At 40.3% G+C, this 243,793-nt stretch overlaps 11 protein-coding genes, 2 long non-coding RNA genes and 1 pseudogene across 20 annotated transcripts; 9 read left to right on the top strand and 5 right to left on the bottom strand.

Annotated features, from left to right (window-relative positions):
- The first annotated feature begins 847 nt into the window (after positions 1-847).
- Positions 848-4,572, top strand: LOC309704295 (cytochrome P450 2K1-like). The gene is made up of 6 exons (XM_082529363.1): positions 848-906; positions 1,711-1,890; positions 1,982-2,123; positions 2,458-2,642; positions 2,751-2,892; positions 2,967-4,572. Exons 1-6 carry the CDS (start codon positions 904-906, stop codon positions 3,152-3,154), a joined length of 840 nt encoding a protein of 279 aa, XP_082385489.1. The 5' UTR covers positions 848-903; the 3' UTR covers positions 3,155-4,572.
- A 2,741-nt stretch (positions 4,573-7,313) lies between these two features.
- Positions 7,314-15,692, top strand: LOC309705651 (cytochrome P450 2K1-like; the record flags this gene model as incomplete). The annotated part of the gene is made up of 10 exons (XM_082531576.1): positions 7,314-7,406; positions 7,558-7,720; positions 8,538-8,678; positions 8,802-8,962; positions 9,094-9,101; positions 9,213-9,510; positions 9,614-9,755; positions 14,530-14,714; positions 14,817-14,958; positions 15,050-15,692. The coding sequence occupies 10 exons, from the start codon at positions 7,314-7,316 to the stop codon at positions 15,235-15,237; spliced, it is 1,521 nt and encodes a 506-aa protein (XP_082387702.1). The 3' UTR covers positions 15,238-15,692.
- Positions 15,693-18,238: 2,546 nt separating this feature from the next.
- On the top strand, positions 18,239-19,914 carry LOC309704303. The gene is made up of 3 exons (XR_014276187.1): positions 18,239-19,091; positions 19,183-19,420; positions 19,537-19,914. It is a non-coding gene; the product is annotated as an uncharacterized lncRNA (long non-coding RNA).
- Positions 19,915-20,100: 186 nt separating this feature from the next.
- Positions 20,101-24,316, top strand: LOC309704284 (uncharacterized protein). Of its 4 annotated transcripts, none has more exons than XM_082529348.1 (12): positions 20,101-20,200; positions 20,510-20,595; positions 20,744-20,776; positions 20,873-20,962; positions 21,374-21,642; positions 21,755-21,857; positions 22,113-22,215; positions 22,295-22,347; positions 22,456-22,534; positions 22,757-23,229; positions 23,429-23,622; positions 23,731-24,316. In XM_082529348.1, the coding sequence occupies exons 1-12, from the start codon at positions 20,155-20,157 to the stop codon at positions 23,873-23,875; spliced, it is 1,674 nt and encodes a 557-aa protein (XP_082385474.1). In that variant the 5' UTR covers positions 20,101-20,154; the 3' UTR covers positions 23,876-24,316. The 4 variants fall into 4 exon arrangements, with proteins under 4 accessions (XP_082385474.1, XP_082385473.1, XP_082385475.1 ...); XM_082529349.1 differs by having other exon boundaries at positions 20,188-20,595; positions 21,374-21,445; positions 21,554-21,642; XM_082529347.1 differs by having other exon boundaries at positions 20,152-20,595.
- Positions 24,317-24,843: 527 nt separating this feature from the next.
- Positions 24,844-30,657, bottom strand: LOC309704290 (uncharacterized protein). Of its 2 annotated transcripts, XM_082529355.1 has the most exons (5): positions 30,440-30,657; positions 28,207-28,303; positions 27,723-27,833; positions 27,108-27,274; positions 24,844-26,775 (listed from the first exon to the last, which is right to left on the bottom strand). In XM_082529355.1, exons 2-5 carry the CDS (start codon positions 28,294-28,296, stop codon positions 25,728-25,730), a joined length of 1,416 nt encoding a protein of 471 aa, XP_082385481.1. In that variant the 5' UTR covers positions 28,297-28,303; positions 30,440-30,657; the 3' UTR covers positions 24,844-25,727. The 2 variants fall into 2 exon arrangements, with proteins under 2 accessions (XP_082385481.1, XP_082385482.1); XM_082529356.1 differs by lacking the exon at positions 30,440-30,657 and having other exon boundaries at positions 28,207-28,570.
- Positions 30,658-33,232: 2,575 nt separating this feature from the next.
- LOC309704302 lies at positions 33,233-36,265 on the bottom strand. Its single transcript, XR_014276186.1, has 3 exons — positions 35,328-36,265; positions 33,515-34,424; positions 33,233-33,246 (listed from the first exon to the last, which is right to left on the bottom strand). It is a non-coding gene; the product is annotated as an uncharacterized lncRNA (long non-coding RNA).
- A 1,965-nt stretch (positions 36,266-38,230) lies between these two features.
- On the bottom strand, positions 38,231-40,375 carry LOC309704299 (uncharacterized protein). 2 transcript variants are annotated; one of them, XR_014276185.1, is made up of 5 exons: positions 39,227-40,375; positions 39,039-39,132; positions 38,885-38,947; positions 38,710-38,772; positions 38,231-38,593 (listed from the first exon to the last, which is right to left on the bottom strand). XR_014276185.1 is itself a non-coding variant. In XM_082529367.1 (5 exons), exons 1-5 carry the CDS (start codon positions 39,240-39,242, stop codon positions 38,479-38,481), a joined length of 339 nt encoding a protein of 112 aa, XP_082385493.1. In that variant the 5' UTR covers positions 39,243-40,375; the 3' UTR covers positions 38,231-38,478. The 2 variants fall into 2 exon arrangements, 1 of the variants encoding a protein (XP_082385493.1); XM_082529367.1 differs by having other exon boundaries at positions 39,039-39,120.
- A 7,324-nt stretch (positions 40,376-47,699) lies between these two features.
- Positions 47,700-51,485, top strand: LOC309704288 (cytochrome P450 2K1-like; annotated as a pseudogene). Its single transcript, XR_014280856.1, has 9 exons — positions 47,700-47,992; positions 48,091-48,253; positions 48,337-48,486; positions 49,534-49,694; positions 50,040-50,219; positions 50,303-50,444; positions 50,540-50,724; positions 50,825-50,966; positions 51,041-51,485. The product of XR_014280856.1 is annotated as a cytochrome P450 2K1-like (transcript).
- A 5,553-nt stretch (positions 51,486-57,038) lies between these two features.
- Positions 57,039-66,825, top strand: LOC309704291 (cytochrome P450 2K1-like). The gene is made up of 7 exons (XM_082529357.1): positions 57,039-57,272; positions 57,806-57,965; positions 58,054-58,203; positions 62,384-62,544; positions 63,157-63,336; positions 63,419-63,572; positions 64,425-66,825. The coding sequence occupies exons 1-7, from the start codon at positions 57,072-57,074 to the stop codon at positions 64,694-64,696; spliced, it is 1,278 nt and encodes a 425-aa protein (XP_082385483.1). The 5' UTR covers positions 57,039-57,071; the 3' UTR covers positions 64,697-66,825.
- A 9,696-nt stretch (positions 66,826-76,521) lies between these two features.
- LOC309704285 (uncharacterized protein) lies at positions 76,522-79,920 on the bottom strand. Its single transcript, XM_082529351.1, has 4 exons — positions 79,813-79,920; positions 78,256-78,891; positions 77,994-78,104; positions 76,522-77,617 (listed from the first exon to the last, which is right to left on the bottom strand). The coding sequence occupies exons 2-4, from the start codon at positions 78,868-78,870 to the stop codon at positions 76,646-76,648; spliced, it is 1,698 nt and encodes a 565-aa protein (XP_082385477.1). The 5' UTR covers positions 78,871-78,891; positions 79,813-79,920; the 3' UTR covers positions 76,522-76,645.
- A 75-nt stretch (positions 79,921-79,995) lies between these two features.
- On the top strand, positions 79,996-85,073 carry rnps1 (RNA binding protein S1, serine-rich domain). The gene is made up of 7 exons (XM_082529364.1): positions 79,996-80,084; positions 82,133-82,279; positions 82,375-82,554; positions 82,663-82,768; positions 84,153-84,306; positions 84,400-84,541; positions 84,652-85,073. Coding segments are annotated over exons 1-7 (837 nt in total). The 5' UTR covers positions 79,996-80,082; the 3' UTR covers positions 84,758-85,073.
- Positions 85,074-85,801: 728 nt separating this feature from the next.
- LOC309704293 (arf-GAP with dual PH domain-containing protein 1-like) lies at positions 85,802-100,704 on the top strand. Of its 2 annotated transcripts, XM_082529360.1 has the most exons (12): positions 86,087-86,166; positions 87,016-87,099; positions 87,870-88,000; positions 88,444-88,535; positions 90,293-90,375; positions 94,914-95,026; positions 95,230-95,376; positions 95,697-95,780; positions 96,219-96,281; positions 96,397-96,468; positions 96,762-96,990; positions 98,091-100,704. In XM_082529360.1, exons 2-12 carry the CDS (start codon positions 87,093-87,095, stop codon positions 98,117-98,119), a joined length of 1,050 nt encoding a protein of 349 aa, XP_082385486.1. In that variant the 5' UTR covers positions 86,087-86,166; positions 87,016-87,092; the 3' UTR covers positions 98,120-100,704. The 2 variants fall into 2 exon arrangements, with proteins under 2 accessions (XP_082385485.1, XP_082385486.1); XM_082529359.1 differs by lacking the exon at positions 87,016-87,099 and having other exon boundaries at positions 85,802-86,166; positions 98,091-100,700.
- A 142-nt stretch (positions 100,705-100,846) lies between these two features.
- LOC309704297 (ras-related protein Rab-26-like) lies at positions 100,847-156,165 on the bottom strand. Its single transcript, XM_082529365.1, has 9 exons — positions 155,633-156,165; positions 153,850-153,960; positions 132,286-132,327; positions 131,221-131,287; positions 126,265-126,317; positions 105,704-105,769; positions 104,566-104,622; positions 102,298-102,374; positions 100,847-101,782 (listed from the first exon to the last, which is right to left on the bottom strand). Exons 1-9 carry the CDS (start codon positions 155,816-155,818, stop codon positions 101,683-101,685), a joined length of 759 nt encoding a protein of 252 aa, XP_082385491.1. The 5' UTR covers positions 155,819-156,165; the 3' UTR covers positions 100,847-101,682.
- Positions 156,166-204,267: 48,102 nt separating this feature from the next.
- Positions 204,268-207,944, top strand: LOC309705382 (transcription factor Sox-8-like). The gene is made up of 3 exons (XM_082531173.1): positions 204,268-204,937; positions 205,335-205,552; positions 205,646-207,944. Exons 1-3 carry the CDS (start codon positions 204,522-204,524, stop codon positions 206,392-206,394), a joined length of 1,383 nt encoding a protein of 460 aa, XP_082387299.1. The 5' UTR covers positions 204,268-204,521; the 3' UTR covers positions 206,395-207,944.
- Positions 207,945-243,793: the final 35,849 nt, after the last annotated feature.

Raw genomic sequence — 243,793 nt, 5'->3', positions numbered from 1 at the left:
TGTGATATTGTCCTGATGGATTTAGTTATTCTTTATGGTTAAAGAAATTGCAATGATTTATTAGTGCAATGATTATTATAAATAATCATAATTATAGATCTTGCTTCCATGTTTGTGTCCTGTGTCACTAAAAGTACATTTTATTGTAGTTTTATACATTGATTAATGACCTGCAAAATCTCCTTATCATATTAAGTGTCCATAACTGTCACTTAAAGTCAAACTTTATGCTTTCTCCATCTTGAAAGTGATTACATCCTTGCATTACATACTTTAGGTTCATTTTCTGCAGGCAGGTTTCTGAAAGAGAACAGGCAGATTTAGAATATAACATGCAGCGTTCTATAGATGGATGCATAAAAAAGAAGAAAAGTTACATGTATGTGCTAACTTTCTAAACACTTTGTTACATTTATGATAAATGGATTAGAAAGTAGATAAAACACATTTATGTCAGCCTTGGCTCATTAAAGTCCTTGTCTTTAAATTAACTTTGTATGTATGAAGCCCCAGGACCGAGACCTCTGCCCCTGCTTGGTAACCTGTTGCAATTAGATCCCAAGAGACCCCACAAAACTCTGTGTGAGGTAAAATAACTCTTCTCAAGATCTGAATCAAAAGAAGCCAGTTTAAACATATTACAATACCTAATGCTATGTTATGGCCCTAGCAGGGTCTCCTGTGAAATGTTAGGGGAACGTAACATGCTATTTAATTATTATTATTTTGAATGATTCTTCCAGCTTTCAAAGGAATATGGCTCTGTATTTACTCTTTACTTTGGAACCAACAAAGTCGTGGTCCTGGCTGGATATGAGACAGTCAGAGAGGCACTGGTCAACTATGCAGAGGAGTTTGGAGAGCGCAACATCTCCCCGATACTTAATGATATAAACCGAGGTCATGGTATGATTCTTTTATATTGTGGTTTATTAAGTTTAATTTCATGTTCAGTCTGGTGCAGGTCTACAATACTTTTCCTGGTGTCCTTCGAAAGCTCTTTGGTCTTGGCCATGGCGGAGTTTGGAGTCTGACTGTTTGAGGCTGTGGACAGGTGTCTTTTATACAGATGATGAGTTCAAACTGGTGCCATTCATACAGGTAACGAGTGGGGGACAGAAAAGCTTCTTACAGAAGACGTTACAGGTCTGTGAGAGCCAGAGATCTTCCATGTTTGAGGTGACCAAATACTTATTTTCCACCCTGATTTACGAATAAATTCTTTACAAATCCTACCATGTGAATTCATGGATTTTTTTTTCACATTCTGTCTCTCACAGTTGAAGTGTACCTCTGGTGCAAATTACTGACCTCTGTCATCATTTTAAGTGGGGGAACTTGCACAATCGGTGGCTGACTAAATACTTTTTTGCCCCACTGTATATGACACAATATGCACTCACAGTCATTAAGAGAATACATGGTAACGCTACCTGAAAATATTAGATATCTTTAGATGCACAGCAACAGTAACTTTGTTAATTGTGATTTCAATGATTTCTGTGAGAGAAATTCTGAAATAAGTTAAGTCATTGGTGCTTTCACAAAAATGAAAACCAGGATTTAGTGAAAAATTGTGTAATAATACTATATTGACATTTTTAAGTATGTAAACTGTGTCATATGACAAAGTAAAGTGTATTTCATTTTATTTCTGATAATTACGTGTATTTACTTGGAATAAGCTTTGTTTTACTGTTTTTTCCACAGCTTTTTAACATGTTTCCTCGGCTGTTCGGTTGGATAAAAAATCGCCAGGTGGTGTTAAAAAATGTTGAGATGGCTGTCACAGATATAAAGAATTTAATTAATCATCTGAAAGAGACTCTGGAGCCCGGACTGTGCCGAGGGCTTGTGGACTGTTTTCTGATTGTGAAACAGAAAGAAGAAGTAAGACAATATGTGTTTTTTAAAATTATGATAATATTATTTACACTTTAGGTTTGATAGCAATAAGCAATGTGAGTGTTACTTCTTTTAGGACTCCTGTGTTTTGGATACTCACTACAATGAGGAGAACTTGACATTCACAGTGAGCAACCTGTTTGCTGCTGGCACTGACACCACAGCAGCCACACTGAGATGGGGTTTGCTGTTAATGGCTAAATACCCACACATACAGGGTAAGGAACTGGACAAGACATGCAAGTCTCATTATGTATGGTAATAACACATAAATAGAGTTCAGTGTCCTGTTGGGGTACAAGACCAAGGACTTCAGTTATGGGTTTACTGACATGTCAGCATGTGATATCAGAGAGATAAGGCAAAAAATTAGGAGTTTTGTCTTTGTTACTACCAGTCAGTGGTAAATAAATACACATGTCAGATGCAAACAATGTGCACCATAACAATATTCTGTGTATATTTTGGATTTAAATTTTTTTTTTTTACACATTTTAGCAGATCTGTTAAAACTAATGTGGACAAATGCGTTTCTTTATTTTGTCTCTGCAGAGCAGGTCCACGAGGAGCTGAGCCGGGTAGTAGGAAGCCGACAAGTTTGTGTAGATGACCGGAAAAACCTGCCGTACACTGATGCAGTCATTCACGAGACTCAGAGACTGGCGAATATTGCTCCCATTTCTCTTCCTCACCAAACTAGCCAAGATGTCACCTTCAAGGGATACTTTATCAAAAAGGTCAGCTGCTGTACCTAAATATATTTTAACATCTTGATTCACTTCTGATAACCTGAACTAGTTCTGTAGATGTACATCTACATGAGAAATCTTCTTGGTTTCCCACAGGGAACTATTGTGTTTCCCCTTCTCACCTCTGTCCTGTATGATGAGAGTGAATGGGAGAGCCCACACACTTTTAACCCTTCACATTTTCTGGACAAAAAGGGTCAATTTGTCAGGAGAGATGCCTTCATGCCCTTTTCTGCAGGTATGACAACTTTGATAAAATGTACACTTCCACAGACGTGATTGGATTTAAATGAGTGTAAACTGCTCTTGCAGGTCGCAGGATGTGTCTCGGAGAAGGTCTGGCTAAGATGGAGCTCTTCCTCTTCTTCACCTCCCTCATTCAGCGCTTTCGTTTCACTCCTCCACCTGGAATCACAGAGGATGAACTGGATCTCACACCAGCTCTGGGATTCACCACCCCTCCTTCATCTCATATGCTGTGTGCTGTCAGTCGCCAGTGAGAGACACATGGAACTTGACATTATAGCATTTACTTGTGACAATAGCATAAGCAATAGCATCAAACAGATGTCAGCATTCTGAACAACAGGCAAAGGCAGATGTCAAGGGAACAGATTTTTCTGACTACTTTTTAGTTTTACTCCCTACAGTTTCAAGCAAATATCTGTACTTTCTACTTATTACGTTTTCAAAACAGGCTCATTACTTTGGCTATAATGCATTTGGGGGGAATCATTATCTCGTTATTATCTTGTCACTGTGGACCTCCCAGCCCATTGTTCCTTCACTGGGCTGGTTTCAGTCATTATGCAAATGTACTGTTAATTAGATTGGAGAAACCTGCAGTCAGCTGACACTGAAGAAGTCACTTGGATGAGAGACGAAACGTTTCTCCCACTGAAAACGCTACTTTCAGATAAACAGAATCAACTTTTGGAGACTGCAGACCTTTGTTTGTTTATTAATCACCAGTGGATAAAAAAAGATGACATGTGTCAAAGTCAGGGATTAAAAGTGATTGTTTTTAAGTGTCAGTTAATTTCCAGTGCAGCTTTCCTCTCAGCTCAACAAACATCACAAACACACAAAGTGTTTGTGTGCAGTTTGTCTCAAAGTGTGTTGCTAGCTAAAGGTCCAGCTGCTGTATTTCCTTGCTGTAGGTTAGTGCAGGATAAACAGGTTAGTTTGTTGTACTGTGAAAAGTGAAGAACACACTGCTCTTTAAGAATAAACAGTGTGGTTTATTTACAAAGTGGTAAAAACAGTGAACAGCTGATCCAGGTACAATGAAAGTTGAGTGGGTGGTTTTCTCCTCTTCTTTTCGTCCGTGCCCGAGTAGAGAATAAACACCCCGTGTCCTCCAATAACCCTCGTCCCAGGTGGTGATTAACCCTCGAAATTCCGAGAACACAACATCACGGGCAGGCCGACCGATGCCAGTCACTTCTAACAAGTAAAATCAAAGTATAATTGACAGAATGAGTGGAGTCATTCAAATTTTTGATTACCAACCAGAACTTTGTTTGAATGATTAACAGATCATATCAGTATTTTTGTTTTTCACTGTTATTTTTTAGAGAGTAATTTGTTAGAGGTTTATTCTTTCAATTGCAGGAGAATTGTGAAAAATGTTGTTTTCTGCAGATACATTTGGAATTGTGCATTTTCAATAACGGATCTAAAATGGCAATAAACGAAAGTCTTTAGCTTTTCAGTTTGCTTTTTGCACGCAGTGAAACACATCATGAACATAAAGAAGACACACTTTTACCAAAACAGTGAAGATACTACAAATGGCATGTAAAAATACAGCATGTTGGATCAGGTTTAGATAGGTATTCTTACATTGTACTCTAATTTATTCAATATTTAAATCTGCTTAGCCAGCTATTTTAGTGCAACAAACCTTTGGAGGAAACTAAGCTCTATAATGAACACTCACAGTCCAAGCCATTAACAGTCAGATTTATGGTTGACCAGACTTTAGTTAGAATTTGTTTTGTTTTGTTTTTTAGACAGTAATTTTTTAAAGGCTTTACCTTTTCCATTGGTGCAACCTTTTAATTTCTTTTTTTAAATTTACCTATGCTGTGTCTATGTTTAGTAGTTAATACCCAGGTAACATCCTTGACCACATTAGTTGTTCTTCCTGTTAAAAGCGGGTTTTTCCTTCCTACTGTTGCCAAAGCACTTGCTCAGGGAGTCATATGATGGTTGTAATACAATTAATTGAAAATTCATAACAGCACTTATCACAGCCTATAAACTATAACTAAGAACTATAACTCCTTCCCATTTGCACCGAAACACACCCACAAAGAAAATAAGTTTCTTTTTCTGTACTAAAGTGCAATGGTGAAAGTGAGGTTAAAGTAAGTAAGGCGTCGTCAAAGGAGCTTGCAAAGAAAAGCGTCTGGACTTCTTTAAGTTACTTGAAGACGTTTCACCTCTCATCCGAGAAGCTTCTTCAGTTCTAAGGTCAAATGGTGGAGAGTCCCAGATATAAACCTAGTGGGAGTAACCCCCCACAGAGGGACAAAAGGACCCCCTGATGATCCTCTAATCGCCTGAGCCAAGGTGTGAAACTGGGTGTGGATCCCAATCAGCCAGAGTTTCGGGTGTGTTCATTGTGAAACCTGGCCCCACCTTATCATGTGAATTCCTGGGATCAGATGGCCCAGGATGTGAGTGGGCGTTAAGGCGTCTGGGAAGGGATCTCAAAACTGGATTATAGATGGCAGAGAGTTGGTGTCGTAAACCCCCGCCTCTGTTCAAAGATGGTCGCTCACAGTGGACATAGATGGCTTCTTTCACTCCTCTTTCAAACCATCTGTCCTCTCTGTCCAAAATGTGAACATTGGCATCCTCGAAAGAGTGTCCTTTATCCTTAAGATGCAGATGGACTGCTGAGTCTTGTCCTGTGGAGGTGGCTCTTCTGTGTTGTGCCATGCGCTTGTGAAGTGGCTGTTTGGTCTCTCCAATGTAGAGGTCTGTGCATTCCTCGCTGCACTGTACAGCATACACCACATTGTTAAGTCTGTTCAGACGTAAGTTCAGACTCTCCACCATTTGACCTTAGAACTGAAGAAGCTTCTCGGATGAGAGGTGAAACGTCTTCAAGTAACTTAAAGAAGTCCAGACGCTTTTCTTTGCAAGCTCCTTTGACTACGATGACCTGGATGACTGAGAACCTTCACAGACATAAGTAAGGTGTCGTGAAGAAATTGTGATCCCATTCTTGGAAGCACAAAGAAGAGGGGGAAGCACCGAATATGGATGATTTTGGAGAAGATTAGTCTTTCCTTCTAAAAGTTGCAGGGGATACATATTCTTTCAGACTTTGTGTCTCGGTATGCCTTAAAATGGGCCCCTTTCTATAAGGCAAGTCTTTTGTTTAGCAAATTCTTAAGAATCCACCAAATAACCCAGGTGATTTTGGAGAGGATAAAAGTTTCCTCAAGTGAAATACTTGATGGCTTGGAACATGAATCTTTGTTCTATTAGGATCTCTTTTTCTTTTTGATAGTTTCCACTGTAGCTTGGGGAAGTCTGCACTAAGTGCGCACATGTTTATTGACATCGATCAGAGTGTCTGATAGTGTTCCTTACAGTGGCTGGGAAGTGCAAATCACAAGTCCGCAACAAATTAACAAGTGGCTCTTGACGGAAAGGGATTGTCTGAAATACTGGAAGGGACTCAACGGTAGGGCTTTGGAGTTGACATAATGCCGCAATGTATTGTGGGAGCGCGGCGCCATATATCTGGGTCACGAATCAAAGCAAACACACTGTGCTGGAAGGACGGTTGCTAGAAACATGCTTAAAAGCAGTTTAAAAGAAAAGGGACGGTACAGAGACAGGTTGCGTCCGGATGCAAAGAGACGGTACTTGCAGAAAATAGCGTACATTGGAAATGTGGAACCGTATGAAATACGGCCGTGGAGTAGAAACCCTGACGACCTACCGCTATTGACGTAGCCTGATATATTTTCGTACCTTGTCTGTGGAGTCAGTGTGTACAAGGTGAACCGGTTTCGCAATTATAAATCTCTGGAGGGACACATTCAAATTAGTGCAGCATAAATTCATTCATGAGGGGGAAATTACAGTGAGAACATGTGGAGGCTGTTAGAGGGATAACATAGTGAGTTCAGTGCATTGATGTGATATTGTCCTGATGGATTTAGTTATTCTTTATGGTTAAAGAAATTGCAATGATTTATTAGTGCAATGATTATTATAAATAATCATAATTATAGATCTTGCTTCCATGTTTGTGTCCTGTGTCACTAAAAGTACATTTTATTGTAGTTTTATACATTGATTAATGACCTGCAAAATCTCCTTATCATATTAAGTGTCCATAACTGTCACTTAAAGTCAAACTTTATGCTTTCTCCATCTTGAAAGTGATTACATCCTTGCATTACATACTTTAGGTTCATTTTCTGCAGGCAGGTTTCTGAAAGAGAACAGGCAGATTTAGAATATAACATGCAGCGTTCTATAGATGGATGCATAAAAAAGAAGAAAAGTTACATGTATGTGCTAACTTTCTAAACACTTTGTTACATTTATGATAAGTGGATTAGAAAGTAGATAAAACACATTTATGTCAGCCTTGGCTCATTAAAGTCCTTGTCTTTAAATTAACTTTGTATGTATGAAGCCCCAGGACCGAGACCTCTGCCCCTGCTTGGTAACCTGTTGCAATTAGATCCCAAGAGACCCCACAAAACTCTGTGTGGTAAGGTAACTCTTCTCAAGATCTGAATCAAAAGAAGCCAGTTTAAACATATTACAATACCTAATGCTATGTTATGGCCCTAGCAGGGTCTCCTGTGAAATGTTAGGGGAACGTAACATGCTATTTAATTATTATTATTTTGAATGATTCTTCCAGCTTTCAAAGGAATATGGCTCTGTATTTACTCTTTACTTTGGAACCAACAAAGTCGTGGTCCTGGCTGGATATGAGACAGTCAGAGAGGCACTGGTCAACTATGCAGAGGAGTTTGGAGAGCGCAACATCTCCCCGATACTTAATGATATAAACCGAGGTCATGGTATGATTCTTTTATATTGTGGTTTATTAAGTTTAATTTCATGTTCATAAATCTGTGTTAGCCCAGGGAAATTGCAGGTTTTGTTATTTGTGATCACTAGAGATATAAGAAAACATGATCGAAACAGGCTACACAATTAACAGCATGTTTCCTCATGTTTTGCAACAGCTGACCAATATCTTGAAGTCCAGGTTTCTTTTCAATCAGAAAAATAATATTTCAAAATAATATTTTAAAGGTTTAGTGGTGCATATTCCTTTGTTCTCGATGTCTGCCATGAGAGTAAGTTCTGCTGTTTGTGACAACATTGTGTTGTACTTTGAGTTCAGTTGATAGTTGGCTTTATAATAACATTTCACCAATGACACAGATGGAAACGCCAGATCAAAAGTGATAAAATGACTCTGAAATAAAAAATTAAAGACCCGTAGAATTATGGTTGAAAACCTTAAAAACAGATGATTTTCTTTTTGAAGAAATGCTGATTTTATTTTATTTTTTTGCTCTGATCTTTGCTGTTTTGCTTGGTTAAGATCAGATTGAGCAACAGCCCCCTTCACTCTCATTGACCTGACAGATCGCTCAACAGCAAATCCCTTTATCAATGTTTTACTTTGTGGATTTTACATTTAACACACATTAGCATGTTATATTACCAGCTAAAGTCACTTTCCCTTGCTTATCCAACTCAGAATCAGTGGTTGGTTGAGGTGGTTTGAAGCGTTATATATTTATTTTGTAATTATCTTTTATGTATATTTTACATTGACGACTCAATGTGGCACAACCTCCTGTTGTAAAATTTTATGTCTTGTAGGGATTTTGTTTGCAAATGGAGAATCATGGAAAGAGCTGAGATATTTTGCCCTCACCACCCTCAAAGACTTCGGCAAAAGACTTTCTCATAAAATCTTGGCAGAGTGTAGCTATCTCATTCAAGTGATCGAAGAGCATAAAGGTATGGAGATAGCATGTATACGCAGTGTTAAAACAAAGACCAATTTAATTTTGCTGAGGTTTGTTTTAATGCTATTAGAATTAATTATTAATGTCTTAATCTTGTCCACATGTTGGGTTACAGGAGAACCATTTGATACAGCACTTCCAATAAATTATGCAACAGCCAATATTATCTTTTCCGTTGTGTACGGATGTAGATTTGATTACAATGAACCGATATTCACAAAAATGGTGAAGCGAGCCAATCATGCCACATGTGTCACAGGTTCTGCATCAGTCCAGGTTTGCTTTTTCATCCCCCCCCTTTTTTTTACTCTCTTTTAAAAAAAAAAGAATGACATAAAATGTTAACAGTGACTATTGTTACCTGTGTGGCATAAACTGAATGGTAAAAATCTGATTTTATGTTGAAGCAGACTCTGTCTGTATATCAGTTTTTTACTGTTTTACTGTTGTCCATTGAGCCAAACAAAAAATATTCACATTTCATGATGGGAAGGCAAAATCTAAAATAGTGATTGAAAGCATAAAGTGGTCACAAAGATATGGAAAATACCAAATGTATACGTAAAACAATGCATGACGATGGTGCTTCTGTAAAAATGAAAGTATTACTTGAATCTTTACTTTGTTACTGTTTAATTTTACAGCTTCATAACATGTTTCCCCGGCTGTTCAGATGGATTAAAAACCATCAGGTGGTGTTAAAAAATGTTGAGACGACCATCAGAGATGTAAAGTATTTAATTACGTACCTGAAAGAGACACTGGACCCTGACATGTGCCAAGGGTTTGTGGACTGTTTTTTGATTTGGAAGCATAAAGAGGAAGTAAGACGGCATGTTTTGTCTTTTCTAACATTTTAAAAAGTGGCTCAGTGTTCAAAACAGTGTTTCAGTTTTGTTATTATACCTTTTCTTTTTCTTTTTTTAGGAATTTGGAATTGACGACTCTCACTACAGTGAGGAGAACTTGATATTCACAGTGATTGACCTGTTTGTTGCTGGTACTGACACCACAGCAGCCACACTGAGATGGGGTTTGCTGTTAATGGCTAAATATCCACACATACAGGGTAAGGAGGCAGAACTCTCCTCCAGAAATTTTATTTCTGTTTTCATAAAGCCAATCAGCCATTAGAAAACTGAATATTTTCTAAATAGATATCGACAAAGGCAAAAAAATACATTTCATCAAGGTATTTCATGCATGCAGGAGTTTTGGTTTAGCCACAGCTCTTTGTCTTATGGTTTCCATACTACACAGACTTAATGGCAGGATAGTGTTGGTTAAAGTTTAATGTTCAGCTCAGGTAAGTACAACAGGGAACTCAACAACAGGACCAAACACACCACTCAAAAACTATGGATAATTTTCTAGAACTTCATTTCCTTTCCAGTAGGTGGAGGGTTAGGGTTTCCTAGAGCTAAAACTTAAGCTTCCAACAGTGTGAGAGTGGAACAGGCAGGTGTCCTTAAGAATGAGGTTGGTTGCTAGCCTTTTAGCTTACTTACCTGGAAAACCTAAGTGGCCTGAGCACTGAGAAGTCAACAATCTGGCAATGAGAGAAAAAGGAGCTGGGGTTAGCAGTAAGTATCCACTGATTTCCATTCCTCTGGCAGTATTTCAGTTTCTTCAGTCTTTGTTCTATGCATTTACCTTATAGTATAAACTCTTCAGTTAAGAGGTTGTAAAAAGATAATACATTTCTGATATGAAATCTTTTGTTAAACTTTCAGTAAATGTTTATTGGAGCCTGCTTTGACAAACATACAGCTCTTGAGTCTTTTTCAGCCTTTACAGATCCTGATTTCAAATTTAAATTCTTCTTAGTGGGGGGAAAAAAACCACCCGGTTTTTCTAATATTGGGACTATCATAATGTGTTGGGCCGCACTCAAACGCAGAACTTGTGCAAGTTAAGTGATTTCATTTACAGTGACGGTGAATTGTGGTATTTACAAAGTGTTTTAGCCATTCACAGTTCAAGAGTCTCTTATTTACAAAGTCCAACAAGGGAGGTGATTCCAAACTTCCAGAGCTGAAACAAATTCCTCCTCTTCAGCCACACAAAACTCTCTCCCGTACACTCCACTGGGACGTCCTTAACAGAGGAAATATGAGTTAGAAATCTTTGTGAAGAGAAAATGAGAGTTTTTTACAGAGACGATGAGGAGATTGCTACTGCGGTTAGACCGCACTCAGGTGAAAATTGAAAGTCAGGTCCCAGCTTGGATAGTTGTCAGCAGATTGCAAAGTGCCTCACAGATGCTTGATTTCTTCAGGCGTGTTCAGGAGTGGGTGGAGGTAAAGAAACAGGTAAAGCACATACAGTGGCTTGCAAAAGTTTTCGGACCCCTTGAACTTTCCCACATTTTGTCACATTACAGCCACAAACATGAATCAATTTTAGTGGAATTCCACATGAAAGACCAACACAAAGTGGTGTACACGTGAGAAGTGGAACGAAAATCACACATGTAATCTAATGTCAGTACAAATACAGCTGCTCTGTGACGGCCTCAGAGGTTGTCTAAGAGAATATTGGGAGCAACAACACCATGAAGGGATAAAGTTACTGAGAAATTTAAAGCAGGCTTAGGCTACAAAAAGATTTCCCAAGCCTTGAACATCCCATGGAGCACTGTTCAAGTGATCATTCAGAAATGGAAGGAGTATGGCACAACTGCAAACCTACCAAGACAAGGCTGTCCACCTAAACTCACAAGCCGAACAAGGAGAGCGCTGATCAGAAATGCAGCCAAGAGGCACATGGTGACTCTGGACGAGCTGCAGAGATCTACAGCTCAGATCTCATGTGGGGGACACAGCAAACATGTGGAAGAAGGTGCTCTGGTCAGATGAGACCAAAATGGAACTTTTTGGCCAAAATGCAAAACGCTATGTGTGCCGGAAAACTAACACTGCACATCTCTCTGAACACACCATCCCCACTGTCAAATATGGTGGTGGCAGCATCATGCTCTGGGGGTGCTTCTCTTCAGCAGGGACAGGGAAGCTGGTCAGAGTTGATGGGAAGATGGATGTAGCCAAATACAGGGCAATCTTGGAAGAAAACCTCTTGGAGTCTGCAAAAGACTTGAGACTGGGGCGAAGGTTCACTGTCCAGCAGGACAACGACCCTAAACATAAAGCCAGGGCAACAATGGAATGGTTTAAAACAAAACATATCCATGTGTTAGAATGGCCCAGTCAAAGTCCAGATCTAAATCCAATCGAGAATCTGTGGCAAGATCTGAAAACTGCTGTTCACAAACGCTGTCCATCTAATCTGACTGAGCTGGAGCTGTTTTGCAAAGAAGAATGGGCAAGGATTTCAGTCTCTAGATGTGCAAAGCTGGTAGAGACATATCCTAAAAGACTGGCAGCTGTAATTGCAGCAAAAGGTGGTTCTACAAAGTATTGACTCAGGGGGCTGAATAATTACGCACACCCCACTTTTCAGTTATTTATTTGTAAAAAATGTTTGGAATCATGTATGATTTTTGTTCTACGTCTCACGTGTACACCACTTTGTATTGGTCTTTCACGTGGAATTCCAATAAAATTGATTCATGTTTGTGGCTGTAATGTGACAAAATGTGGAAAAGTTCAAGGGGGCCAAATACTTTTGCAAGCCACTGTAATAGGGCAGTCTGCTCCTGAACTCTGTTTGTACTCATGATGGAGAATTTGACTGTCCCACTCTGAGCTTGTGTCTCCTAGAGACCTCTTCCTGTTAAAAGGGAGTTCTTTCTCCCCTCTACCACCAATAACTTGTTCATAGTGGATGGTCTGATCTTTGGGTTTTGCTCTGCAATATTGTAAGATAAGATAAGATAAGATAGAACTTTATTAATCCCTCGGGTGGGTTCCTCTGGGAAATTCGACTTCCAAAAAAAGCACAGCAACGACCGAAGTTACAGTTACAGAATTGTTATATATATATATATATATATATATATATATATATATATACACACACACACACACACACACACACACACACACACACACACACACACACACACACATATATAAATACAGAGACAAATATAAATAAAATATACAAAGGGGATAAATAGAATAAATAGGAATAAAAAATAAAAATACAAGTGAATTGCACATTTCGAGTATTGAGGTCTATTGCACTGTTGACTATTTACAAAAAGTATTGCACAAGGTATTGTACAGTGAGGTGAAGAGGCACTACAGCTTAGTTGTTCCCCCCTCCTTTGTCCTCCTGTTTCCCCTCCCTCTCCCCTCCAGAGAGGAGTTAAACAGTCTGATGGCGTGTGGGACAAAGGAGTTTTTCAGTCTGTTAGTTCTTGTCTTGGGGAGAAGCAACCTGTCACTGAACAGACTCTTCTGGTTGTTAATGGCCGTGTGCAGAGGATGCCCAGCATTGTTCATAATGTCCAGCAGTTTCTTTAATGTCCTTTTCTCTGCCACTGTCACCAGAGTGTCCAGCTTCATGCCGACCACAGAGCTAGCCCTCCTGATCAGTTTCTCCAGCCTGCATGAGTCCCTCTTTGCTGTGCTGCTCCCCCAGCACACCACAGCATAGAAAAGTACTCCAGCAACCACTGACTGGTAAAACATCCTCAGGAGCTTCCTGCAGATGTTAAAAGACCTCAGCCTCCTGAGGAAGTACAGTCGGCTTTGGGCTTTTTTATACAGGTGCTCTGTGTTGCATGACCAGTCCAGTTTATTGTCCACCCACAGCCCGAGGTACTTGTACTTGTTGACCACCTCCACCTCCTCCCCCTCTATCTGAACCGGCAGTGGACCTTCTCTGGACCTCCCGAAGTCCACAACCAGTTCCTTAGTCTTTGAGGTGTTGAGTTGCAGGTGGTTTGTGTGACTCCATGCGACAAAGTTCCTCACCAGACTTCTGTACTCCTCTTCCTGATCATCCCAGATACACCCCATGATGGCCGTGTCATCTGCAAACTTCTGAATGTGGCATAATTCAGAGTTGTAGCAGAAGTCAGAGGTGTACAGGGTGAAGAGAAGAGGGGACAGCACAGTTCCCTGTGGTGCTCCTGTGCTGCTGACCACAGTGTCAGACGTGATGTCCTTCAGCCTGACGTACTGTGGTCTGTCGGTGAGGTAGTCGGAGATCCAAGCCACCAGGCAGGGGTCCACCTCCATCCTGTTCAGTTTTTCCTGAAGCATACAGGGCCGGATGGTATTAAAGGCACTGGAAAAGTCAAGAAACAGGATCCTGACCGTGCCTTTTCCCCCATCCAGGTGTGAGTGGGCTCTGTGTAGGAGGTACAGGATGGCATCCTCCACTCCGACACCCGCCTTGTATGCAAACTGTAGTGGGTCCTGGGCATGTTGTACCTGTGGTCGGAGGAGGTTGAGGAAGAGCCGCTCTAGAGTCTTCATAAGATGTGACGTCAGTGCCACCGGTCGGAAGTCATTCAGCTCATTGGGCCGGTTCCTTTTGGGGACCGGGACGATGCAGGATGTCTTCCATAGGGCGGGCACTCTCCCCAGTCGCAGACTGAGGTTGAAGACTCGTTGTAGCGGCTCCCCAAGTTCAGCAGCACACGCCTTAAGCATCCTAGGACACACCTTGTCTGGGCCTGCTGCCTTTCTGGGGCGAAGCTTCCTCAGTTGCCTCCTGACCTGATCCACTGTGACACTGGGAGGTGTTTGGGAGGAGGGGAGGGGGGGAGATGTCTTGCTGCTGAGAGAGGGATTGGAGGAGGGGGGTGTCATGGTGTCAGGAAGGGGGGAAGCGAGGGAGGGAGGGAGGGAGGGAGGGAAGCGAGGTAAAATGTGGTAAAATGTGGTAAAATGAATGCAGACAAAACCTTTCTATTTATTTTGTGTCTACAGAGCAGGTCCATGAGGAGCTGAGACATGTAGTGGGAAGCCGAAAAGTCAGTGCTGATGATAGGAAAAACCTGCCGTACACTGATGCAGTCATTCACGAGATCCAGAGACTGGCTAATATTCTACCTGTATGTCTTCCTCACCAAACTAGCCGAGATGTCACCTTCCAGGGATACTTTATCAAAAAGGTCAACTGCTCATCCACAAAAAATACCCTTTATTTGACATTTTGATTCACCTCTGATAACTTGAATCGCACATCTATGATAAATGTGCTCTTTTGCCTACAGGGAACTATTGTATTTCCCCTTCTTACTTCTGTCCTGTATGATGAGAGTGAATGGGAGAGCCCACACACTTTTAACCCTTCTCATTTCCTGGATAAGGAAGGTAAATTTGTCAGGAGAGATGCCTTCATGCCCTTTTCTGCAGGTATGACAACTTTATCAGGCTTTTGTTAAGAAAATTTGCACTTGCACAGACATGACTTGTTTAAATAAGCGTAAACTCTTTGCATTTGCAGGTTACAGGATGTGTCTTGGAGAAGGTCTGGCTAAGATGGAGCTCTTCCTCTTCTTCACCTCCCTTGTTCAGCACTTTTGCTTCACTCCTACACCTGGAATTACAGAGGATGAACTGGATCTCACACCAGCTGTGGGATTCACCACCCCTCCTTCATCCCATAAGCTGTGTGCTGTCAGTCGCCAGTGAGAGAGGGCTTAAGCAGGGCTTCTCCTAAGACCCAAACTCTTCCATCGCATGCATTTTTAATTTCTCTTTGATATTTGCTCATATTGGAACCCGATGAATGTAAAAACAAAGAATTACCATATATATATTTTTTTTTTTTACCTAATTTTTGTTTCTAAGAAAAATGAGAGCCACATATGAGGATATTCATTTAAAATTTCGATAGAACAGTAGCAGTATAATGTCCTCGTAAGTGGATATCAGGCGCTTGTAGACCAAAATACTCAATTTTGGTCTAAATAACCCAAAATGTGATGTCCACATATGTGGACGCCAGGTCCTAGGAGGTTAAAGTGGATGCCTGCGGCAAGCAGAAGGATCATTTTTCAGCCACCACTAGCAGATGTCATGATCCTTAACGCCTGGATTGTTGAGCAAAAGCAGATGTTGTGAGATAAAAGGATATGAATGTATTTCAGTCCTTCACATGAAGGCTAATAAAACTGTGTTAACAGGAATGAGTGGTGTTCTTTAGAGATGGGAAAACTGGTCTCATTTTTTGCATGAATTTGCTGTTTTTCTATTTTCTATTAATATCTATTAAATCAGAAAGAAACTGTTCCTTAAGAAATACCAAAAATATATAAAATGCCACACCATGTTACAGAAAGACAAAGCATCTCATAATATGAGAACATTTCAAATCAATTCAATTCTGTTTACTGTGAATTCAAAAGTTGTAATATTTAAACCTGATCAGATTTGGTTTAACATAGACTGGCATCTCCATTTAGCTGATTCTTCTGCACATGTAAACAACAATTTTCAGACTGATGTATTATTTTGGTTTGGAAAAGAAGAAACTGAACTTTCCTCTGTCTGTGTGTAATGAGCACAGTGGCTGGCTAGCTCTCTTTCCTTATTAAACCAGCCAAGATTTGAGCTTCCAGGGAAACTTTATTGAACAGATTAACTGCTGCAGTTTCACTACTTGACAATAAAATCCCCCCCGCCTGTGCCGTTTGGTTCTTTTGCCATCAGAATTATTGTCTAAAGGCAAAGAAAGATGCCCAACAGATTTACTTTACCAAATGGACCATCCCAGCCTTGCTGTATTGGTCTATTTGATTCACCTTTGGCTCCAGGACCCGACAAGCAGCCACCAGGAGTGAGCCGGTGTGTACCCGGACGCCCATCCCCAGACACAAAACCCACCAACGCACCGATGTCTGAGGGCGCCTGCCACTGGCAGGGGAAGTGGTGGGGGGAGATAGGCCTCCATACCTTGGAGGGCCTGAGATGTCCCTAGAGAGGTGGCGTCTGATACCCAACCTGACATATAGACACAGACAAACAGGCACACACAGATACAAACATCCATTCCCACCCTCATGCTCTCATATGCAATTACTCAGCACTCACCCAACGTGGAGACAGACATAGAGAGACACTGTACACACAATCACACTCCCCAAGCGTACTCTAAGCCCCAGGTCTAGGTACCCTTGCCCCTGGAGGGGGAAACTGCACCCAAACCCAAGTAGTGTTACCCTCCTCCCTGGGGTGGAGAGAAGCAGACCGCCCCGACTCTGCAGCAGCAGGGAGGCCCCACAGTAGTAATATGATGGCACCTGTCCAAGATGGCGGCCAACCAAACCGGTTTGACAACCGGTTTGACCGGTTTCGTGCGTGTGCGCATGCGCGTTCAGTAATACGATGGCACTAGTCCAAGATGGCGGCCAACCAAACCGATTTGACCAGTTTCGTGTGTGTGCGCATGCGCGTTCAGGTGTGGAAATACCACAGGGGATCAGAGGGGTTATATGAGTTTATGTGTTTTTAACGGGGTTTTAATTTAATCAAACCATAGGGTTTTTAATTAAACTATTTTTATCACTTAGGTGTATCGCAACATTCAGTTATGCATGTGTTCTTAAAAGCAATTCTTTGTTTCTTGTTTCATTCTTGGCGGAGTGGAAGCTGTTTTGGTTCACAGTGCGCCTTAACAAAGAGGGTGTGCTCTAGTCAAAAGTGTTGGTAATAGTGTTTTAATCACACTAATTTTCTAAATCTGACAATGTCTCAGCTTGCAGTGAGGCATGCATTTTATTTTATAAATGGCACAAATGGGAATTTCTTCTGAATGGGTGATGTCAGCATGTTCACAAGCGTTTTATTTAATCAAACCCCTAGTTTTAATTTAACTAGTTTTTACACATCTACTGGGGTTTCTTTCCAGGGTTGATGCGATCATTTTATTTAAAAATCGGGATTTCGGAATGTTGAACTAAGAGTGAGACAAAGCCAGCCAGCTAGTTTTTAACACAGTAAATGTTACAAATAGCATTCAGTCCTTTAGAAAATAAATGCTATAAGCAGCCAGTATCGCTCTTTTCAAACTAATCGTCTTTTAAATACACTCATTTTGTGATTCCGGTGTCAACACCTTGCACCGATGCAAGCATTTTATTTAATTAAAAACGGATCAAACGGGCCATTTCTTCTGTAAGGGGTTTCATGGTTTCAGAGTAGTTTTTAACACAACAGATAGTCGCAAATAACATTCAGCAAACGCTACAGTGATACTTCTAAAACGCTGCACACAATGTCGTCTTTTCCCCCAAAGCAACCAGTATCGCTCTTTTCAAACTAATCGTCTTTTAAATACACTCATTTTGTGATTCTGGTGTCACACCTTGCACCATGCAAGTATTTTATTTATTTAAAAACGGATCAAACGGGCCATTTCTTCTGTAAGGGGTTTCATGGTTTCAGAGTAGTTTTTAACACAACAGATAGTCGCAAATAACATTCAGCAAACGCTACAGTGATACTTCTAAAACGCTGCACACAATGTCGTCTTTTCACCCAAAGCAGCCAGTATAGCTCTTTTCAAACTAATCGTCTTTAAATACACTCATTTTGTTGACAAAGCCAGCCAGCTAGTTTTTAACACAGTAAATGTCACAAATAGCATTCAGTTCTTTAGAAAATAAATGCTATAAGCAGCCAGTATCGCTCTTTTCAAACTAATCGTCTTTTAAATACACTCATTTTGTGATTCCGGTGTCACACCTTGCACCGATGCAAGCATTTTATTTATTTAAAAACGGATCAAACGGGCCATTTCTTCTGTAAGGGGTTTCATGGTTTCAGAGTAGTTTTTAACACAACAGATAGTCGCAAATAACATTCAGCCCTTTAGAAAATAAACGCTACAGTGATACTTCTAAAACCAGTCGCCCAGACCCGCTCCAACTTTTCAACAGCTGGCTAATTGTTTGAATTTGTTCAGGATTGTAAAAGCCCACCGTGGGTATCACTAGTTGAGAGTACCATGCGAACAAGGGCCCAGCCTATTGTTTAAAGTGGCCGGTATTGGCTCTTTTTGTAATTCCTCGACAAGGTAAATGGGGCAGGTGTACCAGTCGGGTGGCGACCCCGCCTATTGTCTGAAGTATCGGCTCCTTTGTAATTCCTTGAGAAGACAAAAGCCCTGAAGGGTCTCATTTAAATTGATTGGAGACATACCTTTTCTTTTTGGAAACACCCACCCTATATAAAAAAAACACGCTCAGAGCCCGAAACCCTGAGCCATTTACGCCTCAAGATTCGCTGCAGAGCACACCATTTTCTTTGCGATCATCAACACTAACATCGTTCTTTATAACATGGCCATCGTAAACGGTAAGTAAAACAAAACCTATTATTGGATTTTTAAAAAGTGTTATGTTAACATATTATAGGATATTCAAACTATTTTTTTTCCCTAAAACAAAAGCTTAATTTTTAGGAGTTCGGGAGAACGGCCCAGGGCCCTTTTCTTTAGAAACGGGCGCTTTTACAGCTGGAACTAGTCCTCTAACAGGCACAAGGTGTGTACAGCATTACTGGATTTTAAAACGTATGTATGTTTTAAACTAGCGATTGTTTTAAATTATGTAATAACGTTTTTGTTTGTTCCAGGGTTAACAAACTGAGCAGGAAAACATTCAGACACCGCGACCACAGAGCCCAACCTTACATCAGGTGTGTATACAACGGGATGTATAGTTGTGTATTATTTTTTCAAAAGAAAAAAAAATTAAAAAGAGGTTTAAACAATTACAAATGTTCTAAACTGACCGTTTTACACCTACAGAGCCACGCCAGAGAACCGTGTGTGTGGAGAAGCAGGACCATCCCGAATAACGCACACTACAAGGTAAGCATAGGCATATATAAATTAGATAAAAAGAGATAGAGAGGGAGACACGCTTATTCAGTTTGAAATGGGTACATGTATAAAATGTTTTAACACATGTCTATCTATCTTCACAGACTGCAGAACAGCACCCCTCCTCATAATGATCAGGACACCGTACGATTCCAGACGTTTTTGGAAGGACGATCTGATTTCCTCGTGTCAGCATTGTTCCCACATCATCATAATTAATGTTGTTCCAGGTTCAACATTGCAATTGACCAATCACCTTCTTGTGACGTCATTCCTTTGCGACTTCGAAATACCCGCCTTCGATTATTTCGAAATACAAGTGAAGAAGTGTGTGCTGAATCTATGAATCAAACTATCACCTGGAAACATAATTAACTGGTCCATAGCTGTGAAACTGGACATGAGTTCTTGATTCTATGGAGATTAACAGTAATCCAGAAATTTACAAATTTGTCCTGGTACATCGCGTAAATGTTGTCCCTGGGACATCGTGTAAATGTTGTCCCTGGGACATTGTGTAAATGTTGTTCCTGGGACATCGTGTAGATGTTGTCCCTGGGACATCGTGTAATTGTTGTCCCTGGGACATCGTGTAAATGTTGTCCCTGGGACATCGTGTAGATGTTGTCCCTGGGACATCGTGTGATAGCTTGTAAATAATGGAATGAAAATTATTGATTGTTATTAACTTGTGAAAAAGAAGTGTAACAAATCCACATGTTATGTTCTTACACCCTTACAGAAACTGTGACTCCTTCACAATGTCAGGTAAATGTCAACTCATGTTGAATAATCAACCAATCAAGCCTTTTATTATCACATGCAATGTTACACGTACAACTGCAATGAAAATTTCACCCCCTTCTGACCATACATATATTGCTTAAACATCACATTGGGAAGACAGGTCGGAAACAGTTAGGAAGGTCAGAAAACAATTTAATTAATAGATGAGGGGAGAGGAGGAGAAAAAAGAACTACAACCAGACAAAGCTCCTAGAAGACTGAAATGGATGATGGTTGCAGCATGCAAAAAGAAAATGATATCTGTTGACTACAGCATATGCTTTCTCACAGATTACCTTGTGGGAGTAGCTGGACCAAACTCTATTGGTATTTCAAGTTTGAAATCCCTGTTTGACCAGACTAACATTTCAGATGAGGTACCTCTTGACATAAAAATCCTTTTATGTTGTCATAAAACTAATGTTAAATTCTGCTTTAAATACACTTTATTGTACAATTTACTTAATGAATCGTATTCCTTAGTTCTGTTTTTATTTATATGTATTTATTTATTTGTTTTATAAGGTAATAGATGGCCTAATCTATTTGCAGTGTGAGGTATGTTGAAAAGCTTGTTTGATCATAATGACATAGCATGTTTACGTTTTTTGTAATGTATTTGAAAACATAGGTGTATTTATGTTATTTTTATAGAATTTCCCTCACATTTATCCAATACCAAGCCAAATCACTGGAAAAATTTTGGATGGGTCCACAAGAGCACAAAGTGCATACTTTTTGAAGGTATGACTTGGACTGTGGTAACTATGTTCTTATCACAAAGGGTTTATAAGTTGCCACTATAAACAAACAGCATTTTCCAAAATTGAAGCCTTGTCAGAAGAACCTGAAAAATACCTTTCTGAAACCTTTTCTGTGTAAAGACTTGTTCAAAAGCAATGCACACAGATTAAAACATTTCTGTCTTGGCCAACTGATAAAGAACACCAAAAATTGAGTGGTGCGTGTTGAGTCTGTGGTCTTGATTTGTTTTGTACACACTATAGAAATTAATTAATGTAAACCAAAAATGACACTTTCTATATGTTTGTGTATCTGCAGAATTAATTACAAGTCTCACCTGACAAGCTTTTGCAGTTTTGCAGTGTCATTCTTGACAGAAAAACATACTTGTCACATTATTTTTATTTCCAGAAAAACATCTTTCAGATGTATGAGAAATTGATTGGAGCCTGTCTGGAAAACGGCAGCCACTGGACCTTGTTTGTAAGTTGCACAGATTTTGCACTCTCTCTAGTGCATGATACTTTTCAGTGTCCCTCATTAGGAAAGCTCAAGGCCCAAGCCTACCATATCCATCTTTTTACAAAACAGTTTTGTGACATACCCAAGAGGACCATAGTCTATATGAATTCATTTGGCGAGTCGGAGGTCAGAAAAAGTGCGGTGTTGAAAAACTGGAGGTAATTAATTAACATATTTAACATAACATATTTAATTTAATTGAAAGCATTACCGAACGTGGTTATTGATTTCTCTATATGCTTTTTATTTGTAATAACTGCGATCTCTCAGCTCATTTGCTTCAGCAAGAGGCTGCGCTGGAGAGTGGACCTTGTCACATGTGAGCCACCCACATCAACAGGATGGGAACTCATGTGGAGTGCATGTCATAATGGTACTGAAAACTATAGCTTTAACCTATATAAGTAATGTTTACATTTTTGCCTATTCAGTTTTTAAAGCCTTAGAGGCAGGATGGTAAAATCTCAATTTTTTTTGTAGATTGAACCATTTCAGCAGTAATGCTTTGCTTTGGTTGCTCTGATTTTTTTTTTTCTTGGGGGGGGGGTTAAAAACAAACAAACATTTCTTTGTTAATCTAATTCTTTTTGTTCTTTTTTTTTTTTTTTTTTTCTTCGTCAATTATTAGTTTGCCCAATCTCTCATTGACGGTAAAACACAAGTGGAGGAGTACAACACTGAAATCACAAAGCTCAGGTCCCGACTTTGCCACTACTTATTTTCCTCAATAGGTAAAGATAAAATTAGCTGCCTTCTTTTTCTCTAACATTGGAAAATGTAACTTGTACTTAAACAAATTATATTTTGCAGATCGAACTAGGAAGTGCAGTCAGTGCTGGTGTGTGATTGCAGCCAAAGACCGGGTACACTATGACATGTCCTTAGCCATATAGATTGTTTATTTAATGGACTTTGTTCATTTGTTTTTTGTTTGTTTATTTCTTCTTCTTTTTTTTTTTTTTAATTCACAGGTGCAGTGCCAGAAATGTGGTGCATACAAGCACATGCGTTGTTCAAAGTCTGTTTGTGGCATCTGTATCTTCTGTGAGAGTAAGTCACAATATAACTAAACAACGTCCAAAAATGTTTAAAGTGAATTTTTTTTTTCGTAATTTTGCCTTTGCACACCAGGACTGTGTAATTAAAGTGGACGTTTCAAGATCCAGTTTTTACACAAAACTATTTTAGACATAACTGTGTCGTATTGTGGGGATTTCTCTTCACAATTAAATTGATATAGTGCTGTTTATATCATTCTTCTTTATGTAACAGCACAGTGCAGCACAGCAGAGGGAAAGGAGTTGTGCAGCATAGTGGGTGGCTATACAGGAGGAGCAATAGAAGTAGCCAGTGAAGAATGTCATCAGGGAAAGCATCAGGCAGCGAATGACAAAGGAAAAGTTCCTAAGGGAGAGAACATCTGCAGCAAATCGACAAGTAACAGTGAGATAGGAAGACTGACAGTCAGAGATGAAGGTACACAGACTGAAGACAAAGAAAAAGAAACAGAAGTATACGGCACAAGTCTGAGTACAGATAATGCTGCTGCTGATGATGTTGACAGGATCGATGCAGATACAGAATTCCAAACTGATTCAGAAGGAACTAGTACAGTTTACAGAGTGCATGGTCGCTTATCTGTACCAAGCTCAAAAAAGAAAACCTACACAATAACAGAAGACGAGATCAAGCGCAGAATCAACGCAGAGAACATGTCAGTTCATGTTTTCAGAGGTTTGATTGGGGTAGGTATACATTTCGTGATTTTGATGTCACCTGAAATAAATCCGGGTTACTCGTATCAATGAAGTGACAATGTGGCTGGAAATTGTGCATTTGCTGCAACATATACACAATTACACCATGTAAACAAAAGCATTTAACTTTGTGCGCGTGTGTGTGTCTCTCTCTGCTCTTTTGGTGTTTGCACTTTTTCTTTTTTAGGGCCGTAAAGCCAAACTGCCCGCAATGATTCTTGACAGGCCTAAGAAGGCCAAAACTAAAGTAACAGTGTTTAGTGTTCTGAGTGAAGAGGAGGCTGGGGAGCTAGCCCTCGGGTTTGCCGGAAGATTGGCCTGCGATGTCACAACAGACATGGTCTGTAAAGGCATCGACCATTCAAGTGCTGATATGACAAAGTAAGTTAGTAAAACAATATGAAAGTTGTATCTTTTTTGGTATTATTTGTCATTTCCCCGTATTTGGGTTATTGGTGTAACATTGTTAATCTTACTTTCTAATAACAGACAGACTCTTCTCAAAATCCAACACAATCTTAAACATGAGCTGACTGATTCCTCAACCTTCAGTTTGCTGACACACACCTTTGGCCCCGCTGCACTGGATTCTGTCATTTCATTCCTGTGTGAAAAACTTGATCTTGTCTCTTAAATAATGAAACCTTTTGTGACTTTTGTTTGTTCTGTAAATCAGAATCTTGAAAATTGTTCATTGTTGTTCTAAGTTTGTGTTAACTATTTGGCAAAAATGATTGGTTCCTAATCCAAACAGCATAATGACTGTTCTAACACATATCTTAAAAATGCTACAAAGAAAGAAAATTATCACATATGTTTCAATATGAATGTAATTGTGTCACACTCGGTTTGTAGTAGCTTTCCTGTTTTATTTTGAGTTTTGGTATGTTTACACTGTTATTTTTGTTTCCCGTGTGTTCGTCTTCCCTTATTAGTTTTACTGTATTTAATTAGTCTGATTTAATAACTTATAATTATTTACTTTCCAGTGTGTATATATGCTCCTCGTTTGGATTATTGTTTGTTTGAGTTCTGCCTGTCTTTTCTATTAAAGATTTGGACTTTTGGACTATTAGTGGACCTCGTAGGTTTTTATTCTGTTCAATTGGTAATTGACTGGGTTTAATTTAGTGGCCTGGAAAACAGGCCGGAGGGGTCTGGTCATTTTAACCCCCTAAGACCCGAAATCTTCCATGGCATGCATTTTTAATTTCTCTTTGATATTTGGGCCGATTGGAACCCGATGAATGTAAAAAGAAAGAATTACCAGGTTTTGTTTTTTTTACCTAATTTTTGTTTCTGAGAAAAATGAGAGCCACATATGAGGACATTAATTTGAAATTTCGATAGAACAGTTGCAGTATAATGTCCTCATAACTGTATATCAGGCACTTGTTGATCAAGATTTAGTATTTTGGTCTAAATAACCCAAAATGTGATGTCCACATGTGTGGACGCCAGGCTGGAGTAAAGTGTTAGAGCTATTTATACCTATGTAAACTTTTATACACTGGTTTTTACCTGTCTTGTTTCAGAAAGGTTTAAAAGGGTAATGTCCACAGTTTATTTGTTTATTTATTTGTTTGAATTCCACATATTTTATTAAAGTAATTGAGCTTGAACACAGAAAAAACTGAATCAAATAATCATAAAATCAAATCACTTGCACTATACTGAAGTCTAATCTACTCTGAGCTAATGCCGGTTTCCAACACTAATGATCGGGTGAAGGAGAGAGATGAGGGTGTGCACGGCCACTGGTGCTCTTATCCCTGTTCTTTGTGATACAATCCAACAGGAAAGCAGTCAAACCCTTGGACATTAGCCAAGTTAACGTTCACAAATATATACACACAGAGGAACTCTGAGCCCCAATGTCAGCATTAGCACAAACATGCCACTTCATACCAAATCTCAGTGTGAGGTCAGGTGTTAGTCTCATTCCATTATTCTGGCTATATTTTCTTACTCATTACTATTAAACTTATACTTAAGACTAACTATTAACAAAATCACACCCCAATAACTCTGTTATTACACTTTGTATTTAATCATAAAAAGGCTGGATGTTGAAACCTTTTACTTCTATTTTGTATGAGCCAGGATTCTCAACAGCTGATACTCTATGTCCAAAAAGTGACAGGTATCGTTTTATGGAGCAAAAAACTTAAGAGCGCATATTTTATAAATAATACCAACAATTACAAATGCAGACCTTTAATAGTAATAAGTAATCCTTTATTTATAATGCATAGCAATATAAAAATAGTAACATATGAAAATATTACAATGGGCACAGATGAATTTGTATCAAAAACAGCAACCAAGCCAAAGTAATGAATAACACACATAAATAACAACTGCTTGAGAGACCAAACAATTTCTTTTCATCTGTTCCTTGGCAGAAAGTTAAGACAGCTATTCAGCTTTAGGTTTCAATAAACAGAAGTAATGGATGCAGTCCCTTTGAAATGTCACACAAAAGTCTACTTGTGCATATACTTAGCTTTAACTCTTCTCTTTTTTGTTTTGTATTCCAAAAGGTTTTCATTTTCTCCAGAGGATGTCTCTCTTTCAGTGGTTATCGACTGTTCACATTCATTTTCACAGACTGTTGGAATGTCGATGCTGGCCGAACGTTTCTTGCTAGAATACAATGGCCTAATTTTGCGTGCATTCTCTGTCGTCTTTATTTCGTACTGGCATATACTTTTGCCTACTTGTTTTGTTTTTAAGACATTTGTATGCAGTTCATCTATCATTGGAGTAATACCCTCTGGAATGAATGCCCACTGTTTAACTGTGTCTAAAACAGCATTTAGTTTTCCAACTGCATCTTCTGTGCATTTTTTGTCTGTGCTTTCAACTACAGGAGTGTCATTCAAAGTTGATAGAGGACTTTTCAGAGAGTTTTTCATTTGTTTAAAATGGCTACAAGCCACCTTCAGGCAAGCACATGTGTTATAGTGAGAGAACGTACAACAAGTGCACTGAAGTGTTTCAGCCGATGCAAAAAAACACAGATTTCCAAACAAACTTGGCATTTTTATCACTTTCAAGTCCTCACAGTGTACAAAGTAATGCCTTTCTTTCACTGCAATTTTTGCCAAGTTAGAAATGTCTGTTTCCATGTTTGGATAGATGTCATTGTCAGCCTCTGCTAATTTTGCAAGTAACACTAGATGCTTGCAAAGAAGTCCTCGTAAGCCATATGTACAGTTGCAGTAGGACTCAACAGGGCAGACGTCATACACCATGTCTTCTCTTGACTCAGATGGGACTTGATATGCATTAACTCCATGGCTGTTCTTGACTGTAATTTTAAGAGCCCAACCACTTTCCATCAGTCTTGAAGCAGAGTCTGAAACTTGAGACAAGGTGTCAGCAAACCTGTTTTTCATGCGGCCCACATCTTGCAGGGTTTTTATGACTGACAAGTAGTCGTCGGCCTTCCCTAGGAGCACTTCAATCAGATCATCCAGACGCCTATTCTTGTAGCCAGATAAAAACTGGTATTTCAGGCGGTGGAAAAATCTGAAAAACAGTTATTTGAAATGATTAGTAACTGTAATTGAAGGAATTTAAAGTTTTAATCAAGACTGTATTATTTTTTTAAAAATTGGAATACCTATTGCACACGTCTTTTATAAAGGAATGCTCTGTGCCGATTTAGCTGATTTAGGCAAATCCACCTACTCTGTTTTTTGTTGTGATAACATAAAAAACGCTGCTAGAATTTAAAGGATTTGCCTAAAACCTGTTCTGGCAATGACATGACGAACCTACTCAGTTTAGCCTCTTGGATTAAAGCATAATATCTTTTTTTCAGCAATACAATTGAATGAGGTCAAAATAATAAATCATACCTTTCAATCACATTGTTTGTTTCAGAACGAGCGTGACTGAAGCGACGGCCGTAGTCACACCACATGTGGCCAATGCCTTCCCAGTGCTTCTGAAAATACTGGCACACCAAAGGGTATTGCTTAAATGTCTGGCAGAACTCTGCTGATGTGGCTTTAAAGTCGTCCTCCTAAGAGAATTGGATGCAACAGAATATATTTCAATCCATTTAACAGACCTATTGAAATCTTTAATATTATGTATTGAAGCCCTTTTCCTTTTATTGAATAACATTAAGAATTTTAAGTTATTAATAATATGTCGTGTTTTTGTATTAAGAAGCAATTATTTCTTCCCTTACAATGGCTAAGAAGGAACACTAAACCTATAAGCATATTTGGTTTCAGCATCTGTCTGTGAAAGAATCCCACTCACAAGTTCTACTGCACAGTGGGTGACACAATGATGGTCTGCACAGCTTAAGTACTTGTTTTGATAAGCAAGATAAGAAGCCAGTTTTAGAAATTGTTTCAAAAATCTATTTTGTATCTCTCTGTAACTTTTTTTAGCAACTGAAAGTTATTATGCTCTTAGTGTAATCAAGAAATCAAAATGTGAAATAGACAAATTACACTTACAGATGTGCAAGCTTTCAGCTTACAAAAGAAAGAAATGATTTCATTTCTCTTTTGGGTGTTAGAAAGCCCATGGACCCCGGACTCTGATTTTGAAAGCCATCGATTAACAGCCTGTGAATGTAAGAGAAAAAAAGTTAATCTGGAGAGAGAGACAGAGGAGCAGCTGTACAAAAAGCATAAAAGAAAGCTGACGTCCAAAAATAACTTTGTCACTCACTGGACAAGAGGACCTGTGCATTACAGAAATCAACCAGGCAAACATATTTTTAAATGTCAAAAAGAGCTTTGGGAAGCAGCCACCAGAAGATGAGTGCACTGTGGTCTTAAATGGATGGACATAGTCACTCAACATTTTATCCCTTTATATTCATTAACCTGAGTAGGTGAATATCACAATGAGGCAAATCATGACAACAGGACCCTGTTGTAAAAATGTGTTTCAGGTGCATCTTAGACAACGTGAAAAGAAAACAATGTGGTTTACCTGCAAGACATGGTACCAGCATAGAAGGATAGCTGACTCTGGAAAAACCTTCTGCAAAGCATTTATTTCCGCAAAGTCTTTGTCAACCATAAATGCTCTACAGAAAAAAAGAAAACACTAAATGAGATTAAACAGTATGAAAATGTTTTTGCTATCTCAAAGCACCACTTCAATGCCAAATTAAACATTTCAACTCACAAGTAGATATATAAAATACTGCATACAGCCTATAGGAATAACTTTAACAACTGGAAAGGAAAGTTTTTTGCAGCCCATGCTGCAGCTATAGCATTAGATTCTGGCATGTTATAACTTTTTTGAAAAGGAATTATTTCAAAATCAATAGCTGTCAAAGTATTATTTACCTCGGGGTTTTCTGACTTTCGTTGCTGACAATAGCATAGGCCACAGGGACTCCATGCCCATGATCATCTCTTACAACAAGTGTGAATAAGGGAAATGAATACTGGTTAACGCAGTGCGTGGTGTCAACAAATACTAACTGTTTTGCATAGTTCTCCATGTTTGATTTCATTACAGGTGTCTGCAAAACAATCATTAGTTCTTGGTCAGATGTGTATGGTTGATAGAAGAGAACATGTTCTTGATGTTTTCCATTAAGTAAGGTATGTACACTTTGACTGTCTCCACAGTTAAAGTGCTTCTTCCTCATCATGCAGGTTCTAACACTGTCAATGTCACGTGGTGTGACAAAATGCTCTCTGTTGTGAAGATCTCTGTGTCCATGTTCTTTGGCCCATTTATGACATTCGGTTAGTATGATGGCTGGCTTAGTTCCAAGGGAAAGCAGTTCCTCAATCTTCCTCCTCAAATCACTGGAAATATTGTTGAAATGTGCGTCTTTTGGGTCCGAAGGATCATGCCCATCATGCTTATCATATGTACGCTGCACGATGACTGTGTGGTCTTTCCAACATTTGAGTACTTTAAATGAAACATAGGCCTTACAGCCCACTGCTCTGTAGCTGTTTCGACTTTTTTCCCCAGCTCTGATGCAGTTGAATTTGTAATAGTCTCTTTTCCTGTCTTTACCTGAGGCAACATTTAAACATTTATAATGTCCATGAAGGGTTAATGAGTTCAATTTTTCTAACACAACACTGAATGGGTCCTCCTGGCATTGTGACACATGCACACAAAGTTGTGTGTCTTTTCCAGTTCTTTTTTTTTCGTCATTCAGAACACTTCTTCTAATTATGTCGTCCATTTCTGGTGGAAAAATAACGAAGGTTTAATTAGTCAATATTCATTAATTCATTTTAACTTGTTTTGGGGTTTTTTGCAATACAATGTAAATATTAAATATAATATTAAAAAAAAAATATATATAAAATAATATAAAACAAACAGGGGCTAAAAGAAGCTAAACTTTCATATGGTATGTCTCTGGCAACTTTAACATGATGTCCCAGGGACAACATCTACACGATGTCCCAGGGCAACTTCTACATGATGTTCCAGGGACAACATTTACGCGATGTCCCAGGGACAACATTTACGCGATGTCTCAGGGACAACATTTACGCGATGTCTCAGGGACAACATCTACGCGATGTCTCAGGGACAACATTTACGCGATGTCCCAGGGACAACATCTACGCGATGTCCCAGGGACAACATCTACGCGATGTCCCTGGGACAACATCTACGCGATGTCTCAGGGACAACATTTACGCGATGTCCCAGGGACAACATTTACGCGATGTCCCAGGGACAACATAAACGCGATGTCCCTGGGACAACATTTACGCGATGTCTCAGGGACAACATTTACGCGATGTCCCTGGGACAACATTTACGCGATGTCCCAGGGACAACATTTACGCGATGTCTCAGGGACAACATTTACGCGATGTACCAGGACAAATTTGTAAATTTCTGGATTACTGTTAATCTCCATAGAATCAAGAACTCATGTCCAGTTTCACAGCTATGGACCAGTTAATTATGTTTCCAGGTGATAGTTTGATTCATAGATTCAGCACACAACCATAAGTCTAGGCCTTTTAGTCCAGATTCTCTTCACTTATGTTTGTAAAATGATCAGGGAAGCTACTGCAATTTTGCCTGACCCAACCCCCGGGCCACGAAACACCCAAAAAGTTGGGGAACGCTGGTCTAGAGAACACTGGTTAGCTAATGCTGTCGTCAAGTAGCCTATCGCTAGCAAGCAAACAGCAAGCCAAGTGAGGAACATATGTATAATGCTTACCGTTTATTAAAGGAAAGTATCCTAAATTGACTTCAAATTCGGCGGACAGGCGGCGGTTTTTCGCTTCTTCACTTGTATTTCGAAATACTCGAAGGCGGGTATTTCGAAGTCGCAAAGGAATGACGTCACAAGAAGGTGATTGGTCACTTGCAATGTTGAACCTGGAACAACATTAATTATGATGATGTGGGAACAATGCTGACACGAGGAAATCAGATCGTCCTTTTTGGAATGTTTAAGCAGTATCGACCTCCCAGAACAACAAAAACCTGGAGCTTTGTGCAACAGTGGAGAGTCAGAACAGATCTTCATCAGCGAACCTGCAACACCCCCGAGTGAGTGGCTACCTCGCGATTTCTCTGATGTTTTTGAGTACAGTATATCAGATTTTGATCTAGTTCATATACCCACCACCCCAGAATGTGACAGAAATAGCATTGATTCACACATAGATTTCGAAGAAGGCGGCATAACAGACTCTCAAATATCACCGGCGTATGATGCTTACATGAAGCTTCCAGACGCTCAGCCTGCTGAACAGAGTCATATAGCTTCAATAGCTGATAAATTATGTTTGATTGAAGCTAGACTCAATCAATACCACCAAGAAGCACAGGTACAAAGGCAACAGTTTACCAAATTCATAAACAAAGTGTGTAGTACATTAGACAACATCTGCTATGTTCTATTTAAACCCAGATTCCTTTTATAGTTTGCAGTGAAATTTCTTAAACCATTGTTTAATGGGACAGAAGTACAAGTCACTCTTTACTAACACACTGTAGATAAGTTTATTGCTGAACGACACAGCTAGCAGTCCCACACACTCTTTAGATTTTTGAAGTTTTGTGTGTGATGGTTTTGCCTCTCACACCTTACCCCTTTCTCCCAGTATCACAACAGTATGACTCCCAAAGTACGACTCAGTAAACAAACAAGGACTCTAAACTCAGAACAGAAAGATACAGTTGAAAGATTAGTGATATCTTTTATGATGCGTAATAAACTACACCCTCTTCTTCTCTGTATTTATGTTGTTTGTGTGCGTGCGTGCGTGTGTGTGTGTGTGTGAATGCCTTAGAAGTCAAAGTATACATTAGCCATACTTACAAAAACATTTTTAATTTCATTTAGAACTGAGATTCTAAGTTGTAAGCAGAAATCGTATGCTCAACCAGGAGTATGTTTCCCCACTTTCACAATGCTGAGGCATCAAATCCATGATCCAACAGATGGTTTGTCACATGTGGGCGAGAAGGGCAAGCCAACCCTTACTTACACAACCTCACACACTATAGATTTTTAAAGCTCCTGTGTACAACGGTTTAGCTAAAGATATAACTTCTACTTTTGATAAAGATCACTCCCTCTGCATATTTCTTAAGAAATGAAGTGTCTTTACTGGGATATTTATTGTCAAACTATGCGATTTTCCAAATGTGTGTGGAGTAAAATGTTGTGACCAAGAATCATTCAGGATTAACAACACAAACTGTTTTGATAGCAGAAACAGTCTGTCTTATAGTTCCCATACTTTACCGCTAGTTTTACAAACACATTCTTCTTCATATCGGTTTAATTGGTTTTTTATGAAACTGATTTTTAATAGTACAACCAAGGTCTAACTTTTCCTAGCTCCCCAGTATAAATGCAAGAATTTTGCAGACTTTATTGAAACTGTCACAATTTAACACTCAATGCCATAAACAGAGTTGATCCATGTTTCTATGGACAGTGTTTCATACATCAACAGCTCTGAAAATCACTTTTAAAGTAATGTAGAACATGATCTCTCTCACTCTCAGCGTCTCTAAAAAACCCAGCAAACTGACAATCACCTCTAAACAAGGGGTCAGTTTATAGGCTTTTTGTTTGTTTGTTTGTTTTGTTTTTTATCAGCCGCAACACCATGTAATGCATGGATGTTAGACTCTTTCACCAGACCATGTTGCTAGCCCAACCACCAGGCTCAGGGTCTCTGAACTCTAACCCTGGCTCTGGCTGCCAAATGTGCCTCTGACCCTCTTGTGCCTGTTCACCACCAGACTAAGTTTGTACTCTCACCTACTAACATTATTTTATTACAGGGCAATATTCAGCTAGGTTACTACTTTGACTTTCTTACTTTGAGCACATTTCCGAGCCCATACATTATCAAACTTTTACTTGAGTATTTCTGACACCAGCTATACTTTTACTTAAGTAAAAAAAAAAATGCCTGCACTATCGGTGTAAAGCTGTCTTTAATTCTTTAACAGTTCATGCAACAATTATAAATTAAACCTGCACCACAGCTAACTCTTTTTCATAACCAATAACAGGTGTATTTCTTAGATCTACAGAAACAGCCAAAACACTCTGCTTGTATAATGCCATATTCTCTCCCAGCGTACCCTTGTCTCACAACAGGGTGATTCCCAAAGTACGACTCAATAAACAGAGACTATAAAACCAGAACAGAAAGATAAAATTGGAAGATCAAAGATTAAGGTTTGTGTTTTTATAGCACAAAGTAAACTGTCCTCCTCCTCAGTGTGACGCAGGGGTGCAGAGTCCATCCTTCTCGCTGTTTTGAGATTAAAAAAAAAAAGGTTTTGGAGGAATGAGACGGCGGTCTTGTTTTAAAATAACAGAAGGTGGGGCGTGATCCTGAAGTGGGATGAACAATCAATAATTTTCATTCCATTATTTACAAGCTATCACACGATGTCCCAGGGACAACATCTACACGATGTCCCAGGGACAACATTTACACGATGTCCCAGGGACAACAATTACACGATGTCCCAGGGACAACCATAAATGCTCTACAGAAAAAAAGAAAACACTAAATGAGATTAAACAGTATTGAAATGTTTTTGCTATCTCAAAGCACCACTTCAATGCCAAATTAAACATTTCAACTCACAAGTAGATATATAAAATACTGCATACAGCCTATAGGAATAACTTTAACAACTGGAAAGGAAAGTTTTTTGCAGCCAATGCTGCAGCTATAGCATTAGATTCTGGCATGTTATAACTTTTTTGAAAAGGAATTATTTCAAAATCAATAGCTGTCAATGTATTATTTACCTCGGGGAAGTTGGGAAATGCTCACAAACTATTCCAAGAACAGTTTCCAGGGTTTTCTGACTTTCGTTGCTGACAATAGCATAGGCCACAGGGACTCCATGCCCATGATCATCTCTTACAACAAGTGTGAATAAGGGAAATGAATACTGGTTAACGCAGTGCGTGGTGTCAACAAATACTAACTGTTTTGCATAGTTCTCCATGTTTGATTTCATTACAGGTGTCTGCAAAACAATCATTAGTTCTTGGTCAGATGTGTATGGTTGATAGAAGAGAACATGTTCTTGATGTTTTCCATTAAGTAAGGTATGTACACTTTGACTGTCTCCACAGTTAAAGTGCTTCTTCCTCATCATGCAGGTTCTAACACTGTCAATGTCACGTGGTGTGACAAAATGCTCTCTGTTGTGAAGATCTCTGTGTCCATGTTCTTTGGCCCATTTATGACATTCGGTTAGTATGATGGCTGGCTTAGTTCCAAGGGAAAGCAGTTCCTCAATCTTCCTCCTCAAATCACTGGAAATATTGTTGAAATGTGCGTCTTTTGGGTCCGAAGGATCATGCCCATCATGCTTATCATATGTACGCTGCACGATGACTGTGTGGTCTTTCCAACATTTGAGTACTTTAAATGAAACATAGGCCTTACAGCCCACTGCTCTGTAGCTGTTTCGACTTTTTTCCCCAGCTCTGATGCAGTTGAATTTGTAATAGTCTCTTTTCCTGTCTTTACCTGAGGCAACATTTAAACATTTATAATGTCCATGAAGGGTTAATGAGTTCAATTTTTCTAACACAACACTGAATGGGTCCTCCTGGCATTGTGACACATGCACACAAAGTTGTGTGTCTTTTCCAGTTCTTTTTTTTTCGTCATTCAGAACACTTCTTCTAATTATGTCGTCCATTTCTGGTGGAAAAATAACGAAGGTTTAATTAGTCAATATTCATTAATTCATTTTAACTTGTTGTGGGGTTTTTTGCAATACAATGTAAATATTAAATATAATATTAAAAAAAAAATATATATAAAATAATATAAAACAAACAGGGGCTAAAAGAAGCTAAACTTTCATATGGTATGTCTCTGGCAACTTTAACATGATGTCCCAGGGACAACATCTACACGATGTCCCAGGGCAACTTCTACATGATGTTCCAGGGACAACATTTACGCGATGTCCCAGGGACAACATTTACGCGATGTCTCAGGGACAACATTTACGCGATGTCCCAGGGACAACATCTACGCGATGTCCCTGGGACAACATTTACGCGATGTCCCAGGGACAACATTTACGCGATGTCCCAGGGACAACATTTACGCGATGTCTCAGGGACAACATTTACGCGATGTCTCAGGGACAACATTTACGCGATGTCCCAGGGACAACATTTACGCGATGTCCCAGGGACAACATTTACGCGATGTCTCAGGGACAACATTTACGCGATGTACCAGGACAAATTTGTAAATTTCTGGATTACTGTTAATCTCCATAGAATCAAGAACTCATGTCCAGTTTCACAGCTATGGACCAGTTAATTATGTTTCCAGGTGATAGTTTGATTCATAGATTCAGCACACAACCATAAGTCTAGGCCTTTTAGTCCAGATTCTCTTCACTTATGTTTGTAAAATGATCAGGGAAGCTACTGCAATTTTGCCTGACCCAACCCCCGGGCCACGAAACACCCAAAAAGTTGGGGAACACTGGTCTAGAGAACACTGGTTAGCTAATGCTGTCGTCAAGTAGCCTATCGCTAGCAAGCAAACAGCAAGCCAAGTGAGGAACATATGTATAATGCTTACCGTTTATTAAAGGAAAGTATCCTAAATTGACTTCAAATTCGGCGGACAGGCGGCGGTTTTTCGCTTCTTCACTTGTATTTCGAAATACTCGAAGGCGGGTATTTCGAAGTCGCAAAGGAATGACGTCACAAGAAGGTGATTGGTCACTTGCAATGTTGAACCTGGAACAACATTAATTATGATGATGTGGGAACAATGCTGACACGAGGAAATCAGATCGTCCTTTTTGGAATGTTTAAGCAGTATCGACCTCCCAGAACAACAAAAACCTGGAGCTTTGTGCAACAGTGGAGAGTCAGAACAGATCTTCATCAGCGAACCTGCAACACCCCCGAGTGAGTGGCTACCTCGCGATTTCTCTGATGTTTTTGAGTACAGTATATCAGATTTTGATCTAGTTCATATACCCACCACCCCAGAATGTGACAGAAATAGCATTGATTCACACATAGATTTCGAAGAAGGCGGCATAACAGACTCTCAAATATCACCGGCGTATGATGCTTACATGAAGCTTCCAGACGCTCAGCCTGCTGAACAGAGTCATATAGCTTCAATAGCTGATAAATTATGTTTGATTGAAGCTAGACTCAATCAATACCACCAAGAAGCACAGGTACAAAGGCAACAGTTTACCAAATTCATAAACAAAGTGTGTAGTACATTAGACAACATCTGCTATGTTCTATTTAAACCCAGATTCCTTTTATAGTTTGCAGTGAAATTTCTTAAACCATTGTTTAATGGGACAGAAGTACAAGTCACTCTTTACTAACACACTGTAGATAAGTTTATTGCTGAACGACACAGCTAGCAGTCCCACACACTCTTTAGATTTTTGAAGTTTTGTGTGTGATGGTTTTGCCTCTCACACCTTACCCCTTTCTCCCAGTATCACAACAGTATGACTCCCAAAGTACGACTCAGTAAACAAACAAGGACTCTAAACTCAGAACAGAAAGATACAGTTGAAAGATTAGTGATATCTTTTATGATGCGTAATAAACTACACCCTCTTCTTCTCTGTATTTATGTTGTTTGTGTGCGTGCGTGCGTGTGTGTGTGTGTGTGAATGCCTTAGAAGTCAAAGTATACATTAGCCATACTTACAAAAACATTTTTAATTTCATTTAGAACTGAGATTCTAAGTTGTAAGCAGAAATCGTATGCTCAACCAGGAGTATGTTTCCCCACTTTCACAATGCTGAGGCATCAAATCCATGATCCAACAGATGGTTTGTCACATGTGGGCGAGAAGGGCAAGCCAACCCTTACTTACACAACCTCACACACTATAGATTTTTAAAGCTCCTGTGTACAACGGTTTAGCTAAAGATATAACTTCTACTTTTGATAAAGATCACTCCCTCTGCATATTTCTTAAGAAATGAAGTGTCTTTACTGGGATATTTATTGTCAAACTATGCGATTTTCCAAATGTGTGTGGAGTAAAATGTTGTGACCAAGAATCATTCAGGATTAACAACACAAACTGTTTTGATAGCAGAAACAGTCTGTCTTATAGTTCCCATACTTTACCGCTAGTTTTACAAACACATTCTTCTTCATATCGGTTTAATTGGTTTTTTATGAAACTGATTTTTAATAGTACAACCAAGGTCTAACTTTTCCTAGCTCCCCAGTATAAATGCAAGAATTTTGCAGACTTTATTGAAACTGTCACAATTTAACACTCAATGCCATAAACAGAGTTGATCCATGTTTCTATGGACAGTGTTTCATACATCAACAGCTCTGAAAATCACTTTTAAAGTAATGTAGAACATGATCTCTCTCACTCTCAGCGTCTCTAAAAAACCCAGCAAACTGACAATCACCTCTAAACAAGGGGTCAGTTTATAGGCTTTTTGTTTGTTTGTTTGTTTTGTTTTTTATCAGCCGCAACACCATGTAATGCATGGATGTTAGACTCTTTCACCAGACCATGTTGCTAGCCCAACCACCAGGCTCAGGGTCTCTGAACTCTAACCCTGGCTCTGGCTGCCAAATGTGCCTCTGACCCTCTTGTGCCTGTTCACCACCAGACTAAGTTTGTACTCTCACCTACTAACATTATTTTATTACAGGGCAATATTCAGCTAGGTTACTACTTTGACTTTCTTACTTTGAGCACATTTCCGAGCCCATACATTATCAAACTTTTACTTGAGTATTTCTGACACCAGCTATACTTTTACTTAAGTAAAAAAAAAAATGCCTGCACTATCGGTGTAAAGCTGTCTTTAATTCTTTAACAGTTCATGCAACAATTATAAATTAAACCTGCACCACAGCTAACTCTTTTTCATAACCAATAACAGGTGTATTTCTTAGATCTACAGAAACAGCCAAAACACACTGCTTGTATAATGCCATATTCTCTCCCAGCGTACCCTTGTCTCACAACAGGGTGATTCCCAAAGTACGACTCAATAAACAGAGACTATAAAACCAGAACAGAAAGATAAAATTGGAAGATCAAAGATTAAGGTTTGTGTTTTTATAGCACAAAGTAAACTGTCCTCCTCCTCAGTGTGACGCAGGGGTGCAGAGTCCATCCTTCTCGCTGTTTTGAGATTAAAAAAAAAAAGGTTTTGGAGGAATGAGACGGCGGTCTTGTTTTAAAATAACAGAAGGTGGGGCGTGATCCTGAAGTGGGATGAACAATCAATAATTTTCATTCCATTATTTACAAGCTATCACACGATGTCCCAGGGACAACATCTACACGATGTCCCAGGGACAACATTTACACGATGTCCCAGGGACAACAATTACACGATGTCCCAGGGACAACATCTACACGATGTCCCAGGAACAACATCTACACGATGTCCCAGGGACAACATTTACACGATGTCCCAGGGACAACATTTACGCGATGTCCCAGGGACAACATTTACGCGATGTACCAGGACAAATTTGTAAATTTCTGGATTACTGTTAATCTCCATAGAATCAAGAACTCATGTCCAGTTTCACAGCTATGGACCAGTTAATTATGTTTCCAGGTGATAGTTTGATTCATAGATTCAGCACACACTTCTTCACTTGTATTTCGAAATAATCGAAGGCGGGTATTTCGAAGTCGCAAAGGAATGACGTCACAAGAAGGTGATTGGTCAATTGCAATGTTGAACCTGGAACAACATTAATTATGATGATGTGGGAACAATGCTGACACGAGGAAATCAGATCGTCCTTCCAAAAACGTCTGGAATCGTACGGTGTCCTGATCATTATGAGGAGGGGTGCTGTTCTGCAGTCTGTGAAGATAGATAGACATGTGTTAAAACATTTTATACATGTACCCATTTCAAACTGAATAAGCGTGTCTCCCTCTCTATCTCTTTTTATCTAATTTATATATGCCTATGCTTACCTTGTAGTGTGCGTTATTCGGGATGGTCCTGCTTCTCCACACACCCGGTTCTCTGGCGTGGCTCTGTAGGTGTAAAACGGTCAGTTTAGAACATTTGTAATTGTTTAAACCTCTTTTTAATTTTTTTTTCTTTTGAAAAAATAATACACAACTATACATCCCGTTGTATACACACCTGATGTAAGGTTGGGCTCTGTGGTCGCGGTGTCTGAATGTTTTCCTGCTCAGTTTGTTAACCCTGGAACAAACAAAAACGTTATTACATAATTTAAAACAATCGCTAGTTTAAAACATACATACGTTTTAAAATCCAGTAATGCTGTACACACCTTGTGCCTGTTAGAGGACTAGTTCCAGCTGTAAAAGCGCCCGTTTCTAAAGAAAAGGGCCCTGGGCCGTTCTCCCGAACTCCTAAAAATTAAGCTTTTGTTTTAGGGAAAAAAAATAGTTTGAATATCCTATAATATGTTAACATAACACTTTTTAAAAATCCAATAATAGGTTTTGTTTTACTTACCGTTTACGATGGCCATGTTATAAAGAACGATGTTAGTGTTGATGATCGCAAAGAAAATGGTGTGCTCTGCAGCGAATCTTGAGGCGTAAATGGCTCAGGGTTTCGGGCTCTGAGCGTGTTTTTTTTATATAGGGTGGGTGTTTCCAAAAAGAAAAGGTATGTCTCCAATCAATTTAAATGAGACCCTTCAGGGCTTTTGTCTTCTCAAGGAATTACAAAGGAGCCGATACTTCAGACAATAGGCGGGGTCGCCACCCGACTGGTACACCTGCCCCATTTACCTTGTCGAGGAATTACAAAAAGAGCCAATACCGGCCACTTTAAACAATAGGCTGGGCCCTTGTTCGCATGGTACTCTCAACTAGTGATACCCACGGTGGGCTTTTACAATCCTGAACAAATTCAAACAATTAGCCAGCTGTTGAAAAGTTGGAGCGGGTCTGGGCGACTGGTTTTAGAAGTATCACTGTAGCGTTTATTTTCTAAAGGGCTGAATGTTATTTGCGACTATCTGTTGTGTTAAAAACTACTCTGAAACCATGAAACCCCTTACAGAAGAAATGGCCCGTTTGATCCGTTTTTAAATAAATAAAATGCTTGCATCGGTGCAAGGTGTGACACCGGAATCACAAAATGAGTGTATTTAAAAGACGATTAGTTTGAAAAGAGCGATACTGGCTGCTTATAGCATTTATTTTCTAAAGGACTGAATGCTATTTGTGACATTTACTGTGTTAAAAACTAGCTGGCTGGCTTTGTCAACAAAATGAGTGTATTTAAAGACGATTAGTTTGAAAAGAGCTATACTGGCTGCTTTGGGTGAAAAGACGACATTGTGTGCAGCGTTTTAGAAGTATCACTGTAGCGTTTGCTGAATGTTATTTGCGACTATCTGTTGTGTTAAAAACTACTCTGAAACCATGAAACCCCTTACAGAAGAAATGGCCCGTTTGATCCGTTTTTAATTAAATAAAATGCTTGCATCGGTGCAAGGTGTTGACACCGGAATCACAAAATGAGTGTATTTAAAAGACGATTAGTTTGAAAAGAGCGATACTGGCTGCTTATAGCATTTATTTTCTAAAGGACTGAATGCTATTTGTAACATTTACTGTGTTAAAAACTAGCTGGCTGGCTTTGTCTCACTCTTAGTTCAACATTCTGAAATCCCGATTTTTAAATAAAATGATCGCATCAACCCTGGAAAGAAACCCCAGTAGATGTGTAAAAACTAGTTAAATTAAAACTAGGGGTTTGATTAAATGAAACGCTTGTGAACATGCTGACATCACCCATTCAGAAGAAATTCCCATTTGTGCCATTTATAAAATAAAATGCATGCCTCACTGCAAGCTGAGACATTGTCAGATTTAGAAAATTAGTGTGATTAAAACACTATTACCAACACTTTTGACTGGAGCACACCCTCTTTGTTAAGGCGCACTGTGAACCAAAACAGCTTCCACTCCGCCAAGAATGAAACAAGAAACAAAGAATTGCTTTTAAGAACACATGCATAACTGAATGTTGCGATACACCTAAGTGATAAAAATAGTTTAATTAAAAACCCTATGGTTTGATTGAATTAAAACCCCGTTAAAAACACATAAACTCATATAACCCCTCTGATCCCCTGTGGTATTTCCACACCTGAACGCGCATGCGCACACACACGAAACTGGTCAAATCGGTTTGGTTGGCCGCCATCTTGGACTAGTGCCATCGTATTACTGAACGCGCATGCGCACACGCACGAAACCGGTCAAACCGGTTGTCAAACCGGTTTGGTTGGCCGCCATCTTGGACAGGTGCCATCGTATTACTACTCCCCACATTCCAGATCCCAATCAGACGGCCAACTCCTCCTTCAGGGAGGCAGCTGGAGATAGGGAGGGAAGGAAGGGAGGGGCCAGCTCCCTCGCTGACACCAGTAGGCACCCCCATACTCTTCAACCCACCAGGGCAAGGGGGCCCAGGCCCATCCGGACCGGGGCCCAGTTCAGCAGTGCCGCCCGGCCCCACCACCCAACCCCACCACAGAGAAAACTGCACCCACCCCGTCATCCACTCATCTTCCAGACTACACAAAACAATAGATACCCAGGCTGAGTTCGTCCTCCACCTCTCCTATATCTCCCCCACCTGCAGAGTGAGTTCCTGGAGTTGTATTAAAGTATTAAGTATTAAAGATGGAAAAAAGTGTGTTTAATCTACTTTTGAATTATGATTTTGTAAATGGCTATTAATAACTATGTTTCAGGAAAATAAAATTACAAATTCTTGGCATCAAACTAGAATTTAATGTATAAAATATCAGATAAAATATCTGATATTAGGCCAAAATGAAGATAAAAATTGATTTGGCTAAACTTACAAATGCGTCTTTTACATTTGCAGATCATTCCAGACAAACGTCGAGTTGGTGTTGAATTCTCTTGAAATAAATAAATAAAGTGAAACTTCTGGTATTAAAATTCCTCACGACACCGTTCAGTCCAGCCAGTTTTTATTCTCTGCTGAAATAAAGAAAAGGCAGAGATCAAATTTCTAATGTTGAAAAGGGACATGGTATACAATTAGAGCACTTGTGAGTGTTCTTTGTGTTGTTTTCTTTCCTGTCACCCTTTTGAATCTATGAATCATTAAAATGAGTACATCCGGACAAAACAAGTGCATTCCATTTCTTCTTTTTTTTAGATTACCCTTTACTGTCTCTGAATTTATCTTGGACAAATGTTGAAAACACATCACATAAGATAACACACACACACACACACAAGCCCGTTCAGCTATCTTAGTGAGGATCTTCATTTACATAATAGTTTCCCTAGCCTTTTTGAGAAACAAAAAGGGCTTCAAACTTGTGAGGACCGGTGAGTGTGTCCTCACAAGTGATTGTTGGTTCTCACAAGTATAGTAGAATGCAGATTTCGGTCCTCACAAAGATAGCTAGACAGGAACACGTACACACACACACACACACACACACACACACACACACACACACACACACACACACACACACACACACACTTTACCTATTGCCATTGAAACATTTGCTTGATAATACCGCTGGAGAAAATTTACACCTATTTAACTTACAGTTTGGTACCCTATACTTTCTTTTGAACAGGTTTAAAAAGTTTAAGTTTTTCCTCTTCTCTATTTGCAATTTTGTTAATAAATGGTTAAAAACCCCCAAATCATTCTATTTTTAGAACAGTTTTTCTTCTACCAGCTATTTATTTGTAGATGCTGTGTTAAACAGGGTAGAAGATTTGCTTATCCAAATAAGAGTGCCATTAATTTCCTTGCGATCTATGGATTGATAATAACTCACAGTGTGACTGGTGAGTTTGGTCTAGTCTGTAACGTCACCTGCGTTAGTGTGTATGGAACGCCAGGACTGCCATAATGAATTAATTAAATACACCATTAAATAATTAATTAAATGTGGCAATAATTAATTAAAATTGGAATTAATTAATTAAATAAATAGTTAATTAATTATTGACACATTTAATTAATTATTTATGTATTTCACATTTTAATTAATTATTGACACATTTAATTAATTATTGACACATTTAATTAATTATTTAATGATATATTTATTTATTTCGTTTTGGCAGTCCTGACGCCTGGCTCTCATCTTGAAATAATTTTATCTGTCAGCCTCACCCATCAAACTCAGGGGGCGGGGTTGACGCTGATCGAGTCAAAACCATTGCTTTGGCCTGGTGGCCATTGTTTCTAGCACACAACAACCGGCATGTGGAAGCTAACAGAACTGAACTTTGAAAAACCCTGTTTGTGTGTCACCAAATACCGTTTTAATATTTTTTTAGCCGAGAATGTAGTGGTTTAATCTTCATGTGTCTGGTCGGTTTGTCAAGATACAGCCTCTTTGCAAAAGTGTTTCGATGATTTCGGAGATGTCTGCCCAGTCTCACGGCAAAGCGTGGGATACACCCGCTCGCCTCGTAAGCAATCCCACCGACAAAGCGCAGGCCCCGGTACACAGCTGTAGTAACCCCCGCTGACTTCTTTTACTGAGGTTATATTTATCGGTGTTTTATTTCCTGATGTTCTTATGTGTCCTATGTGTTTCAGTCGCCAATTCTGAATTATAACTAACATTAAAAACATGTTTAAGGAGGAGAGAGAGCAAATAAATCTGTTTAACATCTGATCTTTGGGTTTTTGTTCAGTAATCAGCGTGACCTGTGTATAAACGCATAAAAGAGATAACGTTGGTGTTTCCGTCATGTAGTAACTGCTGGCTTTAACTGTACAAAGGTTGTTCGACACTATGAAACACATACAGACTTCATGATGTTCGGCTAATATTTTTATTGTGAATATTAATCATGAGGGTAAACGGCCCTGTACACCACGGAGCGAGGTCAGCATGTCCACGATATCCTCAGCTCCATGAGTTAACACAGAGTTTCCCAGCTGACTATCTAACTGCCAACTATTCCAGAGACATGAAAATATACAGCATAAAGAAAAGTGTAAGAGACTCAGCAGCAGATTAGAATAACAGTTATACATTTAATAAATCACCAAATGAATCCAAGAAACGAGCAAACCTGTTCCGACAATTTGAGTTTGTATTCCCTCAGCTGCAGACTCGCTGCTGTTTAAATGTTTGAAAAGGAAGATTAGATATAAACAAACGTCAAACATAGACTCACTCTGCCTTCACATTTGATATGAGGCCAGCACGTACAGTGGGGCAAAAAAGTATTTAGTCAGCCACCGATTGTGCAAGTTCCCCCACTTAAAATGATGACAGAGGTCAGTAATTTGCACCAGAGGTACACTTCAACTGTGAGAGACAGAATGTGAAAAAAAAAATCCATGAATCCACATGGTAGGATTTGTAAAGAATTTATTCGTAAATGAGGGTGGAAAATAAGTATTTGGTCACCTCAAACAAGGAAAATCTCTGGCTCTCACAGACCTGTAACGTCTTCTGTAAGAAGCTTTTCTGTCCCCCACTCGTTACCTGTATGAATGGCACCTGTTTGAACTCATCATCTGTATAAAAGACACCTGTCCACAGCCTCAAACAGTCAGACTCCAAACTCCGCCATGGCCAAGACCAAAGAGCTTTCGAAGGACACCAGGAAAAGTATTGTAGACCTGCACCAGACTGGGAAGAGTGAATCTACAATAGGCAAGCAGCTTGGTGTGAAAAAATCAACTGTGGGAGCAATCATCAGAAAATGGAAGACATACAAGACCACTGATAATCTCCCTCGATCTGGGGCTCCACGCAAGATCTCATCCCGTGGGGTCAAAATGATCATGGGAACGGTGAGCAAAGATCCCAGAACCACACGGGGGGACCTGGTGAATGACCTGCAGAGAGCTGGGACCAAAGTAACAAAGGTCACCATCAGTAACACACTACAACGGCAGGGAATCAAATCCCGCAGTGCCAGACGTGTTCCGCTGCTGAAGCCAGTGCACGTCCAGGCCCGTCTGAAGTTTGCCAGAGAGCACATGGATGATACAGCAGAGGATTGGGAGAATGTCATGTGGTCAGATGAAACCAAAGTAGAACTTTTTGGTATAAACTCAACTCGTCGTGTTTGGAGGAGGAAGAATACTGAGTTGCATCCCAAGAACACCATACCTACTGTGAAGCATGGGGGTGGAAACATCATGCTATGGGGCTGTTTTTCTGCCAAGGGGACAGGACGACTGATCCGTGTTAAGGACAGAATGAATGGGGCCATGTATCGTGAGATTTTGAGCCAAAACCTCCTTCCATCAGTGAGAACTTTGAAGATGAAACGAGGCTGGGTCTTCCAACATGACAATGATCCAAAACACACCGCCCGGGCAACAAAGGAGTGGCTCCGTAAGAAGCATTTGAAAGTCCTGGAGTGGCCTAGCCAGTCTCCAGACCTCAACCCCATAGAAAATCTGAGGCGGGAGTTGAAAGTCCGTGTTGCTCGGCGACAGCCCCAAAACATCACTGCTCTCGAGAAGATCTGCATGGAGGAATGGGCCAAAATACCAGCTACTGTGTGTGCAAACCTGGTAAAGACCTATAGTAAACGTTTGACCTCTGTTATTGCCAACAAAGGTTATGTTACAAAGTATTGAGTTGTATTTTTGTCATTGACCAAATACTTATTTTCCACCCTGATTTACGAATAAATTCTTTACAAATCCTACCATGTGGATTCATGGATTTATTTTTTTTTCACATTCTGTCTCTCACAGTTGAAGTGTACCTCTGGTGCAAATTACTGACCTCTGTCATCATTTTAAGTGGGGGAACTTGCACAATCGGTGGCTGACTAAATACTTTTTTGCCCCACTGTATAGTGGCTGTGTCCTGTTTTAAGATCATACATGTAAAATTGTTGTCTGACCTCCGTCGATCCAGCCGCTCAGAGTCCGTGGTTACCATGGTTACTGCATAAGCAGCTATAATGTTAACAGCTGGCACTGAGGAAACCTCCCGGCAGCATGGGTGTTTATGTTTTTCATTGCAAAAGAACTGTCTGAATGGTTAACTGAAGTTAACTTGGATAAATTATAGTTAAGGAGTATCACAGATAACACCTACGTGAGCTGTGCGACTGTTCACCACTACACTGAAATCAGTAGGCTATTACTGAAATACATGTGCTATATCATAAACTATGATATAAATAGGGAGGTCCTATTAACATGTTTAGTTTTAAAGGACACCTTCCTGCCTTTAGTCTCATTCATGAGCAGTATTAGTTTTCTTCTAACATCCAGAAGTCTGCACGATGTGTTTCATAGTTTGTAACAAGCCTTTGACAGGTAAACATAACATGACCGAAAAAGCAAAAAAAAAAAAAAAAAAAAAAAAAAAACAAGAGGGAGAGAGTGTTGACATAAGAAGAGAAAATGCTCTCAATTATGGAGACAGACAAATGGTTCATTTATGTTTGATGTGTGATTATTCCTCCCTAAATATCGTCGGTGAAGTTCGCCATGCACATCAGATTTTCCTGCGCATTTTTATACCTCTGCCAACAGAGAGAGAGAAAAAAATCACATTCTAACAGACAGCTGGTGCTTAGAATACAGTTGAATAACTATTAAAAAACAGATGATATTTAGATGATAGTTCAGTCTAACACATGTGCCAGTGAACCATTAAACGTCTGTGAAACTATGCAGTTATGAAACGTAACTTTAACCTCAGCCAAACCGATTTGCTCAGTTGTAAATAAAACAGCGAAGTAAACGTGACCCGACAGACAGAACCTGAGTGAATGAAGTCCAGCGTTTAACCACTGAGAGCTAAAACTCAGCTGAGGTTTCAAAGCTGTGTGCCGGTGATTGGACATCAGCCGCTGATAAAGCTGTTCGCCTATAAAGTGCTCTGTAAGGAAACGAGCTCCAGCAGCTCTGCGCTCGGGGAAAACACTATATTTACTTATCTTGTGCAGAAAAATGCGCTGACATTGCTTTATATCGAGCACCGGCTGCCCAGTTAAACTGTGACTATCACCAGGTAACTAGGCGTGTTTCTTGAATTAGCAGCAGGTGTTAAACAGCTGACAGATGAGGAGGAGGATGCATGCAGGTAAACTGAGGGTCTGTTGAGCTGATCGCTGCTTCGTGAGAAAAATGTCAGCTCGTTCTTTATGTTACAGAAGCACAGAGACACAAGACCAGGCGGAAAGAGACGATCGTTCGGTGAAAATGAGAATCTGCGAATGCAACATGTGGAACACGGAGAGTGGAATATGTAAACAAACCGGTTAACGTAACCCCCTGGGTGCACTCTGCATGCTAACTGTTAGCAGAGCTAGTGAAATCTCTGAAAACATCTGAGCACTTTTGCAAACATGTTCTATGTTGACAACCTGACCAGACATACGTCGCGACAGTCGCGGCTAAAACACTGTTAAAAGTGTAGCTGGTGACAGAAAAACGGGGTATTTTAAAACTACACCACCACCATTGCTGCTTGTGATTTGATCTGCATTCTGGGATACCTGGCTGCCCCAAGTCTACACAAGCAATCGATTATCTAGGATCGACCTGTTTTGACTTACTTTGCACGGCAACCAATCAAATGTTAGAGAAGCTGCATGGGCAGCGTTAACCCCGCCCCCTGAGTTTGATGGGTGAGGCTGACAGATAAAATTATTTCAAGATGAGAGCCAGGCGCCAGGACTGCCAAAATGAAATAAATAAATATATCATTAAATAATTAATTAAATGTGTCAATAATTAATTAAAATGTGAAATACATAAATAATTAATTAAATGTGTCAATAATTAATTAATTACATGTGTCATAACTATTTATTTAATTAATTAATTCCAATTTTAATTAATTATTGCCACATTTAATTAATTATTTAATGGTGTATTTAATTAATTCATTATGGCAGTCCTGGCACTCCATAAGTGTGGGGCAAAATTTGCAAAACAGGAAATTCTTGTTCTGACATGCCGACTTGCTGCCTGGCGTTTCAGTGGGGAGTGCTTTACACTCAGTGTTAGAACACTTGTGAAAGTGTTTATTTCTGAAAAGCAGAAAAGGAAGCTTCCAGGATCATGCTTGAAGAGCTTTTTAAGTCCTCCACTTCCGTTTTGCTTTTGGGGGTCATCATTGGCCTGTTGATCATTCAGATTCTTTTATCCAGCTTCAGCTCTAAAGAAAGGAGAGAGCCTCCAGGACCCAGACCTTTTCTTCTGCTCGGTAACCTGCTGCAGGTCGATCCCAAGAGGCTCGACAAATCTCTCTTTGATGTGAGAAACTTCAAAAAAAAACAAACTTAGACAATACAATTTTGTCATTGTTGTTTCGGATTATGAATCTCACCTATGTGCACATGATTTCTGTTCAGCTGTCTAAAACATATGGACCAGTGTTTACAGTCTACTTTGGACTAAAGAAGGTCATAGTCATAGCAGGTTACAGGGCAGTCAAAGAGGCTCTAGTAAACCATGCTGAAGAGTTTGGAAACAGAGAAGTCACGCCCGTCTTCTATGACTTTAACAAAAGACATGGTAAGAAAATCCTCTTTGAGTTAGTGACTTTATTTATTTTCTCATTTTCTTCTTGTTAAAAAGACAGTTTTATCTGCTTCCAGGAATACTATTTTCCAATGGTGACTCGTGGAAGGAAATGAGGCGCTTTGCTTTAAGTACCCTGAAAGATTTTGGAATGGGCAAGAGGATTAGTGAGGGAAAAATCATTGATGAATGTCACTATCTGATCCAAGAATTTAAACAGCATCAAGGTAACATGAGCTCTACTGAACAATTTGACAAGTTCAAACAAAATCACATTGGTTAAACAAGTGACTCAATAAACAAAATACTTAGTAACCTTAGCAGAGAGGAATATAAATATACCCATGGCCATTTCATTAGGTACACTATGCTCGTACTGGGTTAGAGACGATTTTGGGCTCAGAAGTGGTTTAACTCATCATGGCACAGATTCAACAAGGTGCTGGAAACATTTCACAGATTTTGGTCATTAACGGTTCACTGTTGTAGATTTGCCAGCTTCACATTGTGGATTTAAATCCCACATCCCACTACATCCCAAAGGCACTCTCTATTGGACTTTGATCTGTTGACTGTGAAGAGCATTTGAGTACAGGGAACTGTACTCAAACTGTCTGTGCAATCTGTAGCCTTACTTTCCTGTTCTTATCTGACAGGAGTGACACCTTGTGTGCCCATCTCTCGCTGTTAGCCCATCTGCTTCAATGTTCAACATGTTGTGCATTCAGAGATGCTCTTCTGCATACCTTGTTTGCAACACGTGGCTTTGTGAGTTACCATTGCCCACCTCTTAGCAGTTTGAGAACTGTTGTTTGCTGGATATTTTCTTTTTTTTGACAATTTTTTTGTAAACCCTTGAGTAGATTTTGCTGGAAAATCAGAGTAAAAACGTCATCCTTCATCCTCATTCTGATGCTCATTTTGAACCTCAGCAGGTCTTCTTGACCATGTCTACATGCTTAAATGACAGTGAGATTGTTGTGTTGACAAGCAGTTGAACAGGTGTGCCCAATAAAATGGTCAGTGAGTGGATATTAACATTATTTTGCTCAACTAACAATACATTTACATTTTTGGGTTATGATGTCTAACACTTCACAATAATCCTACTTTAGTTGAAAAAAAAAAAAAGTAACCTTAACACTGAGTCAGAACAGCCAGTATGACATTAATGCTACATTATCTCAAAGTGAGCCTAAACTGAGGTATTTATAATGTGTGGCAGTTCATTATATATTTTATATCTAATTATTTCGAACTATTTTTTATTACAGGGAAAGCCTTCAACAATAGGCAGACACTAGTTTATGCTGCTTCAAACATTATATCAGCTATAATGTTTGGAAAGAGGTTTGAATACAAAGATCCTGTCTTCCAAGCTATGGTGGAAAGAGACAATGAGTCCATCCGTCTGACGGGCTCAGCTTCCCTTCTGGTACTTATATAATTTAATGCTGACATGGAAAATCAGTACAGATATACATCTCTTCTGAAATTAGAAATTGTAAGATTTTCCTTATTTGTCTAATGAATTCATTTAAATGTTAACAAGACAAACATGTTCAATTAATAGCACAACAATGTGTAGAAAAGCATCATTACACCTCTTCAAACATAACGAAAATGGCAAATATTCCAAGATTATCAGCATCAGGATGAATATGTCAAAATTTGAAACCCATGTTCAAACAATAATAAGTAAATGAGGCTCAACTGGGGCTCATGATTTTCATAGTTATGTTTTCTGGCTATAATTTATTTGTATTGGTCACTCTAACAGATATACAACATAGTTCCGTGGCTGGGTCCATTTCTTAAAGACTGGAGGGATTTGATGAAAAATATTCAAGACAACAAGGCGGAGATGAAAAGGATCATAGGAAACCTTAAAGAGACTTTCAACCCTGAGATGTGCAGATGCTTTGTTGATGCGTTTCTGATTCATAGGCAAAAACTGGAGGTGAGGTATCAGCGGTCACTCCAGTCCTATACTGTTAATGTTGTTCATTAACGGCATTTACTCTTCTCCATATGTCGTGCTAGAAGTCTGAAATCAAGGATTCACACTATCATGATGATAACCTGCTCTACAGTGTGATAAATCTGTTTGCAGCTGGAACCGATACCACAGGAAATACACTTCAGTGGTGTCTGCTGTACATGGCCAAGTACCCTCATATCCAAGGTGCAGAAATTCCTCGCCAGGCTTGTTTCAATTTACATGAACTTAAAAAAAGGTCACATATTGTTAAATTTGATTTATATTTCATTTACATGCAGACCAGGTTCTGGAAGAGCTGAACAGGGTGGTTGGAAGTTGACAAGTTTGTGTCGAGGACAGAAAGAACCTGCCGTACACTGATGCTGTTATCCATGAGTCACAAAGACTTTGCAACCTTGTTCCCATGGCTATTCCTCACAGAACCAGCAGAGATGTTTCCCTTCATGGCTATTTTATCAAAGAGGTTTGCTGCTAACATTTATTCCAGTGAACACAAATTTGTTTTTCTTTCTTTGTTATATATTAACTTACATTTTGAACATTATGCTTTACTTCTGCTACAGGGAACTACTGTATTTTCCCTTCTCACTTCAGTCCTATACGATGAGAGTGAATGGGAGAACCCGTTTACTTTTACCCCTTCTCATTTCCTTGATCAGGAGGGTAAATTTGTCAGGAGAGATGCCTTCATGCCATTTTCTGCAGGTGCCATTAAAAAAAACCCAAATAAACAAATATGTTACGCTTGCCTAAGACTATTTTCACCTCTGTCCTTGCAGGGCGCAGGGTGTGTCTCGGAGAAGGTCTGGCCAGAATGGAGATCTTCCTGTTCTTCACGTCTCTCCTTCAGCACTTTCGATTCACGCCCCCTCCTGGAGTTTCAGAGGATGAACTGGACCTGACACCAGTTGTGGGCTTCACACTCTCTCCTTCACCTCAGAAGCTGTGTGCTGTCAGACGCCAATGAAAAAGAACCAGAAATTTTTGATAACTGTGTGTTTTTCTTATGAATTAGCATTAGTCTATAGAGTGAAGTACCTGTAAATCTAATGCACAGTGATGGTATTCTATGCACTGACATCTACTTTAGTCTACATATCCTCCTTGATTAATCCTTTCTAAAGACAAATTAAGACCAATAAAAAGACTACTGCTTTCAAAACAGCAGTCTTTTTATTGGTCTCAATATATCTACGCTTATGTTTGTATTGTAAATAAAGTAAATTCATGCTAACACATACACAGTTTCTGTGTTTAACTATTGAATGATATTTTGCAGAAACAGGTTATGCAGAAATGTTACCATGGCAATATTGCTGAAAGATTGCATCAAGCCTCTGATTTAGGCCAAAGGTTACTACACAGTTACAGAATAGCAGCCTATTATTGCTAAAATCAGCACATTTCAGCTGGGGCCCTACCTGTGTCTGCAGAAGTTCCCCTGCCATTGTTTACTTAAATTACAGAGCCCTGACCATGTTTTTCTCATGACTTTAACTCCAATCCAACAAGCAGAATGGAGACCACACTAATTCAGAGTTCGGACATTTAAACTGTATCAGTCCTTGTTACAGCGTTCGCTTACTTAATAACATAATAACATGTAAGCCACAGACTAAAGTCTCTTTTACTACAGGGAGTGCAGAATTATTAGGCAAGTTGTATTTTTGAGGAATAATTTTATTATTGAACAACAACCATGTTCTCAGTGAACCCAAAAAACTCATTAATATCAAAGCTGAATGTTTTTGGAAGTAGTTTTTAGTTTGTTTTTAGTTTGAGCTATTTTAGGGGGATATCTGTGTGTGCAGGTGACTATTACTGTGCATAATTATTAGGCAACTTAACAAAAAACAAATATATACCCATTTCAATTATTTATTTTTACCAGTGAAACCAATATAACATCTCCACATTCACAAATATACGTTTCTGACATTCAAAAACAAAACAAAAACAAATCAGCGACCAATATAGCCACCTTTCTTTGCAAGGACACTCAAAAGCCTGCCATCCATGGATTCTGTCAGTGTTTTGATCTGTTCACCATCAACATTGCGTGCAGCAGCAACCACAGCCTCCCAGACACTGTTCAGAGAGGTGTACTGTTGTCCCTCCTTGTAAATCTCACATTTGATGATGGACCACAGGTTCTCAATGGGGTTCAGATCAGGTGAACAAGGAGGCCATGTCATTAGTTTTTCTTCTTTTATACCCTTTCTTGCCAGCCACGCTGTGGAGTACTTGGACGCGTGTGATGGAGCATTGTCCTGCATGGAAATCATGTTTTTCTTGAAGGATGCAGACTTCTTCCTGTACCACTGCTTGAAGAAGGTGTCTTCCAGAAACTGGCAGTAGGACTGGGAGTTGAGCTTGACTCCATCCTCAACCCGAAAAGGCCCCATAAGCTCATCTTTGATGATACCAGCCCAAACCAGTACTCCACCTCCACCTTGCTGGCGTCTGAGTCGGACTGGAGCTCTCTGCCCTTTACCAATCCAGCCACGGGCCCATCCATCTGGCCCATCAAGACTCACTCTCATTTCATCAGTCCATAAACCTTAGAAAAATCAGTCTTGAGATATTTCTTGGCCCAGTCTTGACGTTTCAGCTTGTGTCTTGTTCAGTGGTGGTCGTCTTTCAGCCTTTCTTACCTTGGCCATGTCTCTGAGTATTGCACACGTTGTGCTTTTGGACACTCCAGTGATGTTGCAGCTCTGAAATATGGCCAAACTGGTGGCAAGTGGCATCTTGGCAGCTGCACGCTTGACTTTTCTCAGTTCATGGGCAGTTATTTTGCACCTTGGTTTTTCCTGTTGACTATTTTTTTCCCCTTTTTTCTTTTGTGTCCCGTTTGGATCTTTAGCCATCAGAATTGTTGTCTTGAGGCCAAGAAAGATGCCAAGCGGATTTATTTTACCAAGTGGATCATCATGGCCTTGCCATATTGGTCCATTTGATTGATCTGTATTATAATTATGAATTTATTTTATTTTCAGTTGCTGCAAACGGGACAGAGATGACTGGGGGATAGGACAGGGAGAAAGAATGAAAGAAAGAGAGGGAGAGAAAGAAAACCAAAGGGGAGAAGAGACGGTGAGAAGGGGGGGAAGAAAGAAAAAGAAAGAAAAAAAGAAAAAAGAAAAACAAACAAAACACCTGGGTCACCTGTATGGAGAAAAAAAACAGAAGAGAAAGCAAACAACAAAGAGCAACATAATAAATAAAAACAGCACCATCACAATAAACTAGCTAGAAGTAGATAACAGTAGATACTAAATAATAAACGATATTGTGCAGCACGCAAGATAGACAGCGCACAATGTGCTTTGAGGCAGCAGCCAAGAAAGCTGTAGTCCGCGTCTGTGAATACCCGTGTGTACACCTGTGTGCATACCTGTGTGGATCAGCATGCTTGTATTCCGAAGGTTTCTCCATGTAACGATCTGCTAGGGAGTGTGGGGAGCCATAGCCCCGTCCACCAGGGTATGAAGCAGGTATGGAGGAGATCCAGGCCCCAGATATCCAGAGGCCCCAGAGTACAAGGACCCGAGGAGGACCACCAAAGGGGGGGGGGGGGGGGGGGGGGAACCGTGCCACCCTCCTGGGAAGAGCTGAGTAGAACCCCAAAGGAGAGGTCACCCCGCAGCTATGGAGCAGAGGCCAGAAGGGGTTGCAGTGGTGTGCCCGCGGGCTCTGCCGGCAGCCAGCTGTGCCAGAGAGGACCGAGCTTCAGGCCCAGAGGCCAGAGGCCTGAGGGCATCCCACCCCCCGGAAGGAGCCCAGCCGGGCCACAGGCGCCCGGCCCCGCCAATCGGCCACCAGGAGTGAGCCGGTACATACATGAGCGCCCAGCCCCAGACGACAAGGACCACCAACACACCAACGTCTGAGGGCATCAGCCACCGGCAGGGAGTGTGGTGAGGGGAGATAGGCCTCCGTACTTTAGAGGGCCTGAGATGTACCCAGAGAGGTTGAGTCTAAGACCCAACCTGACATATAGACACAGACGAACAGGCACACGCGGACACAGACGTGCATTCCCACCCCATATGCACAACCAAATACTCGGCACTCACCCAACGTGTAGACAGACACAAATAGACACTGCACAGACAGTCGCACTCCCCAAACATACTCTATATCCCAGGTCCAGGTACCCCCGCCCTCAGAGGGGCAAGCCGCACCTAGACCCAGGAGATGTAACCCTTCTCTCTGGGGTGGAGGCAAGCGGACCACCTCCTGCAGTAGCAGGGAGGCCCACTGATTTTGCCTTTTCTCCTGCACAGTGACATAATAGACATAAGCCTGGTGCTCAACAAAGTAGCAGTTTAGAATCAACAGACATGTGATGAGGAATATGTTTCTGTGACACCACGGGCACACAAACAGCCTAGTGAACTAGAAGCTGATAGCATGCAGTGGTTATCCTCCAAAACCACCAAATCGCCTGCACACATCTTCATGTCCTCATCTTTGCTACATGTTAATAAGATGTGTATGTGGCAGCACGAGGTGAGAATAAAGTAAATGCTCTTCACAGTTTAAAAGACAACGCCACTCTGGGAATTTCACCCAGAGAATACTGGAAGTAACACTAATCACCAAGAAGGCAGTTAGGTTTGTTATACTCAGTACAGAGACGAGGTTCAATGATAAAACAAGTTGACAATTTATTAATAATTATTTAAAACACTGTATAAAAACACAATCATAAATATCCATGTACAAATATGCTTAAAAAGGTATTCAGAGCTGAGGCTTACCAGTGGAGGGGCAGGGATGCCACGCACAAACTCAAAAAAAGAAAACACACCAAGACACAAGTGCAACACAAAATCACACACTCACACTAATAAACTAAACAAGGCAGGTGTGTACACTCAAAGGATCCCACCACCAAGGCACCCTAGTCTCCTCCACGTCGGCACTCCGCATCTGAATAAAAGAAACAAAGAAATGTTAATATATTACAACAAAAATAATATGTAGCACTGGGGGATAACCCAACTGCAGGACCACACTGGTGATCTGCAGCTAGAAAAAGGGCCTCCCACCAGTGACGTAACAAAAATCAAAACTACAAATCAAAACAACAGAAAAACAACATACAATCTAGATAAAACTTTAAAATCAGGAGCAAACGGAATCGCCGTATTGCTCCAACTTGCCGTCTGCCCGACTATAAGTTAATCATCCGGTCAATTAACATGTACGCCAGCTGACTCTCATAACCGGCATGCATATGGCCGCTGTCCACGCCGACGTCCACTTTAAAAAGCTGGCAGCAGCAGGAACAGAAACCTCGCAACGGGAACAGACGGTAAAAGCAAAGCAAAGCAAAGCAGCAGCACTTCACTTAGCGTGGCGTTGCGTAAAACTAAGGCCCACACTTCCGAGTAAAGCGCGTCATGAAACATGAGCAGAGTGGCTCATAGGAGGCTTCTACAGCTATGACCAGCCGCGATGGAGGCTTCAGAATGATTTCTGCAACACCAAAGGGAAGTCAGGTGACCAAAAAGGAGATCACAGGTAAGCGATCCAGGAATGCTCAGATGGCCACTATTTATACTAGCGCCCCCTAATGCGCCAGGCTGAAAGTGGGTTGAACCAAGGAATAACATTCATCCTGCCACATGTACATGAAGTGTTCCTGAGGTTATCCAATTAATTCATAGTTTCAGATGACTGTGAAAATAAATACGTTCATGTTCATTAAAGGTGTTAAGCACAGGCTAAACTGTGTGGCTACAGTAGGCAATATTGTGATTGTGGTCCATGTAACTCATGATTCTCAAAGAATGCTTTAATTTAAATAAAACAATGTTTGATTCTGGCATTAATCATCACTTTTGCACTCTGGTTACTATACTCTTAAAGGATGTGTTAAAAATGTTAAACTAGTAGCTCAGTAATTGTGTGTTGGCCCTGTCTTCAGCTAAATAAATTAAGTATTGTATTTTTACTATGCAAACTGAATCAATGTCATATCTAGTTTTCAGTCTTTTTCACAATCCTGCCTTCATTATAATTTTACCAAATCAAATATTTCATGACTGAACTAAGGCAATGCATTTAAAGTGAAATTAGATAATGAAATAAATGAAAACACACAATAATCAAAATACACATGTTGGAAAAATTAATCAAATTCTGCCCAGCAACCTGACATACCAGTGGCAGGAAGCGGGAGTCTTTTGTTCAAGACAATGAGTCAAATATAGGATGCATGGCACTGTATGCTGGCAGGCCCTGCAGTGATGGCACCCTCTGCAGGCACAGATGCTCTACAAAAGGGGTGTCGAACTCGAGAGCCAGTGTCCTGCAGGTTTTAGATCTCACCCTGGGTCAAAACACCTGAGTCAAATGATTAGTTCATTACCAGGCCTCTGGAGAACTTGTTGAGGAGGTAATTTTGCCATTCAAATCAGCTGTGATGGATCAAGGACACATCTAAAAACCTGCAGGACACTGGCCCTCGAGGTCTAGAGTTCGACACCTGTGCTCTACAAGAATTGTCACTGCTGGATCCATGCTGCAAACCTCAAACCCCATGCTCTGAATCTGATCCAAACAAGTTCAGACTGAGCTCACCTAAACTGCCCTCTGATCACTCAGCATTCCCATGGCCCCAGTGGCTGGGGCTGGGCCTGTGTGTAAATAGCAATAGTCTCAGTAGGCCAGAGTCTGACTGGCTGTTATCCAAACAAGGCATGTCTGTGTTGTTAATGTTTAATATCGGTTTGACAATAACCATAAGGTCTGTTGAAACACAAGTGTAAGGCAGACTACTCTTGTTTCTAGGTCAGTATGGCTGCAATGGAAGATTTTTTACTACATACTCCGAATGTAACATCTCTGCTCATCACAGTTGTGATCTTACTTGCTTTCTATCTAATATGCACCAAACTTGCTTCTGAGAGAAACTACCCTCCAGGTCCCACGCCACTGCCGCTGTTTGGCAATTTGCTACAGTTGAATCGTCAGCCGCTTCACATTGCGCTCTATGAGGTATGCAAAAAATCAAATACAGTGCTTGACAAAATTATTAAGCCACCATACAATGTAAAGATTATACTTCAACTGCTCTAAAATAACAGCATTGGCTATTACCAAAATCTTTTTTGAATGTTTCTGTAATTAAACTGACATTCCATGCTAAACTATAATTTATTATATATTTTTTAAAGCAGATGCTAATTTACGATTATTTACTTGAATTCCTGAACAAAAAATGTTTGTGCGGTTGAAAGTTCTCTTTGAACAATTTCTTACTTCTCCAAGGAGTCCAGTGTGCCCGCTCAAATTTTGGTATAAAACTTTGAATTGAATTTGCCTAATAAATAACAATTGAATTCTAAGTTTTAAACAAGTTTTTGACAGACTTCTAAAATTTAAAAAAATTCACGACATAAAGTTTTTTTGTTTGACGCAGTGTTTGTTGGCAAAGGCAAACAGATTTATTATTAAATGCTACAATTTATTTCCACTCAGATGTGGAGAAACTTAAAAACTTTTGTCTCCTTGTGTTTTACTCACTTCAGCTGTCCAAGAAGTATGGCCCAGTATTCACTGTCCATTTGGGGCCCAAAAAGACAGTGGTGCTGGCAGGTTACAAGACGATCAAGCAAGCTCTGCTGAATGTTGATGCCTTTTCAGACAAAGAAATACTTCCAATTATTAGTGACTTAAAATTAACTCATGGTGGGTGGAAAAAATGTTTTTCTGTGTGTGTATATTGAGGTTTCTTTTTAATATTTGCTTTTCTTCTGGTACTTGAAAAATTCTCTAGGAATTGTTTTTGCCAGTGGAGATTCATGGAGAGAGATGAGGCATTTTGCATTAACAAACTTAAAAGAGTTTGGAATGGGAAAGACGGCAATCGAAGAAAAAATCATAGAGGAGTCTGAGTGCCTGATTGAAGTATTTGAAGAAAAAAAAGGTAACACACCTTTTGACACATTAACTTTTGCTAATAGCTCTGTTTTTACAAATCAGTCTTAAATTTGTATTCATTCATTTAAAATTGTAATTGTAACTCCGAAATGACAACACAGGCACGGCTTCTTCAAGACGGGCGCTTCGTTGCATTTATTGAATGCCGTGAAAAAACACAAAGGCTTTAAGCGCTTCAGTCTATCAAAAGTAACACTTGTGTTTTAACAACAAAAAAAATTACCTTGTGGCCATCTGCCACTTCTAAGGGCCACTGGAAAAAAAATCTGAGAAAAAAGTCAGAATTCTGACTTTAATTTCAGAATTCTGACTTTAATCTCAGAATTCTGACTTTTCTGAGAAAAAAGGGGAGACTGGGGACATTGAGTCCGAATGGACCATGTTCAGCGTCTCCATTGCCGAAGCTGCTGCATTGAGCTGTGGCCGCAAGGTGGTTGGTGCCTGCCGTGGTGGTAATCCCCGAACCAAATGGTGGACACCAGAGGGGAAGGGGGCCACCAGGCTGAAGAAGGAGTCCTATCGGGCTTGGTTAGCCTGTGGGACTCCTGAGGCAGCTGACAGGTATCGACAGGCCAAGCGGAATGCGGCTCGGGCAGTGGCTGAAGCAAAAACTCGGGTGTGGGAGTGTCATGGTCTCCGTGCCTGCCCGGTCGGCCCCACAAGGCTACAATTGCTGTTTCTGTTCTCTCCCTCTCTGCCTGGGCGGAGCTCACTGTGGGCTCCTGCCCTTGGCCCACACACACACCTGACAACACTCACCCATCATCACCGGGAGCACTATTTGAGGCTGGAACACAGATCCTCTCATCGCTGGATGATTGTACCCCTAACGTTAGTGTTCTCACAGCTCTTGTGCTTCATATTCGTGATTTGTGATTAGTTGGTGACCTGCCTTCTCGTCTGCCTCAGATCTCCCCCCCCGGGACCTGCGACGTGCAACGTGTGTGAGTGTGAGCGAAGAAGACGTGAGCGAGTTACCCTGTGATTCCCCCGGAGTTTTGGATCCCTTCACTGTACATATATTGCACTGGCACTGTAAATAAACTACACCTTGGAGATACCTTACCGCTCTGCGTTTGAATCCCTGTACCAGATCGTGACAGGGAGGAGTTCGGAGAGGCCATGGAAAAAGACTTTCGGACTGCCTCGAAGAGATTCTGGCAAACCGTCAGGCGTCTCAGGAGGGGAAAGTGGTGCTCTACCTGCACTGTGTATAATGCTGGCGGAGCACTGCTGACGAAGACTGAGAAAATTGTCAGGCGGTGGAAGGAATACTTCAAGGACCTCCTTAATCCCACTGACACGTCTTCCGAGGAGGAAGCAGAGTCTGGGGATGAGGGGAATGACCCGCCAATTTCCGGGGGCGAGGTCACTGAGGCAGTTAAACAACTCCTTGGTGGCAGAGCCCCTGGTGTTGATGAGGTCCGCCCCGAGTTCCTGAAGGCTCTGGATGTTGTAGGGCTGTCCTGGTTGACACGCCTCTGCAATGTTGCGTGGAGATCAGGGGCAGTACCTGTGGACTGGCAGACCGGGGTGGTGGTCCCCATCTTTAAGAAGGGGGACCGGAGGGTGTGTTCCAACTACAGGGGGATCACACTCCTCAGCCTCCCTGGGAAAGTCTATGCCAGGGTGCTGGAAAGGAGAGTTCGTCTGCTAGTCGAACCTCGGATACAGGAGGAACAATGCGGTTTTCGTCCTGGTCGCGGAACACTGGACCAGCTCTTTATCCTCTCGAGGATACTTGAGGGTGCATGGGAGTTTGCCCAACCAGTCTACATATGTTTTGTGGACTTGGAGAAGGCATTCGACCGTGTCCCTCGGGGTGTCCTGTGGGAGGTGTTGCGGGAATATGGGGTGTCTGGCCCATTGCTACGGGCCATTCGATCCCTATACAACCGTTGTAAGAGCTTGGTTCGCATTGCCGGCAATAAGTCGGACTCGTTCCCGGTGGGTGATGGGCTCCGCCAGGGCTGCCCTTTGTCTCCGGTTCTGTTCATAATTTTTATGGACAGGATTTCTAGGCGCAGCCAAGTGGCGGAGGGCTTTCGCTTTGGTGGCCTCAGAATCTCATCTCTGATTTTTGCGGATGATGTGGTTCTGTTGGCTTCATCGGGTGAGGGCCTCCAGCTCACACTGGAACGGTTCGCAGCCGAGTGTGAAGCAGCGGGAATGAGGATCAGCACCTCCAAATCTGAGGCCATGGTTCTCAGCCGGAAAAGGGTGGAGTGCCCACTCTGGGTCGGGGATGAGTTCCTGCCCCAAGTGGACGAGTTCAAGTATCTCGGGGTCTTGTTCGCGAGTGATGGGAGAAGGGAGCCGGAGATCGACAGACGGATTGGGGCTGCAGCTGCAGTAATGCAGACGCTGCACCGGTCCGTCGTGGTGAAGAGGGAGCTGAGTGTAAAAGCAAAGCTCTCAATTTACCGGTCGATCTACGTCCCTACCCTCACCTATGGCCACGAGCTGTGGGTAGTGACCGAAAGAACGAGATCGCGGATACAAGCGGCAGAAATGAGCTTCCTCCGAAGGGTGGCTGGCCTCTTCCTTAGAGATAGGGTGAGAAGTTCGGCCATCCGGGAGGGGCTCAGAGTAGAGCAGCTGCTGCTCCACATCGAAAGGAGCCAGCTGAGGTGGTTCGGGCATCTGACAAGGATGCCCCCTGGGCGCCTCCTGGGTGAGGTGTTCCAGGCATGTCCCACCGGGAGGAGGCCCCAGGGCAGACCCAGGACACACTGGAGAGATTATATCTCTTGGCTGGCCTGGGAACGCCTTGGTGTTCTCCCGGATAAGCTGGAGGAGGTGGCTGGGGAGGGGGAGGTCTGGGCCTCTTTGCTTAGGCTGCTGCCCCCGAAACCCGGCCTCAGATAAAGCGGATGAAGATGGATGGATGGATGGATGGATGGACAATACAATTATATGAAAATATCTTGAACAGCTGGTAGACTAACCAGGCTTTTGCAGATAGCTCGCTGAACTCCTTAGTGCAATTATTAAATGTGGGCTCACAGCCTATATTATCACGCAAAACCTCGCGATAATAGCGGTGTAACAAAAACTTGTTCTTTGTGACAAGATAAACATGTCTCTTGTACAAGAAAACGCACCTTTACAATATTGTCCACAGAAATGTACAAGCAAGAACATTTTAACTGCTGGAACCATCTATTAAACATCTTTATACATAAGCCATTTCTGTGACACTAGCAATTACCATTTAATCAACACATTGCAGCTACAGGAACAGCTTGGCCATTGAAACTCATGCCATGAAACTCCCAGCGCACACTTTTGTGCTGGTGTTAATGCCGTTATGAAGTTTGGAACTCTGTACTTATTGAGTCGGCACAGGGCAATAACTAGCATTTTTAATGATTTTTACGTACTATGTAACTCAGCACTCGCATTGTGCAACCACATTCTGTAACATTCCCCGATAGTCTAAGGAGCTTCAAAAGAAAAGCGTCTTGACTTATGACCCTTCCCTTTATGCAATACCCGACACTGGGTAACAGAGGCACCAGATCCCGATTTATTTAACTAGATTTTCTCAGGCAAATTAGTCATTAACCAGGGATGTTGGTACACATTTTGCTCTTCAAACTTGTACACTTTAACTTATTTGAACAGGTTGTTGGCTTTAAATTCAAGGTTCAAGGTTCTTTATTTGTCACATGCATAGTTATACAAGTATAACACACAGTGTAATGTAGCCTGACACGCTCCTCGACGTGTGCAAAAATGGGGGGGGGGGGGGGGGGGGGGGGGGGGGTGTGAGGGTAGAGGAAGAACATACACATATATATATATATATGAAATTCAAGACAAATATGTTTATAAACAACATTGAAAAGAATTTCAGTTTAATGAAATGTGATTTGTAATTCACAGCAATTAAGATTGTGTGACTGAATGACTGCAAAATGCATGACTGCATTTATTTTGTTATTTTCATTTTACTCATAGTCCCAACTTAGCGCTTTCATAAAATGGTAGTTATACATTCATCCCTGGTTGGAGACCTTGAGCAAACATATCAGGAAGGGCTGTGTTGTAACACACAAAACAAACTTGTTCCTGCATCCTGCCTTTGTGAACGTTTATTACCTGAGGCTTCTAGTTCTTACTGTGTTGGTCCTTAAATAAAAACACCTTCCTTTTTCTGTCAGGTAAAGCCTTTGACAGTGCTGAGGCTGTGACTGCTGCTGTTTCCAATATCATCTGTTCGATTGTTTATGGTAAAAGATTTGAATATGATGACCCAGAGTTCAGAGTGATGGTGAGTCGAGCTATTAGGAATACTCAACTCCTGGGCTCTGCTTCAGTGCAGGTATGATAACAATCTGACAGAAACAGTTCTTCACATCCTCACTCCCCTGTCACTTGTCAGGTTATTTTGCTGCTCACTGCTACTTACTACTACTCCTTTACATGTTTGTAATTATTTGTCTTTTTGTTTTGTTTTTTGTCTTCTTTCTAGTACCTAGTCTAGTTTCCATTGCTTATAACCTGTTGGAATGGTTTTAGAACCCTTCTTATTGTCTGCCTGTTTGCCTTTCCGACTGCTGACCTCATGAGCCTGATTAACCTTTGATTAAAAATGTAGATTTTGTCTTGCTCTTGTCTCCTGTGTTCTAAGTTCAGTAGATCAGCATTACTATTTACCTTTAGTCAAAATGCAGTTTTAGTGTAAATTCAGAATGTTAAAAGAAGACATTAAGGCCAATAGTATTTAGTCATTACAAAGTATCTGCAAAATCATAACCATGTCATCCATGCCCTGCCACGAACAGGATTTGAGGTTCTCTTATCTAAATCGAAGATTAATAGCAACAGGATATCATGTCCAGTTATGCAGTTTTCTATAATTAAACATATAAATACAATGTATTTGTTAAACTGGTAATGTGTGGTGAATCTAACTTTCTTGTTTATTCAACAGTTGTATAACTACTTTCCAATGCTGTTCAGTTGGGTTAAAGCCCGCAAAGAGCTGATAGAGAATGCCTTTGCTAATAGAAGACAGATCGCAGCATTGATCAAAGGTTTAGAGGACACCCTTGATCCACAGATGTGCAGAAGTTTGGTGGATTCATTTCTCGCTCGGAAGATTCAGCTTGAGGTAAGACCTAAATTTGATTAAATACCTTTCCAAAGTAATCTTATTACTGAGACTCATTTCTTCCCTTTTTTCTACTTGTAAGGCATCTGGAAATATAGATAAAAATATAAGTTCTCACTATCACGAAGACAACCTACTGATTACTGTTGTCAACCTATTTACTGCTGGCTCAGAAACTACATCTATTACTATAAGATATGGCTTAATGCTCATGGCCAAGTACCCTGAAATACAAGGTAAGAAATATAATACACTTATTTACTGGTGATGCTTCATTCACCAGATATCTGGGCAATGTGGAAATGAAACAAAGGTATTTTAAGTGAAAAGAAAGAAAAATCAAAAAACAACATTTTCATAAAATTTAGACCAGGTTATGCAGCTTTTTCTAACAGGGGAAGAAAAGATGGTGAGAACCACTTACGTCAAATAAAAAGCAAATGTGAGAAATGATTTAGAACAAAAACACAGTCCTACCCATGGGCAAATAGCCATTGTCTAGTAACCCAGAATACTGTCAAACTGGCTCTCTGGCAATACTCATCATTTCCACTCCCTGGTCTATTTACTTATTAGATTACTACCTACTACTGGGTAAGAATAAGATGGTGGCAGATAAAGAAGGTCGGAAAAAACAATACCAAACACAAAACCAATAACAAACCACAGTAGGTTTGCCATGGCTTCACCGGGAAGGAGTTCACTGTATATTGTGAGGATATATTAGCAATCAAGAAATTGAAGCATATAAAACATAATCAACTGTTTCTCTTTTAAAGTATGTTCTTCATTTTATTTATGAAAGAACTAAATCTCATGACTTCCAAAAACTTATACGATCACATTTGGATATAATTTGTCCAAAATCTGAATTTTTGTTCGACCATTAGTCATTGCTATTCTGACTAACATAGGTTTGCTAGATGTCCCTTTTACTTAGCTCCAGCAGTGTGCAGAATACTGCAGATATAAATATGAATTCAAACCTAACAGCAAATTAATAAATTGCTCTTAAATAGAATAATTTGTGTAACAACACTACTACAGTTTCAATCATTACTTGGTTTGTTTTTTTGTTCTTTTTGTAGACAAAGTCCAGGAGGAACTGGATCAGGTAGTAGAAAATCGCCAGGTCCGAGTGGGAGACAGAAAGAGCCTGCCGTTCACTGACGCTGTCATCCATGAAATACAAAGAGTGATTAATACTACGCCTTTTATTGTACGTTGCGTTTCACAAGATGTCACCTTTCAGTCCTACTTCATCAAGAAGGTAAAACAAAAGTCAAACAGTCCCAGTTCTGAACCAATTAGTGACACTGTACACGTCTACATTTTTATTTTTTTTAAAAATGACACGTGAGTGCAGAACAAACAGCATCAAGAGTAACGTGAAACTAACACACTGGGCTCTATAGGACCCTCACCAAGACGTACAGGCTACTATGTAGGATAATGACTTTTGTTCAGACTTCACTGTAAAATCTAATTAGTTCCCAGAACTCAAAAGCATTAAGGAAACCCGTTGCCTCAAAAAAATTGAGTAAAGCTTAGCTAAAAATGACTAAATTAGGACAACTTATTTATTTTGAGTACTCTGTACAAGCTCATTTGTTCCCAGAACTCAAAAAATTGGATCAAGTTTACTTAAGATGACTCATTTTGAGTACACTGTACAGCCTTGTTAGTTCCCAGAACTCAATAAAATTAAGGAAACTCGTTGCCTCAAAAAACTAAGTAAAGCTTACTTAAGATGACTGTTAGGACAACTTATACATTGCAAGTCTGCAGTATTAAGAATAACTTGATATTTCTGACTGTACAATACTAATTGTTTACCTACTGACAAACATTTCAAGTTCAACTAAATGAAAAAACAATTTGTGGTACCATGAATATGATTAAAAATAATTAACAACACTTTTTGTGATGATGTTAAAATGAAGTTTTATTTTCAAACATAACAAAGTATAACAGCCAACATACTGGACACTGTTCTGCTGAACAACAAACAATTATATTGCCATCACTGTTATAATCTCACAATGAAACAAAGTCTCAGATTTAATTATTCTGAAAATAAGTTTAGGCCTACCACAAGTTTGTTTTTTTTACTTACATTACTTATATAATCAAAATAAAATATTTGTTGTTCTGTCACAAATGCAGTCTCTAATTTAAACAACACATTTGTTTTGCATTCCAACACATGAGCTGGAATGTTGTATTATTTTAAGGATGGCTTGTTTCCAGTCCAGGCCTGAATGACTATCATGGATCGAGGTGATCCAAATGTAAGGTGCAGAAGAAAGTCTTTAACTTCCCTTAAGTACAGTGGATGTGGGTTGGAGATGCAATGAGCTTGAACCTGCAGGCAACCATCTTCACTGACCACACCATCTGTGACAGAGGACTCATCTCTCCTGTTGTCCTGCAAGCAAACAATCATATTTTTTGGAACATGAACTTAATTGTTTTCTTAAAACATTTTTTTCTGCATTTGGTATAAAACAGACTCAGATTTGGACAATCTCAGGCTCCCTCCCCACCGGAGAGGTGACATTCAATGTCCCAATTGTCAGTCTGGATAGCCGTGACCACCACCCAACATACAATAATGTCATGAAAGCATCATTTTAAAAAGGGCTATGCAAACATGGCCAATAACTTTAATTCTAATGATGTGCAAAATGATTTGAGCACAAAACAAATGTTGCTGTTAGAAAACTTGCAGACTTCACTATATACAGTTGTGAGGGACCAAGCAGCCAAAGCAAAGAGGACACAGGCAAAAAAATATCTTCAAAAAGGGTTTTCTTTATTTTAACCCTCAAAAAGTCCAAAATTAACAAAATTCAAAACCATACTTAGCAGGCCCATAAAACAGGTCAACTAAATATAACTCTACAAAAAGTAATTTCCAGAAACTTAAACAAAACAAAGTGAGACACAACTTAACTCACAAACTGACCTAATTACAAAGACACATGAGGGTAGCTTTTATAATGATTTGGCCAAACCATTTGAACACAATAGGGGGGAAAACAAAAACACACACTAATATTAACTAAGCACAGAATAACCTAACTAAACCTAAAACACCCCTGCTCCTGGTAAGCCCATGGTTGGTCCTGCTGAGCAGGCATTTTGTCCCCAGAGTCCTCAGCCACACCTTTTCCCCAGACAGGAAACAGCCACCGCCCAAACCCAGGTAACTCAAAGAAAGAGAAACATAATTAATATAACAAAACATTTTAGAAAAACCATACAATGCTACTATGTGCGCGCCTCATAATACCAGTGTTAGGTTTAACCAAATGATTAATGAATTATATTAATGAAGAATACTGCAAAGCAAAATAATAAAGTGAAAAATGGACTAATTTACCCCTGTGTGGCTGCTGCCATCACAACAGTGTAGACCCTCTAAACTAAGTTTGGGGGATGTGATCTTTCAAGAAATGCAGACCAAACTGTTTGTTTACTTACACAGCATGTCTTGTAGAATTAACTGGAGTCACCAGCAACAGCATAGTGCAGTCATATCTCAAGTCTAATAACAGAAGACATGAAAAGATCAGTACAGAATCAACTTCCCCAAACCAAAGCACAAATAAAACAATAAGTAAAACAGGTTGATCTAAAGTATTATTTAAGTCCAGCCTGATTAATATAAATGTCACTGACAGTTGCTAATATATTGGAAAACCAAAATGCTTACCACTGAGTTGATGTCTTTCTGTCCAACAACAAGAGTGCTGGTCCCAAGCCTCAAAGACAGTAAGAAGCAAGAGGGAGAAAAAGCAGAACATTTTTCAGAAACTGATTTGATCCTTAATGGCTGTGCAATCATTGTAACATAGTTTGCTTATGTTGTTAAATAAAGTCTAGATTTCACATTAATAGATGCCACAGATGTTCAAAAGCTGCCACAAAGCATGAAAAAAAATGGACGTCTCCGAAAACGTCTGAGCATTTTTGCAAATATGTGATGTCTTGATAAATTGAGCAGATATTTGAACTTTACACAGCTACATTCTCGCCTGAAAATATCTCAAAAGTTTATTTTGTGACCCAGAAAAAATACGTTTTTTAGCCGTGCTCCTCCGCCATTGCCTCGCAACCGTGGCCAACAAATGCGATCTGCCTTTTCCCCAGACTACCCTTTCTGGGTCACAAAATAACCTTTAAGATATATTCAGCCGAGAATGTAGCTGTGTAATGCTCAAATATCTACTTAATTTATCAAAATATCACATATTTGCAAAAATGCTTCCAAGTTTTCGGAGAGCTCTGTTATCCACCAGAGCAAAAGCTGACCGGGAGGTCAAGGCTTGATAGAGTCCGCGAGCAAAGCTAACTCCTGGCATATTGTTTTCAACCCCCCCCTGCGGTCTTTTGCTACTCAGGTTAAACATGATATTGATATATATATCTATATCTCTATCTATAGATAGATATAGAGATAGATATAGAGATAGATATCTATATAGAGATAGATGTATAGATATCTATATATTTATATCTATATATTAGGGGTGCAACGATACTCGTATTGATATTGAACCGTTCGATACAGTGCTTTCGGTTCGGTACGCATATGTATCAAACAATACAAAATTTGTAATTTATTTGATCAACTTTCCTTCTGACGATGCTGTCTGTGTTAAGCGCTCAGTGAATCTGCGTTCGACTACTCCGCCTAGGCTGCACTGTCGAGCACAGATCCACTGAGCGCTCAACACAGACAGCATAGTCAGAAGGAAGAGCGCAGGGCAAGCCAGCGAGACAGAAGTTAAGCTCTCCTTGCAACATAGCAAATTGAACCTCCCCCACCCTCATTTAGATCTGGCGTTTGGAATTATTTTGGCTTTCATGTGACGTATGACCCTGAAGGTAAGCGTGTCATGGACTAAAGTAAAACAGTATGTTGGATGTGCCACGTAATGCTCAATTACATGGGTGGGAACTAGTGTGTTAGCACAGTTAGCTCGTTAACGTGTTGGCCGTCTAGCCCCACGCACAGGGCGATCAGGGGTAGCTCGTTAAAGGAGATTGCCGTGAGATTGCCTTGTTGTGGCGTTAACGTCATTTCAACGAGATTAACGCTGACAGCACTAGTGGGAACACAACGAATATGACTACACATTTATGCTGACATCACCCTAGTGCAAAGACAAGTGGAAGCAGACAAAAACAACAAGCATGCATGCTACAAACTTTACCCGAGTCATTTAGACAACCGTTAGCACATGATTCTCCTTATGGGGACTTGATATGTTTGATATTGTGGCGAGCTCAGACAAGGTGGAGAGGGAGGTGTCGTTTGGTCTTGCTTCCCGTGAGCTAGCCAGGGAGCACAGCCGTTTATTGACATCTGCAGAAGAACACTGCCGCTAGCTAACTGCTCAGCGCGGCAACAGCAACAACAACAACACACAGGGCGCCCTCTGACCCCGGAAGGACACACCGTCGCAGCGAGAGGGCGTCACCCGTCACTATGGCAACATAAACAAAACACAACTGTAAAAAAACAGAACCCCGAACAGCCCTGACCCGCTACATAGCCCCCACCTAAGGGGTCAGTCGTCCCCGACGACCCCATTACCCCACACAAAGTCCTGCAAATGTCCAGGTGCCTTCTTTTGGCGCACCGGCCGGTCACAACCGGCGGGGGAAAAGTCACTCGGGTCAGAACATGGGGTGCCACCATGTGACACCAATGTGGCGAGCTCAGACAGCGAGGAGACGGAGGTGTCGTTTGGTCTTGCTTCCCGTGAGCTAGCCAGGGAGCACAGTCGTTTATTGACATCTGCAGAAGAACGCTGCCGCTAGCTAACTGCTCAGCGCAGCAACCGCACAGCAACAACAACACACAGGGCGCCCTCTGACCCCGGAAGGACACACCGTCGCAGCGAGAGGGCGTCACCCGTCACTATGGCAACATAAACAAAACATAACTGTAAAAAACAGAACCCCGAACAGCCCTGACCCGCTACAATATGCTGCTGAGAATATAGCCCAGAAGAAGCGTATAGTATAGCTTTTATTTTGGAAAGAGCCATTTCTCTGTAATAAACTCTTTTCCAAAGATGAGTGATTCCTCAATCAGATACAGGGCTCGCAAAATCGCTAGCCCGACGTCCCGGGGCTAGCGACCCCACACCCCACCCCTAACGGCTGCACCTCCCGAAGAATTTCGTCTGGGCTCTTATCTCACTTTTTTATTTCAAACAATCAACAGAAAATTTCAGACATATTTTTATGTAAGGTTTTTAAGTAACATGAGCCCAGCCGCAGCAGCAACGCTAGGCTAACACTAACTAGCTAGCAAGATTATAAACCTGGTGCTAAACTAAGAGAAGCCACAAAATCAGTTTGAATAAGAGTAAACGTTTACTCACCAAGTCAGTGTATCAGGTAAAGATTCACAGCAATGAAAACAATAATATCTTGAGCTGACGCTTCTCCAGGTTTGCTCAACATATTCCATAACCGGACTAACAAGGACTTTGCACGCTCTGCTGCCCTCTGCTTCACTGAAACCTGGCTCAGTGAGCGAGTCCCAGACGCTGTCTTAAATCTGCCGGGCTTCCAACTTCACCGGGCGGACCGCGAAACAGAGCTCTCAGGGCAAACAAAGGGTGGTGGAGTCTGCTTCTACATTAATGAAGGTTGGTGTACTGATGTCACAGTGTTACAGAAACACTGCAGCCCACAGTTTTTTCATCAACTGTAAACCTTTTTATTCACCGCGGGAGTTTTCTTCCTTCATGCTGGTCGGAGTTTACGTCCCTCCACAGGCCAACGCGAACAACGCACTGTGCGAGCTGGCTGACCAGATTACTACCCTGGAGAGGAAATTCCCGGATTCCTTTACAATTATTCTTGGGGATTTTAACAGAGCAAACCTAAACTACGAACTCCCTAAATACAGACAGCATATAGACTGCCCCACCAGGGACAACATCATACTGGATCACTGCTACACCACTCTAAAAGATGCCTATCGCTCTGTGCCCCGGGCAGCTTTGGGACATTCTGATCACTGCATGGTCCATCTTATTCCAGTTTATAGGCAAAAACTCAAACGTGCCAAGCCTGTAGTTAAAACTGTGAAGAAGTGGACTAACGCAGCAAAGCAGGAACTGCAGGACTGTTTTGACTCCACTGATTGGACTGTTTTTGAAGCTGCATCTGAGAACCTAGATGAGCTCACGGACACTGTGACATCATACATCAGTTTCTGTGAAGACGTGTGTGTGCCAACAAAGACCTTTTGCACATGCAACAACAATAAACCATGGTTCACTCCTAAACTCCAACATCTTCGTAAGGCCAAGGAGGACGCCTACAGAAGTGGTGACAGGGTCCTGTACAAGCAAGCCAGGAACACACTGACCAAGGAGATCAAAGCAGCTAAAAGTATCTACTCCCAGAAGCTGGAAGAACGGCTCTCAGCCAACGACCCTGCGTCAGTGTGGAGGGGCCTGCAGGAAATCACCAGCTACAGACGCCACCCACCCACTATTGAAGCAAACAAAGACCTGGCCAACGAGTTAAACACTTTTGAGACGGACAGACTCCCACGCCCCACCCTCCCCTCCCCAGGGACATTGCTTCAGACATTGACCCCCAACACACCTTCCACCTCTCCCCCCTTCACCCTGCCCCTCCCCGATCAAAACTCAACGACCACCCCCACCCTCCCCAATCCAGACTCAACGACCACCACCACCCTCTCCAATCCAGACTCAACGACCTCCACCACACCTCTCACCCCCCTTTCCTCCTCCCTGAAACTCAGAATACACACTCAGGATGTGAGCCGACTATTCCAGAAACAGAAGCCCAGGAAAGCCCCCGGACCAGACGGCGTCTCACCCTCCTGCCTCAAAACCTGTGCTGAACAGCTGGCTCCCATCTTTACTCGCATCTTCAACAGATCCCTGGAGCTGTGTGAAGTTCCCTCCTGCTTCAAACGCTCCACCATCATCCCTGTTCCCAAGAAACCCACCATCACAGGACTGAATGACTACAGACCTGTCGCCTTGACGTCTGTGGTCATGAAATCCTTCGAACGACTGGTGTTAGCCCATCTGAAAAACATTACAGGCCACCAGCTGGACCCTCTGCAGTTTGCCTACCGGGCAAACAGGTCGGTGGATGATGCAGTGAACATGGGGCTGCATTACATCCTGCAACACCTTGACCGCCCGGGAACTTATGCCAGGGTCCTGTTTGTGGACTTTAGTTCGGCTTTTAACACCATTGTGCCTGAACTTCTTTCCTCCAAACTCTCCCAGCTCAGCGTGTCACCAGCTACCTGTCAGTGGATCACCAGCTTCCTGACAGACAGAAAGCAACAAGTGAGGCTGGGGGAGATCACCTCTGAAACCCGGTCCCTCAGTATTGGTGCCCCTCAAGGATGTGTCCTCTCACCACTACTGTTCTCCCTCTACACTAACGACTGCACCTCCAAGAACTCGGCTGTCAAACTCCTAAAGTTTGCAGATGACACCACTGTCATTGGCCTCATTCAAGATGGTGATGAGTCTGCATACCGGCAAGAAGTTGAGCGGCTGGTACTCTGGTGCAGTCAGCACAATCTGGAGCGGAACACTCTTAAGACTGTAGAGATGACAGTGGACTTCAGGAGACATCCCTCAACTCTGCTCCCCCTCACCATATCAGACAGCCCTGTGTCAACTGTGAAGACCTTCAAGTTCCTGGGTACAACCATCTCCCAGGACCTGAAGTGGGAGACCAACATCAACTCCATCCTCAAAAAGACCCAGCAGAGGATGTACTTCCTAAGACAACTGGGGAAGTACAGTCTTCCACAGGAGCTGCTGATCCAGTTCTACACTGCGGTCATTGAGTCTGTCCTGTGCTCCTCCATCACAGTCTGGTATGGAGCAGCCACTAAACAGGACAGGAGCAGACTGCAGCGGACTGAACGGGCAGCAGAAAGGATCATCGGCACCCCCCTGCCCTCCATCCAGGATCTGTACCTCTCAAGAACCAGGAAACGGGCAGTGAAAATCATCATAGACCCCTCACACCCTGCACACAGACTTTTTGATCTGCTGCCCTCTGGCAGACGGTACAGAAGCCTGCAGACCAGGACCACCCGACACAGGAACAGTTTCTTTCCCCTCGCCATCTCCCTTCTTAACAGTTGACCTGTCACACTGCTCCCACTGCCAGACTGCAACTGCACCTTATGTACATTTTGTAGTATTCATTCCACGTCATTCATTTCAGTATTTTATGTATAGAAGTTAGATTCGTTATTTATAGTTGGTTTACACAGCTTTGTGTATGTATGTGTAATGTGTATATATAGATGTGTGTGTGTGTGTGTGTGTGTGTGTGAGATTTACATTGCTGTGCTTGAGAGCCACCATCTACCGGACCCAAATTCCCTGTATGTGTCTGCACATATACTTGGCCAATAAACACGATTCTGATAACAAATGCTGGCACCATGAACATGCGGACTGATCCGAGAGGGAGGACGACGGTAGTGACGGGGCATTTTCAAAACACATCTTTTATCCTTCCGCACTGAGAAGCAAAACTTCCATCTTACTTAGTTTTTCTAAGTTAAGACAACTCAAATAAATTGAGTTTATCAGCGGTTTTGCCTAAAAAGTACTGGTAACTTATTTAAATCGAGTTCTAATAACAAATTTATAAAAACTGAGTTCAGCCTATTTAATATTTTTAATTAAACACAATATTACATTTTACAGTGTTTAAGCTGTCGTTGTTCTCAAACTATAGTAGATCTTAGTCTGTTTATTTGGGGTTTTTTTTATTTTCATATCCATAAATTATCACAAGTTGAAATTTTAAATAAGATTTTAGTCTTAAAAAATCACTGAAAACTATGGGTGCTTACCCTATAGGTTATTTTTTTATTTTTTTTATTTAACAACAAATGTACTGAAATAAACAGTTACAATAAGAAAACAATAAGGAATGAATATATTGTATAACATTACTGCACAAAAGATACAAAAGGAACACAGGGGGAGGCTAAAATAACAAGAAAAACCCCTGACAAATGCAACTTGCTATAAATGTTTTTTTGTTTTTGTTTAAAAAAAAAAACAAAACTATGTAAAATGTACAACAAGTAATTAAACTCAGGACTTTTTTGTTGCCTAATATAGAAATGAACAGTTAATGAATACATATAAAGGAAGAAATTAGCTCAGCATACACATTATTGCTGTTTTGGTCATTTACAATATGAGTTAATTTTCGGAAACTTAAGTAAAATTTATTTCATGAGTGCTCTTAAGACAATGAGAAAGCAATCTTCTCCATATTTTAGGGAACCCCAGTGATTGGTCTGCTTTCATCAGCTCACTGTGATGAGAATAACTGGGAAAAGAGTTCTGCTTTTAATCCAGCCCATTTCCTGGATGAGAAAGGCAATTTTAGAAGGAGAGAGGCCTTTATCCCATTCTCTCTAGGTAAGTGTGTGGGTTCTTAACACAAAGAAATATAAGACTAAGACATAAAATCTAAGACAAACATTAAGATGGCTTAACAGTTTGCGATTCCCTGATTTCTTGCAGGGTCGAGGGTTTGTGCTGGAGAGAGTCTGGCCAAGATGGAGGTTTTCCTTTTCTTCGCTTCCCTCCTCCAGCGCTTTCGATTCACTCCTCCACCTGGAATGACTGGAGATGACCTGGATCTGACACCAGTTGTAGGGTTCACCCTCAGCCCTTTACCTCATAAGCTCTGTGCCATCAGCAGATTTTAAAGATTAAAGGTGTAGAACACACAAGTGCTATTTTTCTTTAACTATTTTGGTTACACAAAAACGCTAACAACAAGCTGTAGGAGTTTGATCTGCTTGTTCTTATCAAAGGTATTGTTGTCATTGTTAAAACCAAGTTTGCTGTTTTTAAACACACCTATCATAAATCCCCTGAGTGAAGTTTTTAAAATTTGGCTACAAACACCATGGAATCAGGGATGAATTAATTAGATTTTGGTGGTCTAAAGCCACTGTAACCTCATGAAACATTTTTGGCAATAAATCAAGAATTCAATAAAGAAGCAAGGATATTTTTATTATCCCTAAAGGAAAATTTGTTGTTCAGACAGCAGAAATCACACAACCATCAAGCAAAATGCAAAAAATGTACAAAAAAAGCAGGAGTAAGAACACAGGCTAGTATTCAATGTATTTGTCCTGTATAATGTTTGCAGTTAGATGGAAGCAACGTAAAACTGTCCTAACTTCAGAGTCCTAATCTTATGTGTACAGCTCAGAAAGGTCATTCAGGGTCAAATGGAAGCATATGTACAATGTTTGGTTAATTTGACACATTTTACTGCATCTATTTCTACTTTCATTAAATTTTTCTCTCTTAGCTTTTCAGGTTGACCTTTTGATTTTTGTTTCCTCATGTGTATCAATCAATTTTTACACACCGAACTCTGTTCAACAAGGTACATGAGCGCACGGTGAAGATAGTGGAGGGGCCCATATTTGCATTGGCCCAGTAGGTAAATGCCACAGCCCTAGATTCAGTGACCCTGTACTAGCTGATCAAAGAGATTATAATGCCACTCCCCTCAGCTGAGTTGTAATGGTGGCTATTTGTATCCCTCTGTTGGTCTAGAGATGTACAGTTATGGTCAGAAATGTACTCATCATGGAGATGAATGTCATGGTAAATTTCGGGTTTTAAGGATTTCTTTAAACTTTCCGTTTATACATTATTATAAATTGTTGTCTATTTTCTCTAATGCACACGGGGTCAAATATATGCATATAACCCAACTAATATTTAGTTAAATATTCCTCAGGAAGCTCTATTTCGACCAGATGGTCACCATTAGCAGAATTCTGGCATAAATGTGGCTGGTTATTTGACCACTCTTCTTTGGTAGAAGTAACTTTAAATGATTAAACTGGTTAAATTGCTCCATCTTTTTCTCCTCATCTAATTCAGGGTTACAGGGGCTGGAGCCTATTCTAGATGCCATAGGGCGAGAGGCAGGGTATGCCCTGTGCAGGTCACCAGTCTGTCGCAGGACCGACACAGAGAGACAGATTTACACTCACATTCACACCTACGGTCTTGACGAGCTGGCAGATTAGAACCCAGGGCCTCACTTCATTGTGGATGGTGACGCTGGCGTTCCAGCAGTTTCCACTTAATGGCAGACTTGAGCCGTTGTAGTTTCTGAACATCCTAACCAATTTCCTCTCATGTGGAGGGGGACAGTTTGAGTATTCTTTCACTCTGGCAAAGTGGTTACACATCTGAATAACTTACAATTATTTAAACTTATTTAAACTATTTAATCTTGGAATCTGCATCTATCCATCTATCTGCTACACAAAGAAACTGCCAGTTGTAGTGAAACATGATCACTAGCAAGAAGTTAATAGGAGCTGGCCTTGTCAAGTTAAAAGACATTTGGTCCTGTGTGGATTAGAGAAAGTCCAAGATAAATTCAAACGGCAACCAATTCTTGTTTTTTTTTTTTTTTTTAAAGTCATTAAAGATGTATGCATTACAATCATTCCACCCTGAAAAAAAAACACACTTAAAAGAAATAATTAAATTACTACCCAATTACTACCCATTTATGCCCACAACAGTATACAGCATGTAAGGCTAAAAGCACCAGATTTTTTTTCTGTATAACAAAAAAAAAGTTTTACAGAAAGAAGCATTACCATTACTTGTCTTTTAGCATAACAATGAAAGTGTTGTCCTCTTCCTTTATATTCAAAATAAGGCAAACACCCAAAACTCGTCACCAATCTAGATGGATAAATACAAATACCACAGAAAAAAAATATACACACACGTGATTTTGTCCTGAATCGCCCCTTTTAAGAATCACGTTTTCCTTTTTGTTTTTTATTTAAGCATTCTCAGTTTTATATGAGAATGGCTTGTCATCTCTAAAATAGTGAAATGGAAGCATGCTTTGGATCATAATAAGGTCCTTGTGTTTTATAATCAGTTTGCGCAGATGTATGAAAATTAATAGTTGATAATGCCAGTAATGGTGATATAAGATAAACATGTCATTTAAAATGTCTGAATTATTTGTTGCCTGTAGCAAATACAAATTATAATATTTACTAAAAGATTGTAGTATCCTATTGCTGATTGTACCCTCTCCCTTTTGGGAAAAAAAAAAAAAACTTGCTACATTGTTTATTGTTATATTTGAAAACATGTTCATAATGCTATAGTCACTCTAAAAAAAAAAAGTACATCAAAGCCCTTGTGGTCCTCAAACAGTGTGTGGAATCTAAAGCCATCTATGGTCCTTCCACTTTGATAATATTGATCTGCTGGTCCTGTGAAGAGTGGTCCGAGTTCAGCACTGGTTGAGTGGAAACGCTGCAGTCCTGGAAAGTCCTTGTTGAGCAGCTGCTTTGGAATTCCGATGTTTTACTCTCCAATGCTCTGAAAGTCTGAGGATGTGACTGTATGCTGTATGTGGAGACATATGATTGCGTGTAGGGAGGCATGAGTGGTTGACTGGTCTGCTGAATATATGCAGCTGAATAAGGTTGTGTTTGAGAAGGGGTGTGAGTAAGAGGAAGGCTTTCAGTATTGCTACATGGTGGAAACCCATTCACGGTTGTAGGACTGAGTCCCGGCAATTTAAAGGCCTCCACATTTTCTAAACCTTCTAAAGAGCTGTAGCTAGGCTGGGTTTGGCTACACTGAGTGTAAGTGCCTTGACTAAAACTGAAGGTGTCTTGGTTAAACGAGGTAGAGGCAGAAGCTGCTGCCAAAGCAGAGGGTGAAGGAGTCTTGTTTTTCTGCTTTTGAACACTGCTACCATGACTCATTTTGGTTGCAATGGTCTGTAGAGTGTTGAGGATCTGCTTCTGAATTTGGGTCTGCTGCGACTGCTCCCTCTCCAGACGGCACTGCTGCTCTACAAGCATCTTCACTGCCAGGCCCAAGCTGCGCACTTCAGAGCCCAAACTCTGAATCTGATCCTGGAAACCGCTTCTGACTCCAGCGTCCTGGGCTGCCTGCTGTGGACTTGGGTTCCCTTCAGTACGAGGAGCACCCTGACTCCCGGGGGCCTGTATGCGGATAACAGCGCCCCCGGGAGACGCAGATGTTAAAGGTGCTTGTGGTCTGTTAGAAAGACGAATCCCAACTCGAAGAGGAGGATGAGGGGGAGGAGGAAGGGAACGAACAGATAGCCCTGGTCTCTGGGTGAGAGAACGTCTAGGAGCGCTGCTACTTCCAGGCTGATTCCCTGTAACAGTCTGTGTAACATTGAAAACATTTCATTTAAAATGGTGTTCACATTGCAGTCGTACTAACAAAAAGCTCAACAACAGATGATGTTTGTATGGCCAGGCTCCCAGACTCAGATCAGAAAATAACAATTTTTTTTTTTTTTTGGGTCAAGCAAAAAATTTACCAAATACAAAACACAGAAATGTTTTAAGAGAAATAAAAGTGGCGATAAAGAGTCTAAAGACCCGACCATATCACTCCCATGAGGTGACAGCTAAAATTGTGTAAGGAGAAATAAAGCCTATGATTTAACAGGTACTCTCTGATGGTGATAAACTCACATCTTTGTTTAGTAAAAGGGATTCAAAAGCTAAGTGTTAGCTAAAGCTAAATGTATCTCACCTTTTCAGTGGTCAGATCGTAGGTTTCAGGTGGCTGTGGCACAGCATTCCTCATGTCAGTGCCCTGGACACTTGATGGATCTCTCCTTAACAATGATGCCACTGTTGAAAACTGGTGAAAAACAACGTATGAAAGACTGAATAATATTTGGAGGCTAGTTTATGGTAAATTACACAGATTCCATGCACCTGAAGAGTAAATATAAGAGGTACAACTGGGATTATGACACTAAGTACACATCAGTACACTAATGCTTAGGTACCTTCAATCTGTGTGACAATGCTTTATCCAAAATTCTCTTTCGAGCTGCCAGCATTGAACTAGTGGCTGGAGAAGGTGTGACTCTCCGCCTCACTGCTGGTGTGGAAGTCATAGCACAGGTTTCTGACCTTGGTAGAGTGGACTGGGGAGCTCTTTGTTGGCTCTGCTGTGCAAGTGACGTGACACTGACAATCTGGATATCATTTTCATCCTTATGTTCTTCAGGTTGCTGTTCTTTCCTGTTGCCTCCACTGGTTTCCCCGGAGGAAGAGCCCTCTGAGCTGGTGGGAGTCTGTTTAGCAAAGTCAGCAGCAGCTGGGAAGCCAAGACGTTGAGATGAATCCCGTAATAGGTTTCGGATTTGAATGTTACTCCAGCTCTGCTGTACTGCTCCAGTTTGAGCTTGCACCTGTGCTGGTGATGTGCTACTTCCAGGCTCTACAGGTCTCACCCTCCCTGGCGGCCTCCCCTGGAACTCTCTCAGGAACAAGTAGATGGCCTGAGCGGAAACCTTAATGTTCTCCAGCTCCAGCACAGCTTTGATTTTACGGAAACTCAGGCCAGCCTTTCGCAGCTCTACCACTTTGTGCTTTGCAGCATCATCGAGCCGGCCCATGGTGAATTCACCTGTTCTGACCTGTCATAAAAAAGTGAAATTTAGAGTATCTTTAATAATATTATTATTAATAATAATAATATGTATAATAATATAGGAAAGTGGGATCTCTGTAACAATGTTAGAGGTGTAGGGTAATAGCAGCCTTGGCAATAGCTTTGAAATTAAAAAACTAAAAATCCACATATTGTGAAAAAGTATTTGCCTCCTTTCTAATTTCTTACAATCAGGAAGGGGGCAAATACTTTGTCATAACACTCTTCATAGCACAAATGTAATACACATATGATAATATAGTAAATTGTAATTATCCTCTTTGGAGCTAAAAGTGGCCACCCAAACATGTGAGATATCGATGGAAAGCCCAGGATGTCCTCGGTTTAATACATTAGAACTTAGTAGGGTAACTCAAATAAGTCAAAAGACATAGATCGAAAACAAATGTCCATTATAGAGGAGGATATGATTACCTCACATCTCAGATACTTTGAATGTCATTATGAATTCTTCCTGCTAATATAAAAGACATCATCATGTCAAGCTAAACTACAAAATCAGGAAACTTCTTTGGAAATGTGGCTGTCATAACAAAAAGATCAACTTACTGGCTAAACGGAGGAAACTGAAAACACTGCCAATATCTTACATTATCATATAAATATGAAATACAACCAACTATAAATCCAGCGCATAAGAAACAGGTTTTTTTTTATTTCTTCTTTTTGTAAGTTCTTCTAGGAACAAAGCTGTGTGCTTTTTAAATTTAATTAAAATTTCCTCAAGAAGAAAAACATAGGGTAGGATTACCCTATGTAGGATTATTTTTTAAACAATGGCATTTTATTGCTGAGTGCGAAGGTAGTGTTGTACAGTAACTCCGTGTTAGCTGCGCGGGGTAACCACCTCAGCTAGCACAGTATCCTTAGAAAGTGATGCACTCACTTGATCTAGAAGAAGGAAGCTCGATCGATGTTTCCTGTTCGGTTATTTCATTTCACGCAGCTCGACGAAACAACAAGGTTATTCCACGAGTGCGCTGGGTCGCACACGCGCTCACTTACAAACTCACATTTTGTCGTCAAAAAATGTAAAATAAACAAATGAGTTGTAAGTGGCGCTCAGGTGGTCACGTAACTTCCGCTTATCGTCATCACCGTGCGACGTTTTCTCAGGCCGCAAGTGGTCGAACTGCGCCTAGCTCCTTTGGAAATCATGTAAGTTTAACCTTTTATTTATCTTTAGTTGAGCTTTTTTTAAACCCGAAAACGTATTTAGGCTTATGCGGAAAATTATGCGACATTTTCTAATCGCAGTTGAAGTCGGTTTTGGGTGAAACAGCAGCTCGCGCGTCGCTTTCTTGTTTGAATGAAATTCAATGGCGGCGCGTTCGTGCTCAAGATGTTAGATGTGAAGTCAACTAGTTTACTTTAATGATTATTTTCCCTTGATAAACAATGTTATTATGGAAAGTTGACTATAAAAATCTAATAAGAAGACAAATAATTCTAAAACTATTTAAATAATGTCCATTAATTTCTGTTAATACAAGGCAAGAGGCTTTGTTCTACATATATATTGGAGATTCCCCCCCCCCCCCCCCCCCCACACACACACACACACAAACAAAATGTTGCTTACATCATAATAATGTAATCTGCACGTGACAAATACCTGCCAGATTATAAAAACGTAGAGGAAGTGATGGTGGATGAGTTTAAAACCCCGGGGTCAACAAAATTAGACAGGAAAAGAGTAAGACCATAAAGAATGTTCATAGATGTAATGAAGGAGAACATGTAGACGGTAAGAGAATAAAGAAAGCTCAAATTAAATTAATGGGTATATTAAACATGCAGACATACCCAGGAAACCTAAACTAAATTAAACGGAAAACGAAAAAAAAACTGAAGAAAACTGTAGTAGCAAAACATAATGAAAAATACAGAACCTGAATGACTCTGATGGTAGTAATATAACATTAACCTGAAAACATTCAAGAAAAGAAGACATCCATAGACACCAAGCATTTAAAGGTTCCAATATCAGACCGCTTAGTACTTAGATGTATAGGGAGAATTAAATTCCATACTTGTTAATGAAAACTAAATGGACACAGAAGTGGCCGCACAGAGGTGCAGTGGTTAGCACTGTTACTTCAAAGCAATAAATAAAGGGTGGCTGTAGCTCAGGTGGCAGAGCAGGTCAGAAGGTGGTTCGATCCCAGGCTTCCTCCTGGCTGCATGCCAAATATCCTTGGGCAAGATACTAGCCCCATGTTGAGTTTGCCTACTAGTGGTGGTCAGAGGGCCCGGTGGCGCCAGTGTCCGGCAGCCTCGCCTCTGTCAGTGCGCCCCAGGGCAGCTGTGGCTACAATGTAGCTTGCCATCACCAGTGTGTGAATGTGTGTGTGAATGACTGAATGTAGTGTAAAGCGCTTTGGGGTCCTTAGTGACTGAGTAAAGCGCTATACAAATGCAGGCCATTTAAGATTTTACCATTTAAAGTCCTGCCATTGAATGCGCTGGCTGGGGCCTTGCTGTGTGAAGTTAGCATGTTCTCTCCCCATGTCTGAGTGGGTTCCTCCCACAACCAAAAAACACAGGAAGGCATTTTCTTGCATACATGGCCGATGTTTCTTAATCGGCCATAGATGTGAATGTATGAATCGGTGTCTGTCTCTGCCCTGTGATAGGCTTTCTAGGTGTACCCTGCCTTTTGGCCTGTAACAGCTGGTATGGGCTCCAGCAGTTGGAGGCAAAAATTAAAGCTTGTAGAGAAAATGGGCGAATTAATACAAATTTAAACATGTCAAAATGATGTTCTAATTGTAGATCAAGAGATTTGAGGCTGCTGCTCGTTACGAATTGTTAAAGTATTGTAAGTTTAGAAAAACTTGTATTATTTCCCCCAGGGATCAATAAAGTATTCTGATTCTGATTCTGATTTCCTCAGTACAGTTAATTGTTATTTTGTTCTGAAACAGTAACTACCTAACAGAAAACATATGACCTAAAATACAATTTATTTCCCGGATATGTTCCTGTTAAACAAAGACATAGCTGTTAACAAAAACCTTTGTGTTTTAAAAAGCTTTTATCTTTAGAACCGTGAAATATGTTGAGCTCTATTTTCTGTCAACTTTTCAATTAAGCATTTAGTAAAAATATATTTATTTGCAGTGAAAATAATCTTAAAGTAGCAAACTTTGTGCTATTCTTAACGTAAACATATCAAAATAACAGTGGCTTTCCTCTCATCTAAGGGCACCCTCACCTACAAAGCGGAAGGAGGATGAAAAAACAAAAGACAGAGGCAAAGAAAAGCCTGGAACAAAGGAAGGAGAGAAGGAGAGAGGACGAGAGAAAGCAAGGAAACGCCGCAGCGCATCCACTGGCAGCAGCAGCAGCAGGTTTGCCCTCTTAATGGGATCCTTTATCCCAGTGTTGAAAATAAAAATCTGTCCTCTTTCGTCATATATTTCTCTTTTTTATTGATTGTCACCAGATCTAGCTCTTCTTCGAGCAGCAGTTCTGGTTCCAGCTCAGGTTCTTCAAGCGGATCCAGCTCGTCTGGTTCCAGCCGCTCCGGCTCTTCTAGCTCCCGATCCTCTTCGTCTTCCAGCTCCTCGGGTTCTCCGAGCCCCAGCCGCAGACGCCACGATAACCGTCGCCGCTCCCGCTCTGTGTAAGTCTCTTCATCCAATGCAACTGCTTGGTAATTGTGCACAATGATGTGTTGTATGTTCTCTTGTTTGAGTCTTGGTTATTTAGTGTTTTGCTTGTGATTTTCCAGCTCTAAAACACAAAAGACCAGAGATGACAAGGAACGCCGGAAAAGAAGCCCAACACCTAAACCAACTAAAGTTTACTTGGGGAGACTCACCAGGAATGTCACCAAGGTTGGTTTTTATAGCAAAAGGGAGACCTGAGGACCACTCACACTGGAGGGGAAAACAGGCGATAACACACTATGCAGCTAAGGGTTGAAATTACATTAAATTAAATTTATTTAGCACCAAATTACAACTACAGTCGGCTCAAGTTACTTTATATTATAAGGCCTAACAATAATAGATAGAAAACCCCAATAATTAGACGACCTTCTGTATATTGATTTAAAGAGGGGGTATATTGATATCAGTATAAATATACTGATATATTGTGTTGGTGTTTGACATAAATGGAGACACAGGAAACGTCCTTCAAGCATGTTATTACTGTTGGGATTAAATAGTTTGTCCACCAGAGGGCACACTGCAACTTTCCTATTTGCAACACATTAACCAGGCGATCTAGAGTCCATTAGTGTAAACAGGCGACAACTTGTAACAGTAAAACACATTTGTGACTGCACTTTTCTTAGTAAGGATTTTAAATCGCCAAATATCAGTACTGATCTGACAAATCATACATTGGTTGGGCTTTAAAGCTGTGGCAACATGTTGTCACTGATTTTTCTACATTCCTCTGTAATACCAGCTGCACACCAGTACAGTACTTTAGCTTAACTGACAGATAGTTGCCTAAAAGTGAAATTTGGGTGTTTTGGGGCATCGCTTATTAGTGACAAAATTCCTGATGTAAAAATCAGAACACTAAGTGTGAATGTTACAGCTGTCAGATTGTTCCGGGTAAAAGCATCTCATGTTTTACTGCCCATTTCGGCTTTTTTCTCTAATAAGGTTTAGTTCTTATTTTCCCTAGGCTTCTCTGGGTTTCTTCTTCACTGGCTTTTTTCCCCACCTGATATTTATACATAACTCTACATTTAGTAATTAGTTTTTATTAAATAACTGCTCTCCTCCACAGCATGTTCTTGTACTGTCTTCCTCCCCTCACCCACAACTGGTTTTGGCAGATGTCTGTCTTTCCCTGAGCTTACGGTAGTTCTGCCATAGGTTTCTTCCTGTTTAAAGGGAGTTTTTCTTTCCCGCTGTCACCAAAGTGCTTGCTCATAGGTGGTAATCCTATTTCTCTATATTTTTATAAGGTCTTTACCTTGCAGTATAAAGCACCTTAAGGCAACTGTTGTTGTAATTTAGTGCTGTGTAAATAAGAATAGAATAGAATTCTACTTTATTGTCATTGCACATGTCACAAGTACAAGGCAACAAAATGCAGTTTGCATCCATCCAGAAACTGCTTTAGCCATAATATAGATATATTACAAAAATGGAATTGAAAATAAAAACTTTCCCTACATAATGTAATTATTTTAATTTAAATTTTATATTTTTAGAACACAAAGGTTTTTATGTTAACAGCTATGTCTTTGTTTAACAGGAACATATCCAGGAAATCTTTTCTACTTATGGGACAATCAAAGGAGTCGACATGCCAATGGACAGACTCCACCCGCACCTGCACAGGGGCTGTGCTTATGTGGAGTTTGAGACCCCCGAGGAGGCCCAGAAGGCACTCAAACACATGGACGGAGGTATGTGGGTAGTTCTGTGGCTTCGTCATGGAAGATTAATCTAGACAGACTTGCGTTCGTGTTGGGTAACTCTTTGTTGACTCTTACGAATAGGTCAGATTGATGGACAGGAAATCACTGCTTGTGCTGTGCTGCCTCAGCGAGTCCGCCCTCCACCCCGTAGACCATCTCCACCCCGCAGAATGCCCCCACCACCACCTATGTGGCGTCGCAGCCCACCGCGCATGAGGAGAAGGTACTATGAATGATTCGACCAGTTACTGTTTCCATTCGTGTTTGACATTTGTGTTTTTTATCAGGCCTACATGCCCTTCCACACTTACTTATTGATTTACGTTTTTGCAGGTCCCGCTCCCCAAGGAGGCGATCGCCAGCACGCCGCCGCTCTCGCTCCAGATCTCCCGGTCGTAGGCGTCACCGCTCTCGTTCCAGCTCCAACTCCTCTCGATAGACGGGTTTTCGTACTGTACGCGATCTCTCATGGTGCCGAATCGGCTTCGTTTCTTGATTCCTCAGTATTCATGTGGGCTCAACAGAATTCACTCATCTGCATTGTAGCCAACATGGACATTTCTTTAATAGTGCTCTTTGTGCAACATTTTTTTTCCATGTTTTGTATAAGTTTATTTTGGAAAGCTAGACCAGTATGTGTCTTTTTAGGTTGAGCTTGCTCTGCATACAGATCGACCAGTCTTCGAGCGTGTCTTCTTTTTACCTTGTCTTGAATTTTTAGACATTTTGAAAAATAAAACTTTAACAATGTGAAAGGCCTTGTGCCATACTGTTATTGATCATTTCCTAATGGTTCCTGTTTTAAGAGCACAGGCCTTACAGCCACAGGAAAAGAGAAAGGGACAAGGAAAAAGAGGCCTTTGCTGACATTCAGGGTGTGGTGGAATAATCAGTTTTGCTTAGGAGGTTCCTGCCTGAGTGACATCACCCAGAAGCATCTATGTGACAACATTGTAAAGTCAAAATTTCTAAATACTGAGGAAACTTTCCTCATTACTTCCTTTATTACCTCCTTTCAGCATATAATTCCTGGTATAGTTGGATGGGTTTGTAAAAAATAGGCTCCTTCTTCACATATTTCCCTTTTCCCATGAAATTTTCTATCACGATTATAGTAAATTTCATGCAGTCTTAATCTTCTTTAACAGGAAATGGTGCGGTGAAACGAATTTTATTAATGAGGATGTCCAGTAAACTGTGCCAGTGAGTCAGCTTACAATGTACCTCTGTACAGTCTAATGGAACAGATCTAAAAGAAATGCAGTTATTATACACATTAAAATCAGTTTGTCCCTAGCATATTTAAATTAATCAAACCTTGATCTAAATTGTTCTTTTCTGTGTGACCGGTCCTGCCGAGTTTGTTAGTAGATTTGAATGACTGATCTGGCAGACTACATTTTGTAGTGAAGTGAAATAGCGAGGAAGAGGTCAAATATGGGTGGTTCCACTCTGCGTAAGTCTCCATTATGACCACTGGAGGTCTCCCTCCAAATAAACAAAGAAGAGTTGTGTTTGCATTTGCTGTTTCAGTGTTAAAGCATCTACACAACGCTGAACGTGCTTCATTTTTTTTTCTTCTTCTCATCGAGGCACCACCTAAATTCGACACCGCTCCTGTTTGGCCAAGCGCGCTCTGACGCCCTGCGAATTTACTTCAGTTCGTCCGGCCACAGTATCTGGGCTACTTTCTATGCAAGACTGCTGGAGGATTTTAGGGGTTGATCAGGCGTCGGAGCAAAATAGGTTAAACTTAAATGACCTCCGATCACGAAATGATCAGACAGCGTGTGAAAGCGCTTCTGGACAAACCTGGGAATGGGAACTGTGCCGACTGTGGAGCTGCAGGTAGGCTGGAGGAGTGGAGTCACTCTCAGATGCTGGACATCCAGTTTTAAGAGTGTTCATACATTCTGTGGCAATCCCAACTGAGACACACGAACGTAACTGCTTTAGTTTCTCTTCTCGGGCAGTTATGACACCTGTGCGATAGTTGACACAATGAAGATTTTCACACTGATGCAATACGTTTGTGAGTTCTGATAAAAAAAAACACAACAACAACCAATACTGTCAGTCGGAGGTTTTCAGTAGTTTCAGTAAAAATTTTTTTTTATTATTATTATTTTTACTGTTCATGCTAAGTAGCCAAATGGGTGTTTATGTACGTGGTTGGTTTTCTTCTTCAGCTTGCAGACATGTGGTCACACACCCTGAGGAACACACCTAGTTGTTTAACATTAATCAAATCTGCAGCTCAGTATATGAGAGCATGCATGCATTTTCAAAAAGGTGTTGCTTGTGAAATTTACTTTCACTTATCTACTCTGCAGCCTTCAAGATTCTCTTGTGTGGAAGGCGACAAGCACATGAGAGCATCATATTAAAATACCAGTAATAAACACGGCTGCAGTTCTCTTGGAGTCCTTTCTTTCAGCTCTAAGTTTTGAACACACTCATACATTTTTAAATATATTTTTAGGCTCTGCGTGCATTACACTTTCTGTGTAGAATGACTTCGGTGTTAGACCGAGAGGGTGAGTCGGCGTGGGACTTGCTAACCACGCGGCAGCATCTTGTCTCAGTGTTACAGATACACGGTTTCGCATGTGCACAGTTTTTAAATTATGCTCGAGGAAGTAATCGAGCTCTTTGTTCTCATGCTCTCTTGCATGTGTGCGGCTTTGCCTTCCTCAGAGACGGTTTAAAGGCTGCTGAATGCTGACACCAATCTTGTTGCCCCAGTTCTGCGGTTCAGTTACAAAATAACCACAATGGCAGGTATAATATAGCCTCACGCTGGTCAGTGCAATGACGCTAAAAATTAAACTTCGAAATATATCTGCATCTCCTCACACCTTCACTGTATTATAACCCTGCTCAGCGTTTGTTCTCTGTACTAAATTTAAAAACATTTAGTGCAGCTTGTCATACTGCATGAGTTAAAAAAAAAAAGTGTGTGGTATACATAAAACTCTGTGAAGTTTTTTCTTTCCCTGCTTTTCAACTTTTAAACCTTTGCTTAAGCATTCATGTTAAAGGTGAATGTGATGTGTATTTATGTATCTATTCCTGCATACAGACGCTTATTAAAAACACGGGGTCTTGATATAAATACTGAAGATTTAGGCTGCCTAAATTTAGGTCCTAGAAACAAGCTTATTGCGCACTAGTAACTTCCTGTGTATACTATAGTGAGCATATGTGGAAATCTATTTATGCTGTGCGCTGATCATCTGCTTATGTTAAAGACGAAGAGGCAGAATGACCGAGAAACAACCAAGCTTTTATCGTTGGCTTGTCTTAATCTTGTTATGCTTCTGCCTGTGCTGATTTCTGTTCTTTCTCAGGCGACATTTGTAACATATTTGTGTTTATTTGAAATCTTAATCAACTACAGCAATGGTTGTTCTATTTGCCTGTGATAACCACTTTTCCCAGTTACTATTTGGAACCATTAGTGTCTGTCAGGAATTTTTCAGTGTGGCAGTTACGTAAGGTAAAATATTTTGTGTGTGTGTGGTCATATACCTCTTTATCCTGCATTACAGGCCCAGAGTGGGCATCGTACACCCTTGGCGTGTTTGTGTGTCACAGCTGCTCAGGCCTCCATCGAAACATTGCTCAGATCAGCAAGGTCAAATCTCTTATTCTGGATCCCTGGACCCCTTCTGAGTTGGAGGTGAGAAACCCAGTAGGAGATCCTCTAGTAAGTGGGGATCAGCAATCAGGCTTGAAATCACATCTGCACCCATCTCTCTCAAGCATCTATGAGCAGCTATCTTTCTGTCTCCCACACTTCCCCCTGCATCTCTGCTTGAAAAAATAATAAAGGTCATCTATATGAATTAAGCTTGGACTAAAAGAAATGGGCCAGCAGCTGACGGACACAACCAGCTTCTTTGTGTACTTATGCAAAGGCGTGTCTGTGTATACTTCTCTGCGTGCTGAGCAGCATCCTCAATTTTAAATACGAAGACACAAAAGTGCAGCAGTCAAACTTTGGGCAAAGAGTCAGCCAAACTAACACTGAGCTCCAAACACAGCATTTTGAATATCTACAGAAAGCTGTGAACACAAACAGATATTCCTTATAGAGTGAATGTTTTTTCCCCTCCTCCACAGTTTATGGACTCTGTTGGTAACAATGCTGCCAAAGCCATATATGAACAGCTAGTTCCTGCCTTTTACTACTGCCCCACCTTCAAGGATTGCACGTAAGTAATCCATCCTCTTTTGTTCCACTTTATGTTTGAGTCACCTCTAAATACGCAGTCAAAATGTAAAGAAAGTACACCCTCTTTCACTTCGAAGGTTTTACACATTAGTACATAATAAAAAATATTATGTTCCTCAGCAAATCTTGAAATTTGGTAAATACAACCTCAGACAAGCTACAATACACGACATACTGCACTGTGCCATTGTATATTTAACAAAGATTAAGCCAAATTGCAGAAGCCGTGTGAAAGTATAACCTTAGGGATTGAGAGGGAAGGTAGCACACAGGTTCTACTAATCAAATGAACTTGATTGATTGATCATCAGTAAGTGTGAGCACCTCAAACAAAGAAGTTTTGGCAGCTTGTTGTTCTGGATCATTCAGATACGCACTGACACAATGCCCAAGATGAAAGGCATTTGCAGTGATGTTATAGAAGCAATTGTTGCTGCCCACTAGTCTGGAAAGGGTTATGAGGTCATTTTCCAACAATTTCAAGTCCATCTTCCTAGAGTGAGAAAGATTCTTCACAAGTGGAAAACATTGTAAGACCTCTTGCCAACCATGTTAAATGTTAAAGTACATGACAGTAGAAAATTAGAAAAACAAAAGAAATATGGCACTTTAGAAGGGTCGCCTTGATGCCGCCTTCATGGCTTATGTTTGCAAAGTTGCATCTGAGCATACCAGAAATCTTCCTGAACAATGCCTTTTGGACAGATGAAACCAAAAGTCAAAAGTCTGGCCATAATGCCAAGAACTATGTTTGGTAAAAAAAAATAAACGCAGCACCTCAGCACAAACACACCAAACCAACAGTCGAGCACAGTGACAAAGGGGTGATGATGATCATTTTAACACAGGCTAAGGACCAGATTATTTTTTATTATGTCTTGATATGTAAAACCTTTTAAATTGAAAGAAGGTTTCCATTTTCTTATTATGACTGCAACATGGATAAGCACAAAGCAGTGGGATATGACAGAAACTGTTTTTGTTTTTAGTAATAAGTATTGAAAACTATTAAAACTAGTAAATTTCTCTCTATATATGCTCTAAATTAATTGTTATTTTATGCAGTAAATATTAGCAATGGTGCCTTTAAGCCTGCAGCTGTTGGGAAAATGGATGTCTTCATTAACAAGTGGTTTTGGTTTGGCAGGATGACATTGATAAGAATGCCCAGTTCCTGTAGTATGAACAGGAAGCAGCAATTCAGCACGAGGGTTTCTTCTTAACTGTTCAGCGATATAAATAACAATTTTGAACAGCACCACAGTGACCTGTCATGTCAGAAAGTCTAAACGGGCATGTGTTGTGTTTTGGAGGGGTGACTGATGAGTGAAGAAAATAGGGATGAAAAAGGCAGATCCATTTACTACAGTGAAGAGCTGCACACACAGTAATACCGCAGCAGTTTGAACATACTGAGAAGATGCATACAAGTGCAATTATTATGATTATTATTATTAAGGGAACCAAAAAATACAGAAAATGGAAAAAAGGAGAAGAATATGACGCTAAAGAACATCACACACCATCTAATCGTTATTATGTTTGAAACAGGACAAGGGAGACACAAATGATAATTACAAGATGATGAGGTTGTATTTGATAGATGTTTGCACAAAATGAATCCACGAGGGTCGGCATCTGCGCAAGTTAATGAGATGTTTACAACAAATTAGCTGAGGCATGAAGTAAACATCAAACCCAGGCAGAGCTGAGTGTCTAACAGCCTCCGTTCTGCAGGGTCCTGCGGGATCAGTGGATCCGAGCCAAGTACGAGAGGAAGGAGTTTTTGTGCGTGGAAAAGCAGGAACCCTACTCGGCAGGTAAGAATACAACATACCTGTGCACAGTTATATGCATATAGTTATACCCTTTTACATGACCAAAAGAAGATGTATTTCTGCGTCTTACGCTGCACCACCCATTCAGTGTTGATTGAATCAGCGAGAAAGCGTCATCTATTAACCCAAACAAGGATCGAGGACAGAAAACACGCCACTTTACCACCTCCACTTCAAGTAATAATTCAGGAATTTGGGAATAAAGAAAATAATTGAAGGGCATAAAAACAGAAATGAGATATATCAGCTTAATTGGTGAGATGTTGGCAGGTGCTGTTGTTGCAGGAGGTACTATGTGACTTGGTAATGGCATCAAAGGGTGTAATAGGAAATAAATAGTCATGGTCCACCAGGCACCATCACCCAGTGCTCATTTACATAGCCCAGCCCAATTAGTCAGCTGTTTAGAGATAGATGGTGTGTCAGCATGGCTTATGTTGCAGAGACAATGAGGGTATGTCATCAAGTGAAGAAAACGGTCTTTTTCTGCCCTACAGATCCTTTTTATTCTCGTTTCTCACTAATTACCAAAACACCCTTTTCTCATTTTAGTTTATCTAAACTCAAACTTAATGTGTGAACACTTATCCATGCCTTTTGTGCTGAATCATGTCCCTTTCATAATGGACGTCTGGCTAATTGCCCAATGCAGTCTCATAAGAGACAAAGAAGCACCAGTGGAAACCAGACTCAGTTAATCAATAACGGACGCCTCTGCCACTGACTGGCAATGAGTGTGCAAATGCCAAGACTGGACTACTATGAGTCTGCCTGTTATGACTATTGTGATTTTCGCATGCACGAATGTATGACACAGCTAAGATTATGACGCGAAGATTATGTAGCGTTTCCAAAACAATCTTCTCTTATTCACTTCTCTGAATAATATGGACACACCCTCATTAGTGGACGTTACATTTAGAGTTCTCATTTCATATCGTCAGTATCGTCTGTTGAGTTGCACAATGGCCATGATTGTAAAATGAGGTGCATTGCATCGCTGGGTGTGTAGCAGAAAATCCCTATGCTGTTTAAATCATGGCATAAAAATTGCTTTTTTTCTACAGTCGCAAGGGCAGTATGCAGTCGATTCACAAAACCTAAATAAAATAGCAAACAGAAAATGTATTTGAATTGAATCCATGCTAAAAGCAATAAAATGCACTTTAAGATATTTAAAGCAGATGATATATTTAACACCGATGACAGGAGAAACTTTATTTATATAAAAACAAAACTCCAGTTATTCGATTGTTATCTTTATACATCTTTATTCTTTCTAACCAATGTCTGAACTGTTGGTAACTATTTATTTATATATTGTTTTAAGACCTTTATACACACTGCATGTATGGTTTTCACCAAACTCGGTGCCAAAAAGATAGGCGTAGTTGTATTAATGACAATAAATTATTATTTATTTTAATATTTACAACTTTTTTGGACACTGTATGAAATGTTTAGATACAGAATATAAGTGCTGAAAATGGGCAAAAAGTTGAGGTTAATGTGTGAATAGTTAACCCGGCACTCTTTGAGATAAATGATTTAGTAGAACGGAGTAATTTGAAGTATTTTTATTGTGATTAGACCTTTTTTTCCAGAGCAGGCTGTCTTGTTTTTCAGGGCAATGGGGATCTTGTGTTGTGTGTTCATACCTATTCATAGGATCTTATTTAAAAGAGCCACACATAAAGGATAGGCCTACCCCACAATGTTACAATGCTGCTAAGTTCTGAGAAATCCACTCTTCTCTTTAGCAACTACTCAGAGTTGAGCAAAGTCTGAGGAAATGGGAAGCTGTCAGACGTGTGTATATGTTACCCAGATAAGAAATGATGGTCACAAACCATACATACTATCAAGCTTGAAAGACTGCTTCCCCTGGTAACGTCTGTTTGGAAAACAGGAAACAAGGCAAGTTAAATTTTGTTCAACCCGACAGAAAGCAGTTTAAAAAAAAATTGTACATTATATAATACAATACTTTGTTACTCAAAACCACACCTTCAGAAGGTGTGTGTGTGCGATTGTGTCTTAGAATTTGTAGTAGGGCAGCATCACAGATGGTAGGTTCACATGCTGTAGTCCACATGATGAGGAAGCAGAATGTGATGGGTAAAATCAACACAGTTCCCTTTTAACTAAGTCGTATGAGGTTGTCACTGGGTGTCTCTGAGGAACCTCGTGCATTTAAAAATTAGCATAAAGCTTAAGATTTGCTTTTGTTGTGCGCCAATATACAATCTGAAGTGTATTGTGCGTTGTATTGTTAGTGCTGCAGAGTAGATGTGCAAGGCAAGCAGGAAGGTTTGTAACTAATTGCTCTGGTCTCGTGTTAGTCAGGTCAGCTGAACATATTTAAAATGTAGACCGCAGATTTGAGTCTGGGCTAAGATCCTGGCACACATATGGATGTTTGCATGCAGAAACTAAAAGTCTTCTCAGTTGCAGGTAGAGAATATAAAGCCCTGTTATCATAGTCTCATGACAGTCAAACTTTGTCTCTCTGTCAATGCTCCCTTGTGTTGTGCTGTGCAGAGGTTTAGAGCATGTGAATATGCGTGCCTGCCGTGGAGGAAGAATGCCCTCTTTTGTGCATGAGCATTGTATACAACAGCGCACATAGATTTTATGCCAAAACATGCAGTATTCATCTGTGCAGGATCTGGAGAGAGACGGACACTGCCATCCGAAACTCCCTTTGCTCTTCCAAGTGTTTGCAAATCTTTAACTTTCTGTTATCTCAGTGAATCATTTCTCTTCTTCTCCTCTGTTCTGTCGTTGTGGAAGGTTTGACCCCATCCCAGAGGTGGAAGAAAACAGGTTCAGGTTCATAAATTATTGATGAAGCTATTGCTCAGCCACAGCAATAGGTTCTATTTGTGACTCAAAATGCATATTTAAGTAGGAAAGTGAAGAAAGATGCAGGTGTACCATAATTCTAGGTACTGTAATTTACTGTATAAATTTCTGGCACATCCTCCTCTTATTTTGAAGCCTCTGGCCTCTATAGCAATGTATTTAACCTCATGCAGCAGCAGCAATTAACTGAGGTGCTTTTTTTTTTTTTTTTTTTTGGTACAGTTTCTTGCGGGGGAAGTAGTTTTCGTTGTTTCTGACGAATCAATGTAATATATTACTAGGAACACATGCAGCTATTCATATCCAGTCAGATTTCCATTTAATTTTGATTAAGACCATTTGCTCACGTAGTATGCACCCTTAAACACTTGGCTGCCTAATTAGCCTTTTGAGTGCTACATGTAAAAATGGGGAAACTTTGTAGTTCACGTGTGACTATGGCGATTGCGTTGTAGCATCACAGTGTTGGTAGAGTAACAGCTGAGGAACAATACCCAAGTGTTTTTTGATTTCGTATCAACTTCAGCATCAGGATCTAGCTCTCTGTTATTTGGGTGCATTTTATATTTCCTTAGTGTTTCAGTTTTAATTGTCTGTATGAGAATAATGTTATTACGGTTTTGTGTGTGGCCATGGTCAAGAATAGGACCATCTACTACTGTGTGTGTGTCTATGTGTTTGTGGGGAGGAGAAAATAGGTGAATGATTGACATGATTATTTAGGTATGACTAAAAATAAGTGGAGTCATTCACTGCTCCCGATTGTTCAGTTACAGCTATGAAACAAACGTGCTTAGTGTGTGTGCTAGCATATTTGTTTCAGTCATTTTCAGGCTTGTAGATCAGTAGAAGCTTAATTATTTATGTATAGTAAAAGCCATTACTGAGGTTCTTAGAACAGTGGTCACAAATACTAAAAGGGTACACACACAAGCACAAGGTCATCAGTATGTCTTTCAGTGGCCTCCACCAATGTTGTTACTGGTTAGCTCTTCAAGCGATTGTGTAATAGGCGTTTAATTCACCGGATGAGTAACCACAAGACGTGGTTGTGCAATAATATAACTTATGTTTTCTTTAGCATTTGGATTAGTTTAAACCTATTTAGCAAGACAATGTGGGTTTAGGGATTTCCGTACTTGCTTTCTGGAATTAAAGTGTCAGCCATGAGTGTAAGGCGGCATGAGTCAATTTTTTTTTTTTTTTAATGGCAAGTGGATATAAAAGCTTTGTGTATTGTGCAATTGCTGCAACTCTTCAGAACAATTTCTGTCTAAATATATCAAAATAGTAGGAGTTAACCTGGCAAAGCAAATTAAACCATATAATTTTAGATTTTATTTGAAACATAGCATGAACATAAGCGATGGGAACTGAACACTGAACAGGGTCAGAAACAAAGGTCCAAAACAAATGCCAATGCTACAGTATATGCAGAGAGGCTATCATTGTTTTATAATGTAAATGGATCAGCCTTAAAAGTGACAGTTTTCTTCTTGCTCTAAATCACCCAGTGCACATTTATCTATCTGATTATCAAGTTAATAACAGTTTGTTTATTTGTGGACATTTCTTAGATGTGTGTCTGAGATTTTCAGCATTAATAAAAGTTGTTTTGCTTTCACCCCCAACCTGTGTTTCTCTCCTCCTGGCAGGCTACAGAGAAGGGTTTCTGTGGAAACGTGGCAGAGACAATGGACAATACCTAAGCCGAAAATTTATTCTGTCCGAGCGAGAGGGTGTGCTTAAATACTTTAACAAGCATGACGTGAGTTCTGTCTGTTTTGCTTACACTCTATCACTTCATACATGTCCTGATTTTTCTCTTTGTAATATATGAAGTTGTATAAATAAGGAGCCTGTGTGTTTTGGCAAATGTGGTTATCTCCTAGTCTACAATTGGTTAATAATGTGCAAAAACAGCCTTGATAATGGCGAGAATGTTTAACAAAAAGTCTTTACTTTCTGCAGGCCAAAGAGCCTAAAGCGATTATGAAGATCAATACTTTGAATGCCACTTTCCAGCCATCCAAAATGGGCACTGCCCATGGTCTGCAGATAACCTACTTAAAGGACAACAGCACTAGGAATGTCTTTGTTTACCACGAGGATGGAAAGGTGAGTTGACATGCCCCGTTTGGTGTTTCAGATGGGAAATCGTGAGCTTGGGAAAGTTAATGTGTCCCTCTAGAGGAAAAGGTTGGCAATTACAATTCAACATGTAACAAATTTACTTTAGTAAGAGCATCACAGGGATCTGTTTAATTAAAAATAGTGACCAATATATTTGCCAATAGCTTAGTTTCAGATGGTTTTCTTACAAAGCATTTTTAAGAAGTTACCTTGTTAGTGGAGTTAATTGGGGATGGGACCAATGGTTTAAATGACATGATAATGTGTAACTTAGCCATTATACTTCCTTATGTCCTTCTCTTAAGGAAATAGTGGACTGGTTCAATGGCATCAGAGCAGCTCGATTGCGCTACCTGCAGGTGGCTTTTCCTCTAGCTCTAAACTCTGAGGTGAGTAAGTGCTCTCATATATGGGCTCCTGCATGAAGGCAGCTACAACTAAGGTGGCTGAAGACAAGTTTTTCCTTTTCTTTTGAACTTGTCATTATGAAGGTAATATTGCACACAATAATGGCATCTTTTGTGCTTCAATCTGGTTGCTGTACTCATGATTTAAGCTCATGTAGAGGTTTAATTTAAACCTTTTGCAGGTGTTTTTAACTTCAGTACAGCTCGGTAAACTGTATTTATTTCTAAAATGTCAAATTCAATTCAATTCAGTTTTATTTATGTAAAACACTAAATCACAACAACTTCTCAATGTGGTTTAACTGCAAACCAGTAGTCAGTTTAATATAAGCATGCGCACATATACAGTTAAAAAAGAAACGAACAACAAATCAAACGTTTTCCTGAAATGATTGAGTATGTTTCTTTTTCTTTGTGCAGCTGCTGCCAAAGGTAACCAGAAACTACCTAAAAGAGGGCTACATGGAGAAGACTGGTCCAAAGGTGATTTTGTTTTGTGTAGATAAATTGCTGATCATATAGCACAGGAGAAAAAAAAAAAAAAAAATCACAGTGATGCTGTCAAGATGACTTCGATGTCTTGTTTTCTGTCCTGCAGCACACAGAGGGCTTCAAGAAGAGGTGGTTTACGATGGATGACAGGAGGCTCTTGTATTTCAAGGATCCACTGGTAGTAAAGTTTCACCAGTAAAACATATGAAAATAATTTTAATTACACACTGTGACCAGCAGATGGTGCTGTGATGTTTCTCTACAGTCAATTCTTGTTTTTAAGAGACCATGACCCAGAATTTGTGCAAGTAGCCTTTAGCACAGCGCCTTTGATTTTATTCACACGTTTTGTGTGTTTTTATACTTTAATGAAGCAATTTCCATATCCATTAACTCTTCTGAATTTAAGTTTGATTCAGGTACATAAAACTACATTACATACATTAAAACTGCTTCTCTCTCTGCTTGTAGGATGCCTATGCACGTGGTGAGGTCTTCATCGGTAGTCAGGAAAATGGCTACATTGTGCTTCCCAACCTCCCTTCCACTATCCAGGGTTACCATTGGCCATTTGGAATAACAATAGTGACCCCAGATAGGAAGTTCCTCTTTGCATGTGAGACCGAAGTGGAGCAGAAAGAATGGATCACTGCTTTCCTTACAGTTATTAACAGACCAATGCTGCCTCAGGAGTATGCAGGTTAAAATAAAAAAAAATTACAAAACACATACAGTGCTGTGCAAAAGTCTCGAGCCACCCCTCATTTTTTAATATTTTGCTAGGAAATGTGCAAAGATACAAAAAAGTGCTGTGTAAATAGTTATCAGGAATTGTTCTCAATGCTTCTTTAAGGATGTTCAAAGCTCTTCTTTGGATGTTGGCTGGCTTTTGTTCCATTCTTTGTTGAGATGATCTCACACTGATTCAGTAACGTTGACCTCCGGGCTCTGGGGAGGCCAATCCATGGCTGATACTGTCCCATTGTGTGTTTTCTATCAAAGGTATGCTTTTACTGCACTTGCAGTGAAAAATGAAGCTGCTGCCAATCTGACAATTTCTAGATAGTATTGCACAGTGGATCAAAATCAGATACTTTTCTGTGTTCATAATTCCATCGTCCATCCATCCAAACATCCTTTTCTGCTCATCCTTATTAGGGTTGTGGGTGGACTGGAGCAAGTATAGGGCAAGAGTCAGGGTACACCCTGGACAGATCGCCAATCTGATGCAAGGCTCATATTTCCACCAATTTTGACAAAATCTGACACACAACTGGCTGAAAACCATGACAGAGCTTGGTTGTAGAAACTTACACTGTTGTGTACACTTTTTAGCTCAAAGCTCTTTGGGAATCACCTTATTAGTACATAAATACTATTTTGTACCTGTCAAACTGTGTTATCTTTGGCATTTGTTAAGATTCAACAAAAGAAAGTAACAAATTTTAAATTGGTTCTAGTCTGTTATGTGCAGAGACAGCACCGGCTCATGTCCTAAATGCCTTATAATGCTTGAAAGAGTAACAGGTTAGTCTTGAATGGTTTAGCGAAACAAAACATAAGATATTCTTCAGGTCAAGAACAAGACCTGGACTTAAAGTGAGTGAAAAAGCAGCTGATGTCAAAAGAAGATCTTTAGAAAGAATGAAACAAAGTCGGGTCCTTGGAAGCAAAATATAAAGAAATAAGGAGTGGCTCAAGACTTTTGCACAATACTGTAAATCGTTTTTTAATACATAGAAGAACGTGCCACTATTTTCTTAACTCATGTGGCTCTATTTTCTTTCTCCTTTTCTACAGTGGAGGCATATTTTAAGCACAAACCGTGATGAGGACGAAGAACTTGGTGCAGGGTGAGGAATATAGAAACTGCCGCTGGAAGAAGAAAAAAACCTTGACATCTTGTAATAGAAGCACTTACGAAAACTGAAGGCTCACATAGAAAACAGCCTCACGGTGACACAGCTTTGATTATTTGGCATTCCAGCAGTTACCCTTTTGTCTCTGCCTGTCGTCTTCGTCAGCCTCACCTACATGATGTGCCAGACACGTTTCGTGGGGAGCCATGAATGTTAGCTAACTCATCTGCTATGTGGTCTGACTTACTTTCATACTTGAAACAGGACATTTACACTGAATGTGCAGATGTGTGTGTGTCTGTAAACTTGGAGTTAGAACGGCTGCTGCTCACGAGATTTCAGTGTAGTGTTCTGTCATCAGTAACAAGATTACATTTCAGATGTATGAACTGCAAACTTCTGACCAATTATATGCAGACCAAAACAGATTTATCTGACATCAAACTGCATGTTAACATCATTAAGGTGGTATACATACATTATTTTATATTAGACTTTCTGTAAAAATATGTGTAATTCTGAATGTATTTATTTTTTTTAAACTGTCTAATTTTCTATGTGCCACACAGGTAGAATAAACAATTTTTGCTTTTTTTTTGTTAGCACAGATGTAATCAATGTAACAACTAAGTACTGCCTAGCCTTACTGCTTCTTCTATATATACACAACTATTTAAATATTTCCTTTATGTCATGAGTTATTATCCAGCAGAGGGAGACATAGGAAAGGCTTTAGACTAAAAAAGGCTCCAGCAGCTTAACTTCATCAAACCAGTGATTGCTGGTCTACACTTTAAGTGATTTGTGAAAGCAGCCCTAGGAGAAAGGCACAACAAGGTTTGAGCACTACTGTCATTGGACTGTCGCACAATTTGTTCAAACCTGAAGAGCTGACGTCAATCAGCGTGAACACGCACATGCTCTCTGCTGCGCTCAGTGATCTGTAATTGCATGCTTTGTATTGTGTAACTGTCCAAGAAGAGAATTTGTGTAAGAGAAATATGATGTATACATATTTTTTTTATTGTAGTTTTAAGTTACAAGAAAGAAGTTACACACTGAAAAGTAGTAAACCAAATAAACAATACTCTTAACTTCAAGGCTAAAAGAAAGAAACATGGGCATGTACAGTAAGTGCAGTACAGTATGTGGTTTCTGTGACTGAGATGGAGTCTTTCTAAGCAACAGTATATAAAATGTCATCTGTGATTCTTATATTAATTATAAGTTAAATACTGTTAACCGATTAAAGGTGACATACTGCTCAAAATGTTAAGAAAACATGGCACTATATACCCAATTTATATACGAATGTACAGAAAACACATACATGCAGTACTGTGCAAAGGTTTTGAGTCATCGGTCATTTCCTTTTAATCTACTTCCAAAGACCCAGACTTTCTTGTTTTTAAGGTGGTCTTGAGGATTAGTTCTCCAGGTTTTCTGTTATTGTTTTCTGGAGATTGGCTGCATTTTCACCCATTTTCAGTCCAATTCTTGTACCTGACATCACAAAATAGCATTTTGTTGCTTTTTGCTATAGAAAAAATGATTTAAATTATTGAAGCATTTAAAAAGGCACAAACTAATGCAACTCAAAGGATGAAGGCAAAAGGCTTTTTTAAAAATTGTATCTTTAGCTTCGATGTTACTGTTGCAAAAACACATCAATTGTTCCCATTTCTTTAGTTGAATCCAAAAATGCCAAAGATAAACAAAGATGGGCATAAAAATATTATTTTTGCATCAACAAGATTGAGTTGATTTCTCAAGGGCTATAGCTGAAAACCTAGCTTATCTCAGTATAGTGTGCAGATGTCCTTAAAAATACTGAGGAAACTGGACAATTAGAAGAAGAAGCAGATGAACAGTATTTGAAGGTCAGGGTGGTGATATCATATTATCTAACAAATGGACTGAAAATCAGGTTTGAAGTGATGAATGCAAATTTGAAATTTTTGGTTAAATTGATTAATATGTGTTAAGGAGGTCAAGAGATAACAGTGAGCATCTACAGCCAAGTGTAAAACATGGTGGAGGCTCTGTCATTGTCTGATGCTGCATATAAGTCAGGGGTGTTGGCTTCAAGTTTTAGCATGGAAATGATCCCAAACACACTGCCAAGACTGGAGGTCAACTTTACTGAAGCAGTGAGGGATCATCTTGACAAAAAACAGAACAAAAGGGATCCAACATCCAAAGAAGAGCTTCAAATGTCCTTCAAGACCCCTAAAGAACTATTCCCAATGATTATCTAAAGAGACTTCCAGCTTGTTAGAATTCTATGATCTCTGTGTTTGACTTATATACAGTATTTCAATGTATGTTTGCACGTTTCGATAAATCACTGCAGCTATTTCCCTGCAAAATATAAAGAAATGAGAGGTGGCTCAAAACTCAGCATTTAAATACACTGTCATGATTTGCATGGATTTCAAAAAACAAACAAAAAAGAAACAAACAGAGAAATAAAAAAAAATTACAGATGTTTCATGTACAATACTTCAGGTCTCTATAGCTCTTTATTTCTCACTTCACTCCCATGCTCTTATTCCTATCTAAAGTGCTGTTCTCTTCTATCCAAACTATTTTACATGCAGAAAAAAAAAGTAGTATTTACACCATAATGACCAAAAAAAGCCCAATTTTATATTCCTGTATATTGCATACAGTGTGTTTGACTATCTGTTTTTAATAATTTAACAAAAAATACAGATCAGGAACAGTGGTTGCATTACAGCTCTTCAAAACTCAAATGTCTAAATTTGTTTAAACATTATATTAATATGGATTCATATCTGAATGCTGTTAATGCTCATTGTATCCAAAATAGCGACACCCATTTGCTTTTACTAGATTTTTGTGTTAAAATAATACAAATCCCCCCCACCCCCAAATCCACAGCTGAAACAGACTAAATTTATGCTGGTGAGCTAACCCGGCTCCAGGGAGCCTGTTGAATCATTGATTTGACCACAAACTGTACAGAGGACACTTCACTACACATTTACTATTTGAACATTCATCCGTAACATCCGAAGAAAATGACAGTTGCATCTAACACAATAATTATATGCAGAAATTAAACTGCTTTAAAAACATGCATTTTATCTCTGCAACAAACAAAACAAAAAAGACCCTTCAAAATAAAAGAAGGACACCAGGCAACGGTGAAGATAATTGTGTAGCTGCAGTTGAAAAAGGGTAATAACTGAGGTGTGCCATCTTTGCCTTTTGCCAATTATAACCTTGGGCTACATTTACAGCTACAGAAGGAGATGGGTGGGGAAAAGCAAGACGCACATACACATGATGCAGGAAGGCAACGAGACTAGTGAGGACAACAGTGAGATTGTGTGTACTGACACAATGACATCTGAAAATGGACGAGCAGAAGGTCGAACGGGTTTATACCTCGCTGGAGCTGACTCCTCCTTTCTGATCACACCAGATATGAACATGTACAGTATGGAAATAAGTGGCACACACACACCCTCACACACACAGAGCCAAAGAGTGACTGGGGCAGGCTTTTAAGACCGGCAGCAGCCAGTGCCCTTCATTTCCTTGTTCACGTACTCATGGAGCTTAAACTTCTCACTGGGATCCTTCATGGACCTGTGCTTCAGCTCCCTGAGGAAAAGGAAGAGGATATTGAGGTAAAGGACCTTTACACACATTAACCTATTTTTGAAAACCCTGTGTTAGTTGACTGAATTGGCTGTCAGTCAACTAACACAGGAGATTCACATTCATACCTATGGACAGATTAGAAAATGCTCAGACTGAAATACTAAAACTGGACTGTGAGAGAAAGCCCGTGCAGAAAAGGGGAGAACAAGCAGAAGTCAGAGGTAGGCAAAAAATTTAATATTGTGTAACCACCTGACTTTCTGCCATTCTTTTAGCCAAATAAAGACAAAAATAAACACTAGTAAGGGAAAACTATTATTTAAATCTGTACTTCAGATCTTTATTGAAACATTTGCAACTTCAAGGAAGCATTTACACGAGTAACAAATCTTTTTGACTCCACATTGACGTCCATGTTTATATGAAAATACTAAATGTTTTAAATTAAAAACCACATTTTATATTCATACATCCTTTATATAATCCCTGACACTTGCAAAGAGAAATATACTTACTTGGCCACAGCAGTGAAAGCCAGCTCTACATTGAGGCCTGACCTGGCGCTGGTCTCCATGAAGGGAACTCCGAATTCCTGCAGAGCCAAAGCAATGAATCTTAATGCAAAGTGCTTTTTTTGTGCTCTCTGTGATGTTTGTACTAAAACCTCAAAAAAATAATCTTTTCTTTCTTAATTTTTTAAGAAGCAGCTTTGAGCAGAGGAGCTCAAGACACTGGAGAAAGATGTTTACAGTCATAATAAACTGCAAACCTGTCCATTAATCTGTTTGCCATTTATGGCAAACATTCAGCCATGTGCTGCATTGAAACATTGCTAAGGTCTGAATTTCCTAAATTTTGATTTGTGATTTGATGCAAAACATCTGTTCCACCGTATCCCAAAGGTGCTCTATTGGATTGAGATCTGGTGACTTTCGAAGCCATTTGAGCACAGTGAAATCATTGTCATGTTCCAAAAACCAGTCTGAGCCATCAGAAGATGGGCAGGATATGGTTAGCAATAACACTCAGGTAGGTTGTGCTGTTTAAAAAAAAAAAAAATGCTTGATTTGATTAAAAACAGGTGGCATGGTGGTTAGGACTATTGTCTCACAGCAAGAAGGTCCTGAGTTCGGGCCAGGGTGGAGTTTGCATGGGTTCTCCCTGGGTGCTCTGGCTTCCTCCCACAGTCCAAAGACATGCAGTTAGTGGGGTTAGGTTAATTGGAAGCACTAAATTAGATGTGAGTGTGATTGGTTGTCTCTGTCTATGTGTTAGCCCTGTGACAAACTGGCGACCTGTCCAGGGTGTACCCTGCCTCTGGCCCTAAGACAGCTGGGATAGGCTCCAGTGCCCCCTACCGACCCTGAAAAGGATAAGCGGAAGCAAATGGATGGATGAATTAAAAATGTGCTGAAATATATCCCGTGGACCATTACTACACCAACAGACGCCTGAATGGTTATAGAAGGTAGGAGCCATTTAGTTTTTACCAAATGAATGTTGCAGCAGAAATCAAGACTCAAACCAGGAAATATTTTTTCCAATCTTCTGCTGTCCAATTTTGGTCAGCCTGTAAAATTTGTAGCCTCAGTTTCCCATTCCAAGTGTAGCCCATCTACTTCAAATTTCGCAATGCCGTCCACTCAGAGATTCTGTTCCGCACACCTTGGTTTTAACAAGTGTTTTTTTCAGTTACTGTTGCCTTCCTATCAGCTCCAAGCAGTCTGGCCATTCTTCTCTGACCTCTGACAAAAACAAGGCATTTTTACCAAGATAGCGCTCACTGGATAGTTTCTCTTTTTCACACCTTTCTCTGTAAACTCGAGAGGGAGCTGTGTGGTAAAATTCCAGTAGATCAGCAGTTTCTGAAAACACACTAACAACCATGCCTCAAAGTTACCTCCCGGTCTGATGCTCGGTTTGAACTTTGTCTTGACAATGTCTACATGCCTGAATGTACCGAGTTGCATTAGATATTTGCGTTAATAAGAAACCTCATGAAATGGCCTATAAGTGTATGTATAAAAAGTTAACACAGCAGGATTAAGCTTGAAAGAACAAATTGTGACTGGTGGATAAAAACTACATAAAAATGTAGTGCCCAGCAGCTTCACACTTGTTCACTTGTAGATAATCCAGCTCGGTGCCATCTCCATGCTTTCCCTCTGCAGGCAAATTTGTATCAGCAAACAGAGATGATAACTGATGTGTCTTTTTCCTTCCAGGCTGAGCCCCGAGTTACTTATTGGCACTTTATTGCTGCCATTTCTAAAAAGAATTGCTTGGCAGTTTACCTTTTTTTTCAGTGCACTTGGTTTTGAGGCAGTGCAAGGATTTGCAGTCGCACTGAAGAAAGAGCTATAAAACTGGGGATGACTGACAGTCGATACATGTTATGCAGAAGCTCATAAAACACGATGAGCCATAAGACACAATTCTACAGAGTAAATACTGACTATCACATTTTTATTATCTATGGGGGAGAAAACACATCCGAGTCTTATCTTCCGTTTCCTAACAGCAGAAGGAAATCTCAGATAAAGAGCTGGAGTGAGAATGCAAACGGATCTCCAGATAATCACACATTTCTGTAATATTTATAATCCTCATGCTTGCCATAAAAATCCAATCAGCCATATAAATCCCTTTGGAAAAGCACATATACAGAAAAATTAATGTCTTCACTGTTTAGAAAAAGATTGGGGCAAAATTTCTGTTTATATTGTGTGGACCTTCAGACTATGACACAGCTAAACAAATCCCCATGCATCTTAGTTCTTCACCTTAGCAAGTCTCTCACCATCTTCTCTCTTCACCACCCTGTCATGAGTGGCATCAGCCTGATGAGACAGGAAAAACAAGGTTACAATCCAGCATCAAGCAACCATCAGCATCAGCGCCAAATATGCTTTCACCAATTGCAGGCTTTTTGCCATATATAAGCCTCGTTCTGATCCGATGGCAGCTAAGAAGTCTCGGGATGCTATTAAAAGGCTGTTATGGCACGTTAGGTGACTGAAAGTAGACAGAGCTCTGAGCCAAAGACATCTGTTCTCTGCTTAGAAAGAATGACAGTTCCAGAAAATGTGTTTCGCTAATATTTGCAAATTTGATTGACAGTTATTAGATGTGTGCGCACACAGAATGACTCAGGACTCATTGGCAGAAGAGATGTTGTATTTCAACTGGACCCTCATGGCTAAATAAAGGATACATAAAAAAAAAAACAGGTTTTTAAGCAAATGTCACCAATAATCAACTGACTGAGCTTCAAACAGCTTTAGCAAGTAGTTGTGCTTAAGCACAGACATCAGTTGATGCTAAGCATGCGTCTGTTGGAGCAGCAAATTATTACTGATACTTAGAAATACAACGATACTTATTTTTTCTGAATTTTCTTAGATGCAACATTAGAGAACTTTTTTGTGTGTGTTTTGGTATTTGTCGCTATTAACAAATCCCATAAAAGACAAAATCCAGTTCAAAAATCAAGTGTGCATTATATTGTCCCTCACTTCCAAGCCCTGTTAAAGGCTTTAAACCAAAGGCAAGACCCAACAGTTTCATTGTCAGGTGCTAACTTGATAGTGGAAGAATTTACATTAGGTGCCACAGTAATGGGTGTGTATAAAAATGATGGGACTTCTGTGAGTGTCAGATTGAGTACCTTTAAGCACAAATCAGGTCAGATTATTGCCCAAAGCTGTCCTTTCAAACATGTAACACATGTGTTTAAAGTATTTCCACATGCCCACTCACTGTGTATCCAAAGGGCAATTATCTGTGCCACTATCATATCCCTGTCAGATGGGTTTTGTACATGTGAGCTGGCAGCTCACTCAGGTAATCTCTAGAAAAGTTCGGTATTGCAACGCATGTGTAAAAAACTGTTACCGCTATGAAAGAATTTCAGTGCCTTGCCTTGTTTCCAAGCAGCATGAGCACTACATCTTGTTGGGCGTATTCGTGGATCTCAGTCAGCCATGCCTGATAAACACAAGAAAAGAAGAGACAAGGATAAATGTGTGGTATGCATATGGAAGGACTCCGAAAAAGCAAACCCTGTCTGGGACTTCGCAAGGACAAGCTCAAACATTAAATCTAATCACAAAGAGTGACAAAAATAAAGGGTAAAGAAAGAGGACAGAGGATCTGGGGAATCGCAATATTTTAAGATTTTAACAAACTGTATAGTAAGATTGTAAAAAATATCATCATCAGTTAAAATCAGCTGCATCGTGGTTTAACTGTAATATGTGCCGTGGGGAGAGAGAGTCATCCAGGGGAACAAACAGCCTTTCTTACTGTGTGAGCTTCGACAGCTGCTGAACCGTCCGTTCACTGTTAATGAGCAATTAGTTAGCTCAAACAAACACCTGCTGAAATATTCCCCGCCGTCTCAGCACAATGCCTAATTGTACCCACAGCGAGTTATTCTGCATAAGTTTCTGCAGGTGATCAATCCTTTTTTTGTTTAGTGGTCCCACTCAGACAACTACAGTTAAGTCTGCTGATGACACTGCATTTGTAAAGGAATTTCTCAGCGTCTCTGTGTGCCAGCATATGGCCGAGGGAGACTATAAGCAGGTTTCATGTAAATCCACTATAAACCGTATGTGTCGCCTTGATGTGACTTCTTGGTATGCAACAGTTTTGTTTATTCAAAAATCTGGAACCTAAACGATAAACTTTGTCTCCCCAGTTTTGGATTCAGCTTTTTTGATGTCTTTTAAAAGGAAAACAACTAAAACAAAAATTCAGGTTTTTGGAGAAAAGCAGAGTTTGTTGCAATGCAGTTTATTGAGCTTCTCCTGATAAAAGCAGAGTCACCTAAGAAAAGAAGCAGAAGGAACAGTAAAGCGACAACAAAGTGATCCCGGGACGTCAAACCTTAAGCAAGCAAAGTGAGTGCGAGACAGACGAAGGACAAGCAAAAGGCAGAGGGAGACAGGAGCCACTGGCTCCGATTTCTTTGTTACAAAGAAAAAAAACACAACAAATATATTGTACACAAGCACAGACGATATGTGAATCCTAATCAGTCACAATATGTAGGGACAGCTGACTAATCAGGACAGTCGGGCTGATGCTGATGGGCTGGTTTATGTTCACCTCTCTTTTGAGACGGATGAGTGGGAAAAATTAGTTCTGACAACTACTTTATTTTTTCCACTATCTCCATTCATCTAACAGCATCATAGTAAATCAGATGAATTCTATCATCTGAGCGATTTCTCATAGGGGCGTTGGAGGAAGATGCTGTCAAATATGCTATGTGAACTGACCTGTTTACCAGAAGACAGATCCCAGTTGCAGCTGGGAACGAGGAAATGTGGATGAAATTTTGTGTTATCAGCTTAGGCTACAAGGCTAGTACAACGTTTGATATAATACCAATACATATAACTGAGGTTATTAGCCTAGTTTATTTTGCGCAGCCCAGTAGGTACGAGATGAATCACAGATGGCCTACCATTTTAAGTAAAAAAAAAACTTAATTTAAAGGTTCCAGTAGGATCTATGTGATATTGAATAACTCCCCTATAATAGAATTTTGTGGTAGCTTTGGAGCAGCAGATAAACCCATCTGACACTGCTGATAATGATAAGCATGAAGAGGCCATGACTGAGGGGACAGGTAGCGACTAGTCTATTAAATAATTTGAATTAAGTTATTTATGTCTCGTAAAAATATATACCACACAGAGTATATGTGTTTTAAATTGTATCAAGACATTCAGAATACATCTGGGTAGCCTTCTGCAAACATGAATTGTAGACTATTATGATATGAATTGTTAGAAAAAATCAAAAATGATCCCAAATTCCTCCACCATGGAATAAGTAGACCGGTCCTCTCACAATATTTGAGTACTAATCAGGCATAACTCGGCCTTACTGTTGCATTCAGCATGGCAACTACACAACAGCTCCCATCAGGGTTGGGAACTCCCAATATGTTCAGCATGCTTCCCAGTGTGTTCTGCCCACTGACTGTATGACAGCCTTCCTCCGAGGCCTGTCTACTGTGCTGGGGCCAACAAATAAGGCTTGCAATTCTTAAGGCACAGGGTTAAACAGAGTTCACTCACTAAGGCACACAATAAAGGCAGCTACAGTAGTTTTCCCACAGAGGATACATGTAGCATATTAAGTGAACTTCAAATCATATTTAATGAGATTACATCCAGTATATTAAATGAACTTCAAACTATATAAGGTGAGATTATCATACTGAATGAGGCCAACTAAGAATCGTTCCCTCTAGTGTATACCTCATAATTATTCCCATCAGTTTAAGCTACAGTAGTGAAACAGACAGTGGTGAAAATTCACGGGGGAGCCTTCTAACTAGAGCTCATTATAAATAACATGACAGCACTGTCGCCAAAAGTCCTACAAAATGACAGGTAAGACTGGAAGAATGGAAGAAACCATTTTACTTCAGCAACAATGCTCAAGACTAAGTATACTGGTTAAAAAAGTGTTAATACTGTAACCACCACCCTCTATTATATTTCAGCCTGTTAGATATGCTAATAAACCAGTTACTCATCTCTGACTCCCAGCAATGCCCACATTAGATTCAGTCGCATCATGGCCAGCAGAGCTAAACACACTTGCCTGCTCTGTTAGGTCAATTAACAAATATTAAACGTCAAAGTAAACTAAGCCCCTAAGGGAGGTCAGGTCTCTCCTACTCATTGGATACTTTGCACATTACCATCCTTTGGGGGTAAGGCCCCAAGCAGTTGCCTGCCTCACCTTGTGACCAACGTGCTTCTGGAAATAGAACATGACCAGGCTCACATGCGCAGCTGCATTCAAAAAGATGTGGATTTCACTCTACTGCCATCCCACCATACTGTCCACTTTTTAATATGAGTCAATGATAAATGACTTATATAGAGCTTTTCTACTCTACTGGAGCACTTGTGCTTTATACAGCTTGGCACATTCACACAACCCAATGCCTAAGAGCTTTCTAACTAACATCCACATCGTTGTATTTTTACTCAGTTGTATATAGTATTTGTATTTGTATTCTATTTTTATCTTATTGTATATTTATTTTATTTTATTCTACTGTATATAGTATTTTATTTTATTCTATTCTGTACAGTTGTGTACTGTATTTATTCTTATTGTATTCTAATTTTTGCCTCATAACTTTTGCACTGTCCACTTCCTGCTGTGACAAAACAAATTTCCCACGTGTGGGACTAATAAAGGTTATCTTATCTTATCTTACACCCCACTGAACACATCAGAGAGCAACTTGAGGTTCAATATCTTGTCCAAGAAAGCTTTGGCAAGTGGAGCAGCCAGGAACTGAACCACCAACCTTTCAATTAGTAGATAACCAGCTTTATTCCCCTGAGCTATAGGCACCTCAAAAGGGGGAGGAGAACATCTATTGTTCTATTTTTCTAAATCGACTGTCTATACTCAAAATTTTCTGGAATATCCTGACATTGAGTCAAAAGCCAAAAATATCTTAGCTATAATAAACGGACCAAATTTCTTAATCTTTGAATTCAGATGTTGACTTGTTGTTTCTGGAATTTCTTCCCTTCCTTCCCTAATCCCAGATGATCAGCTGTAAGTGGTATTATTGCAAAGTAGAAACGTTTAGGAACCACAGCAACACAGCCACAAAAAGAAAGACCATGTAAGATTACAAGTACTGAGGCGTATACTGTGTAAAAGTCCCCAAAGCTCAGTTGACTCAATAACTGTACAGTTCCAAAACTCCACTTGCACTAAGATCAGCACAAAAAAGAAAGAAAGAAAAAAAATAGAAGATTGTGGGCCAGGAGCTTCATGGTACGGCTCTTCGTGGCCAAGCAGCTCCTTTTGGGACATACATAAAAAGAATTAGTCTTACATTTCAAATAGTGTTTTGTGGGAACTGGTAAACTGAGTGAAAGCTATTTAAGCTACATCTGTACACAAAGAAACTACTGAGTAGACTCCCTTTGTTCACCGGTACAGCCTTTGTCATCTCACCAGTTTAATGGGTTGTCTCAAAATCAATGCTGAATCTCATTTGTGTTTTGATGGGCTTCAGAGTTAATGAGGTCAGCGAGGTCTGGTGATTTGAGAAAGCTGATGGTGGCTCCAAGATTCTTTAATCAGAGCCCTGAGCCCTTTGCTATTTTAAGAAAGATAAAAAAGACTGGGCTGGATTTGAATTTGCATCACCAGTGATCTTCAGCATAGTACTGAGGGGGGGAAATGTTTCAGAGGAACACCTTCCATGTAGCTAATCACTTGCTTCATGTATAATTCAACTTTTTTGTCAAGGTTTCACATATTGCTTAGGTCAGCTGCTACAACTGCTTGTCTCTGAAAATGAAGCATCTTTGAATTCTGTGCATCCTTTGAAAGTCGCTTATGTTTGTATGATGTAACCTCTGTTCAATACAATATTTATCAAAATATTGGATCATGCATTTGGCCTTTGGTTATTGTTATCTACCTCCCGGCCGTGCAAACTTTCATCCTCCCACAACTACAAGCAACCCTCTGCAGGATAAAATCTGACAGCCTGCCTCTGAGTGATTCTCTCCATATGCTGTGATTACTGGTGATGAACCATAGCTTGTAATTAGATCATTTGGCTGTTCATAGCACATCGCCTCATGGGTCATTTCACGGATGTAATCATTGATCATGATGCCACTTGTCACTTTCATCCTGGAGAACTGCAGTCTTCTTTTGTGTTTTCGTTGCAGCAGAGGAAATATGCATGCAATGATGCAGCAGAAAACAAAATGAATCAATGTGGCAAATCAATAGATTCTAGGTGCATTTCTAGTCCCACTAACATAGCATTTAGTATTCCAGAAAATGTGATTTAGTGTCCAGTATGTGAAATGCATTCCAAGAATACCAGAAAGTCCTACTGCATCTGGCTACAGGATACAGGCAAGTTGAGCTTTTCTGACCCACAAATCTCAGTGGAAGCTAAACATTACAACAAGAAGGTCAACGTTCAAGGCAGATAGTGTGTCCTAACTGTATGCAACAAGAGCTTTTAACTGTAAAACTAATAGTGTAACAACTGTAACAGCACATCACTCAATAAAAATAAAGCTGGAAAAACTACAAAGGATTCCAGTTTATGATTGCCAAATCACTTTTAGTTAGCAGGAGTAGTCTGCTAATGCCTGGGGCTAAAGCTAGGAATAAAATATTAAACAGACTTAAAGGACAATAGCAGTTAATTTAACCGGGCATAAAACAAATTCATGTGGCTATAGTGGCTTTACCTTCATTGTAGAGATGAAAGGGAATTAGACATAGCACAACATAGAAAAGAAAGAAGACTAGCACAAGCTTTTTAGGTAGATACTGTGAAAGCAACTGAAAGTAAAAGAAAGTGAAAAAACAAAATTTTCTGTTGTTGCTTCGTATACTTTAATAAATCTAATCTTTTCCAGCAAACAAAGCACTCTAAGTGTAACTACACACATAATTTATACTATAATTAAGTCAATTTTTAAATCAAAAAATACTAAATAATAACATTACATACATTAAGCACCTTTTATCATTAGTTCTTACCAGCATCAAGGCATATGTGCAGATAGTGCAACGTTTTTTGAAAAGAATCCATTTATTTATCTAATTAAATATTAAGCAGATAAATACCAGCTTCCAAATAATATTGTCAGCGGCTGCTGGGGAAGTCTCAGGGCTCACTTCATCTTTTATTCAAGACTAATACCAGGATCTCTGGCCAAATGCTTAGGGAACCAAATGTCAGTGAGATCGTGGCATGGCGCGAGAGGAGGTAATACATTTTCTCTTTGTTTTTCTGACATTAAAAAGTCCATAAATTATGTGACAAATCAGATGGAACTGGATTCTATTGTTTTTGTTGTGCTTTTCTGTTTGTTTGTAAGCAACCCAGTCAAAATGAGCAAGAAACATGATTCATGTTTCATAAATAGCACCTCTGATTTTTGTTCACTTGAGCTCTAATGAATTAAAATGCCCACTGGTTTCTAAAATGCTCCAGGCAACAAATTATTACCTGCTATTTTCCATCAAATATTTCATACAGCTGCAATGCCAAGTGTCAGGGTTAATCAAACAATTGAAGAGCCAGTAACGATGTTCTTAGAAAGATGGAGAAAAGGACAGTAAAAGACAAGTCAAACACCAAAGGATCTATATCAAAGAGGAAGGAAAATATGAAGCCAGGCACACAGCTGCTGGTGGCTGCGTTGTGACATTGGCAAAGACAAGTTGTCACTGGCAGAGGTATGTGAGGGTACTTCTGATGTTGCATCTGTTTTTCTTTTGTTGTCACAGGAGACAGCAGGTATGTGTACTACTCCAGGATACTGGACCAGCCTGGTCAGCTGTTCATTCTCTCTCTCTCTCTTCTTTAGAAAGACTGATTGGAAATTTGAATTCTTCCTTAGAAATAAAATCGCACATATGCTACTGCCGTATTAAAATATTGTGGGATTAGCTGTGTGTCTTACAGCAAAAACAAACCAACCCATTAAAAACTACAACTGCAGTAGTGTGGGGTGGTGATGTCATTTTTATTCACAATATCAGCATTCATCACAAGATTCCTCAGCCTGCTCAAATTCAGAATATACAATCCATACATTTTACGGACCACTTAAAGTTAGGATTCCTAAAATTTGGAGTTATTGATCTATTAGTCTACATAAAAAGTTGTCTTTGGACTGTGAAATGAAGACGAAGTACCTGGAGAGAACATGCAAACTCCACACAGAAAGTCCAGTGGATTCAAACCCACTGTTCTGAATTAGTTTTTTGTGTTTTAGTTGAGGAGGTGTGATGTTATGATGCCCTAACACGGTCTACGGATACTGATGACAAAATTCTCATTTTAGATTGGTGACTTCTGACTCAATAAACAAAATAGTTACTGCTCTAATGCTAAACTGAGGCTCCAAAATAAAGGAACAATAAAAGCCCCAAAACCTGTGTAATAAATACCATACATTAACACCAATAACACATTAGTTACTCCCAATACAATATGCAGAATCTCTTTGCATATAATAATGAAGGTGACAATCCTCAAGGAGCCTTGAAGTTTGACCCAACTTTTCCTCTGCTGCACTTTTGTCTAAGCAGATTTGCTATGGGTGACAACGCTATTCTTGCCAAGCTTTGATCAGAGTGTAACACCAAGAGACAAGAGAGGGGAGAAATCTGCTCTCAACAACAGGCAGAGTCAAAATGAACCAACCCACAGGAGCGCAAAGAGAAAATAGGGCTTCTCCCCTGAGAGGAGGTTTATGCAGCTGTGCTAAACAGTGACACTGTGGCACCGCCTGACACGCGGGGAGGACACACTGAAATCCTGTCACACTTGGGGCAATCCTGTCACACGTGCACGCAGAAACAAATCTGCATGCACGTGCGATGCATAATAACAACAATAATAATACAAAGTGGTTTTATTGTTGGCGAAATTTATTGTTGGCTTTTATGAATAACTCATTGCATGTGCCATCTTCGGTAGATTTAGACTGTAAGGGAATACACTATTCAGATTAGTGAATAAAACCAATTTAACAAGCAACTGGTGTGTTATAAAACTTGACAATTAAAAAGAAGAAAGAAAGAAAGAAAGAAAAAGACACTGACAACGACAGGCCTGTAAGTTGACGTCTGTTGCCTGACAGGGAAGAGAAAGGCTTTCATGTTTATAAAAGAGCAGCTGACGTGTACATCTGCCAGCAAACATGGGTGTGAGACATGTCGGGATGACTGATGTGCTTTGAAAAGCGGCAGTCGTAGTGAATATGAGCATGAGTAAGAGTGACGCTCTCCTCCAAGTTGTTTTTGCACTCGAGCCGATAAACACATTTGCTGACCTTAACTTTTGTCTCTTTCGTTTCCAAGTTGACATACACCGCACCAAACTGCAGCTGAAATCATGTACAGCAGTGTGCTGCTCTTTATGAATCCAGTTAAACAGCACTAAATGTCAACAAGCATCAACTATATAATCTCATTGAGAAGTCACACGACATTTTTTAGAGCAAAGTTAATAAAATTGAAAGCTTGTTGTAAAATATTGCTGTCACCGGAGGAAGTGTGGCTGATGAGTGCAAACACTCATTAGACTGCTCATGTTTAGGTTTTATGAGTACAAGCAACCAACAATATACTGTAGATGGAGATTACAGCAGGAACACTAATATGATGGTATTATGGCAGCCAAACACATGGTGTTATCCTTATTGAAAGTTATATTCTATATTGCATGGTGCTTTTATATTTTACAGTTATAAATAGCTGTTCTGAGATATATCAGATTACACTGTAATTTAACAGGGAAATGGGGCATCAAGTCTTGTATATGACATATGAGTGAAGTATATAACATTTTTACTTTCTCTTGCTTTCCACTTTTTAAATCTCTCCTTTAAGAACATTTATGGGATTCAGCTTGGCCCTCTACGTAGAACATAAATTCCTCTGAATTCCTGAATTGTTCTATTGATCTAGAACAAAAACAAAAAGAAAGAAAGAAAAGAAAATGCATATAGTAAAAGCTTCTTGCTCTTCACGGCAAGATCTCAAAGTGTAAGCACAACAAGCATAAAAACACACACTCATCATTGGCCACCTTTTTAGGAACACCGTGCTAGTACTGGGTTGGACCCCCCTTTTGCATTCAAACTGCCTCAATGTGTTGCAGCTCAGATTCAACAAGGTGCTGGAAATGTTCCTAAGAGATTTTGGCTCATATTGACACAGTCGCTGCAGATTTGTTGCAGCAACTATATGATGCGAATCTTCCGTTTCAAGGTTTTTGGATAGAAAGGTATTTCGATTGACATTGTGTGACTGTGGAGACCATCTGTGTAGAGAAGGTCTTTACCTTACAATATAAAGTACAATATAGAGTTGTCATTTGGCGCTATAGAAAGAAAACTGAATTGAACTGAATTGAGTTACCGTTGCCTTTCTGTAAGCTCAAAGCAGCCTGGCCATTCTCCTCCGACCTCTACCATCAACAAAGCACTTTTGACCAGAGAACTGTGGTTTGCTGGATATTTCCTCTTTTTCAGACTAGTCTATGTAAAGCCTAGAGATGCTTGTGTGGGGAAAAAAAAATCACAGTAGATCAGTATCTGAAATACTCATAGCAGTCCATCTGGCAAAATCATCCATGCCACTTAAGTCCTTTTAGCCCCATCTTGTTTTAAACTTAAGTCGTCTTTACCAGGTCTACGTGTTTATATGTACTCCCTTGCTTCTCTGTGATTGGCTGATTGTTCAGTTCACAGTAAGAAAAGGTAAAGTCAAATAATGTTTTACTGCATTTGTTCACACAAATTCTCAAATCAAGGTGGTGCAGTAGTTAGCACTGTTGCCTGTGTCTCAGGTTTCCTCCCATGCTTGTTAGTTTAAGTGGTGATTCTGTATTGGCCGTAGGTGTGTATGTGAGTGGTTTTCTGTTTCTCTGTAGCCTTGCAATACACTGGCGACCTATCCCGGGTGTAGCCTACTTCGGCTGGTATGACAGCTGAGGTATGCTCTGGTCCCCTCAGGACCCGGATTTGAACAATTGGTTATGAAAAAGAAGTTATTGGAGGAGCAATTTAAATCAGTTCTTAAACCCTGTCAGTGCACTCGATGGCACCAGTCTTGTAAATGGACCTGTGTTTCTTCAAATTATGCATGCATGACTAACGAAGAGAAAAATCAGTAATTTAAGGTTTCAGTATGTTCTGAAGAGAAAGAAATTGAGTGTTCAAAATGCCAAGTGGCAGTAAAATACTGACTCACTGCAAAGGGGATTAAGGTTCCCAAAGCTGCAATAGAAAAAGAACAAAAGTCATTTATCTGCAAATGTGCCACTTTGCTAGATTTTCATCACAATGAATTAATATTACCTCATGACAGGAATTTGACTTGCGGTAATCCACCAGTTAAGTTCAATTCAATTTCTTTTGTTTATCCAATTCAATTCGAATACATTCAAGTTTGTTGTTGTGAGTTGGTGCTGTATAAATAATCACTTTAAGGCACTTTATACTGTAAGGTAAAGACCCTACAGTATAAAATTAACCCCTATAAGAAAGACTTTGTGGAAGTGGGGAGAAAAAGAAAAAGAAAACTGTGGGCAAAACCAGGGTTAGGGAGGGAGTAGGTGTCTGTGGAGGAGAAACAAATTTAATGGCATGCATGATGGTATATAAAAACTGAATGGGTGCCATATTATGAACTTTTAGGGTATGTTCTGCTTGACTTTTGGTTTACTTATTATTTATGGAGTTTGTTGTTCTAGTAGCTATTCCCTGTTGGTTTTGCCATCTTTTTATTCCAAGGTTTTGTTAGTTTTAGTTTTAATACCTTTTGCAGTCTAGTTTTTGTTTTTTAGTTATTATTGCTTATAGTTCAGAGCTTCAGGTTATCCTTTCTCCCTTGTTGTTTAGCCTTCATCTCCATTTCCCTCTGTGTCTTCCATCAGGTTTATCTTTGTGCCCGTTTTCATAGTTTAGTTATTGTCAACTTTAAAAATTGAACTTTTGGCCAAAATTAGTTTTATTATTAGTCGAGATGAAAAATAAAGAACAATCTAAGGACATATTTTATTTAAGTTGATCTGATAGGAAGTGATAAAACAAAGAGTTAAACGTGTAGAAAAGCTCCACAAACACCTTAAGCCACATATAAATTTAGCTGACTTTGAGACATTGATATGGGGTCAGTCTGTGTGGGAAGACTTTGGCCTATGCTGAGATACTTCTGTTTTAAAGACAGAACATCTTTGATTCGGTACGACTGCCTTGACACGCTGCAGGCTAATTAACACATGAGACAATAAGAGAAATCTAAGCTGTGTTGTGTAAACACATATTGTAGGTGGTAGCAAACACGTATAGCACTGTAATTAAACGTTTAAATCTTCTGGTTCTTTTAAGCCTTTGAGAGGTATTCTTTTATACATCCTCTATTAATTTTTCAACTTTCAGGTCAACCAAATTATTGTGTAAATTTCAGCAATTTTGTTTTCATTTTCTAAGCGAGAAAAAACAGTGTCTCCATGTCTGGCTTATAGTATGAGGGTTGCTTTTCTTTGCACGAATACTAAGATGTTAGCTACTTAAACGCTGTATTAAATGAATCCAGTGTTTACTTTCTGGTATCTTTAAAAACGTGCAAAAAAAGAGATCTTTTTTAAAAACAAGAGCCACAAGCTGTTCCAGAAACAACGGATAATCAGCCCGTGAAGTGCTAACAATTTCCTTTTGATTGCTGTTTGTTTTTGTGCTTTGACTGATTTAATAGTGTTGTTCTAAATTCACGTCATCACAAATTCATGTATGTGTGCGAGTGTGTTTTAACGACAGCTCTCTTCTGCTTAAACAAATAATCGAAAAACAAACAGTGTGAGGTCCCTCTGTCTGGATGATAAAAGGACAGCACCAATGTGATAAAAAGCCAGAATAACCGCAACAAACACAATGACACCTCTGCCTTTGTTCATGCAGGGTAGCGATACAACCCTCCAAAAAAGACAAAAGTGTGACAGAAAATGACATTATCTGAAGATAAAACGATACAGACACAGACAAACAATGTGTAAGGTAAGTGCATGACTCACCCTGGGCAAACACATTTCACACAAAATGTAATATAAAAAAAAAAAACCTTCCCCAATTTTTTCAACCCTTTGTTTGGGTTTTTTCTTTCTTTTCTTTTCTCCTTAAAGCAAATCCTAAATAAACTATATATCCCTTCAGATGAAGATATTTTATGCCAAGGAAAGTGTGAATGCAGCAAAGGCATGCCTGTACTTCTTGTACAATCTTTAATGTTGATATAATAACAGGAGAATTGAGTACTTTCATTTATGACTAAGTTGTTTTCTTTACTTTAACTTCCAAGTGGGTAATGATGCTTTTTGAGGAAGCTAAAGGAGAGACAGTGGCAGCCAACGAATCATATTTCTCTTCTGAAAATATATGATAAACGGCTTTGACCTTTGACCTGCCAGCCCCCTCACAGGTAAAGAGCTTCTTTCAGCAGAGTTTCAATACACTCAGACGACCATAAAAGGAGCTTTCTGGTGCACAAATGTGGTGTTATATAACAAAAAATGGTGAGATGAGGAAGAGAAAAAGGGCCTATAGAATCACTGATTTTGAAGCTATTTTAACGAGGCACCTGTAACATAAATCCATCCGCTGGGGTTCTGGTCATATCACTTCTGGAATTGCTTCAACAACAACAAATAGCAAGCGACTTAAATCTTGAGTCTTCATTCATCTTACATTGCTTGTGTGCACGTACTGTAAGTGCCCCCATTTGTTTTGTCACTTTGGGGCCGACATCAAAGTAAATGGAAATGTCCACAGAAAGCAGCTGCCTGAACAATGGTACATCATTTTTTCCTCTGGCGCTTTGCCTTGGCAGATCCACGGTCCACTGGCTGCATCATATATATGACTACAGTAATCTGCGGAAGCAATGGAGCTGACATACTAATAATGTTCCACGCAGGACGCCAATTTAAAGGTGATGTCTGAGCGACAAGGTAACTAGGTTGCAGAGGAACCGACTGTGCAGAATAATCAGGATGATTTCAAAGCACAACAACATAAAACACCTGGAAGCTTGAAACAGGTCGTTTCACAAATGCCAAAAGTCTCCACAGACTGTGAAATGAATGGTATTTGACTTCACATCACTGCATTATTTAATGACAGTTTCTCTCATCACCATCTGGTGCAGTGGTGCCATGACATTTAGTGAACAGCAATGTGGTAGGCAGGCGGCCATTTCATTTGAAGCCAATCCATGCCCCGGGGACGCAACGAGAGAGATGAATGAAGACAGACAGATGAAGGTTTAATCCCCCTCGTTGCTTTCATTGTGTTTCTACAATGCAGACATGTAAGCATGATCAGGCATTTGGACATCGGCAGTGCGAGTGCAGTTAGATGGTAATTAATCTTTCAATGATCAGTACCAAAGCCAGACTGTTCAATAAGAAACATTACATTTCATTTGCGGAAAATGAATTTCAATCTAGGCTAGAGCGACTGATCTGCATAGTCAATATCCCAACAGACACCATGTGCCTTTGGAGAGATTAATTTTGATCCCTGTCAGGGGACTGATCAATTCTAAGGTTATCAGAAAGCTATGGGATTTAATATTTTAAGTTTGAAATAAAACTGCAGGATTAGAAGCGGTATAGATCCCATGAAATAAATGCAAGCCATGTTGGTTGTTAATACACCTGGTCTCTCTCTTTCCAGTCCATTGACTTCTGAGTCTAACTCAAATGTCACTTTCGGAGGCTCCCTTGTCACAAGGGGTGGCCACAGTGGATAGCCCTGCATGTTTGATTTGACAGAGTTTTACGCCAGATGCCCTTCTTGATGCAACCCTGAAGGGATTTGTGTCTCTGGCTGGAATCAAACTAGTGACCCTTTGGTTGCTTCTTAGAAACATAGTGTCTAACCAGATATTTACTCTGGATGGCATTACCTTGGCCAGTACCACTGTGAGGAATCTCTGAGTCTTTTTTGTTTAGGATATACCCTTCAGCGTGCACATCAAGCAAGTATACAGGGCCTGCCTGTATCATTTGTGCAATAAATAAAAATAGAAACAGAGTGATGCTGAAAACTTAGTTCCCACATTTATTACTTCTAGGTTGGACTACAGTAATTTATTACCATCAGCTCGCTCTAAAAGCTGCCTGAAAGCCTTCAGTGGATCGACAATGCTGCAGCGAGAGTATCAGAATCAGAATACTTGAATAATCTCAGAAGTCATATTTTGACAGGGACTAGAAAGAGAGCACATTTCTCCCATTTTAGCTGCTCTTTATGGGCCCTTTGTTAAATTCTGACTTGAATTTTACATCCTTCTCGTCGTCACATACAAAATGTTAAATAATCAGGCCCCTGTCATATCTTAAAGACTGCATAGCATCTTATTATCCTCACAGATCACTTCGCTCTCACAGTGCTGGCTTACTTTTGGTTCCTAGAGTGACTGGAGGTCACTCTAGCATGGGACCAGCTCTCAGCTTGGATTCAGGAGACAGACACCCTCTCTACTTTTAAGATTAGTCTTAAAACTTTCCTTTTAGATAAAGCATATAGTTAGGGTTGATCAGGTGACCCTGAATCCTCCCTTAGTTACGCTTTAGTTGGTGTAGGCTGCTGGGTCATTTCCCACAATGCACTGAGTCTTTCGTCTTCATTCTTCCCCTCATCCTAAACCAGTCTTGGTGGCTGGCTGGCCCTCCCTAAGCATCGTTATGCAGAAAGTTTTTTCCTGTTAAAAGGGTGTTTTTCTTTCCCTTTGTTGCCAACTGCTTGCTCATTTTGATTTTCAGGGTTTCTTTCTAATATTGTAGAGCTTTTAATCCTAGAATATAAAGTGCTTCGAGGCAACTGCTGCTGTGAATTGGCTCCATGTAAAGGAAATTTATTTTAAATTCCTTGAATTAATACACAGCTTACTGTACATGTGTAAAACTGGTAACTGTAACAGAAAGTTAATGAGGCTATGTTAGATATAACTGTTAAGTAAACTTACTTATTTTATGTATCCAAGCAGCCATGTAACTATTTCACTGACAGACGCTTCCCTTCAGGTAGAAAAAGTGTTGAAGCGACTGCAGTGTGTAAATCCAAGTATGGATTTTGTTTTAACAAAGAGAAAATAGGTCTTAAGAACACTTACAGTTAGTTTGCCTCTGTTGCAGCTACTTAGAAAGCGGACATTTAAGAGAGAGAAGTTAAAACATCTCTGTTTAGGACAGATGATTAACTGAGAGGCTGTGAGACATTTTTTAAAACTATGAATTATGCAAAGTTTCTTTAGAGGAATCCCAGAATAAAAATATAGACTTGCAAAAGAAAAAGCATAAATGTTAACCTACCAATGTTAATCGATTTTGCCCTGACCTCATGCTGTTATAATGGTCTAATAATAACTGAATATCTATTTTAAGACCAACTTTTTTGTTAGCCCCAGATGTTAATGATGAGGAGAAATCTCTCATGACTTGATGGTTAACAGACAAACAGACAGGAGTGAATAATTTCGATAGGACACTCTAATTCCCACAAAGAGCAAATGATCTTACTCCTGAACGATGGCACCACAGGAGCCAGGCTGCTATTTAAAACACAAGCCCAGACAAATAATTTGCGGCAGAGGTCTAAATAGACTTTTATAGTCTCCCTGAAGCACCACTTCTGACAAGAAGGCATTCATCATGTTACTAAATGGGTTGTGTAGTTCTGCAAAAATAAAGACTTGCGTTACTTGCCACTGTGTATTATATAAACAAACCACTGATTGATAGTGCTTGCCAGGACGGCATGAAACACCTGAGTAACTCTGAAACAGCCAGATGTTTATGATGCAGCGCACATACAAGAAATCATTTGTGGATGAATTTGACTTTATCTTCAAACCACTTAAAACATAATCCAAGTGACAGCGGCTGGAACATTCATGAGATGAACTGATTGGACTTCTATTGCCTTACATGTTGAGTCTTTCTCTCAGAGATGATGGACAGCTCGAATGATGTTAATGTGCTGCTGTAATTGTGTCCTCGAAACACTGCAGAGGGGAGCGGTTCTGAGGGCACGAGAAAAGGAGAACTATTTGCCTATCTCATTTCTGCTTCTCCTTCAGAGTGGCATTCATCACCATTAGTGTTCATTAACATGAGTTAGTGCTCGTTAGGCAGCAGTATGCCAGCAGGAATCTGCAGCTTACCGCCAACATATCTCCTGCCTGTAATAGACACTGACTGAGTGTGAGAGTGGTGGAAGGATATGAAACAGGGAGGGAGAAGGCTGAGCAGGGTGGGGAAGGACTTGTCAATCTGTGCCTCAGAGGATTAGTGTAAATGTATCAGTAGGAGACTATAACTGTATTAAATAAACGTCAACAATCTCGGGGGCGGTGGTGGTGGGGGGGACTCCACCAAGCTGTGAAACAACCAAAAATAGACAGAAAGTCAAGCTGTTCATTTAACTTTGCTTATCATACTATTTGTGCCTACATTTACAATAGGGCTGAACGATATATCGCATTTGCGATAATATCGCGACATGATCAAGTGCAATTTTCTAACCGCAAAGGCTGCGATTATACTGCGATTATATTATACAATTCATGGGCTGCATCCTCCTGAGGCCGCATTTGTAGACCGATTACGTCACAGCGACGCGCCGAAGGCTGTCCAAATTACTACCATATCCCAGAATTCATAGCGCGGCCCAGCCAAACTCCAGTTTCCAGCAATGGTGGCCGCTACTAAGTTTTAAAATTACTCATACTAATCTTTCTGGGTCACAAAATAAACTTTTAACATATTTTCAGGCGAGAAAGTAGTTGTGTAAACATCAAATATCTGCTCGGTTTATCAAGATATCCCATATTTGCAAAAGTGCTTCGACGTTTTCAGAGGCGTCTGCTACCCACCAGCTCGACAGCTAGCCGGGAGCTCGAGGGTTACTGATGCGGCCGAGAACGGCACAACTCCCGGCACATCATTTTCAGATCACCGCGGAGTTTCGCTGCTCGGGTTAAACGTAATATATAAGTCACTTAGACAACCTAAAAATGTTATTGTTGGGCTTTTTTCAGTGTTTTGTTTGTTCGTGAGTAAATCGGTTTGGCTGAGATTAAAGTTATTAGATTAGATAAAATAAAACTTTATTAATCCCCCGGGTGGGTTCCTCCTTGGTTTTCACACAGCTGACTAAACGTCAAACAGAAAACTTATTAAACAGAAGTATGAGACAGTCGAGAATTTACACCAGTGTCTGGTTATATTTTAGATAGCAAGAAGCAGACGGCCGAGTTTATTAAACTCCACTGAGACAGCGGTGACGCTAATCAGAACTAGACCGTCCAATTTCACGCCTTTAAACTTTAAAGGCGTGTTTGTGTGTGTGTTTATACAATTGCTATTATGTTTGCACTTTATGTGTAATGTTACTGACTACAGAGATCAGTAAGATGTGTGTATTTTTTATTTATTAGTTTTATTTATTTAATATTATTTTTTAATTGAATGACTGTCTAGTAGTTCACAGATGTCGAAAAACTGAGTGTGGTAAAGCCACTGATTTTGTTTATGTATATTTCTGCAATCTGCACATTGTACTGACTTTCATTTTAATGTTTACACCAGGGTTCCTTGTCAGCACTTTATGCTCAGATGTTTGTAAGCTAAAAATAAACTATTGTGTATGTTCAAATATACTGTTGTGATTGAAGAAGTTAAATAAAAATGTCAGTCATCAATTCATGCATCACCTCATGTCATCATAACAGAGGTCTGTCTTCCAGGAAAGAACAGTTTAAAATTAATGTAATATAGTATTGGCCATACTATATGATGTATTGCTTGTCTTTGTTTAATAATACAGAAGACAAATACCTTAAAAAATAATCGCATATCGCATCGCAATCGCAATATTGGGGCAAAAAAATCGCAATTAGATTATTTTCCATAATCGTTCAGCCCTAATTTACAACTCTAAAAAGTAAAAATAGTCTCGTATGAACAAGACAAATAGGGAGTTTTAATTAGGTAAGAGCAAAAACAAGTGGGAGACTTGACGAAAACAGTGGCAGATTTTGATTTTTGGAAGGCCATACTGTGAATTGCTCCATTTGTTCAACTTGGAAAATTGTTGAGTTATATTTAAATCACGTAAAGGGGCTGGTTTTCTACTCAGACTGTAGCTCCATAAAAAAAAAGCAGATATCCATACTCTCCAAAGAATAAATCAGACTGCCTTTGGTGATCTCTCTGACCTTTTTTTAACAAGCTGCTATGAAACCTGACACATCCACAGATCCATTACCTGAAGTGAACTGACACCATTCATCTATCATTTTACACCAAGCTTACAATGTATACATGTAATAATGTTTGCAGCTCACTAAGCTAGAGGTCTCAAACTTATATTTGCTCATAGGCCACAAACTGTGGAATTTGATCCAAGTTGGCCCGAACAGTAAATGATAAGCTAATAATCGAAACAAACACAAAAATGCTCCACAGCCTCTCACAACAGTACAACAATAAGTCCACACAACCTGTCTCACTTAGTTTACTAAAATAAAGTGCTTCCAGGCTCATTTATAGTCGTTCTCAAATATGGTATGTTTGTACATGCACTTCACTGAATAATATATGCTTAGTTTTTCAAAGTAATGCAGTAAGAAGTGCAAACTTTTGGCACAATTAATGTCACAATTAATACAGAGATCCATTTTACACTCCTGCTGCACTCCCTTTTAAATATTTTCTAATCAGTTTGCAGTCTTCAAATCTGAGTGTCCTTTATCTTTGTTAAATAAATTTAGAAAGTCTTACACTGGGTTTAAGAAATTTCTTTAGCAATTTGTTATTTTGTGCTAATATATCTATATATGAAATATATACAGTAAATATGTGGTTAAAAAGTCAAATTTGATACACAGCAGGTTAGAGGAGTATGCAGGTATACCCATGGGTGAAGATTGTTGGGACAGTAAAGACTTCCATATAAAAAAATAGCCCGTAGCACTGTGTGTTGGACCATGAAGACAAGGGCCAGAGGCCTGTTCTAGCTAGATTTTGTGTCAGATAGCTGACAGTTTGCTACTCGTACTCCCCTGTGTTACTATTTTGCCAACGTATCAGTCCTTCCTCTCTGCATTCTGCACTCACATAACCCCCCCAACCCCCACTCTCACTTTAGCTGTTGTTCAAATCTGGACTTGAAAAGCATCATTCCTGCTTCAGTGATCTCACAGGGCAGATAGGCACATCACATTTCTCTAGCACAGGCTGGTAACAAACAGGCTCTTCGTGCCTTAACAAGCCCTTTGGTGCACTGAATGAATCCTTTTTTGGTCACTGTAAATTAAAGCAATTGCAAATTGTGTCCCCTTGTGCTGCAGGTTATACTTATTACACAGAGGGGAACAAGTGCTATGATTACAAAGTGACACCAGCTGACACAGCTCTACCTCTTTTGACAACTGTTGTTGCTGAGGAGGGTAAATGGTGAAATAGAGGTTTCTGTAAAAGCTGCCATTTTGCAGCCCTTTCTGACAGTTATTTCACTTTTACTGGTGTCAAATTGTCAAATAATTTAAATTTATTTTTGATAATGAATGAGTAATTGTTTAGCCTGTGCTCTTAACATCAGTGAAAACTATTTTTCCCATTTAAATATTGGAACAAATTGTTTTCTTTATAGACTTTTGCATCTTTTCATGTCCTCCCCTGCTGTGCTGCTGGCATTTCTTTTTTGATTTCTAACTGAAAGAGTTTTGCTTGTTCTTTTAACGCAGTATATAACATAATTATTATATGACAGAAAATATCAGTTTTGTTCTGAAATCTATGAATCAATACAGAAAGTTCAGGGAAGAAAACACTATGCTGCAATTTGGGATTTCAACAGTGTTATATGAGACTGACTGGATCTAACTGCTGTGTTTAAGCAAAACTATAAGCCCACAACAAGTTCTGGATTGAATTGGTCTCATTACAAACAATAATAAATGGTTTCATATACACAAGTGGTCATGTGATTATTATTAATTTAATCCTTCATCAACTAATCTGTTCTGAGTGCTCCTGCTGTCCGAGTGCATCCATTACTTCCTAGTAGACAAAAAGAGAATTTTAAGATGACCTTGCAGAAATACTAATATTGACCTGCTGGCCATTATTAGTGGTACTGGCCTAGATGCCTAACGATAAGGCCAAGTGTAGCCGACAGATGCCCCCCTAGTGATTCATAAAAGAAACTAAGTTAACTACATTTGTAAAAAATATTTTTCACCTAATAATTAAATCGTCCTGAATTTTATTCCTGAGAAATATCACAAAGTTTAGACAATAAGGTAACCATGCTACCCTAACTTTCAGTCTTCCTTCATATTCCTGATCCGATTAGTTATTTCATTCAAGTCTCCCCTTTGCACAGACCTCATTCATACTTTTCCCACTGGACAGTATGGGAAGAACTCCATAATGCCTTCCCCCAACCACCCCACCACAAATTACAATGACATAGTAATCAATCTCCATTTTCCTGATTGCCATTTGGTCATGATGTTGTTCAGCATTACAAAGTCAGATTGTACTTCCACTTATTCCAGTGACGATGAATAATGTAAGAGATGTCGCAGATAATTTTTTGACATTTGTGGCCCTGATCCAGCCACATCCTTTCACTTTTTAAAGACTACTGAAAAGCACACGTCAGGCATCGAAACCCGTGTCCCAGACCCACCCCAGACATCTTCACTAGCAGCTTCCTCTCATCCTCGACTCTGATCACTTACATGCACTACTTTTAAGGTGAATTTTGGAATGGACATGTGATGCAGTCATACTATGTACTTGCATAAAAGTGAGTACTATTTTGTTTTATGGACACAATTATTTAATCAAGAGAATGACTAACCTGTATGTTGTCAAAGGATGATTTGTTGGTGACGTCATACAGCAAGAGAAGAGCTGAAAGAAACAAAGCAAAAGATGCCATGTAGAAAGTTGTGGCATTAAAAAAAAACAACTGTCTTTAACCTTGATGCATTAACTTCATGTGAGTACCAACTTAATTTTGCAAACAAAAACATATAAAAGTTTAATATTTTCAAGGATTCTAATGAATATAAATGAAATACAGAGAGCCCCTAAGCTGTTCTAACTCTATGTAGCAGTTTACCTGAAGATACTCAAGAAAAAGAGACACTGCAGCTGAGAAAGGCAGCGCCCAAGGAGGGATGAACACGATGAGGACTGACAGCTATGCAACAAAGCTGAGGTCTGCCAGACTTGTGCTGCAGGTGTTTCTCACTCCTTTGCAATTGGTCACCACTAAGTGGATGAAGTCAGGACACATTAAAATCATAACCTGCAAGTCTCTGTTTTATTGGATATCTTTCTGCTATCTGAATTCAACATCTTATCCAGCTTTTTTCTATTACTAATGTTAAAATGCCAGCAGGTGTCAGCTTCAGGTGTTTGGTTAGTATCTTCCCCTCACAAATCTGAAGGTTTTTGCACTGTAGAACACATGGCACAGTCAAGCTAAGCTTTAAATGAAGAGATTGTGAGGATAGAAGAAGGGAACTGATAAAAAGCAACAATTAAAGAAAAACAGCCAAGCTATTAAGATGAAATAGGGGACCACTTCCCATCACTGTGGCTCCAAGACAGAGGTAGACTAATAGGTAACGGAAGAATCTTTATTATGAAAGCATACTCACAACTTTCACGTCACAGTTTATGCTGTAAAATTTGTATTTTTAGACTTTTATTGGCTCTACCCTTGAGATGTTTTTCTGCCTGCCTGGCTCTTCTTGTTTGTGTAGGTGAATTTCTTTATTTCTGTTGATTCCTCTTATATTTTGAAGGTTATTCTTTCTTATATCCATTCTCTTCCCTGTCCCATTACTATCGGACCTTGCATTACTCCCTGATGTGTATTTAGACTCAGTTCCAGTATGGCCCATTGACTTAGTTTCTTGTCCAAGTGAACAGTACACCACCTTGAATCAGCGTCCAAACCAGCTTTGAGATTGTGGACTCACTACACATACAAATACAACTTCTTTCCTCGCTCATCATTTCTGGATGGACTCAGTAATAGAAATAAATGGTTTTTGGGGAAAGGTTGTACATGACTTTGTACTCTTTTCTAAAAGGTGTTCCATTATTTATAAATTATAAAAAAGACAGATGACCAAATAGGAGCATTTTTGGAAGTTTTGTTGTAAAAGCTGGTATAAAATTGTCCATCACAAAGCAAAAAAAGTGAACGACAGGCATACATAGATCTGACAGTGGTAAAAATGTTGCAGAAGATTGGTGTCCTTCCATCTGAGACAGCTGAGGGCATTTGGAGCTTATCAGTGTATTTAAGAGTCTGTTCGGCAGCTCCAAGTGTGATTCCCCACTGAGGAGTTACTTTTTATGCAGTCTGAAATAACTGGATTAACTAATCCCTTTTTCTACACCAAATGGCCTGTATATAATTTAGAGATGTAGCTTGGACAAATTAAGTTTTTAATACTGAAATGCACCAGTCTTCTGTTTTAGCCCACCTCTTCTGTTCTGTGTCTGTCTGTCTTTAATTCATAACTTGTTCTGATCTTGGTTTTAATGCAGTGCTTGTGTAGATAAAATTTGTATGCCTTGCTTTAACTTAACTACAGGAAATGTCCCAGTGCTGAAACAATAACCACAGATTTCTTTTGAATTGAGCTAAAAAAAAAAAAATACCTGATGACTGTCTGCATTTTTCTCCCACACACCAAATACGCTGCCTATCCACCAACATCTAAAATAATCCCGCTGTTCTCTCCATGTCCTCTTGCAGAACAATTCCTAATTCAGAGTCTCTTTATGCTCCTACACTTCTCTCTCTGCGTTGCTACCTTAGCTGTGGAGCCCCTGGCTCCAGCTCTACTCCGATAGTCTAAATATTATTTCACTGACAAATGGCTTCATTTATAATTGTCCATTTCAGCTTCATGAAGGAGTGCAAATCCACCGAGTGTAAACAGGGAGGAGAAGGAATTGTTTGACTTTTCCAAACTGAATGAAGTGGAAATACATGGAAATGCCAAAATGTCACAAATAAATCATAAAACAATTACAGTTTCCTGTGGGTCTGATCAGTTTTTTGGGGGACTTTGACAATTTTCTTGTGTGGATTTTGGCATTGGATATAGTATAAGGTTTGGTCAAAAAGATCTGCAACTCCACCAAAATTCATATCTAATTTGCTTGTCTCCTTGTGCACATGCTGACTGCTTCAAGCATCGCTGCAGTTTTCGGATCACCCCATTCTGACTGCATCTATATTATGACTGCATTTTAAGGAAGATGATACAGACGCCAGGTTGGTGAGTAGTGATGATGTTTGTTAGGCTCAAACTGCTTTATTAATGATGCCTTGTGATGTTACAGTAGAACTGAAGCATTAAGAAAACATTAAAAGTCTGACCCTGGTGGACGACTTCACAATGAATGTGCCTGTGCATGCAGAAATAAATACAGAGCATGAGCGCTGTCTTTGGGCTCGAGAATTCTGCTCTTCAGTTGAAGGCTGGGGTTTAGTCTCTAGGTTGTAGTCAGAGAAGCAGTTCTCTTTCTCAGTGATGATCTTCAACAATGTGGTTGGACCAATCTGACACAAAAGTTGATATTTGTTGTCTGTAAGCAAGATTTCAGAACAAGAATTCCACAGAGTGATCCAAAACACAGGAGCTGTGGGAGTGGTGCCAAGCTACCCATGGATACCACCTTAAAGACGAGTCAATTTAATGCAGGACTTTAAAGATTTAACATTTGGAAAAGAAAATTGAACATGTTTTATAAACATTTAATCTTGTGGTACACAGCTTGCATATAGTTGCAAAATTAATTAAAATAAAACGCCTTGTGCTGTAAAGCACTTAAACATTTATGTACCATTTCAGTCATAGCCTTGCCCCAAGGTCTCTTTGCATTAGCAGTACATTGACGTAGACAGACGTATAAAGCAGCTTCAAAACAATCAGAAATAACACAAAACCTGCAACAGCTGCCTGGTTACATGAAGAAGCAGAAAAAAGTTACACTGCTGGAAATAACTTTGGTTTGTTTGCAGGCTTTGGGGGAAGCACAGAACACAGCATGAAGACAGACAGGGAGATCAAACTGTGTGAGCTTTGGAAAGCTGGGGAACCACTACAGCAGACCTTTTGCACAACGCTTCAGAGACTTCAAAAATCGACTGACAGTCTGGTCCTGAAACGGGAGTTTGTTCAGATTAAACAACGTTGCACAGATTCAGTCAGCAGCACTTATAGGCTTGGTATCAACATGAGTTTTGAAGCGATGTGTGAAGGTGTGTGCCAATAGGCACAAAGAAAGAGTTTTGTGCAAAGAAAAGTCTACACTATTTCAATGAACCTGTCACAGTTTTATTAATGCTGCAGTGGCCACAAAAAAAATTTAATATTCACATCACATCCTGGATATTTTTCTCCAATAGCAGTTCAGGCTTTATTAAATTCTTGTCTCACACACGCTCTTAGAGCGGCATTAAAAGAACCTAAAGTTGATTAGGATGTTGGAACATTCTCTCATTTGCTCCACGGCAGTAATGGAAAAATAACAGAATTCCGACACAAAGACGAGTAAGGCTACATTCCAGACATGCGTGATGTGGTTTTGAGAAAACAAGATATGTCCCCAGGGCATCTTGCCTGGAACTTACCCTGCTAAAAGTCTGTTAGGGTCCCCTTATTACAGGAGACAGAGACGATTCGGTGAAACTGGTGTAATTACGCAGGCTGACCGCCAAACCCTAGCATAGATAATACACGGAAACAGATGATTTTGTTCTATCATTTATGCATAGTTGGTCATACACCAAACCAAACCCCAGCTTAAGTTCCACAAACTTAAATTGATTTAAACAGGCACACTGACCCAGATGGTTGATCCCACAAGAATCCCCAAATGACCAGAGATTATAAGATGAAAGGAAGTGATGCAGTCACATAAGTGCACAAAATCACAAACACATACTGAAACATTCAGTGAATATCAAGCAGAAAAAACAAAACAAAACATAGAAGCAGAGCTGATATTTACTTACTCAAAGACAGGTTAGGTCTGCTTAGAAATCTGAATTAAACAGTAATTTTTATTTAGTAATTCCTTGGTGAACATTATTTAGTAAGGATAAGATCCTGGATAGGTAAAAGCCTGAGAAATCAGAGTATGTTTGTTCAGATTTAGTGTATCATGCACCAGGTTATTCACATTTGATCAAAGACACTTCCAAAAAAGACTTTTAACACGATTACCAACTCCATGATAACTCAATGTAATGTCACAACTAAGAGCTTTCTAATTAACTTACATAGTGACTAATGCCGTCAAGATGAATACAAAGTAGACATAAACACACGCTGACTCACACCCATATGTGATGACTGATTACACATCATCAGAGAGTCCCCGAATCCTGAAATTGCTGCCCTTCTATCTCAGCTGAAGTGTTATAAAGCTTCAGCGCTTGACAATTCTGCAGTGTGGAACAAAAGCTTTGATACGAAAAAGGCTGTGAAATACAACTGCTGTAAAAGTTTAGTTTGATGGCAATGCATTGTCTTTGAAAACATCAACACTCCCTTTCATTGTGTGCAGTGTATGAACTCGAATCCAATGCCAGTCGCAAAATATTCATGTAATGGGAGGAAAAATGAAGTTCGCAATTTGCATACAAATTCACTGGCTTTCATTGCATAATGGCTGAATGGCAGCTGCATATAATAACACATTTTGACAAGAACAAAGTTAAATCATTAGTATAATAATCAGGAAAAGATATTAAAGTGTGTATTTGTGTGTGTCTCACCGTGGGCATCACGGTAGTAGGCATGAGTGACACTGCGGAACCGCTCTTGTCCAGCTGTGTCCCAGATCTGCAGATAATTAGAGAGAGAGGTGATCATTGAAATAGAAGAAGAAGTTTCAGTCTTTTTAATAAGCCTTATGTTTGCTCACTCAGCTGGAAGGCACTCACTGTGAAACCACCCATTCAATTCACTCTGTGATTTTGGATAAGCATAGAATATGGTAATTAGATCTATGGGACTCAAACTATCTTACTAACACAGCACTGAAAAGGACTGGTAGCTCTCAACAACACCGGCAGAATTGTTCTGGCTAGTGTGCAAATAATTTCCTTTGTACTTTTCACATACAACAAAAAACGATGGTATTAATTAAAGTCAACTTTCTGTACATTGGAAAAATGTGGGTACTGTGTAAATTAATTCCAATTCAAGCTCATATTTTATCACCAGCTAGTCAGTTTCATCAGTCTTCTATCTGTTGCTAGGGAGGTTGTCTATACTGAGTATCAAAAGTTGTTGCTGGAAGCAAGGTTTGTAAAAATATTGATATGATTGGTTAAACCAAACCAGTCACAGGCCATTTCACTAAAAGATGCCAAAACATCTTTGGTCACTGCAACCACCTCTATTTGTAATTTGGTCCATAATCATTAGTATAGAAATATTACCCAATTTGCAGCTTGAAGCTCATACCATAGATTGGATATATACAGTAGTAAAAATTTCTTTTGTCAGATTTATTTTTTTTACCTCAGTCAGGGTCATAACACTGAACAGAAATCACCTGGCTGATACTAAGTTTTCCAATCTTAGTGGAATTGGCTCATTAAGTCTTTCTCCCCCATCAGCGCTGTATCTCCCCAGAGTTTGGCTCCAATGGCAGTAATGTTTTCTACTCGCTATGACAGACCTATGATAATGACTTCAACCTATCAACGTGTTTATTTAACAGTAAATAAATATGGCATTTCAAGATGTCTGTCAATAATCTCCACCTTTGTAGGGACAGGTTATATACCAGACTATGTTTTTAGAATATTATCTTAATAAATTAGATTTCTTACCTGGAGCTTCACCTTGACTCCATCAATGTTCAGGACTTTATTCTGAAAATGAAAGATAGAAATGATGTAGGTAAGCAGTGATGTAAATGACAGTACCTAAATTTAGGCATGTTTTCCAACTTGCAACAATATTTTTCTGTATATGGCACAAGCACCCTGATGTGTGTATGTGTAGAGCATCCTCTAGTCTCTTCCTTCCACAGTCTCCTCTCCACTCAATCAATATTGCATGTGTGCACCTTACTTTGCCCCCTTTTTGAAGCAGCCTCGCCTTTTTCCTCCAGAGGATTAACCCCTTTGCTCTCCTTACCTGCCTTTTTTTTTTATTAATCTTATGGAGACACTCCTCTGATCTGATTCAATCTGCTCTAACACACAGCTCAGTGATGCTCAGCCAAATGGACCTGGCAGGTTTGAGGTTGACCTGGTCTTGACAGCCGGTTTCACACCCTTCCATCAGGTTTCTGTTTTGTCAAAATTATACAAAAAAAGATTTGGTTCAAAAAAATAAAATAAAAAATAAAATAAAATCATGACTCATTTACAGAAATATTTATTTTTAACCCAATGATCAACACTAGTCACTGTAGTCCATATGTGCACCTGACTGTGGACGTACTGTGGACTGTGTAGTCCACCTGACCTAAGAGTAAACGTCACAGTTTTTCTGCGCGCTTTCTTCCATGATCATCATGTAAATAAAGTAATAAATAAAACCATTCGGACAAAGTGAACTAGGCTAAAAGATCTAAAAAAGGAACACGTCATACCATGATCTAAAGAAACAATGTCCTTGACAGGCCTTGGCTGCCCTACCAACCTTATTCCAATAACATCTAAAGAACTGCAGACCTTGTCTCAGGCTACGTTCACACTGCAGGTCTTAATGCTCAATTCTGATTTTTTGATCAAATCCAATTGTTTTGTCTGCTTGTTCACACTACAAATAAAATGGGACAGCAAACGTGCTGTAGTGTGAACCCTCAAAGCGGCCCGCATGTGCAAAAGAAGACGTCACACACAACGCCTTCTGTTTAGAAGTCAAACAGTATTGTTTGACTGATGGCCCTTAATATAAAGACTTGTTTCAGACTTTACGTTTCACAATTTTGCTTTAAGTTCTAAAGTTATTTTGTTATTTACATATGGCCTAATATTTATCCTTATTGCTGTTTTAGAGAGGAGCGGTGCTTCAAAGGATAGTTGCAGATTTCTGTCAGTATCTGCAGATTATACGGTACAAATAAAATGTCTTCCCAACAGTTTTACTAACATCTACACTGGATGGCCAGGAAGCGTTCACGATCTTATCGGGCGCTGACAATTAGCGTCTGTCTTGTGCCAGTGACGGAAAAGACTGCTTTAATGCGACATGACCATTCAAACAGCAGTCGCTTTCTAAAACATCAGATATGTATCAGATTCAGTACCACATACGAAAGTGACCCAGATTGGATTTGAAAATATCGGGTTTGTGCCGTTCACACTGTCATACCATGATCGGATATGGGTAAAAAAAAAAATCGGATTTGATGAGCTTTCGCCTGCAGTGTGAACGTAGCCTAAGTCGTGTTGTATCGTGTTCAGGTTATTGTTGAATCATGAATTTTGACCTAAGAACCTCATCATGATGATCCCAAAGACTTTTGGGAAGGTATTCTGTGGACTGATGAGACAAAAGTTAAAATTTTGCTATATCTGGTAAAACTAACAGCATTTCATAAAAAGAACTTCATACCAGTCACGTGGTGGTGAACCATCTACACTTGTTGAATCATCGACTTTAAAAAAAAACCCCCAAAAAAACCAGCTAGTAAAAATGATACTTTTCACCAGAGTTAGTACTTTTCTTCCTGAGAGGAACAAAAGTCAGCAAGAAGTGTCACAACATTTATTCTAGTAGTCATCAAGACATTTCACCAACACCACAAAGCTCAGACTTATGGGACACAATTTCTACAGTCTATATTTTGAGTGACTTTAGTCATTAGACTAGATCTTTAGATCTACTTTAGTAGGAGAACTGACCACCTGCCATTGCCACCCCATCATCCATCCATCCATGTATGTCTGGGAAGCTTTGCCCAGACTTCTCTCTTCTCACCCACCTCCTCTAGCTCTCAGAAAAATTGAAGCATTCTCAAGCCAGTCAAGGGTGTCCTTGGTCTGCCCCAGAATCTCCATGCAAAAAAAGGAAAAAAAACAAAACAAACCAAAACAGTAGCTGGCTCATTTTTATACAGAAGGCTCTGCAGTGAGTCCCTACTAAAAGACAAAGTCCCCCCACAAAGTATTTCAAAGGGTGAGGTCCGACAAAACCTGGAGGAAGCTCTTCCCTGTATTTTAAGGATCCACGACCTCATTCTTTCCGTCACTACCCACAGATTGTGGGCATAGGTCAAGGGTAAATCGACGGCATTACCGACACACTCAGCTTTTTCTTCACTGCACTGTATACGTGTACATTGTTTGTGTCACTGAATATGCTGCTACCATCCATTTGTCAATGCCCCATTGCTTTTCTGCCACACATTAACAAAACCCTGATATACTCTAACTCCTCCACCTAAGGCAGTAGCTCATAAAGAGTGGGTAACACACTCTGTATGAGTTACCTAAAGACCATGTTTCTCAGGCATGGAGGTGCCAATATTCATCTCAGCCTCTTTGTGCTGGGAAACCTGGAGAAAAATGATAAGCACTGACTGTTCAGTCACTTAATGCAAACAGTAGGAAACATTTTGGAAAATCAAAGTTTTCTTTAAAACAAGGGATCAGATGCTTGGAGGGATCAGACGACTTTTATAGTTCATTTGAACCTGGTAAACACTGAATGGAGGAAGATAAATATGAGCAACATTAAAATACATTGTTTATTGTCTGTCTTTTCTTGCTATTACCCTACTTTAGATTAGAAAACAGAAGCACTACTGAGACAAAAAACAACTCTCAACTCACAGTGTTAATGACAAAAAAATAAAATAAAGATTTTACTTTATACTGATTATAGGTTGTAGCTACTCGACAGGGCATCTAACACATTAAATGCAATGAATAAGAGTCTGTACAAGTTGGAGGAAATCAGCTATATTTTTTCCGAGATGAAACAAGGAAGTAATCTAGCTCTCGATTCACTGCTCCTCAGTTGAAACTATAGCTAGCTTACCAAATGCTGAAAAATGTTTGTAAACTCAAGTGATGGATCCAAAAAAGGGGAAAAACTCATACCAGGTAGTCCAAATGAAAAAATTCCCTGTACACTGAAACACACTGCTTGACATCTGTGACGTATTTTATTACTCGAGAGTACCCAAACTTAAATCAGCTGCTACACCAGAAAGAAGTTCAAGGTTAGTGAACATTTCAACTAAAATCACAAGTTGTAGTGAAATGACCTAAAACTGAAATCTCACTCACACACACACACACACACACACACACACACACACACACACACACACACACACACACACTGAACCAAGGAATTAACTTTTCCTACTTTTTCCAATGTTTCCTTTTTCCTACTTTATTTCCTTTCAGTTTTGCATCTATCTCCACATTTTACTTTTCTCTTCTTTTACTCTTCTTTCACTTATTCTCTCTTTAATTACTTTCTTTTTCCCCTTCCAAATTTTTCCATGTTTCTCTTCATTTTTTATTCATCTCCATCCCTTTTTCTTTCATTTATATTTCCTACTTAGCTTTACATCATGCCTCCCTTCAAACCCTTTCTATGATTTCTTATTACTTTAATTCTTCTTACTCCATCTGTTTTTTTATTTCCTGTTACTAAAAATTCTGTTATTTTAAACATGTAAGTCATCCCTTATGTTACCTATATGTATCTGAAGCTTTCGTGATCATTAATGTGGTCACAGGGGCAAATATTTTAATTTAGGTGCTTTTTATGCTTGAATGATTCATAAGTCAGTGTTTAGTGGTTTAACAAAGAATTTAAAAAAAAAATAATTAAATAACCATTTTGAAACTGAAAAAGTAGCCAATGTCCAAAGAAAAACGAAAAGAAAGACAGGCTACTAGGAAGGAAAATATAAAGAGACATAGGACACAGCACTGCATTTCTTCACATTGAATTTCTGTTTTCTGTGAGTTAATGTCTGCTAGAGGAGGTCAAGATGCCCTGCATTGTTCTACTATGCCAATGTGCATTATATCAGTCGGTGCTGTGGCAATGCTGAAAAGCCTCCTCCTAACATCATCCCCTCTGGGATATTTTGAGAGTTGCTGATGACCTTCTAATTCCCTGATCCCTGAGGAGAAACCCAAGATATTCAGCCCTGACTAGATGCTGCTAATCCTCCAGCAGGGCACTTAGAAATAGATATGGTCCTTGTTAATGTCTTCAGTTGATCTACCTCCCTGAGAGTCACAAAGAAGGAACGCCATACATATTCATGGGGAACTCAAGCTTGAAGCTACTTTCTAAGTGTTTTCTGATAGGAATTAGTCTCAAAGGACCACGTCCCTGTTATTGTTGTGTCTAAAAACTATCTGTAATGTGCTTGGAGGGTTCATGAATATTTAGTGACCCATAAAAAAAGACTCACGATAACACTGGGCTGAGTATTTTGGGTGGTTACTCTTGAGGCTTGATTGCACTGATAATTATGTTGGATTTGTTAATAGGAAAATCAGGCAGAACAGAATGTAATGAAACAGTGAGCTGGATAAAATATAATATATTTGAGCAGCTTATATAACAGAATCACATTTTGTGGGACAGAAAATGTAGGTATTGTAGATTAAAGAGTGTCAATCCCACTCTGGCAGACACAGTTTCCACCATCCTTTAGACTTTTCTAAAGCTACAACTTACAGCCTGACACAGCTCTGCTCTGTGTAATTACAATTGGCTCACAGGAGGCTTGAGAAGTTGAGAAGCTTGCTATACTTTTTAGGTCAGCTTCAATCACCCTCCAAGCAGAGGACGTCTTCAAATGCAAACCTCTTGACCAGTCAGATGCTGGATGTATTCTTTTCCCCAACGGTTCATGAGTGAGAACGTACACATTAGTACAGAATGACTAACAGCACCTTACAGGGATCATAAATTACAAATGTATGAGGAGCTTTCTGAAGTGTGAGCCAATAAAACATTAATGACTGTAGCATGAGACTGCTAACAGGAGCATGATGTCTACAAAAAGGTTACGCATGAGACAGGTGATACAACCCATATGTAAAAGAGAGTAAATCAACATTACATTCAAATTGAAATTTGATTTCAGCACACTGGATTAGCCAAAAGACGATACATACTCACCAGCCACTTTATTAGGTACACCTGTTCAGCCGCTCTTTGACACACATAACTAATCAGTAAATTACATAACAGTACCTCAATTAAATTCTCTAAGGAATATTTTGAGCGTGTTGTTGAATCTATTCCACGGAAAATTAAGGCAGCTCTGAAGTCAGAAGTCAAAATAGGGACTGAGCTGGTGGCAAGTTTACATTGCTAGCTTTCATTGTTGACATTTACTTTATGCCAATCTGTAACTCCTTAGTATCTCAGCGTAAAGTGTAATCATCATAATGGAGTGTGAGTGAATTGGGCACAGCAAGAGCTCTGTTATTTAAGGCTGACTGCACACATTTAACTTTTTAAGGGAATAAATGATACTTTATAAATATCATGTTATTGAAGCATAACTGAACACACAGATCCTATTTTCTCCTCCACATTCAGAGTAGAGCTTGATCAGCATTTTTAAGCCACAAGATACAATTTAAAAATATTGGACTTTTTATTAAAATGCAATGAAAAAAAAACCTCTTGAAGACACAGAAAACACAATAAATCACATTACACCAGACACACAAACACTGTGCAACTTATAGACAATATGGGATTCATTCATGGATGGGCTAAACTTGCTGACCTTGCACAATTAACAGCAAGGCCATAGCTGCTGCGGCAATAATGTTTTTACCTGTATGCTTCCAAATGTCTGCAAAGCAGTGAAGCAGTAACATGAGGTGCCTGAAAATAAGAAGTACATTTTTGTGCATGACTTTGATTGAAAAAGTCCACCCGTTAAAGCACCTGTGACTGTATATATTCAGTGGGTTAACGGGAACCTTTGCTGTTATTGACTTTTCCACTTGGGTGACCAGACGAAGTTCGAGACTGAGACTAATTGAAAGAGCAGAAGGCCTCGGGGGCATTTCAGATGAAAACCTGCAAAATGCAGCAAACTGTTATTACTGCTGCCATTAAGTATGCTTCTTCAATGTGCTGAGGAAAATCACAGGTGAACAAAACAAAACAAAAATACATCAAGGAAAGAGCCTGGGATCTATCTGGCAAAGAATAAATTCCAATTTTGTCAGTACAGCATTGGTTAAAATGCACGACATGGAGGCATGTAGTCCCAGTAGATCAACTTAAGGCACTTTTTTTTCCCTGGCTAACTTTTTAGATTTGCATTCCAAGAAGTGTAAAGCCTCAGGATTTCATATCTAGGACTCTTATAAGAGAAGGACTTTTCCAATTTAAAAAAGAAAAAAAAAAGAAAAAAAAAGTCATACTTTGCCCTTGATGCATCATCTTTAGCTTATATTGCTCAGGCAAAACAAGAAGAATTTTTGTGAAAACTTTTAGATTTGTGATATCACTACTTTGCTATTAATGATATTGATTTCCCCATGTTGCTCCTTGATTTGGTTGCATGAACCAAATCATCAAAAACAAAACGTAGTTCAGTATGGAACAAAATACAAAAATACACCAAATCTACACAGACTTGAACACATGTCCCCTGTCAGGGTTATCTCTTGGTATTTTCACATGCTGGGATGACACAAATAATAATTCCCCTGTCGTTGAATTGCAAAGCAGATCAAAAATGTGTTTTGTTAGGTCACCGTGACCTTCACATGACACCACAACAAATTCTGACAAGTTCATTCTGGAGTTCAACTAAACCACAAGAAGGTCCCTCAAGGTGTTTGAGATTTGACAAATATCACACTCACAAAAATGAGACAGACAGACATAGAACAAAATGACCATCTTCCTTTGCTTTATCTTGCTTAACAATCTCTGTCTCTCATAGCTTGTTGACTGATGCTTCCACAGTCAAACAATTCACCCCCCACCTCTTTCATGTCATCATTAAATATTCATCGTGCTCCTCAGGGCTCGCCTCTCTAGATCGGAGTGACATTAGGGCAGCAGGTGGCAAAGCTGCTTGCCATTAATTACAAACATCTCCAGGCAGGTGTGAACCCTCGCCCAATACTTTTCATTTAGCAGGGACTGGGACTCATATAAAACACAGCTAAATATCTTAGCCCTACAACATAAACAGTGACAAGCAAGCAAAGAGGTATTTTCATGCGCATTTACAGTCACAACCCAGGGTGCGAATAATGAGTCGATTTCCAAAAAAGCTCTTTTTGAGCAAAACACTTTTCTCTCTGTCTTTTACAGTTTCAAAATAAGAAAATGGGAAAAAGCCTAAAAGGAAAAGTTTTGTAGATCTCAGTAGCGCTACCTTCTGCAAAAATCACAGCGTGGAGAATCTTTTTGTAGCATTTAGAAGTATTTCACTTCTAGTTTTGTTTGGGGGATTTTTTTCCTACTTTTCCTGCAAAAGCATTGCACTTCTGTTAGATTCTTGGGCGCCTCTCATATGTATTACTCTTCTAATGTCTGGCGGCAGATTTTTTTTGATGGCGTTTAGGTCCCAGGATTGTGAAAACCATGGCAAAAGCAGAACCTTTAAAATACAGACAGTGTGATATTTGCTTCCAGAAGATGTTGGTGAAATGTACCTCACGTCAATGGCTGCAACACAAACAACGAATGATCAATTCCCCCCATGGGGTGTAGCTTTCTTCCTTTTTATATCCAAACATATGATGATGGAAAATTCAGTTTTAACTTCTGAATACAGGAAAAGCTTCAGGCTCATTTAGATATTTATTTGCAAACTCCTGTTATTGAGCTTTTCTTCTCATGACTCGGTCTTCTATGTGCAGGTGTTGCTGCCCAGTGCACCAGAGCTCCAATATTTCTAATAACAGTCACTTAAGATTCACTATGACTGCTAAAAACACCTCCTTGTTGTATAATTGTCTTCTCCAGCTTTGTGGGTGTCAGTTACAGCAAATACATTTCGAATGCTAGGCAGCTTTGTAGAGGAACCCACGACTGCAGAGTGACTCCTCAAATGTCGTCTAAGCTCTAGTTTAAGTTAGTGATCTTTATAAAACTCTTCTGAGCCATCAAATCTCTTGTAGTGCCCAAATCTTTGATCTTTGCCCTTTGCTTACTTCTCTACAAGTATGCAAAACATAAGGAATTCCACTAACCTTAACCTTCTTCTCAGTTAACTTTGGTAACATTTTGCCAACAGTTGCACAAAATTTTACTTATAAAGATTCATGCATATTGGTTCTCTGTTTTAGTTCTCGTTTTTAATGTGTCCAAATATGCATTTTAGGGCCCAGTTCATCTTGATTCAAATTATTTTTAAAGCAGAAAAAAAACAAAACCCATTACTGCCATTTGCAGTGCATGACTATGCTTGGCACTTTAATTCCACCTACTCAGAAAAGGCAGGCGGGCAGACAAACTGGCAGGCGGGAGAGTGGATAATGGAGAAATCACTCAGGCATCTTGACACAAACTACCCAAAAATAAATAATAAAAAAAAGTATAGATGCTGGAAACTACTGACAGACAGATGCAAAGAGACCATTATCAGAGAGGCAATGCACTGTCAGTGACATGCACACTGACAGGTGATACATCAAAGAGAAGCGGAAGCTTTCAGAAAAGAAGATGCAATCATCAAGCCACAGCTTGATTTTTATGATGGGTCCGTTATCAGCCTCTCACATGCCAAAGATGCGTCTCTCCCTGCTGTCTTGCTTTCATCTTTTCATTGCTTTCTTTCAATAGACTCTTACATTTTATACAAAATTCTGACCACTTGAGAAAACAGCAGAAGCAGAAGTTTAGAAAAGGTTTGAATCATCTAAAGAACTTAAATATTACAAGTAAAGATGTGTAATGCATTCAGGAGTTGCAAACAATTACATGTATTTTTCCCCCAGAAAAACAACAGCAAAAACACAACAGAACAGAAAGTAGGGGTATTTCACATCACTGGAGCAAAATTATTATCAAAAATATGTTATTACTTCTCCTGAGGACCAACTGAGTTGCTGTAATGATGTGATGACTAACATCCACTTGTTGCATGAGTCACCATCCCAACGCCATCTAAAGATGATGACCTCATCTTACTTTGCATAAAACAGTTTTTAGCCATTACACACACACTTAAAATGCAGTGCATAATAATGCACTCAGTAAGGTCAACAATCAGCAGCTATGAAGTGTGTACACTGACGACAGAAGTCAAAGGCAACCTGCAGTCAATAATGGGTAAATACACGCACACATACACATCCAGCATTAAAGTAAAATGATTCATATCATACTTGTACTTATTTAGTCTATTTCAGAGTGCCTTTGCTGAGATGGTCTGGCTCATGACTCACCGGTGTTAAGGACGGTGGCTCACACCATGAGCATGAATGTGTCTGTTGATTCATGTGAAAGTTGTGTGTTCAGAGGGATGTAATTATTTTTGTTGAGAAGTTCTTAAATAATCATATATATTACTTTTAATTATAATATTAATGGATCTGGTTTCAGTTTAACTGGTGAATCTAAATTGCCCATGGTTGTCCGTCTCTCTGTGATAGCCCTGCATCAGGGTAAGAACATTCAATGACTGGTGAGTCAACAACATTGCTTCATGGTCAGCACTCTATTTGCTCAAAACAGACCATTTGCATTAGTGCTGATGCCACACATCCCATCTATTATACTTTTTATTATCCGAATCTGTAAAATTTACTATTAGCTATATTTAAAAATGATATACTAAATCCTCAAACTTAGTGGAGTTAAAGGATAAAATAGAACAGATTTGAAAATATAAAGAAAAGTAAAGAAAATGTACTTTCTGCAGTTACTTAACGTGTCATTTTACAATGTGACAAATTCACACATTCAATAGAAAAAGAAAAAAGGTCAATTAATGAAGTCATAAGAAACTGTTTCAGATGAACTAATGTTGATTAATGTTGAAAAAATGTTTTCTTTATTATCTCACTTGCATTTTTTAAAGCTTGCTAAAAATATTGCGCGTTTTTTTTTTTCTTTGCAGCCTATTTTTTATAAAAAATGTTGCTTTAGAACAGCCCACCTGCAGCGTATGTGCAAACACTGATGTAAGACACACAGTCTGCTGCCTGCGTTTATCTCCCCTGGTTCCTTAACAGTCGTCACATCTGTTGAGCATCGTTATCAGGTTGCTGTTGTACATTTTGCGTACATATGTGTGTGTCCGTAACACAATTATCTACTTGGAAAGATAACGCTGCCTGATAATCACACTAAAATGTCAATTTAAGATTGATAAACCGACTGTTGAGCATGTCCCATTTACCTATAAAGCTGCTATCAAAACAACTGACCACAGATTAAAATATGCCTTCCAGTGGAACTGCAAACTACCGAAGACAACCACATAAAGGTGTGTTGACTGGCTCAGTATTATTGGAGTGAGAGGTCAGACAGTAAATCAGCTATTACACTTCTAGTTCCATTTAGAATTAGAAAGGTCACAATGACATGAAATGACTTTAAATCAAAAGGGAACTGGTTAAAAAAAAAACCAAAAAAAAAAAACGCTTTAAGCATTCAGCATCTTTGTAGTAAAGCTGCACTGAGCATGTGTTTTAGGACCTGATATCTTATGCACTGCGATCACTGCTCAAAACAGTGAGTGGGCGCATACATGGGCACGCATCACATCTCAGGTCATTTGTGGCAAATGTTCTTCACATGCCTCAGGACGTTCTACAACTCTGCATTGACAGTCTGACTGTGGGGGACAAATTCATGGTGCATGGCTCTATCAGTGGTGAAAAAACAATTAACATGCTTGTGGTCACACTTTATGATCTGATGAGCCGCCTTCAGGCTTTGATACTGTGGGATTTTCCATTGTAAATTCCCTTTCGGTTCTGTTGTAGCTATATATAAAATATATAAAAATTTCCCACTCGCCCTGTGGGTGGTCTTTATCCTTCAAGCTTGAGGGTCCTGCACAGTATCTTTGATGTTTATAGGGCTGCACTTTTCTGGGCAGAGATGTCATTCCTGGAATCTGCTTGAGCGACTTACCCATTTTGGGGGTCACTACTCCAAGTACTCTGATAATTAAGGGTAGCACTATTGCTTTTACCGTCCACATCTTTTCTGGCTCCCTTCTCGGGTTTCTCGAGTATCTTTTTGTTCCTTCTTCCTCTTGTTGCTATCACTTCGTGTAACTACCTCTGCTACTACAGTCTTCTTCCTCTGCTTGTCCACCACTACTATGTCTGGATCTTAACTCGTTATTCTCAACCACCCTATTATCCCATTTTGACCATGGGGCTTCCTGGCCATACTTATCATACATGTTCCTGTACACTATGCTGGCCACTTGGTTATGCCCTGCCTGCTTGCATTGTACACACTGCTGTTACAGTATGTGCTGGATTGTCCCTGAGACCATCTCAGATTTGCCTAATCAATATTTATGCCATTTTTTTTGTTTTATAGATGTTTTTCTAAAACACATTTCTGTTTTTCGTTTACAACTATCAGAATTAAAAAATGACTAAAGTTTGTATCCCATCTACTATTATTATTTTTATCAACTTCTACTGGAGTATTTCTTTATTCTAGTAGCTGTACTTCTACTTCAGAATGTGTGCTTTTTCCAAGTCTGAATACCACATAAAAGAACAGTCGTTATCATTCTCAGCCCATGGGAAGTGAGGAAAATAGGCAGGCGTGCTGACCTGAGTGACTTTTGGAAGGGCCAAATTATTATTGCCAAGTGACTCGACCAGAAGCAACGCAATCCTTTCAGTAACAGTGAATACCTACCAATCACAGTCTGAGCCGGGGAAAAAAAAATCTAACCAGGATATTTGCTTTGACATGGTATGTGCTGAAACAAGTCTGAGCCATGGCAGCAACTTAAAATAATCATGTAATGTTCAGGCCTCTGCATCGTGGTAAGACTCCTCGCTTTTAAGACACGAATAAGACTTGGTTTCAGTGCATTTCATTCAAGGTCCTGTTTTAAAATATAGATATTTCTGACATTTCACAGACGAAATGACTAAAGCACAGAGAAATATTCTAATCCCTATTAATCATTACATTTCATCCTCATTATGTAACATATTCATACTCATTGATATGTTTTGTTCCTGTGCCAAGATGACAACATAATTTACAGCTGATTCAAATCCTCTGTAACACCACTGACCTTCTCTTTCAGCTCTCTGTGCTGCCGCTGCCTCTGTCATATCTCTGTGCTTTCTGCATTGGCAGGAGGAACACACCCATCTTCACTGTCACGTAAATGCACACACTTTAACAGACAATCCTCAGCACTACCTTCATAATAAGACTAGACTTCTTTGAATTATTCAACATCTGCTCTGTTCACAGATGAAAAAAGATAAATTATAAATAAATTGCTGCTGATGACTAATTCAGTAAAATTAACTGGGCAATTCCCATGAGATAAATGAAGGTAAATGGACACAGTGTAAGATAATGACTATACCAGCTTTTGTAAGAAATCCTTCAATTACAAAAATGTCTCCATTATCCACATTAACTTAGATAAAAGTGAGCCTACCTCTCGTTGTCTTTATAACAGTAGTAGGAAGTCTCTGCAGTTTGCCTGCATCATAGACCCCACCCCCATATGTTGCACATATTAAGTACTACCACAAATAACATCAGCGGAAAGTGAAATATGAATCAATGTTGTTCCCTGGTGAATGTGCGAATCACGCCTGCTGCACTTAAAAATGGAAGCTTGATGTTTACATACTTCTCCGTCATCAGTGAGGTATGAAAATCCTGACACACGTGAGTCTGAGGTTCATTAGTACAAATGAGAAAGTGCCAGGTGACGTCTGTAGGCAAGCGGAAAAGATAGTGGAGGAGGATATTAGAGAACATTTACAGATAAGAATAATGATTAGTATACAGTAAGGGGCAGGTGGCTCCACGGTGTACTGGTTTACATATTTGCGTAACAAGCGAGAGATCCTCCTTGAGCATCCGCCATAAACACCAGCCAAATCAAACCTGCAGAGCCACCCGCTTCGGCCACGCCCTGTCAATAAGGAAGCGGTTGAAAGCAGCTTTACGAAGGCAAAGACAGTACTTTGTGTTTTAGTTATTTTGAAGTATAGTAAATGCATTATGTAACATGGTGTGTTATTTAACCCCCCCACCAAAAACACAACCTATTATTCATTTCATTCTTTTATCCAGCTCAGAAAGAGGTTGGTTTTCTATGACTCACAAAAAAACATGGTTGACTCTCTTACACGCACACCATTAGACAAGAGCATTAAAGTGTTTACCAGGACAGGGCTACTGCAACGATATTTGTGCATCCCATAACGCAGTGATAACCATGGACTCATCCATTGTAGCTGAAGAGCATGAATGAATCTTGCCTAGAGTTGCACTGCACTGATAAAAGGTCTTAAGTACAATACAGACTACAAGCAGGAAGACATTAATTAGTATTCAAGATGTGATCCATGTCTCTTAAATGTGTCAGGGACATTTTATAGACCACTCCTAGACAGAGCGCTACTAGAACACTGGAGAACTGAGACTGTGTTGTGATATTTCATCTGTTCTGGGCTGTAGTCTTTGGTCAGTTGTAACTGATTTAATCCTCAGAAATAAAGATATTTATTAGGGCTGTGCCATATCATAAAGTCCACGATAATACTGGTATAATTAAAATACCAGTATTATATGGGGTAGCTGTAGCTCAAGAGGTAGAGCAGGTCATACACTAATTGGAAGGTTAGTGGTTTGATCCTTGACTGCTCCAGTCTGCATGCCAAATACATACATACATAGAAAAAACTGCTTCTTTAAAGTGCTTTAAGTGCTCCAGCAGAGCAGAAAAATGTGATGTTAGAACCAGCTGATTTATGTTTTAACCTTGTTGTGAAGCACTTTCGTGTACCTTCAGTTTCAAATGTGCTATATAAATAAAGTTGTATTGTATTGTACAAAAATCTGCGTGCATACACAATAATGACCAAGCCCAGCTATGTCTGAGAGCGAGAGCTGGGTGTCAGTCTCCAATGGCAATTTACTAGCTATAAAGGAGGTTACTTTAAAAACCTCCAGCAAAGCAACATTCTTTGCAACTGTTCATTACTTAAAGGAAAAAAGGCACACCAGCAACTACAATAAGGCTACAAAGGCACAAGAAGAAGGGATGCTAGCAGCTGGTGATGTGATACCCCAAAAGTCAACAAATAACTCATCGAGTATTGCTAGAGCATTTGCCAGCTGTGGTCACAATCAAGTGTGTGGGGATGGAGAGGGGGGATCCAAATGACATTTGACATTAACTTTGTCACTATTAAACTAAAGCATTAAGCTGTATATAATGCGTCACTAATACTGCAATATAACCTTCCAGCTGCTGGCACCTCAGTAGATTCACACTTCAAATTAGGTAATATGACATCAGTGACAGCAGCTCACTTATAGATGCTGATGCCTGCAAGTTGCAATCTCCAATAAGGACGCCTTAAATATAAATCATCAATTATATAATTATTGCAAGTTTCTTTGAAATATAGTGACATAAGGCCATATGACCAACCCCCAGAGTTAAAATGATCTGTTCCTAGCTCACTGGGCAACTTTCAGTATACTGGTTAGCCCACATGCCAGTACGAGATGAGCCCCTTGGAAATTTTGTTCAGAGATCAGACATATGCATATCAGTCGGTAAGGATGATTCATAAATTCACACACACTGTAAAGCACAATTTGCAGATCACCACAAACTGAAAAAGAAACATTAATTTTAAGCCCATTGAATGAGAAAACGTTAGTCAGGAGTTATAGGCAATATAGGTCTTATGACATATTTTTTTAAGACATTTTCTTAAAAATGACAATTTCACTGATCAGGTGTTCCCGCTCAGTATGTTTAACCCTTTTTGTCTAATTCTAGCACCGTAAGTGCAAGGGGATAAGAGAAACATAGTCCAAACAATGGCCGCTGAACCTGTGTTCTTCCCACACATATTACTGTCACACTGAGTCAACATATAGCTTTAAATATTGAGATAATAATGAATTCTTCAACTGGGCTTTGGCTGTTCGGAGAATGTGAGGGAGGACAGAAACACAAGCACACAGTTACAGAAGAACAGGTTAGGTAATACAACATTAAACTATATCCATATAAACTTCATATAAACATCCCATATCTCATTTCACTACTATAGAAATACATGCTGAAAAATGAAACTACTGCCCAGCCGAGGCGAAATCTGTGGTTGCATAAGAGATCTATCACTTTGGGTGCAGCAGACATAACTGACAGCTGAGAGCCGCTCCCTTGTCTCTTACTAGAGGTGAGAAGTGATGCTCTTCTCTCAACCACTCTGTCAAATGAAGGACTGAAGTATTCCTTCTCTCTGTTGTCCTTAAATGAAATACATTGTGAAAAAGAAGCAGCAGGAAAGGTTGTTTTTCCAAGTACAGGCATAAAAGGAAGGTTTGTTGGAGTAATGGCTTCTTTTTGAGCATTTTGTGTTTCTTTTTCTCTCTGGCATCATTTCCCTTTGTTTCTTCATTCAGACAACATTTCTTATCTAAGCTATAAATACATTTTGTTAACTTTTGTTTTCTTTCTCTAGCTTTTATAATTTCCACTTATCCCCCAGCTGGTCGCAGCAGATGGTTGCCCATTCTTGAGCCTGATAAGGCAGTGGGCTCTTCCGGTTAAATGAGTTTTTCCTTCCCACAGTTGCCAAGTCCTTGCTCATAGTGGATTATCTGAATGTTGGGGATCTCTCTCTAATATTGTAGGGATTTTACCTTGCAATATAAAGCTCCTTGAGGCAACTGTTGTTGTAAATTGGCATTATAAAAATAAAACTGAATTAAATTCAGATAAATTCCCTGTTGCTATTTGGAACTGTGGGATTGAGTTAAACCTGAAAAAAATGCATCCCTTCAGGCTCCAGCATTTAAAAGGATAAACAAAACATTATTTTTTAGCAAGAATATGCATGAAATGCCAAACGGGATGCCAGTGAGGGAAGTGACAGGAAAATGAAGGAAAACTTAATGTATGATGGATGTGAACAATTACAGTTGATATTGGTTTCTCAGTGCATGAAAATCTCATTGCAACAGACAGAGACGTACAGGCTGACATGCTAAATACTGTTTGGTGATAGATTGATGGACTTAATACTAATACAGGTAGTTTATGCTCACTTCTGTTATCCTTGTGCACAGTGCATGCTTTCTTCTGCACTTTGGTGTTGTGCACCTCCTAATATTGGCATATTACATGCACATGGCCATTCTAGTTGGGCTCAAGTCACAACCAAGAGGAGCTTCACATGCTTTTCAGCGATATAACAATGCAGGACAGTAGATTTTCACAGATGGCGCAGAGGGAGATTGATAAGAGAGTTGAAAAAGATGAGACGTCTCCAGAAGAATTTGAAACAAAAACCTTGCTGTTTTTTTGTTTGTCCATTGTTTTGACTTTTTGTAATAATATTCCAGTTATTATGCTGTGATTTTTTTCCTTAGTTGCTTTGCCTCTTGTTAGGTAGACTGTTTAATTTGGCAGATTTTAATGTCAAATGCCCTTTCTGATGCGACACCAAAATTTCTCACAGGATCAAACCAGGAATCATTTGCTTGTTAGGCAAATGTGTAAATCACAAACATACACTATATTGTAAAAGCTGTCACTCACCCATTCCAGTCATTCTAGTAACTTCCGTGGCCACAGGTGTATAAAAACAAGCACCTAGGCATGCACACTGGTTCTACAAACATTTGTGAAAGAATGTGTCACTCAGCAGTACTGTGTTAGAAAGCCATTGTGTAACAAGTCCAATCGTGAAATTTCTCATTGAGAAATTTATAAATATTCCACAGTCAACTGTTAGTGGCATTGTAACAAAGTGGAATCGATAGGAAACAATAGCAACTCAGTGAGGAAGTGGTAGAGCGGGGGTCAGGGGATGCTGATGCGCAGTCAATCATTACAGACCTCCAAACGTCATGTGACCTCCAGGTTAGCTCAAGAACAGTGTGTAGAGAGCTTCATGGAAAGGGTTTCTATGGCTGAGCAGCTGTGTCCAAACCTTACGTCATAAAATACACTGCAAAATGTCAGATGCAGTGCTAGAAAGCATGCCGGCACTGGACTCTAGAGCAGCGGAGACGTATTCTCTGAAGTGGCAAATAACGCGTCTCTGTCTGGCCATCTGATGGACGAGTCTGAGTTTGGAGGTTGCCAGGAGAACTGTGCTGTCTCACTGCATTGTGCCAAATGTAAAGATTGATGCAGGGGGGGATTGTGGTGCGGTCGTGTTTCAGGAGTTCATCTTAGCCTCTTAGTTCAAGTGAAAGGAATTCCTATGCTTCAGCATACCACATTTTGGAAAATTTCATGCTCCCAACTTTGTGCTAACAGTTCGGGGATGAGCTCTTCCTGTTCCAACATGACTTCGCACCAGTGCACAAAGCAAGGTCCATAAAGACATGAATGAATGAGTTTAGTTTGAAAGAACTTGAGTGGCCTTTACAGTTTAGTCCTAACCACAACCTGATAGAAGACTTCCCAGAAGAGTTGAAGCTGTTTCAGCAAAGGGTGGGCTGACATCAGACAGTAGACAAAAACTTTTAGCAACACAGTGTATGAAAGTAAAATATCAAAATTTATTTCGTGTGATTTCTGAAAACAATCATTTAATATCTGTCATAATTTATTTTTGCTTGGGTAACAAGTCATTTACACACACTAATACCTGCAAAGTCCCGATCCATTAGCACTTGTATTAACTGTCAACGCACTGACTCTGAAGATGATCACTTGTCCCACTTTTATGCAAATTTTCAATTTCAATTGAACTATAACAAGAGACCCTGAAAACTGAACTTCTCTGGTTAAAATTTTAGTTCCTAAAAACTTTTACATGTGCAAAACAGTGATGTGAAAGTAGAAACGCATTTGAAAGACAGAATTACGCATTTCTGGATCCAGTGATACATCTGCGACACAAACATTTCTTGGTGTGATTCATTAGGCAGCTAGAGACTTGAATTCACCCTATTAACCTGGTAGGGTTGATATCATATCATCGCCATGAGTGTGAAATAGAGAGCTATGTCTGCTTCCCATTTGTGTTATGACAGTAAGCAAGGTACGGTCTAACCTTTCACTCTTATCTGTAATTTAATCCTTTATAAGCATCCTGCGTGGATTTTTGAAGCGAAACACAAATGCAGAGATGCAGCACATTTTGCATTCACACTCACTGTATCTTAAGCCAAACTGTGTACTAGTGCAACTCTAATCCCGAGAACATGTTGAGGTTTAAATGAGATGAGAATGCAATAAACAAGAGGGGAAAGGAAAACATTGCGTCTTGCTGGAGAGCTTTGAAGTGAGAACTGGATCAAATCCCCATACGAAGCAAATTGCCTCTCTTTCCCACCAACTAAAGGGGATCAAAACTGTCTGTCCTAAAAATAAGAATCACTCCCCATCCTTCTTCCTTTCTCTGTGTATTCTCCATGGGAAGACAAACACCACAGACCTTCAAGTTTTCCCTCCAACTCAACAAAGTCCTGGTCTTTCTCTTAAAAACAAACAGATAAGCCGCTCACTGTTGTCACTGTTTAAACAAGTTCACATTCATGTTTACATAGATATCCGTGTCCAGTTTTAAGAGATTATGTAATTATAATCATTCGGTGATCTGTTTTAAATGTAAATTTTTAAAAACCCCAACAAAATATAATAAGAGAAATAGAACTGCAGACGATCCTCGTGAGTCCTGGGCGATCTGTTTCAAGAACTGAACTGCTTAACGTGAAACCATGTAGAAGACAAAGGGAGCTTTGACGAGAGATCATTATTCACGTAATACAGCTCTGTGCTACACTGCGATTAAATAATAAGTCAATAAGGCAAAAGAGCTGAGTAAGTGCTAAACTTTATGCGTCCGGTTCTTTTTCCTCCATTAGCATTAAATGTAGCAGACAGAGGCCTCCTCTGTACTTGGAGAGGCCTAAATGTGCATCAGCATTACGGTGCTATAAGTGTCATAAGAGACATTGCATAAGTAAATAATTCAACCGCTCACCCACCCACAAACTCGTCCAGCCCACACGGGACTATACAATGGTTGGATATTTAGTTTACCACACACAGGGACACACACAAACATAAATTACTAGACTGCTGTACATTTATGTAATATTATAATCCTGTTCCCCCCAAAAAGTTGGGAAGCCGTGCAACCTGTGACATAAACAGAATTGCATTTAAACCCTGTCGGTGATTTTACAAAGCAAGCTAAAACTAAAAAGCTTTAATTTTAGAGAAATAAGAGATTAAACACATAATACAGACTGAAAGCAACACAGCTGCTACAAGTAGATCAGCAGTGTGTGCACATGCTTATAATAAAAAAGTGCTTACAGTAGTATAGTATTGATGACACTACTTTCTGGGGAAAGTGCTTACAGTATATAAATTTGTGTCTTTCTATGGTAAAGAATTTGTAGATGTAGTGATGACTTGCAGTCACATTAATCACATCTCAATTCTCCGACAAATTTCAGTTTACTTTTTAAACTGGGGCGATTGTGGCTCAAGAGTTGGGAGTTCGCCTTGTAATCGGAAGGTTGCCGGTTCGAGCCCCGGCTTGGACAGTTTCAGTCGTTGTGTCCTTGGGCAAGACGCTTCACCCATTGCCTACTGGTGGTGGTTAGAGGGCCCGGTGGCGCCAGTGTCCGGCAGCCTCGCCTCTGTCAGTGCGTCCCAGGGTGGCTGTGGCTACAATGTAGCTTGCCATCACCAGTGTGTGAATGGGTGGATGACTGGATGTGTAAAGTGCTTTGGGGTACATTTAACACAACGGCAAACCTTACCAAACTTTCCTACAACTGCTTTTTGTACCCAGCCATGTTGCTGAACTATCGCCAGTGAACCTAATTAGTCAAAAACAAGCAAAAAATATCTCAGCATGAACATGTAAAGATTTATTTTTACGTTATTCTCGGTTACATGTGGAGTTTGAACTGATTTGCAGTCACTCATCATGGGCATGAATGTTCTTCTTGACAGAAATGGTAGGGGCAATTTCAATCAATTGGTTTCTCATCACAGTCCTGGATTTTTAGCGTAGTCCACAAATTCAGTTTCTGTAGGGTTGAGGTCAGAGCTTTAGGATGGCCATTCAATAATCTTATTGATCGTCTCAAGTTTCAACTGTCTAGCTGTTGATTTGAAGTGAAATTGAAGAATTTGGAGGTAGTTCTCTTTTTTCGTTATTCCATACACCTTGTGCAATGATCCAGTGCCACCACCTTGCTTGACAGCTGGCGAAAGCCTCACTTTTATCATCTTTTAAACATACATCTCGTCATTGTGACCAAAAGTAAAGCTAGAATTCTCCTTCTTAGCTCTTCACTGAGTTGCTTGGACTTTCCCATTGTTCTGAGTACATCAGTCCAATAAATTCTGTCAAACAAATCCTTTTATGCTGGCAAAGAGAACCTACCAGTTGCAGTCAATCATGATCACGATGATGTTAATAAGCCTGGGCCTTGTCAAGTTAAAAAATGTTTTATTGCCTTCAGCATCAATTAGTAAGTGTGTGTATTTAAGCCTGTATGTATACTTTAAAATGTGTGTGGAGAAGAGAAAAGCCCCCCCAAAATTTCAAATTGCACACCCAATTCTTGTTTTTTAAAAAAGTAATTAAAGATGTGTGCTGCATAATTATTGCATCCTGGAAAAAGAACAGTTCAAATCTTTTAAAAGCACCCAAAATTATTACAACAATCATTCTGATAACAAGTAAACTGACCACAACTGTATCTGTCTGATTCTATCAAGAAAAGGAATATACAGCAAAAAGATATAGCTGTTTCTACTTTTATTTTAATCTATGTGCATCAAACGGAACAAAGCATATTATGACTTAATGATTAAAAGTAGCACATTTTTGCAAATATGATTCTCAGTATCACCTAAGTGAACACCTGTTTCTGTCACATGCATAGACATCTGAATGTGATCAAATGAAGACATGGATAAATTTCTCTATAGTTGCCCATGTGGGACCATGAAACTGGCACATGATAGGCACTGTGATTGCCCAGGGAGACTAAAAAACTAAAGCATGTCGAACTAATTTAAGAAATCAATATCTTATCTTGTGAGACATCTCACACAGGAGATAGTCAGAGTTCTGGGACATGTAAAGTGACTAAATAGCTTTAAAAAGAAAATCCCATTAGAATATGGCCCCATTTAGAAACAACACAATCTGAAAGTGTGTATGAAAGTGCATGTGTGCAGGGAATTGGTTTATGTTCGTTTTTGTTTGGCTCTCGTGATTTAAACTCACCCTAAAGTCGATGCCCACAGTGGAGATGAAGCTGCCGGCCAGGAAAGCGCCGTCTTTGAATCGGACCAGAAGACAGGTTTTCCCCACACCAGAATCTCCAACCAGCATCACCTGCACAGGTATTCCAGCAGGAGTGAGTTAGAGGCATGCGAGGGATATGATCCCCCCCCCCAAAAAAAAGTAAATGCCAGAAATAACTGAAATAATTAGCATGAACAGGAGGGAGCTGTTGCTCATTTGTTTAATTAACTATCAGCGTCTGATTGTTTGTCATCGCCGCATCTGAATCATTCGGCTAAATCAGTCCTGGTATTCTGGTGCTTGGCCACGGAAGAAGGTGTACGTGGATGAATGTGTGACTCCTTGCTGCGGCCAGTTGATGTCCTTAAAGCCTTTCTGTAAGTGCATGATGTATTCGTACGCGGCTAACTTTATTGCAGAAAAGCGAGCTGTACATTTCTGTTTTTATTCAGAGCTGTGATTAGGTTAAAGGTTTTATGTGATTACTATTATCAGTTTAGCTGAGGCACTTTGGGACCTGGAGTATGGAAATTAAAAGCGCTTCCTGGGTCCGTAGAGAGGAAGCAGAGAGGACACGAAAGAACCAGGAAGGAGAATAAAAAAAAAAGGAGTTGCTCCCACTTCTTTTTATCTTTAAAAATCTTGTTTCTTTTATGACCCCTCCCTCAGAAGCTTCACCCATATTCAGACCTTTGAAGGAGTGTGTAAGAGAAGGTGCTTGGATTCTCTGTCTCTCTTATATTTAATGTGATTATTGACCAGAGAGAGCCATAATACATGGAACATGGCAAAATGCCCGACAAATGACACTTTTTAGAGCACGATCAGATAGAGGTACAGTGCAATCTCTCAAAAGCCTGCTGCTAACCTTGAATCTACAGGTTGGACTATAATCCAGTGCTGAATTATCAAAAGAAATCAAAAGAGAAGGATTAGAGAGAATTTCGAAAGCACTTGTCAGAGCTGTAGGAAATCAGTGTGGCAGCATATGATGCTACTGAAGAAAACCCAGGCAGTAGAGATTTTCACCAGTAGAAATCTGAGCCCAAACTGAAACAGGTTAATCCAACCTTTTGAAAATATGGAAGTAGAAGCCCTTCATTTAAGTGGCTTACATGGAACAATCCATTCTTTCAAATGGAAAAAAAGCAACACAAAGCCATCTCTCCTCTCACATCAAACAGCTGCTTCAAAAACACGGAGTAGGTGGCAAGGGCCCCTTGAAGCTACGCTGGGAGTACACACAGGGAATCTGTGGGTGTAAATCTGTGTTTGTGTTGAGGTGAAGTGGCAGCTCACACCCAGTACCCTCACACTAGGTTGTGTATACCAACAACTCATCCTGCTTCTGAGGAAAACGTGCTATTAACCGGTTGCACGGAAGGAGCAAATAATTTGTTGGTTGGCTGTTGTAGTGCGATGTGCCCCTTCTCCGGGTTATCGATTGTTTATTGACACAGCTGCTATCGCGGGTTCGCTGCTGTTTAAATGATAAAGGTGGTGGTAAAACGGAAGACAATGAAAGCTGGGCAGGACAACGGCAGCAGCAGGGATAAAGTAGACTACAATCGGGTTTATCGTGCCTAAAATACACACACATACACAAAAGCATGCATATCATTTGCTCGATATTTAGTTTTTGACCTTCGTAGGTGTGTTGTTTCCCAAATTATACCCCACCGCACCCTTTCATGTTTTCATGCAAAGTCCTCCAACACAGTCGACTTTTGCGTGACTTGGGTTGACTGAGTAACATCTTTACCTTGAAAGCGATGTCATAAAACTCGCTGCTGTTGCTGATGGACGGTCTGCTGGGATGGACTACACCATTCATCTGAACGATGCCCGGGCTTCCTCTCGCAGATTTCCCGGTCCCTTTCCCGGAGGGGCTGCCCGCGGACGGGCTGCTGGTCGCTGCTTTGCCTTTGACTGCCTTCTTGCGAGACATGTCTCAAGATTTTATAGTTTGTTTGTTTCTTTAAAAAAAAACTATTCTCAACAGACACAAACAAACAAAAAGCAAATCTAACCGGAATCTGCGCAAGGTAGGGCTGAAAAGTTGGAGCAGCGAAGAAGTTAAATCAGGTGATTTTTTTTCACCTGTGCGTTAAACGCATGTTCCTCGACACCTTTCCACTCAAAGTAGGAGTGAATTTGTCGCAAATCGCTGTCGCTTCCGTTGTTGATCTGCCGCTTCCTGCTCTTGATAGGTTGCTCTTTCCAGGACAGCAGCTTCAGCACTGCGCGTAGTAACGGCAAAGCCGAAGGGGGCAGAGCTGAAGTCGATTTAGAGAGGAGGGGGGATTTTCAGGTTTAAACACAATCACGTGACTTCCAAACGCATAACCTCCAATCGACGGGGTCAGGGGCGCTCTCCGTGGTCCTGAAAAAGAAGAGAAGGAACAACAACAACAACAAAAAAATAAAAAAAATAAAATATCAGCGGCACAGCTTTGCTACAGATTTGTGTGCAAGGAATTCTTCCACCTAAAAACGAAGTTTTGCGTTCAATGAAACCTTGATATTTGCAGGACTTTGGGTCAGTGTGTGCTAAAGTACAGAGCATTCAGATATTTCTCTGTCAGCAGTCTGATTTTTATGTAATAAAGATGATATGTTGTAAAGCCTCATAATAATTTGCATTATACTTTAAAACAGAACTGCTTTTAAAGCAGCTAGTTTTGCTTTTTTAGTAATAAGCTTACCCTACTTTGTGTTACAGAAGCCGTTTTAAGGTGAGTGCGCCAACATTTCCATGTATTATACTGATGATTAGCTTAGATTTTTTGTTTGTTTGGTATGTCTCTCTCTCTCTCTCTCTCTCTCTCTCTCTCTCTCTCTCTCTCTGTATACATGGCGTGTGGCTGCAGGTCAGTACAAATAATTTTAAAAGGTTCTCTTATACATGAATAATCAAAAGAAAAACAGCTGAAACGTGATTTCAACAATGCGTCGCAAGAGGGCGGTATAGCAATAAGAAACAAAGTCATAGAGCTTAAAACTCAGACCTACAGTTGCACTTTATACTTTGAGTTCTAGAAAATGAATATGATTGATTTAAATGTGTGAGTTTTAGAAATTGAGAAACGACTATATTAGATCACTATTAGGAGTAAAATAAAAAGAGTTGCTACTGTTGCATGAGTCTGGCTTATATATCAGTACTACTGGTTGCTTCTGTCCAAACTACAGTAGGTTTTTCAGTTGCCTCCATAATCAAGAATGGTAAATGATGGTCACTTGATCCTCTCTGAACTAACCCATGCCCTTTCTAATTCATATAATAGTTTTTCCTTCCGCAGCATGACTTCCGCAGCAGTTTTCTTTCCGTTCATTTTCCAGACTGTCCAGGCTCATTAGTCTATTAATGGCAATCATAGCCCAGAGACATTATTTGATGCCCACATCAGGGAGTCAAAGTGAGCTCTCATTATCCCCTCAGCTTTTCAGTGTGCGTCCGTAATTGTAATATCAGGCTGAATTTTCCACAGAGGAAGTCACATTTTAGATATGCAAGTTACAACTGAAAATCAACCCAGAAAGAAACAACAGAGCATTAAACAGGTTATGAGTCACATGTATAGAGGGATCAGTGTATTGAAATCACTGCATTTGGAATTTAGCTGATCCCTAAGTGGTTTTGACATAACTGTAGTAAACTTTTGCTGCTAAAATGGCAAATTAATCTCTTCCTTTCTTTATTTTTGAATCCCCAATACTGAATTTCCCATCAAGCCAAATTATATCCCACAGATTATTTGGGGATGTCTCTTAATTTGACCCCCAACTCAAAAGTCAGTCGTTTTTGAGCTGGGGGTAGAAACAGAGTAGTTTGGTTGTAAACACACGGACAGCTGTAGCCTCTGCTTTCCGTCCCTCAGTTTGCTGTCTGTCAGCATTTTTCCACCCAGCTTCATGCAGGGCAGTAAGTGGATTTGGGGGGAATACAAACCCGAAAATCCACCAACCTTTTTGCACAGCTCCCGTCAACAGCTGAGATTCCTTCTGCCCCCAAAGCAGCTGTCTGCTGTGGCAACAGCTGGGCATTTTGGAGGGAATTAGGGACGTCAATAGGGAAGGTCACTGGAATCCATCCCTGCTTTCAGGAAAATTAACATCCTTGTCAAGATAAGTTAAATATGTCTAACGACTGTACTTTACATCGAGAGGCTGTAATGTATAGTTAGGGTGCCATATGCTTGTGCATGTTTATGAGTTTCTGTGCCAAGGCCCATGAATACAAAATGTGGAGGCAGTTCAGAGAAACCTAATGAAGCGAGTGTATTTTTTCTTTGCTGAAAGTAACAAACCAGACGTTAATTTCAAGCACTTGTTTAAGTATCGCGCACTGTAAAACAGCATCCAGTCACATAAACATGGTAATCAGGCACAAATTACAGCACGCTTTCCCTGGTGCAAGGGCCATTAGATTTGCTCCATGATGATTACTGTGTGGGAGATTGCAAGTGGAATATAGCTGGTCGAGAGCTTGAAAGACAGACAAAAAAGGGGGGAAAAGTGTTAAAATAATACCTGTAGTTTTGTATGTGTCTGGGTACCTGGTGCAGTAAGGTCATCGAACCCTCAGGGTCACATCACTCTGCAGGCACACCCAAATGTTTGGCATTTGTCAGTTTACTCAGGGTCAGGTGCCCTGAGTGTGTGCTGGGTGGCGTGCAGCAGCCTGGCCAGTCGCTCAACCAAAGTCACAGCAACTGTTGATCTTTTGGCTGCTTCTTCTGTCAGCTGCCTGTGGCCTGAGTGCTGCAAGAGGGGGCAGGGGGCATCTTGCCAGCCCGAACCCCTGTTTGTCAGGCCTTGGCGAGAGCAGCCGACAGTGGACTGGTACTGCCTGGCACTTATTCGCTCCCCGAGGCAACTTAAATGAGAAAAACACACTGAGTGTATATGTGTGTCTCAGAGAAAAGTATGGGTGGGTGCTAGTTGTTTGTATGTGGTTATATCAAATATATTTTAATAAAAAACATTAAGAAAGAGTGCACAAGTATAATATGAACAGAACAGTTTTTATTATAGATATTTAAATACTCAAGGAATGCTTTACTTCAACTATAATTCCATAAGTCTTATCCTTCTTTTTACTCCATGACATTTGCCACATGTTATAAGTTAGTGAGGGAAACAGCTTTATACTTACAGGACACACACATTAAAAAGAGGTATTATTGGATTATTTTGACACTGTTATGTAGCGATGTTCCCCAACCTTTTTCATTTATTACTTATGAATCCTTTCTGTGTTCCAGGTTTCCATTAGCTGTCAGTATTTTAGGACTCTTTTTCTGATTTCTTAAAAAAAATATTGAAGACACTTTGTCTGATTTTCAAAAATAAATTCAAATTCATAGACCATTAAACCACAATATTAAAATCACCTATCAGGAGCGCTTCCACATGCCAGGAAAACAGCTTTGATCCACTGGAGTATGGACAGGGACGACTGAGGATGTCCTGTGGTTTCTGGCACCAGTAAGCTGGAAGTTTATCACTTGGGTCCTGCCTGGGTTTTGGGGTGTTAGCCTCTGTGGATCAGGCTTGTTCTGGCATAATCATGTTTTGAAGTGAGGCTGGGTTAATGGTTTGGGCACTGTGTGGGGGAGTGAATTGCCCTTCTGGAGGAGGGCGGAGGCTTCGGCCATCAGGGAGTGCTGTTGTGACTGTTTGCAATAATTATGTGTGTGTGTGTTAGCATATTACCAAGGACAGACCTGAGGTTTCCCAACAGAGTAAAGCATTGTAACGGTCAGAAAAACTCCTCTTTATGTCAGTGCAAATAAGTTTAGACATATTCTAAAATAAAAAACAAGTGCAATTTCAGGAGTACATCTCAGTTTTTCTACATGAGAAAGAAATGCTGCTTTGGGCCTAAACTATCTATTTGTGCTGACTGTCCGGCAATTATACAGATGTGTTGATGTCCTCTTTTTGTCTTTGTTTCTAAAAATCCCACATTTCTTTATTAGATAATATTATAGAAAACAGGAACCTTCTGCTATTTCATTGTTTATCTATTAGTTATTTACTTTGGTGTGACATGAATGGTTTTAGTTTTATCAGTAGAAAAAATTGTAAAACCTTTGAAAATACAGTTAAAAGTCTAAAATTCATGCCCTTCTTCACTTTGACAGCCTTTGGCGGGCTGATTCTGGCCCGGTTCACTACAAATGAAAATATTTTAGATGGATAGTCTGACTAAAACCATGAATATCTAATGTGAAATCCTGATATTTCAGTTGAATTTTAATGCAGTTTCTTTGCAGCCATAAGGTCATTTTGTTAACTTTTCTCTACTTATAAACCTTTGTGTACTTTAGCTGAGAAATTGCAAAGAAACGGTGCTTTGCAGAAACAATGTGCTAAGGCTGCTTGAAATTGCCATGGCACAATCATGTCCTTCAATGCCTCAATTCTTTTAATGTGCTAAACAAATTAAGCCAAGCATCCGCTTCAAACCTGTCATCCTGAAAATGTTTTAATTCTCTTTCCTTGGCATCATAAAAAACGAAGGTGACAACGATAATTATTACCTTTCCAAAGACGTCACCACATCATCCCAGTGTCACACATGCAATTTCCACCTCTAGTTTTCACAGTTGTGTTTTTTTCTTTTTCAATTTTGCTGCAAGTCAACAGGGGGCCTGCATTAGTAAGGCCTCAGGGAGCTGTAGAAAAGTTTAATCTGAAGTGTTGAAAATCAGACATGCCCAAACCTCACTGGACCCTTTAAAAGATCCAGACATAAGAGTCTGAGCCAGGGTACCAAAATGGAAAAAACTCCACATGGGCAATAATCACTAACAGAGGCCCAACTCCCCTCCCAGATATCTGCTCCTTATTTCAGTTCCCCTATTCAATTGCAGATAGTTACTAAAGCTGAATTCAGTCTGAGCATTTTCTATTTTCGTGGATTTGAAGTATCAAGACACTTTTCTTTTCACTTGCAAAAATCCCAGTCTGCCATCTTAAGAAACAGGATACTGGGTGCATTCACAAGTGATGGGTTGTGTTATCCAAAGTCCATCCATAAATCCTTGCTAATCCAGGGTGCTTCCTGCGAGCAACACTGTCACTGTATCTGCTGCTCTGGTGATCAGATTTATGACCTTGCACATGGTGTTGCTGTCAAACAGGAAGCATTTGTTGTTGCACTTACTCACTCTCACACACACACAGACGAAAACATGCATAGTAAGCACAGGAGTGATTTCACACGCACTAATCATAAGATCCAGTGGCCCAAAATTAACTCAGTAGGTGAGCTGTATCAGGTTGGACACATGGAGCAAAAATATAAGGGTGTGTAAAGCAGAGAAAAAGCAGAGATTCACAACAAGGAGATGCAAAATTACCCGATGCCATTTCAATACTTTCCCCTCTTTCAGACACAGAGCAGACTGACTTTTAGGTGGCTGTAATTTTTCACAACTTCAAGGCGGCAACTCTTTGTCCACTCTACTGCTTCAGGAGCAGAGGTGGGTTCTTTGTGTCTGCACGCAGCTGGAACCACGTCAATAAAAGACATGGCACATGCACACAAGCATAAACTTTACATACAAGCTGCAGCTGAGAGTGGGCACACGAGCACCAACTGGAGAGAGCCATGGTGAGCGGGAAAAGGTGTGAGCAGGAAAAGTGGTGTGTGTGGGTGAGTGTGAATATGCAAGAGTGCGCGTGTGTATTTGTAGAGTTTTTGCAGTTGTGACAGCTGGGATGAAGGAGTGGAGGCGGCCTGTGTGATTGGAGGAGGTGCCAACAGAGCAAGTGTCTCTTTATTTTCATCACAGACAAGTGTGTCTGTGTGTGGATATATGTTCATGGACAGCAGGTACATCTGTGTTTATGTCTGTTAATAGCTATGTTCATGATCATTTGGGCTGTATGTGCAGGACAGGATCTTATTTAATACGAGTGCAGTAAATGTAAACTTGCATCATGTGTTTTGTCGTATTTGTCACTTTCAAGGACGCTCAAGGAAAAGTTTGCACAAGTATAGAGTGCTGTGAAAAAGTATTTGCCATGATTCTGATTGTCCTATTTTATCTTATTTTTTTTGCCCATATATCAGATCATCAGATACTTTTACAATTAGACCAGGATAACCAGATTAAATCGAAAATGCAGTTCATAAATGATGATTTCATTTTTCAAGGGAGCAAACTATCCAAACCTACCTGGCCCCGTGTGAGAAAGTGACTGCCCCCTGTTGTTAAATCATGATTTACCTGTGATTAGCTCCATTCTTTTTGAAAAGGTGCATTCAGTTTCACTAGCAGCACTCAGACTTGATTACTGCCAGACCTGTTGAATTAACAAACTGCTTAAATAGAACCTGTTTGAGAAAGTGAAGTAGCCTAAAAGATCTCAAAAAGCAACCCATCTCACATTTCATAAAAATGGCATCGCACCGATAGTCAAGCAGTCAAACATGGTGGTGGTAGTGTGATGGTCTGGGGCTGCTTTGCTGCTTTAGCACCTGGACTGAACTTGCCCAAATGGATGAACCATGAATTCTGCTCTCTACCAAGAATTGTACCTGAAGGAGAATGTCAGGACGTACAGCAGCACAATAAGCTGAAACACACCAGCACGTCTGTCTCTCAATTGCTAACTGAAAAAAAAAAAGCTAAACAAAATGAAGGTTTTGGTCCGGCCAAGTCAAAGTCTGGACTTAAATCCAATTGAGATGCTTTGGCATGACCTTAAACAGACTGTTCATGCTCAAAATCTCTCCAATGTGGCCGAATTAAAACAATTCTGCAGAGGAGAGTGTGTTTTGCATCATGTGTTTCTACCTGACATAGAGCCAGGTAGGCTTGAATAAAGTTTTTCTCTAAATAAATAAGATCATCATTTAAAAAGTGCATTTTCAATTTTCTCGGGTTATCTTTGTTTAATAAAATGTAGTTGATGGTCTGTGACAAAAATGGAAAAATAAGAAGGAAGGGGGCAAACACTCGTTCACAACACTTTATCTCTAATCTTTAAAAAACATGTATTCATCCTGTTTCATTTACTAGTTCAATGAGTTCACATTTCTTACTGCCAAAACTTTATTATGGGCTTAAATTGAATGATAAAAAACAATGAATAAATTTTACCCCAAATACTCAAAATAAAACTAATTCACCTCCACTTTATCAGCTGGAGGTAGAACTCTCACGCTGAACATTAAAATGATCTAAAAAAAAAAAAGAAAAGAAAAAAGAAGTCTAATCTATTCTGGTTTTGCATGTTTTGGATATTACACCAGCCTATTAGCCTACTTTGCATGTGATTGTGTGAGTGTGTTGAGTCGGTGAGGTCATTCTATTGCTGTTTGAGCAAGGCAGGCAGGCAATGATGAGGTCATTCAGCAGGCAGGATTAAGGCCGTGACAACTGGCGCTGCGGCCAGTGCCAGTGCTGACCGGGGCAGTTGTGCCGTGTGCGCGGTGCTGCGATCCCAACTCCACACCAGCATTACCCTTGTGTTGTTTTTTCATTAGCTTGGTGCTGGCCCAGAGTGCTGTGGAGCTTGCCAGACCCACAGCATGAATCTACAGTTGTTGCAAGGCTTTAGGGCCTTCTCACTCCTTCTCTCTCTCTCTGTTTGTCTCTATCTGTGGTCAACACACTGTGACCACAGTCCTAACAGGGAAAATGGATCGGTTTACATACCAAACACACTCGTTAACTCAATTATGTTAGCCTTTAACGCTTTGATGTGTAGTTATAAAACCAGGATTATTAAAAGGACAGATGCCGTCTGACCACAGCAGAGCTTTGTTGTTGCATACCTCCTTAGCTATGGCTGAAGAAAGATGTACAAAACAGAATGGTGAAGGTCAGAGGGATGACCATTTATAACTTGATAGGGTTAAAAGAGATGGAAGATAGGTATGAAGATGGAAGAAGTAGATGAAAGCATTTTTTAAAAATCTTCAAATGTAAGCTTGACGTTTAGAGTGTGAAAACCTAAAATAGCTTTAAATGGATGAAACAGGTTCAAATTCAGTTTGCCTAACATCTGTTAAATACAGTAAGGAGTGGAAGGATGTGCTACGTGTGGTTTTAAATTAGCTGATTTAACTCTCCTTTTTTCAATTGAGTTCTGCATTCTGCGTCTCTCGGAAAAATGCAGAAATTACATAAAACTCAGCAGTTACACACTTCATTAGTTGCCAGTGGACACAAACGTAAAACCAATTAGACAAATGTAGCCAAATAAATCCTCCCTTGCTTTTACAGGATTTTCTGTCCTTGTACCCTTACCCTCCTTTGTGTATTCCCCTCCCCGCTCTTACAAAAGTACTGCCTTTTGACATTTATTCATTTTGAGTGTTCTTGATCCTCTGCAACTGTGGAGATGTGCTCCTCAGCCCCAGCTCATCGCCCGAAGGCCCGCTGATGTGTATCTCCCCACTCAGACTCCAGATGTGAACTCACTGGTTGGAGATTTACTGGAGGACTTGACAGAGGAGCTCAGCTGGAAAAATTCACTGTCACAGACCAGCAGTTTGCTGACATAGGCAATGATGGTAAGAAACTGCTGATCTGAACACTTATTCTGGGCTTAATTATTTCGCTGCTTTACCTCAACTTTAAACAGACCATCTACGTTTAACAGCTATAAATGAATTAAAACCGCCATGGTCTAAAAACAGTAAACATCCACTCCCACTAGGTGGCAATAAAGTTGCAGACTGACATTACAGAGGAGAGAAAAACACCTGTGGGACTACAGCATCTCACTTCACACTCTCTCCCTGCTGTCCTATTATTCTCCCGTCTCTTTTGGAACACGTTATGTTGCCGTTTAGAAAACAAAGAATCGAGCACCCCATTAACAGCTAAATCCATTTATTGTCTCCGTTAACAACACAAAGAAAACGAGAATGGACTAGACATAATTCAGTTTTGCTGGGTTTTGCAGTCATTTTTTTTAAAATTAGATCCAAATGTTTTAGAAACACAAATTTATTCTCATTATGTGACAATTGTTAGTTGTTATAGTATTTGTTATGACAGGAATGACAATTATATTTTAATTTGTATTTAAAGAAAGTAAAGAAGCATTAACTAATAAATGATAAGTTACAGCTGAAGTGATACAAATGATACAAATCATATTCTGCTGTTAGCTTTTTCTGTTTCTACTTTTTCCCCCCTTAATATTAAAACTACAAAAAGACACAATTAGGACAAGCTCACAAAAGGTTTAACTTTATTATTTTTTGATGTTAATGCATTTAATAATTAAAACCATAAACATACTGAAGGCACATTGCCAAAAACAATAAAACTATTACAGCTGAAGACAGAAATTACAAAATGTTAATTAACAAGTGACAAAGAGAAATATTCTACTATAATAAAACATAAAAACGGTTTTGTCGCCATCGTTACACCAAACAAATTATTATAAATTAATCTCTATGCTCACATTGGAAAGCAGTGAAAGTCCTCAGGAGATAAGGTTTTTCCTGGCCTGGACATTGTTGCTTGACAGATACAAGATTAACAAACAATGGCAATGATTTTTCATGACCTTTCCACCTTGTTGGTTTAAGTTCCTGTTCTTAATCTACAGCCAAGAACAACAAAAACAGTGTTTGATGTTGTTAGTGAGGTCTCTGTCTCTGTCTCTGCCTGGAAGTCCCCGTCCTAAATATGACCAAATGGTGTCTTTAATCTGCAGTGTGCATGCACTTCATTTTAGAGCAGACTAAACCCAGAAGCCTGACCTTGGAAGTTCTCCACCACATGAATTGACTGCCATATTTAATGTGAATGTATGGGCAATAAAATAACAGTAAAACAAATAAATAAATCAGTGTCAGAAATAAAATAAAGCGGAGCCTATAAATCAAAAGACTTGTTAGCCCCCTGAGTGTAATTGAATGGGATCGGGGACGGTGTGGTTTGCCTGTGTCCGCAGTGTTTACTCACATCTCGTACGGACGGGGAAAAAGTAACAAAAGAAGAAAGGGATGATGTCAAAAGAAAATAAAGTGGGTGCTGAGACAAGAGAGAAAGAGATGAAGAATGGAGCAGACAGAAAAAGAAGAATAAAAAAAAGACAGGACGAGGAGAGACGAGCCTGGAATCAATAATCGAGTTTCTCTCGTCAGGCTGAGGACAGGAGAGTGAGAGAGAGGCGCCTGAGGACAACAAACCGCATCCTTCCTTCCTGAGAGGCAACACGGGGACAGGAAGGGCCACCAGGGGAGGTCACTTGGCCAGCGAATCACTTCCTGTCAGGGTCACCAGGCATCGGGGGATAAGTACATCCGGGTCACTAGAGGAGACACCTGCGTCTGATTGTCTGCCTCTGCATTTGAAGCCCCCACCACCCGTAGATGGAAACCTCAATGACAGCCAGGTGGGGAGTAGAGGCAGGGAGAGGGGGGATGGGTGCTGGATCTAGAGAGGATAGCAGGAAATGGAAGAAGTCAGTGTTTGAGCAGGGAGATGGCATAATTTTTGTCTTCGTGTCCACCCTCCACCAGCTGGAAGTCTGGAGCACAAATGAGGGTAGGAGTGAGGTAGAAACATTGGCAACAATCCAACGTGTCCATCTGACAAAAAAACAACTAATTGTGTTCCTCATTTAAACAAAGAAAAATGAGAAAAATGGCAGCGTGGCAAGCTGGCAGCGGTACTGTATGTTATTGTGTGGTTATACAGTATTTGTACATTAGAATATGAGCAATCTACTGCAGTTTGGTAGCATCCATCTCATCTTTTCAATCTGAATTTCATTTGTTTTGTGCAGCTTTTAGATCTGCTTTGACACCAGCTTACTCGATGTATATATTGTTTACTTATGACCTTCAAAAGTGCAACTTTAAAACAAAAAACAAAAAATGCAGGTATCAAAATTACAATTCAAGCATCGTGTGTTCACATAAATGTTAAAACAACGGGAATGTATATTAAAATAATATGGACTGGATGCTGAGGGCTGCAAAGCTGGAGAAACTTTGCCACTGGGAGTGAGAATATATATATAAATGTGTGTGTGTACTGTGTGTTTGACAGTGTGCCAAGCTGACCAAAAAGTGCTGGCAATTTCCTTGAAATGCAGAGATTCACCACGCTCCCTAGGGGGAGATCAAATAAACTTCAGATGTGCAGCAGGATCTGTCCCCCCACTCTGTCTCCAGACTCCAAAGACTACAGAAACACATGGAAGTGAAGAAGAAGAGAGGGATAAGAGGACAAGGAAGGCACAAGGGAGGTAGAGAGGAAAAGAGAGATTTCTGCTATTCTCATTTAAAAAAAAACAAAACTCTTTCTCTGTAAGCTGTCATCGTCGCCAGCTCTGGGGAGGTTTGCAGATGTTTATCATGTACAGGGGGAAAGAAATAGAAATCATAAATTGTTCCACGATGCATCCAGGGTCACAAGTTCAGACCCATAAAATACACGAATAACCCTGCAAAGTGTAATTATGGAAGTAAACCTCCACGTTGAAGGCCACAAGATTTAACCTCACAAATCCATCTACATCATTGTGGCTGGAGATGGCTCTGTGATGTATGGACGTGCATGTGCATTCGAACATGCTGTAAGCACAAAACAGAGACCGAGTTTAAGATGAACACATTTAAAGATAGCAAATTGCTCTGGAGTGAATAAGGTTTTTCCATTTATGGAACAAGCTGTGTGAAACTCACAGCCAGCCCTGTTATTTCTAATCTCAATCACATGATCAAAGACTCTTCACTGCTTCAACCTAATTTTCTGGAATGAAAATGTGTAAATTAAGACCATTTTTTAAAAGTACCTGATTTAGAAATTACACTGTTTTGAGGAAACTTTCCAGCAGTTAAGGACCATTTTCCTTCATTTTAAAAAGGTGTCTCTGTTACACCCACTTTCCATCCATAATGTGTGTTTTTTAACGACCCCGTACCACACACACATGGATGCATAAATAAGCCTGTGACACCCCACCCCTTCCTAAGAGCCCTGTGGCAATATGTGCGTGTCAACACACCTTGGCGGGTAAACAAATACACATTTCAGCAGGGTGTTTACCTGTTTACCAAGTGACCATTATGCTACCCCCACCCTGTGAGAGTAATCTGACTGCATGGCTTAATAATTGTAGTTTTTTAAAATGCCTATGCTGCTATCATATTTAGTATTACGGTAATAGAAAAACTAGAAAATAAAAAATAAGTGTTGTTATACACAGAAGAAGGGAAAAAATGGGTGTGTTAATATTTTGCACAATTTAACAAGATGGGAGAAAGCATAGTGTATTTACCTAAAGAAGCCATCTATGAGTGGCAGCGTTTGCCTTTGTTTTTGAATATTAAATAGCAACAAACCAAAATCCTGAAACTCAAAGAGCTGAATTTAAGATGGTAACAATGTATGTATTATTCTAGATCTTCAAATTTAAATGACACTTTTCACATGAAACTTTAATAATGTCACGCATTATTAAACATTATACAACATTAGATGTTTTATGGTGGCTGTAAAAAACTGTTTACCCCACTAGTGGCTTTTCTGTTTGCCTGCAATCATTTCCATTGACTGGCCTTTGTATAAAAATGTAACTTTGTGCTTTCTCTTTTTATCTGTGTGTAAAAAACCTAAACATAACCAAAATATTTTATAGCACTCATGGACAAGGTGATCTCTCTCAAACAAGGTGGCGATGGACCCACGAACCGTATTAAACAACCTGCTCTACCTCCTGAGCCACAGCAGTGCTTGAAGGAACCAGGGGCATTTCTGGTAACATTAAGGATTAAATGATAAAGAAAAACATGTTGCAGTTACATTGTCAAATGTGCAAATGGCTATATAAAGTGCTGGGTGGCTGCTGGCAAAAGTGTGTTCCAAGAGAGAGGAAATCACTCCAAGACACAGTATATATATATATATAGAAGAATAGCGTGGAAAAGACATATGGATCATCATCTGTTGATAAAATCACTATATTATTAGAACATGAAACTGGGAGTCTGTTATGTGTAATGCCACCTATCCTAACAGTGGCCAGAAATATGCTGAGCAGCGTCCTAATTTATTCCACATTTTAGGACCATTACTGCTGAATTAGCAGACTGAATTGTAAGCAGTGTAATAAGTTACAAAACAAGATGTTATTGTCGTCACATTATGTTTTTCTGTAATGTGATTACAGAAAAATGCCATGCAAACTGCGCTAAATTAGGTGCAGTAACAACAACAGAGGATGTAGACGACACTATAGCTCATCCGGCTCATTGCAGTTTACAGATAACTGTAATGTATGAAGTAGATAAATACTTCATACATTGTTATATTGCACACACATGAGAAATGAAGCTGAGAAATCAACACGACTGTCATATCAATCTGAACTTTGCTTCACGCCCTTCTTACAGTAAAGATGTTTAAAGATCTGGTGATATCATTACAGTTTAACTTGTCTGTGTGCAAGTGTTTTATGTGAGTGAGTTTTAATGTTGTTAATTGAGTATGATGTGTTTCTGTGTATCAGTGTTGCTCCCTTCTTGGCCAGGTGTCCCTTGTTAATGAAATCTTAGATCTCAATGGTAATAACCTGGTTAAATACAGGTTAAATGAAAAAAAAAAAAATGGCACAGATCTAGCTCATCTCCAAATGGCTTCAGGGCTAGAAAACCATGAAAATATAGGAATGTATCAGCATTTCATATCTCTGACTATATTGGTAGCAAGGCTCCATTCAAGCCTTTCTAATGTTGGCGTCAACGAATAGGATGACTCTCTCCATGATAGTAACAAACAGGACGTTATCTTCATCTAACAGGATACAATGCTGTGCAAGGAAAAAAAAAATCTAATTTAACATTGAGAATATTAAGTTAATGACTTTGCTAAATGGTTTAAAATGAATATTATTTAGTAGCTATGTCAGGAGGATGAGGGTTATAATTAGGAAACAATAGAAAAATGCCCATAAAAGGGAAACTGTGACCTTGAGCACAGTTTCGGTGAACCAATTAGGTGATCATTATGTGCAGTAAAATCTGATCAATACTCTTAAAGGAACTCCTTTGAACTGAAAAAGACAGATAACGGTTGCCTTGCCATTGTGTATGCTCATTGAAAGTTTGGCTGTATGATTTAAGTCATCAAACATGCTTTTTTGGGGAGAGGGTTTCAAACACACTTGTGTTACAATCAACTTATTTTGGTTTTTGTGCAGGGAGGAGAAAAGTAGTGTCCAAAACTATTGGAGCTATGGACATAGTTTTATGTTTATTGCTCAAAAGATTAAAAACATAACCGCAAAGTGCAAACAGTGTCCAGGCCAAAACCAACTCTTGATAGCACTAGATTGATTCTTTGCAAGCATATGCACAGGCAGGATCATAACACAAAGAAAAGGAAACATGTTAGGCTTGTAGCATTCTAGCCTCCACTTTTACCAGTGTTTGTTTTCTACAGCAGAACTGCCGTGGTGATAGCTGTCAAGGGATCTTTGGTCTGGTTTTCAGGCCTGCTGTCAGCTATGTGTTAAAACTTAAAACAGAACAATTCTCTGTGTGTGTCCTCATTAGGATAGGCATTTGTGCTAGTGTGTGAAACTGTAGCCTAAGGTTTATCTTGTTACCTGGTAATTATCTGACAGAGCATCTCAGGTCATGTTATGAGTTAATGCAAAAGCAATGCAATTAGTATTTTCTTCAAAGAGCATTTCATTAATGCATCAGTTTAAAAAAATAAAATAAAATAATGTTTTTGTTTAATACATTACCTTTTGAGTAATAACACCCAGTAGCGATTGTAGATTTCCAGATAAACGATAGCATATATGTGCACTGATTGATTCGGAGCTCCAGAGTCAGGCTAATTTTTTTTTCTTACAAAAGTAGCATCTTCTTGTCTTTGCACCTTAAAAAAGTTTTTCACACAGAGCGTATGAAGAACATATTTTCCATTTCATATTTATTTTCATGTGTTTAAGTCTTATTTAAAAATGCGTCATCAAAGTAAATTTATTTCCAGGAAATGTCACACTGCTCTGTGTTCACAAGCTCAGCTGCTGCCAACCCTTTTGGCAATTTGATCATCCTCCTGCATTCCAAGCTTTTGGCGAAAAATATGCATAAATTCAGTAAATCAAACTTGGCTTTGGACTTATTATAAAATGTAATTACTGTAAACATTCTCAAAGCTTGTGCACTAGTCTCAGCTACGTGAGACTAAACAGATTCCCCGAAAATCCCAAAACCAACTTACAAAACCACAGCCACACCTCAGCTCCACTGCCGCTACCTTTATTTTCATTTGGGACTTTTTCTGTTTAAGTAATCATCATTTAACAACTCTGTGAGCTCCAGCAATGCCAAGGACTGTTGCTAGATATGAGCCTGCAATGGATGTGGGTTTACTTGTGCCATACCCAGACTACTGGGCTCATAGTGGGGAAGTATCCGTTTACCCGGGTCTCCCCTGCTCATTCTTACTCTGGAAGGGTGCCTGTAAAGCCAAAGTGGGGGTACGGGTGGCGGAGTATATGTTTCCATTACGAATATTGCGCCCCTGAAACACTAGAAGACTCATTTTGAGGATCCAATTTTATTAAATCAACTGTGTGACAACATTGGGCTGTTACCCCAACATGAGCAGGTACGGTGGGTGTGAGGTGTGCAGACAAAGTGCTCTTTGAGTGCTGTGGTCAGGCGTTTTGCCAGACACCTTTCCACACCTAGCACTTGGGGAGCCTTACTGGGAGTATGAGCTGAGCCTGTCATTGCCTTTACCATTATTGCACTCAACACATGGCCAAGAGGCTCTGATAGGTGCAACACTGTTGCTACTTGGGACCTGTGTGAATGTGTGTGTGTGTGTGTGTGTGTGTGTGTGTGTGTGTGTGTGCGTGTTTATAGGCTGGCTGAATGTTTTTGCCTCTGTCGGTGCTCATGCGTAGGAATAGCAAAGCCTGCTGCTGCATAAATGCCCTAACAATGAATTTACATTGCTATAGACCGGCTGGTTGCAATTAATTTAATGACGAAATATCCAGACGTCGATATAAATGAAAGAAACAGGTGACAGGGTGTGTGTCTGAATATCAGCAGTGAAGTTTGTACAAGGAGGGAAAGCAAAGTGTGACAAGAAAACCACGGTCAATTACTCAAGTAGAATAATTAAGAGGCTACAAATCAGAAAGAGAGTCTGAGTAAATAAATAAGGGAAAGATTATTTATTTGATTTCAGGGAAGCTGGAGCTATAATTCTTCTCTCATTGGAGTTGGCGCCGTTAGTTCTGTGCTTTCCAACATGCTGGAGCCTCCTCCCTACCAAGCTCCACTCAGCTCAGACTTGTGATTCACATACAACAAAACATACAACTACTAGCACCCGGTAAAGCACAGCAGCAAAAGTGTAGGGGAATAACAAGATAGGTAAGGGTCCTAATGTTAATGTGGCTACTGATGTAGCTACTGGTCACGTGACCTGGAAGCCTGTTATCGGGATGTTTTCCATACTTTGCAAGGTTGCGTTGGTGCAGTGCGTCTTCACATTCTCACATGTACATTCTTACATGCTGTCAACAGGAGGCCTGGGAGAAAAATCCCTCTTATTTTTGCTTAGGTTCTAATCCCATCCTTCTTTCGCTGGCTGTCAGCTCGCCAGCTGAACAGTGTACTGCCATGTTGGCAGTTTAAATCTTTCCCTTTACTTATTAAAGGCTGATTTTTCCCTTGGCTCAAATATCCTGAAACCAGGTACGATCACACAATGGACACCAGTTTAAAAGGACGAGCCAAGAGGGAATGGGTTTGCTGACATGCATAAAAAAAAGAGCTGGCCGGAAATCAATGTCACGTCACAGCCAGATATGATTATGGTAATCTGTAATAATTTCACCACAAGTACATAAATTCACATTAGCCATCTCTTGCAAACCCATCCGCCCACCAACACGCATACGCAATTCCACATACGCTCCCGGTTGCACGGCCAACATATGGAAATACCTCTAGATGCAACAATAATGAAAGACAAGTTTACAAATGAGCTTGTAAGAAGCTTCACATGCTCATGTGGTGGTGTCAGCTGGTGTCACATCGCATGTGAACAACCAAAAAGAGCAGTTGCCATGGTGATATGTCTGGGAAGAAACACATTAACACATACTGTACATGGACGTGTAGCCAAACACGCACACACACGCAAGCATTCACAGAAAAATAAACACACACTTGCACAGACACCCAATAAAACACAATTGGCCACGAGCGTAGTCCAAATGGTGATACTTTCCTGGATGAGACAGCACCCTCTGGCCTGTGGGGCTACGACAATGGGATCCATTCTGCACAATTTCCTCTACACTGTTCGCAATCTTTCCCTCTCCCTCTTTCTCATGACTGATGATCGCGGGGTAGGGATAACATCATTACAGGAGTCAAAACCCAGCCTCTGTCGATGCCTCAGCAACAACATTTGAAAAGACACCAAAAATGTTCTCAAAATGAAAATCTATCCAAATTAGATTCACAACTGAAACTGCTCTGGATTTGCATATGATATGTCAGTCACTGTCTCTAAACAATGGCTTCAGGAGCCAGTATCAGTGATTTAACTCATGCCCGTCCATGAGGCTGCTACAAAGAAAAGTCAAGTTTCAGACAGATGAAGGACTTTTTTCACTGGACAACATTTGCTACTTCAGTGCGCATGCCAGAAAATCCCTGAACATGTGTCACAGTGGGGGGAAAAAAGGCATTCCATGTTAGGGCCATTAGAACTGCAGTTATAGGGAATTGTCACGTCTCCCCTTTAATTAAAAAAGATGTTTCAAATAAAACTTACTGTATCACATTCCCGTTAGGAATACTTTAAATAGGCTACACGACTGTAAGGCTGTCTGAGGTTAGTGTATGTATCACTCAGCTGGAGAAATAAGGGAGGGTGGCTCGAGGCCAAACCCGGTTGAGGGGAACGTGTGTGGGGTGTGGGGGCTGGAGCCAAAGGTTTGAGCTGGAGCACACAGATGTGAAGGCACTGACGGATGTATCTGTGACAGATGCTGGCTTTGCTTAAGCATGTGCAGCTGTGTGAATCGTGCACATGCGTCTTTGCACTTCTGTGTACAGTATTTGTACACAGTCATCCATACAGTCTTTTTTATCAGCGTGTGTATGAATGATCCCGTGTATGTGTGTGTCTTTTGAATTCTGGTGTCTCAACAAAAGGAAGGGCGACTCAAGATGTTCTCTGTATTTAATGTTCCCTGACTGTTTATTAGCTACTTCGTGAACATGAAAGAGTAGGAGATAAGAAACTGGCCAAAGAAAATATACAAAGGCAGAAAGAGAAAAAAAGGGAAACTAAGCCCAGAACACAGAAGAAAAAAAACGAACAGGTATCAGTAACTTGAAGGCTCACTTGTTGTTGCAGTCGGTTTCACATAGCACAGAAGGACAACAGAGTGAATCAGAGTGTGAACGGTATCTGCCCCCCCTGCTGAGTGTGTGCGCGCATGTGTGATTGTTGTAATCACAGTTTGTGTGGGTTTCAGTGCACACGTTTGGCTATCCCTGCACACATGCCTACTGTATACATGTGAGAGGAGTACTTACATGCATGTGTGGCATGAATATGACATCAGCCTTGCTGATTTGAGCTAGCGAGGGCCTAATAGGACCACAGGTTGTGATAGCAACCTTCTCCTCCTGTCTCCCGTCCTTCGTATCCTCCCTCACGTGCTCCCTATCCCTGCTAACTCACTTTAACGTGTTTCAAGAGCTATGTCGTGCATGTTGCTCATGACTGCAATTTGGCCAGCCGTTCACATAAGGAAGTGGCTATTAGAGCCCTATGCCACATTTAAAAATCCTCCCCCACTGACTTGGCACACAGAATTTTATGGGCACAGGTGATGGAGTGTCACTGAGGAATAGCTCTGCACCATCAAAGCTCTAATGATCCCTAATAGCAAATGCATGTATTTTACAACTGTGTAGCTAACAGAAAACCAACAATTATATGTAATGTCATTCTCAAGGCGCAATAAAATACATTCATTTTGAAAGGAGGAGCTTAGATTTTGGTGTTAAGGCAGCCAGACAGGAAACAAAACTGATTTTTACAGAGCAGGGGCACCCGAAAGTAATTACTTATAACATAGGTTGAGGTCTGTAATAAACAATTACTTGGATTACACCAGTGTTTGCCTCATAAACGCTGTGGTTCTAAACTGCATCTAAGTTTTCAAACTTTGTGCTGGCTGGCCGAAAGCCCTACTTCACTAGGGAACCATGTCTGATGCTCTCATCATGCTATAATTTATTAAGATTATAAAAAGAGGGGAAACAGAATAAGGTAACTGAAGAATGAGCTGGAGATAGATAATACAGACAGCAATTGCAAAAGTTATAGTGAGAGGCAGTGGCCAGCTAGGAGGAAGACAGATGCACCAGAAAACTAGGGTGACAGTAAGAAACAAATCTTTGACCTGTAATGATCTTTCAAAGAGTTGAATATCATCCACAAACAAGGTACAAGCCATTTGCTTCCTGGTATTCAGCACAAATGTTGTGTTCCTTTCCCCACCTAAAGGGCAATAAAACAAACAGCATGTACTCTTCAACACTCTTACCTCCCCCCGAGCAGAAAACAGCAACTGAACCCTCTCCTTTACTCTTTTCTTCTCCATATTCTTGTGCTCTCCTTTGCTCTGCGCTAAGTCATTCTCTTTTTTTTTTAAATCTAAAACTATTTCAAAAAACAAAAAACTGAACCTACAACATCTGTAAATAAAAGACAGGAAAGCATATGACAAAAAGGAGAACAGTAATGGATGAAAAAAAACTACAAAAAATAAGGACCTTGATGATAGTATTCAGCTTCTTCCTTGTTCAGGCTTTTCTTTTTTCCCTCCTGCTCTGGCCTTTTCCCCAACCTGTGCCAGTAGGCGTAATGCTGTAGCGCTGTCCTGTTCTATGCGTCATCTTAGCTTAGGCTGAGCCTGGCAACTAAACTGTCCAGCAGCCCAAGATGGAGCCAGGCAGGGTGAGATTAACATGAACCCGGAGTCATTATGCTGTTCATGAGCCGTGTCCAAAGCAACAACTTTTATAGCACCTGTAACACACCAGCTAATCTGTCTGACACCCCTGACCAAATAAACACAGTAAATGCCACTCCAAACACACTCCCACAACCTACAAATGATGGCTTTGCACATAAGCAAATTTCAGGCTCTGAAGGAAAAACATGGAATATTATTCAGGAAAGAAAGCAAATGAACGTTGGTGTTTGTGTCTGAAACATTTGATTGTATATGTGTTGCCCTTTGACCTTCTGGGTGGATTGTCCTAGCAGTTGTAGGACAATTTGCTCACACATCGTACTAGATCCCTCTCTGTTTAAGCCAAACACCACCGCTGTTTCACCCATCAGTCAATGCCAGGGCCAATAAGTCGAAATAAATTGAATAAACTAAAATGCAGACCCCTACATTTAATTACAGTAATTGGGATGTCGTAGGGGGAGCGCACTCTGCCAGCAGACATACTAGGCCCTTTATTGACAAGCATACTGCACTAATTGCAGCCTCTGTGATTACACAATTTAACTGTATTTAACTACATTAATAGAATAGTGTGCACTAATGGGAGTGGGCATAATCCTTGGAAAGCGGAGATGTACATAATTGGATAATCTGTGATTCACTCGCCAATAAGCAGAAAAGTAATGGATGTAAACCTCTCTATGTTGGTTGCAATCCTGTACCATAGTCTTCTCATTAGGCGTAGTCAAAGGAAGCCTTGTGGTTGGTTTGACCTGAGCCAGTGACTACTGCTGTGTGAGTGAGAGCACAGGAATGAGCATGTTCCCAGGGAAACCGGGGGGCTAAAAGGTCTCCAGTGATCAAGCATCGTGGTTGATTATTAACGTCTTCGTATTTGAAAAATCAACACGGGGTTTGAAAATGGCTAAAACAGATAAAAAGTTCAGAATGGAAAAAACTTTTTTTTAAAATTAAAAATAAACACGTAGACCTATTATTGGAAAACATTTACTGTATTTGACAGTATGATTAATTGTTGTCACCTTAAGGAGCTAAAAAGAAATAGATCAAGCTAGCCAGGAAGCTATGCTAACTCGCTTGGCAGATCCCAACCCACCTTGCGCTTCGAGTATATTATTAATTGTCTGCATATGTTGGAAACTTCTGTAAAATCTCTCGGAGTATCTTCTAAAACAGTCTAAAAATCCATTACTTTAATTAGTAGCACCATTTTACCCAAGCTAGATATCATCCATTAAACACACTACACACCTAAAAAAATTACAAAAGTGTTTTGAGCACAGTTTTAATACAGTTCCTTTAACAACATCTGTCCAACACCTGTAACACCAACTACCCACCAAATGACTTTGCTATGCTATCTGGCTGGTAAATATTAAAATATATAAAGTTTAAAGTTACAAATACCCAAGAAAGTAAAAAATATATATGTGGGAGTGACAAAGAAAAAGTGACAAAATATGCTGTGCTACAAGCTACAGTGTGTGTGACTCACCATGGAAATTGGTGGAAAACCGTCTAACAGCACTGACACACAACTGTCAGACAGGCACTGCCATGGGAGCTGAAACATAAGCGGGATTTATGGACTATCCAAACTGCGTGTCAGGTTGTCAGATTCCCCTCCAACATCTGTGCTGCTTTATTATGTACTGCCTAACTTTTGGAACCAGTCAAGCTAATTTTCACACCTTATTCACATGAGCTGTGGGGAGATGAGTTAAAAAGACGATCTCTCATTCTCGCTTCTCTGCGACATTGGGCCTTTAAGTTGACTGTAAAGCATGACCTCTAACACTATAAACATTTGATTTTCAACATGGCTTCACAAAATGGAATGGCTATTACATATGTAGCTCTTAAGAGGTAATTTGGAAAATCCATAATCCAACATGCCGTTTACACTTATACTGTTAGAAAAACATTCCCAGAAAGTTTTAGTAAAGCACTCAAACTTTTCTCTGCATCAGCCACATCAGCAATTGAGTTTCAAACAACTCCATGAGAAGAAGCATCTGAAGAGTCTTGTGAAACATCCATTATTGACTTGGTGTCATCAATCACAGACCGACGACAGCAGGAAATAATAATAAAGGACGACACCCTGATCCAACAGAAGTAACTGCATTAAATTTGTACACCAGCACCATTTACATTGTTTAGATGATAAAAACATATACTTGCATTTTGTTGTGCTTTTTTTTTAATTTATAAATCTGTGACTATATAGTTGTTTGGGTAGTAGGAATGACTGGAAACAGTACTGATGGATATGTGGAGAAATACTGAAAGAGAACAGCTAAAAAACATAAAAGTGAACCAGTTTGCTTTTTGACTGTCAACGTTGGCTCTAGAGTCTAAAGTTTTATTCAGTGTGATGAAACATTTCACTAGCTACTTTGAAGTGTGAACTTGCACAATGCTGCTGATCATCCTTATCATAACAGTGGTGCTGATGAGTTTGGAGGTTTCTTTAGCCCAAAGAGCCTCTGCACAGCGGAAGTGTGGATGATCAACCAACAGACTGGGACATGTGGTCAGGGTCGAGGGTCAGCTCCCCCCCCACCTCCAGTTCCCCCGCACTGTTGCACACAGGAAGTCTGAATCAACACACATCAGTCAGTGTGCACACACACACATTAAGACGTGCACAGCGAGGAAAAAAATTCCTGGTTGCTCCTCCGGGTATGACCCAATAACAGTCCCCTTGCACAGACCATGTTCTCAGCACAGTGATGACCTGCTCCTGGAACTCGTAAACACAGGCCACCCAGAGTGAGAAGGGGCTTGCACTAGCCTAGAGGCTGTATTCCACCAGCAAACTGTCAGGTCCTTTGACCTGACCTACCAAACCTGGAACTTACAATAACATAGACGAATAAAAAGCCTTGTTTTCATGACTTCACAGGACATGATGAATGATATGAATTCGTTGGACACTTCGACTAACCTCAACCATAACTTCTGCTTGCCTAGCCCTAACTTTTACCAACCCTAACCGAAATCTTAACCTAATAATACCTTTTAATATATCTTCTGCATAAAATAGCACCCTCATAATGTAACTCTGTAAAGATATTTAGCCCCCTCGACATGACAACCTAAAACACAACGTACATTTTGTTACCGATGCTGCAAAAACTTCCTTTAAAGTGATCTGAGCTTGGACAAATCATTTAAACATGATGATAAGAGTTTCTCTCCAAGCAGTTCTGGTATCTTAAAAAAGAAACCTGTTCCACAGGTTAATGAGGAAGAGATTAAACACCAAGCATGCAACAAGCTTTGCTCACTGATCACTATGACAGGTGGCGCAGATGATGGTTCCTCATTGGATATTCATGCAAATATTCATGCAGGTGAAGGAGGAAGTGCACCTGTGAACAGCTTAACCTTTGGTCTGCATTTCAGTGTGACACATCAGAGATGATGATCTGTCTGTTGCATTTATTTGTTAGAAATATGAAACTAACTTACATGATTTATTTGCATAGCTTACTGCATAACTGGGCTGGGCTGGGCTTTTTTTTTTATTTTGCGACCAGCGAGTGGTTTATATTCTAATTTGCAGCCAAGATGTGTTGAACAGCAGTATGCAGAGTGAAGCACAAATGAGCAGCTACAACTGTAGGGTGCCACTGTGTTTCAGAAGCAGCCAAATGATTCACAAATATTCTCTTAGCGTACAAAAACATCTATAAATGGCTTCTTTCAACCAAACTTTTCTGCCTGTCCAGAGTTAGCAAACAGAGGTTGCTGTTAGACAGAGCATTGATTATGTGCAGAATGTGTTTGGTACTGAAAGATGGTGGTGGTGTGGGGGGGAGGGGGGTGTTAGATGAAATAACAGTGTGATGACTGTTCAAAATCCCACCCCAAACACAGTCTTTCATTAATGAGCAGAGGTCTGGTCATGAACTTGTGGCCTGGTCAAATAATGAATCCGTTTGTGGTCCAGCAAAAGAAAAAAAAAGTCACTTAACTTCTCTCACGTCTTAGAGTAGCAACTGAAAGCATTCTGTTATGTTCCTGCCGATTTTGATAGTGTATTCCTTTGAGGGCCATCCTAATTTAACTTATCAGTGCCTCAGCAGATGTGTTTGGTCGTGTGAAGCACCAGATGTGCGGGGCACCTGTAGCATGCCGTCAACACTGAAGAGAGACTGCAGCGGCAGGCAGGACAGTGGAGCTTGTCCGGGCAGACACAGATGCACAGGGTCACACAGGGCGACCATTGTGTGGTCATCATTTATGCACACATGCACACGCACAGATACACACACACACACACACACACACACACCTGGGACTGAAGGCAGTAGCAAAGTCCCACTGTGTTAAATGTTGAATTGAATCAGCAAGCCAGCTGCTGTCTTGCTGTTAAAGGGATCTACCAGTATACTGGTCTGGACTGGCTGTGCAACTGGAGAGGTCAGGCAGAGGCTGGGTGACTGACTGGCTGCCCTGTGTGCCCCTCACAAGTAGAGTGACCAGACAGTGACAGTTCACTGACATGTAACCATTTATATTGTATAAAGTCTTTCCCCCTCTTAGAAATGAAGACAAGAAAATGAACAATTCTCCAATATATCCCCCAAAATGCTACACATACAAATCTAATGATATACTGTACTCACATTTGAATCTATCACAGATGTAGACTCATGCTATAAATAAGGGATTTTAGTTTTTAAAATAAAAAAATAAAAAAAACCCTTTGAACTTGACCTTGAATTCAGTATAAATGTCTAACGGCAAGGACTTTGCTTTTTACTTGGAAGGATTTCATATGCTCTGCAAACCCCAGGATTAGCAGCAACTGCTGATGTTGCTTAAAGTGAGCTAAATATGGGAAATCCACAAAAAAGGCATGCAAATACTGCCGTGAGTAGGGCATGAGACTGAAAAAAAAAAGAATAAATGTAATATTTTTCAGCTAGATTGGAAATATATTACAGTCATGGCTACCTAGAGTTTAAAAAAGAAATTGTCTTTGCTACTTCACTATGTTCATCCTTTGATCTTTTGACCAGAAAGTCACATTTTTTCAGTTATATTGAGTTCTGATGATTGCATTAGCACGATTCTCAATGGATGAATCCAAGTCTTGTTAGCTTTATCCGCTGAAAAGGCTATCTATTTGTGGTACTAAAAGCACCAACGCCAAATAATGCATTATCAGTGAAAACTGCTGTTTGATTTCAAATCTAATCCCTCAATCAAATAAACAGAAATAGAATTGTGTCTGCATGCATCACTGCAACTGCTTGATATGGAGGCAAAAATAGCATCTGTTGCAACCATCCTGGCTGACCTATCTGATTGATCATTACAGACTCGTGGATATAAATCACCTCCACTTTAACCTATTTACACTAACAAACTTTGTAGTAATTCCATTATTTCACAATGCATAGCATCTATGGACAAAAAAATATACATTTGAAAAAATTTCTTTTTATTTTTTTTGACTATTCTTTACAAAAAGCCTAAAACCAAAGGCATGACCACAAAACAGGGATTACTTTGATACCAGTCTGGTTATAAGTAGAACCCCCATCTCATGGGTGTAGGGAGTGTGAGGCAAAGAGGGGATTTAGAGCTTTTCAGATGTCTGAACATGCTATAATGCGATGCAGAATTCTTCACCATTGTAGCAATTGCGAGTGGATGATAACAACATTCTTCCAGAGCTCAATGCCCAGTTTAAAAATGCAGATGTCAGATAGCCCCCCCCCCCCCCTTTCACCGTCCCCTCTTCTCCTCCACTCTTGATCTCTCCACTTTGATTTATTCATTTTCTATGTTGGCGAGCCAGATAGGACAATGGCGTCTTTCATAACTGAGGCAGCGTTCCCACTACCAGCACCCCACTGTCCCCCAGAGTCCCTCATCCACCAGGCTGATCTGATGTGACCTGGTCATGGTGGACTGGTTCTTCTTAAGGAGGAAACACAGAAAGAAGGAATTGTATCTTTGTATAATCTTTTTAAATCATTTTTTGCTCGTATAAATATCTATCCACTAAAGCAAAATTTAAATTCAAAATATAGTTTCTAATGTGAGACTAGGGTGTAGTTGACAATTTTAAAGTAATAGAACATTTTCAGAACTGACCCTAACAGCTGTACAGCTAAAAAGATTTTCCAGCTTTGAGTTTAATGTTATGATTGCTATGAATTTATGTGAATTTATGCTGTTTGGAATAATGCCTTGCTATGATAGAGCAGGGACACATTTCTAATGGAGTGGGACTGTTTGAACACAAGCTGAAACAAAAGTTAAAGGTCTTCAAGGGCATATAAAAACAAGCCACTAAAACTTCATATTTCTTCCTCTAAGGACAGAAAAGGAAACATCAAATGCATACACACACGGAAATACACACACTAAGACTAAATATTTATTTTAACAAGTACCAGAAACACTTTTGTGTTTTGAGTATTAAAGTTTCATTTCACATCAGATGAAGCTGTCAGTGGGAACAAAACACAGAATGAGGAAAAGAGACAAGAGTTGGGGGGAATGAAGCAAGCAAGGGAAGTACAGGCAAATGAAGGGGTGGTTATGTGTATGTGTGTTGGGAGGGGGGTGGGGGGTGACCAGAGGTCATGTTGCCTCCCCCTGTACTTGCTCTCTGAGGTGCATGGAAGGAGGCTGACTGCATAGTCAAGACTCCTGCTTAGAAAGAAAGCCTTTCTTTTCTCCAGGCCCTTGCTAATGCAATAGAGAGAAATTAGTATAATTATGCTCCATATTGCAGATTGAGGAGGCAATGTGGCCCGTGGGATGAGGACAGGGAGGGCAAGCCAGCGTGGGTATTTGCTGACGGGAATAACTAATTCATCAGCTACTTTTGCCATTTATCAGAGTACATTCTTGCATTTATGACATTATAGTAATCAAATAAAGAGGTCCTGGAATGCTGCATCTATCTCAAAATGTGATTCTGCTAATGCAAAAGTGACTCCTCCTCCTCCCGTCTCCTTCCTATTAGCCACATCCAATTGCTTTGCCCAAAGTGTTGCCACCACACTGGGCAGAGAAATCTGTCTGAACCAAATGAGTCTTTGCGTTTGCTCTACGGCTCCTGATGTCAGTGCCAGTTCTAGTGCCACTGTCCTCTGTTAAGCAATAGCTGCACAAATGCTGAAACACATGTTGAGTGCACTGCAGAGGACAGATCCATCTGATGAGTCCACACTGAGACAGATGTCTCAGATTCAGTCATGTTTATGGAAAGAAATGCTGAAAAGAAACGGTACAAAAGAAATCCATGTCAATAACGTATTTCTGTGTTTGAAGTCGTTTCTGAACTTCAGAGAAAAGACACAGGAGGGCTCCTTCCAAATCCAAACCAGAAATATGCATTTGTCACCACAGTTTGACTGAACATGGCTTCAGAGCCATGATTTACCATTATATATGCAACTATGACAATAATTAAAGAGTTCTGTGTGTAGGGGTCAAAACGAGGTGCCGAATGATGAAGAAAGATGATATGATTTGGTTTCAAAGATATTTCACCCCAAAATCAGTTTTGCTCATGTTTTTCGTCTGGTCTGTTGTGGTATTTATCCAACTAGATTATAATGGAGTTTCCCCAGTCTTGGGATATGTGCTGTGGAGATGTCTGCACTCTCTTTAAAATAACACAGCTTATCTTGCAGTTGTCAGACTGCAAATTAACACATTTACAAAGCATGCATTCAAGCTAGTGACGCCATTTTTCTCAGCTGCATCGTAACATCAGCAAGCTGCACACTTCTTTTGGTTGGTGAATGTAGGTTGGTTGAAACTGGCCAACCAACTACATCCATGGAATCAGTTTTTTTTAGTATCCTGGTATTGAAAGGGTTTTAAGATGTTTTTTTTATTTTATTTAATTTGATTTAATTAAAAAAGAATTCTGTACTTTGACAAGCAAGTGTCATTTAACTTCCTTCCTTCCTACAGGCAAAATATCCAACACTAGGCAACCCAAGCAGTTTAGATAAACAGTGCTATAGGCCAGAGGAAAAGCATGTAAATTTAATTTTGGAGTGAACACTCCCTTTAAAAAAACATCAGGAATGAGACAATGTGGATTTCATAGTCATGTGAAAAAGAAAGTTTTCACAGGAATCTATGCAGTCCTGTGAGAACTAAGTACACCCCATGTTTGAACAGTTTGTAGAACCACCTTGACGTTATCAATCTCTCACATTGTTGTGGTGGATTTTTGGCCTACTTTTTTGTCAAGTTGCTTCAGTTCTTTGACCCTCGTGGTCATTTGTTTATGTGCAGCATTTCAGTCAGGTTTAGGCCTGACTTTTGACTGGGTCATTGCAACACCTTAATACTTTTCTCATTCAGCCATTCTGTGGATTTGCTGCCGTGCTTGCGACCATTGTGCTGTTGCGCGATCTAGTTTTCGTCAAAAGTTTAGCAGTTGTAAAGATGGCACCACAATTGACTCTTGAAGACTTTGATATAAAAAGTTCCTGGTCGACTCAATGAAGGGAGGGTGCCCAGGTTGTGTAGATGCAAAACAAGCCAAATCATCACCTCCCCTATAATTCTGTGTATGGTTTCTTGTGTATGGTTTCCACCAAATATGGTGCTGTGTATTGTGACCAAACATCTCCAGTTGATTCCCATCTATCCAAAGGACATTAGCCTAAAACTTTTGTCATTTGTTCAGATGCAAACAGTGAGAAGAGGCTTTCTCCTGGCAACCAATCCAAACAAGCCTTACTCAACCAGTCTTTTTCTAACTGTACTGTCATGAACTTTAACATTTTAAGTTGTAAGCTGAGGTCCGTAGAGTCTGACATGTAGCTCTTGGGTGTTTTGCAGATTCTGTGAACACTGCACAGTCTGACCTCTGATCATTTGTAAAGTTTTTATCAATATTTTAACATTATGTTACATAGACCTCAATGTTTCATACTGCAAATTGCCAAACCTCTGTTTTTGTAGACATGCTCACTCTTGCTGATGATTAGTTGATCAAATCCATTTGATGAGCAGTATCTGGCTAAAACTTACAATGGAAGCAATAAGGGTATGCTTTGTTTTTTAACAGTACTACCTCATCATCTGTTTTTCAGATGACTGTACATATTATGAAAACCAGAGGAAATAAAGGTGATGGAGCTATGACAATTTGACCTTAAAGCACACTCCTCCTTCTCAGGCCATCCATCCGGACTCCACCCTATAGAGATGGAGGGAGCCACAGGGGGTGGAAGAACACCATTTGATCCTTGCTTCAGAGATCATGGGCCTACACATCATCTATATCCTGTTTGGGAAAGCAGCCTTTTGAAACCCATCTCATAGCTCCCAATGGCATCATCAAAGACACATATGAGACAAGAACATGCAACAAGAAGAGCCCGGAAAGAAGAGCTTTTTTATGACCAGAAATTCGGCATTTGTAATTAAGATTTTCAAGAACAAAGCTTTAGAGAGGATGAAAAGGCATATTTTAAATAAATATCTGCAGACACATGCGCACACATGCTCACACACACACACACAAAGAAAATAAAGAAGAGAAGTTCTCAGCCCTCACAAATCTGATGTCAACCCACACACGCATTAAATGATCAAACATATATTGGGGATTTTCTTTTTGGGAGTAACAGGTCAAAAACCAGATGATGCATGGTTTTAGCCCACCAATACATAGTGACGTCATGAGACAACACGTGCACAAACGCACACAATGATGAATCACAGAGAAGATATCTGTTCAAGCTAATAGTCTGAGCAAGTGATTATGAAAAAAGAAACGTATTCACTCCAGAAAGGGAAGATAAAAGGCTTTTGAAAGAAGTAAGTGACAAATATGATTACACCCAAAAAACAACTTCTATTGAATCTGAATGACCTAGTTTAGAAACAAGAAACATACACACGGTACTAATATTTATAGGCAACAGAAAAACTGACCAAGGAAAGCAATGTAGTAACCGAATATTCAAATCTGATCTTGTTTTCTTTTCAAGTTTCAATAAAATTTGTAGAAGGGTGCAGTTGTGTAGCTGTCTGAGGATGTGCTGATGTGTAATGCACAATGAAAAACTGGTGAGATTTATCTACATGGATACATACTGTGGAATATATATATATATATATATATATATATATATATATATATATATATATATATATATATGTACTGTTTAACATTAATTAGAGCAACAAAATCATTTTTGAATGCTTTAACTGCTTCACAATTAAAAGTGGTTTGAAGGAATGTTTAAACTGAAGATTTGTGGCAGCGCAGTGTAATAAAAAGTTTTGTGACCAAGAAGAAAAAAAAATTGTCAAGGTTGTCGAGACACATAATGTGGGCCGTTCATCATTCACTGAGCGAAGGGAGGCAGTTCCCTCAGGAAGCAATTAGCTGTGTTGGACCAGTTGCTAATAAAACACTTCGGTTACAAGCTACCCACAGCCCAGCCAGACCAGGGGACCCACAGTATTTTGTGTGGCTGTGTGTGTGCGTCGTGGCCTATCAGGTAGATGGAGGAAGCCACAGTAGCAGTCGATCAGAAGAAGCTGCTGTTAAAGTGTCATCACAACACAGCCACGGAAATCTATCATAGGAAACACTCATAAGGAGGAATTACAGATTAGCGATACACTGTGATACAATGCTGTCATGAAATAGTGATTCAGCAATGCTCAATCCAATTCAAGACAGTCATTGATCAATGAACTAGTACTGGGTCGGACCCTCTTTTGACTTAAGAACTGCCTCAAGTCCCTAATGCCTTAATAAAAGATTTTGGCCTATATTGATATTGACGTAGTAGCATCAAGTAGCTACTGGTGGTTTTCCCATCAAGAGATCCATGATGTGAATCTCTCACTGCATTCCAAAGGTTCTCTATTGGATCAACATCTGGTGGCTTTGGAGGCCATTTAAGCACATTCAATTTATGGTTATGATCAAAAAGCCTTTTTTGAAATGATTTACGTGACATGGCATGCTATCCTATTGGAAGCAGTGAACACAGGATGGGTAGGTAGATGGTGGCCATAAAGGGATGGACATTTTTAGCAGCAATACTCAGGTAGGCTGTGGTATTTAATTGATGCACAATTGGATGAAAAATGTACCAAAAAATATCCCCTGGAACATTATACCACAACCAGCAGCACGGAAACATTGATACATGCTTTCATGTTTATGCCAAATACTGATCCCAACATCTGGATGTTGCAGCAGAGATTCGTGAAAATGTTTGTTTTTTTTTAACCAAGGAAACACACTTTAACCTCACATGGTATGATCCAAGCAGATCATACCATTTCCTCATGAATTAAAAAAAAGCGTCAGACTCTTAACCGCCACCTTTATTGAATGAATGAATGATTGAATGAACAAACTGAATTTTATTTAGGTGTCTTGCAATCATGTGGCCTTTCCCTAAAACGGGCTTCACAAAAGAGCGATTATCAAGTTTGATTCCAGATATAGCCCAATTTTTAACTGAATTTTAAGAAAAAATGCAAAAAAATAAAAACAAAAAAAGGAATTATTGTGCATTTGCCAGTGAATTTATGTGGATGTTAGAAGATGAGCGCTTTGAGATAAGGTCTTGATTCTATAGTTAGAAAATCTGATAGATTTTTGGGGGTTAAAGCCAACAGTAGTAGAATGTTTATTCACGCAGTCAGTTTCTAACCATAATGCTCTTCTTTGTTACTAACGTTTCAACAAGTTTTCTATCTCACTAACTAAAACTTAAGACAGTAAGCTGCAGAGGTGGGACCAAGTCATTGTTTTGCAAGTCTCAAGTAAGTCTCAAGTCTTTATCCTCAAGTCTCAAGTCAAGTCTCAAGTAATGTCAGGCAAGTCAGAGTCGAGTCTCAAGTCACTGGTGTAAAAGTCCGAGTCAAGTCACAAGTCTGAAACTTTGAATTTCAAGTCCTTTCGAGTCTTTAAAAAAAAAAACAACAAAAAAATAATGTTGCAGTTATATGCTAAATGTAAATATTAGACCATGTAATTTTGTAATTTTAAATCTGTGTTTTTCTCAACACATGACAAAAGTGAACTTAGAAAATATACACAAATTGTGAAATTGCACCTCTTTAAAATGCAGCTCAATTAAACCTAGCTCCAAGAATAATTTTCACCGACAGTTCTGAGATAAGCTGCATGTTATTCTTGGATGCGGTTGTAGGACCAGCTTTAAAATCGCATGACAAAAATATCATACACATTAAAAAAAACTGTATCACCAACGTAGCCTGGAAAACATTTGCTAGTTAGATGAAGTCAGCTATCTCATCGTAGCATATTTATATGCATATTTATAATCATACGCTTCTTGGAGTGAGTGCATACACTCATGAAGTTTAGTAACTTCAGGTCACTGCAACAAGCCCAGGTACAGTTTACCGACGGATGGGTACAGGACCTTGAAATGCACCGTGTAGAACGAAAGACCATCGTACGTATCATAAGTTTACCAGTCTCACAAATCGTCTTCATAAATACACATTCATTAACCGTTTATTAATAGGACCTTTGAGCTCAACGGTAATTAATTAGCAGTGGAAATAATTTCTGGTACCCATCACAGAAATGTAGCAGTGACAATAATACTGTATGCTGTAATCGTACTGGGCAATTAGTGATACAAAAAACCTGTTTTATCCTGTGAATAAAAGTATATGTTTTTGTCAATGTACCATAATAACAGAAGCGAAACGCAATATTGTGTCAGGACAATTCACTATTTATGCACAATAAATAAAGGAGCATAGCGCGACAATTTCTGTTCAGCGCCAGACTTGCTTGTAACCTATATCACTAATTATGTTATGAAAATGACGTATTAACTACTAAAAAACACTGACCTTCGTGTAAATGCTTGGAGCAGACTAACCTGTGAGCTGGAGTGTTCTGGGACGTTATATTTGATCTTTGAATGGCTGCAATCCAGTCGCGTCTTTGTTACTTCGGAAACATGGCTCGAACAATTTCTCTTCAACGACGTAATCCGATAACAACCGATCTCTTTACCCGTCGGCTTCCCGTGGCTGTCATGCGACCGGCTATTGCAGTTAATGATACAACAGCTTCTTGCCATTTTTGTGTTTCTTTTTATCGCTGTGTAACTGATTTTAATTGAAAGCCTGCGTGCGCTAGTACCTCTTGCCACGAGTTCCCAGAATCCTTTGCGGTTCTACCCGTGAATGACGTCACATTTTCAATCTCTATATAATATGCATGTTAAATTTTATATTTGGGGTAAAATATCAAGTCTTTTCAAGTAAACCGGTTCAAGTCCAATTCAAGTCCCAAGTCATTGGTGTAAAAGTCCAAGTCAAGTCACAAGTCTTAGAACATTTTTTCAAGTCAAGTCTAAAGTCATAAAATTAATGACTCGAGTCTGACTCGAGTCCAAGTCATGTGACTCGAGTCCACACCTCTGGTAAGCTGTATTTAAGGAAAATTTAGGTCACAGTTGGTAGAGGAAGCCAGAAAACCATGTTCCCATGATGAGAAGTCTTTGCCCATAACAAGAAGTCTGCAGTGTCCAGAATTAAGAAGCCACCAGCCACTAAGAGGATCCCAAAAACCACCACTTGCCATGTGCCCAGTGCAGCATTATATTATGTTTCAGCTCAGCCCTGCAAAAGCTCAGACACTAGACACAACAAACAAGCCCATTTAGGAAACAAAACTCAAGAAGTGCCACTTCAGCCTTGTCCCTTGGGTGAAGGACGGGGTCAAAAGACACACAGGGAAAGGCGTGAAAGACAAAAAGTGAAAAAATAAGGAGGTGGTGGCTATAAATGGAAGCACCCTGATGATGGCAGTCACTCCTTTTCATGCCTAGTCCACTCTTCAGTAGAGATCTGTTGAAATAACTGCTTATTGACGATTCACTTGGGACATAAAACTCCATAAAACTCCAACTAAAATCACATTATTTGGATTTTAAGTCAAATGTTAAACACTGCTTCACCATCACACCCACAGTGGTTTAGTGTACATCATGTCTAATACACAATTACATGGTATTTGTGATATTTTTATGCTTATTTTCCTTTTTACCACCTCCATTACACTTCCCACTTTAAAAGAAAGTTGTGTAACGGTGGCTAAGACACTTTTTGGTCTCTAATGGTGTCATGGGGAATTCATTTAAACTGTGACTTTATTTTATTTTGAAGCACTAAAAACACCAGAGATGGCCTTTGCTTCTTTGCTTGTTAGAAAGTTGGTTTCTCAGTTTTCTTCCAACAAAGAAAGCTGCAAAAAGAGACCTTTAGAAATTCTAAGATTTTGTATTACTGGCTGCAGTAATTGGGCTGCTTCAGCGGTTACAGTTATTTAAGGAAAATGAACATTGTGGAAGGTATAAAGAGATTAGTTCAATGAAATCGAGGGTTTGAATTTTCAAAGAATGTCATGGTGGTCACTTCGAATCATTACTGACAAACATGAAGCGGCTGAATGTGCCGACCAAATGCAATTAGTTACACCAGACACAAATGACTTTACAAAATTCAATCTGAGTCTGCCTGGCCAAATTCGACGTAATATAAATTTGGAGCAGCTTCCTGGAACTGAAAACAAATCAGAAAACATATACAACTGAAAAAGACTGGTGTTCGCGAGTTTTGTAACTGAGGTAGGCTCCTGACATCCACATCTGATTTTAATAGGAGAAGTTTTTTTTCTGTTTGGAAAAAATTGACATACTAATGCTGCTGAACTCCAGGAAAAATGTCTATTTGCTTTCAGTTGTTTAGATTGCAGCAGTGCCACCGTCTTCCATTTGTTACCTGTTTCCTGAGATATGCACAAATTGAATTATTTCTGAGGTTATTCCCACAACAAAGCGCGGATGAGTCTGCATCTCTCATTTGTCATGTGATGCAATTCGTTGTGGGAAAACATGTATGTTTTATTGCACATGGAAACCGAGGTGTGTCTGCGGAGCAGATTTTCACATGCTGTGTGGTCCTGCCTCAAGAGGTGAGAAGAAGAAGAAGAAGAACCTCACCCTTCGTCAACAGAACTGGAGAGCGTATTCTCTGTAATCTCTATGGAGCGCTGATTTGCTTTTCCCAGAGAATGACTCAACATACGGTGGAAGACGGAGAAAGAAAGAGACCAGAGAAACCTTCTCCACTCTTTCGGACCTGAGGGAGCCAATGGCAAGCCAGCTAATCCCAAGAACAGCAGAGATGAGTCAGCAAATATGAATCAGATTGTAATCATCCTACTAATAGTCAGATGAGTTAAGAGGGAAAACAGAGAAATATTCTGATGTCTGAAAAAGATAGAAAAGTGTTGGAAAGGGGAAGCTCCAAGGAGCGGTGGGAACAGTGAGAAGGCGTGGGAATCACAGGGGAAATTCTCTATCATTATTGTACTTAAAACATTTTAAAAAAATAATAAAAATGATTAAATTCAGGCGTGCCTGAGGCCGGAAGATGACTCTGACCGAAGGCTCTCCCTAGCTACAGCCTACAGAAATGATTGAAGCCTTCCTCTCTGACAGGTGCAACGTCATGCTCACATAGTCTGGGTGATGAACTCCTGCTGAGCCAAAACAGAACATAGTTATAAGTTCACCTCTAAGCAAAGAAAAACCAGGCTATAGACAGTCATACAGACTAGTTTAAACAGAGGCAATCAGTTCAAGTGACAGCCATAGGCAGATGTTAAAGACTAGATTGTTGCTGTCCTTTTCATTCCATATTTTACTTTGGTAAATTAGTATTGATATGAAAGCCCAATACACCTTCTACAAATTGTAGTCTTCGGTTTAACCACAGCCAGTGGCATTTCCCCCAGAGGAATCACACACAGCCAACATAAATTACCAAGTTAAAAATTAAACCATTTAAATGAAACATATATTAGACAGACTGCATAATGTTTCCCGAGTTCTACGAAAACTAAAGAACTTGCTGCTTCACCCTTTTCTCCAATTTAAATGATCTGCAATTGCTTTCAGTCTCAGCGTTGGTTTTTACAGTTGTAAGCACTTAAGGAAAATTATATTCTTGGCACCTGAATTTCCACAAGGCACGGACAATGCTTCCCAGGTCCGCACCAGCCTGATTGAAAAAACACCAGCAGCTAGCAGCACACTGTGGCACTCTCGGGGTTTGGCAGGCAACACCATGCAGCAAATGCAGAGAAACAGTAAGAATCATTAAAAAGGGGAGGGGAAAAAATCCAGACATGCTGTCTGTCTGCTTTCCAATATGTATTCTCAACATAAAGTACAAGAAGGCAGCAGTAACCCAGAGGTGGGCGTAAAATAGGATGTTTACAGTTTAAAAATGAAAGTGTGGAAAAGAATCAGAATTGCAGCTGAAAGGAAAAACAAGTACTGACAAGCAGACGATGAGCACAAAAGACATTTAAAATAATCCCACTCAGTAACTGCCCACTAAATTTAAACTAATATAGTTCAAATTTATAGTCAACAAGTTGCTCTGCGTGCAGTGATCTTGCTTGTGACGCCTTTAAAGTGATTTTTTCTACAGAGAAAACATTTCTGGGAGCACACTTGGCTTAATGAGAGTACATGCTCCACTTACTCAAGATTGCACTGAACACTCAGTTAGACATTTATCACCCTAAATACTTAAATACACCATCTTAAATAATGTCTCTGTTTAACATATGAGGCTAGGCAGCTCTCTACTGAAACTGTACAGTGATGCAAATTTTTTTGTTTTGCATCTTATTTTGCATTCAAAACTTTCCAGTTTGCTATGACTGCTGGAGAACGCGGCCCAGAAAAGAGAGAGTGACAGCTTTGAATAAGCAAATAAGTTCAGTTTACCTCTGTGCATTTTCCATATTGCCAAAGCTTTTTTTTTTTAATGCAAAGTGGCCCACTTGGAGCGATGCCTATCACTGCCCACATTACTGTGGCTGGCGAAAAATAGGGAAATGAATGGTGCAAATATGACAGTTAGGTAGCACTGGTGTGGATAATTTACTTCCTTCTTCTGCTGGAGTTCAGTTTAGTTGTTTGCATGTTTTTTTCTCATTTCAGACTATGTGTACCAGTTCATAGAAATGTCAAAAAGAACTAGGTAATCATTTCACAGTAAGATTATAACATTACGAACAAGGCTGCACACTTTCTATTTGTTGTCGCTCTAAAATACACACAGAAAATAAAATTTTCTATTGTTTGTGCTTTGGTCTAAACACAAAATCCTTGCGGGCCCATCCCCCGGTTCCTAACCTAAACTCCCCAGCTGTGTCCCGGGGAGGTGAAACCCAAACCAGAGTGCAGAGAACTCTCTCTACTCCTCAACCTCTCAACACATCCTCAGCACAACCCTTTGAAAATAAACCACACCGGCAAGCCCCCGTCTCAAAACTCTCGCCTCATATGTGAGCACACATGCCCCACACTCCACTGGGAGCTCTTTGGAGACTTCCCCACTGCTATTCCAGGAAGCAGATGTGAGAATGACGGCAATCAGGCCCAGTGCTTCACTAGGAAATGTGTGGACCATTACACTTATAGCAAAGATATGGAAGAGAGATAGGAGCTGGCTCATCCTCTGCTGCTGCCTAGAGTTGGTTAACATTAGACAGCGCTAAGCTAAATGCATCTGATTAGTACCACATCAACAGCATATGGCTTCATTTTGTCAAACTCCAGAAACGTGGGTTGGACACAGATTGCATGGCTTAAACAAATTTAATATGACAAATGAATTGATGTAAATGAAGGTAAATGACAGCGATGGGAGAGTAATTGGCCACAAGAAAAAAAAAAAAGGAAAACCACTCAAAGAATAACTTCCACACACCCACGACTGAGCACAGAGTTGATGAAATATTTAGTGATTTGATATAAACCAGTGACACACTCTTGCAGCTTCCCACACTCTAAAACATGTGTAGAGATGGAACTCCAGATGGCTGAGAGTCTGCGTTTTCAGAGATCCACCTTCTAATGGCGATCACTCTCCCACACAAACTGTTATCTGAGCAAGAAAGAAACCCACAATGACCCAGAATGTGTTGTTTCTTCGATATCACATGAACCGGGATGACATATTAGAAAAAAGAATAACAACCTGAAGCACTGCACGAACAGTGGGACCCGCGTTTTCCACGCTGGCGCACGAGGCAGCGAGAGGTCTGTGGGGTGCTTGTGACAGAATTGTGATGGATATCATGTCACTGAACTCAAGTGTACCCACAGATAAAGCTACGTGAATTGTGGACGATAACCGACCCGTAAAAAAATGAAGTCATTTAGACATAATAGAGGGAAAGAAATACGGATTATTTTGGTGACATATTGCCAGCTTACGTTTATTTTGTTTTTGTTTTGAGAAGTGGAAGAAGTAGCTGAAGGAAATTTTAAAGTTGCTGGTTTTTACTTAAGCAAAAATGTGGCGAATATGGTGAGGGACAGCAAAGAATACTAAGTGTGTGGGACAGTGGCATCTTTCAGAGTAAAGCCTAGTGTATTAAATGACATTCAAGCATTTTCAGGGAGGGACAGAAGAACTTATTATCAATGTGGCTGAATTATTGCACACATGAAGGGGGGCTGGGCGCTCCAAGGCAATGGGGAGGGAGCCACGTGCATCAAAACTCTCATTAAGTAAAGACATAAAGCTGAAGAATAGTTCACAAAGCCCACAGCTTTCAGTGCAGCACAACTGCTTTGCATCCTATTAGCATATTTCTTTTATGATTATCAAAAAGCTTGCTTATGGGACATGACAGGAGAGAGGACACATATGCAAAGTTAATACAAAAATGCATCTATAATTTGGTGGGTGTTTCTATAAAGTATAAAGTACAGAATTTGGATCTGGAGCTGATTAAGGCTGTAGAAGGAGATGATAAAGGAAAGTGGAAACATCATCAACATTTGAATTTTTCAAGTTCAGCAGTACAAAAAAGAAGAAGAAGAAGAAGAAGAAGAAGAAGAAGTAAAAACAAAGTAAATTTTGTGCTTTTTATGTCACCTTGGTCCAGCATCGTGTCCCCTGCAGTCAGGTTGGCGGTGAGACATCTGATCCACTTCAACAGGAGCGAGAACGCTTGCCTGCATGACTTCCTCTTCTCTCTGTCATTCCTTTCCTCTCTCCATCTCCTGCCGCCCTTTTTTTGAGCTGCACAAAGCCGGATGAGGGTCATCTTACCAATGTCCCCATTGTGATTCAGAAATCCAACATTTTGGCAGCATCCTGACCTGTTAACATCTTAGCTTCACAAAGCTGACAGGATCTTCCTCTGCCTTCTACAGCACGTGGACTGCCCGTGTCATTGCTGCTGTTAATTAAATCATAAGGTGCGACCTAGAATTAGCATAAGGCCTTAGTACACAGCACTAAGTGTGTGTGCGTGAATAATTTGTGTAGCTTTCAAACTTTCTGCCAAAATTCTCCCACTACATGAATGATTCTTGTTAAACACACTTGTTTGAGTGGGCAGTATTTCCACAGAGGTAGTCCTTTGACATGTGCATATTGCTGTTTTGTGGGTGTTGCTGTGTTTTTATTTTGACATGTTATAATGTTTGTGTGTAATGGGCTGGGATTGGGGTGCTCTGAGGATGTGTGTGCATGTGTTGCTGTGTGTTTGTCTGTGCGAGAGTGCCTGTGTGGGGGAGGGAGGCACAGCTCTGCAGCCTGATATTCTGGGAACAGCAGGGTGGCGTTGTTGACCCACCTGCTCCCTTCTCTCTTCAGCTGGATCTAGTCGGATTTCAGCAGCTGCATCCCCTCACAAAGCACCTCTTTGTAATCTTCCCAAGGCGCACAAATACAACTGCAACCAGGAGAGGCGAGAGGAAGGAGGAGGGAAGATGGACAGTGGAGACAGAAAGAGGGAAGAGGCAGTAACTGCTGTGCTCGGTGTGTACCAGTGTCACCGGGGCATCATCCTATATCTATAAGTGAAGGGTCAGGTACTAAAAAAACAACAACCTCATATCCACATAAATGATATGACTGTACACTCTCACCTGTGCACAAGCACGTATGCAAAAGCAGACTGCACGATGGTTTGGTGAATATTATTATAAGGTGTATGCAAAGCATCTTTGCAAATGAATGTCTATATAAAAAGGAAAAGAAAAAAAAGATGGCAACAAACTGCCTGCAAAATTGACACGAGCTCAGAAGTGTGGCCCATTTGTTTCCCATTAGCAAAATTTCTTCCTGGCACTCTCACTTGTAATAGATCTCATGCGTCTGAAATATGCCATGTCACATGCATGTCATCAAAAAGAAAAGAAAAGAAAGAAAGAAAGAAAGAAAGAAAGAAAGAAAGAAAGAAAGAAAGAAAGAAAGAAAGAAAGAGAAGAAACCCGGTCTCTTTCACCTTTTTCAATCACAAACACAGTTTAGTTTAAGCCCCTAGCCCCCTAAAATTTGCATCCCAAAATCATCGACCACGTTCCCCCCTCCTGTCTCCTGCCAACTGGTCCCTGAAGTCTGAACCCAGACTTTCTGGTAGCAGAGGAAGAGAGACGTCATTAGGAGATTAACTACAGCAGCAATACTTTACAGCCGTCATAAATATATGTACCTGAGTTTCAAGCTATAAAGGCACCAATGGAGCTAAAATTGGGCTATGGGGGGGGGCAAGGTTATTTGCTGTTTTTAAATTTGGCCCCAATTTATCCACAAGCATGGAGTTATTTATAGCTACAAAACTGGTCTGAGCTGCACATTTATCACCACAAACATATTCAACACACACACACATATAGTATTTAAATATTTTTAAAACTTTCATCAAACAAGTCAGAGAATTGAGCTGTTTTACTCTTAGATTTAAGTCTCGATTCAAAGGGTTATAAGTGGGCCAAATTTTAATGAGAAATTCCCAAAAGTAAAACTGGCCTTCATCAATCAGGCTAACCAGCTACGGGTCTTTATATAATCCACAAGAGGAAGTTAATTTTTGCACATCACCATAAGGGCCCTGTAGTTGGGTAGATTTATACGCAGCATTAAATGCAGCCAAAGCTGTCCTGGGGTGGTCATTAGCAGGCAAAAAGTGGTAAAGTAAAAGTATATCTTCTTAATTTTGCTAAAATAGACAGATAACTAGTAATAAGTGTAACTGAAAACATTTGTCTTAAAAATCCTACTGTTATTTAGATCAAAATATTTAGAAATCATTATCTTTGAAGGAAAAAGTGACTGAACCAACAGCCAAAGAGCACTGAAACAAACAAACACAGAGGTAATCCAAGGTGAGTGTGTTGAGTGGAATCAAATGTTAGTGATTTGACCATCTTCAGCTAATATGTAATTTCATCTCCACACTGATAACCCTCAGAGCTGAACAGAGTCACCAGTGAGTTGAGGGTAAACACTCATCAAAAGTGATACAGTGGCCTGAAGTGATCTGAGCCATACAAAACTCTTAAAAGGTTAATTATTAGGGAGAGGAAACACATATAACTTATTATATAAAAGCAAATAGTCATATTTAGAGAAAATAACCAAAAGCGGAGCATGAAATATTTAAAAAGGGGAAAAGTTAGGAGAAAGTGAAATTCTTCTGGGAATGAAAACATCAGACTTAATGACCGTCTAAAAAGCCCTATCCTTCCTGCTACACAAATATTCCCACTGACTCTTCTGTCCCAAAATACACCTCTGCACCTTTTCAGAGTGAACAGGAAGTGACCTTGATGACCTTGGTTTCCCACGCTGTATTATGAAGGTGGACACCACCAGCACCTGACCAGAGCACACATACATACAAACCCATATGTTCAACAGAACAACAGCTTTACCTTCACTGTACGTCACATCCATGTTTAACTTCAAGCTTACTGTGAGAGTGAGACTAAATATTACACATGACTTCATTTCACTTTGTTGCTTTGCATGTTTGCAACAGGCAGCCAAACAGTTAGAAATAGTGAAGTGGTAACCAGGAAATACCCTGCAACCTATAACCAGTGGAAACGGTTGGCAATTGCTTCCTTCTTTCCTTGCCTGAGGCGGGTGATGTCTGTGTAACCGTCAGTAGGGAACCTATATGGCACGACGTGTCACACAAGGTAAATGAGCAAAAAACTCAAAAAAACAAAAAAACCCAAACAAACAAAGAAAAAACTAACAACAAAAAGGAGGCGCTCTTTCACAGATGTGCAGGATTCCTTTTTCTGTTGGCTTATGCTGTGCTATTTGTAGTGGCTCCACAGTATAGTGCTTTACATATTCACCTAACAAGTGAAAGCTTCCCAGTTTGTTCCCAAGAGGAGATCCAAATCATTTGCAGGTTGCATCCAGTGTAAATAAACCCCAAAAAAAACTGGCAATCAAACAGCCGGCATTACCTGTTGTGGCAAGCTCTTGTGAATAAGGGACCACCTGAAGTTAGTTTTTGGCTCTCTGCTGTGTGTGGCTAATTTATGATCTGTATATGCTGGTCGTTTGCTTGCTACAACACTGATCCCCTGGTCCATTCAGACAAACCTGAATGAGTAATTAAAGTTACATAGGGTAAAATATCATCTCTAGATGTCACTAGATTGCAGACTGCAACCAACTTTCTGCGCTGTTCTTAGCCCTGAGCAATTCAAGTGGATAAGACTAGCTACGGGGGCTGCTATAGAACAAAGATGTTATAGTCAGCTGAGAGAGATCAAAAACATTAACTTTAGACATTAGTCATTAGATTTAGATGCCACAGCAAACCTGTTCCTACTACATTTTTGTACACACTGTATTTTAGCATATTTGAATAAAATCATCACCTAGCAGTAAATCAGGACAGAATATATGTCAACTAAATATTTTTGCAGTGTTTTATATTTTAACCCCTAAGGGAACCTTAAAAACTGTGGCCACCATCATCTGTAGTGAGCGTACCCAGGCAGCGACTCCAGACAGTGACTCCTGACCGGATCCGCCCCAGAGTCTTTTGCTATCTGGTCAAGCCGTCAGTCCACTGTTTACTTCAGCCGTCGATACGCCGGGTGAGAACTGTCCAAATCCATTTACTCTGAACAAGGCTGAAAGTAAAGTCCAACTGAAGTTCGTGAAAGGAGTTTTGCAATTTCTCTGACATGAGCCCTGTGGGGACGGTAAATCCTGTAGCACCAACCAGTTTTCACTTGCACATTAAGTGAATCCACATCAAGCCATGGGAATACCCTCAGGGCTGTAACATCACATACTATAAAGCTCATCAAGGATGATCACAACACACTACTTCTTCATGCGGTTAGGAGCAGGTGTGCTTATGCGCTTTTTAAAAAAAGGTTTTTGCAAAATCAGGTTGCAGACAGGCTGGAGACATGCAGACTAACTGCCGCTCATAAACACTGAAAGTCTTGGCTTGTTGCACTAAAAGCCTAATTGGAGAATTTGATCCACTTCACCAATAATCGTTTTAATAGCTTATAAATTATGCTGTAATATATGAATTGTACACAAGAGATTTAGGTTTCACTCTGGTTAGTGTGTGTGCACTGTGCTGCACACTGGCTTTGTGCACTTGCATGCGTGCAAAAATCAGTGCAGTCTTGTGCTCGTAAAAGGGACATAAAAATCAAGAGTGAAAATGGGTTTTTTATTCTTGTTTTAATTATCTGTAAATAAAAACAATGCACCGCAGTTATCATAGCACGATGAGGCAAAGGCCCCACAGCCAGACAACTCCTTTAAATAGACTTAGTATTGTGAAACAGGCTCTCATTTCCCGTAAAGTCAAGGGGTGGGCTTTCTGTTCTTTCGCCGCCCCTGAGTCCTGTTCTTAATGTCTACATGTCCCGCACCATCTAATTCTCAAGCAAATTAGGGAGATGATTTATGAGAATCAAGGATCAAAAAAGTAGACAATGTGGAAAACTGAGCACACCACAAGTTTTACTCAGAACATATGCCCTGGAGATGTCAAGGAAGAAAGAAAGAAAGAATGATGGGGGTATAGATCACAAAGTGTAAAAAAAGGAACCCACATACCGCCTCACTCCTCCTGGGAAAATACCCGAGAAAAGATATGTGAAATATTGTCCGATCTGAGCATCTAAGCAGTTAGGCTGTTATTTCAGAAGAAAATAATGTGGAATGGACATTTCTACTGTGCATGTGTAAGATTAAATGAAAGTTTACTGATCGGTTCTCCTGGAATCGACCTAGAGCTTCACCTTTACCCAATATTAAGAAACTATTATGCTGATAGTCACAACTTTTCTGTACTTCCCAAGCTTGCACATGAATTGAGTCACACAACCAGGATACCTACTAACAGCTTTTAGATCAAAGATTTCCAAAAAGGCCTACGAATGACAAGAGACTGAGGACCTGTCTTAAAATAATTCTTCCCAACAGGCTACTGCAACCACTTCCAAAACCTCCCTGCTCATAATCCCTAATTCATATGAACATATACAACTATCGCAAGCAAAACCACTGCCTCACTAAGCAGTTATGTGTCAGGGAGAAAACACAGCAAATAATCTGGAAACACTTGAGCTCTTTTTATGCTCCTGACATTAAAATGTGAGAGTGGCCGAAGGCCAAACACACCCAAAGATGTTTTGGACTAATTGTTTCCTTCAGTTTCAAACACTCCCCCTTACATCTCTTCAAAACTCCTTTCTTTGCAACCCCTCACCTCCACCTTTCTGCATCTACTAATAGGTTTAAATAAAACCTGCAATTGGTCCAGTAAACCCCACATTATGGTATTTTAATAGAATGAATTTAGGATAGTGTGAGGTCAGAGGTCAATGGGAGGTCCTAACGCGCAGCAGCTGTCATGGGGGTTGGACTGTGATTGGAACCAGTGGAGTCAAGCATCCCCGGGTCTTCGACCTTGCTAAGTAGACAACCTGGAAAATACATTTGGCCTCAGACCAAAATGGAAAACATCCACCTCTGCGCGGTTTCAGAGGGGGTGTGATGAGTAGCAATGAATCTGAAAACAGGAGTGCGTACATCCGTCACTGAGAGTTTGCTTTACTGTGTGTGAACCTAACAAAAAATCTGCATCTTTTTGGCTTAAAGATGTAAAAATGTATGAATCCTTTAACTTCCCCAGACATGTTAAATGTTAGATTTCATAACTTAATAAATAATGTCTAAAACCTGCATCTTAGCCTTCCATTAGCATTTGCTACAACTGTAAATTCTGCCCTAAATAACCTATCTGAGTGTGAAACCAAAGAAAAGTGGTCCGGTTGATGCGGTGCAGGGGTGAAATATGGTTTGTTAGCCAAGGAGTTTGCTCCACATGTGGTTATGAAGTGGTTGGGATTGACTGGGTGAGATGGAGGGCATGCCAATCTTCACAGTTCACCAAGTTTAAACTGACTCAGAGTGCAATCAAGGAGATTATTAGACAAAATTAAGGCCTGCTGTTCTGGGTTAGGTTTAGGATGCTGTGGTGGCTGCAAAGAGAGCTTATCCTCATGTAGGAAATTGTAAAGAAGTTGTTTTAAGATTCCAGTGTTGCAGGATTTACACTTCATGCACAGAAAAATATGGTTTTAAATGTTTTATATATGGTATTTATGGACCTGATGACCTGATGAACTTCAGAATCATGTCAATACTGTGACAATTTATGCCAATTTAACTGCTCAGCATTATAACTTGGCTTGAACAAAGAAATGTGCCTAACTGTATTAAAACACAGAAGCAGAGACCAAAGGAAGCAAGATTCCTGTGGGTGACTGTGTAATTTAATTTTGTATGCACATTAGAAGCCAGAAAGTATAATTTACATGTGGGGTAGAAGTGACTGAGGCCCAGGAGAAATTGGCCAACATGCTCTGCAAAAGTCTAAAAATCTTTACCCGGGTCTTTCCTTTGAGATGAAACTCACAAAAATAGGAAAATTAAAACCTTCCTTCATTCTTTAGGACACTTAAGGTTCATGCGCGGTTGCCTCTCCTCTGTTGTTTCTTCCTTTTCTAATCAAGAGCCCAAAGCCCACAAACTCTGACCAGAGTTTTTCCCCACAATACAAGCAGACATTAAGAGGGAAGGCTGGAGTCTGTTTAAGTCTGTCTCCTCCTTTCTGTCTCTTGCTGTCTACCCCAAAAACGAATACGATCCCAGAGCTAAGTGGGAAGTGACGGCAGCTGCCACTCATGTTGGACTCGTGCTGATTTACACTCACTGTCATAACTGTGAGCAGATGATTGAAGAGTCATGTCAGTGCGAGTTGCTTGGAATTTATTTTTCTTCTGTCTTTTCATTAAATGCTAAAGTGAGTTTTAATATGTTTAGCGTCACACTTACGTCAACATGGAGCTATTAAAATGGTATTACAACACAATGGATCCCTCAATTTTCCCCAGAAATAAAAACCCAAATAAAGTACTTTTGGAACTACATCACACTTACTGAAATCGACTTGCTTGTTTGTTTGTCTTTCTGCAGGATACCGCAAATGAATTTCCATGAAATTTGGTGGGAAGGTGGGACTTGAGCCAGGAACAGTTGATTCCGTTTCAAAGGTGTATTAGAGGAAGGATTTTACAGCATTATATGTTACCCAGATGAGATGATTTCATTGGAAATCCAGAGGGGATGTTCAAATAGTCAAAATGTGACAAGAATTAAACCTCATGAGACTTGACAAAATGTTACTGATAATTGTGCCAGTGGATCTTTGCTGTTAACAATAAGAGCAACTTTATACCAGAGCGAGCAACTGGTGAATAACTAAAATTAGTATGAAGAAATATAATTGAATCTATACATGCAAAAAATAGCTGTGCACATTTAATACTTTTCTGTGTGTGTTACAAGAGAAACAGGCCACAGCCACTCTCATCTGACAGCTAGATGCTGTCCTGTCTGTCTGAATTCATGCACACATGCACACACACACACACACACACACACACACACACACACACACACACACACACACACACACACACACACACACACACACACAAACTCTGAACTTGATCCAGCTAAGTGTTTTCAAAGCAGCTGCTAGAAAGTAAGACAGCTCAAGCCAGAGCAAGACAGTTTAACTATATCAACTGTGAATTATGCTTTCAAGGAAAACAGGCTTAATTTTGTGTTGCATGGACCATGCAGTCATTGTCCCTCAAACACACTGAACATTAAAGGTTAATACAAAGTCACAATAAAAAGTCATTGCTAATAATAAAAGAACAAACAATAAAAACTCCTTACCTTTCTGTGCAAGCCATCACCTTTCACACTGAAAAACAGCGTCTGTATAACCAAGCCACAGTTTCTATTATTTCCACATTACAAGCTCTCCTCTTCCCTCAGCCACCTGCAGTGTGCATTGAGCAAAGCAAACTGCCGTCCAGCACAAACATACCTTGTCTTTTCATGGGGAGGCCAGTGATAAAAATCATCCCACAATATATGAACAAAGACACCTTTAACAAAGGCTGTGATTCAATCTACACTCTTATCTTCTCTGCTCTCAGTATCTTCTGTGTCGTAAAAAGCATGCTTCACTGGAGATGAGAAGTGAATTATGGATCACAAACAAACAGGACACGTTAACTTCCGTCTCTAAAGTTGGAGCATTTGTCAAATAGTTGCAGTTGGGCTGCAGTTTATTATCAAACTTTTTAACCTTTGTTTTTGGTGTGTTCTGGGATGAGACTTGGGCTTCACAGCCATCATGATTTGTTTAGATTTAAATTTAGTTTTTCCTATAAGTTCGTGTGGAGACAAGTAATTTAAATAAAAAGATCTGAAAGGCTGAGTATCGTGTGGTGATCGCGCTAAAAATATTGTTGCATGAGTTTCAAAAGAGCACATGTATTATGCAAAAAGAAAGAGAAAAACCCATTAGTTGAATCTTGTGGAGGGTGTCACCCTATTGCTGTGAATTTGACTGGAGAGTCTGTCAGACCTGATGTAATATGCCAAGTAAGATTTTTTTGAGCTATTCCACGTTTCAAAACATTTTTGAGCGCCTCATACTATTGTTTTTGTCAGATTATACAAAAGTTCTCTTTTTACTCTGTGCATGCAACACCTTTTGATGATCGATCTGAATAAATATGATAGAAATAGAAATATTATTTATTGTTATGTTATCTCAGTACATAATAAAAAAAATATAACTCTGTATCATAAAGTATACAATCAAAATGTGTCAGGTTATTTTGACATTAACACAATGAAGATGCTTTTCATATTGAGTTCAGAAATAATTGTAGAAATGCGCAATTTGTGAAATATCTGCTTGTCACACCTCGTGAATAAATTAACAAAAACAGAATTGTGCCACCGATTAAAAAGTCATTATCATAATGAAGCCCACATAGATCCTGAACCAATGAGGGGAAAGTAGCGATTTGTTCCAGCCAACCAGAGTCCGAAGGTGGAGTGACGCTTTTAAAACTCCAACTCAAGTTGCTCTAACATGCAGCACTTCAGTTCACAGTGAGAACCACAAGTTTCACGACAGCACCCCCCTCCACGACAGCCCGGGACAACAAGGCAAACAAACAGGAAAGCGGGGGAAAAACAACAGGCTCGCACTGACTGAAACTGTTAAAGGAATTTACTTTGGCGCAACGCGCGCAAAAGCGCACTGGCCAATTTGGTGAAGGCTTGAACTTCAGTGGCAACATCTGAATTTTCATTTCCAAAGGACTGAACAAATAATGTTAAAAATGACGGAGGAGCATGACAAGTGTGTCGGTGACCAGCCATGCAGTCCATCGGGTACAAACAGTTCCATGTCCCAGGACGAGTCCGACTCCGATGCTCCGTCCTCGCCGACAGGCTCCGATGGTCAAGGATCCCTGCTCGCCGGTTTGGGCAAGAAACTGGACTCCGAAGATGATGAAAGGTTCCCTGCGTGTATACGAGATGCCGTCTCTCAGGTCCTAAAGGGGTACGACTGGTCCTTGGTACCAATGCCCGTGAGAGGGAACGGATCCCTGAAGAGTAAACCTCACGTCAAGAGACCCATGAATGCGTTCATGGTCTGGGCGCAAGCGGCCCGCAGAAAGCTCGCGGATCAGTATCCACACCTGCACAACGCAGAACTGAGCAAGACCCTGGGGAAACTTTGGCGGTAAGAAAAAATGTATATTTCAAATAAAAATTATATATATTTATGTATGTAGATTGGGGTGTAGAGAAATTCAAGAATATTTTATGTAAGTGTAAAGTAACATAAAAAAAACAAAAGGACACTCAGGTCACCGAGACGCTGTGGCTGGAGTTTTGAACACGGACATGATTCTAATATTGTAACGCTTTTTTTTTTTTGTGTGTGTTTGGTGAAATGATTTGGAAATAAATAGATTTTTTGAACAAACCAAGACAGAAAACATCTTTTAGTGCGTGTTTTTCTCGACGTTTTTCTAGGAAACAAAAGCGCTAAAGTAACTTTAAATTTAACAACTGTGTCTTTGTTTACTTCAGCTCAATAATTTTCTCGATTTTATTTATTTATTTTTCTACCTTAGCTTGCTTTCAGAGAGTGAAAAGAGGCCATTCGTAGATGAAGCAGAGAGGCTTCGAGTTCAGCACAAGAAAGATCATCCAGACTACAAGTACCAGCCTCGAAGACGGAAGAATGTGAAACCAGGCCAGAGCGACTCAGATTCTGGAGCAGAACTGGCTCATCACATGTACAAAGCTGAACCAGGAATGAGTGACGGACACCACCATCCTGACCATGCAGGTATGTACTTTGCGGCTAATTTGTTTAATTCTTGAGATAATTTTGTGTTTGAAGTGGCAAACCTTCATTTCTGATTTACATCTTTTTTTTCAGGGCAGCCCCATGGTCCACCTACACCACCCACTACTCCTAAAACAGACCTCCACCATGGGGTGAAGCAGGATTTGAAACATGAAGGCCGTCGACTTGTTGACAGCAGCAGGCAAAACATTGACTTCAGCAATGTAGACATCTCTGAGCTCAGCACTGATGTCATCAGCAATATGGAGACCTTTGACGTTCACGAGTTTGACCAGTACCTCCCGCTCAATGGCCACGCCTCAGGCTCCTCAGACCACAGCCACAGCCACAGCCAGGCTCCACTGCCTGGCAGCGCTTACACTTCCTCATACAGCCATACAAGCAGCAACGGGTCAACGTGGAGCCGAAAGAGCTCCATGTCCTCCTCCTCTCCCTCCACCGGTGAGGTGGGCCAGCACCGTCTCCATATTAAAACAGAGCAACTGAGCCCCAGCCACTACAACGAGCACTCTCACGGCTCGCCCTCACACTCTGATTACGGCTCGTACAGTAGCCAGGCTTGTGTCACATCAGCCACATCAGCTGCCTCGGCCGCTTCCTCTTTCTCCAGCTCCCAGTGTGACTATACTGACCTTCAGAGCTCCAACTATTACAACCCTTACTCTAGCTATCCCTCTAGCCTTTATCAGTATCCCTACTTCCATTCATCCAGGCGGCCCTATAGCAGCCCAATCCTCAACAGTCTGTCCATGGCTCCTCCTCACAGCCCCAACGCATCCAGCTGGGACCAGCCGGTCTACACCACACTGTCTCGACCTTAAGAGTACAGAAACAGCCCGTTCGCACTGGAGACTCATTCAGATCGATGCGCTACTAACGAAGGAAGTAAGGAGGAGACGAAGTAGTGTGCGTAGGGGCTAGTAGGCTAAATGTGACCATTTGAACCTGAGACAGACAAGAGAAAAAAGTGCCTGCTGATTTTATACAGAGTTCTATTGTTGCGACGAAAACACACTTGTACAGACTTTTTACACAAAGAGAAATTGTGTTGTTGGTGAGCCAGACTCCTCCATGAGGACATATCGCCTACGCCTACATCCTGTACACCCTTCTTTCCAGTTAAAGATTGCATGTGTGTGCACACTTGAGGTAAAGAAAAGGCCTGACGCTGAATCGTGCAGGACTGAAATGGTTTGGCCAAACTCTGTCAATGTACACATGACCTATAATGTGCATTTTCAGTAACACTTAACGGCCAGAGCCATGTCGCCGCACACTGTTTGCATCAGTGGATCAGTCTTAAATAACTGGCTCCTATGAATCTAGTGTCATTTTGGCATAAAAGTCTTATATCTATTTATGTTCATGCATTATTTGGTTTTGTTCTTAAGTAGATGAACACATATAATGTGGGTTTGGTTATTTAGAGTACTGTTTGGCTTTCAATGAAAACTAGGTAAATAAGGTGGTACAAGTGCCGTGTTTGATATTATTCAGTTAAAGACCAATTTTTCCAGAAACATCTCCATTCCAAGTTGCACACAAACAGATGGGACCAACAGACTCGCACAGGACAGAACAGGTGTCTGAAATCTATGCTTGGCAAATTGCGATTAGTCATGATCTAGGGTTAAAGGAAATGGGGTAAAATAACACCGCACACTCTGAGTGACATGTCAGCTGGATCTCGTGTATATGTCGATGGACAACACAAGACTTCGTCTACGTACATGCATCCGCGTTGGTGTGTCAGGGAGATAATGTGGTGTCAAACATGCACATGCATGCGCGAGTCATTTCCTTGGGAAAAAGTTGCATATATAACCCGTGACACAAACTATACGTTTTTTTTGTTCGTTTGTTTTTTTTAAACCGAAATTCATCTTTTAACTTTTTCTCAAATAAGAGAATTTAGGGTTTAAAAGTGAAATTAAGTGTGCGAGTATTTGCCAGTTTATCATCAACCATTAAGTGCCAACTCACTGCTGCAGTCGCATAAAACATTTTTGTGCCTTCTAATGCTTATTGTCAGTATTTTTATATGACAAGGAATTATTAACAAACTCCGGGCAGCACACAATCGGTAATCAACACCAGAGACTCCAACAGTTACCTTGCTTCTGGCTATGTCCTTAATTTGATATCATTCCTTACAGCCTTGGTTTGTAATGTTGTGTGACATGCTGTATGTGAAACGTACAGAGAATCATGCTTTTGTCCGCAGAACTGTGTTTTGTATCTTTATGGTGTATCAGTTTTTGAGAGAGGCTGTGAAAAGAATTGTTGTTCTATTAACTAGAGTTTCACTCGCACATGCACAGCTAACTCATGCGCTGACTTTTTTTTTTTAATAAAAAACTTTTTGTTGATACTTGTATTCGTCCTTCCTTTTTGGATTCACATATGGTTTCCGATGTTTTTGTTCTTAACAACAACAAAAAAACTGAAAAAAAAAAAGAAAAGAATTAACTGAACAGAAGCACGCCGTGTTGTTGGGTTTGCCTTTTCGCCGAACACCAGCTGTTAGACTCCTTGTCTAACATCTGTACTGTTTGCTATAGCTGCAGTGAGACTTTTATAGAGTCATTATTTTCCCTGTGATCCCTTCACAGTAAATCTAATTGGATTGTGCTCCGATCATGCGCTGAATTGTGTTTACATAAATAACAAAAATAATATTTTGCTTTAAGAACTCATGAGCCTTTATTCTGAAATTTAAACGTAGCGTGTAATGTTATATGTAAAAACAAAAACCATAAAAAGCATCTTATTATAATTACTGCTGCCACTTTCAGAACCTTTGGACAGAACCTTTTCCAGCATTTCATATGTGCCTGTAGTCATATATATCAGACTAGCTATCTTCACAAATATATATTTATGATTTTTTCCCATTAAACCATAAATGAGAGAAATGGTGAGAGATCCTATCTACGCTGGTCCAGTGGGTAGAATGCTTAAGTTGGCCCTGGCATGCATGCCAAGCAGCCGTCCCTAACCAGCCCAGGGAGAAGCCAAGTGCCAGGGCCGCGCTGCTGAATTTTAATGATTCATTATGCTGTGGAGGGGCCCCATTGTGTCCCTTTATCCGGACAGCTAGAAAGGAATTAATTGGACAGAAAATGGAAGGGCAAGGGGAACTGACAAGCCATTAAGAGGGTCCTGAATGGACGATTAGATGCACATGGTGGAGGACCCCTCCTCTCCCCGTCGCTGTCTCATATCACAGTGCTCCACAAACAAAAAACAACAAGAACAACAACCACAATGACCAGCAGACCAAACTGCAGAAATAATATCAGCGCACATAATCTGTAGATAATAAAAGAAGATAATACCACAGCAGATGGGGTGTGGGTGGCTCAAGAACGACTTGTTTTTCTTCCCTGAAACTCTTTTTTTTTTTTCACAAGTGTTTGCCAAATACTTTCAGGAGGAACTCTTGAGAAAGAACAGGAGTGAATAAAAGTGAGGCAAAAAGGCTCTTCAGGGTGCTTGGGTCCTGTTTCCCTGGAACTTGTCCACAGTTTCTGATTGGGCCTCTTGAAAAGCCCTACTGTAAATAACTGAAAAAGTGAAGTGCAGCGGGGAACTTTACTGCGAGCTATATTAGCACAATATACCAAATTAATAAACAAACCAAAAAAGGAAATCGCGTGGAACAGTTTTGTGTCGCAATCAGAGCTTTCAGTAAAAGCAGTTCATAGGTATGTGTCCAACCTACTTAATGCACAAAAATAGCTCAACAGCATGCAGATATCCTCGTGCGCACACTGACACAAACCCTGTCAGTCCACATGCGCATTCATGCAGGAACTGGAAATGAAAATAAAATATAATGCACATTCATTTTGCAGTGTTGAGTCTGTGCTGCATTCCAGCTGTCAACTTAATTGTTAATGGAGGAAGAGCGTTATTTGCCAAAGTCGAAGTCGTGGTCTCGGACCCAGGGGACATGAGGGGAAAGCAAGATGAAACGAGTGAAACTGGTGCTTCTACCACCTGACCGCATCCCATTGTTCAGACTGGGATAACTCGCCTGGTAATAGTCTCATCCTGCCTAATGAGCCTGGCTGACTCAGGGCATGTTTTGGGGGAGGGAAAAAGGGGAGCTGGGAACTGTGAAAACCCTAAGAATGTGAGGCTGATTTGCAAGGGAAATGGAGTGGACATAAAGCACGGTTATTGCCCGCCGCCCAATCTGCCTAGCCTCATTCCAATTGATGTACTGAGTTTCTTTTAAGTTCTCCAAATCTTAATCATGCATTTATCTCATACCTCATCACTGATGGCATTTTCTCTTGCCTTGCACACTAAGCAAATGATAAAATGATAAAAATGAATTGAGTTATAGGGCAGATTAAGTTATGTATTTTTAACCCCTTTATTACATTTTGCTTTCACAACAATTTATTTATCATTGTCATAAAATCAGGTATTATCTCTAAGACTTGAGGACAGAGCCACGCTGCTTGAGTTTATTTTACTGTGAATTTTACATCAGCTGCGTATTTGCATATACCAGTTTAAGTCAAGATGGCATATGACATGTTTTTAAAGAAAAGCTCTCGGGCTCTCTTGTTTACTTCAGTAACTCACGCTGCTTCCAAAACAAACAATTTCAACTAAACTTTAGCAGCTCCACCCAAGTAAACGATTCCCCGTGGCTTATTCGGTCTTGTCTCCCTGTTTTTCTCACTAAATAGAGGAATCTATTTTATTATTGGTGTGTCCTGTGTTTGTTGGGATCGCCAGGCCAAGTAAAACAGAGTGGCAGACAGAACCAACATTAACTTCCCCAATTCCTCACAGATGTGCCAGCGCAGAAAGGAATTGAAGAAGGTACAGTGCCAACACTAAGGTTTTCTAAAAGACACTAAATTGATGCCGGCTCCACCAAGGTCACCTAAGATTGGCCGGCAATGCTTACTTCAACCTTTCTTTTTTTGATGCTGCAACTACTCAACCGAGAACAGAATAAGTACAGAAAAAAAAGAACAGAAGTTTGAAATTCAAAAACATTTTTTTAAATGTTTATGAAGTTGCAGTTTAGGTACTGGAATGTTTCTTGGTAAATTAGGAAGGATCAGTAAATTAAGCTCTTTGAAAACTTTTTAATCGCAAATTTTTTAATCTATTCTTTAGTCGGGCATTAAAAGAAAAAAAACCATTCTGAAGTAAAAATGTCTCAATGGAGTGTCTGATTACGGTTGTTTACTGAAAAGATAATCAGACCTGGGTCTAAAAGTATTTGCAAATAATTCTGTGTCTGTTTCAACCTGCCTGGAGCGCCAGATGGGAGGGATTACTGCACCAGGAGAGTCAGAGAATGTCAGGTTACTTTTACTACTTTTCTGATTAATAAAACTTTCTCCTGTTATGAATTTCACATTTGGAAAAAACAACAAATTCTAATTCTGATAAAAGGATAAAAAAGGTTAGATATTATTCAAAATAATGAAAAAGATATTATTAAAATTGGGCTTTATCAGCCCTCTGAAATTCTCTTAGTGATATCTTTTACCACAGGTGGAACATTCTCCTTTTTTTAAGAAATAAAGAAATGTGAAAAAATACAGCAACAGTTTGACATCTGGTCATGTTCTGTTCCCTGAACAGTTGTCCACAGTCTTTCACTTTCTTTTTTCATTTGTTCTCTCCTTTTCACTTTTCTTGGCACATCGCAATTGTGAATGGGGTGGCAGCATAGCTGCTCATCTTGTTTCCACAGCTTTAAGACTTGTTGATTAGTAACTGAGGCTGTGTTTTCATTGTCACAGCTTTCTGCTTTTGTTGAACTATGGAATCATTCCATCATCATGTACTTTCTCCATCTTTACTTGAAGTTATCTCATCTAAACCTTTTTCCCTTCCTGCATCCTGAGTCCCATGCTGTGAGTGAGTTTACTGTCTCAATGAAACAACTTTTAATGGTTGACAAAACATTTCTAAAATATGCAAAATTAAAGTTTAACTTATGGCAAATCTTCTGCTTCTGCATGCAGATTATTTTGTAGATGTATTGATTTATTGTATTATGGCCCTTTTATATAAGCTACCATAAAAATGTTATTATAAACATTATTTAGAGCTTTCTGTCATTTAAAGTGACATACGCAGGAACTTAATTGTAATCAATGGTTAATACAAAATTATCATGCCAACTAGGGAATTTATTTTCTGGCTGATATAATTAAGGATGATGAATTATCCCCCGCCTCCCCCCCTCCCAATTTGCATTGTTGCCCAGTCCCACAGCCCCCAACACCCACACAAGTTACACTCTTCTGTTACCAGTGACACGGAGGAGAGGGAGAGAGGGAGAGAGACTGAGCCACCAGCAAGACCCCGGAATGTCGGGTGTGGGAGGAACATTTGCCATAAAATTTTAATGCTATTGATTTGGAGAGGTGGTTGAGGTAGAGACAAAACAAGAGGAGAGAGTGAAAAGGAAAGAAGAAGTCGGCGGTCTACGAAAAGAGAGAGGGGGAAAAGAATTCAGAGGAAGCGGACAGAAGGACGGAAACTCTCAGGTAGAAAGAAGAAGGAAAAAAAAACATTTCTCTTGTTATTTGCAGAGCTGCTTGGCAGAAGGTGCAGCAGGGACAGCAGGACCAGAGTTTTAAATGTTGCTTAGTGTTGGCAGAGCTGTGTGTGAGTGCTCTCTGTGGGAGCACCAAATCTTGACGCCCAGCAAAACATGGCGATTCACACACAACCAGCAGAGCCCATCAAAACCCATTTACCCAGCTAGCACTAATATTCCCCATAAGCCTGCAGCTTTCACATGGCTGTACTGCAGTGCCATGAGGAATGCATTTTAAAATCATGTCTTGGTTGCCACAGTTTTTCTGGTTTATGGGCCTATAGTGAAATGGAAAGTACACCGCAACATATTAGGTGACCATTGCGATATTTATATATTATGCATATGATCAGCAACACATGTCTGTCCTCTCACACTTGATAGCGCTTGTGGTATGACAAAGAGCAGGGTAGGCGGGGAGGGAGAGGAAAAAATAGGGAAGAGTTTGTTCTCCCATGTGGTTTGGGCCTGTTCTGAGTGGGCTTGGAGCCACGCCAGTCTACCCTTGGTTCAGCCTTTGATATGGATGGGGTTCATTATGTAACTGAATCTATTGTCAAAGAATAAAACAATATGAGGCCAGAGGTGTGTTGTGTGAGGAGCTAAAAAGCGAGTGGCTGAAAAGGGTATGTACACCGCTCTCTCTCACCTCATCGCAGTCCTCACACAGTGAACAGCACTCCCTACCTCGGCTTCCAAGTGAACTACACACTGTATTAACAGCAACCGTCTCCAAACAGGTTTCTCACGTTGAATGCATAGTGAGACATGCATTCAACGACAAAACCTTCCAGGATTCATTCAACCTTTCCTTTTCTCTGTTTGCTATTTTGTTTTTTTCCATTCACACACCTGCAAAGAATAAGCATAAAACCTGATATAAATTATTGAGATTATTATCTACTTGCAAGAGTGGGTAGCATCAAAAAGATCCTCTCTAATATGAATCATGAACCTTCTTACCTCCCCACTATGGGGTTTCCTGTTATGCAACAGAAAATTATCAAAGTTTAGGTTTGGTTGACACCAAACCGGAGAACTTGATCATCTGCATTTGGTCAACACACAAACACAACGGTACTGCAACAAACACAGCTACAGCTTAAAGCAATACTTTCTGTGGTTTGATACCCCTTTTCCTACTGTAGCCTCAGCAAGGCTGGAGGAACTCTGAGCATGTATCGTGAGCGAGTGCCTTAACCTTTTAGTGGTTTGCAGAGTTCATTATGGTTGAGCTATGGTGAAAGCAGCAAACCTCCGTGGTTGCAGAGGTCACCCGCTGCGCAATGCTCTGGCGCCTCCAACCCGACACTGGGTCCCTGACCGATGCTTGCTCTCACAGACAAAAAGGGATGCAAAGACCCTGAACTGTGACTTTAAGGTGCTCTAACCGCGTCACATCTGATGACGCTCCTGTGCTGGAGACCAGCAGTCTGATTTAACTGCAGCAGCCAAATGCTGCTCAATGCAAATGCGTTATATTTGGAGCAGCAGAGGCAGAGGGTGATTTGCATGAATGAAAATGAGATCAGCCTGTTTGCTGTTTGAGGAAGAGATGTTATAGGGCAGAAGACACACACGCTTTACGATCTTGCTAGCTCATCACCAGTGTGACACTCCAAACTTGGTGCTTTTCAGCGTTAGTCGTACAAGGAGGAAGAAATGACTCACTGTATGTAAATGTTTAAAGGTGGAATTTGGATCTGGAAAGGCAAACCTTGACCACAAACAGCCAGTAACACAGGACAGGGATGAGACTACACTCTGTGGTTTCCAGCCCTCCGTTCTTTACTCCTGTATTCCTGAATGTTTGCTTTGGTCTTCTTTTTCTCCCACGTTGAAACTCAGCAACGACAACAGTCAGAGCTCAGCGACTATTACAATCACGATATTTCATAGAGAAACAACAATGACGTTTGACGGCGCCTTGTTGACTTTACAGGAATGCTGGGAATAAGCACAAGGTTAGCATTCAGTTGGTAAATCCAGAGTCAGAAGCAGCAGCCTGTATAATAGGCCGGCTGGTTTTCAAAAAGGATCAAATGTCTGCCTGGTTGAACAGCCATTAAGTGGCATTTGTTGTGTGTTTATAAAAAAGACACACCAAAAGATTCAATAAAATGATTTAAATTTCACTTCTGATGAAGCTGCGGGCTAAAATTCCCCCATGACCAAAGATAAAAGTCTCCTTCATCAGTATCTTCTCAGTTCTCCAGCCAAAAGTTAAAGGGAAAGGTCTTGGTTTTCTCCACAACACTCCATTGTCATCCTACACCCCACTCGTGGTCACATGTCACAACCCACTGAGCTACATCACTCTTCATTAGGAGAGAGAAAAGAAATGAAACTTGCCATTTGTCTTAATGACAGAGCCATGATGTCACATGGCTACGAAGCAATGCCTGTGTCAAATTTTAGTAGCCTGAGACAAACACATGAGAAAGACAAAAAAAGAAGACTGAGCCGAGGAGGGTGCTTTTAGCCAGCAGGAGGGACTATTAACTGTAGCAGCTAATGAGCTTGAACTTTGACCCCTTATATAGACTGGGGACTCGGTGGTACATTGCCCCACTTGCTGCCTAAATGTTTTATGGTTTTTGGAAGGTGGAATGAGCTGGAAGACTAAAACATTCTAATGGAAACATGTATGGTGTGTGTCGCTAAAACTATATTTCAGCCATACAGTATGACATTAGCTCATGTGTCCACTGTTTTCAGTCTTTTGGTTTGGTTAGAAAGCAACTGTGCTGTAATTTTGGACAGATATTGATTATCCTCCTGCTAATTTGACTCAAGTCTCTTTATACTGAGCTAGCATATATTATTATCATCACCCTTCATGTAAGTTAAGACTCAAGCATTGCCCTGCTTCAAGGAAACACACAGGTAGCGAGCACTTCACAGTCTGGGAGTGCTGGAAGTGGGGTAGGATGATGTGCAGGGATTATTTGATCAACTGTGAAAAATGATCTGTAGTTTGGGAGGGTCAGTTTTTGTTAAAACAGACCTTTCCCTGTTTTGCTGTGTGATATCCCTGAGAAGAGGTGCTCTCATTGCTGCAGGGAAGGTTACTGGAGGTTAGAAATCCTCGCAATAATGGATGAAATCACTCGAGTAAGCAGAAAATTTAATGTAATAATGTATTTTTTTTTAAGAATAATATAGGCTCTCAGATTATCTGTATTGTTTGGAAAGCATAAGAAATCGGAAAATATAAAAAGAAAAAAAAAAAAAAGAAATAATAATAATAATGATAATGTAGCTGTGCTTGATAACAGCCAGCATTGAGAACAGCTGTAGGTAAATATGCCAGGCAGGCTGATCCTTTTGGGCAATTAAAGTCTAGGTAGAGTGTAAATAAATGCATCTGCTTATTAAAATTTCTCTAAACTAGCGCCAAGAAGTAAAGTCATTGTTTTCTTTCTTTCTTTCTTTCTTGGTTAAGTACCTTCATAAACCCATTTAAGATTTTAATCTCACCACAGCAATCTTTTTCAATAAAAATATTGCGCTTCACGGTTTTGTTACTTATCAAAATAAAGACTAATGTACACTTTGTTCTTGGGCCCACATACTTGATCCCACTGCAAATGGGTTTTGCTTACTTTATTTATGCTGCAGCAGTAGTTGTGGTCAGTAAAGAATCTGCATTTTCTTTCATTTTCCCATCACACTTGACACCCCTCTCCCTAAGCTTTGCTTCTTTCTTTCCAATTATAGGGCGCATACGCATGCGCATGAGTGAGCAAGTGAGTGTGTTTGCACACATGTAAATGTAGCTGCTCTTCCAGGGCTAATCCTGGGGTGGCAGGAGTGGAGAAGGGGGTGCGAGCACATGTGCAGATCTTTCAACTGTGGTTTGCGATGTTTAGTCTTGCTTCGTCAGCACTTCTTGAACCCAGTCCAGAAAAGCTTTCAGATGCCCATAATTCTAGACTCCCTCTGCCTGAAGCTCAGTCACCCTCTCTGCCCAGGGAACAGTCCCATCAAAACATAAAAAATCAACAACAAAAAAAGCAAAAACAAAGTGAAGATAAGCAAAAGATGATTAAAATGTGATGCTTATTTCCCCCCCAAGGTAAAGATAGATAGTCTTTGCTGTGTAAACTTTTTGCCCTGCAGGGACTTTCCAAATATCACTCATGATCTTTCATCACAAGGTGCACTGGCATCATCATCACTAAGGTATCACTGGCTTTTCATGCCAAACTTTCTATTGCTCTACCCATCTCCCCTCCCTGTTCCCAGTTTTGCTCTGAAATCGCTCCAGGGCACCTGACAGCAAACAAGCCGCATCCTGGCTGGAACATTGAGGGGATTTCCCCGTAATTTGTGTTCTACGGTCCATCTCAGTAAAAAAAATAAACCGCAGTCGTATAATATCATCAAACTGCGTCTGACAGGAAGGGAAGATGCATGCATATCACATGCTGGTTTAATCAAATCTCCAAAGTTAATACGTTTAGCTTACTATTACAAATCTTATTTCAGCAAAGTGGCATTTGTGCAAGATTTAATGCGCTATATAACCATTTTTATTATTAGGAGACATGCTTTATTTTGATCCCAAACGCTGTTTTTATTCTTTTGTTGTCTATTTCCTATTGATGTGTGCAGATCTATATGTGACTGTGATCACAGGGGGTCAAAAGCTTTCTCCTCTCACTTTCTTTGTGTGCTATCATAACGTTCAGCAGCCCAACAGAGGACAACTGCTCTGTGCAGTAAGAACTTTTGCTTTCTTGGCCCTTGCAGCTGTCCAGTCACCCAGGTCTTTAGTTCATAACAACAGCTGAGGCTCAACCTATTTACTTGTAGCACGAGGGCCAAGATAATCTCCCACAGATCCCCCTCATAGCTGCTGCTATTTGACTGCACGTCCTACCTGAAATAATTAAATTGTGCAAATATTCATTCTACTTCATTCTAAAGCATGCTAAGTTTATCCACCATCCTACAATCCCAGAATTATCATAAGCACATTTAATCCAACCAGAAAAGGAAGCAGATGCAGAGTCTCTTGTAACAGTTAAAACTGTTGACCCACCTCGGAACTCTTTTTAACAAGGGGGAAAGTGGAATCAAGCCAACGAAATGATCAACTTACAGAACTGCAACTGGGGACTCTGCGTGTCATCATCACTTTTCACTTGAAAATTTAAGACGCACAGGTGGTATGAGTTGCTTTGGAGAAGGTTCCTCCCCAAAGAGGAGTCTATGTTCCACCTGTTCTTCCTGTTACCACAGAAACCAGTCGCCGCTGAGTAACATGACCCTCTCCTACGTATGTAAAATAAAACTTCAGTTCATGCAAATATTTGGCTTAACTCTCACAACAATGTAATCACTTACATAAGCATGCTGTATGCTGTAAATGATACATGTATTTCCATAAAGATGACTGGCACCAAGACAGATTGTTGAAAGGAAGCAGGTCACCACATGATGGCACTGCAGCACTTTAAAGCAATTATTTTGATTCTGGGATCTGTTGCTCCACTTAGTGGTCAAAAACACACATTACAAATGCCCCTTACCTGCAATTATGTCCCAAATTATTCTTTCTTTCTTTCTTTCTTTCTTTCTTTCTTTCTTTCTTTCTTTCTTTCTTTCTTTCTTTCTTTCTTTCTTTTGACAAATCAAATGAATTCTTATAAATATAAGAATGACATGAGGTTTTGTTTTTTTAAATAACTTTTGTATTTTATTTGACATATTTACAAAAAACGAATCTTCAGATCTATTTACACTGTCTTATTGACCAGTGGAAACACATTTATTTGCATTTACAGCCTTTAAATTCTTGTAGTTAATCACCTAACAAAATTCAACACATGAATTTTGGCCCCTACCTTGTTAGTGAACATCCAGTGATTCATTGGATTATACCTTCAGTGGCCTGGAATTGCTTGGATATGGGTTTGTAGCCCAGAAGATTCTTGGAAACACCATCAGTCAACCAAATCTTTATTTCAAACATGTAAGCATCAAGCTTTAAGGCATATAAAAAATCAAAATAAACATGAAATCAGTGAGAGAAAAACTATTTGCATGGAAAAAACAAAAACCTTTACTGTTGGAAAAGGAGTAGGAGGAAGCAAATGCTTATTGAGTCCTACCCCAATCTGTTTTGATAATACAATCTAGAATACATGACCTGGGGTCATCTCTTACCTCTGTCTTCTTACTGGAGGCAGATGTCCTTGTACTATCAATTGGAAGTGCTTTTACTAACTCCCTTGAATTTTTAGCCCACCAGGAATTCTCTAGACACTTCTAGAACTTCTGCAACAGACTCTGGGTATGCTAAAATACATAAACTGTAAATAACATATGCCCTAATACTAATGCAGGTAAAGGGGATGAATACTTTTAGACAGGATTAAAAATAAAGCATTAGTATGTTAGTATGAATTCCATCACAACCATAATTCACCGAATATAAGGTCAAATGTCACCAGGTGAGCTTTACTGTAGAGAATTTTAAAAAGATAAAAGAAAAAAATTGCTGTTATTATTTATTGTTTATTATTATTTTGTTATTTGATTCTAGAGAATGCAGAAAAAGTCTTGATATGTAGCGCTTTGTTTAATTCATGTGTCTGAAGTCAGTTAATTTTTAAAATGGGTGAAATAAAGGTGTTTCCCTCTAACCAGACACGGCAAAGCTTCCAATAAGAGCTGAGACAAAACAGTCTGGTTCACACAGATGCCACTCACATTGCACTTGTTTGTTTAAATGGACAGGATGGCAGAATAAAATAAAGAAAAAGATTTGGAGGTGTGAGAGCTTGGTGGGTCTCGATCAAGTTTAGTATCGAGTTCCAGACCAGAAAAGAGGATGATCACAATTAGAGAAGACTAATGAGTTGAATAGAAATATAACTGGAAGTGACTGTATGTCTTAGGGTCATTAGAAGAACATGGGTTTGATGTATATGAGGAAATGTACCATATGCAGAAATGTAATGTTGTTTCACCTAAGACAATCAACTGGCTGTTAGTCATGATATGCCTTAAAAATTTGAGTTTAAACAAAATTTAAAGAAAAGCCAGCAACACGGCACATCAGGTATGTTTCTTTGTGTTCACTTGTGCTTATTTGTATCTGTGTATCAGCCCTGTGAATGATCAGACTAGTGCCTCATTCCTGTAGCAATCTAAAAGAAAGTGCAGTTAAATAAACCAAAACTGAATATAAATATATGTCAATTTCTAAAATGCATTGCACTGTCCAGGCTCCTCTGAGCTGTTGCAGATTGCATTAAAATTCATACTACTATTAACAAATACAAAAATTAGTTGTAGTTGTTGTTTTTTAGTTTTTGATGCCAGACAAGTTCAGTGAGAAGAGAAGAAGAGAGAGCAGGGGGATGAACAGAAAAGGTATTAATGTGCTCTTATACCACAGTGTGCTTAGCAACAGCATTTGTTGACATGGAGACACACTGTTATTTTATATATAAAATACAAAAGTTATATATAAAAGAAAGCAGTGCAACTGAATTAGATAATGCCCAACCACCTGGAATAAGTATCTACTGAACTGAGGATGTGGAGGTGTTATAGTTCAGTGCACCACATTAGCAGAAGAAACCTATTGAAGCTGCAGATCCAGATGCTACAGTACAATGGGAACAATAGCGACCAGTATGGACATGATGAGCAGACACTGGTGAAAAAAAAGAGCAGTTTAACTGAACTAAATGACCACCTGGAATAACAGATGCATCTACTGAGCTGACAGTTCCATCAGAGGAGATGCTTGCAGACATGAACACAGCTCTGCTCACCATTCTCAATGCTAGTATAACAGAAACCAGTGAACTCATATATGCCTCTGCCACAATAATCCTAGAGACTCTTGGGTACAAGATCAAGCACTGAAGCAGAATGCCCCATGTGGAGAACAAGGCAGAAAGACAAAATCATTGAAGTCTGAAAGGATGTTAGCGTCATGATCTTGGGCCTTTTGACCCAGCGTTCCTAGTTCTTGTGGACTCATGATGAAGTCCTTTGAATTTATGATCTGATTTATTACCAAATTCTTCATTTAGCCTTTGAGTATTATGTTATTTTGTAATGCTTGAGCATATCTTTGCTTCTAATACTTATTTTCCTTATTATTTTGTTGGCTTTTATGTCCAGTGTGTCCTAATATTTTGTTTGTGTTTTATCCTTAGTGTCTACTGTATGACGACTGTCTTACCTCTGTGTTTGGTTCCCTTTCTGTCTTTGTATCAAGTCTGTGTTTCTGTTACTTCCTGATTTATTTTGATAGTCCCTCATTCTGTGTGCTTTATATTCAGTTTTGCTTTCCCTGTATAATTTGTTAGATTCGGTTCACTCTGAATCCACTCCGCTCTAATCTGTTCTAATCTTTTGTGTTTTTAAAGCCTTAGTTTGCTTCTGTTCTTTGTCGCATCCTCCCTCATCTCTCATTTCATGTGCACTTCTGTCGGTGTGGTTTCCTTGAGTCTTAGTTTCAATACACCGAGAAGGCACAACAAAGTGGCTGGGATAGTTAGCAGCAACATCTGTGTCACATATGGATTAGAAATGCCCAATTGCAGATGGAAGACCTCACTAAACAGAGCTAAGGTCCTGTGGGACTTCAAGTTCCAGACAGAGAAGAAGCTGGTGGTCAACAAACCAGACATAGCAGTGGCTGAAAAGGAGCAGAAGAACACAGATGTGGCATTCTCAGGATACAGCAACACTACAAAAAAGGAGCATGAGAAAATAGAGAAGTATCAGAGGGTGAAGGAATAACCGGAGCAGATGTGGAAAGCAAAGTCCAAAGTGATTCCAGTGGTCATGGAAGTGTTAGGGATGGCAAACCTCAAGCTGGAAGAGTGGCTCCAACAGATTCCAGAGACCACATCAGAGGGCTCTGTACAGAAGAGTGCAGTCCAAGGAAACAGGTAGGACATGGCACAAAACCCTCAGACTTTTGGGACTCTGGTTGAAAAATCAAGTTTAAGGAACACACAAAGAGCACGTAGCAGGGATTAGGCCAATTTATCTAATGTTTGCTACTGTGAAGCTGAAAACTTAAGTAACCCTGAAACATGATGCAGTTATCCGTGCATTTTCCTGCCACAAGTCATAATAGTGTCTATAATAGGTGTGACTGACCTTAACTTTGAGGTGTGACCAGAACAGGGAGTAACACACTGAAAAAGTGTCATAGTTCACTGTGGCAGCTCTCATTGATGACTGGGTGTCTCGTTGCATGCCCTCATAATGCCATTTCGCCTTTCTTTGCTTCACTCTGTGGCCTCTTAGACAACACTGAGATTCCCCAATTTGCCAGTTTCTGCTTTTATAAGAGGGTTCTTGAATGGAGCAGGCACAAACATGACTGACCTACAAATGAATCTAAAGAGGATCCAAGATGGCAAAAACCTGCTAATCAACACACCTCCTGCAGTGTGGTTGATACAAGTTCCACTGAAGATGTAACACACGCACGCACGCACGCACACACGCACGCACGCACGCACGCACGCACGCACGCACGCACGCACGCACGCACACACACACACACACACATACACATTTTAAAATAACACAAAAAAGCCTGAATCATTATATTTTGTTCTAAAAACCCATATCAATGTGCAGTTTCCATTTCAAACCTTACTGGAACTGCTAAGTAAGTACTTTTGTGTCTGCTGCATTTTATTATATTTCTTATGTACATGTGCATACACACAATACAAGTCATAAACCCCAAAATCTTTTAGTTCTTTAGTCCTTGTGAAAGATTAATGGAAGAGAAACAATAATCTGAATACTTTAGATTGAATGTAGTGATTTTGTCCACTATTTACAAAACTCCTTAGTATGTTCAAGATGATTCTAAAACTAAGTTAATCCTAACAGATCTATCATTTTAGGAGGCTCAAAGTGTCTCATGCGCCAGTATGAAGTATGTGAAATTTCCAAACACAAACAGGAGCATACACATGAAAAGCATGGTAAGTTGACCAAGGGATGGACATAAAATAAAATGCCAGTGTTAGTACTAATGCTGGCTGAAGTCCTGTTGCCAATCCTGACGGACTGGGGTCTGCCAGTCAAAAGGTCCTGTAGCCAGTCACAGAGGGTGGGGTGTAGGCCGAGTGTTACCTACACTACACCGGCGTAGGCATACCTGGGGGTTCTGGAAGGTCTGGGAGGTCTGGAGGGTCTTGAAGTGGGCGTAGAATCAATTGAGGTCATCCAGCAGACTGACTGCAGACCTGATGGTGCTGATGGTGGCCCTGTACTCTGTGATGTGCTGTAAGCCCTGCCGCATCCACCCGCAGTCAGCAGAAGAGTAGAAGCCATCCAGCTTCTCTCTGTACTGCCTCTTAGCCGCTGTAATGGCTTTCCTCAGTCCATACTTCGCAGCTTTGTACTCTGTCTCATTGCCTGATCTAAATGCAAGAGACCGAGTATACAGCATGTGTCATACCTGCTGTTGATCCAAGGCTTCTGGTTGGGGAACTTTCTGACGTGTGTGGTGGGCACAGTATTGTCAACAAAGGTGCTAATGTACCCAGTCACATATTCAGCATAGTCCTGTATATTGACAGACCAAGGCCTCAGCTTAACTAAGGTAGGGTCCAGGGTCACCTGATCAACTACTAACTAATAAATTATTAGTTGGAATGGGATGGGATGGGATGTCACATGTCCTGTCATGTCACAGTTTGTCCACCATGGTTGTATTGTTTGGTATACATCAATGTTTTGTGGAACAAAGACGGTGTGTGATGGACTGATTGATGGCTCAAGAAAACCCAGAAAATAAAACGAGGCACTACTTACTAATTGTTTGGATTTTTAAACTGAAGGTCTCATCCTTCAACCATGACCAATATCTAGCAGTATCGGATGCCCTGGGATGAGAAATTGTTGGCCATTCAGGTTGAAGGACTTTTTGGAGCTCACCCTGTGACCCAGTGTCTGTACCGGCAAGCTACAAGCAAATTAAATTTGGTTGTGTAGTTGTCGCTAAGAGAGGAACAAGCACATTCGCAGCGACCTTAAACTCTCCTGTGCTTATTAAAGTCTTTTTTTTCTATTTCAATTTCACCGTGCCCTTATCCACGCTCAGCCACTGGAGTGCTCCTTTTGCTTTTAGAAATGCATTATAAGACTGTATCTTAAAAAAAGTACACAGACAGCCCTCTTATCAATCAGACATATTCAGTTGTATTACATTTGTGCCCTTAATGGATCTCGAAAGGAACGAAAAAAAGAGCCCTGGCACAAAACACCCTTAGGGAAAGAGGCATATTCTCTGTGCTGAAGAGAAATTCATTTCCTTTTAATGCCACAGCAAAATAACCACGATGAGGTGTTTTGAATTAGTGGGCTCTGCCAGACACACACATGTGCCAGTGGAGGGCAGTGGGACCTCTGTGTGAAGGATGTTAGTGAGGTAGGAAAAAAAAATATTAATGGTCTCAAGTGCGTAATGGAGGCCAGTGAAAACAATGTGGCTTTATGTCTTGTCCAGTAAGGAATCCATCTGTTAGCACTGAGTGGAAATAAATGAAATGCAAGCTCAACAGTAGCCCATGGTTTGGATCTGCTTGACTGGATGAAACTGGATTGAGAACACCACCTACAACTTGGTGAACTCTCTTCCCCTCCCGTGTTTTGCCCCATTGGTTTTGTATTAGAGCTTGGTAACCGCATTCTGCAAGGTAACTTTTATATGATATATAGAATATCCATCCATCCATCCATCCATCCATTTTCATCCGCTTTGTCCGGGGCCGGGTCGCGGGGGCAGCAGCCTAAGCAAAGAGGCCCAGACCTCCCTCTCCCCAGCCACCTCCTCCAGAATACCAAGGCGTTCCCAGGCCAGCCGAGAGATATAATCTCTCCAGCGTGTTCTGGGTCTGCCCCGGGGCCTCCTCCCGGTGGGACATGCCTGGAACACCTCACCCAGGAGGCGCCCAGGGGGCATCCTTGTCAGATGCCCGAACCACCTCAGCTGGCTCCTTTCGATGTGGAGCAGCAGCTGCTCTACTCTGAGCCCCTCCCGGATGGCCGAACTTCTCACCCTATCTCTAAGGGAGAGGCCAGCCACCCTTCGGAGGAAGCTCATTTCTGCCGCTTGTATCCGCGATATAGAATATCTAAAATGTAAAAAAATTTAATTAAATTAAACATATATGTTTTTTAAAAAGACATCATACATATATGTGTGCGTGTGTGTGTTTCTTCTTCCCAATAAGACATCATGAATAACATATATACAGTGTAATAGGAACACATTATATGCAAGTTTTCTGACCCTGTGAAATGACGAGTAGTTGAGCTGGAATTAACACTCTTTAAGTATTTAGAAAGCATATTAGAAAAATATTTTAATGCATGCAAACGCTGAATAAAACCATATTTTAGCTGAATAGTTCTTGAAAGAACATCTGAGTGCTTTCCCATGTGCAGTGTGATAAATTTCTTTGTAATCTCAGTGTTCTCGGTTTGGCACATGATGCATTTTCAATTGATATGCACATGTATTAACACCTTTCCTGCACGTGGAAGTCCGATTAGGACTTTTATTATTTGCTTCCACATTATCTTTGATCTCGTTTTTTCCTCTTCTGCCAAGACTACAGTCAGGAAATGGCAGAACAGAGAGCTTTTATCCACAAGAAAGGCAGCTTCCATTTTAAAATACCCCACGGATCAGCAGCCTTTCATTAAAAAAAGAATCTTATTAAGACTCACTACGCATTTTAAAGAGTTTAATCTAAGGGAAAGGTTTGCCCACTGACTTTTTTGTTCACTGTCATATTGTTAGTAGTTAATGAGTTATACAAGTGCAGTGTTGAACAAATGCAGGTAACTCTAGAATTACAAAAGCTGTGTTGACAACATGTGCTAAGATTGGGCAGATGTTGCTAGTGTGGCAAGGATACACACACGTTGACGTTGATGAATTAGATTATATGGGTGTCACAGGGCTTTAGACACATATTTAAGTATCGTATGAACACACGCTTTCTAAGATTCCTGTGTTGTACGATGATCATCAGCTTTGCACGGCCCTATCATGTTCCTCATGTAACAGAGCTGTACTTGTTGTTTAGTGACTGGTGACCTGACCCACCTGGATCCATCTACTTTTGCCCTCGTGCATGTTTGTGTGTATGTTTGTGTCACTCAGTGCAGACATTTGTGGATGCATGCACATGCTAATGTGTTTTGCATGTGCAGTAATGATCCTGTCTTTGATCAAAAGTGACTTTTTAATTTAGCTTCCTAAGTGAATCACCAGTATCAGGAGACTCACATGCCTGCTATGAATAGAGAAAATGAAGGCAAGTTAACAGTGCTAACTATGTTTGAACAAAGTGGTTTGTAAGTGCCTATTACATCTCAATATATAAGATACAGCTAATTAAGTGTACCTAATAAACTGCTCGTTAATATAAACACCTAATTAACTGGTGGTATAATGGGGTGAGGAATACTTTATCAGCACACCATGATCTTAAGTACCAACTGAGCAGTACCACAGCCTACCTGAGTATTGTTTCTGACTAGGGATGGGTACCGGTATCCGGTGCCATGATGGCACCGGTTCTGACATAAACGGTAGTAACCAGACCGAAAAGCAGCGCATATTTCGGTGCTTTATTTCGGTGCTTTTTTTTCCTGAGCTGTGATACACTTTAGATTCTAGCCAATCATTTTACGTTTCCGAGGATAGTAGGCGGGTCCAGGTACATACGTTCTTTTAGAGCAGAGCTACAGATTAAAAATACTCAAGGCATAGCGTTTTTTTAAAAAGCCGAGAAATGTGCGTATTTGATAGCTTGCTGCAAGACCTCACACCATGCACATCTACTGGGGTGTGGTGCCCCGGACCGGAGTTAGCAACATCCCCCAAAAACCGGAAGAGTAGAGTCCTGGCCCCTAGCCCTGCCAGTGTAGCAGAAATGATGAGGGATGATGATGGCAGCAGCAGCCATTCTTCTCTGCGTGAGTAGCTTAATGTTGTTTCTGTGTAATTTACATTGAGTAGGCTAACCACGTTATTACATTAATGCATGTAAGGTGAACTAGCAAACACCATCATAGCTACATGCGGCTGTCTTCTTGTTTGATGGCAGATACTCCCTTGACCCTGGCCAAAAAGGCTAAAATGACCAAAGAAAAAGTGGAAAACAGTTAAACATGAGAGGTTTTTGGACAAAGTTTGTGGTTTTTCCATTGTCTAAGCACTGCTTCCAGCTAAGAGTGATACCATATATGCCCCATAGCTGCAGAAAAGGCTAACATTGTTATCTTTTTACAAAAAAAAACAGCTAAACATGAGAGGTTTTTGGACCAATTTTGTGTTCTCCATTCTTTAAGCACCGGTTTAAGCACCGTTTAAGCACCGGCACCGTTTCAAAAGTACCGGTTTGGCACCGGTATCGGATAAAACCTAAACGATACCCATCCCTATTTCTGACTATGACCGTGTCCATCCTTTTATGACTACAGCACACACATGTCATTGTGACACACTACGTTCCAAACCTCAAATCATCTCAGATTGGTTCCTTGAACAGGACAATGAGTTCACTATACTGAAATGGCTTCCACAGTCACCTGTTCTCAATCCAGTAGAGCTCCTTTGGGATGTAGCGAATCAGGAGACTCACATCATGGATGTGGAACTGAGAGATCTGCAGCAATTGTGTGATGCTATCCGGTCATTACGGACCAAAATCTTTGCAGCACCTTGTTGAAAGAAAGACTGCAGTTGTTAAGTCAAGGGGTTAAAATCAGAACTAGCAAGATGAAAGGGCTGGTGAGTGGAAAAGTGCTGGGGGAAAAGCCTTTTTTTTAACAGTTTTTGGGTTGTACAGAAAGACAAAACTTTATCCATTGTATAAAATACTTTACATATTATTTTACATAGACTCACATGTATTTATTATTGTAAAATTAGGACAAGGTGTTTCAAGTTTACAAGATTTTTTGTAATAAGAACAAAACAAAAAAAAAGACACAGAAGGTACCTTACTGAAAAACAACAAACAATTAAACAAAAGAGAGGTCCTTGCACTTGATTAGAATTTATTAACAGTAGAATCTTTAATGGCTCTTTAGTGCTGCTGTTGCTTACTCTTTTTTCCACCACTCTCCTTGACATAGTGCTTTTTACAGCTGTTGCTTTACTTTAATTAGAAATCTAATTAGTTAGAGAGGCATAATTGGACTGCATCTTATCACTACTATGCTGCTGGACATGTAGAAACATATTTTTGATGCATCAGCAACAAGTTTTTTTTTCCTCATTAAAGAAGATTAATGTGGCTGATCATCTAGGAAGGCAGATCAGTGTTTCTTAATCAGGTCTTAAAACCATCCAAGGGACTACTAGATGTATTTGTTCTTCACCGGGGATTTATTTGAGATGAATATGAAGAGATCTAATAAGATGAAATTAGAAGGGATGAGATGAAATGAGAAGAGTTACATTCCTGATTTGTTTTGTTTTGAGTGGTTTGGAGTCCCCTTATGGACTTTTGTGAAAAAAGGGTTTAATTTTATAGCTTCAGTTTCCTTGGTGAAGCTGTGCTTATATACTTGTGCCTTTAAGTATATACTTTGTCCACTGGTACCAAATTCATTCTGTCCCTATATTTTTTCATAGTGTAAAAAAACCCCTCACTCTTTCAAAAAGCTCATAAACTAAATGGTCTCCATTAACTGTTAACTGTTTCCTTGTGTACTTGCTTGTTTTATTGTACCGTAATTTTATTACATGAAAATATTATATGTACTTTTTTTAAACAACAATTTCCTGTTTTTTTTTATTTATTTATTTTACCTTAAAGACACCCCCAACGGCAAGATGTTGAATGCCAAAAAGACTCTAATTGGTTTTTGAAATAACAATAAATTGGGCCCAACACCATTCTGGTGTCTGTGATTTTATGTGGTCATTGTGTGGGTGCACAATGACATTTGGAACATCTCTCTGAGCGGTGCAAATAGCAAACTTTAATGGCACAGGATGTTGTGAGTGGAGGCAGTGTTATCAGATGGAGTTTGGTACTTTGATGGCTTGGACATTATTTTTTCTGATGTCTGGATATGCAGGCCCTTATTGATCTGCAGCACTTTCCATAGTGAAAAGGTGGTGTCCAGGATGAGAAGATTTCTTGATGATGTTTGCGACTCAACCTGAGCAAAAGTGTATATTTTTAATCCCACGCATCAGCTTTTAAAACGCTTTGATGCTGAGAAGAGGTTTACCTCCACAGCAAAGCTTCAACAAACTGCAGATTAACTACACCAGAGTTCTCCCTGCTCACGCGCATGCTCAAATTAGACTATTAATTACTCAAAACAAACTAAAGTTTAAGATTTGATTTCAATTTTAGTTTGAGATTTTCTACTAAAAAGCTGTGACTGAAAGGGCGGGCTAGAGAAAGAAATTGCAATACTGTGTCATGATATCTGAGGCCTTATATAAAAAAGGAGAAAAGAAGATGTTCAGGAAAAGTCGAGAAAAAATACTAACTGAACATAAGGTGGGGGTGAAAAACCTGAGCTGTCTGAGGCTTTATAAATAGAAGAATCTGTGGAGGAAACACCCCCATTTTTAAACCTTGAATACTAGATCTGTATATTGTTTCGTATTTTAACATAAATAGACAGACACAAAACACATTATTGAAAATTATAAGTAAAAGTTAATTAATAGACAGAGGTGCTTTGTATGAATGTAAGTGGAATTGAAGTAACTTGTTCCATGACAGCAAACTAGACTTTTTATATCCGTTTCATGTCCACAAGATCTGTTCCAGGCCTGGTAATTAGCCCTTCTCTGGAGAGGTTTCACTCTCACAGACACACTTACAGATCCTGTATATGGCAATACATGTAAAACTATACGATGTTAGAGGCAATTTAATAGGGGTGCAACGATACACAAAATTCACGGTTCGGTTCGGTTCGATACTTTGGTGTCACGGTTCGATATTTTTTCGATACAAAAAAAATGTTCATGCCTTTTTAATTTGTCATTTATTAAAATTATAAATATATATTTTAACTCAAAAGTACAGTTTTTAAATTTAACCCTAACCCTTGTGCGTGTTTTTTATTTTGACAGCGAATGCGCACCTGCGGACCACTTATGTGCAGCCCTGGTTATTTAGCTCGTCATATTGCAGCCACAGAAATTCTTTTGTCCATAAAACCATAAAGCTGCACTTTCTTTTTGCCTTATAGTCTGATTTGTCATAACTTCTCCGTTTTGTGGTAAGCTTTTCTTTGGCTGTCACTTCTTCACCCTGACCTGTCTTATTTGGCTCAGCAGAACTAAAATATATATCTGTCTGTGAAGGTTCTCAGTCATCCAGGTCATCGTAGTCAAATATATATCCTGCTGCTTTTACACACGCACTCACATAAGCTCAGCGATTCTCTGCGCGATCAACCTCTCACATGTTTAAGCTTGCTGCGGGAGATTTCACTTGTCATGTTTGCATAGTAAGCTAACAATTAATAAGACGATGTCAGAGGAATTGGTGCACAAATTATCATCACTCACCAATCAGTGCTGTCGCTCTCTATACACAGTTCGCACGATTGCAAAGTGAAAGCAAAAAAGCAAGCGCAAATTCAAACGCGATTTCAATATGTCACATATTGACAGTGGCTCACCGATGCCAATGACATAATTACCCAGCTACATTTCTGAAAGAATGCAAAAGCATTGACATATATTTTTCCTACAATAGCCCGACGGGCAGGGAAGAGATAGATTTTTGTAGCCCGACTGAAAAGATCGCTAGCCCCGGGACGTCGGGCTAGCGATATTGCGAGCCCTGTATCTGATTGAGGAATCACTCATCTTTGGAAAAGAGAGTTTATTACAGAGAAATGTCTCTTTCCAAAATAAAAGCTATACTATCCGCTTCTTCTGGGCTATATTCTCAGCAGCATATTAAACACATAAGGAGAATCATGTGCTAACAGCTGTCTAAATGACTCGGCTAAAGTTAGTAGCATGCTTGCTTGTTTTTTTTCTGCTTCCACTTGTCTTTGCACTAGGATGATGTCGGCGTAAATGTGGAGTCATATTCGTTGTGTTCCCACTAGTGCTTTCAGGTTAATCTCGTTGAAATGACCTTAACGCCACAACACAGCAAATCTCCATTAACGAGCTACCGCCGATCGCCCCGTGCATGGGGCTAGATGGCCAACATGTTAACGAGCTAACTGCGCTAACACACTAGCTCCCACCCATGTAATTGAGCATTGCGTGGCACATCCAACATACTGTTTTACTTTAGTCCATGACTCGCTTACCTTCAGGGTCATACGTCACATGAAAACCAAAATAATTCCAAACGCCAGATCTGAATGAGGGTGGGGGAGGTCCATGTTGCAAGGAGAGCTTAACTTCTGTCTCGCTAGCTTGCCCTGCGCTCTTCCTTCTGACGATGCTGTCTGTGTTGAGCGCTCAGTGAATCTGCGTTCGACTACTCCGCCTAGGCTGCACTGTCGAGCCTAGGCGGAGTAGTCGAACGCAGATTCACTGAGCGCTCAACACAGACAGCATCGTCAGAAGGAAAGTTGATAAAATAAATTAAAAATTTTGTATTGTTCGATACATATGCGTACCGAACCGAAAGCACTGTATCGAACGGTTCAATATCGATACGAATATCGTTGCACCCCTACAATTTAAAGGACAATAACTCTGAGATCTTTTCTGGTAAGGTTACAATTTTAGGCCATGGAGAGATCTGAGGGACGGACAGAGCTTTGTCTGTCTAAGCAGGCTTCAAAATATTGCACTTACCAAGTCTGTCGGACACTGAAATGTTGCGCCTTTAAAAATGAACTGGTTTTGTACAATTTATATTTAACCCTGTACATATGTATACACACATAGCATTCACGGGGCGATCGTGGCTCAAGAGTTGGGAGTTCGCCTTGTAATCGGAAGGTTGCCGGTTCGAGCCCCGGCTTGGACAGTCTCGGTCGTTGTGTCCTTGGGCAAGACACTTCACCCGTTGCCTACTGGTGGTGGTCAGAGGGCCCAGTGGCGCCAGTGTCCGGCAGCCTCGCCTCTGTCAGTGCTCCCCAGGGTGGCTGTGGCTACATTGTAGCTTGCCATCACCAGTGTGTGAATGTGTGTGTGAATGGGTGGATGACAGGTTGTGTAAAGCGCTTTGGGGTCCTTAGGGACTAGAAAAGCGCTATACAAATACAGGTCATTTACCATTCACAGAGCTACATAGCAGCTTCAGTCCAAATCGTCTTTGTTTTGATTGTTTTGTAGTATTTCTCAAGTAGGAATTGACCTTAGGATGTCAGAGTTAAAGAGCAAACAAATTAATTTTTATTGGAACATCATGCTCGAATGTTGTTGACTTACTTGCTCAGAACAGGATTAAGTCATGAACCCCTGTGATAATAATTTCCAGTCAGAGTCTCCCCTGATAATTTAGGGGCTTCTCGAAGAAGTATTATGTGTAATTACCTTACTTTAAAAAAAAAAACAACAACAAAAAAAGGCATGAACTTCTTTTCCACCTCCTGGTGATGTAAACAGACGCAGGTATTAATAAGTAAACAGCAGATGGAAGCTTTGGAAACTCTGTTTTTAACTTTAATTTCTTTGGTTTTGAAGTTAAGCCACCACTTGTAGCAACGTGAATAGGTGAATGTAAAATGTACCTGCGTGTCATTTACATAAACTCAACAGAGAAGCTCAACAGGAAAATATCTTTATAATGTGTCATCTTTGTGCAACAAAACATTTTTGTTTATTGTAACTAAGTCATATTAAAGTCTAATGAAGTCTAATTAATTAGAGGGGAAAAAAGAACCCAGCCTGATTTAATCACCAGTGGGTCAGCACAGTGGTGCACTTATTAACGGCAGCTGGGGCCTTTCGTGTGGAGCTTGCATGTTCTCTCTATGTGTTCTCTCGGGTACTTTAGCTGTTTGGTTAATTGGTGATTCTAATTTGGCTGTAGAAAAATTAAGAAACATTATCTGTCTCTTTCTGTGTGTACACCCTTTATTTTATGTTAGCCGGAGTAGGCTCCAGCTCCCCGGGGAGCCTGAATTGGACAAGTGTGACTGATTTTTCAGAATGAAAACATTTTGTGAAATAAATCCAAAGATGGGGAAAGTTTATGAGTAAACAGACTACAGTGAGAAATTCAAAAAGAAGACTTCTGAATGACACATTTGTGAAGTACACCTCCTATTAGAATGTTGCAGTATATTCTAATAACTTAAAATATCGCTAACTGATTAATTATTGCACTTGGCTGCGATATTGCACAGGAGAGAAATCCTTCCAGGAAGAGGAAGAGAAGGAGTTGGTGGTAATTGTAGTGTGGGGAGTTAGAGCATACAGAGGTTCAGTGTTGCTATGGCACTTGAAAAGAAGCTGTTTCTGAGACTTTGATTTTAGGAACCTATAGCGCCAACTAGAGGCCAACAGATCAAACAGAAAGTCAGGAATTAATGGGTCTGTTATTACTCATCTTCATTAATATATAAAGACTTTTAGTGCACAATACTCAATGTGTACTGTTTACTTTTTGATTTTTACTCAGTTTGCTGTGCCTGTTTACCCACCTTTCAGAAAAATACCTCTATGTTCATTCTGCTCTGGTAAGTCCTGACAGTGACCCAGCTATAATGGTTAATTATGCAGTCAGTGATAACTCTCAGGAGTCAGGCTGCCTCTATATGCTGTAAGCATTTTTTGAACCCAGTAAAACAAAAATTAAGAAAGCAAATCAAAACAGAAAAGCGATTTCTTTCTATTTCTAGTAACACACGTTAAGAAGAAATCTGAAAGAACCTATATCATGCAAATCAACCAGTCTGACTTAACTGTATTTTAATTGCATCCTAACAACCACATCCTGACTTTGTCATGGTACGTTGTGTGGCAGGCAGGAGAAGGACCCAATAGCAAAACTCACAGACACGGGGATGAACTCAGAATCACAGCTTTAATGCTGGAATGGCAGAACATAGGAAATACAAAACTAAACTGGGAAAAGTAAACTAACATACGCAGAGAGACACAGGGAGATCCACACAACATGAGGGAGAACGCGACGCCGAACAGAGGAAGACGCAGACAGAAATACACAGAGGGTTAACGAGGAAAGTGGGAACACACGGGGAACACAGGTGACACAGATAACCATAACGAGACAGGGCGGGGTGAACTGAACATGACATGTAGAGGCAGAGGTTCCGACAGGAGGAGAGAGAGCACGGGGAAAACACCGACATAACGGGCTGGGGAAACATGAAACAACCACAAAGGGAGACGAGGGCTCATCAATACATAGAGGGCACACAGGGGGGAAGAGCCATGAAGGGAAAACACTTAGGGAACAACACAACAGGGCAACTCAGAAAACATGGCCTAAATAAGGAACAAAATACAAAAATGCATGAAAACTAAGAATACTGGGCCCACATGGCCCAGGACCATGACACCACCCCCCCCCTAAAGGGCTGGCTCCCGACAGCCCAAACCCGAGAAACAAAAACAGAAAACAACCCACCCAGGGCGGGAGGCGGGGGACCAGGACGGAGGGACCAGAACGGGAAACAAAACAAACAACAGAAAACACAGGAGCACATGACCGTAGTCAAAATAAAGTTCAGGGGGCCGACCCAGAGCCCACAGGCACAAGAGTTCACGGGTCACACGGTCGGGGGGCCGACCAGGCGGGTGGCACAGGTGGCAGAGCTGGTCCGGAGGCCGGCCGCGCGGAAGGCAGCGGCGGCGGCGGAGGAGACGACGGAGCAGTTCAGGGGGCCGGCCGCGCGGAAGGCAGCGGCGGCTCTCCAGTGTCAGGCGTGCTGGCCATGGCCCGGTGGGCACAGGACCAGACGAAGCACAGGCTGAAGACGCTGAGGCCGGGCCAGACGAAGCACAGGCTGAAGACGCTGAGGACGAAGGCTCTGAGGCTGGACCAGGCGAGGCTGAAGGCTCTGAGGCTGGACCAGGCGAGGCTGAAGGCTCTGAGGCTGGACCAGGCGAGGCTGAAGGCTCTGAGGCTGGACCAGGCGAGGCTGAAGGCTCTGAGGCTGGACCAGGCGAGGCTGAAGGCTCTGAGGCTGCAGCGGACGAAGGCTCTGAGGCTGCAGCGGACGAAGGCTCTGAGGCTGCAGCGGACGAAGGCTCTGAGGCTGCAGCGGACGAAGCACAGGCTGGACCAGGCGTAGCAGAAGGTGGCTGGATGGGCTCCTCGGGCCCTCCAGCTGGTGTGGCATGGTGCTGGACGGGCTCCTCGGGCCCTCCAGCTGAGACAGGAGGCTGAACGGGCCCCTCGGACCCTCCAGCTGAGACAGGAGGCTGAACGGGCCCCTCGGACCCTCCAGCTGACGTGGCATGAGGCTGGTGCGGTTCTCCCGAACCCCCAGCTGACGAGGAAGGTTGCTGAACGGGCCCCTCGGACCCTCCAGCGGAGACAGGAGGCTGAACGGGCCCCTCGGACCCTCCAGCGGAGACAGGAGGCTGAACGGGCCCCTCGGACCCTCCAGCTGACGAGGTAGAAGGCGGCGTGGGAGCCGCGGAGTCTTGGATGAGCTCATCCGAGCTCCCAGCAGGAGCTGATGCAGAGCCAGAGAGATTAGAGACCCCTGGCTGAATGTTAAGCTGACCAGCGGACCGTACTGCTATCGGGGCCTGCGCTACAGGCGGCACTGGAGCTACTGGGGCCTGCGCTACAGGCGGCACTGGAGCTACTGGGGCCTGCGCTACAGGCGGCACTGGAGCTACTGGGGCCTGCGCTACAGGCGGCACTGGAGCTACTGGGGCCTGCGCTACAGGCGGCACTGGAGCTACTGGGGCCTGCGCTACAGGCGGCACTGGAGCTACTGGGGCCTGCGCTACAGGCGGCACTGGAGCTACTGGGGCCTGCGCTACAGGCGGCACTGGAGCTACTGGGGCCTGCGCTACAGGCGGCACTGGAGCTACTGGGGCCTGCGCTACAGGCGGCACTGGAGCTACTGGGGCCTGCGCTACAGGCGGCACTGGAGCTACTGGGGCCTGAACTGAAACAGGTGGCTCTGGAAACTGAGCTAAAAGTGGCTGTGGGGTAGGTGACACTGGGAGCTGAGCTACTGGAGACCCAGGTGACACTGGTGTACTGGGGTGAAGGCAGCGAGGACGCAGTCTCTCTCTTAAGGGAGGATCGAATGATTTAGCGATAAACCTTGACGGGAAAAGATGTCGATGCTGAGAATACCAGGCAGCGGGGGCTTCCAGGAGGGTAGCTGACTGAACTGAGGGTGGCAGCGAGGGAGCTGACTGAACTGAGGGTGGCAGCGAGGGAGCTGACTGAACTGAGGGTGGCAGCGAGGGAGCTGACTGAACTGAGGGTGGCAGCGAGGGAGCTGACTGAACTGAGGGTGGCAGCGAGGGAGCTGACTGAACTGAGGGTGGCAGCGAGGGAGCTGACTGAACTGAGGGTGGCAGCGAGGGAGCTGACTGAACTGAGGGTGGCTGCGAGGGAGCTGACTGAACTGAGGGTGGCTGCGAGGGAGCTGACTGAACTGAGGGTGGCTGCGAGGGAGCTGACTGAACTGAGGGTGGCTGCGAGGGAGCTGACTGAACTGAGGGTGGCTGCGAGGGAGCTAACTGAACTGAGGGTGGCTGCGAGGGAGCTAACTGAACTGAGGGTGGCTGCGAGGGAGCTAACTGAGCTGTGAAGGGCTGCAGACCCTGGCGGCTCCGAGGGCCCCCGAGAGCCAGGCGTGTTCCCCGAAAGATGTGCTGACAATCGGGGGTAGGCCACGGCTTTCTCCGGAGCTCCTCCTCTACGTGGGTGCAAGCTGCTTGCTGCTGCTCACAGAGACCGGGCTCCATGATTTCCGGAGTTAATGCGGTGCCACGGCGGCGCCGGCGCCGCCCCCTTCTGGTAGCTGGCGCGATGGGCGCTGATGGCACAAATGCAGGGGGTGATGTAGCGGCGATCTCCCGGTCGTCCGCCCACATCCTTGCCAGAAATGAGGCAGGCGAAGTAAAGTCTAAGTGGATTAGAGACGGCGAGCGGCTGGTAGGCTGTGCAGCAGGTGAGAGGTCCTGCTCCGAGATGAGCCAGGGCTTCCACCGGAGCTCGTCCTCCCGATAAGCCCGCAACACCTGCTGCCGCTCCTCCTCACCGAAGTCAACAGCCTCGGGCATCTCCGTGCAGGCAGGCGGTGGCGAAGATGCGGAAGCTGATGAAGTGTGAGCCAATGGTGTGTCCGTGGTGAGCCTCACCGTTCCGACTCTGACCGCCACTGGCTCATGAGGCGGCGGGGCAACGGCGCGATGGCACGGCTCTGGTGAAGGTGCACGCCCACCGGGCCGCTGCTGCTGCGGACGGAGTCGGAGAGCGGAGACGAGAAGGTCGCTGACGAGGGGGTGCAGCGTCTCCCATAACCAGGGGAACACAGACACGCACACCCCTACCTGGCGGGCGAACTCCTCCCGTTCCTCCTCACTGGAACAGTGCAGCCACTTGTCGCATAGCGACTCCACTGTCCGGACAATCTCCAGTCTTTGTGTCGCTGGGTCCGGCATGGTCGCGTCGTACTGTCGGTCCGCGGAGGGGTTGTGAACTGCTGGGTCCATGTTGTGGTCGCGTTCTTCTGTCATGGTACGTTGTGTGGCAGGCAGGAGAAGGACCCAATAGCAAAACTCACAGACACGGGGATGAACTCAGAATCACAGCTTTAATGCTGGAATGGCAGAACATAGGAAATACAAAACTAAACTGGGAAAAGTAAACTAACATACGCAGAGAGACACAGGGAGATCCACACAACATGAGGGAGAACGCGACGCCGAACAGAGGAAGACGCAGACAGAAATACACAGAGGGTTAACGAGGAAAGTGGGAACACACGGGGAACACAGGTGACACAGATAACCATAACGAGACAGGGCGGGGTGAACTGAACATGACATGTAGAGGCAGAGGTTCCGACAGGAGGAGAGAGAGCACGGGGAAAACACCGACATAACGGGCTGGGGAAACATGAAACAACCACAAAGGGAGACGAGGGCTCATCAATACATAGAGGGCACACAGGGGGGAAGAGCCATGAAGGGAAAACACTTAGGGAACAACACAACAGGGCAACTCAGAAAACATGGCCTAAATAAGGAACAAAATACAAAAATGCATGAAAACTAAGAATACTGGGCCCACATGGCCCAGGACCATGACAGACTTATAATTCATTCATATTTAACCCCACTGAAAATATCTTAAAATTGTTCACTAGATGATTTAGATTTATTCTAGTCACTAATGACAATGAATATGATTTCTTTATTTGATGAACTGGACATTTCATTTGTGGCAGTTCTATTATTTTATTATTTGTTGTTTTAAAACCATTAATGGCACAAAAAGGTATAAACCTCCTCTTTTTACGCCATTGCATACATGTGTATAAACAATGAATGTGTATCTGTGTGTATTTCAAAGTGTGTGTCTCATTGTGGTCCTTTGTGTGTGAGCTGGAGAACAGATTCGACGTCAGCAGCTCAGTAGGCTGGTAACAATGTTGCTTTCATGTGCTCAACAGTATGTTTTACTCTGTGTGTGAGCAATGTGAAGCACAAAGCCTGTAACAAGGTCTGTCCTCTGCTTTTGTCTTCCTCCACCCTGGGATGATGATTCACAGGCGCTACTACTGCCTCATAATTTCTGCAAATGCTACAGGCCTGGGCATGTGGGCATGAAAGCATCAGCAGAGGATACTTTTGCTTATATGCTGGGAAATTGTGTGTTTTCCTCCAGCCTGAGGGCCTTCAGTATATATCAGTGAATTTCTCAAAGTTATAGATTTTTTAGAGTATTGCATTATCTAACAGTAGAATAATAGGTTTCAAAAGAAATAACAAGTGCTTGGGATTTTCCATGCATCATAAGTTTTCTGCTAAAACCAGAAGAGCTGGATATCTATCTAAGATATAAAATAAAACAGAATGCAATGAATTTCAAATAACTTAGAAACAATCTTGCTGCTGAAAAAAGGCTATTTTTTATGCAGCAAGACTGGAGTTGCAATATGTTTACCACTGTGGTGCATAATTTCTTCTTTACATAAAGCCTGTAATCATTTAGGAAGGACACAAATTTCAGTAGGCAAATTCTGTTTTTCAATACACTGCAATCAATGAACTGTAGCTGTAACAGGTCAAATGAAGCTGAAGCTAGCACAGGTTTAAAACCTCTGATCAAATCATTAAGTAGGTACTTCTCTGAGCTATCTAAAGTAAACACATATGTTTTGAAGAATTTTCCTCCTAAGGAAAATGTCTAATATTTGAGTAAAATAGCAAATGGCCATTGGTACAGAGTCCAGCCCCTTACCAGGAGACTGATGAGGGACTGTAACACTCAGGAATCGCACTACGTGTTAGGCGGTGAGAAAGGTAGCATAGAGGGGTGGTCTGGTAATCTGGCCAACCGGCCCAAAGGTCCAGCCTGAAGTGCATCAGCCGTACAGCCAGTGACAGCAGCCCATTTGTTCATTTTCATTACTGACACTGAATTGTCCAATTAGATCTCTTAACAGGGGTGTAATTTCCAGGGGGATTAGGGGGGTTATGACCCCCCAATAATCAGACCCAACCAATATAACCCCCCCCCCCCCAAAAAAAAAAAAAATAATAATTATGAATTATTCTGCAAAAATAGGCTGTTGATTTTCAGTTATTACGAGCAAAATAGTTGCATGTTTAATCAAACAAACAAAGTTACACCGATGTCTCTTAATGTGGCCGGCCCCTCCTCCCCTACCTCGCTGTGCACTCATGCAGCTTGTAGAAAAGTTCAGTGTGAAGGAAGTGGAGAAAAAGTGGCGCTCAAAAGCCGAAAGAAAAAAAGAAAAATCAACTAAAAATAGATGCAGGAAAATGTGTCGACTTAACAGGCATATTGGCTGTCGGGGCTGCTGCACCATGAGCAGTAGCATCAGCAACAACTAGTAACCAGGCCTCACAGTCACAGGACGCTAATAACAATAATGTATACTTTATTGATCCCCGTGGGGAAATTGTTCTCTGCATTTAACCCATTCACTCAGTGAAGCAGTGGGCAGCCATTGGGCGCCCAGGGAGCAGTGTGTAGCTCCCTGTAGCTGTTCAGTGGATTCGAACCCCTGACCTTCCGATTATGGGGCTACCACTCTACCTACTGAGCTATCCCTGTAATGCTGCTAGCACCAGCTGTGAAGAAGTGAGGAAGATGTGGAGGAAGGTGAAATTAATGTGGTAAGAAAATCGATGGAGGAACATAATTATGAATAAAGAGGTTTAAAGATTCATGTAAAATGAATGACTACTTTGACCATGAGCCATTGCTAACAGCTAAAGCATAGCTTATTATTATTTATTATTATACGCAACCAAGAAATTAACAACTATACCAACCTGATTAAAACCTGTTTTCATATTGGTTCGGCTTGTGCTGGGGTTTTCCCTGGTGGGTGAGGGTATTGTTTCCCTGTGCCTGATTTGGGGAATTCCTGACTCTTGTTTGCAGTCAGCACCTGATCAAGTACCTGGGTGGGATATAAGTGGCAGAAATAAGCTTCCAGTAAAAGCTGGCTGGGCTGAGTGTTAGAAATAGAATAAACTGCTCAGGCATTTTGCTGGGGCTCAGATTAGTCACCACCTTACAAAAAAAGATGGATGAAAGGAAGGATGGATGGATGACCTAAGAAATCTTTCTTGTACCAGAAAAAAGAAGGTGAAGTACACGGTTGATTTTGCTTAAATTGTTCAGCTAAATATCCTTCCTTTTCTAAGACATGAGCAATCCATCTACATATATTTTTTAACTGCTTGTCCTGTTTAGGTCTGGCACAGAAAATCTTCATAATAAGTTTCTAACTTTGTTTCTAACTTTGAATACCTTTTGGCTGTTTATAGTCAAAGTCTCTAGCAAAGCTACCAAACAGGAAATGAGCTCTTATACCAGCAAATTTGATGTATTGGCTTGATCACGCGTCCTGAGGTTGTCCACTACTAAGCGGCACTGCAAAAAAACAAAAACATGTTTTCCCTGTTAGAGTCGGTCCTGTAAATGTGTTGACATATCCTCAGCCTATCATGTCTCGCCACAGTCTTTAGACAAAGCCTCTAAAAGGCTGGGAATGAGTTATTTTTCTTTTTTCCCCCTTTTTAAAAATCATTTTCAATCACTGTCTATCAAATATGGAGGCAAAGGGGAGGTGAGTGTCATAACCCACACCCCACCCCTCCACACACACACATATGTATATGTATATTGTATAATAAAAACAAATAAAACTAAGGAACAGAAACAAAGACTGGGTATTCTCTGAATCGAGCAGATTTTTTGTTACGTGCCACCTACCACTAACTCATCTACATTTCAACAGGATTATCCAGTGCAAGATGTACTCATACATAGATATATGGTTTATCATCTGTTTCATCTTCTTCCTATTGGAAATGACAAGTCAGAATGTCAAGATCTTACCTGCTGTTCGATATCACTGATAGGGATTAAAAGAGTCCTGACTGTGCAGTCCAAGTGGGTGGATGTCCAGAATGATGAGTGGAAGATGACACTTTTCCTTTTGGTCTGAAGAATAGAAAAAGAAAATTCTGGCCCTGTTAAATGCAAACAAGAACAGTATGCGTCTTTTGCGTGTGCACTTGTGTTTGTGATTTATGTGTGTGTTTGTGTTTCAGAGAAAGAGAGAGAGAGTCCGCTGTTGTAATTGGGAGACAGAGCAAGAGGAAAAATAACTGTGCAAAGTGTAGAGAAGATGTGCAAAACAAGAGCGCGTGCACACTCACAGATCAGACTGTGTTTAGCTAGCAGATTCAGGAGAGGGAACAGCTTGTCCAGTGTGTATGTGTGCGCCCTTGTGTGTGAGCTTGTGTGTGTGTGTGTGTGTGTGTTAGCTGTTAGAGAACCAGATCTAGGCGTCCTCTCCTCTTAACCTTTTCCACTACAGGTTTTACTCTTTGGTTCAGGCCGTGCTAAGCACCTGGGATAATGTTCTGCTCTTTTAATTATGCTCTTGCTGTGATGGCCTTAGGTGGCATCGGGGTCTTGTGATATTGCCACAGAGCTAATGGAAGTGTCTGCGAATGCTTTTTTCCTCATTCTCACGAAAGAACAGAATGTGATGGTCAAGAAAACTTCATTATATTTCTTTCTCCCTTGCACTTGCTTTTGAGATTCAGTGTGTGTGTCAAATTCAAATTTCTTTTCATATAAAAGCTTTATTTAAAGTAACTAACTAACCTGCTAAACAATGAGACAAAGGGTGAGAATGTTCTATTCCACTCTAATAGCGGCCAAAACCCTTTATGTGGCAATGGTGAGCAATAGTGAATGAGCTTAATGTGTAAATTGTTCAGAATGGCAGAAAGTCAGGACACAATAAACTTCTGTTTCTGTTGCATCTTTGTTGAGATTGAGAGTTTGTTAAATAATAAAGATAGATTCAGCCAGCGTTTAGCAGGTAGATTAAACATTCAGTAAGCTTTGAAACAAGGGGATGAAGGGTGATTCACATAGTGTTTCTGTTTTTAATAATGGAAATGCATACCAGAAACAATAATCCTCTTAAAGGTTTTTCTATATGCAGTTGTAATGGGTCACTGGGTCCGGCAAAAATAAACACACCCATAGAGCTCTATAAGGACAGGTGTGTCCTTGTCCTTGTACAGAGGGAGCACATGTATTGGATAACAGCCCTCCCTCCCAGCTGTTCTTGCAGCAGTCATAGCTGAAACTCAGTGTTCAGGCTTCTCCTGTATATGTTCCAGAAGATGTATTGCCCTTTTAGTCCTTGTGTAGTGTTAATAAAAAATACCAAATGTGCCAAATTTAACTTGTGAAAATCATTTTTACATTTTTTCCCAGATTTGATGGCAGTAATATTTAACTTTTTAGAAAAAAGTTTGAATCATGATCAAACATCACATTACTAGAGTAGACTGACCAACTTTAACTAATTTTAACTTTGTACTGATATCCATCCATCCATCCATCCATCATCTTCAACTTATCCGGGCCCGGGTCACAGCGGCAGCAGCCCAAGCAGAGAAGCCCAGACCTCCCTCTCCCCACCAAGGCGTTCCCAGGGCCAACAGAGAGATATAATCTCTCCAGTGTGTCCTGGGTCTGCCCCGGGGCCTCCTCCTGGTGGGACATGCCCTTTGTACGGATATATAGGAAAAAAAATAAAAATATATTCTTAATTAAATTGAAGTTGTTGCCACAAATACAAAATCTGCTGTTGTTGAATTAGAGTGGGGTGAGAATGTGGTGCAGACCTTATTACCTTCTTTGTCATCCATGTAGATATAAACTAACTGGTTTTATTAAAATTTTAATAGTTGATATTTATTCATGTTATACAGAAAAGTACAGAAAGTCCTTGGAAAGAGTTTTCACAGCATATCTTTTTTGTTAGAACTGAGATACCAAGGACACAAATAGGGATATACGGTACTACCTGTGTTTGGAAATCAGCCTTGCTGTGAATGTACAGTCCTGTTAAAGCACGTACACACGCATCAAGCCATTTTATTATAGCACAGAACAGGAAAGAATATTGACTTTTACATCAAGCGCTCAAAAATAAATCTATTTTCATTATAATCTTGCTGGGGGGGATATTTAATTTTCAGTTATGGCATTAACGGCTGCAGTCATATTGAAAGTTATGTAATCTTCTTTTCAATGCGTCTAATAAACAAACATAGAAAATGTCATAGTCTCTGCTCTCCTTTGATCTTCAAAGGCTTTGAGAAAATCGAAAAAGGATGGAGGTGCGACACCCGATTAGCTATTACAGGATAGCGAGACTAATCACATGCCATCCCAACAACAGACTGTTCTCTCTGTTGAGGTCAGGAAAGCGATTCCGCTCCCTGAAGACCAACACAGAGAGACTGAGGAGGAGCTTCTTCCCGCAGGCGATACGGTCTCTCAATCACACCACCACACAGTACTGACCCACACATATGGTTCTTACACACACACTGGACTTTCTGGACTTTGGTTTTGCACAACACTGGTCACTATATTCTTCATTTCCGGTTAATACTTGTACAGCTGCTGTTATTGTGTATATATTTATTTATATTTAGATTTCTTCATACATTCTTATATAGTTCTATATTGTGTATTGTGTATTTTGTTGTACAGTTATTTTATTTTCAACTTTAATTTATATATTTATCTTTATCTTATTCTTCCCAGTTAAATTTACCCTTCATTCTAATTTGTGTTGTACAGTTATTTCATTTTTAACCTTAATTTATATTTTATTCCTTCCTAGTTAAATTTACCCTTTTTAATTTTTCATATTTATTTCCTATCTTATTCATAGCCTTTTCCTTTTTTGTTCTCTTTAGGTCACGAGCAGTTGTCCAAGCATTTCACTACATATCGTACTGTGTATGACTGTGTACGTGACAAATAAAATTTGAATTTGAATAAAATTTGAATTTGAATTTGATTTAAGTGCAACATCAAGCAAATGCTTTTTTCTGTTGTCTTCCTGCATCCCTTTAATCTAACACACAGATTTGCTTTTACCAGCTTTACTAAACAACACAAATCAAT

The sequence above is a fragment of the Aulonocara stuartgranti genome, assembly GCF_965226115.1.
Source record: "Aulonocara stuartgranti genome assembly, chromosome: 4".
In the NCBI taxonomy this organism is placed as follows: Eukaryota; Metazoa; Chordata; class Actinopteri; order Cichliformes; family Cichlidae; genus Aulonocara; species Aulonocara stuartgranti.
This window is presented reverse-complemented; position numbering and strand designations above follow the sequence as displayed.

Excerpts from the sequence above, each read along its gene's own strand:
- LOC309704295 (XM_082529363.1), top strand. Across the intron at positions 2,643-2,750 it reads AGGGATACTTTATCAAAAAG|GGAACTATTGTGTTTCCCCT; the intron begins GTCAGCTGCTGT and ends GGTTTCCCACAG. Across the intron at positions 2,893-2,966 it reads CTTCATGCCCTTTTCTGCAG|GTCGCAGGATGTGTCTCGGA; the intron begins GTATGACAACTT and ends CTGCTCTTGCAG.
- LOC309704284 (XM_082529347.1), top strand. The coding sequence starts at position 20,383 with ATGAGGGGAGAGGAGGAGAAAAAAGAACTACAACCAGACAAAGCTCCT. Across the intron at positions 21,858-22,112 it reads GTGGAGTGCATGTCATAATG|TTTGCCCAATCTCTCATTGA; the intron begins GTACTGAAAACT and ends GTCAATTATTAG. Across the intron at positions 22,216-22,294 it reads CTACTTATTTTCCTCAATAG|ATCGAACTAGGAAGTGCAGT; the intron begins GTAAAGATAAAA and ends TATATTTTGCAG.
- LOC309704290 (XM_082529355.1), bottom strand. The coding sequence starts at position 28,296 with ATGGTTGACAAAGACTTTGCGGAAATAAATGCTTTGCAGAAGGTTTTT. Across the intron at positions 27,834-28,206 it reads GCTGGTACCATGTCTTGCAG|GCTGTTAATCGATGGCTTTC; the intron begins GTAAACCACATT and ends TTACATTCACAG. Across the intron at positions 27,275-27,722 it reads AGCTGAAAGCTTGCACATCT|GAGGACGACTTTAAAGCCAC; the intron begins GTAAGTGTAATT and ends CAATTCTCTTAG.
- LOC309704299 (XM_082529367.1), bottom strand. Across the intron at positions 38,948-39,038 it reads AGTCCTCTAACAGGCACAAG|GGTTAACAAACTGAGCAGGA; the intron begins GTGTGTACAGCA and ends TGTTTGTTCCAG. Across the intron at positions 38,594-38,709 it reads CGAATAACGCACACTACAAG|ACTGCAGAACAGCACCCCTC; the intron begins GTAAGCATAGGC and ends CTATCTTCACAG.
- LOC309704291 (XM_082529357.1), top strand. The coding sequence starts at position 57,072 with ATGGCTGCAATGGAAGATTTTTTACTACATACTCCGAATGTAACATCT. Across the intron at positions 58,204-62,383 it reads AGTATTTGAAGAAAAAAAAG|GTAAAGCCTTTGACAGTGCT; the intron begins GTAACACACCTT and ends TTTTTCTGTCAG. Across the intron at positions 63,337-63,418 it reads CTCGGAAGATTCAGCTTGAG|GCATCTGGAAATATAGATAA; the intron begins GTAAGACCTAAA and ends TCTACTTGTAAG.
- LOC309704285 (XM_082529351.1), bottom strand. The coding sequence starts at position 78,870 with ATGGGCCGGCTCGATGATGCTGCAAAGCACAAAGTGGTAGAGCTGCGA. Across the intron at positions 78,105-78,255 it reads CATTGTCACACAGATTGAAG|TTTTCAACAGTGGCATCATT; the intron begins GTACCTAAGCAT and ends GTTTTTCACCAG. Across the intron at positions 77,618-77,993 it reads ACGATCTGACCACTGAAAAG|ACTGTTACAGGGAATCAGCC; the intron begins GTGAGATACATT and ends AATGTTACACAG.
- rnps1 (XM_082529364.1), top strand. Across the intron at positions 82,280-82,374 it reads ACTGGCAGCAGCAGCAGCAG|ATCTAGCTCTTCTTCGAGCA; the intron begins GTTTGCCCTCTT and ends GATTGTCACCAG. Across the intron at positions 84,307-84,399 it reads ACTCAAACACATGGACGGAG|GTCAGATTGATGGACAGGAA; the intron begins GTATGTGGGTAG and ends TCTTACGAATAG.
- LOC309704293 (XM_082529359.1), top strand. The coding sequence starts at position 86,076 with ATGACCTCCGATCACGAAATGATCAGACAGCGTGTGAAAGCGCTTCTG. Across the intron at positions 88,001-88,443 it reads GGACCCCTTCTGAGTTGGAG|TTTATGGACTCTGTTGGTAA; the intron begins GTGAGAAACCCA and ends CCTCCTCCACAG. Across the intron at positions 96,469-96,761 it reads TGTATTTCAAGGATCCACTG|GATGCCTATGCACGTGGTGA; the intron begins GTAGTAAAGTTT and ends CTCTGCTTGTAG.
- LOC309704297 (XM_082529365.1), bottom strand. The coding sequence starts at position 155,818 with ATGTCTCGCAAGAAGGCAGTCAAAGGCAAAGCAGCGACCAGCAGCCCG. Across the intron at positions 102,375-104,565 it reads ATGGTGAGAGACTTGCTAAG|GAATTCGGAGTTCCCTTCAT; the intron begins GTGAAGAACTAA and ends TTGGCTCTGCAG. Across the intron at positions 101,783-102,297 it reads GCTTTCACTGCTGTGGCCAA|GGAGCTGAAGCACAGGTCCA; the intron begins GTAAGTATATTT and ends CCTTTTCCTCAG.
- LOC309705382 (XM_082531173.1), top strand. The coding sequence starts at position 204,522 with ATGTTAAAAATGACGGAGGAGCATGACAAGTGTGTCGGTGACCAGCCA. Across the intron at positions 204,938-205,334 it reads ACCCTGGGGAAACTTTGGCG|CTTGCTTTCAGAGAGTGAAA; the intron begins GTAAGAAAAAAT and ends TTTCTACCTTAG. Across the intron at positions 205,553-205,645 it reads CCACCATCCTGACCATGCAG|GGCAGCCCCATGGTCCACCT; the intron begins GTATGTACTTTG and ends CTTTTTTTTCAG.